Below are 288,358 nucleotides of genomic sequence, written 5' to 3'. Positions count from 1 at the left end.
CTTTTCCTTGCTTCTCATTCGAAGGTGGCAAGACAAAAAGACACCCTAGAGGGGCCGAGAGAACCCTTTTTTGGGGGGCCGGGTATCCTAAAACGGGACAGGAAAGAGTTTAGGGTTTTATTAGGCGGACCGCTACCACGGATCCCCCTAATCAAACCCTAAACCCTTTCCCTTGCTTCTCATTTGAAGGTGGAAAGACAAAAAGACACCCTAGAGGGGCCGAGTGAACCCTTTTTTGGGGGCCGGGTATCCTAAAACGGGACGGGAAAGGGTTTAGGGTTCGATTAGACGGACCACTACCGCGGATCACCCTAATCAGACCCTAAACCCTTTCCTTTGCTTCTCATTCGAAGGCGGCAAGAAAAAAAGACATCCTAGAGGGGCCGAGTGAACCCTTTTTGGGGGGCCGGGTATACTAAAACGGGATAGGAAAGGGTTTAGAGTTTTATTAGGCGGACCGCTACCGCGGATCCCACTAATCAAACCCTAAACCCTTTCCCTTGCTTCTCATTCGAAGGCGTTAAGACAAAAAGACACCCTAGAGGGGCCGAGTGAACCCTTTTTGGGGGGCCGGGTATCCTAAAACGGGACGGGAATGGGTTTAGGGTTTTAATAGTGGACCGCTACCGCGGATCCCACTAATCAAACCCTAAACCCTTTCCCTTGCTTCTCATTCGAAGGCGGCAAGACAAAAAGACACCCTAGAGGGGCCGAGAGAACCCTTTTTTGGGGGGCCGGGTATCCTAAAACGGGACGGGAAAGGGTTTAGGGTTTGATTAGGCGGACTTCTACCATGGATCCCCCTAATCAAACCCTAAACCCTTTCCCTTGCTTCTCATTCGAGGGCGGCAAGACAAAAAGACACCCTAGAGAGGCCGAGTGAACCCTTTTTTGGTGGGCCGGTTATCCTAAAACGGGACGGGAAAAGGTTTAGGGTTTGATTAGGCGGACCACTACCGCGGATCCCCCTAATCCAACCCTAAACATTTCCCTTGCTTCTCATTCGAAGGTGGCAAGACAAAAGGACGCCCTAGAGGGGCCGAGAGAACCCTTTTTTGGGGGGGGGGGGCCGGGTATACTAAAACGGGACGGGAAAGGGTTTAGAGTTTTATTAGGCGGACCGCTACCGCGGATCCCCCTAATCAAACCCTAAACCCTTTCCCTTGCTTCTCATTTGAAGGCGGCAAGACAAAAAGACACCCTAGAGGGGCCGAGTGAACCCTTTTTTGGTGGGCCGGTTATCCTAAAACGGGACGGGAAAGGGTTTAGGGTTTGATTAGGCGGACTTCTACCATGGATCCCCCTCATCAAACCCTAAACCCTTTCCCTTGCTTCTCATTCGAAGGCGGCAAGACAAAAAGACACCCTAGAGAGGCCGAGTGAACCCTTTTTTGGTGGGCCGGTTATCCTAAAACGGGACGGGAAAAGGTTTAGGGTTTGATTAGGCGGACCACTACCGCGGATCCCCCTAATCCAACCCTAAACATTTCCCTTGCTTCTCATTCGAAGGTGGAAAGACAAAAGGACGCCCTAGAGGGGCCGAGAGAACCCTTTTTGGGGGGGGCCGGGTATACTAAAACGGGACGGGAAAGGGTTTAGAGTTTTATTAGGCGGACCGCTACCGTGGATCCCACTAATCAAACCCTAAACCCTTTCCCTTGCTTCTCATTCGAAGGCGGCAAGACAAAAAGACACCCTAGAGAGGCCGAGTGAACCCTTTTTTGGTGGGCCGGTTATCCTAAAACGGGACGGGAAAAGGTTTAGGGTTTGATTAGGCGGACCACTACCGCGGATCCCCCTAATCCAACCCTAAACATTTCCCTTGCTTCTCATTCGAAGGTGGCAAGACAAAAGGACGCCCTAGAGGGGCCGAGAGAACCCTTTTTGGGGGGGGGGGGCGGGTATACTAAAACGGGACGGGAAAGGGTTTAGAGTTTTATTAGGCGGACCGCTACCGCGGATCCCCCTAATCAAACCCTAAACCCTTTCCCTTGCTTCTCATTTGAAGGCGGCAAGACAAAAAGACACCCTAGAGGGGCCGAGTGAACCCTTTTTTGGTGGGCCGGTTATCCTAAAACGGGACGGGAAAGGGTTTAGGGTTTGATTAGGCGGACTTCTACCATGGATCCCCCTCATCAAACCCTAAACCCTTTCCCTTGCTTCTCATTCGAAGGCGGCAAGACAAAAAGACACCCTAGAGAGGCCGAGTGAACCCTTTTTTGGTGGGCCGGTTATCCTAAAACGGGACGGGAAAAGGTTTAGGGTTTGATTAGGCGGACCACTACCGCGGATCCCCCTAATCCAACCCTAAACATTTTCCTTGCTTCTCATTCGAAGGTGGAAAGACAAAAGGACGCCCTAGAGGGGCCGAGAGAACCCTTTTTGGGGGGGGCCGGGTATACTAAAACGGGACGGGAAAGGGTTTAGAGTTTTATTAGGCGGACCGCTACCGTGGATCCCACTAATCAAACCCTAAACCCTTTCCCTTGCTTCTCATTCGAAGGCGGCAAGACAAAAAGACACCCTAGAGAGGCCGAGTGAACCCTTTTTTGGTGGGCCGGTTATCCTAAAACGGGACGGGAAAAGGTTTAGGGTTTGATTAGGCGGACCACTACCGCGGATCCCCCTAATCCAACCCTAAACATTTCCCTTGCTTCTCATTCGAAGGTGGAAAGACAAAAGGACGCCCTAGAGGGGCCGAGAGAACCCTTTGGGGGGGGGCCGGGTATACTAAAAACGGGACGGGAAAGGGTTTAGAGTTTTATTAGGCGGACCGCTACCGTGGATCCCACTAATCAAACCCTAAACCCTTTCCCTTGCTTCTCATTCGAAGACGGCAAGACAAAAAGACACCCTAGAGGGGCCGAGTGAACCCTTTTTGGGGAGGCATGTATCCTAAAACGGGACGGGAATGGGTTTAGGGTTTTATTAGGTGGACCGCTACCGCGGATCCCCCTAATCAAACCCTAAACCCTTTCCCTTGCTTCTCATTTGAAGGCGGCAAGACAAAAAGACACCCTAGAGGGGCCGAGTGAACCCTTTTTTGGTGGGCCGGTTATCCTAAAACGGGACGGGAAAGGGTTTAGGGTTTTATTAGGAGGATCACTACCGCGGATCCCCCTAATCCAACCCTAAACCCTTTCCCTTGCTTCTCATTTGAAGGTGGCAAGACAAAAAGACACCCTAGAGGGGCCGAGAGAACCCTTTTTTGGGGGGCCGGGTATCCTAAAACGGGACCGGAAAGGGTTTAGGGTTTTATTAGGCGGACCGCTACCGCGGATCCCCCTAATCAAACCCTAAACCCTTTCCCTTGCTTCTCATTTGAAGGCGGCAAGACAAAAAGACACCCTAGAGGGGCCGAGTGAACCCTTTTTTGGTGGGCCGGTTATCCTAAAAAAGACGGGGAAAGGGTTTAGGGTTTGATTAGGCGGACTTCTACCATGGATCCCCCTAATCAAACCCTAAACCCTTTCCCTTGCTTCTCATTCGAAGGCGGCAAGACAAAAAGACACCCTAGAGAGGCCGAGTGAACCCTTTTTTGGTGGGCCGGTTATCCTAAAACTGGACGGGAAAAGGTTTAGGGTTTGATTAGGCGGACCACTACCGCGGATCCCCCTAATCCAACCCTAAACCTTTCCCTTGCTTCTCATTCGAAGGTGGCAAGACAAAAAGACACCCTAGAGGGGCCGAGAGAACCCTTTTTTGGGGGGCCGGGTATCCTAAAACGGGACAGGAAAGGGTTTAGGGTTTTATTAGGCGGACCGCTACCGCGGATCCCCCTAATCAAACAATAAACCCTTTCCCTTGCTTCTCATTCGAAGGCGGCAAGACAAAAAGACACCCTAGAGGGGCCGAGTGAACCCTTTTTTGGTGGGCCGGTTATCCTAAAACGGGACGGGAAAGGGTTTAGGGTTTGATTAGGCGGACCACTACCGCGGATCCCCCTAATCCAACCCTAAACATTTCCCTTGCTTCTCATTCGAAGGTGGCAAGACAAAAAGACGCCCTAGAGGGGCCGAGAGAACCCTTTTTGGGGGGGCCGGGTATACTAAAACGGGACGGGAAAGGGTTTAGAGTTTTATTAGGCGGACCGCTACCGTGGATCCCACTAATCAAACCCTAAACCCTTTCCCTTGCTTCTCATTCGAAGACGGCAAGATAAAAAGACACCCTAGAGGGGCCGAGTGAACCCTTTTTGGGGGGCCGGGTATCCTAAAACGGGACGGGAATGGGTTTAAGGTTTTATTAGGTGGACCGCTACCGCGGATCCCCCTAATCAAACCCTAAACCCTTTCCCTTGCTTCTCATTCGAAGGTGGCAAGACAAAAAGACACCCTAGAGGGGCCGAGAGAACCCTTTTTTGGGGGGCCGGGTATCCTAAAACGGGACCGGAAAGGGTTTAGGGTTTTATTAGGCGGACCGCTACCGCGGATCCCCCTAATCAAACCCTAAACCCTTTCCCTTGCTTCTCATTTGAAGGCGGCAAGACAAAAAGACACCCTAGAGGGGCCGAGGAAACCCTTTTTTGGGGGGGGGGGGGGCCTATCCTAAAACGGGACGGGAAAGGGTTTAGGGTTTGACTAGGCGGACCGCTACCACGGATCCCCCTTATCAAACCCTAATCCCTTTCCCTTGCTTCTCATTTGAAGGCGGCAAGACAAAAAGACACCCTAGAGGGGCTGAGTAAACCCTTTTTTGGGGGGCCGGGTATCCTAAAACGGGACGGGAAAGGGTTTTGGGTTTGATTAGGCGGACCACTACCACGGATCCCCCAAATCAAACCCTTAACCCTTTCCCTTGCTTCTCATTCGAAGGCGGCAAGACAAAAAGATACCCTAGAGGGGCCGAGTAAACCCTTTTTTGGGGGGCCGGGTATCCTAAAATGGGACGGGAAAGGGTTAAGGGTTTGATTAGGCGGACCGCTATCGTGGATCCCCCTAATCAAAACCTAAACCCTTTCCCTTGCTTCTCATTCGAAGGCGACAAGATAAAAAGACACCCTAGAGGGGCCGAGTAAACCCTTTTTGGGGGGGCTGGGTATCCTAAAACGGGACGGGAAAGGGTTTAGGGTTTGATTAGGCGGACTACTACCGCGGATCCCCCTAATCAAACCCTAATCCCTTTCCCTTGCTTCTCATTTGAAGGCGGCAAGACAAAAAGACTCCCTAGAGGGGCCGAGTGAACCCTTTTTGGGGGGGCTGGGTATCCAAAAACGGGACGGGAATGGGTTTAGGGTTCGATTAGGCGGACCGCTACCACGGATCCCCCTAATCAAACCCTAAACCCTTTCCCTTGCTTCTCATTCGAAGGCGGCATCACAAAAAGACACCCTAGAGGGGCCGAGTGAACCCTTTTTTGGGGGGTCGGGTATCCTAAAACGGGACGGGAAAGGGTTTAGGGTTTGATTAGGCGGACCGCTATCGTGGATCCCCCTAATCAAACCCTAAACCCTTTCCCTTGCTTCTCATTCGAAGGCGGCAAGACAAAAAGACACCCTAGAGGGGCGAGTAAACCCTTTTTGGGGGGGCTGGGTATCCTAAAACGGGACGGGAAAGGGTTTAGGGTTTGATTAGGCGGACCGCTACCGCGGATCCCCCTAATCAAACCCTAATCCCTTTCCCTTGCTTCTCATTTGAAGGCGGCAAGACAAAAAGACACCCTAGAGGGGCCGAGTGAACCGTTTTTTGGGGGGCCGGGTATCCTAAAACGGGACGCGAAAGGGTTTAGGGTTTGATTAGGCGGACTTCTACCGCGGATCCCCCTAATCAAACCCTAAACCCTTTCCCTTGCTTCTCATTCGAAGGCGGCAAGACAAAAATACACCCTAGAGGGCCCGAGTGAACCCTTTTTTGGAGGGCCGGGTATCCTAAAACGGGACGAGAATTGGTTTGTGGTTTGATTAGACGGACCACTACCACGGATCCCCCTAATAAAACCCTAAACCCTTTCCCTTGCTTCTCATTCGAAGGCGGCAAGACAAAAAGACACCCTAGAGGGGCCGAGTAAACCCATTTTGGGGGGGCTGGGTATCCTAAAACGGGACGGGAAAGGGTTTAGGGTTTGATTAGGCGTACCGCTACCGCGGATCCCCCTAATCAATCCCTAAACCCTTACCCTTGCTTCTCATTTGAAGGCGGCAAGGCAAAAAGACACCCCAGAGGTGCCGAGTGAACCCTTTTTTGGGGGGCCGGGTATCCTAAAACGGGACGGAAAAGGGTTTAGGGTTTGATTAGGCGGACCACTACCACGGATCCCCTAATCAAACTCTAAACCCTTCCCCTTGCTTCTCATTCGAAGGAGGCAAGACAAAAAGACACCCTAGCGGGGCTGAGTAAACCCTTTTTTGGGGGGGCCGGGTATCCTAAAACGGGACGGGAAAGGGTTAAGGGTTTGATTAGGCGGACCGCTATCGTGGATCCCCCTAATCAAACCCTAAACCCTTTCCCTTGCTTCTCATTCGAAGGCGGCAAGACAAAAAGACACCCTAGAGGGGCCGAGTAAACCCTTTTTGGGAGGGCTGGGTATCCTATAACGGGACGAGAAAGGGTTTAGGGTTTGATTAGCACCGCTACCGCGAATCCCCCTAATCAAACCCTAATCACTTTCCCTTGCTTCTCATTTGAAGGCGGCAAGACAAAAAGACACCTTAGAGGGGCTGAGTAAACCCTTTTTTGGGGGTCCGGGTATCCTAAAACGGGACGGGAAAGGGTTAAGGGTTTGATTAGGCAGACCGCTATCGTGGATCCCCCTAATCAAACCCTAAACCTTTTCCTCGCTTCTTCTCATTCGAAGGCGGCAAGACAAAAAGACACCCTAGAGGGGCCGAGTAAACCCTTTTTGGGGGGGCTGGGTATCCTAAAACGGGACGGGAAAGGGTTTAGGGTTTGATTAGGCGGACCGCTACCGCGGATCTCCCTAATCAAACCCTAATCCCTTTCCCTTGCTTCTCATTTGAAGGCGGCAAGACAAAAAGACTCCCTAGAGGGGCCGAGTGAACCCTTTTTGGGGGGGCTGGGTATCCTAAAACGGGACGGGAAAGAGTTTAGGGTTCGATTAGGCGGACTTCCACCGCGGATCCCCCTAATCAAACCCTAAACCCTTTCCCTTGCTTCTCATTCGAAGGCGGCAAGACAAAAAGACACCCCAGAGGGGCCGAGTGAACCCTTTTTTGGGGGGCCGGGTATCCTAAAACGGGACGGAAAAGGGTTTAGGGTTTGATTAGGCGGACCACTACCACGGATCCCCCTAATCAAACTCTAAACCCTTCCCCTTGCTTCTCATTCGAAGGAGGCAAGACAAAAAGACACCCTAGCGGGGCTGAGTAAACCCTTTTTTGGGGGGCCGGGTATCCTAAAACGGGACGGGAAAGGGTTAAGGGTTTGATTAGGCAGACCGCTATCGTGGATCCCCCTAATCAAACCCTAAACCTTTTCCCTTGCTTCTCATTCGAAGGCGGCAAGACAAAAAGACACCCTAGAGGGGCCGAGTAAACCCTTTTTGGGGGGGCTGGGTATCCTAAAACGGGACGGGAAAGGGTTTAGGGTTTGATTAGGCGGACCGCTACCGCGGATCTCCATAATCAAACCCTAATCCCTTTCCCTTGCTTCTCATTTGAAGGCGGCAAGACAAAAAGACTCCCTAGAGGGGCCGAGTGAACCCTTTTTGGGGGGGCTGGGTATCCTAAAACGGGACGGGAAAGAGTTTAGGGTTCGATTAGGCGGACTTCCACCGCGGATCCCCCTAATCAAACCCTAAACCCTTTCCCTTGCTTCTCATTCGAAGGCGGCAAGACAAAAATACACCCTAGAGGGGCCGAGTGAACCCTTTTTTGGAGGGCCGGGTATCCTAAAACGGGACGAGAAAGGGTTTGTGGTTTGATTAGACGGACCACTACCACGGATCCCCCTAATCAAACCCTAAACCCTTTCCCTTGCTTCTCATTCGAAGGCGACAAGACAAAAAGACACCCTAGAGGGGCCGAGTAAACCCATTTTGGGGGGCTGGGTATCCTAAAACGGGACGGGAAAGGGTTTAGGGTTTGATTAGGCGTACCGCTACCGCGGATCCCCCTAATCAATCCCTAAACCCTTACCCTTGCTTCTCATTTGAAGGCGGCAAGACAAAAGACACCCCGAGGGGCCGAGTGAACCCTTTTTGGGGGCGGGTATCCTAAAACGGGACGGAAAAGGGTTTAGGGTTTGATTAGGCGGACCACTACCACGGATCCCCTAATCAAACTCTAAACCCTTCCCCTTGCTTCTCATTCGAAGGCGGCAAGACAAAAAGACACCCTAGAGGGGCCGAGTAAACCCTTTTTGGGGGGGCCGGGTATCCTAAAACGGGACGGGAAAGGGTTAAGGGTTTGATTAGGCGGACCGCTATCGTGGATCCCCTTAATCAAACCCTAAACCCTTTCCCTCGCTTCTCATTCGAAGGCGGCAAGACAAAAAGACACCCTAGAGGGGCCGAGTAAACCCTTTTTGGGAGGGCTGGGTATCCTATAACGGGACGAGAAAGGGTTTAGGGTTTGATTAGCACCGCTACCGCGAATCCCCCTAATCAAACCCTAATCACTTTCCCTTGCTTCTCATTTGAAGGCGGCAAGACAAAAAGACACCTTAGAGGGGCTGAGTAAACCCTTTTTTGGGGGTCCGGGTATCCTAAAACGGGACGGGAAAGGGTTAAGGGTTTGATTAGGCAGACCGCTATCGTGGATCCCCCTAATCAAACCCTAAACCTTTTCCCTTGCTTCTCATTCGAAGGCGGCAAGACAAAAAGACACCCTAGAGGGGCCGAGTAAACCCTTTTTGGGGGGGCTGGGTATCCTAAAACGGGACGGGAAAGGGTTTAGGGTTTGATTAGGCGGACCGCTACCGCGGATCTCCCTAATCAAACCCTAATCCCTTTCCCTTGCTTCTCATTTGAAGGCGGCAAGACAAAAAGACTCCCTAGAGGGGCCGAGTGAACCCTTTTTGGGGGGGCTGGGTATCCTAAAACGGGACGGGAAAGAGTTTAGGGTTCGATTAGGCGGACTTCCACCGCGGATCCCCCTAATCAAACCCTAAACCCTTTCCCTTGCTTCTCATTCGAAGGCGGCAAGACAAAAATACACCCTAGAGGGGCCGAGTGAACCCTTTTTTGGAGGGCCGGGTATCCTAAAACGGGACGAGAAAGGGTTTGTGGTTTGATTAGACGGACCACTACCACGGATCCCCCTAATCAAACCCTAAACCCTTTCCCTTGCTTCTCATTCGAAGGCGACAAGACAAAAAGACACCCTAGAGGGGCCGAGTAAACCCATTTTGGGGGGCTGGGTATCCTAAAACGGGACGGGAAAGGGTTTAGGGTTTGATTAGGCGTACCGCTACCGCGGATCCCCCTAATCAATCCCTAAACCCTTACCCTTGCTTCTCATTTGAAGGCGGCAAGACAAAAAGACACCCCAGAGGGGCCGAGTGAACCCTTTTTTGGGGGGCCGGGTATCCTAAAACGGGACGGAAAAGGGTTTAGGGTTTGATTAGGCGGACCACTACCACGGATCCCCCTAATCAAACTCTAAACCCTTCCCCTTGCTTCTCATTCGAAGGCGGCAAGACAAAAAGACACCCTAGAGGGGCCGAGTAAACCCTTTTTTGGGGGGCCGGGTATCCTAAAACGGGACGGGAAAGGGTTAAGGGTTTGATTAGGCGGACCGCTATCGTGGATCCCCCTAATCAAACCCTAAACCCTTTCCCTTGCTTCTCATTCGAAGGCGGCAAGACAAAAAGACACCCTAGAGGGGCCGAGTAAACCCTTTTTGGGAGGGCTGGGTATCCTAAAACGGGACGAGAAAGGGTTTAGGGTTTGATTAGGCGGACGCACCGCGAATCTCCCTAATCAAACCCTAATCCCTTTCCCTTGCTTCTCATTTGAAGGCGGCAAGACAAAAAGACACCCTAGAGGGGCCGAGTAAACCCTTTTTTGGGGGGCCGGGTATCCTAAAACGGGACGGGAAAGGGTTAAGGGTTTGATTAGGCGGACCGCTATCGTGGATCCCCCTAATCAAACCCTAAACCCTTTCCCTTGCTTCTCATTCGAAGGCGGCAAGACAAAAAGACACCCTAGAGGGGCCGAGTGAACCCTTTTGGGGGGGGGCCGGGTATCCTAAAAACGGGACGGGAAAGGGTTTAGGGTTTGATTAGGCGGACGCCACCGCGGATCCCACTAATCAAACCCTAATCCCTTTCCCTTGCTTCTCATTTGAAGGCGGCAAGACAAAAAGACTCCCTAGAGGGGCCGAGTGAACCCTTTTTGGGGGGCTGGGTATCCTAAAACGGGACGGGAAAGGGTTTAGGGTTCGATTAGGTGGACCGCTACCACGGATCCCCCTAATCAAACCCTTAACCCTTTTCCTTGCTTCTCATTCGAAGGCGGCAACACAAAAAGACACCCTAGAGGGGCCGAGTGAACCTTTTTTTGGGGGGTCGGGTATCCTAAAACGGGACGGGAAAGGGTTTAGGGTTTGATTAGGCGGACCACTACCACGGATCCCCCTAATCAAACCCTAAACCCTTTCCCTTGTTTCTCATTCCAAGGCGGAAAGACAAAAAGACAACCTAGAGGGGTCGAGTGAACCCTTTTTTGGGGGGCCGGGTATCCTAAAACGGGACGCGAAAGGGTTTAGGGTTTGATTAGGCGGACTTCTACCGCGGATCCCCCTAATCAAACCCTAAACCGTTTCCCTTGCTTCTCATTCGAAGGCGGCAAGACAAAAATACACCCTACAGGGGCCGAGTGAACCCTTTTTTGGAGGGTCGGGTATCCTAAAACGGGACGAGAAAGGGTTTGTGGTTTGATTAGACGGACCACTACCACGGATCCCCCTAATCAAACCCTAAACCCTTTCCCTTGCTTCTCATTCGAAGGCGGCAAGACAAAAAGACACCCTAGAGGGGCCGAGTAAACCCTTTTTTTGGGGGCCGGGTATCCTAAAACGGGACGGGAAAGGGTTAAGGATTTGATTAGGCGGACCACCATCGTGGATCCCCCTAATCAATCCCTAAACCCTTACCCTTGCTTCTCATTTGAAGGCGGCAAGACAAAAAGACACCCAGAGGGGCCGAGTGAACCCTTTTTTGGAGGGCCAGGTATCCTAAAACGGGACGGAAAAGGGTTTAGGGTTTGATTTGGCGGACCACTACCACGGATCCCCCTAATCAAACTCTAAACCCTTCCCCTTGCTTCTCATTCGAAGGCGGCAAGACAAAAGGACACCCTAGAGGGGCTGAGTAAACCCTTTTTTGGGGGGCCGGGTATCCTAAAACGGGACGGGAAAGGGTTATGGGTTTGATTAGGCGGACCGCTATCGTGGATCCCCCTAATCAAACCCTAAACCCTTTCCCTTGCTTCTCATTCGAAGGCGGCAAGACAAAAAGACACCCTAGAGGGGCCGAGTAAACCCTTTTTGCGGGGCCGGGTATCCTAAAACGGGACGGGAATGGGTTTAGGGTTTTATTAGGTGGACCGCTACCACGGATCCCTCTAATCAAACCGTAATCCCTTTCCCTTGCTTCTCATTTGAAGGCGGCAAGACAAAAAGACTCCCTAGAGGGGCCGAGTGAACCCTTTTTTGGGGGCCGGATATCCTAAAACGGGACGGGAAAGGGTTAAGGGTTTGATTAGGCGGACCGCCATCGTGGATCCCCCTAATCAAAACCTAAACCCTTTCCGTTGCTTCTCATTCGAAGGCGGCAAGACAAAAAGACACCCTAGAGGGGCCGAGTAAACCCATTTTGGGGGGGCTGGGTATCCTAAAACGGGACGGGAAAGGGTTTAGGGTTTGATTAGGCGTACTGCTACCGCGGATCCCCCTAATCAATCCCTAAACCCTTACCCTTGCTTCTCATTTGAAGGCGGCAAGACAAAAAGACACCCCAGAGGGGCCGAGTGAACCCTTTTTTGGGGGGCCGGGTATCCTAAAACGGGACGGAAAAGGGTTTAGGGTTTGATTAGGCGGAACACTACCACGGATCCCCCTAATCAAACTCTAAACCCTTCCCCTTGCTTCTCATTCGAAGGCGGCAAGACAAAAAGACACCCTAGAGGGTCTGAGTAAACCCTTTTTTGGGGGGCCGGGTATCCTAAAACGGGACGGGAAAGGGTTAAGGGTTTGATTAGGCGGACCGCTATCGTGGATCCCCCTAATCAAACCCTAAACCCTTTCCCTTGCTTCTCATTCGAAGGCGGCAAGATAAAAAGACACCCTAGAGGGGCCGAGTAAACCCTTTTTGGGAGGGCTGGGTATCCTAAAACGGGACGGGAAAGGGTTTAGGGTTTGATTAGGCGGACCGCTACCGCGAATCCCCCTAATCAAACACTAATCCCTTTCCCTTGCTTCTCATTTGAAGGCGGCAAGACAAAAAGACACCCTAGAGGGGCTGAGTAAACCCTTTTTTGGGGGTCCGGGTATCCTAAAACGGGACGGGAAAGGGTTAAAGGTTTGATTAGGCGGACCGCTATCGTGGATCCCCCTAATCAAACCCTAAACCCTTTCCCTTGCTTCTCATTCGAAGGCGGCAAGACAAAAAGACACCCTAGAGGGGCCGAGTAAACCCTTTTTGGGAGGGCTGGGTATCCTAAAACGGGACGGGAAAGGGTTTAGGGTTTGATTAGGCGGACCGCTACCGCGAATCCCCCTAATCAAACCCTAATCCCTTTCCCTTGCTTCTCATTTGAAGGCGGCAAGACAAAAAGACACCCTAGAGGGGCTGAGTAAACCCTTTTTTGGGGGTCCGGGTATCCTAAAACGGGACGGGAAAGGGTTAAGGGTTTTATTAGGCGGACCGCTATCATGGATCCCCCTAATCAAACCCTAAACCTTTCCCTTGCTTCTCATTCGAAGCCGGCAAGACAAAAAGACACCCTAGAGGGGCCGAGTAAACCCTTTTTGAGGGGGCTGGGTATCCTAAAACGGGACGGGAAAGGGTTTAGGGTTTGATTAGGCGGACCGCTACCGCGGATCCCACTAATCAAACCATAGTCCCTTTCCCTTGCATCTCATTTGAAGGCGGCAAGACAAAAAGACTCCCTAGAGGGGCCGAGTGAACCCTTTTTGGGGGGGCTGGCTATCCTAAAACGGGACGGGAAAGGGTTTAGGGTTCGATTAGGCAGACCGCTACCACGGATCCCCCTAATCAAACCCTAAACCCTTTCCCTTGCTTCTCATTCGAAGGCGGCAACACAAAAAGACACCCTAGAGGGGCCGAGTGAACCCTTTTTTGGGGGGTCGGGTATCCTAAAACGGGACGGGAAAGGGTTTAGGGTTTGATTAGGCGGACCACTACCACGGATCCCCCTAATCAAACCCTAAACCCTTTCCCTTGCTTCTCATTCGAAGGCGGAAAGACAAAAAGACAACCTAGAGGGGCCGAGTGAACCCTTTTTTGGGGGGCCGGGTATCCTAAAACGGGACGCGAAAGGGTTTAGGTTTTGATTAGGCGGACTTCTACCGCGGATCCCCCTAATCAAACCCTAAACCCTTTCCCTTGCTTCTCATTCGAAGGCGGCAAGACAAAAAGACACCCTAGAGGGGCTGTGTAAACCCTTTTTTGGGGGGCCGGGTATCCTAAAACGGGACGGGAAAGGTTTAAGGGTTTGATTAGGCGGACCGCTATCGTGGATCCCCCTAATCAATCCCTAAACCCTTACCCTTGCTTCACATTTGAAGGCGGCAAGACAAAAAGACACCCCAGAGGGGCCGAGTGAACCCTTTTTCGGGGGGCCGGGTATCCTAAAACGGGACGGAAAAGGGTTTATGGTTTGATTAGGCGGACCAGTACCACGGATCCCCCTAATCAAACTCTAAACCCTTCCCCTTGCTTCTCATTCGAAGGCGGCAAGACAAAAAGACACCCTAGAGGGGCCGAGTAAACCCTTTTTGGGGGACCGGGTATCCTAAAACGGGACGGGAAAGGGTTTAGGGTTTGATTAGGCGGACCGCTATCGTGGATCCCCTAATCAAACCCTAAACCCTTTCCCTTGCTTCTCATTCGAAGGCGGCAAGACAAAAAGACACCCTAGAGGGGCCGAGTAAACCCTTTTGGGAGGGTGGGTATCCTAAAACGGGACGGGAAAGGGTTTAGGGTTTGATTAGGTGGACGCCACCGCGAATCCCCCTAATCAAACCCTAATCCCTTTCCCTTGGTTCTCATTTGAAGGCGGCAAGACAAAAAGACACCCTAGAGGGGCTGAGTAAACCCTTTTTTGGGGGTCCGGGTATCCTAAAACGGGACGGGAAAGGGTTAAGGGTTTGATTAGGCGGACCGCTATCGTGGATCCCCCTAATCAAACCCTAAACCCTTTCCCTTGCTTCTCATTCGAAGGCGGCAAGACAAAAAGACATCCTAGAGGGGCTGAGTAAACCCTTTTTGGGAGGGCTGGGTATCCTAAAACGGGACGGGAAAGGGTTTAGGGTTTGATTAGGCGGACCGCTACCGCGAATCCCCCTAATCAAACCCTAATCCCTTTCCCTTGCTTCTCATTTGAAGGCGGCATGACAAAAAGACACCCTAGAGGTGTGACACCCTTAAAAATTAGCGTTATCTAATTACGTAAATGCGTAAATTCTACGGAAAAACTGGTAGGATATGTTTGTAAATGGTTCAACTAGTCAAAAACCTGCAATTTCAAAACTTTTTCTAACTAAACCATTCACAACCAATCCAACACAAGAAGTCCAACATTCCCAATAGACGGGTGCCAAAACCTGCAATTGCTACCATCTAACTTACTTAACACCGCTAAAGGTAAGAAAATACATAATGATACAACTCAAAATGGAAAAGGGAGACATATGTCCCTTCAAATTATATACAAACCAAAAGTTAAAAGGTTATTTACATAACCAAAAGATAAAAAGGGTTACTATAAGAATAGCCAAAAACTAGGTCCAAGGTTCCTTGCTTACTAGCTCGTCTGTGACCCCCAACAAAGCATCAACAACCTGTCAATCGCATTTTATACAAACACGAAAGCCACAATTCAGTGGGGAGTAACTTCGAGTCCTCCCAGCCACGAATCGTCAAAAATTAATGTAACATGTAATGTAACATGTAAGCAATTTGATAAACCATTTACTTATCATGTATTCTAACAAATGACCCCTAAACTGCCCAAACTAAACTATCATGTGAATCATATAACAAATAGTAATCCAAACTTTATCAACTGTAACCGGCTTACATCTCACCTATTACAGTTCATAAAATCACCATACAAGAAAGGGCAATATATCAAAGACAGGCATAAGTTCTTAGCACCGTCAATAGTCACTTTGTAACTCGAGTCTATACCACGAGGTAGGGAAGGTAATCGAACCGGTATCTTGGCTCAGCGGTTAATATTAATAAAACATGGCCAAGAGACAACACAACCCTAGCCTAAAATCTCAAGAGACCTAGACATGCGGATACACACCACCGCACCCAAGACCCACAACTTTTTTTTAAAACAAAGTGAAGTGAGTACCCTAAGGACACCACCGAAGGGTTGGCTAGTACTTAAGTTGACCACTTACTATCAAAATAAGTAACTGAGGTCATGCCCCAACTTGGATAAACATCCACTAGTCAGGAACACAAAGACTATCAAGCAGTGAACATATACTCGTCAAAGACTATAAAGACCTATCTATGATGAAGGCCGAAATACTCACCTAGGACCTAGTCGCAGCTAGTCCCAGCTTGAATACTTTAGCCCACACCACACAAGACTCACCACACAAGTCAATTAAGACACCCACTTAACCATAAGAGGGCAAAAAGTCTTACTTACCAACATAAATTCTAATATTCTATCATGTGAAAGGCTATATAAAAGTCTAATCAGCAGATAAACCAACCGAATCCTCAATACCAATTTCCAATTCTAACAACATTAACCAAATTAAAGGCTTCGGGGAATCTAGGGCCGTTTTTACAATATAAGAAGCTACTTAAATCAACTAATTACACATGTGAGATAAAAATATAATGAATGGCCTAAAACAAGAAAAAGGCCGATTATCCAATTCATTTAAAATTTCATCCAACCGAATTTTTACCCGCAACCCCAGCCCTGCGACAGGTACGGGTTAAATTGCGGCTGACTAATCACTCAATTAACTGACATCGCATCAGTTAAAGGGACTAAGGCTCAGTTTTCGGCACAATCAACAAAACATTACAATTATTACTATAAAATTCATTTTGAGCCTATTAATTACAAATTTCATTTTGTAAACTATCCTAACATGTGATAATTATCAATATAACATAATTTATCTACCATTAACATAACTTTTAGTTACTATTATGATTCACTTCACAAGTTTAACTATGTGTACTTATTCTAATTATATCCTTAATGAACCTTAAATGACGGACAAAACATGGAAAACCGCAAAACAAGCAACGGACCGACCCGGGCCAACCGTGGGCTAGCCACGGGCCTGCCACGGGCCTGCCACGGCCTGCCGGCCTGCTGCCCCACCCTTAATCCTCTTTTTTTTCATTTTCGTTTAGTAAAAGACCGTCTGAACATTAATTAATCGTCCCCAATTCAACTTTGTTAATTTAAACTAACAAAAGGCATAATTTAAGCTAACAATTGACATGCATGCAACCATTCTAGACATGTGAAAATTACTACACCAACAAAAATTACAAAACATACAAAAACAACAAAGATTGTGACGATAATCCGTCGAGTAACTCGAAATATGTTACCTTAAGCTAGAAAAAAGAGCAATTAGCACCTCAAACCCAAACCCTAACTAGCAACTATCCGCTATCTTCAATAATATACGAGTCCCCAAACTCGTCTTCCAATCCTTCACCTAAATAAACAATTAAAACACAATAATAAGCACATAAAACCGAATTTCCGAAAATTGGTCTTAAAACAACTTAATGAAAATTGAAATTAGAACATACTAAGTCGTAGATCTCGGCGAGGGGATTCCGGAAAAGTAAATTTCGTGAAAAACCGATAAGAAACGAAGAAATTGTGACGATTTTTAGCTTGATTTTGATAAAATGGTGTTTTGGGTGTTTTTGTAAGATGTTGATGATGATGATAGGGACAAAATCAGAAAAAAAAAAAGAAAAAGGGGGAGGGGATGCCGCGTGAGGGAGGAAGGAAAGGAGGAAAAAGGAAATTCGGGATTTTTAGTCGGGATTTTTACGAGTCGGGTTTGACTTGTTTCAATAATAATTAAATCCGTAAGTCAAACGCAAATTCCATCAAGACCAAAGTCTTTAAACACGAGATTACAATAAAATTGAGTATTCATACGACCCATTTCTAAATTCGTTTACCCAACGTTCAAACGAATTGTCATTTTCCCCCCGATACGCCCTTATTTCGAAATAAAAGATTTTACACGGTTTAAACTATTTTTAAATATTTCAAAACTATCAAAATAAATACTTTTCTTCAAAATATAATAAAATTATATTTCTTTGAATTATTTTTACTTTAAATACATTGTTGTCAAATTTTACTTGATTAATTAATTATTTTCGAAATATATTAACGGTCCGAAATTTACGGGGCGTTACAATCACCCCTCCTTTTAAAAAGTTTCGCCCTCGAAACTTAGAAAGAGAAATTATAGTAAACAACATCTTAATAATATAGTTATAAGAAAATATAGGTATCTTTTCAATGAAACGGAGATAGTCTCGTTGATCAGACAAGAACATCCACATTCATATCAAGATATAAAAATATTTCTACACCAATAAATGAGAAAACCCATTATTGGGACGTCTCCAACAACGAGATTAAACACTCATTAATGTTAAAGCCATTAAAATCATAAAAGCATTTTCAAAATTTTAGTACAAAGTTCTATAATAAGAATAATATCTTTACTAATTATGATTAAATACACGCGGAAAAAGAGTAAGAAAAAGGAATCATTACACAAAACGAGAAATAGCTTAGATGTCCAATCGAACGCTAGGGTTGAAAGAGAGTGAGAAATTATTTTCAAATGTTATAGAAAAAGGTCAATTTGTAAATTTACTCCAAGAAAATGAACCAAAAGTTTACTCAAACTATATAGAATCTATGCAAGATGGAATACAACTTGGGAACGAGAAGTGCAAGTCGCGATAGGGAACTCACACCCAACAGACAAGAAGGAATTGAACTTTTAAAGGTTTAATTTTTGGATGAAGTCAATAAAGATGTCAACGAACAAGACGCTTTACTCAAGAGGTCAAATGAGTTCCATAAAGGCGAGCACAACGGAACAAGCCAGAATGGCAAGAATGACAATTGTCGGAGATCGGAATTAGGAAGATCAGTACATCGAGAAAGGTTCACTCTATTATCCAACCACAGAGTCATCCTACTAGGTCCTCCAAACATCAACAAGGCAACAACCAGAGGCCACACTAATCCAAAGAGCCATCTGAACCACTCCTCGACAAGTCTACTCATAAGCTAATCCTTGAGACAATCCTATCCTCTACAATTATAACTTAACAGTTTCCCAATCAAAATGTTTCCACCAGTATCCTCCATCAAACAAACTCAAAATCCAAAGTCGAAACTAGTAACAATATTATACTCTTACCAAGATTCAATATTCTCAAACGCATTCATGCTTGAAACCAACCTACGAGCAACAAGTTGCACTATCAAATCCATAATTAACACTAACTATAAGATAAATGGGTTCATCACACAAATCATCTGATCGGTTTACTCAAGGTTCACTATCCTACTTCCCAACAATATTCCAATTCCAATAGAAAGATTCCTCAAAGGATTAAATATATGGTCCAAATTTACAATAACAACCCACAGACTTAACTATCAATCTCCAATTCCGTAAAAAAAGGATCAAATGACAAACGACAATCCCCGAACGACAATGCTCAAAACAATTCCAAAATAACCATAGAAATACTCCACCCAGGTAAACTAATCCCATTAGTCTCATCATCAAATTGAAACCAAAGTGGGTCTTATACCACCAAAACACGCGAACCTTAACTCGCAAGGAGACTACAACATTGCCATCATAAGAATTCCACCAAAAATCTAGCTCTCATATCACATGGTCCAATACAGACACAAACTCCTACACTAATTCCCGACAAAAATCAAAATACAAAAATCCTCAAATCACATCCCACTAACTCTGTAAACATGGTCAACAAGGTACCAACTATACTAAGTAGATAATGAGTTATAACGGAATAGAGAAACGGTAAAATATTTTCGAAGGATGCAGGAGCCTGACAAGTTAGGAAACTAAGGAGTCGGACCGTAAAAATAACGGTTGACAGAAATAAGAGGTACTCGAGTTAAGAAGATATTTCGGGCAAGAAGAAGATACGTAAACTTCGGCATAAAAACAGGGTTCAACAAATGCTAAAAAGAAGGGGAGGAGAACAGCAGCGGCATAATGAAAGGGTTACCGCTTAACCAAAAACTCCTCAAAGCTTATGATTGTTATGATAAAGTTACATCACTAAGGTGCTCAGTAAAGACTCAAAAGTCTACCATATCATAGGATTAACAAGGACTCACAAAGGTAGGTATTCCTCGACTCAATTGGTTCTAAGAGCCAAAATCAATTCACCACACAAATTCATTTGTTACTATTCAAGTCCCAAGGTATCTCCTTTACAATTCTCGTCATCGAACTTCACTTGCTATGTCATCCCCAAGTACCATGGCTTGTTTACACTATCATCTCACCACTTTGTACTTCTAGTCTCCGATACCATAAATTAGAATCGCATCTTTGAACTCACGAACTACATCGAACAACTTTCCACCAAAATTCCCAAATTCAGATATGATTAATAAGGTCAATAAGGGCTACTCTATACTAGATTTGGTCAACTCAAAAGGTTTAACAAACTAACTATTTCCAAAGTATGATACCAATCCATTAAGCAACGTCCATGTCCTATTGTATTCCTTTCAAGGCCTACAAAGATTGGGGCTAACTATCATTCCTTTAATTCTCCATAAGAAACATCGAGACTCTCAAATGAAGTAGCTTAGGTTCATTTCAACTTATGTGCTAAGGTAGTACCCACGCTCAATCACCTATAACAAACAAGCTCTCAAAAGACATAAATCCCAAGGTATTTCTGAACTCACTAAACTCTCACATTAAGCACAACTAACAAGATTAACCAAAGGATCCCAAGTTATATTCTCCTATACAACTCAAACCTTAAACAATCAATTTCTCAACTCCTTCACGCCCTCCAAAGTTACATTCTCTCAAAATCGGGTTCTCTTGAACAAGGGAACTATCCCGCGGAATAAAGGAAGGTGTCCACATGGACTTTTGTTATAAGGAGAAAACGAACCAAGGATGAATCAGGAGAAAGAATTGAAGAGTAGTTACCAAGGCGAGATAAGAGGAATTTGAAAGACGAATGAACAACGAAATTGGAAGACTAAGGTAAGATTGCATTATCTACATCTATTGGAGAGCCATCTTACAAAAGAGAAAATCAATTAGTACCTAACAATTAGCAATTTCAAACAGACTACCACATAAAATCCTAATTCTACCCATCCTACCCTTCTCTCAAGTTTATTATTTAAAGGTCAAGCGATTTTTAAGTGGGGTGCACAAACGTGCGTCGAGAGCAATAGGCTCTGATACCAACTGTGACACCCTTAAAAATTAGCGTTATCTAATTACGTAAATGCGTAAATTCTACGGAAAAACTGGTAGGATATGTTTGTAAATGGTTCAACTAGTCAAAAACCTGCAATTTCAAAAAATTTTCTAACTAAACCATTCACAACCAATCCAACACAAGAAGTCCAACATTCCCAATAGACGGGTGCCAAAACCTGCAATTGCTACCATCTAACTTACTTAACACCGCTAAAGGTAAGAAAATACATAATGATACAACTCAAAATGGAAAAGGGAGACATATGTCCCTTCAAATTATATACAAACCAAAAGTTAAAAGGTTATTTACATAACCAAAAGATAAAAAGGGTTACTATAAGAATAGCCAAAAACTAGGTCCAAGGTTCCTTGCTCACTAGCTCGTCTGTGACCCCCAAACAAAGCATCAACAACCTGTCAATCGCATTTTATACAAACACGAAAGCCACAATTCAGTGGGGAGTAACTTCGAGTCCTCCCAGCCACGAATCGTCAAAAATTAATGTAACATGTAATGTAACATGTAAGCAATTTGATAAACCATTTACTTATCATGTATTCTAACAAATGACCCCTAAAGCGCCCAAACTAAACTATCATGTGAATCATATAACAAATAGTAATCCAAACTTTATCAATCAGAACCGCTTACATCTCACCTATTACGATTCATAAAATCACCATACAAGAAAGGGCAATATATCAAAGACAGGCATAAGTTCTTAGCACCGTCAATAGTCACTTTGTAACTCGAGTCTATACCACGAGGTAGGGAAGGTAATCGAACCGGTATCTTGGCTCAGCGGTTGATATTAATAAAACATGGCCAAGAGACAACACAACCCTAGCCTAAAATCTCTTGGAGACCTAGACATGCGGATACACACCACCGCACCCAAGACCCACAACTTTTTTTTAAAACAAAGTGAAGTGAGTACCCTAAGGACACCACCGAAGGGTTGGCTAGTACTTAAGTTGACCACTTACTATCAAAATAAGTAACTGATGTCATGCCCCAACTTGGATAAACATCCACTAGTCAGGAACACAAAGGCTATCAAGCAGTGAACATATACTCGTCAAAGACTATAAAGACCTATCTATGATGAAGGCCGAAATACTCACCTAGGACCTAGTCGCAGCTAGTCCCAGCTTGAATACTTTAGCCCACACCACACAAGACTCACCACACAAGTCAATTAAGACACCCACTTAACCATAAGAGGGCAAAAAGTCCTACTTACCAACATAAATTCTAATATTCTATCATGTGAAAGGCTATATAAAAGTCTAATCAGCAGATAAACCAACAGAATCCTCAATACCAATTTCCAATTCTAACAACATTAACCAAATTAAAGGCTTCGGGGAATCTAGGGCCGTTTTTACAATATAAGAAGCTACTTAAATCAACTAATTACACATGTGAGATAAAAATATAATGAATGGCCTAAAACAAGAAAAAGGCCGATTATCCAATTCATTTAAAATTCCATCCAACCAAATTTTTACCCGCAACCCCAGCCCTGCGACAGGTACGGGTTAAATTGCGGCTGACCAATCACTCAATTAACTGACATCGCATCAGTTAAAGGGACTAAGGCTCAGTTTTCGGCACAATCAACAAAACATTACAATTATTACTATAAAATTCATTTTGAGCCTATTAATTACAAATTTCATTTTGTAAACTATCCTAACATGTGATAATTATCAATATAACATAATTTATCTACCTTTAACATAACTTTTAGTTACTATTATGATTCACTTCACAAGTTTAACCATGTGTACTTATTCTAATTATATCCTTAATGAACCTTAAATGACGGACAAAACATGGAAAACCGCGAAACAAGCAACAGACCGACCCGGGCCAACCGTGGGCTAGCCGTGGGCCTGCCACGGGCCTGCCACGGCCTGCCGGCCTGCTGCCCCACCCTTAATCCTCTTTTTTTCATTTTCGTTTAGTAAAAGACCGTCTGAACATTAATTAATCGTCCCCAATTCAACTTTGTTAATTTAAACTAACAAAAGGCATAATTTAAGCTAACAATTGACATGCATGCAACCATTCTAGACATGTGAAAATTACTACACCAACAAAAATTACAAAACATACAAAAACAACAAAGATTGTGACGATAATCCGTCGAGTAACTCGAAATATGTTACCTTAAGCTAGAAAAAAGAGAAATTAGCACCTCAAACCCAAACCCTAACTAGCAACTATCCGCTATCTTCAATAATATACGAGTCCCCAAACTCGTCTTCCAATCCTTCACCTAAATAAACAATTAAAACACAATAATAAGCACATAAAACCGAATTTCCGAAAATTGGTCTTAAAAAACCTTAATGAAAATTTAAATTAGAACATACTAAGTCGTAGATCTCGGCGAGGGGATTCCGGAAAGGTAAATTTCGTGAAAAACCGATAAGAAACGAAGAAATTGTGACGATTTTTAGCTTGATTTTGATAAAATGGTGTTTTGGGTATTTTTGTAAGATGTTGATGATGATGATAGGAACAAAATCAGAAAAAAAAAAAGAAAAAGGGGAGGGGATGCCGCGTGAGGGAGGAAGGAAAGGAGGAAAAAGGAAGTGCGGGATTTTTAGTCGGGATTTTTACGAGTCGGGTTTGACTTGTTTCAATAATAATTAAATCCGTAAGTCAAACGCAAATTCCGTCAAGACCAAAGTCTTTAAACACGAGATTACAATAAAATTGAGTATTCATACGACCCATTTCTAAATTCGTTTACCCAACGTTCAAACGAATTATCATTTTCCCCCCGATACGCCCTTATTTCGAAATAAAAGATTTTACACGGTTTAAACTATTTTTAAATATTTCAAAACTATCAAAATAAATACTTTTCTTCAAAATATAATAAAATTATATTTCTTTGAATTATTTTTACTTTAAATACATTGTTGTCAAATTTTACTTGATTAATTAATTATTTTCGAAATATATTAACGGTCCAAAATTTACGGGGCGTTACAAGAGGGGCTGAGTAAACCCTTTTTTGGGGGTCCGGGTATCCTAAAACGGGACGGGAAAGGGTTAAGGGTTCGATTAGGCGGACCGCTACCACGGATCCCCCTAATCAAACCCTAAACCCTTTCCCTTGCTTCTCATTCGAAGCCGGCAAGACAAAAAGACACCCTAGAGGGGCTGAGTAAACCCTCTTTTGGGGGGTCGGGTATCCTAAAACGGGACGGGAAAGGGTTTAGGGTTTGATTAGGCGGACCGCTACCGCGGAACCCCCTAATCAAGCCCTAGTCCCTTTCCCTTGCTTCTCATTTGAAGGCGGCAAGACAAAAAGACTCCCTAGAGGGGCCGAGTGAACCCTTTTTGGGGGGGGCTAGGTATCCTAAAACGGGACGGGAAAGGGTTTAGGGTTCGATTAGGTGGACCGCTACCATGGATCCCCCTAATCAAACCCTAAACCCTTTCCCTTGCTTCTCATTCGAAGGCGGCAACACAAAAAGACACCCTAGAGGGGCCGAGTGAACCCTTTTTTGGGGGGTCGGGTATCCTAAAACGGGACGGGAAAGGGTTTAGGGTTTGATTAGGCGGACCACTACCACGGATCCCCCTAATCAAACCCTAAACCCTTACCCTTGCTTCTCATTCGAAGGCGGAAAGACAAAAAGACAACCTAGAGGGGCCGAGTGAACCCTTTTTTGGGGGGCCGGGTATCCTTAAACGGGACGCGAAAGGGTTTAGGTTTTGATTAGGCGGACTTCTACCGTGGATCCCCCTTATCAAACCCTAAACCCTTTCCCTTGCTTCTCATTCGAAGGCGGCAAGACAAAAAGACACCCTAGAGGGGCTATGTAAACCCTTTTTTGGGGGGCCGGGTATCCTAAAACGGGACGGGAAAGGGTTAAGGGTTTGATTAGGCGGACCGCTATCGTGGATCCCCCTAATCAATCCCTAAACCCTTACCCTTGCTTCTCATTTGAAGGCGGCAAGACAAAAAGACACCCCAGAGGGGCCGAGTGAACCCTTTTTCGGGGGGCCGGGTATCCTAAAACGGGACGGAAAAGGGTTTAGGGTTTGATTAGGCGGACCAGTACCACGGATCCCCCTAATCAAACTCTAAACCCTTCCCCTTGCTTCTCATTCGAAGGCGGCAAGACAAAAAGACACCCTAGAGGGGCTGAGTAAACCCTTTTTTGGGGGGCCGGGTATCCTAAAACGGGACGGGAAAGGGTTAAGGGTTTGATTAGGCGGACCGCTATCGTGGATACCCCTAATCAAACCCTAAACCCTTTCCCTTGCTTCTCATTCGAAGGCGGCAAGACAAAAAGACACCCTAGAGGGGCCGAGTAAACCCTTTTTGGGAGGGCTGGGTATCCTAAAACGGGACGGGAAAGGGTTTAGGGTTTGATTAGGCGGACCGCTACCGCGAATCCCCCTAATCAAACCCTAATCCCTTTCCCTTGCTTCTCATTTGAAGGCGGCAAGACAAAAAGACACCCTAGAGGGGTCGAGTAAACCCTTTTTGGGGGTCCGGGTATCCTAAACGGGACGGGAAAGGGTTAAGGGTTTGATTAGGCGGACCGCTATCGTGGATCCCCCTAATCAAACCCTAAACCCTTTCCCTTGCTTCTCATTCGAAGGCGGCAAGACAAAAAGACATCCTAGAGGGGCCGAGTAAACCCTTTTTAGGAGGGCTGGGTATCCTAAAACGGGACGGGAAAGGGTTTAGGGTTTGATTAGGCGGACCGCTACCGCGAATCCCCCTAATCAAACCCTAATCCCTTTCCCTTGCTTCTCATTTGAAGGCGGCAAGACAAAAAGACACCCTAGAGGGGCTGAGTAAACCCTTTTTTGGGGGTCCGGGTATCCTAAAACGGGACGGGAAAGGGTTAAGGGTTTGATTAGGCGGACCGCTATCGTGGATCCCCCTAATAAAACCCTAAACCCTTTCCCTTGCTTCTCATTCGAAGGCGGCAAGACAAAAAGACACCCTAGAGGGGCCGAGTAAACCCTTTTTGAGGGGGCTGGGTATCCTAAAACGGGACGGGAAAGGATTTAGGGTTTGATTAGGCGGACCGCTACCGCGAATCCCCCTAATCAAACCCTAATCCCTTTCCCTTGCTTCTCATTTGAAGGCGGCAAGACAAAAAGACACCCTAGAGGGGCCGAGTAAACCCTTTTTGGGGGGCCGGGTATCCTAAAACGGGACGGGAAAGGGTTTAGGGTTTGATTAGGCGGACGCTATCGTGGATCCCCTAATAAAACCCTAAACCCTTTCCCTTGCTTCTCATTCGAAGGCGGCAAGACAAAAAGACACCCTAGAGGGGCCGAGTAAACCCTTTTTGAGGGGGCTGGGTATCCTAAAACGGGACGGGAAAGGATTTAGGGTTTGATTAGGCGGACCGCTACCGCGAATCCCCCTAATCAAACCCTAATCCCTTTCCCTTGCTTCTCATTTGAAGGCGGCAAGACAAAAAGACTCCCTAGAGGGGCCGAGTGAACCCTTTTTGGGGAAATTTGGGTATCCTAAAACGGGACGGGAAAGGGTTTAGGGTTCGATTATGCGGACCGCTACCACGGATCCCCCTAATCAAACCCTAAACCCTTTCCCTTGCTTCTCATTCGAAGGCGGCAACACAAAAAGACACCCTAAAGGGGCCGAGTGAACCCTTTTTTGGGGGGTCGGGTATCCTAAAACGGGACGGGAAAGGGTTTAGGGTTTGATTAGGCGGACCACTACCACGGATCCCCCTAATCAAACTCTAAACCCTTTCCCTTGCTTCTCATTCGAAGGCGGCAAGACAAAAAGACACCCTAAAGGGGCCGAGTAAACCCTTTTTGGGAGGGCTGGGTATCCTAAAACGGGACAGGAAAGGGTTTAGGGTTTGATTAGGAGGACCGCTACCGCGAATCCCCCTAATCAAACCCTAATCCCTTTCCCTTGCTTCTCATTTGAAGGCGGCAAGACAAAAAGACACCCTAGAGGGGCTGAGTAAACCCTTTTTGGGGGGTCCGGGTATCCTAAAACGGGACGGGAAAGGGTTAAGGGTTTGATTAGGCGGACCGCTATCGTGGATCCCCCTAATCAAACCCTAAACCCTTTCCCTTGCTTCTCATTCGAAGGCGGCAAGACAAAAAGACACCCTAGAGGGGCCAAGTAAACCCTTTTTTAGGGGGCTGGGTATCTTAAAACGGGACGGGAAAGGATTTAGGGTTTGATTAGGTGGACCGCTACCGCGGATCCCCCTAATCAAACCCTAATCCCTTTCCCTTGCTTCTCATTTGAAGGCGGCAAGACAAAAAGACTCCCTAGAGGGGCCGAGTAAACCCTTTTGGGGGTGGGTATCCTAAACGGGACGGGAAAGGGTTTAGGGTTCGATTAGGCGGACCGCTACCACGGATCCCCCTAATCAAACCCTAAACCCTTTCCCTTGCTTCTCATTCGAAGGCGGCAACACAAAAAGACACCCTAGAGGGGCCGAGTGAACCTTTTGTTGGGGGGTCGGGTATCCTAAAACGGGACGGGAAAGGGTTTAGGGTTTGATTAGGCGGACCACTACCACGGATCCCCCTAATCAAACCCTAAACCCTTTCCCTTGCTTCTCATTCGAAGGCGGAAAGACAAAAAGACAACCTAGAGGGGCCGAGTGAACCCTTTTTTTGGGGGCCGGGTATCCTAAAACGGGACGCGAAAGGGTTTAGGGTTTGATTAGGCGGACTTCTACCGCGGATCCCCCTAATCAAACCCTAAACCCTTTCCCTTGCTTCTCATTCGAAGGCGGCAAGACAAAAAGACACCCTAGAGGGGCTGTGTAAACCCTTTTTTGGGGGGCCGGGTTTCCTAAAACGGGACGGGAAAGGGTTAAGGGTTTGATTAAGCGGACCGCTATCGTGGATCCCCCTAATCAAACCCTAAACCCTTTCCCTTGCTTCTCATTCGAAGGCGGCAAGACAAAAAGACACCCTAGAGGGGCCGAGTAAACCCTTTTTGGGGGGCCGGGTATCCTAAAACGGGACGGGAATGGGTTTAGGGTTTATTAGGTGGACCGCTACCACGGATCCCCCTAATCAAACCGTAATCCCTTTCCATTGCTTCTCATTTGAAGGCGGCAAGACAAAAAGACTCCCTAGAGGGGCCGAGTGAACCCTTTTTGGGGGGGCTGGGTATCCTAAAACGAGACGGGAAAGGGTTTAGGATTTGATTAGGCGGACCGCTACCGCGGATCCCCCTAATCAATCCCTAAACCCTTACCCTTGCTTCTCATTTGAAGGCGGCAAGACAAAAAGACACCCTAAAGGGGCCGAGTGAACCCTTTTTTGGGGGGCCGGGTATCCTAAAACGGGACGGGAAAGGATTTAGGGTTTGATTAGGTGGACCACTACAACGGATCCCCCTAATCAAACTCTAAACCCTTCCCCTTTCTTCTCATTCGAAGGCGGCAAGACAAAAAGACACCCTAGAGGGGCCGAGTGAACCCTTTTTTGGGGGGCCGGGTATCCTAAAACGGGACGGGAAAGGGTTTAGGGTTTGATTAGGCGGACCACTACCACGGATCCCCCTAATCAAACTCTAAACCCTTAAGTCACCCTAGAGGGGCTGAGTAAACCCTTTTTTGGGGGGCCGGGTATCCTAAAACGGGACGGGAAAGGGTTAAGGGTTTGATTAGGCGCACCGCTATCGTGGATCCCCCTAATAAAACCCTAAACCCTTTCCCTTGCTTCTCATTCGAAGGCGGCAAGACAAAAAGACACCCTAGAGGGGCCGAGTGAACCTTTTGTTGGGGGGTCGGGTATCCTAAAACAGGACGGGAAAGGGTTTAGTGTTCGATTAGGCGGACCGCTACCACGGATCCCCCTAATCAAACCCTAAACCCTTTCCCTTGCTTCTCATTCGAAGGCGGCAACACAAAAAGACACCCTAGAGGGGCCGAGTGAACCTTTTGTTGGGGGGTCGGGTATCCTAAAACGGGACGGGAAAGGGTTTAGGGTTTGATTAGGCGGACCACTACCACGGATCCCCCTAATCAAACCCTAAACCCTTTCCCTTGCTTCTCATTCGAAGGCGGAAAGACAAAAAGACACCCTAGAGGGGCCGAGTGAACCCTTTTTTTGGGGGCCGGGTATCTTAAAACGGGACGCGAAAGGGTTTAGGGTATGATTAGGCGGACTTCTACCGCGGATCCCCCTAATCAAACCCTAAACCCTTTCCCTTGCTTCTCATTCGAAGGCGGCAAGACAAAAAGACACCCTAGAGGGGCTGTGTAAACCCTTTTTTGGGGGGCCGGGTATCCTAAAACGGGACGGGAAAGGGTTAAGGGTTTGATTAGGCGGACCGCTATCGTGGATCCCCCTAATCAAACCCTAAACCCTTTCCCTTGCTTCTCATTCGAAGGCGGCAAGACAAAAAGACACCCTAGAGGGGCCGAGTAAACCCTTTTTGGGGGGCCGGGTATCCTAAAACGGGACGGGAATGGGTTTAGGGTTTATTAGGTGGACCGCTACCACGGATCCCCCTAATCAAACCGTAATCCCTTTCCATTGCTTCTCATTTGAAGGCGGCAAGACAAAAAGACTCCCTAGAGGGGCCGAGTGAACCCTTTTTGGGGGGGCTGGGTATCCTAAAACGAGACGGGAAAGCGTTTAGGGTTTGATTAGGCTGACCGCTACCGCGGATCCCCCTAATCAATCCCTAAACCCTTACCCTTGCTTCTCATTTGAAGGCGGCAAGACAAAAAGACACCCTAAAGGGGCCGAGTGAACCCTTTTTTGGGGGGCCGGGTATCCTAAAACGGGACGGGAAAGGATTTAGGGTTTGATTAGGTGGACCACTACCACGGATCCCCCTAATCAAACCCTAAACCCTTTCCCTTGCTTCTCATTCGAAGGCGGCAACACAAAAAGACACCCTAGAGGGGCCGAGTGAACCTTTTGTTGGGGGGTCGGGTATCCTAAAACGGGACGGGAAAGGGTTTAGGGTTTGATTAGGCGGACCACTACCACGGATCCCCCTAATCAAACCCTAAACCCTTTCCCTTGCTTCTCATTCGAAGGCGGAAAGACAAAAAGACAACCTAGAGGGGCCGAGTGAACCCTTTTTGGGGGGGCCGGGTATCCTAAAACGGGACGCGAAAGGGTTTAGGGTTTGATTAGGCGGACTTCTACCGCGGATCCCCCTAATCAAACCCTAAACCCTTTCCCTTGCTTCTCATTCGAAGGCGGCAAGACAAAAAGACACCCTAGAGGGGCATGTGTAAACCCTTTTTGGGGGCCGGGTTTCCTAAAACGGGACGGGAAAGGGTTAAGGGTTTGATTAAGCGGACCGCTATCGTGGATCCCCCTAATCAAACCCTAAACCCTTTCCCTTGCTTCTCATTCGAAGGCGGCAAGACAAAAAGACACCCTAGAGGGGCCGAGTAAACCCTTTTGGGGGGAACGGGTATCCTAAAACGGGACGGGAATGGGTTTAGGGTTTATTAGGTGGACCGCTACCACGGATCCCCCTAATCAAACCGTAATCCCTTTCCATTGCTTCTCATTTGAAGGCGGCAAGACAAAAAGACTCCCTAGAGGGGCCGAGTGAACCCTTTTTGGGGGGGCTGGGTATCCTAAAACGAGACGGGAAAGGGTTTAGGATTTGATTAGGCGGACCGCTACCGCGGATCCCCCTAATCAATCCCTAAACCCTTACCCTTGCTTCTCATTTGAAGGCGGCAAGACAAAAAGACACCCTAAAGGGGCCGAGTGAACCCTTTTTTGGGGGGCCGGGTATCCTAAAACGGGACGGGAAAGGATTTAGGGTTTGATTAGGTGGACCACTACAACGGATCCCCCTAATCAAACTCTAAACCCTTCCCCTTTCTTCTCATTCGAAGGCGGCAAGACAAAAAGACACCCTAGAGGGGCCGAGTGAACCCTTTTTTGGGGGGCCGGGTATCCTAAAACGGGACGGGAAAGGGTTTAGGGTTTGATTAGGCGGACCACTACCACGGATCCCCCTAATCAAACTCTAAACCCTTAAGTCACCCTAGAGGGGCTGAGTAAACCCTTTTTTGGGGGCCGGGTATCCTAAACGGGACGGGAAAGGGTTAAGGGTTTGATTAGCGCACCGCTATCGTGGATCCCCTAATAAAACCCTAAACCCTTTCCCTTGCTTCTCATTCGAAGGCGGCAAGACAAAAAGACACCCTAGAGGGGCCGAGTGAACCTTTTGTTGGGGGGTCGGGTATCCTAAAACAGGACGGGAAAGGGTTTAGTGTTCGATTAGGCGGACCGCTACCACGGATCCCCCTAATCAAACCCTAAACCCTTTCCCTTGCTTCTCATTCGAAGGCGGCAACACAAAAAGACACCCTAGAGGGGCCGAGTGAACCTTTTGTTGGGGGGTCGGGTATCCTAAAACGGGACGGGAAAGGGTTTAGGGTTTGATTAGGCGGACCACTACCACGGATCCCCCTAATCAAACCCTAAACCCTTTCCCTTGCTTCTCATTCGAAGGCGGAAAGACAAAAAGACAACCTAGAGGGGCCGAGTGAACCCTTTTTTTGGGGGCCGGGTATCTTAAAACGGGACGCGAAAGGGTTTAGGGTATGATTAGGCGGACTTCTACCGCGGATCCCCCTAATCAAACCCTAAACCCTTTCCCTTGCTTCTCATTCGAAGGCGGCAAGACAAAAAGACACCCTAGAGGGGCTGTGTAAACCCTTTTTTGGGGGGCCGGGTATCCTAAAACGGGACGGGAAAGGGTTAAGGGTTTGATTAGGCGGACCGCTATCGTGGATCCCCCTAATCAAACCCTAAACCCTTTCCCTTGCTTCTCATTCGAAGGCGGCAAGACAAAAAGACACCCTAGAGGGGCCGAGTAAACCCTTTTTGGGGGGCCGGGTATCCTAAAACGGGACGGGAATGGGTTTAGGGTTTATTAGGTGGACCGCTACCACGGATCCCCCTAATCAAACCGTAATCCCTTTCCATTGCTTCTCATTTGAAGGCGGCAAGACAAAAAGACTCCCTAGAGGGGCCGAGTGAACCCTTTTTGGGGGGGCTGGGTATCCTAAAACGAGACGGGAAAGCGTTTAGGGTTTGATTAGGCTGACCGCTACCGCGGATCCCCCTAATCAATCCCTAAACCCTTACCCTTGCTTCTCATTTGAAGGCGGCAAGACAAAAAGACACCCTAGAGGGGCCGAGTAAACCCTTTTTGAGGGGGCTGGGTATCCTAAAACGGGACGGGAAAGGATTTAGGGTTTGATTAGGCGGACCGCTACCGCGGATCCCCCTAATCAAACCCTAATCCCTTTCCCTTGCTTCTCATTTGAAGGCGGCAAGACAAAAAGACTCCCTAGAGGGGCCGAGTGAACCCTTTTTGGGGGGGCTGGGTATCCTAAAACGGGACGGGAAAGGGTTTAGGGTTCGATTAGGCGGACCGCTACCACGGATCCCCCTAATCAAACCCTAAACCCTTTCCCTTGCTTCTCATTCGAAGGCGGCAACACAAAAAGACACCCTAGAGGGGCCGAGTGAACCTTTTGTTGGGGGGTCGGGTATCCTAAAACGGGACGGGAAAGGGTTTAGGGTTTGATTAGGCGGACCACTACCAAGGATCCCCCTAATCAAACCCTAAACCCTTTCCCTTGCTTCTCATTCGAAGGCGGAAAGACAAAAAGACAACATAGAGGGGCCGAGTGAACCCTTTTTTTGGGGGCCGGGTATCCTAAAACGGGACGCGAAAGGGTTTAGGGTTTGATTAGGTGGACTTCTACCGCGGATCCCCCTAATCAAACACTAAACCCTTTCCCTTGTTTCTCATTCGAAGGCGGCAAGACAAAAAGACACCCTAGAGGGGCTGTGTAAACCCTTTTTTGGGGGGCCGGGTATCCTAAAACGGGACGGGAAAGGGTTAAGGGTTTGATTAGGCGGACCGCTATCGTGGATCCCCCTAATCAAACCCTAAACCCTTTCCCTTGCTTCTCATTCGAAGGCGGCAAGACAAAAAGACACCCTAGAGGGGCCGAGTAAACCCTTTTTGGGGGGCCGGGTATCCTAAAACGGGACGGGAATTGGTTTAGGGTTTATTAGGTGGACCGCTACCACGGATCCCCCTAATCAAACCGTAATCCCTTTCCATTGCTTCTCATTTGAAGGCGGCAAGACAAAAAGACTCCCTAGAGGGGCCGAGTGAACCCTTTTTGGAGGGGCTGGGTATCCTAAAACGAGACGGGAAAGGGTTTAGGGTTTGATTAGGCGGACCGCTACCGCGGATCCCCCTAATCAAACCCTAAACCCTTTCCCTTGCTTCTCATTTGAAGGCGGCAAGACAAAAAGACACCCTAGAGGGGCCGAGTAAACCCTTTTTGAGGGGGCTGGGTATCCTAAAACGGGACGGGAAAGGATTTAGGGTTTGATTAGGCGGACCGCTACCGCGGATCCCCCTAATCAAACCCTAATCCCTTTCCCTTGCTTCTCATTTGAAGGCGGCAAGACAAAAAGACTCCCTAGAGGGGCCGAGTGAACCTTTTTGGGGGGTGGGTATCCTAAAACGGGACGAGAAAGGGTTTAGGGTTCGATTAGGCGGACCGCTACAACGGATCCCCCTAATCAAACCCTAAACCCTTTCCCTTGCTTCTCATTCGAAGGCGGCAACACAAAAAGACACCCTAGAGGGGCCGAGTGAACCTTTTGTTGGGCGGTCGGGTATCCTAAAACGGGACGGGAAAGGGTTTAGGGTTTGATTAGGCGGACCACTACCACGGATCCCCCTAATCAAACCCTAAACCCTTTCCTCGCTTCTCATTCAAGGCGAGAAAGACAAAAAGACAACCTAGAGGGGCCGAGTGAACCCTTTTTTGGGGGCCGGGTATCCTAAAACGGGACGCGAAAGGGTTTAGGGTTTGATTAGGCGGATTTCTACCGCGGATCCCCCTAATCAAACCCTAAACCCTTTCCCTTGCTTCTCATTCGAAGGCGGCAAGACAAAAAGACACCCTAGAGGGGCTGTGTAAACCCTTTTTGGGGGCGGGTATCCTAAAACGGGACGGGAAAGGGTTAAGGGTTTGATTAGGCGGACCGCTATCGTGGATCCCCTTAATCAAACCCTAAACCCTTTCCCTTGCTTCTCATTCGAAGGCGGCAAGACAAAAAGACACCCTAGAGGGGGCCGAGTAAACCCTTTTTGGGGGCCGGGTATCCTAAACGGGACGGGAATGGGTTTAGGGTTTATTAGGTGGACCGCTACCACGGATCCCCCTAATCAAACCGTAATCCCTTTCCATTGCTTCTCATTTGAAGGCGGCAAGACAAAAAGACTCCCTAGAGGGGCCGAGTGAACCCTTTTGGGGGGTGGGTATCCTAAAATGAGACGGGAAAGGGTTTAGGGTTTGATTAGGCTGACGCCACCGCAGATCCCCTAATCAATCCCTAAACCCTTACCCTTGCTTCTCATTTGAAGGCGGCAAGACAAAAAGACACCCTAGAGGGGCCGAGTAAACCCTTTTGAGGGGCCGGGTATCCTAAACGGGACGGGGAAAGGATTTAGGGTTTGATTAGGCGGACCGCTACCGCGGATCCCCCTAATCAAACCCTAATCCCTTTCCCTTGCTTCTCATTTGAAGACGGCAAGACAAAAAGACTCCCTAGAGGGGCCGAGTGAACCCTTTTTGGGGGGGCTGGGTATCCTAAATCGGGACGGGAAAGGGTTTAGGGTTCGATTAGGCGGACCGCTACCACGGATCCCCCTAATCAAACCCTAAACCCTTTCCCTTGCTTCTCATTCGAAGGCGGCAACACAAAAAGACACCCTAGAGGGGCCGAGTGAACCTTTTGTTGGGGGGTCGGGTATCCTAAAACGGGACGGGAAAGGGTTTAGGGTTTGATTAGGCGGACCACTACCACGGATCCCCCTAATCAAACCCTAAACCCTTTCCCTTGCTTCTCATTCGAAGGCGGAAAGACAAAAAGACAACCTAGAGGGGCCGAGTGAACCCTTTTTTTGGGGGCCGGGTATCCTAAAACGGGACGCGAAAGGGTTTAGGGTTTGATTAGGCGGACTTCTACCACGGATCCCCCTAATCAAACCCTAAACCCTTTCCCTTGCTTCTCATTTGAAGACGGCAAGACAAAAAGACACCCTAGAGGGGCTGTGTAAACCCTTTTTTGGGGGGCCGGGTATCCTAAAACGGGACGGGAAAGGGTTAAGGGTTTGATTAGGCGGACCGCTATCGTGGATCCCCCTAATAAAACCCTAAACCCTTTCCCTTGCTTCTCATTCGAAGGCGGCAAGACAAAAAGACACCCTAGAGGGGCCGAGTAAACCCTTTTTGGGGGGCCGGGTATCCTAAAACGGGACGGGAATTGGTTTAGGGTTTATTAGGTGGACCGCTACCACGGATCCCCCTAATCAAACCGTAATCCCTTTCCATTGCTTCTCATTTGAAGGCGGCAAGACAAAAAGACTCCCTAGAGGGGCCGAGTGAACCCTTTTTGGAGGGGCTGGGTATCCTAAAACGAGACGGGAAAGGGTTTAGGGTTTGATTAGGCGGACCGCTACCGCGGATCCCCCTAATCAATCCCTAAACCCTTACCCTTGCTTCTCATTTGAAGGCGGCAAGACAAAAAGACACCCTAGAGGGGCCGAGTAAACCCTTTTTGAGGGGGCTGGGTATCCTAAAACGGGACGGGAAAGGATTTAGGGTTTGATTAGGCGGACCGCTACCGCGGATCCCCCTAATCAAACCCTAATCCCTTTCCCTTGCTTCTCATTTGAAGGCGGCAAGACAAAAAGACTCCCTAGAGGGGCCGAGTGAACCCTTTTTGGGGGGGCTGGGTATCCTAAAACGGGACGAGAAAGGGTTTAGGGTTCGATTAGGCGGACCGCTACAACGGATCCCCCTAATCAAACCCTAAACCCTTTCCCTTGCTTCTCATTCGAAGGCGGCAACACAAAAAGACACCCTAGAGGGGCCGAGTGAACCTTTTGTTGGGCGGTCGGGTATCCTAAAACGGGACGGGAAAGGGTTTAGGGTTTGATTAGGCGGACCACTACCACGGATCCCCCTAATCAAACCCTAAACCCTTTCCCTTGCTTCTCATTCGAAGGCAGAAAGACAAAAAGACAACCTAGAGGGGCCGAGTGAACCCTTTTTTTGGGGGCCGGGTATCCTAAAACGGGACGCGAAAGGGTTTAGGGTTTGATTAGGCGGATTTCTACCGCGGATCCCCCTAATCAAACCCTAAACCCTTTCCCTTGCTTCTCATTCGAAGGCGGCAAGACAAAAAGACACCCTAGAGGGGCCGTGTAAACCCTTTTTGGGGGGTAGGGTATCCTAAAACGGGACGGGAAAGGGTTAAGGGTTTGATTAGGCGGACCGCTATCGTGGATCCCCCTAATCAAACCCTAAACCCTTTCCCTTGCTTCTCATTCGAAGGCGGCAAGACAAAAAGACACCCTAGAGGGGCCGAGTAAACCCTTTTTGGGGGGCCGGGTATCCTAAAACGGGACGGGAATGGGTTTAGGGTTTATTAGGTGGACCGCTACCACGGATCCCCCTAATCAAACCGTAATCCCTTTCCATTGCTTCTCATTTGAAGGCGGCAAGACAAAAAGACTCCCTAGAGGGGCCGAGTGAACCCTTTTTGGGGGGGCTGGGTATCCTAAAATGAGACGGGAAAGGGTTTAGGGTTTGATTAGGCTGACCGCTACCGCAGATCCCCCTAATCAATCCCTAAACCCTTACCCTTGCTTCTCATTTGAAGGCGGCAAGACAAAAAGACACCCTAGAGGGGCCGAGTAAACCCTTTTTGAGGGGGCTGGGTATCCTAAAACGGGACAGGAAAGGATTTAGGGTTTGATTAGGCGGACCGCTACCGCGGATCCCCCTAATCAAACCCTAATCCCTTTCCCTTGCTTCTCATTTGAAGACGGCAAGACAAAAAGACTCCCTAGAGGGGCCGAGTGAACCCTTTTTGGGGGGGCTGGGTATCCTAAACGGGACGGGAAAGGGTTTAGGGTTCGATTAGGCGGACCGCTACCACGGATCCCCCTAATCAAACCCTAAACCCTTTCCCTTGCTTCTCATTCGAAGGCGGCAACACAAAAAGACACCCTAGAGGGGCCGAGTGAACCTTTTGTTGGGGGGTCGGGTATCCTAAAACGGGACGGGAAAGGGTTTAGGGTTTGATTAGGCGGACCACTACCACGGATCCCCCTAATCAAACCCTAAACCCTTTCCCTTGCTTCTCATTCGAAGGCGGAAAGACAAAAAGACAACCTAGAGGGGCCGAGTGAACCCTTTTTTGGGGGGCCGGGTATCCTAAAACGGGACGCGAAAGGGTTTAGGGTTTGATTAGGCGGACTTCTACCACGGATCCCCCTAATCAAACCCTAAACCCTTTCCCTTGCTTCTCATTCGAAGGCGGCAAGACAAAAAGACACCCTAGAGGGGTGTGTAAACCCTTTTTTGGGGGTGGGTATCCTAAAACGGGACGGGGAAAGGGTTAAGGGTTTGATTAGGCGGACCGCTATCGTGGATCCCCCTAATCAAACCCTAAACCCTTTCCCTTGCTTCTCATTCGAAGGCGGCAAGACAAAAAGACACCCTAGAGGGGCCGAGTAAACCCTTTTTGGGGGGCCGGGTGTCCTAAAACGGGACGGGAATTGGTTTAGGGTTTATTAGGTGGACCGCTACCACGGATCCCCCTAATCAAACCGTAATCCCTTTCCATTGCTTCTCATTTGAAGGCGGCAAGACAAAAAGACTCCCTAGAGGGGCCGAGTGAACCCTTTTTGGAGGGGCTGGGTATCCTAAAACGAGACGGGAAAGGGTTTAGGGTTTGATTAGGCGGACCGTTACCGCGGATCCCCCTAATCAATCCCTAAACCCTTACCCTTGCTTCTCATTTGAAGGCGGCAAGACAAAAAGACACCCTAAAGGGGCCGAGTGAACCCTTTTTTGGGGGGGCGGGTATCCTAAAACGGGACGGGAAAGGGTTTAGGGTTTGATTAGGTGGACCACTACAACGGATCCCCCTAATCAAACTCTAAACCCTTCCCCTTTCTTCTCATTCGAAGGCGGCAAGACAAAAAGACACCCTAGAGGGGCCGAGTGAACCCTTTTTTGGGGGGCCGGGTATCCTAAAACGGGACGGGAAAGGCTTTAGGGTTTGATTAGGCGGACCACTACCACGGATCCCCCTAATCAAACTCTAAACCCTTAAGTCACCCTAGAGGGGCTGAGTAAACCCTTTTTTGGGGGGCCGGGTATCCTAAAACGGGACGGGAAAGGGTTAAGGGTTTGATTAGGCGGACCGCTATCGTGGATCCCCCTAATAAAACCCTAAACCCTTTCCCTTGCTTCTTATTCGAAGGCGGCAAGACAAAAAGACACCCTAGAGGGGCCGAGTGAACCTTTTGTTGGGGGGTCGGGTATCCTAAAACGGGACGGGAAAGGGTTTAGGGTTCGATTAGGCGGACCCCTACCACGGATCCCCCTAATCAAACCCTAAACCCTTTCCCTTGCTTCTCATTCGAAGGCGGCAACACAAAAAGACACCCTAGAGGGGCCGAGTGAACCTTTTGTTGGGGGGTCGGGTATCCTAAAACGGGACGGGAAAGGGTTTAGGGTTTGATTAGGCGGACCACTACCACGGATCCCCCTAATCAAACCCTAAACCCTTTCCCTTGCTTCTCATTCGAAGGCGGAAAGACAAAAAGACAACCTAGAGGGGCCGAGTGAACCCTTTTTTTGGGGGCCGGGTATCCTAAAACGGGACGCGAAAGGGTTTAGGGTTTGATTAGGCGGACTTCTACCGCGGATCCCCCTAATCAAACCCTAAACCCTTTCCCTTGCTTCTCATTCGAAGGCGGCAAGACAAAAAGACACCCTAGAGGAGCTGTGTAAACCCTTTTTTGGGGGACCGGGTATCCTAAAACGGGACGGGAAAGGGTTAAGGGTTTGATTAGGCGGACCGCTATCGTGGATCCCCCTAATCAAACCCTAAACCCTTTCCCTTGCTTCTCATTCGAAGGCGGCAAGACAAAAAGACACCCTAGAGGGGCCGAGTAAACCCTTTTTGGGGGGCCGGGTATCCTAAAACGGGACGGGAATGGGTTTAGGGTTTATTAGGTGGACCGCTACATCGGATCCCCCTAATCAAACCGTAATCCCTTTCTATTGCTTCTCATTTGAAGGCGGCAAGACAAAAAGACTCCCTAGAGGGGCCGAGTGAACCCTTTTTGGGGGGGCTGGGTATCCCAAAACGAGACGGGAAATGGTTTAGGGTTTGATTAGGCGGACCGCTACCGCGGATCCCCCTAATCAATCCCTAAACCCTTACCCTTGCTTCTCATTTGAAGGCGGCAAGACAAAAAGACACCCTAAAGGGGTCGAGTGAACCCTTTTTTGGGGGACCGGGTATCCTAAAACGGGACGGGAAAGGGTTTAGGGTTTGATTAGGTGGACCACTACAACGGATCCCCCTAATCAAACTCTAAACCCTTCCCCTTTCTTCTCATTCGAAGGCGGCAAGACAAAAGGAACCCTAGAGTGGCCGAGTGAACCCTTTTTTGGGGGGCCGGGTATCCTAAAACGGGACGGGAAAGGGTTTAGGGTTTGATTAGGCGGACCACTACCACGGATCCCCCTAATCAAACTCTAAACCCTTAAGTCACCCTAGAGGGGCTGAGTAAACCCTTTTTTGGGGGGCCGGGTATCCTAAAACGGGACGGGAAAGGGTTAAGGGTTTGATTAGGCGGACCGCTACCGCGAATCCCCCTAATCCAACTCTAAACCCTTTCCCTTGCTTCTCATTCGAAGGCGGCAAGACAAAAAGACACCCTAAAGGGGCCGAGTGAACCCTTTTTTGGGGGCCCGGGTACCTAAAACGCGACGGGAAAGGGTTTAGGGTTTGATTAGGCGGACCGCTACCGTGGATCCCCCAAATCAAACCCTAATCCCTTTCCCTTGCTTTTCATTTGAAGGCGGCAAGACAAAAAGACACCCTAGAGGGGCTGAGTAAACCCTTTTTTGGGGGGCCGGGTATCCAAAAACGGGACGGGAAAGGGTTAAGGGTTTGATTAGGCGGACCGCTATCGTGGATCCCCCTAATCAAACCCTAAACCCTTTCCCTTGCTTCTCATTCGAAGGCGGCAAGACAAAAAGACACCCTAGAGGGGCCGAGTAAACCCTTTTTTGGGGGGCTAGGTATCCTAAAACGGGACGGGAAAGGGTTTAGGGTTTGATTTGGCAGACCGCTACCGCGAATCCCCCTAATCCAACTCTAAACCCTTTCCCTTGCTTCTCATTCGAAGGCGGCAAGACAAAAAGACACTCTAAAGGGGCCGAGTGAACCCTTTTTTGGGGGCCCGGGTACCTAAAACGGGACGGGAAAGGGTTTAGGGTTTGATTAGGCGGACCGCTACCGTGGATCCCCCAAATCAAACCCTGATCCCTTTCCCTTGCTTCTCATTTGAAGGCGGCAAGACAAAAAGACTCCCTAGAGGGGCCGAGTGAACCCTTTTTGGGGGGGCTGGGTATCCTAAAACGAGACTGGAAAGGGTTTAGGTTTTGATTAGGCGGACCGCTACCGCGGATCCCCCTAATCAAACCCTAAACCATTTCCCTTGCTTCTCATTCGAAGGCGGCAAGACAAAAAGACACCCTAGAGGGGCCGAGTGAACCGTTTTTTGGGGGGCCGGGTATCCTAAAACGGGACGCGAAAGGGTTTAGGGTTTGATTAGGCGGACTTCTACCGTGGATCCCCCTAATCAAACCCTAAACTCTTTCCCTTGCTTCTCATTCGAAGGCGGGAAGACAAAAATACACCCTAGAGGGGCCGAGTGAACCCTTTTTTGGAGGGCCGGGTATCCTAAAACGGGACGGGAAAGGGTTTGTGGTTTGATTAGACGGACCACTACCATGGATCCCCCTAATCAAACCCTAAACCCTTTCCCTTGCTTCTCATTCGAAGGCGGCAAGACAAAAAGACACCCTAGAGGGGCCGAGTAAACCCTTTTTTTGGGGGGCGGGTATCCTAAAATGGGACGGGAAAGGGTTAAGGGTTTGATTAGGCGGACCGCCATCGTGGATCCCCCTAATCAAAACCTAAACCCTTTCCCTTGCTTCTCATTCGAAGGCGGCAAGAAAAAAAGACACCCTAGAGGGGCCGAGTAAACCCATTTTGGGGGGGCTGGGTATCCTAAAACGGGACGGGAAAGGGTTTAGGGTTTGATTAGGCGGACCGCTACCGCGGATCCCCCTAATCAATCCCTAAACCCTTACCCTTGCTTCTCATTTGAAGGCGGCAAGACAAAAGACCACCCCAGAGGGGCCGAGTGAACCCTTTTTTGGGGGGCCGGGTATCCTAAAACGGGACGGAAAAGGGTTTAGGGTTTGATTAGGCGGACCACTACCACGGATCCCCCTAATCAAACTCTAAACCCTTCCCCTTGCTTCTCATTCGAAGGCGGCAAGACAAAAAGACACCCTAGAGGGGCCGAGTAAACCCTTTTTTGGGGGGCTAGGTATCCTAAAACGGGACGGGAAAGGGTTTAGGGTTTGATTTGGCGGACCGCTACCGCGAATCCCCCTAATCCAACTCTAAACACTTTCCCTTGCTTCTCATTCGAAGGCGGCAAGACAAAAAGACACCCTAAAGGGGCCGAGTGAACCCTTTTTTGGGGGCCCGGGTACCTAAAACGGGACGGGAAAGGGTTTAGGGTTTGATTAGGCGGACCGCTACCGTGGATCCCCCAAATCAAACCCTGATCCCTTTCCCTTGCTTCTCATTTGAAGGCGGCAAGACAAAAAGACACCCTAGAGGGGCCGAGTGAACCCTTTTTGGGGGGGCTGGGTATCCTAAAACGAGACTGGAAAGGGTTTAGGTTTTGATTAGGCGGACCGCTACCGCGGATCCCCCAAATCAAACCCTAAACCCTTTCCCTTGCTTCTCATTCGAAGGCGGCAAGACAAAAAGACACCCTAGAGGGCCCGAGTGAACCGTTTTTTGGGGGGCCGGGTATCCTAAAACGGGACACGAAAGGGTTTAGGGTTTGATTAGGCGGACTTCTACCGCGGATCCCCCTAATCAAACCCTAAACCCTTTCCCTTGCTTCTCATTCGAAGGCGGCAAGACAAAAATACACCCTAGAGGGGCCGAGTGAACCCTTTTTTGGGGGGCCGGGTATCCTAAAACGGGACGGGAAAGGGTTTGTGGTTTGATTAGACGGACCACTACCATGGATCCCCTTAATCAAACCCTAAACCCTTTCTCTTGCTTCTCATTCGAAGGCGGCAAGACAAAAAGACACCCTAGAGGGGCCGAGTAAACCCTTTTTTTGGGGGCCGGGTATCCTAAAATGGGACGGGAAAGGGTTAAGGGTTTGATTAGGCAGACCGCCATCGTGGATCCCCCTAATCAAAACCTAAACCCTTTCCCTTGCTTCTCATTCGAAGGCGGCAAGAAAAAAAGACACCCTAGAGGGGCCGAGTAAACCCATTTTGGGGGGGCTGGGTATCCTAAAACGGGACGGGAAAGGGTTTAGGGTTTGATTAGGCGGACCGCTACCGCGGATCCCCCTAATCAAACCCTAAACCCTTACCCTTGCTTCTCATTTGAAGGCGGCAAGACAAAAAGACACCCCAGAGGGGCCGAGTGAACCCTTTTTTGGGGGGCCGGGTATCCTAAAACGGGACGGAAAAGGGTTTAGGGTTTGATTAGGCGGACCACTACCACGGATCCCCCTAATCAAACTCTAAACCCTTCCCCTTGCTTCTCATTCGAAGGCGGCAAGACAAAAAGACACCCTAGAGGGGCTGAGTAAACCCTTTTTTGGGGGGCCGGGTATCCTAAAACGGGACGGGAAAGGGTTAAGGGTTTGATTTTGAGGACCGCTATCGTGGATCCCCCTAATCAAACCCTAAACCCTTTCCCTTGCTTCTCATTCGAAGGCGGCAAGACAAAAAGAAACCGTAGAGGGGCCGAGTAAACCCTTTTTGGGAGGGCTGGGTATCCTAAAACGGGACGGGAAAGGGTTTAGGGTTTGATTAGGCGGACCGCTACCGCGAATCCCCCTAATCAAACCCTAATCCCTTTCCCTTGCTTCTCATTTGAAGGCGGCAAGACAAAAAGACACCCTACAGGGGCTGAGTAAACCCTTTTTTGGGGGTCCGGGTATCCTAAAACGGGACGGGAAAGGGTTAAGGGTTTGATTAGGCGGACCGCTATCGTGGATCCCCCTAATCAAAAACCTAAACCCTTTCCCTTGCTTCTCATTCGAAGGCGGCAAGAAAAAAAGACACCCTAGAGGGGCCGAGTAAACCCTTTTTGGGGGGGCTGGGTATCCTAAAACGGGACGGAAAGGGTTTAGGGTTTGATTAGGCGGACCGCTACCGCGGATCCCCCTAATCAAACCTTAATCCCTTTCCCTTGCTTCTCATTTGAAGGCGGCAAGACAAAAAGACTCCCTAGAGGGGCCGAGTGAACCCTTTTTGGGGGGGCTGGGTATCCAAAAACGGGACGGGAAAGGGTTTAGGGTTCGATTAGGCGGACCGCTACCACGGATCCCCCTAATCAATCCCTAAACCCTTACCCTTGCTTCTCATTCGAAGGCGCAACACAAAAAGACACCCTAGAGGGGCCGAGTGAACCCTTTTTTGGGGGGTCGGGTATCCTAAAACGGGACGGGAAAGGGTTTAGGGTTTGATTAGGCGGACCACTACCACGGATCCCCCTAATCAAATCCTAAAACCTTTCCCTTGATTCTCATTCGAAGGCGGAAAGACAAAAAGACAACCTAGAGGGGCCGAGTGAACCCTTTTTTGGGGGGCTGGGTATCCTAAAACGGGACGCGAAAGGGTTTAGGGTTTGATTAGGCGGACTTCTACCGCGGATCCCCCTAATCAAACCCTAAACCCTTTCCCTTGCTTCTCATTCGAAGGCGGCAAGACAAAAAGACACCCTAGAGGGGCTGTGTAAACCCTTTTTTGGGGGGCCGGGTATCCTAAAAGGGACGGGAAAGGGTTAAGGGTTTGATTAGGCGGACCGCTATCGTAGATCCCCCTAATCAAACCCTAAACCCTTTCCTTTGCTTCTCATTCGAAGGCGGCAAGACAAAAAGACACCCTAGAGGGGACGAGTAAACCCTTTTTGGGAGGCCGGGTATCCTAAAACGGGACGGGAATGGGTTTAGGGTTTTATTAGGTGGACCGCTACCACGGATCCCCCTAATCAAACCGTAATCCCTTTCCCTTGCTTCTCATTTGAAGGCGGCAAGACAAAAAGACTCCCTAGAGGGGCCGAGTGAACCCTTTTTGGGGGGGCTGGGTATCCTAAAACGGGACGGGAAAGGGTTAGGGTTTGATTAGGCGGACCGCTACCGCGGATCCCCTAATCAAACCCTAAACCCTTACCCTTGCTTCTCATTTGAAGGCGGCAAGACAAAAATACACCCTAGAGGGGCCGAGTGAACCCTTTTTGGGGGACCGGGTATCCTAAAACGGGACGGGAAAGGGTTAAGAGTTTGATTAGGCGGACCGCTATCGTGGATCCCCGTAATCAAACCCTAAACACTTTCCCTTGCTTCTCATTCGAAGGCGGCAAGACAAAAAGACACCCTAGAGGGGCCGAGTAAACCCTTTTTGGGGGGCCGGGTATCCTAAAACGGGACGGGAATGGGTTTAGGGTTTTATTAGGTGGACCGCTACCGCGGATGCCCCAAATCAAACCGTAATCCCTTTCCCTTGCTTCTCATTTGAAGGCGGCAAGACAAAAAGACACCCTAGAGGGGCCGAGTGAACCCTTTTTTGGGGGGCCGGGTTTCCTAAAACGGGACGGAAAAGGGTTTAGGGTTTGATTAGGCGGAGCACTACCACGGATCCCCCTAATCAAACTCTAAACCCTTCCCCTTGCTTCTCATTCGAAGGCGGCAAGATAAAACGACACCCTAGAGGGGCTGAGTAAACCCTTTTTTGGGGGGCCGGGTATCCTAAAACGGGACGGGAAAGGGTTAAGGGTTTGATTAGGCGGACCGCTATCGTGGATCCCCCTAATCAAACCCTAAACACTTTCCCTTGCTTCTCATTCGAAGGCGGCAAGAAAAAAAGACACCCTAGAGGGGCCGAGTAAACCCTTTTTGGGAGGGCTGGGTATCCTAAAACGGGACGGGAAATGGTTTAGGGTTTGATTAGGCGGACTGCTACCGCGAATCCCCCTAATCAAACCCTAATCCCTTTCCCTTGCTTCTCATTTGAAGGCGGCAAGACAAAAAGACACCCTAGAGGGGCTGAGTAAACCCTTTTTAGGGGGTCCGGGTATCCTAAAACGGGACGGGAAAGGGTTTAGGGTTTGATTAGGCGGACCGCTACCGTGGATCCCCCAAATCAAACCCTGATCCCTTTCCCTTGCTTCTCATTTGAAGGCGGCAAGAAAAAAAGACACCCTAGAGGGGCCGAGTAAACCCTTTTTGGGGGGGCTGGGTATCCTAAAACGGGACGGAAAGGGTTTAGGGTTTGATTAGGCGGACCGCTACCGCGGATCCCCCTAATCAAACCTTAATCCCTTTCCCTTGCTTCTCATTTGAAGGCGGCAAGACAAAAAGACTCCCTAGAGGGGCCGAGTGAACCCTTTTTGGGGGGGCTGGGTATCCTAAAACGGGACGGGAAAGGGTTTAGGGTTCGATTAGGCGGACCGCTACCACGGATCCCCCTAATCAAACCCTAAACCCTTTCCCTTGCTTCTCATTCGAAGGCGCAACACAAAAAGACACCCTAGAGGGGCCGAGTGAACCCTTTTTTGGGGGGTCGGGTATCCTAAAACGGGACGGGAAAGGGTTTAGGGTTTGATTAGGCGGACCACTACCACGGATCCCCCTAATCAAACCCTAAAACCTTTCCCTTGATTCTCATTCGAAGGCGGAAAGACAAAAAGACAACCTAGAGGGGCCGAGTGAACCCTTTTTTGGGGGGCTGGGTATCCTAAAACGGGACGCGAAAGGGTTTAGGGTTTGATTAGGCGGACTTCTACCGCGGATCCCCCTAATCAAACCCTAAACCCTTTCCCTTGCTTCTCATTCGAAGGCGGCAAGACAAAAAGACACCCTAGAGGGGTGTGTAAACCCTTTTTGGGGGCGGGTATCCTAAAAGGGACGGGAAAGGGTTAAGGGTTTGATTAGGCGGACCGCTATCGTAGATCCCCCTAATCAAACCCTAAACCCTTTCCTTTGCTTCTCATTCGAAGGCGGCAAGACAAAAAGACACCCTAGAGGGGACGAGTAAACCCTTTTTGGGAGGCCGGGTATCCTAAAACGGGACGGGAATGGGTTTAGGGTTTTATTAGGTGGACCGCTACCACGGATCCCCCTAATCAAACCGTAATCCCTTTCCCTTGCTTCTCATTTGAAGGCGGCAAGACAAAAAGACTCCCTAGAGGGGCCGAGTGAACCCTTTTTGGGGGGGCTGGGTATCCTAAAACGGGACGGGAAAGGGTTAGGGTTTGATTAGGCGGACCGCTACCGCGGATCCCCCTAATCAATCCCTAAACCCTTACCCTTGCTTCTCATTTGAAGGCGGCAAGACAAAAATACACCCTAGAGGGGCCTAGTGAACCCTTTTTTGGGGGGCCGGGTATCCTAAAACGGGACGGGAAAGGGTTAAGAGTTTGATTAGGCGGACCGCTATCGTGGATCCCCGTAATCAAACCCTAAACACTTTCCCTTGCTTCTCATTCGAAGGCGGCAAGACAAAAAGACACCCTAGAGGGGCCGAGTAAACCCTTTTTGGGGGGCCGGGTATCCTAAAACGGGACGGGAATGGGTTTAGGGTTTTATTAGGTGGACCGCTACCGCGGATGCCCCAAATCAAACCGTAATCCCTTTCCCTTGCTTCTCATTTGAAGGCGGCAAGACAAAAAGACACCCTAGAGGGGCCGAGTGAACCCTTTTTTGGGGGGCCGGGTTTCCTAAAACGGGACGGAAAAGGGTTTAGGGTTTGATTAGGCGGAGCACTACCACGGATCCCCCTAATCAAACTCTAAACCCTTCCCCTTGCTTCTCATTCGAAGGCGGCAAGATAAAACGACACCCTAGAGGGGCTGAGTAAACCCTTTTTTGGGGGGCCGGGTATCCTAAACGGGACGGGAAAGGGTTAAGGGTTTGATTAGGCGGACCGCTATCGTGGATCCCCCTAATCAAACCCTAAACACTTTCCCTTGCTTCTCATTCGAAGGCGGCAAGAAAAAAAGACACCCTAGAGGGGCCGAGTAAACCCTTTTTGGGAGGGCTGGGTATCCTAAAACGGGACGGGAAATGGTTTAGGGTTTGATTAGGCAGACTGCTACCGCGAATCCCCCTAATCAAACCCTAATCCCTTTCCCTTGCTTCTCATTTGAAGGCGGCAAGACAAAAAGACACCCTAGAGGGGCTGAGTAAACCCTTTTTAGGGGGTCCGGGTATCCTAAAACGGGACGGGAAAGGGTTTAGGGTTTGATTAGGCGGACCGCTACCGTGGATCCCCCAAATCAAACCCTGATCCCTTTCCCTTGCTTCTCATTTGAAGGCGGCAAGACAAAAAGACTCCCTAGAGGGGCCGAGTGAACCCTTTTTTGGGGGGGCTGGGTATCCAAAAACGAGACTGGAAAGGGTTTAGGTTTTGATTAGGCGGACCGCTACCGCGGAACCCCCTAATCAAACCCTAAACCCTTTCCCTTGCTTCTCATTCGAAGGCGGCAAGACAAAAAGACACCCTAGAGGGACCGAGTGAACCGTTTTTTGGGGGGCCGGGTATCCTAAAACGGGACACGAAAGGGTTTAGGGTTTGATTAGGCGGACTTCTACCGCGGATCCCCCTAATCAAACCCTAAACCCTTTCCCTTGCTTCTCATTCGAAGGCGGCAAGACAAAAATACACCCTAGAGGGGCCGAGTGAACCCTTTTTTGGAGGGCCGGGTATCCTAAAACGGGACGGGAAAGGGTTTGTGGTTTGATTAGACGGACCACTACCATGGATCCCCCTAATCAAACCCTAAACCCTTTCCCTTGCTTCTCATTCGAAGGCGGCAAGACAAAAAGACACCCTAGAGGGGCCGAGTAAACCCTTTTTTTGGGGGCCGGGTATCCTAAAATGGGACGGGAAAGGGTTAAGGGTTTGATTAGGCGGACCGCCATCGTGGATCCCCCTAATCAAAACCGAAACCCTTTCCCTTGCTTCTCATTCGAAGGCGGCAAGAAAAAAAGACACCCTAGAGGGGCCGAGTAAACCCATTTTGGGGGGGCTGGGTATCCTAAAACGGGACGGGAAAGGGTTTAGGGTTTGATTAGGCGGACCGCTACCGCGGATCCCCCTAATCAATCCCTAAACCCTTACCCTTGCTTCTCATTTGAAGGCGCCAAGACAAAAAGACACCCCAGAGGGGCCGAGTGAACCCTTTTTTGGGGGGCCGGGTATCCTAAAACGGGACGGAAAAGGGTTTAGGGTTTGATTAGGAGGACCACTACGACGGATCCCCCTAATCAAACACTAAACCCTTCCCCTTGCTTCTCATTCGAAGGCGGCAAGACAAAAAGACACCCTAGAGGGGCTGAGTATACCCTTTTTTGGGGGGCCGGGTATCCTAAAACGGGACGGAAAAGGGTTAAGGGTTTGATTTGGCGGACCGCTATCGTGGATCCCCCTAATCAAACCCTAAACCCTTTCCCTTGCTTCTCATTCGAAGGCGGCAAGACAAAAAGAAACCGTAGAGGGGCCGAGTAAACCCTTTTTGGGAGGGCTGGGTAGCCTAAAACGGGACGGGAAAGGGTTTAGGGTTTGATTAGGCGGACCGCTACCGCGAATCCCCCTAATCAAACCCTAATCCCTTTCCCTTGCTTCTCATTTGAAGGCGGCAAGACAAAAAGACACCCTAGAGGGGCTGAGTAAACCCTTTTTGGGGGTAGGGTATCCTAAAACGGGACGGGAAAGGGTTAAGGGTTTGATTAGGCGGACCGCTATCGTGGATCCCCCTAATCAAACCCTAAACCCTTTCCCTTGCTTCTCATTCGAAGGCGGCAAGAAAAAAAGACACCCTAGAGGGGCCGAGTAAACCCTTTTTGGGGGGGCTGGGTATCCTAAAACGGGACGGAAAGGGTTTAGGGTTTGATTAGGCGGACCGCTACCGCGGATCCCCCTAATCAAACCTTAATCCCTTTCCCTTGCTTCTTATTTGAAGGCGGCAAGACAAAAAGACTCCCTAGAGGGGCCGAGTGAACCCTTTTTGGGGGGGCTGGGTATCCTAAAACGGGACGGGAAAGGGTTTAGGGTTCGATTAGGCGGACCGCTACCACGGATACCCCTAATCAAACCCTAAACCCTTTCCCTTGCTTCTCATTCGAAGGCGCAACACAAAAAGACACCCTACAGGGGCCGAGTGAACCCTTTTTTGGGGGGTCGGGTATCCTAAAACGGGACGGGAAAGGGTTTAGGGTTTGATTAGGCGGACCACTACCACGGATCCCCCTAATCAAACCCTAAAACCTTTCCCTTGATTCTCATTCGAAGGCGGAAAGACAAAAAGACAACCTAAAGGGGCCGAGTGAACCCTTTTTTGGGGGGCCGGGTATCCTAAAACGGGACGCGAAAGGGTTTAGGGTTTGATTAGGTGGACTTCTACCGCGGATCCCCCTAATCAAACCCTAAACCCTTTCCCTTGCTTCTCATTCGAAGGCGGCAAGACAAAAAGACACCCTAGAGGGGCTGAGTATACCCTTTTTTGGGGGGCCGGGTATCCTAAAACGGGACGGAAAAGGGTTAAGGGTTTGATTTGGCGGACCGCTATCGTGGATCCCCCTAATCAAACCCTAAACCCTTTCCCTTGCTTCTCATTCGAAGGCGGCAAGACAAAAAGAAACCGTAGAGGGGCCGAGTAAACCCTTTTTGGGAGGGCTGGGTAGCCTAAAACGGGACGGGAAAGGGTTTAGGGTTTGATTAGGCGGACCGCTACCGCGAATCCCCCTAATCAAACCCTAATCCCTTTCCCTTGCTTCTCATTTGAAGGCGGCAAGACAAAAAGACACCCTAGAGGGGCTGAGTAAACCCTTTTTTGGGGGTCCGGGTATCCTAAAACGGGACGGGAAAGGGTTAAGGGTTTGATTAGGCGGACCGCTATCGTGGATCCCCCTAATCAAACCCTAAACCCTTTCCCTTGCTTCTCATTCGAAGGCGGCAAGAAAAAAAGACACCCTAGAGGGGCCGAGTAAACCCTTTTGGGGGGTGGGTATCCTAAAACGGGACGGAAAGGGTTTAGGGTTTGATTAGGCGGACCGCTACCGCGGATCCCCCTAATCAAACCTTAATCCCTTTCCCTTGCTTCTTATTTGAAGGCGGCAAGACAAAAAGACTCCCTAGAGGGGCCGAGTGAACCCTTTTTGGGGGGGCTGGGTATCCTAAAACGGGACGGGAAAGGGTTTAGGGTTCGATTAGGCGGACCGCTACCACGGATCCCCCTAATCAAACCCTAAACCCTTTCCCTTGCTTCTCATTCGAAGGCGCAACACAAAAAGACACCCTAGAGGGGCCGAGTGAACCCTTTTTTGGGGGGTCGGGTATCCTAAAACGGGACGGGAAAGGGTTTAGGGTTTGATTAGGCGGACCACTACCACGGATCCCCCTAATCAAACCCTAAAACCTTTCCCTTGATTCTCATTCGAAGGCGGAAAGACAAAAAGACAACCTAAAGGGGCCGAGTGAACCCTTTTTTGGGGGGCCGGGTATCCTAAAACGGGACGCGAAAGGGTTTAGGGTTTGATTAGGTGGACTTCTACCGCGGATCCCCCTAATCAAACCCTAAACCCTTTCCCTTGCTTCTCATTCGAAGGCGGCAAGACAAAAAGACACCCTAGAGGGGCTGTGTAAACCCTTTTTGGTGGGCGGGTATCCTAAAAGGGACGGGAAAGGGTTAAGGGTTTGATTAGGCGGACCGCATCGAGATCCCCTAATCAAACCCTAAACCCTTTCCTTTGCTTCTCATTCAAGGCGGCAAGACAAAAAGACACCCTAGAGGGGCCGAGTAAACCCTTTTTGGGAGGCCGGGTATCCTAAAACGGGACGAGAATGGGTTTAGGGTTTTATTAGGTGGACCGCTACCACGAATCCCCCTAATCAAACCGTAATCCCTTTCCCTTGCTTCTCATTTGAAGGCGGCAAGACAAAAAGACTCCCTAGAGGGGCCGAGTGAACCCTTTTTGGGGGGGCTGGGTATCCTAAAGCGGGACGGGAAAGGGTTTAGGGTTTGATTAGGCGGACCGCTACCGCGGATCCCCCTAATCAAACCCTAAACCCTTTCCCTTGCTTCTCATTTGAAGGCGGCAAGACAAAAAGACACCCTAGAGGGGCCGAGTGAACCCTTTTTTGGGGGGCCGGGTATCCTAAAACGGGACGGGAAAGGGTTAAGAGTTTGATTAGGCGGACCGCTATCGTGGATCCCCGTAATCAAACCCTAAACACTTTCCCTTGCTTCTCATTCGAAGGCGGCAAGACAAAAAGACACCCTAGAGGGGCCGAGTAAACCCTTTTTGGGGGGCCGGGTCTCCTAAAACGGGACGGGAATGGGTTTAGGGTTTTATTAGGTGGACCGCTACCGCGGATGCCACAAATCAAACCGTAATCCCTTTCCCTTGCTTCTCATTTGAAGGCGGCAAGACAAAAAGACACCCTACAGGGGCCGAGTGAACCCTTTTTTGGGGGGCCGGGTATCCTAAAACGGGACGGAAAAGGGTTTAGGGTTTGATTAGGTGGACCACTACCACAGATCCCCCTAATCAAACTCTAAACCCTTCCCCTTGCTTCTCATTCGAAGGCGGCAAGATAAAACGACACCATAGAGGGGCTGAGTAAACCCTTTTTGGGGGCCGGGTATCCTAAAAACGGGACGGGAAAGGGTTAAGGGTTTGATTAGGCGGACCGCTATCGTGGATCCCCCTAATCAAACCCTAAACCCTTTCCCTTGCTTCTCATTCGAAGGCGGCAAGACAAAAAGACATCCTAGAGGGGCCGAGTAAACCCTTTTGGGAGGGCCGGGTATCCTAAAACGGGACGGGAAATGGTTTAGGGTTTGATTAGGCGGACCGCTACCGCGAATCCCCTAATCAATCCCTAAACCCTTACCCTTGCTTCTCATTTGAAGGCGGCAAGACAAAAAGACACCCTAGAGGGGCCGAGTGAACCCTTTTGGGGGGGCCGGGTATCCTAAAACGGGACGGGAAAGGGTTAAGAGTTTGATTAGGCGGACCGCTATCGTGGATCCCCGTAATCAAACCCTAAACACTTTCCCTTGCTTCTCATTCGAAGGCGGCAAGACAAAAAGACACCCTAGAGGGGCCGAGTAAACCCTTTTTGGGGGGCCGGGTATCCTAAAACGGGACGGGAATGGGTTTAGGGTTTTATTAGGTGGACCGCTACCGCGGATGCCCCAAATCAAACCGTAATCCCTTTCCCTTGCTTCTCATTTGAAGGCGGCAAGACAAAAAGACACCCTACAGGGGCCGAGTGAACCCTTTTTGGGGGGACCGGGTATCCTAAAACGGGACGGAAAAGGGTTTAGGGTTTGATTAGGTGGACCACTACCACGGATCCCCCTAATCAAACTCTAAACCCTTCCCCTTGCTTCTCATTCGAAGGCGGCAAGATAAAACGACACCATAGAGGGGCCGAGTAAACCCTTTTTGGGGGGCGGGTATCCTAAAGCGGGACGGGAAAGGGTTAAGGGTTTGATTAGGCGGACCGCTACCGTGGATCCCCTAATCAAACCCTAAACCCTTTCCCTTGCTTCTCATTCGAAGGCGGCAAGACAAAAAGACATCCTAGAGGGGCCGAGTAAACCCTTTTTGGGAGGGTGGGTATCCTAAACGGGACGGGAAATGGTTTAGGGTTTGATTAGGCGGACCGCTACCGCGAATCCCCCTAATCAAACCCTAAACCCTTTCCCTTGCTTCTCATTCGAAGGCGGCAAGACAAAAAGACACCCTAGAGGGGCCGAGTGAACCCTTTTTTGGGGGGTCGGGTATCCTAAAACGGGACGGGAAAGGGTTTAGGGTTTGATTAGGCGGACCACTACCACGGATCCCCCTAATCAAACCCTAAAACCTTTCCCTTGATTCTCATTCGAAGGCGGAAAGACAAAAAGACAACCTAAAGGGGCCGAGTGAACCCTTTTTTGGGGGGCCGGGTATCCTAAAACGGGACGCGAAAGGGTTTAGGGTTTGATTAGGTGGACTTCTACCGCGGATCCCCCTAATCAAACCCTAAACCCTTTCCCTTGCTTCTCATTCGAAGGCGGCAAGACAAAAAGACACCCTAGAGGGGCTGTGTAAACCCTTTTTTGGTGGGCCGGGTATCCTAAAAGGGACGGGAAAGGGTTAAGGGTTTGATTAGGCGGACCGCTATCGTAGATCCCCCTAATCAAACCCTAAACCCTTTCCTTTGCTTCTCATTCGAAGGCGGCAAGACAAAAAGACACCCTAGAGGGGCCGAGTAAACCCTTTTTGGGAGGCCGGGTATCCTAAAACGGGACGAGAATGGGTTTAGGGTTTTATTAGGTGGACCGCTACCACGAATCCCCCTAATCAAACCGTAATCCCTTTCCCTTGCTTCTCATTTGAAGGCGGCAAGACAAAAAGACTCCCTAGAGGGGCCGAGTGAACCCTTTTTGGGGGGGCTGGGTATCCTAAAGCGGGACGGGAAAGGGTTTAGGGTTTGATTAGGCGGACCGCTACCGCGGATCCCCCTAATCAATCCCTAAACCCTTACCCTTGCTTCTCATTTGAAGGCGGCAAGACAAAAAGACACCCTAGAGGGGCCGAGTGAACCCTTTTTTGGGGGGCCGGGTATCCTAAAACGGGACGGGAAAGGGTTAAGAGTTTGATTAGGCGGACCGCTATCGTGGATCCCCGTAATCAAACCCTAAACACTTTCCTCGCTTCTCATTCGAAGGCGGCAAGACAAAAAGACACCCTAGAGGGGCCGAGTAAACCCTTTTTGGGGGGCCGGGTCTCCTAAAACGGGACGGGAATGGGTTTAGGGTTTTATTAGGTGGACCGCTACCGCGGATGCCACAAATCAAACCGTAATCCCTTTCCCTTGCTTCTCATTTGAAGGCGGCAAGACAAAAAGACACCCTACAGGGGCCGAGTGAACCCTTTTTTGGGGGGCCGGGTATCCTAAAACGGGACGGAAAAGGGTTTAGGGTTTGATTAGGTGGACCACTACCACAGATCCCCCTAATCAAACTCTAAACCCTTCCCCTTGCTTCTCATTCGAAGGCGGCAAGATAAAACGACACCATAGAGGGGCCGAGTAAACCCTTTTTGGGGGCGGGTATCCTAAAACGGGACGGGAAAGGGTTAAGGGTTTGATTAGGCGGACCGCTATCGTGGATCCCCCTAATCAAACCCTAAACCCTTTCCCTTGCTTCTCATTCGAAGGCGGCAAGACAAAAAGACATCCTAGAGGGGCCGAGTAAACCCTTTTTGGGAGGGCTGGGTATCCTAAAACGGGACGGGAAATGGTTTAGGGTTTGATTAGGCGGACCGCTACCGCGAATCCCCCTAATCAATCCCTAAACCCTTACCCTTGCTTCTCATTTGAAGGCGGCAAGACAAAAAGACACCCTAGAGGGGCCGAGTGAACCCTTTTTTGGGGGGCCGGGTATCCTAAAACGGGACGGGAAAGGGTTAAGAGTTTGATTAGGCGGACCGCTATCGTGGATCCCCGTAATCAAACCCTAAACACTTTCCCTTGCTTCTCATTCGAAGGCGGCAAGACAAAAAGACACCCTAGAGGGGCCGAGTAAACCCTTTTTGGGGGGCCGGGTATCCTAAAACGGGACGGGAATGGGTTTAGGGTTTTATTAGGTGGACCGCTACCGCGGATGCCCCAAATCAAACCGTAATCCCTTTCCCTTGCTTCTCATTTGAAGGCGGCAAGACAAAAAGACACCCTACAGGGGCCGAGTGAACCCTTTTTTGGGGGGCCGGGTATCCTAAAACGGGACGGAAAAGGGTTTAGGGTTTGATTAGGTGGACCACTACCACGGATCCCCCTAATCAAACTCTAAACCCTTCCCCTTGCTTCTCATTCGAAGGCGGCAAGATAAAACGACACCATAGAGGGGCTGAGTAAACCCTTTTTTGGGGGGCCGGGTATCCTAAAACGGGACGGGAAAGGGTTAAGGGTTTGATTAGGCGGACCGCTATCGTGGATCCCCCTAATCAAACCCTAAACCCTTTCCCTTGCTTCTCATTCGAAGGCGGCAAGACAAAAAGACATCCTAGAGGGGCCGAGTAAACCCTTTTTGGGAGGGCTGGGTATCCTAAAACGGGACGGGAAATGGTTTAGGGTTTGATTAGGCGGACCGCTACCGCGAATCCCCCTAATCAAACCCTAATCCCTTTCCCTTGCTTCTCATTTGAAGGCGGCAAGACAAAAAGACACCCTAGAGGGGCTGAGTAAACCCTTTTTTGGGGGTCCGGGTATCCTAAAACGGGACGGGAAAGGGTTAAGGGTTTGATTAGCCGGACCGCTATCGTGGATCCCCCTAATCAAACCCTAAACCCTTTCCCTTGCTTCTCATTCGAAGGCGGCAAGACAAAAAGACACCCAAGAGGGGCCGAGTAAACCCTTTTTGGAGGGGCTGGGTATCCTAAAACGGGACGGGAAAGGGTTTAGGGTTTGATTAGGCGGACCGCTACCGCGGATCCCCCTAATCAAACCCTAATCCCTTTCCCTTGCTTCTCATTTGAAGGCGGCAAGACAAAAAGACTCCCTAGAGGGGCCGAGTGAACCCTTTTTGGGGGGGCTGGGTATCCTAAAACGGGACGGGAAAGGGTTTAGGGTTCGATTAGGCGGACCGCTGATCGGAGCCATTTGGTGTTCACAATTAAGCATATGTGGTCGTTGGTCAATGGTCGATACAAAACACAATTTATACTTCACAAACAACTCTACAATTAGTAAAGAGGCAAGTAAAGGTCGGATCCCAAGGGACGGGTATTGAAATGAAGATTCTATTGTAACTAGTGGTGTCTAGGGGTGTCACAAATTGGGTTGATGTAGAAGGTTACTAAACTAAAATAGCAATAAAAATAAACTAACAAGGTAAATGAAATAAGGGTGTAAACAATTGATTAAAAGCACTAGGGTGTCATGGGTTCATAGGGGAATCATGGGATATGATCATACAAACATGTTCTCAAATTATAAGCAAGCAATTATTGTTGTGATGGATTGAGTTGGGTTATATCTTACAATCCTAGGAAAGTTTGGGTCCCGGAGCCGAATCTCTTGGATTGTACAACACCTACAAGTCGACTTAATCTTCCCTACTCAACACATGCATGGTCTAACAAGACTCGAGTTGGGTTATGTCTTACAAGTCAAGTTGAAAGGATAGAAGATGATAGTAAATGCAAGGATTCATAGGCTTAGCATTTCATCAAATATAACATGTGCATGTATTAAGATCAAAACAAGCAAGCAAATAAGATATGAAAGCATATTAATTTAAGCATGAATCATTCCCCATGTTGGTTTCCCCTAATCACCCATTAAACCCTAGCTAAGAGACTACTCACTCATTATCATATTGATCATGCTAGAAAGGTTGTCAATCATACTAACATAATAAAACATGATGAATAAATGAAAGTAATAAGCAATAATTAAAAAGGGATTAAGAGATTATACCTACTAATGATTCCAATAATAAAGCAAGAATAATAGAAGTACTTGAATCCTAGATTGAGAGGTTGTCAATCTCCCAATAATAACCCAAATAATCTTCAATTACCCAAAATAAACTAAGAACAAGAGAGAGATTAAAGAACTAAAACTTGGATTAAAACTTGATTAATATTTTATTACAATATTGAAGAGAGATTTGATTGATATTAACTACACTAATTATTGATAAGAAGAACATGCTCCTCTAATTAGACTAATGGGGTATTTATAGTGAAAATTAGGGAGGATGAATTAGGGTTAACTAAGGGCTAAACTAGTAATTACACTTTTTAAGTTGAGCAAGGAGCCTCCGGGATTATCCGAGAGAAGGGCTTCTTCATTTCGTAGCTTGAAGAACGAAACTGTGCTGTGCTGTGATCCGTGCGGCTGGGAGTCGGGACAGCCGGATCTGGGATGGACGATCCGAGCGGATCAAGGAACAAGACGCTCGGACTGGGCATGGGCAATCCGAGCGGATTCCTGGTGAGGACGCTCGGACTGGCGAGGACGGACGGATTCTCTACAATCCGCTCGGATTGTAGTTCAAGACTTTCCTTCTTCTTTTTCTTCCCTTTTCTTCATGAATTCCTTGGGGATTTCCTTGGGGACTCAAGGATCCTTTTCTCAACAATGCTCTTCTACTATGCTATGTACAAAGGCCTTCTAGTCTTGTCTCTCCTTGATGCTTGGTCATTGAATATGATCAATTTAGCCTTGTTTTGCCTACCAAGGGATCAAAAATCTCAAAGAATATGCAAAACAAAGAACTAAAGATAAGAAATGACCCAAATAGGCACTAAAAAGCATGGAAACAATGGTAATTCGGGGGCTAAATATGCGCCAATTATGGTCGCATCAACCGCTAACACGGATCCCCCTAATCAAACCCTAAACCCTTTCCCTTGCTTCTCATTCGAAGGCGGCAACACAAAAAGACACCCTAGAGGGGCCGAGTGAACCCTTTTTTGGGGGGTCGGGTATCCTAAAACGGGACGGGAAAGGGTTTAGGGTTTGATTAGGCGGACCACTACCACGGATCCCCCTAATCAAACCCTAAACCCTTTCCCTTGCTTCTCATTCGAAGGCGGAAAGACACAAAGACAACCTAGAGGGGCCGAGTGAACCCTTTTTTGGGGGGCCGGGTATCCTAAAACGGGACGCGAAAGGGTTTAGGGTTTGATTAGGCGGACATCTACCGCGGATCCCCCTAATCAAACCCTAAACCCTTTCCCTTGCTTCTCATTCGAAGGCGGCAAGACAAAAAGACACCCTAGAGGGGCTGTGTAAACCCTTTTTTGGGGGGTCGGGTATCCTAAAAGGGACGGGAAAGGGTTAAGGGTTTGATTAGGCGGACCGCTATCGTGGATCCCCCTAATCAAACCCTAAACCCTTTCCTTTGCTTCTCCTTCGAAGGCGGCAAGACAAAAAGACACCCTAGAGGGGCCGAGTAAACCCTTTTTGGGAGGCCGGGTATCCTAAAACGGGACGGGAATGGGTTTAGGGTTTTATTAGGTGGACCGCTACCACGGATCCCCCTAATCAAACCGTAATCCCTTTCCCTTGCTTCTCATTTGAAGGCGGCAAGACAAAAAGACTCCCTAGAGGGGCCGAGTGAACCCTTTTTGGGGGGGCTGGGTATCCTAAAAGGGGACGGGAAAGGGTTTAGGGTTTGATTAGGCGGACCGCTACCGCGGATCCTCCTAATCAATCCCTAAACCCTTACCCTTGCTTCTCATTTGAAGGCGGCAAGACAAAAAGACACCCTAGAGGGGCCGAGTGAACCCTTTTTTGGGAGGCCGGGTATCCTAAAACGGGACGGGAAAGGGTTTAAGGTTTGATTAGGCGGACCACTACCACGGATCCCCCTAATCGAACTCTAAACCCTCTCCCTTGCTTCTCATTTGAAGGCGGCAAGACAAAAAGACACCCTAGAGGGGCTGAGTAAACCCTTTTTTGGGGGGACAGGTATCCTAAAACGGGACGGGAAAGGGTTAAGGGTTTGATTAGGCGGACCGCTATCGTGGATCCCCTTAATCAAACCCTAAACCCTTTCCCTTGCTTCTCATTCAAAGGCGGCAATACAAAAAGACACCCTAGAGGGGCCGAGTGAACCCTTTTTTGGGGGGCCGGGTATCCTAAAACGGGACGGGAAAGGGTTAAGAGTTTGATTAGGCGGACCGCTATCGTGGATCCCCGTAATCAAACCCTAAAAACTTTCCCTTGCTTCTCATTCGAAGGCGGCAAGACAAAAAGACACCCTAGAGGGGCCGAGTAAACCCTTTTGGGGGCGGTATCCTAAAACGGGACGGGAATGGGTTTAGGGTTTTATTAGGTGGACCGCTACCGCGGATCCCCCTAATCAAACCCTAAACCCTTTCCCTTGCTTCTCATTCAAAGGTGGCAAGACCAAAAGACACCCTAGAGGGGCCGATGAACCCTTTTTCGGGGGGGCGGGTATCCTAAAACGGGACGCGAAAGGGTTTAGGGTTTGATTAAGCGGACTTCTACCGCGGATCCCCCTAATCAAACCCTAAACCCTTTCCCTTGCTACTCATTTGAAGGCGTCAAGACAAAAATACACCCTAGAGGGGCCGAGTGAACCCTTTTTTGGGGGGCCGGGTATCCTAAAACGGGACGGGAAAGGGTTTTGGGTTTGATTAGGCGGACCACTACCACGGATCCCCCTAATAAAACCCCAAACCCTTTCCCTTGCTTCTCATTCGAAGGCGGCAAGACAAAAAGACACCCTAGAGGGGCCGAGTAAACCCTTTTTTGTGGGGGCCGGGTATCCTAAAACGGGACGGGAAAGGGTTAAGGGTTTGATTAGGCAGACCGCTATCATGGATCCCCCTAATCAAACCCTAAACCCTTTCCCTTGCTTCTCATTCGAAGGCGGCAAGACAAAAAGATACCCTAGAGGGGCCGAGTAAACCCTTTTGGGGGGTGGGTATCCTAAAACGGGATGGGAAAGGGTTTTGGGTTTGATTAGGCGGACCGCTACCACGGATCCCCCTAATCAAACCCTAAACCCTTACCCTTGCTTCTCATTTGAAGGCGGCAAGACAAAAAGACACCCTAGAGGGGCCGAGTGAACCCTTTTTTGGGGGGCCGGGTATCCTAAAACGGGACGGGAAAGGGTTTAGGGTTTGATTAGGCGGACCACTACCACAAATCTCCCTAATCAAACCCTAAACCCTTTCCCTTGCTTCTCATTCGAAGGCGGCAAGACAAAAATACACCCTAGAGGGGCCGAGTGAACCCTTTTTTAGGGGGCCGAGTATCCTAAAACGGGACGGGAATGGGTTTAGTGTTTAATTAGGTGGATCGCTACCGCGGATCCCCCAAATCAAACCGTAATCCCTTTCTCTTGCTTCTCATTTGAAGGCGGCAAGAGAAAAAGACTCCCTAGAGGGGCCGAGTGAACCCTTTTTGGGGGGGCTGGGTATCCTAAAACGGGACGGGAAAGGGTTTAAGGTTTGATTAGGCGGACCGCTACCACGGATCCCCCTAATCAAACCCTAAACCCTTTCCCTTGCTTCTCATTCGAAGGTGGCAAGACAAAAAGACACCCTAGTGGGGCCGAGTGAACCCTTTTTTGGGGGGCCGGGTATCCTAAAACGGGACGCGAAAGGGTTTAGGGTTTGATTAGGCGGACTTCTACCGCGGATCCCCCTAATCAAACCCTAAACCCTTTCCCTTGCTACTCATTTGAAGGCGGCAAGACAAAAATACACCCTAGAGGGGCAGAGTGAACCCTTTTTTGGGGGGCCGGGTATCCTAAAACGGGACGGTAAAGGGTTTTGGGTTTGATTAGGCGGACCACTACCACGGATCCCCCTAATCAAACCCTAAACCCTTTCCCTTGCTTCTCATTCGAAGGCGGCAAGACAAAAAGACACCCTAGAGGGGCCGAGTAAACCCTTTTTTTGTGGGGGCCGGGTATCCTAAAAACAGACGGGAAAGGGTTAAGGGTTTGCTTAGGGCACCGCTATCGTGGATCCCCCTAATCAAACCCTAAACCCTTTCCCTTGCTTCTCATTCGAAGGCGGCAAGACAAAAAGATACCCTAGAGGGGCCGAGTAAACCCTTTTTGGGGGGGCTGGGTATCCTAAAACGGGACGGGAAAAGGTTTAGGGTTTGATTAGGCGGACCGCTACCGCGGATCCCCCTAATCAAACCCTAAACCCTTTCCCTTGCTTCTCATTCGAAGGCGGCAAGACAAAAATACACCCTAGAGGGGCCGAGTGAACCCTTTTTTAGGGGGCCGGGTATCCTAAAACGGGACGCGAAAGGGTTTAGGGTTTGATTAAGCGGAATTCTACCGCGGATCCCCCTAATCAGACCCTAAACCCTTTCCCTTGCTACTCATTTGAAGGCGGCTAGACAAAAATACACCCTAGAGGAGCCGAGTGAACCCTTTTTTGGAGGGCCGGGTATCCTAAAACGGGACGGGAAAGGGTTTTGGGTTTGATTAGGCGGACCACTACCACGGATCCCCCTAATAAAACCCTAAACCCTTTCCCTTGCTTCTCATTCGAAGGCGGCAAGACAAAAAGACACCCTAGAGGGGCCGAGTAAACCCTTTTTTTGTGGGGGCCGGGTATCCTAAAACGGGACGGGAAAGGGTTAAGGGTTTGATTAGGCAGACCGCTATCATGGATCTCCCTAATCAAACCTTAAACCCTTTCCCTTGCTTCTCATTCGAAGGCGGCAAGACAAAAAGATACCCTAGAGGGGCCGAGTAAACCCTTTTTGGGGGGGCTGGGTATCCTAAAACGGGATGGGAAAGGGTTTAAGGTTTGATTAGGCGGACCGCTACCACGGATCCCCCTAATCAAACCCTAAACCCTTACCCTTGCTTCTCATTTGAAGGCGGCAAGACAAAAAGATACCCTAGAGGGGCCGAGTAAACCCTTTTTGGGGGGGCTGGGTATCCTAAAACGGGACGGGAAAGGGTTTAGGGTTTGATTAGGCGGACCGCTATCGTGGATCCCCTTAATCAAACCCTAAACCCTTTCCCTTGCTTCTCATTCAAAGGCGGCAATACAAAAAGACACCCTAGAGGGGCCGAGTGAACCCTTTTTTGGGGGGCCGGGTATCCTAAAACGGGACGGGAAAGGGTTAAGAGTTTGATTAGGCGGACCGCTATCGTGGATCCCCATAATCAAACCCTAAAAACTTTCCCTTGCTTCTCATTCGAAGGCGGCAAGACAAAAAGACACCCTAGAGGGGCCGAGTAAACCCTTTTTGGGGGGCCGGGTATCCTAAAACGGGACGGGAATGGGTTTAGGGTTTTATTAGGTGGACCGCTACCGCGGATCCCCCTAATCAAACCCTAAACCCTTTCCCTTGCTTCTCATTCAAAGGTGGCAAGACCAAAAGACACCCTAGAGGGGCCGACTGAACCCTTTTTTGGGGGGCCGGGTATCCTAAAACGGGACGCGAAAGGGTTTAGGGTTTGATTAAGTGGACTTCTACCGCGGATCCCCCTAATCAAACCCTAAACCCTTTCCCTTGCTACTCATTTGAAGGCGTCAAGACAAAAATACACCCTAGAGGGGCCGAGTGAACCCTTTTTTGGGGGCCGGGTATCCTAAAACGGGACGGGAAAGGGTTTTGGGTTTGATTAGGCGGACCACTACCACGGATCCCCCTAATAAAACCCTAAACCCTTTCCCTTGCTTCTCATTCGAAGGCGGCAAGACAAAAAGACACCCTAGAGGGGCCGAGTAAACCCTTTTTTTGTGGGGGCCGGGTATCCTAAAACGGGACGGGAAAGGGTTAAGGGTTTGATTAGGCAGACCGCTATCATGGATCCCCCTAATCAAACCCTAAACCCTTTCCCTTGCTTCTCATTCGAAGGCGGCAAGACAAAAAGATACCCTAGAGGGGCCGAGTAAACCCTTTTTGGGGGGGCTGGGTATCCTAAAACGGGATGGGAAAGGGTTTAGGGTTTGATTAGGCGGACCGCTACCACGGATCCCCCTAATCAAACCCTAAACCCTTACCCTTGCTTCTCATTTGAAGGCGGCAAGACAAAAAGACACCCTAGAGGGGCCGAGTGAACCCTTTTTTGGGGGGCCGGGTATCCTAAAACGGGACGGGAAAGGGTTTAGGGTTTGATTAGGCGGACCACTACCACAAATCTCCCTAATCAAACCCTAAACCCTTTCCCTTGCTTCTCATTCGAAGGCGGCAAGACAAAAATACACCCTAGAGGGGCCGAGTGAACCCTTTTTTAGGGGGCCGAGTATCCTAAAACGGGACGGGAATGGGTTTAGGGTTTTATTAGGTGGATCGCTACCGCGGATCCCCCAAATCAAACCGTAATCCCTTTCTCTTGCTTCTCATTTGAAGGCGGCAAGAGAAAAAGACTCCCTAGAGGGGCCGAGTGAACCCTTTTTGGGGGGGCTGGGTATCCTAAAACGGGACGGGAAAGGGTTTAAGGTTTGATTAGGCGGACCGCTACCACGGATCCCCCTAATCAAACCCTAAACCCTTTCCCTTGCTTCTCATTCGAAGGTGGCAAGACAAAAAGACACCCTAGTGGGGCCGAGTGAACCCTTTTTTGGGGGGCCGGGTATCCTAAAACGGGACGCGAAAGGGTTTAGGGTTTGATTAGGCGGACTTCTACCGCGGATCCCCCTAATCAAACCCTAAACCCTTTCCCTTGCTACTCATTTGAAGGCGGCAAGACAAAAATACACCCTAGAGGGGCAGAGTGAACCCTTTTTTGGGGGGCCGGGTATCCTAAAACGGGACGGTAAAGGGTTTAGAGTTTGATTAGGCGGACCACTACCACGGATCTCCCTAATCAAACCCTAAACCCTTTCCCTTGCTTCTCATTCGAAGGCGGCAAGACAAAAATACACCCTAGAGGGGCCGAGTAAACCCTTTTTTTGTGGGGGCCGGGTATCCTAAAACAGGACGGGAAAGGGTTAAGGGTTTGCTTAGGCAGACCGCTATCGTGGATCCCCCTAATTAAACCCTAAACCCTTTCCCTTGATTCTCATTCGAAGGCGGCAAGACAAAAAGATACCCTAGAGGGGCCGAGTATACCCTTTTTGGGGGGGCTGGGTATCCTAAACGGGACGGGGAAAGGGTTTAGGGTTTGATTTGGTGGACCGCCACCGCGGATCCCCTAATCAAACCCTAAACCCTTTCCCTCGCTTCTCATTCGAAGGCGGCAAGACAAAAAGACACCCTAGAGGGGCCGAGTGAACCCTTTTTAGGAAGGACCGGGTATCCTAAAACGGGACGGGAAAGGGTTTAGGGTTTGATTTGGCGGACCGCTACCGCGGATCCCCCTAATCAAACCCTAAACCCTTTCCCTTGCTTCTCATTCGAAGGCGGAAAGACTAAAAGACACCCTAGAGGGGCCTAGTGAACCCTTTTTGGGGGGCGGGTATCTGAAACGGGACGCGAAAGGGTTTAGGGTTTGATTAGGCGGACTTCTACCGCGGATCCCCCTAATCAAACCATAAACCCTTTCCCTTGCTACTCATTCGAAGGTGGCAAGGCAAAAATACACCCTAGAGGGGCCGAGTGAATCCTTTTTTGGGGGGCCGGGTATCCTAAAACGGGACGGGAAAGGGTTAAGGGTTTGATTAGGCAGACCGCTATCGTGGAACCCCCTAATCAAACCCTAAACCCTTTCCCTTGCTTCTCATTCGAAGGCGGCAAGACAAAAAGACACCCTAGAGGGGCCGAGTAAACCCTTTTTGGGGGGCCGGGTATCCTAAAACGGGACGGGAATGAGTTTAGGGTTTTATTAGGTGGACCGCTACCGCGAATCCCCCAAATCAAACCGTAATCCCTTTCCCTTGCTTCTCATTTGAAGGCGGCAAGACAAAAAGACTCCCTAGAGGGGCCGAGTGAACCCTTTTTGAGGGGGCTGGGTATCCTAAAACGGGACGGAAGAGGGTTTAGGGTTTGATTAGGCGGACCGCTACCGCGGATCCCCATAATCAAACCCTAAACCCTTTCCCTTGCTTCTCATTCGAAGGTGGCAAGACAAAAAGACACCCTAGAGGGGCCGAGTGAACCCTTTTTTGGGGGGCCGGGTATCCTAAAACGGAACGCGAAAGGGTTAAGGGTTTGATTAGGCGGACTTCTACCGCGGATCCCCCTAATCAAACCCTAAACCCTTTCCCTTGCTACTCATTTGAAGGCGGCAAGACAAAAATCACCCTAGAGGGGCCGAGTGAACCCTTTTTTGGGGGGCCGGGTATCCTAAAACGGGACGGGAAAGGGTTTTGGGTTTGATTAGGCAGACCACTACCACGGATCCCCCTAATCAAACCCTAAACCCTTTCTCTTGCTTCTCATTCGAAGGCTGCAAGACAAAAATACACCCTAGAGGGGCCGAGTGAACCTTTTTTTAGGGGGCCGGGTATCCTAAAACGGGACGGGAAAGGGTTTAGGGTTTGATTTGGCGGACCGCTACCGCGGATCGCCCTAATCAAACCCTAAACCCTTTCCCTTGCTTCTCATTCGATGGCGGCAAGACAAAAAGACACCCTAGAGGGGCCGAGTGAACCCTTTTTTGGGGGGCCGGGTATCCTAAAACGGGACGGGAAAGGGTTTTGGGTTTGATTAGGCAGACCACTACCACGGATCTCCCTAATCAAACCCTAAACCCTTTCCCTTGCTTCTCATTCGAAGGCGGCAAGACAAAAATACACCCTAGAGGGGCCGAGTGAACCCTTTTTTGGGGGGCCGGGTATCCTAAAACGGGACGGGAATGGGTTTAGGGTTTTATTAGGCGGATCGCTACCGCGGATCCCCCAAATCAAACCGTAATCCCTTTCCCTTGCTTCTCATTTGAAGGCGGCAAGAGAAAAAGACTCCCTAGAGGGGCTGAGTGAACCCTTTTTTGGGGGGCCGGGTATCCTAAAACGGGACGGGAAAGGGTTTAGGGTTTGATTAGGCGGACTTCTACCGTGGATCCCCCTAATCAAACCCTAAACCCTTTCCCTTGCTACTCATTCAAAGGCGGCAAGACAAAAAGACACCCTAGAGGGGCCGAGTTAACCCTTTTTTGGGGGGCCGGGTATCCTAAAACGGGACGGGAAAGGGTTTAGAGTTTGATTAGGCGGACCACTACCACGGATCTCCCTAATCAAACCCTAAACCCTTTCCCTTGCTTCTCATTCGAAGGCGGCAAGACAAAAATACACCCTAGAGGGGCCGAGTAAACCCTTTTTTTGTGGGGGCCGGGTATCCTAAAACAGGACGGGAAAGGGTTAAGGGTTTGCTTAGGCAGACCGCTATCGTGGATCCCCCTAATCAAACCCTAAACCCTTTCCCTTGATTCTCATTCGAAGGCGGCAAGACAAAAAGATACCCTAGAGGGGCCGAGTATACCCTTTTTGGGGGGGCTGGGTATCCTAAAACGGGACGGGAAAGGGTTTAGGGTTTGATTTGGTGGACCGCTACCGCGGATCCCCCTAATCAAACCCTAAACCCTTTCCCTTGCTTCTCATTCGAAGGCGGCAAGACAAAAATACACCCTAGAGGGGCCGAGTGAACCCTTTTTTAGGAAGCCGGGTATCCTAAAACGGGACGGGAAAGGGTTTAGGGTTTGATTTGGCGGACCGCTACCGCGGATCCCCCTAATCAAACCCTAAACCCTTTCCCTTGCTTCTCATTCGAAGGCGGAAAGACTAAAAGACACCCTAGAGGGGCCTAGTGAACCCTTTTTTGGGGGGCCGGGTATCCTGAAACGGGACGCGAAAGGGTTTAGGGTTTGATTAGGCGGACTTCTACCGCGGATCCCCCTAATCAAACCATAAACCCTTTCCCTTGCTACTCATTCGAAGGTGGCAAGGCAAAAATACACCCTAGAGGGGCCGAGTGAATCCTTTTTTGGGGGGCCGGGTATCCTAAAACGGGACGGGAAAGGGTTAAGGGTTTGATTAGGCAGACCGCTATCGTGGAACCCCCTAATCAAACCCTAAACCCTTTCCCTTGCTTCTCATTCGAAGGCGGCAAGACAAAAAGACACCCTAGAGGGGCCGAGTAAACCCTTTTTGGGGGGCCGGGTATCCTAAAACGGGACGGGAATGAGTTTAGGGTTTTATTAGGTGGACCGCTACCGCGAATCCCCCAAATCAAACCGTAATCCCTTTCCCTTGCTTCTCATTTGAAGGCGGCAAGACAAAAAGACTCCCTAGAGGGGCCGAGTGAACCCTTTTTGGGGGGGCCGGGTATCCTAAAACGGGACGGGAAAGGGTTTAGGGTTTGATTTGGCGGACCGCTACCGCGGATCGCCCTAATCAAACCCTAAACCCTTTCCCTTGCTTCTCATTCGATGGCGGCAAGACAAAAAGACACCCTAGAGGGGCCGAGTGAACCCTTTTTTGGGGGGCCGGGTATCCTAAAACGGGACGGGAAAGGGTTTTGGGTTTGATTAGGCAGACCACTACCACGGATCTCCCTAATCAAACCCTAAACCCTTTCCCTTGCTTCTCATTCGAAGGCGGCAAGACAAAAATACACCCTAGAGGGGCCGAGTGAACCCTTTTTTAGGGGGCCGAGTATCCTAAAACGGGACGGGAATGGGTTTAGGGTTTTATTAGGCGGATCGCTACCGCGGATCCCCCAAATCAAACCGTAATCCCTTTCCCTTGCTTCTCATTTGAAGGCGGCAAGAGAAAAAGACTCCCTAGAGGGGCTGAGTGAACCCTTTTTTGGGGGGCCGGGTATCCTAAAACGGGACGGGAAAGGGTTTAGGGTTTGATTAGGCGGACTTCTACCGTGGATCCCCCAAATCAAACCCTAAACCCTTTCCCTTGCTACTCATTCGAAGGCGGCAAGACAAAAATACACCCTAGAGGGGCCGAGTAAACCCTTTTTTGGGGGGCCGGGTATCCTAAAACGGGACGGGAAAGGGTTTAGGGTTTGATTAGGCGGACCGCTACCGCGGATCCCCCTAATCAAACCCTAAACCCTTTCCCTTGCTACTCATTCGAAGGCGGCAAGACAAAAATACACCCTAGAGGGGCCGAGTGAACCCTTTTTTGGGGGGCCGGGTATCCTAAAACGGGACGCGAAAGGGTTTAGGGTTTTATTAGGCGGACTTCTACCACGGATCCCCCTAATCAAACCCTAAACCCTTTCCCTTGCTACTCATTTGAAGGCGGCAAGACAAAAATACACCCTAGAGGGGCCGAGTGAACCCTTTTTTGGGGGGCCGGGTATCGTAAAACGGGACGGGAAAGGGTTTTGGGTTTGATTAGGCGGACCACTACCACGGATCCCCCTAATCAAACCCTAAACCCTTTCCCTTGCTTCTCATTCGAAGGCGGCAAGACAAAAAGACACCCTAGAGGGGCCGAGTAAACCCTTTTTTTGTGGGGGCCGGGTATCCTAAAACGGGACGGGAAAGGGTTAAGGGTTTGATTAGGCAGACCGCTATCGTGGATCCCCCTAATCAAACCCTAAACCCTTTCCCTTGCTTCTCATTCGAAGGCGGCAAGACAAAAAGATACCCTAGAGGGGCCGAGTAAACCCTTTTTGGGGGGGGCTGGGTAACCTAAAACGGGACGGGAAAGGGTTTAGGGTTTGATTAGGCGGACCGCTACCGCAGATCCCCCTAATCAAACCCTAAACCCTTACCCTTGCTTCTCATTTGAAGGCGGCAAGACAAAAAGACACCCTTGAGGGGCCGAGTGAACCCTTTTTTGGGGGGTCGGGTATCCTAAAACGGGACGGGAAAGGGTTTAGGGTTTGATTAGGCGGACCACTACCACGGATCTCCCTAATCAAACCCTAAACCCTTTCCCTTGCTTCTAATTCGAAGGTGGCAAGACTAAAATACACCCTAGAGGGGCCGAGTGAACCCTTTTTTGGGGGGCCGGGTATCCTAAAACGGGATGCGAAAGGGTTTAGGGTTTTATTAGGCGGACTTCTACCGCGGATCCCCCTAATCAAACCCTAAACCCTTTCCCTTGCTTCTCATTCGAATGCGGCAAGACAAAAATACACCCTAGAGGGGCCGAGTGAACCCTTTTTTAGGGGGCCGGGTATCCTAAAACGGGACGGGAAAGGGTTTAGGGTTTGATTTGGCGGACCGCTACCGCGGATCGCCCTAATCAAACCCTAAACCCTTTCCCTTGCTTCTCATTCGAAGGCGGCAAGACAAAAAGACACCTTAGAGGGGCCGAGTGAACCCTTTTTTGGGGGGCCGGGTATCCTAAAACGGGACGCGAAAGGGTTTAGGGTTTGATTAGACGGACTTCTACCGCGGATCCCCCTAATCAAACCCTAAACCCTTTCCCTTGCTACTCATTCGAAGGCGGCAAGACAAAAATACACCCTAGAGGGGCCGAGTAAACCCTTTTTGGGGGGCCGGGTATCCTTAAACGGGACGGGAATGGGTTTAGGGTTTTATTAGGTGGACCGCTACCGCGGATCCCCCAAATCAAACCGTAATCCCTTTCCCTTGCTTCTCATTTGAAGGCGGCAAGACAAAAAGACTCCCTAGAGGGGCCGAGTGAACCTTTTTTGGGGGGGCTGGGTATCCTAAAACGGGACGGGAAAGGGTTTAGGGTTTGATTAGGCGGACCGCTACCGCGGATCCCCCTAATCAAACCCAAAACCCTTTCCCTTGCTTCTCATTCGAAGGTGGCAAGACAAAAAGACACCCTAGAGGGGCCGAGTGAACCCTTTTTTGAGGGGCCGGGTATCCTAAAACGGGACGCGAAAGGGTTTAGGGTTTTATTAGGCGGACTTCTACCGCGGATCCCCCTAATCAAACCCTAAACCCTTTCCCTTGCTACTCATTTGAAGGCGGCAAGACAAAATTAAACCCTAGAGGGGCCGAGTGAACCCTTTTTTGGGGGGCCGGGTATCCTAAAACGGGACGGGAAAGGGTTTTGGGTTTGATTAGGCGGACCACTACCACGGATCCCCCTAATCAAACCCTAAACCCTTTCCCTTGCTTCTCATTCGAAGGCGGCAAGACAAAAAGACACCCTAGAGGGGCCGAGTAAACCCTTTTTTGTGGGGGCCGGGTATCCTAAAACGGGACGGGAAAGGGTTAAGGGTTTGATTAGGCAGACCGCTATCGTGGATCCCCCTAATCAAACCCTAAACCCTTTCCCTTGCTTCTCATTCGAAGGCGGCAAGACAAAAAGATACCCTAGAGGGGCCGAGTAAACCCTTTTTGGGGGGGCTGGGTATCCTAAAACGGGACGGGAAAGGGTTTAGGGTTTGATTAGGCGGACCGCTACCGCAGATCCCCCTAATCAAACCCTAAACCCTTACACTTGCTTCTCATTTGAAGGCGGCAAGACAAAAAGACACCCTAGAGGGGCCGAGTGAACCCTTTTTTGGGGGGCCGGGTATCCTAAAACGGGACGGGAAAGGGTTTAGGGTTTGATTAGGCGGACCACTACCACGGATCTCCCTAATCAAACCCTAAACCCTTTCCCTTGCTTCTAATTCGAAGGTGGCAAGACTAAAATACACCCTAGAGGGGCCGAGTGAACCTTTTTTTAGGGGGCCGGGTATCCTAAAACGGGACGGGAAAGGGTTTAGGGTTTGATTTGGCGGACCGCTACCGCAGATCGCCCTAATCAAACCCTAAACCCTTTCCCTTGCTTCTCATTCGAAGGCGGCAAGACAAAAAGACACCTTAGAGAGGCCGAGTGAACCCTTTTTTGGGGGGCCGGGTATCCTAAAACGGGACGCGAAAGGGTTTAGGGTTTGATTAGACGGACTTCTACCGCGGATCCCCCTAATCAAACCCTAAACCCTTTCCCTTGCTACTCATTCGAAGGCGGCAAGACAAAAATACACCCTAGAGGGGCCGAGTGAACCCTTTTTTGGGGGGCCGGGTATCCTAAAACGGGACGGGAAAGGGTTAAGGGTTTGATTAGGCGGACCGCTATCGTGGATCCCCCTAATCAAACCCTAAACCCTTTCCCTTGCTTCTCATTCGAAGGCGGCAAGACAAAAAGACACCCTAGAGGGGCCGAGTAAACCCTTTTTGGGGGTAGGGTATCCTAAAACGGGACGGGAATGGGTTTAGGGTTTTATTAGGTGGACCGCTACCGCGGATCCCCCAAATCAAACCGTAATCCCTTTCCCTTGCTTCTCATTTGAAGGCGGCAAGACAAAAAGACTCCCTAGAGGGGCCGAGTAAACCCTTTTTTGGGGGGCCGGGTATCCTAAAACGGGACGGGAAAGGGTTAAGGGTTTGATTAGGCGGACCGCTATCGTGGATCCCCCTAATCAAACCCTAAACCCTTTCCCTTGCTTCTCATTCGAAGGCGGCAAGACAAAAAGACACCCTAGAGGGGCCGAGTAAACCCTTTTTTGGGGGGCCGGGTATCCTAAAACGGGACGGGAATGGGTTTAGGGTTTTATTAGGTGGACCGCTACCGCGGATCCCCCTAATCAAACCCTAAACCCTTTCCCTTGCTTCTCATTCGAAGGTGGCAAGACAAAAAGACACCCTAGAGGGGCCGAGTGAACCCTTTTTTGGGGGGCCGGGTATCCTAAAACGGGACGCGAAAGGGTTTAGGGTTTTATTAGGCGGACTTCTACCGCGGATCCCCCTAATCAAACCCTAAACCCTTTCCCTTGCTACTCATTTGAAGGCGGCAAGACAAAAATACACCCTAGAGGGGCCGAGTGAACCCTTTTTTGGGGGCCCGGGTATCCTAAAACGGGACGGGAAAGGGTTTTGGGTTTGATTAGGCGGACCACTACCACGGATCCCCCTAATCAAACCCTAAACCCTTTCCCTTGCTTCTCATTCGAAGGCGGCAAGACAAAAAGACACCCTAGAGGGGCCGAGTAAACCCTTTTTTTGTGGGGGCCGGGTATCCTAAAACGGGACGGGAAATGGTTAAGGGTTTGATTAGGCAGACCGCTATCGTGGATCCCCCTAATCAAACCCTAAACCCTTTCCCTTGCTTCTCATTCGAAGGCGGCAAGACAAAAAGATACCCTAGAGGGGTCGAGTAAACCCTTTTTGGGGGGGCTGGGTATCCTAAAACGGGACGGGAAAGGGTTTAGGGTTTGATTAGTGATACCCGTCGCTGTGAGTACCAAAGATAATATTTATAAACTCCTATTAAGACTAACCTAGGCTAGTGGTAACAGGGTCGATCCACAAGGAGGCAGTTGTAAATTCTAGTTGTTCTATGATCAGTCTAAGGTAACTATTATGGGGGTTGAATTGAGTTGGTCTAAGTCTAAAGCAAACAAAGATAATAAACTAAAAATACGATTTAAACAGATAAAAGAAAGGTACTAGGATATTCGGGTCATTACGGCTTCCAAGGGCAAAGAAACTAGGTCGGTCTGAAATAAACACAAGTAAGGCGGGAAATAAGAGGTCCTCTCGGTCCACTCCTAACAATTAGCATCTCTCGATCTCGCTAAAGGTCCCTAATGTCACTAATACTAACTTTCGTCCTGAAAAGCGACTAATGGCCTAAACTATACCTATCTTTCGATCTTAGCACAGTTTAGTCGAATTAATTGACGGTCAAGCAACCTACCCTACCTTTCGGTCTAATGGGTCAGTCACAAAAGAGGTATCTAACTGGTCGCATGCATTCGATTCGTTAAATACAAGTTTAAAAGCAATTAAAACGAGGGTAACCTTACAAGGTCAGTCGATCGACCAACTATGTCAGTCGATCGACTGACACGCGGGTTCAGTCCGTGTCTAACCTATTGCCGCCTAGCCATAAATCGCCTACATCCTAGCACAAGCTATTTAGCTACTCATGGCGAAGGTAAAAACAACAATAAAACTTATGACTATTACGGAATTCATACTTGATGTAAACAACAATAATGAAGCGATAATTGGCTTGGGAATGCTAACTATCAATTCTATACTAATAATAAAAGCAATAAATAATAAACTGAATACTAGGGCAGAAGAGATACCGAAATTCAAGAGGAAAGATTAAGAACGAAAGAGCAGAAATTCCAATGCAAAAGTCGATATATCAAACCCTAATTACTCGGAAAATAATCTAAAACTATTGTGATCTGAAACTTAATGTATTCTCTGATAAGAAATTCGATCCCTATTCGATATGCTGCTGTTACGTTATATAGGAACTAACGCAACAACTTATTCCAAAACCTAAAACTTCACGGGCTTTCTAAATCTCGTCTGGAATCGAAGTCTGGTCGATCGACTACTCAGGATGGTTGATCGACTGAATATCAGCAAACAGTAGCTTCTGGGAACCGAGCCTTGGTCGATCGACTGACTAGGTTGGTCGGTCGACTGGATAAGCTGCTACTTGACTTCTTTAAACTCGTGGATTCGTCTTTCGGGCCTTGGATTGCGCACCAAGCTTGTTCCTTAAGCGGTTCCTTAACGTCATTTGCAATGCAGATTACTCGGGAACAGATTCGGCTTGATTTCCCGCTAAATTCTCCACATTTCTGCAATAAAGTACAAAAGCACGAAAGTAGAGGAAAATAGAGAAATATGGGCATATATAGCACAGTTGAGCTCTGAAATGCGTGTAAAAAGAGATGTAAAACATCATATAAATGACACGCATCAAATCTCCCCAAACCAAACCTTGCTTGTCCCCAAGCAAGAACTAGACTCGATCTAATGACCTAATGGAACGAGTTCAAACTCGAGCGAAACGCAAACGTAGGGCTGAACCAATTTAATGCACAACCAACAATCAACTAGTAATGTGAATCATGCAAACGAATTATAAGGTCGTCAAAATCTGAACCATCAACCGCATGCGGACTTATCAAATTGGACTCTCGCGGGTCGCTCAAATCACTCAATCAAGCACAGGTGATATATTTGTAAGATAGAAAGAATTAATATTGTAGTGACTCTCACCTAACTACGACCTATGAAAACATGCCAGCAATAAATTATGAAGACGACCTCTATGACCGTACATACGCATTCCAACCAAACAGATGACCATTGACACATGCCGAGGTGTAATTATGGAAATGTGAGGTATGGGTAAGAAGAGGCAAAACATTTTATGGTAAAGTGGAGGTACAGGTGATCAAGCTAGTACCAAAACGGAACCAAAGTAACAACATCCAACTTCTTGCTCAATATCGAACGAAACGGTGCTATAACGAGCACAGAACTCACAATCTCCAAACTATTAAATCAATAAACTCCCCATAAGAAATAAATGAAACATGGGAGCAAAAATCGCCAAAGGCTAAGGATTAAATCGTGCGAATTGACTTTTTTCTTTCTTTCACGAATCTCAGTCGATCGACTAAAGGTGGCAGTCGATCGACTGCTTACACAGTACGGAACCTCTTTTTTCTTCTTTTTCGAATCTTTTTTCATTTTTTTTTCTCTTTTTTCTTTCCTCCTTTATTTCATTCTCCCAACGATATCTCAAACATGAGCATGTACCACCAAAAATTGAGTAACAATCCCAAGAACACAGACTACTAGCTTGACAAAGGACAGGCTAAATGTAGGATGTAGAAAATAGGACAAAAAGGATATTTTTGGCATAGTGAAGCTTATGGGTAAAATGAGAAAAGGAAACCTCTACCACATGTGTCAACTAACCACAAACCGAATGCATACAGGTATTAAGTAGATCAAATTCATAATCATGCAAATTAAGGAAACATGTCTCATAAGGAGTACTACTCACATTCCTAGATGAACTGGTCATGAATGACACCGATTATAGGCTCTAAGAACTCGAGAATATATGATGTAGCTTGCCAATTATTAAAGTCAAGTCTCGTGCTCAAGACAAATAGTTTAACGAAAACTCGTAGATATGCACTAACGATTCTACTAATAACATGTAAGTCAAGCAAGGCTCAGGCAAAACAGATGCAAATGCTAAATCATCATAGAAATACTACCGTTCCGACTCGACCTATATGCTAAAATAAACGTGCATTTTATGGAAATTTTTGAAATTTTTCAATTTTTTTGGACTTTTGTATTTATGAGAAATGAAATAAACAAATGCAAGACAGAAATGTAAACGTGAATGCAAGCAAATGATATGCGACGCAAAACCCTTCCCCAAACCAAATCGCACAATGTCCCCATTGTGCAAAATCATGTAATGAAGAAAAATGGAAAACGGGAATTTGCTAGAAAAAGGGAAATAAAAACATAATGACATAAAGGGATAACTTGGGAACTCACAAGACTCTAAGCGCAGCAAAGGAAACCTCCCCAAACCAGCGTGAGCTAGGAGGTTTCAGTAGCCAGCAGTGCTACCGACAAGAGTGCCTGAAAAATAATCAAAACCACGCATAAGACGGAAGAAAGCAATTTTGGAACGTAAAAATTGTGCATAAATGAGACAAAAGAAGAAATAGACAATTCGACGGAAAATAAAGTGGAGTAGAAAACTCCCTTAAGTCCGCATATCGACCAAACACAGCAGGGGAGAGGTCGTGAAAGAATGTATCAGCAGCAGCAGTCGATCGACCTAAAGGTACAGTCGATCGACCAGATGGTCGTGAACAGTAGCTCCTGTAACCCGCAACCCAGTCGATCGACCACTGAAACCAGTCGATCGACTGAAAACACTGCTGCAGTGTCTTATTTCTTCGTAATTGCTCAATGATTCGAGCTAAGAAACTCTAAATACCTGCAAAAACACAATAGTACGCGCCCAAAATTGCGCAAAACCCGTAACGAAGTCCGAAGCAAATAAAAATCCTAAGCAAACAAAATAAAAGCGAAGTTTTCGCACACACAAAAACAAATAAATAAAAAAATAGTTCGAAAGCAAAAAAAGAAGTTTATAACGAAAATTGATCAACTAATAGTTGATCAAAAAGGACCAAGGGATGGCCCACTTCGTCGGCTTCTGGCTACTAGAGGTAGCCTCAATGGTGCTCATATTATCAGCTGCACCCTTCTCAGCTTTAACAGTTGGAGAGCTCAATGAATCAGCTTTGTCATCTCCCCAATCAAGGACTTCCTCGGAATCGTCGGACTCCAAATCTGCCCATTTCACCTTGACGGGCTCATCTTCCACTTCCTCGTCAGTTCCATAACTTAGGCATCCAAGACCTCCTCTCGAAACGATAGGCTCTGTTACAGCTGGAGTATCCAGCGGCTCTTCCTTCCCCAAACCGGCTCCTGCATTATCTAAAACAACAAACTCTTCCTCCTTTTTGCTCCCAATCTGGGGCGGAGGGGTTAATACAGCAGTAGTAATAGGGACAGTCAGTTCAGGAAGCACAAAGTTGGGTTTAAGAGACTCAGCAGCGAACTGATCAAAAAACTCTAATGCCTCTTTTTCGGGCATCCCTGTGAAGTCCACCCTAGAGTTTAGGTATGCTCGCGTAGGGTCGGTCACCCCATGGATGATGGTCAAGAATATTTGGAGTGGAGAGAATGCTTCTTGTCTGGGCCCTACCCATTCCATAAGCCTGGCGACATAAGCCCCAAAAAGTTCGTTCTCTTTTCATGGAAATCTCACAAAGAACGACATGGGCACGGTCTCGAGGAACCGAGGTTCCCTGAGATAAAAGGGAGACTAAAAATAAAAACAACTAAAATTAGGACTATTGCCTCCCAAGAACGGCGCCAAAATTTGATACCCGTCGTTTGTGAGTACCAAAGATAATATTTATAAACTCCTATTAAGACTAACCTAGGCTAGTGGTAACAGGGTCGATCCACAAGGAGGCAGTTGTAAATTCTAGTTGTTCTATGATCAGTCTAAGGTAACTATTATGGGGGTTGAATTGAGTTGGTCTAAGTCTAAAGCAAACAAAGATAATAAACTAAAAATACGATTTAAACAGATAAAAGAAAGGTACTAGGATATTCGGGTCATTACTTCTACAAGCGGCAAAGAAACTAGGTCGGTCTGAAATAAACACAAGTAAGGCGGGAAATAAGAGGTCCTCTCGGTCCACTCCTAACAATTAGCATCTCTCGATCTCGCTAAAGGTCCCTAATGTCACTAATACTAACTTTCGTCCTGAAAAGCGACTAATGGCCTAAACTATACCTATCTTTCGATCTTAGCACAGTTTAGTCGAATTAATTGACGGTCAAGCAACCTACCCTACCTTTCGGTCTAATGGGTCGATCCACAAAAGAGGTATCTAAGCGGTCGCATGCATTCGATTCGTTAAATACAAGTTTAAAAGCAATTAAAACGAGGGTAACCTTACAAGGTCAGTCGATCGACCAACTATGTCGATCGATCGATCGACACGCTGGTTCATCCGTGTCTAACCTATTGCCGCCTAGCCATAAATCGCCTACATCCTAGCACAAGCTATTTAGCTACTCATGGCGAAGGTAAAAACAACAATAAAACTTATGACTATTACGGAATTCATACTTGATGTAAACAACAATAATGAAGCGATAATTGGCTTGGGAATGCTAACTATCAATTCTATACTAATAATAAAAGCAATAAATAATAAACTGAATACTAGGGCAGAAGAGATACCGAAATTCAAGAGGAAAGATTAAGAACGAAAGAGCAGAAATTCCAATGCAAAAGTCGATATATCAAACCCTAATTACTCGGAAAATAATCTAAAACTATTGTGATCTGAAACTTAATGTATTCTCTGATAAGAAATTCGATCCCTATTCGATATGCTGCTGTTACGTTATATAGGAACTAACGCAACAACTTATTCCAAAACCTAAAACTTCACGGGCTTTCTAAATCTCGTCTGGAATCGAAGTCTGGTCGATCGACTACTCAGGATGGTCGATCGACTGAATATCAGCAAACAGTAGCTTCTGGGAACCGAGCCTTGGTCGATCGACTGACTAGGTTGGTCGGTCGACTGGATAAGCTGCTACTTGACTTCTTTAAACTCGTGGATTCGTCTTTCGGGCCTTGGATTGCGCACCAAGCTTGTTCCTTAAGCGGTTCCTTAACGTCATTTGCAATGCAGATTACTCGGGAACAGATTCGGCTTGATTTCCCGCTAAATTCTCCACATTTCTGCAATAAAGTACAAAAGCACGAAAGTAGAGGAAAATAGAGAAATATGGGCATATATAGCACAGTTGAGCTCTGAAATGCGTGTAAAAAGAGATGTAAAACATCATATAAATGACACGCATCAATTAGGCGGACCGCTACCGCAGATCCCCCTAATCAAACCCTAAACCCTTACCCTTGCTTCTCATTTGAAGGCGGCAAGACAAAAAGACACCCTAGAGGGGCCGAGTGAACCCTTTTTTGGGGGGCCGGGTATCCTAAAACGGGACGGGAAAGGGTTTAGGGTTTGATTAGGCGGACCACTACCACGGATCTCCCTAATCAAACCCTAAACCCTTTCCCTTGCCTCTAATTCGAAGGTGGCAAGACTAAAATACACCCTAGAGGGGCCGAGTGAACCCTTTTTTAGGGGGCCGGGTATCCTAATACGGGACGGGAAAGGGTTTAGGGTTTGATTTGGCGGACCGCTACCGCGGATCCCCCTAATCAAACCCTAAACCCTTTCCCTTGCTTCTCATTCGAAGGCGGCAAGACAAAAAGACACCCTAGGGGGTGAGTAAACCCTCTTTTGGGGGTCGGGTATCCTAAAACGGGACGGGGAAAGGGCTTAGGGTTTGATTATGCGGACGCGCACCGCGGATCCCCTAATCAAACCCTAAACCCTTTCCTTGCTTCTCATTCGATGGCGGCAAGACAAAAATACATCCTAGAGGGGCCGAGTGAACCCTTTTTTAGGGGGCCGGGTATCCTAAAACGGGACGGGAAAGGGTTTTGGGTTTGATTAGGCGGACCACTACCACGGATCCCCCTAATCAAACCCTAAACCCTTTCCCTTGCTTCTCATTCAAAGGCGGCAAGACAAAAAGACACCCTAGAGGGGCCGAGTGAACCCTTTTTTGGGGGGCGGGTATCCTAAAACGGGACGCGAAAGGGTTTAGGGTTTGATTAGGCGGACTTCTACCGCGGATCCCCCTAATCAAACCCTAAACCCTTTCCCTTGCTACTCATTTGAAGGCGGCAAGACAAAAATACACCCTAGAAGGGCCGAGTGAACCCTTTTTTGGGGGGCCGGGTATCCTAAAACGGGACGGGAAAGGGTTTTGGGTTTGATTAGGCGGACCTCTATCGTGGATCCCCCTAATCAAACCCTAAACCCTTTCCCTTGCTTCTCATTCGAAGGCGGCAAGACAAAAAGACACCCTAGAGGGGCCGAGTAAACCCTTTTTGGGGGGCCGGGTATCCTAAAACGGGACGGGAGTGGGTTTAGGGTTTTACTAGGTGGACCGCTACCGTGGATCCCCCAAATCAAACCGTAATCCCTTTCCCTTGCTTCTCATTTGAAGGCGGCAAGACAAAAAGACTCCCTAGAGGGGCCGAGTGAACCCTTTTTGGGGGGGGCTGGGTATCCTAAAACGGGACGGGAAAGGGTTTAGGGTTTGATTTGACGGTCCGCTACCGCGGATCCCCCTAATCAAACCCTAAACCCTTTCCCTTGCTTCTCATTCGAAGGCGGCAAGACAAAAAGACACCCTAGAGGGGCCGAGTAAACCCTTTTTGGGGGGCCGGGTATCCTAAAACGGGACGGGAATGGGTTTAGGGTTTTATTAGGTGGATGCGCACCGCGGATCCCCCAAATCAAACCGTAATCCCTTTCCCTTGCTTCTCATTTGAAAGCGGCAAGACAAAAAGACTCCCTAGAGGGGCCGAGTGAACCCTTTTTTGGGGGGCCGGGTATCCTAAAACGGGACGGGAAAGGGTTTTGGGTTTGATTAGGCGGACCACTACCACGGATCCCCCTAATCAAACCCTAAACCCTTTTCCTTGCTTCTCATTCAAAGGCGGCAAGACAAAAAGACACCCTAGAGGGGCCGAGTGAACCCTTTTTTGGGGGGCCGGGTATCCTAAAACGGGACGCGAAAGGGTTTAGGGTTTGATTAGGCGGACTTCTACCGCGGATCCCCCTAACCAAACCCTAAACCCTTTCCCTTGCTTCTCATTCGATGGCGGCAAGACAAAAATACACCCTAGAGGGGCCGAGTGAACCCTTTTTTAGGTGGCCGGGTATCCTAAAACGGGACGGGAAAGGGTTTAGGGTTTGATTTGACGGTCCGCTACCGCGGATCCCCCTAATCAAACCCTAAACCCTTTCCCTTGCTTCTCATTCGATGGCGGCAAGACAAAAATACACCCTAGAGGGGCCGAGTGAACCCTTTTTTAGGTGGCCGGGTATCCTAAAACGGGACGGGAAAAGGTTTAGGGTTTGATTAGGCGGACTTCTACCGCGGATCCCCCAAATCAAACCGTAATCCCTTTCCCTTGCTTCTCATTTGAAGACGGCAAGACAAAAAGACTCCCTAGAGGGGCCGTGTGAACCCTTTTTTGGGGGGCCGGGTATCCTAAAACGGGACGGAAAAGGGTTTTGGGTTTGATTAGGCGGACCACTACCACGGATCCCCCTAATAAAACCCTAAACCCTTTCCCTTGCTTCTCATTCGAAGGTGGCAAGACAAAAAGACACCCTAGAGGGGCTGAGTAAACCCTCTTTTGGGGGGTCGGGTATCCTAAAACGGGACGGGAAAGGGTTTAGGGTTTGATTAGGCGGACTTCTACCGCGGATCCCCCTAATCAAACCCTAAACCCTTTCCCTTGCTTCTCATTCGATGGCGGCAAGACAAAAATACACCCTAGAGGGGCCGAGTGAACCCTTTTTAGGTGGCGGGTATCCTAAAACGGGACGGGAAAGGGTTTAGGGTTTGATTTGACGGTCCGCTACCGCGGATCCCCCTAATCAAACCCTAAACCCTTTCCCTTGCTTCTCATTCGAAGGCGGCAAGACAAAATGACACCCTAGAGGGGCCGAGTGACCCCTTTTTTGGGGGACCAGGTATCCTTAAAAGGGACGCGAAAGGGTTTAGGGTTTGATTAGGCGGACTTCTACCGCGGATCCCCCTAATCAAACCCTAAACCCTTTCCCTTGCTACTCATTCGAAGGCGGCAAGACAAAAATACACCCTAGAGGGGCCGAGTGAACCCTTTTTTGGGGGGCCGGGTATCCTAAAACGGGACGGGAAAGGGTTTTGGGTTTGATTAGGCGGACCACTACCACGGATCCCCCTAATCAAACCCTAAACCCTTTCCCTTGCTTCTCATTCAAAGGCGGCAAGACAAAAAGACACCCTAGAGGGGCCGAGTGAACCCTTTTTTGGGGGCCGGGTATCCTAAAACGGGACGCGAAAGGGTTTAGGGTTTGATTAGGCGGACTTCTACCGCGGATCCCCCTAATCAAACCCTAAACCCTTTCCCTTGCTACTCATTTGAAGGCGGCAAGACAAAAATACACCCTAGAGGGGCCGAGTGAACCCTTTTTTGGGGGGCCGGGTATCCTAAAACGGGACGGGAAAGGGTTTTGGGTTTGATTAGGCGGACCGCTATCGTGGATCCCCCTAATCAAACCCTAAACCCTTTCCCTTGCTTCTCATTCGAAGGCGGCAAGACAAAAAGACACCCTAGAGGGGCCGAGTAAACCCTTTTTGGGGGGCCGGGTATCCTAAAACGGGACGGGAATGGGTTTAGGGTTTTATTAGGTGGACCGCTACCGCGGATCCCCCAAATCAAACCGTAATCCCTTTCCCTTGCTTCTCATTTGAAGGCGGCAAGACAAAAAGACTCCCTAGAGGGGCCGAGTGAACCCTTTTGGGGGGGGGGGGGGGTATCCTAAAACGGGACGGGAAAGGGTTTAGGGTTTGATTAGGCGGACTTCTACCGCGGATCCCCCTAATCAAACCCTAAACCCTTTCCCTTGCTTCTCATTCGATGGCGGCAAGACAAAAATACACCCTAGAGGGGCCGAGTGAACCCTTTTTTAGGTGGCCGGGTATCCTAAAACGGGACGGGAAAGGGTTTAGGGTTTGATTTGACGGTCCGCTACCGCGGATCCCCCTAATCAAACCCTAAACCCTTTCCCTTGCTTCTCATTCGAAGGCGGCTAGACAAAAAGACACCCTAGAGGGGCCGAGTAAACCCTTTTTGGGGGGCCGGGTATCCTAAAACGGGACGGGAATGGGTTTAGGGTTTTATTAGGTGGACCGCTACCGCGGATCCCCCAAATCAAACCGTAATCCCTTTCCCTTGCTTCTCATTTGAAAGCGGCAAGACAAAAAGACTCCCTAGAGGGGCCGAGTGAACCCTTTTTTGGGGGGCCGGGTATCCTAAAACGGGACGGGAAAGGGTTTTGGGTTTGATTAGGCGGACCACTACAACGGATCCCCCTAATCAAACCCTAAACCCTTTCCCTTGCTTCTCATTCAAAGGCGGCAAGACAAAAATACACCCTAGAGGGGCCGAGTGAACCCTTTTTTAGGTGGCCGGGTATCCTAAAACGGGACGGGAAAAGGTTTAGGGTTTGATTAGGCGGACTTCTACCGCGGATCCCCCAAATCAAACCGTAATCCCTTTCCCTTGCTTCTCATTTGAAGACGGCAAGACAAAAAGACTCCCTAGAGGGGCCGTGTGAACCCTTTTTTGGGGGGCCGGGTATCCTAAAACGGGACGGAAAAGGGTTTTGGGTTTGATTAGGCGGACCACTACCACGGATCCCCCTAATAAAACCCTAAACCCTTTCCCTTGCTTCTCATTCGAAGGTGGCAAGACAAAAAGACACCCTAGAGGGGCTGAGTAAACCCTCTTTTGGGGGGTCGGGTATCCTAAAACGGGACGGGAAAGGGTTTAGGGTTTGATTAGGCGGACTTCTACCGCGGATCCCCCTAATCAAACCCTAAACCCTTTCCCTTGCTTCTCATTCGATGGCGGCAAGACAAAAAGACACCCTAGAGGGGCTGAGTAAACCCTCTTTTGGGGGGTCGGGTATCCTAAAACGGGACGGGAAAGGGTTTAGGGTTTGATTAGGCGGACTTCTACCGCGGATCCCCCTAATCAAACCCTAAACCCTTTCCCTTGCTTCTCATTCGATGGCGGCAAGACAAAAATACACCCTAGAGGGGCCGAGTGAACCCTTTTTTAGGTGGCCGGGTATCCTAAAACGGGACGGGAAAGGGTTTAGGGTTTGATTTGACGGTCCGCTACCGCGGATCCCCCTAATCAAACCCTAAACCCTTTCCCTTGCTTCTCATTCGAAGGCGGCAAGACAAAATGACACCCTAGAGGGGCCGAGTGACCCCTTTTTTGGGGGGCCAGGTATCCTTAAAAGGGACGCGAAAGGGTTTAGGGTTTGATTAGGCGGACTTCTACCGCGGATCCCCCTAATCAAACCCTAAACCCTTTCCCTTGCTACTCATTCGAAGGCGGCAAGACAAAAATACACCCTAGAGGGGCCGAGTGAACCCTTTTTTTGGGGGCCGGGTATCCTAAAACGGGACGGGAAAGGGTTTTGGGTTTGATTAGGCGGACCACTACCACGGATCCCCCTAATCAAACCCTAAACCCTTTCCCTTGCTTCTCATTCAAAGGCGGCAAGACAAAAAGACACCCTAGAGGGGCCGAGTGAACCCTTTTTGGGGGACCGGGTATCCTAAAACGGGACGGGAAAGGGTTTAGGGTTTGATTAGGCGGACTTCTACCGCGGATCCCCCTAATCAAACCCTAAACCCTTTCCCTTGCTACTCATTTGAAGGCGGCAAGACAAAAATACACCCTAGAGGGGCCGAGTGAACCCTTTTTTGGGGGGCCGGGTATCCTAAAACGGGACGGGAAAGGGTTTTGGGTTTGATTAGGCGGACCGCTATCGTGGATCCCCCTAATCAAACCCTAAACCCTTTCCCTTGCTTCTCATTCGAAGGCGGCAAGACAAAAAGACACCCTAGAGGGGCCGAGTAAACCCTTTTTTGGGGGCCGGGTATCCTAAAACGGGACGGGAATGGGTTTAGGGTTTTATTAGGTGGACCGCTACCGCGGATCCCCCAAATCAAACCGTAATCCCTTTCCCTTGCTTCTCATTTGAAGGCGGCAAGACAAAAAGACTCCCTAGAGGGGCCGAGTGAACCCTTTTGGGGGGGGCCGGGTATCCTAAAACGGGACGGGAAAGGGTTTAGGGTTTGATTAGGCGGACCGCTACCGCGGATCCCCCTAATCAAACCCTAAACCCTTTCCCTTGCTTCTCATTCGAAGGCGGCAAGACAAAAAGACACCCTAGAGGGGCCGAGTAAACCCTTTTTGGGGGGGCTGGGTATCCTAATACGGGACGGGAAAGGGTTTAGGGTTTGATTAGGCGGACCGCTACCGCAGATCCCCCTAATCAAACTCTAAACCCTTACCCTTGCTTCTCATTTGAAGGCGGCAAGACAAAAAGACACCCTAGAGGGGCCGAGTGAACCCTTTTTTGGGGGGCCGGGTATCCTAAAACGGGACGGGAAAGGGTTTAGGGTTTGATTAGGCGGACCACTACCACGGATCTCCCTAATCAAACCCTAAACCCTTTCCCTTGCTTCTAATTCGAAGGTGGCAAGACAAAAATACACCCTAGAGGGGCCGAGTGAACCCTTTTTAGGGGGACGGGTATCCTAAAACGGGACGGGAAAGGGTTTAGGGTTTGATTAGGCGGACCGCCACCGCGGATCCCCCTAATCAAACCCTAAACCCTTTCCCTTGCTTCTCATTCGAAGGCGGCAAGACAAAAAGACACCTAGAGGGGCTGAGTAAACCCTCTTTTGGGGGTCGGGTATCCTAAAACGGGACGGGAAAGGGTTTAGGGTTTGATTAGGCGGACTTCTACCGTGGATCCCCCTAATCAAACCCTAAACCCTTTCCCTTGCTTCTCATTCGATGGCGGCAAGACAAAAATACACCCTAGAGGGGCCGAGTGAACCCTTTTTTGGGGGGCCGGGTATCCTAAAACGGGACGGGAAAGGGTTTAGGGTTTGATTTGGCGGACCGCTACCGCGGATCCCCCTAATCAAGCCCTAAACCCTTTCCCTTGCTTCTCATTCGAAGGTGGCAAGACAAAAAGACACCCTAGAGGGGCTGAGTAAACCCTCTTTTGGGGGGTCGGGTATCCTAAAACGGGACGGGAAAGGGTTTAGGGTTTGATTAGGCGGACTGCTACCGCGGATCCCCTAATCAAACCCTAAACCCTTTCCCTTGCTTCTCATTCGATGGCGGCAAGACAAAAATACACCCTAGAGGGGCCGAGTGAACCCTTTTTTAGGTGGCCGGGTATCCTAAAACGGGACGGGAAAGGGTTTAGGGTTTGATTTGACGGACCGCTACCGCGGATCCCCCAAATCAAACCGTAATCCCTTTCCCTTGCTTCTCATTTGAAGGCGGCAAGACAAAAAGACTCCCTAGAGGGGCCGAGTGAACCCTTTTGGGGGGGGGCTGGGTATCCTAAAAACGGGACGGGAAAGGGTTTAGGGTTTGATTAGGCGGACCGCTACCGCGGATCCCCCTAATCAAACCCTAAACCCTTTCCCTTGCTTCTCATTCGAAGGCGGCAAGACAAAAAGATACCCTAAAGGGGCCGAGTAAACCCTTTTTGGGGGGGCTGGGTATCCTAATACGGGACGGGAAAGGGTTTAGGGTTTGATTAGGCGGACCGCTACCGCAGATCCCCCTAATCAAACTCTAAACCCTTACCCTTGCTTCTCATTTGAAGGCGGCAAGACAAAAAGACACCCTAGAGGGGCCGAGTGAACCCTTTTTTGGGGGGCCGGGTATCCTAAAACGGGACGGGAAAGGGTTTAGGGTTTGATTAGGCGGACCACTACCACGGATCTCCCTAATCAAACCCTAAACCCTTTCCCTTGCTTCTAATTCGAAGGTGGCAAGACAAAAATACACCCTAGAGGGGCCGAGTGAACCTTTTTTAGGGGCCGGGTATCCTAAACGGGACGGGGAAAGGGTTTAGGGTTTGATTTGGCGGACCGCTACCGCGGATCCCCCTAATCAAACCCTAAACCCTTTCCCTTGCTTCTCATTCGAAGGTGGCAAGACAAAAAGACACCCTAGAGGGGCTGAGTAAACCCTCTTTTGGGGGGTCGGGTATCCTAAAACGGGACGGGAAAGGGTTTAGGGTTTGATTAGGCGGACTTCTACCGCGGATCCCCCTAATCAAACCCTAAACCCTTTCCCTTGCTTCTCATTCGATGGCGGCAAGACAAAAATACACCCTAGAGGGGCCGAGTGAACCCTTTTTTAGGTGGCCGGGTATCCTAAAACGGGACGGGAAAGGGTTTAGGGTTTGATTTGACGGACCGCTACCGCGGATCCCCGAAATCAAACCGTAATCCCTTTCCCTTGCTTCTCATTTGAAGGCGGCAAGACAAAAAGACTCCCTTGAGGGGCCGAGTGAACCCTTTTGGGGGGGGGGGGGCTGGGTATCCTAAAACGGGACGGGAAAGGGTTTAGGGTTTGATTAGGCGGACCGCTACCGCGGATCCCCCTAATCAAACCCTAAACCCTTTCCCTTGCTTCTCATTCGAAGGCGGCAAGACAAAAAGATACCCTAAAGGGGCCGAGTAAACCCTTTTTGGGGGGGCTGGGTATCCTAATACGGGACGGGAAAGGGTTTAGGGTTTGATTAGGCGGACCGCTACCGCAGATCCCCCTAATCAAACCCTAAACCCTTACCCTTGCTTCTCATTTGAAGGCGGCAAGACAAAAAGACACCCTAGAGGGGCCGAGTGAACCCTTTTTTGGGGGGCCGGGTATCCTAAAACGGGACGGGAAAGGGTTTAGGGTTTGATTAGGCGGACCACTACCACGGATCTCCCTAATCAAACCCTAAACCCTTTCCCTTGCTTCTAATTCGAAGGTGGCAAGACAAAAATACACCCTAGAGGGGCCGAGTGAACCCTTTTTTAGGGGGCCGGGTATCCTAAAACGGGACGAGAAAGGGTTTAGGGTTTGATTTGGCGGACCGCTACCGCGGATCCCCCTAATCAAACCCTAAACCCTTTCCCTTGCTTCTCATTCGAAGGTGGCAAGACAAAAAGACACCCTAGAGGGGCTGAGTAAACCCTCTTTTGGGGGGTCGGGTATCCTAAAACGGGACGGGAAAGGGTTTAGGGTTTGATTAGGCGGACTTCTACCGCGGATCCCCCTAATCAAACCCTAAACCCTTTCCCTTGCTTCTCATTCGATGGCGGCAAGACAAAAATACACCCTAGAGGGGCCGAGTGAACCCTTTTTTAGGTGGCCGGGTATCCTAAAACGGGACGGGAAAGGGTTTAGGGTTTGATTTGACGGACCGCTACCGCGGATCCCCCAAATCAAACCGTAATCCCTTTCCCTTGCTTCTCATTTGAAGGCGGCAAGACAAAAAGACTCCCTAGAGGGGCCGAGTGAACCCTTTTGGGGGGGGGAAAATGGGTATCCTAAACGGGACGGGGAAAGGGTTTAGGGTTTGATTAGGCGGACGCCACCGCGGATCCCCTAATCAAACCCTAAACCCTTTCCTCGCTTCTCATTCGAAGGCGGCAAGACAAAAAGATACCCTAAAGGAGCCGAGTAAAACCTTTTTGGGGGGGCTGGGTATCCTAATACGGGACGGGAAAGGGTTTAGGGTTTGATTAGGCGGACCGCTACCGCAGATCCCCCTAATCAAACTCTAAACCCTTACCCTTGCTTCTCATTTGAAGGCGGCAAGACAAAAAGACACCCTAGAGGGGCCGAGTGAACCCTTTTTTGGGGGGCCGGGTATCCTAAAACGGGACGGGATAGGGTTTAGGGTTTGATTAGGCGGACCACTACCACGGATCTCCCTAATCAAACCCTAAACCCTTTCCCTTGCTTCTAATTCAAAGGTGGCAAGACAAAAATACACCCTAGAGGGGCCGAGTGAACCCTTTTTTAGGGGGCCGGGTATCCTAAAACGGGACGGGAAAGGGTTTAGGGTTTGATTTGGCGGACCGCTACCGCGGATCCCCCTAATCAAACCCTAAACCCTTTCCCTTGCTTCTCATTCGAAGGTGGCAAGACAAAAAGACACCCTAGAGGGGCTGAGTAAACCCTCTTTTGGGGGGTCGGGTATCCTAAAACGGGACGGGAAAGGGTTTAGGGTTTGATTAGGCGGACCACTACCGCGGATCTCCCTAATCAAACCCTAAACCCTTTCCCTTGCTTTTAATTCGAAGGTGGCAAGACAAAAATACACCCTAGAGGGGCCGAGTGAACCCTTTTTTAGGGGGCCGGGTATCCTAAAACGGGACGGGAAAGGGTTTAGGGTTTGATTTGGCGGACCGCTACCGCGGATCCCCCTAATCAAACCCTAAACCCTTTCCCTTGCTTCTCATTCGAAGGTGGCAAGACAAAAAGACACCCTAGAGGGGCTGAGTAAACCCTCTTTTGGGGGGTCGGGTATCCTAAAACGGGACGGGAAAGGGTTTAGGGTTTGATTAGGCGGACTTCTACCGCGGATCCCCCTAATCAAACCCTAAACCCTTTCCCTTGCTTCTCATTCGATGGCGGCAAGACAAAAATACACCCTAGAGGGGCCGAGTGAACCCTTTTTTAGGTGGCCGGGTATCCTAAAACGGGACGGGAAAGGGTTTAGGGTTTGATTTGACGGTCCGCTACCGCGGATCCCCCTAATCAAACCCTAAACCCTTTCCCTTGCTTCTCATTCGAAGGCGGCAAGACAAAATGACACCCTAGAGGGACCGAGTGACCCCTTTTTTGGGGGGCCGGGTATCCTTAAACGGGACGCGAAAGGGTTTAGGGTTTGATTAGGCGGACTTCTACCGCGGATCCCCCTAATCAAACCCTAAACCCTTTCCCTTGCTACTCATTCGAAGGCGGCAAGACAAAAATACACCCTAGAGGGGCCGAGTGAACCCTTTTTTGGGGCGCTGGGTATCCTAAAACGGGACGGGAAAGGGTTTAGGGTTTGATTAGGCGGACCGCTACCACGGATCCCCTAATCAAACCCTAAACCCTTTCCCTTGCTTCTCATTCAAAGGCGGCAAGACAAAAAGACACCCTAGAGGGGCCGAGTGAACCCTTTTTTGGGGGGCCGGGTATCCTAAAACGGGACGCGAAAGGGTTTAGGGTTTGATTAGGCGGACTTCTACCGCGGATCCCCCTAATCAAACCCTAAACCCTTTCCCTTGCTACTCATTTGAAGGCGGCAAGACAAAAATACACCCTAGAGGGGCCGAGTGAACCCTTTTTTGGGGGGCCGGGTATCCTAAAACGGGACGGGAAAGGGTTTTGGGTTTGATTAGGCGGACCGCTATCATGGATCCCCCTAATCAAACCCTAAACCCTTTCCCTTGCTTCTCATTCGAAGGCGGCAAGACAAAAAGACACCCTAGAGGGGCCGAGTAAACCCTTTTTGGGGGGCCGGGTATCCTAAAACGGGACGGGAATGGGTTTAGGGTTTTATTAGGTGGACCGCTACCGCGGATCCCCCAAATCAAACCGTAATCCCTTTCCCTTGCTTCTCATTTGAAGGCGGCAAGACAAAAAGACTCCATAGAGGGGCCGAGTGAACCCTTTTGGGGGGGGGGGGCCGGGTATCCTAAAACGGGACGGGAAAGGGTTTAGGGTTTGATTAGGCGGACCGCCACCGCGGATCCCCCTAATCAAACCCTAAACCCTTTCCTTGCTTCTCATTCGAAGGCGGCAAGACAAAAAGACACCCTAGAGGGGCCGAGTAAAACCCTTTTTGGGGGCCGGGTATCCGAAAACGGGACGGGAAAGGGTTTAGGGTTTGATTAGGCGGACCGCTACCGCAGATCCCCCTAATCAAACCCTAAACCCTTACCCTTGCTTCTCATTTGAAGGCGGCAAGACAAAAAGACACCCTAGAGGGGCCGAGTGAACCCTTTTTTGGGGGGCCGGGTATCCTAAAACGGGACGGGAAAGGGTTTAGGGTTTGATTAGGCGGACCAGTACCACGGATCTCTCTAATCAAACCCTAAACCCTTTCCCTTGCTTCTAATTCGAAGGTGGCAAGACAAAAATACACCCTAGAGGGGCCGAGGGAACCCTTTTTTAGGGGGCCGGGTATCCTAAAACGGGACGGGAAAGGGTTTAGGGTTTGATTTGGCGGACCGCTACCGCGGATCCCCCTAATCAAACCCTAAACCCTTTCCCTTGCTTCTCATTCGAAGGTGGCAAGACAAAAAGACACCCTAGAGGGGCTGAGTAAACCCTCTTTTGGGGGGTCGGGTATCCTAAAACGGGACGGGAAAGGGTTTAGTGTTTGATTAGGCGGACTTCTACCGCGGATCCTCCTAATCAAACCCTAAACCCTTTCCCTTGCTTCTCATTCGATGGCAGCAAGACAAAAATACACCCTAGAGGGGCCGAGTGAACCCTTTTTTAGGTGGCCGGGTATCCTAAAACGGGACGGGAAAGGGTTTAGGGTTTGATTTGACGGTCCGCTACCGCGGATCCCCCTAATCAAACCCTAAACCCTTTCCCTTGCTTCTCATTCGAAGGCGGCAAGACAAAATGACACCCTAGAGGGGCCGAGTGACCCCTTTTTTGGGGGGCCGGGAATCCTTAAACGGGACGCGAAAGGGTTTAGGGTTTGATTAGGCAGACCACTACCACGGATCCCCCTAATCAAACCCTAAACCCTTTCCCTTGCTTCTCATTCGAAGGCGGCAAGACAAAAAGACACCCTAAAGGGGCCGAGTAAACCCTTTTTTGTGGGGGCCGGGTATCCTAAAACGGGATGGGAAAGGGTTAAGGGTTTTATTAGGCTGACCGCTATCATGGATCCCCCTAATCAAACCCTATACCCTTTCCCTTGCTTCTCATTCGAAGGCGGCAAGACAAAAAGACACCCTAGAGGGGCCGAGTAAACACTTTTTGGGGGGCCGGGTATCCTAAAACGGGACGGGAATGGGTTTAGGGTTTTATTAGGTGGACCGCTACCGCGGATCCCCCAAATCAAACCGTAATCCCTTTCCCTTGCTTCTCATTTGAAGGCGGCAAGACAAAAAGACTCCCTAGAGGGGCCGAGTGAACCCTTTTGGGGGGCTGGGTATCCTAAAACGGGACGGGGGAAAGGGTTTAGGGTTTGATTAGGCGGACCGCTACCGCGGATCCCCCTAATCAAACCCTAAACCCTTTCCCTTGCTTCTCATTCGAAGGCGGCAAGACAAAAAGATACCCTAAAGGGGCCGAGTAAACCCTCTTTGGGGGGGCTGGGTATCCTAAAACGGGACGGGAAAGGGTTTAGGGTTTGATTAGGCGGACCGCTACCGCGGATCCCCCTAATCAAACCCTAAACCCTTTCCCTTGCTTCTCATTCGAAGGTGGCAAGACAAAAAGACACCCTAGAGGGGCTGAGTAAACCCTCTTTTGGGGGGTCGGGTATCCTAAAACGGGACGGGAAAGGGTTTAGGGTTTGATTAGGCGGACTTCTACCGCGGATCCCCCTAATCAAACCCTAAACCCTTACCCTTGCTTCTCATTTGAAGGCGGCAAGACAAAAAGACACCCTAGAGGGGCCGAGTGAACCCTTTTTTGGGGGGCCGGGTATCCTAAAACGGGACGGGAAAGGGTTTAGGGTTTGATTAGGCGGACCACTACCACGGATCTCCCTAATCAAACCCTAAACCCTTACCCTTGCTTCTAATTCGAAGGTGGCAAGACAAGAATACACCCTAGAGGGGCCGAGTGAACCCTTTTTTAGGGGGCCGGGTATCCTAAAACGGGACGGGAAAGGGTTTAGGGTTTGATTTGGCGGACCGCTACCGCGGATCCCCCTAATCAAACCCTAAACCCTTTCCCTTGCTTCTCATTCGAAGGTGGCAAGACAAAAAGACACCCTAGAGGGGCTGAGTAAACCCTCTTTTGGGGGGTCGGGTATCCTAAAACGGGACGGGAAAGGGTTTAGGGTTTGATTAGGCGGACTTCTACCGCGGATCCCCCTAATCAAACCCTAAACCCTTTCCCTTACTTCTCATTCGATGGCGGCAAGACAAAAATACACCCTAGAGGGGCCGAGTGAACCCTTTTTTAGGTGGTCGGGTATCCTAAAACGGGACGGGAAAGGGTTTAGGGTTTGATTTGACGGTCCGCTACCGCGGATCCCCCTAATCAAACCCTAAACCCTTTCCCTTGCTTCTCATTCGAAGGCGGCAAGACAAAATGACAACCTAGAGGGGCCGAGTGACCCCTTTTTTGGGGGGCCGGGAATCCTTAAACGGGACGCGAAAGGGTTTAGGGTTTGATTAGGCGGACTTCTACCGTGGATCCCCCTAATCAAACCCTAAACCCTTTCCCTTGCTACTCATTCGAAGGCGGCAAGACAAAAATACACCCTAGAGGGGCCGAGTGAACCCTTTTTTGGGGGGCCGGGTATCCTAAAACGGGACGGGAAAGGGTTTAGGGTTTGATTAGGCGGACTTCTACCGCGGATCCCCCTAATCAAACCCTAAACCCTTTCCCTCGCTTCTCATTCGATGGCAAAGAAGACAAAAATACACCCTAGAGGGGCCGAGTGAACCCTTTTTAGGTGGCCGGGTATCCTAAAACGGGACGGGAAAGGGTTTAGGGTTTGATTTGTGTCCGCTACCGCGGATCCCCCTAATCAAACCCTAAACCCTTTCCTCGCTTCTCATTCGAAGGCGGCAAGACAAAATGACACCCTAGAGGGGCCGAGTGACCCCTTTTTTGGGGGGCCGGGAATACTTAAACGGGTCGCGAAAGGGTTTAGGGTTTGATTAGGCGGACTTCTACCGTGGATCCCCCTAATCAAACCCTAAACCCTTTCCCTTGCTTCTCATTCAAAGGCGGCAAGACAAAAAGACACCCTAGAGGGGCCGAGTGAACCTTTTTTGGGGGGGCCGGGTATCCTAAAACGGGACGGGAAAGGGTTTAGGGTTTGATTAGGCGGACCACTACCACGGATCCCCCTAATCAAACCCTAAACCCTTTCCCTTGCTTCTCATTCAAAGGCGGCAAGACAAAAAGACACCCTAGAGGGGCCGAGTGAACCCTTTTTTGGGGGCCGGGTATCCTAAAACGGGACGCGAAAGGGTTTAGGGTTTGATTAGGCGGACTTCTACCGCGGATCCCCCTAATCAAACCCTAAACCCTTTCCCTTGCTACTCATTTGAAGGCGGCAAGACAAAAATACACCCTAGAGGGGCCGAGTGAACCCTTTTTTGGGGGGCCGGGTATCCTAAAACGGGACGGGAAAGGGTTTTGGGTTTGATTAGGCGGACCGCTATCGTGGATCCCCCTAATCAAACCCTAAACCCTTTCCCTTGCTTCTCATTCGAAGGCGGCAAGACAAAAAGACACCCTAGAGGGGCCGAGTATACCCTTTTTGGGGGGCCGGGTATCCTAAAACGGGACGGGAATGGGTTTAGGGTTTTATTAGGTGGACCGCTACCGCGGATCCCCCAAATCAAACCGTAATCCCTTTCCCTTGCTTCTCATTTGAAGGCGGCAAGACAAAAAGACTCCCTAGAGGGGCCGAGTGAACCCTTTTTTGGGGGGCCGGGTATCCTAAAACGGGACGGGAAAGGGTTTTGGGTTTGATTAGGCGGACCACTACCACGGATCCCCCTAATCAAACCCGAAACCCTTTCCCTTGCTTCTCATTTGAAGGCGGCAAGACAAAATGACACCCTAGAGGGGCCGAGTGACCCCTTTTTTGGGGGGCCGGGAATACTTAAACGGGTCGCGAAAGGGTTTAGGGTTTGATTAGGCGGACTTCTACCGTGGATCCCCCTAATCAAACCCTAAACCCTTTCCCTTGCTACTCATTCGAAGGCGGCAAGACAAAAATACACCCTAGAGGGGCCGAGTGAACCCTTTTTTGGGGGGCCGGGTATCCTAAAACGGGACGGGAAAGGGTTTTGGGTTTGATTAGGCGGACCACTACCACGGATCCCCCTAATCAAACCCTAAACCCTTTCCCTTGCTTCTCATTCAAAGGCGGCAAGACAAAAAGACACCCTAGAGGGGCCGAGTGAACCCTTTTTTGGGGGGCCGGGTATCCTAAAACGGGACGCGAAAGGGTTTAGGGTTTGATTAGGCGGACTTCTACCGCGGATCCCCCTAATCAAACCCTAAACCCTTTCCCTTGCTACTCATTTGAAGGCGGCAAGACAAAAATACACCCTAGAGGGGCCGAGTGAACCCTTTTTTGGGGGGCCGGGTATCCTAAAACGGGACGGGAAAGGGTTTTGGGTTTGATTAGGCGGACCGCTATCGTGGATCCCCCTAATCAAACCCTAAACCCTTTCCCTTGCTTCTCATTCGAAGGCGGCAAGACAAAAAGACACCCTAGAGGGGCCGAGTATACCCTTTTTGGGGGGCCGGGTATCCTAAAACGGGACGGGAATGGGTTTAGGGTTTTATTAGGTGGACCGCTACCGCGGATCCCCCAAATCAAACCGTAATCCCTTTCCCTTGCTTCTCATTTGAAGGCGGCAAGACAAAAAGACTCCCTAGAGGGGCCGAGTGAACCCTTTTTTGGGGGGCCGGGTATCCTAAAACGGGACGGGAAAGGGTTTTGGGTTTGATTAGGCGGACCACTACCACGGATCCCCCTAATCAAACCCGAAACCCTTTCCCTTGCTTCTCATTCAAAGGCGGCAAGACAAAAAGACACCCTAGAGGGGCCGAGTGAACCCTTTTTTGGGGGGCCGGGTATCCTAAAACGGGACGCGAAAGGGTTTAGGGTTTGATTAGGCGGACTTCTACCGCGGATCCCCCTAACCAAACCCTAAACCCTTTCCCTTGCTACTCATTTGAAGGCGGCAAGACAAAAATACACCCTAGAGGGGCCGAGTGAACCCTTTTTTGGGGGGCCGGGTATCCTAAAACGGGACGGGAAAGGGTTTTGGGTTTGATTAGGCGGACCGCTATCGTGGATCCCCCTAATCAAACCCTAAACCCTTTCCCTTGCTTCTCATTCGAAGGCGGCAAGACAAAAAGACACCCTAGAGGGGCCGAGTAAACCCTTTTTGGGGGGCCGGGTATCCTAAAACGGGACGGGAATGGGTTTAGGGTTTTATTAGGTGGACCGCTACCGCGGATCCCCCAAATCAAACCATAATCCCTTTCCCTTGCTTCTCATTTGAAGGCGGCAAGACAAAAAGACTCCCTAGAGGGGCCGAGTGAACCCTTTTTGGGGGGGCTGGGTATCCTAAAACGGGACGGGAAAGGGTTTAGGGTTTGATTAGGCGGACCGCTACCGCGGATCCCCCTAATCAAACCCTAAACCCTTTCCCTTGCTTCTCATTCGAAGGCGGAAAGACAAAAAGTTACCCTAAAGGGGCCGAGTATACCCTTTTTGGGGGGGGCTGGGTATCCTAAAACGGGACGGGAAAGGGTTTAGGGTTTGATTAGGCGGACCGCTACCGCAGATCCCCCTAATCAAACCCTAAACCCTTACCCTTGCTTCTCATTTGAAGGCGGCAAGACAAAAAGACACTCTAGAGGGGCCGAGTGAACCCTTTTTTGGGGGCCGGTATCCTAAAACGGGACGGGGAAAGGGTTTAGGGTTTGATTAGGCGGACCACTACCACGGATCTCCCTAATCAAACCCTAAACCCTTTCCCTTGCTTCTAATTCGAAGGTGGCAAGACAAAAATACACCCTAGAGGGGCCGAGTGAACCCTTTTTTAGGGGGCCGGGTATCCTAAAACGGGACGGGAAAGGGTTTAGGGTTTGATTAGGCGGACCGCTACCGCGGATCCCCCTAATCAAACCCTAAACCCTTTCCCTTGCTTCTCATTCGAAGGCGGCAAGACAAAAAGACACCCTAGAGGGGCTGAGTAAACCCTCTTTTGGGGGGTCGGGTATCCTAAAACGGGACGGGAAAGGGTTTAGGGTTTAATTAGGCGGACTTCTACCGCGGATCCCCCTAATCAAACCCTAAACCCTTTCCCTTGCTTCTCATTCGATGGCGGCAAGACAAAAATACACCCTAGAGGGGCCGAGTGAACCCTTTTTTAGGGGGCCGGGTATCCTAAAACGGGACGGGAAAGGGTTTTGGGTTTGATTAGGCGGACCGCTATCGTGGATCCCCCTAATCAAACCCTAAACCCTTTCCCTTGCTTCTCATTCGAAAGCGGCAAGACAAAAAGACACCCTAGAGGGGCCGAGTAAACCCTTTTTGGGGGGCCGGGTATCCTAAAACGGGACGGGAATGGGTTTAGGGTTTTATTAGGTGGACCGCTACCGCGGATCCCCCAAATCAAACCATAATCCCTTTCCCTTGCTTCTCATTTGAAGGCGGCAAGACAAAAAGACTCCCTAGAGGGGCCGAGTGAACCCTTTTTGGGGGGCCGGGTATCCTAAACGGGACGGGAAAGGGTTTAGGGTTTGATTAGGCGGACCGCTACCGCGGATCCCCCTAATCAAACCCTAAACCCTTTCCCTTGCTTCTCATTCGAAGGCGGAAAGACAAAAAGTTACCCTAAAGGGGCCGAGTATACCCTTTTTGGGGGGGGCTGGGTATCCTAAAACGGGACGGGAAAGGGTTTAGGGTTTGATTAGGCGGACCGCTACCGCAGATCCCCCTAATCAAACCCTAAACCCTTACCCTTGCTTCTCATTTGAAGGCGGCAAGACAAAAAGACACTCTAGAGGGGCCGAGTGAACCCTTTTTTGGGGGGCCGGGTATCCTAAAACGGGACGGGAAAGGGTTTAGGGTTTGATTAGGCGGACCTCTACCACGGATCTCCCTAATCAAACCCTAAACCCTTTCCCTTGCTTCTAATTCGAAGGTGGCAAGACAAAAATACACCCTAGAGGGGCCGAGTGAACCCTTTTTTAGGGGGCCGGGTATCCTAAAACGGGACGGGAAAGGGTTTAGGGTTTGATTTGGCGGACCGCTACCGCGGATCCCCCTAATCAAACCCTAAACCCTTTCCCTTGCTTCTCATTCGAAGGCGGCAAGACAAAAAGACACCCTAGAGGGGCTGAGTAAACCCTCTTTTGGGGGGTCGGGTATCCTAAAACGGGACGGGAAAGGGTTTAGGGTTTAATTAGGCGGACTTCTACCGCGGATCCCCCTAATCAAACCCTAAACCCTTTCCCTTGCTTCTCATTCGATGGCGGCAAGACAAAAATACACCCTAGAGGGGCCGAGTGAACCCTTTTTTAGGGGGCCGGGTATCCTAAAACGGGACGGGAAAGGGTTTAGGGTTTGATTTGACGGACCGCTACCGCGGATCCCCCTAATCAAACCCTAAACCCTTTCCCTTGCTTCTCATTCGAAGGCGGCAAGACAAAAAGACACCCTAGAGGGGCCGAGTGAACCCTTTTTTGGGGGGCCGGGTATCCTAAAACGGGACGCGAAAGGGTTTTGGGTTTGATTAGGCGGACCACTACAACGGATCCCCCTAATCAAACCCTAAACCCTTTCCCTTGCTTCTCATTCGAAGTCGGCAAGACAAAAAGACACCCTAGAGGGGCCGAGTAAACCCTTTTTTGTGGGGGCCGGGTATCCTAAAACGGGATGGGAAAGGGTTAAGGGTTTGATTAGGCGGACCGCTATCGTGGATCCCCCTAATCAAACCCTTTCCCTTGTTCTCATTCGAAGGTGGCAAGACAAAAAGATACCGTAGAGGGGTCGAGTAAACCCTTTTTGGGGGGGCTGGGTATCCTAAAACGGGACGGGAAAGGGTTAAGGGTTTGATTAGGCGGACCGCTACCGCGGATCCCCCTAATCAAACCCTAAACCCTTTCCCTTGCTTCTCATTCGAAGGTGGCATGATAAAAAGACACCCTAGAGGGGCCGAGTGAACCCTTTTTTGGGGGGCCGGGTATCCTAAAACAGGACGCGAAAGGGTTTAGGGTTTGATTAGGCGGACTTGCACGGTGGATCCCCTAATCAAACCCTAAACCCTTTCCCTTGCTACTCATTCGAAGGCAGCAAGACAAAAATACATCCTAGAGGGGCCGAGTGAACCCTGTTTTGGGGGGCCGGGTATCCTAAAACGGGACGGGAAAGGGTTTTGGGTTTGATTAGGCGGACCACTACCACGGATCCCCCTAATCAAACCCTAAACCCTTTCCCTTGCTTCTCATTCGAAGGCGGCAAGACAAAAAGACACCCTAGAGGGGCCGAGTAAACCCTTTTTTGTGGGGGACGGGTATCCTAAAACGGGATGGGAAAGGGTTAAGGGTTTGATTAGGCGGATCGCTATCATGGATCCCCCTAATCAAACCCTAAACCCTTTCTCTTGCTTCTCATTCGAAGGCGGCAAGACAAAAAGATACCCTAGAGGGGCCGAGTAAACCCTTTTTGGGGAGGCTGGGTATCCTAAAACAGGACGGGAAAGGGTTTAGGGTTTGATTAGGCGGACCGCTACCGCGGATCCCCCTAATCAAACCCTAAACCATTACCCTTGCTTCTCATTTGAAGGCGGCAAGACAAAAAGACACCCTAGAGGGGCCGAGTGAACCCTTTTTTGGGGGGCCGGGTATCCTAAAACGGGACGGGAAAGGGTTTAGGGTTTGATTAGGTGGACCACTACCACGGATCTCCCTAATCAAACCCTAAACCCTTTCCCTTGCTTCTAATTCGAAGGTGGCAAGACAAAAATACACCCTAGAGGGGCCGAGTGAACCCTTTTTTAGGGGGCCGGGTATCCTAAAACGGGACGGGAAAGGGTTTAGGGTTTGATTTGGCGGACCGCTACCGCGGATCCCCCTAATCAAACCCTAAACCCTTTCCCTTGCTTCTCATTCGAAGGTGGCAAGACAAAAAGACACCCTAGAGGGGCTGAGTAAACCCTTTTTTGGGGGGTCGGGTATCCTAAACGGGATTTTACGGGGAAAGGGTTTAGGGTTTGATTAGGCGGACTTCTACCGCGGATCCCCCTAATCAAACCCTAAATCCTTTCCCTTGCTTCTCATTCGATGGCGGCAAGACAAAAATACACCCTAGAGGGGCCGAGTGAACCCTTTTTTAGGTGGCCGTGTATCCTAAAACGGGACGGGAAAGGGTTTAGGGTTTGATTTGACGGTCCGCTACCGCGGATCCCCCTAATCAAACCCTAAACCCTTTCCCTTGCTTCTCATTCGAAGGCGGCAAGACAAAATGACACCCTAGAGGGGCCGAGTGACCCCTTTTTTGGGGGGCCGGGTATCCTTAAACGGGACGCGAAAGGGTTTAGGGTTTGATTAGGCGGACTTCTACCGCGGATCCCCCTAATCAAACACTAAACCCTTTCCCTTGCTACTCATTCGAAGGCGGCAAGACAAAAATACACCCTAGAGGGGCCGAGTGAACCCTTTTTTGGGGGGCCGGGTATCCTAAAACGGGACGGGAAAGGGTTTTGGGTTTGATTAGGCGGACCACTACCACGGATCCCCCTAATCAAACCCTAAACCCTTTCCCTTGCTTCTCATTCAAAGGCGGCAAGACAAAAAGACACCCTAGAGGGGCCGAGTGAACCCTTTTTTGGGGGGCCGGGTATCCTAAAACGGGATGCGAAAGGGTTTAGGGTTTGATTAGGCGGACTTCTACCGCGGATCCCCCTAATCAAACCCTAAACCCTTTCCCTTGCTACTCATTCGAAGGCGGCAAGACAAAAAGACACCCTAGAGGGGCCGAGTAAACCCTTTTTTGTGGGGGACGGGTATCCTAAAACGGGATGGGAAAGGGTTAAGGGTTTGATTAGGCGGATCGCTATCATGGATCCCCCTAATCAAACCCTAAACCCTTTCTCTTGCTTCTCATTCGAAGGCGGCAAGACAAAAAGATACCCTAGAGGGGCCGAGTAAACCCTTTTTGGGGGGGGTGGGTATCCTAAAAAACAGACGGGAAAGGGTTTAGGGTTTGATTAGGCGGACGCCACCGCGGATCCCCCTAATCAAACCCTAAACCATTACCCTTGCTTCTCATTTGAAGGCGGCAAGACAAAAAGACACCCTAGAGGGGCCGAGTGAACCCTTTTTTGGGGGGCCGGGTATCCTAAAATGGGACGGGAAAGGGTTTAGGGTTTGATTAGGTGGACCACTACCACGGATCTCCCTAATCAAACCCTAAACCCTTTCCCTTGCTTCTAATTCGAAGGTGGCAAGACAAAAATACACCCTAGAGGGGCCGAGTGAACCCTTTTTTAGGGGCGGGTATCCTAAACGGGACGGGAAAGGGTTTAGGGTTTGATTTGGCGGACCGCTACCGCGGATCCCCCTAATCAAACCCTAAACCCTTTCCCTTGCTTCTCATTCGAAGGTGGCAAGACAAAAAGACACCCTAGAGGGGCTGAGTAAACCCTCTTTTGGGGGGTCGGGTATCCTAAAACGGGACGGGAAAGGGTTTAGGGTTTGATTAGGCGGACTTCTACCGCGGATCCCCTAATCAAACCCTAAATCCTTTCCCTTGCTTCTCATTCGATGGCGGCAAGACAAAAATACACCCTAGAGGGGCCGAGTGAACCCTTTTTTAGGTGGCCGTGTATCCTAAAACGGGACGGGAAAGGGTTTAGGGTTTGATTTGACGGTCCGCTACCGCGGATCCCCCTAATCAAACCCTAAACCCTTTCCCTTGCTTCTCATTCGAAGGCGGCAAGACAAAATGACACCCTAGAGGGGCCGAGTGACCCCTTTTTTGGGGGGCCGGCTATCCTTAAACGGGACGCGAAAGGGTTTAGGGTTTGATTAGGCGGACTTCTACCGCGGATCCCCCTAATCAAACACTAAACCCTTTCCCTTGCTACTCATTCGAAGGCGGCAAGACAAAAATACACCCTAGAGGGGCCGAGTGAACCCTTTTTTGGGGGGCCGGGTATCCTAAAACGGGACGGGAAAGGGTTTTGGGTTTGATTAGGCGGACCACTACCACGGATCCCCCTAATCAAACCCTAAACCCTTTCCCTTGCTTCTCATTCAAAGGCGGCAAGACAAAAAGACACCCTAGAGGGGCCGAGTGAACCCTTTTTTGGGGGGCCGGGTATCCTAAAACGGGATGCGAAAGGGTTTAGGGTTTGATTAGGCGGACTTCTACCGCGGATCCCCCTAATCAAACCCTAAACCCTTTCCCTTGCTACTCATTTGAAGGCGGCAAGACAAAAATACACCCTAGAGGGGCCGAGTGAACCCTTTTTTGGGGGGCCGGGTATCCTAAAACGGGACGGGAAATGGTTTTGGGTTTGATTAGGCGGACCACTACCACGGATCCCCCTAATCAAACCCTAAACCCTTTCCCTTGCTTCTCATTCGAAGGCGGCAAGACAAAAAGACACCCTAGAGGGGCCGAGTAAACCCTTTTTGTGGGGGCGGGTATACTAAACGGGATGGGAAAGGGTTAAGGGTTTGATTAGGCGGACCGCTATCGTGGATCCCCCTAATCAAACCCTAAACCCTTTCCCTTGTTCTCATTCGAAGGTGGCAAGACAAAAAGATACCCTAGAGGGGTCGAGTAAACCCTTTTTGGGGAAATTTGGGTATCCTAAAACGGGACGGGAAAGGGTTAAGGGTTTGATTAGGCGGACCGCTACCGCGGATCCCCCTAATCAAACCCTAAACCCTTTCCCTTGCTTCTCATTCGAAGGTGGCATGATAAAAAGACACCCTAGAAGGGCCGAGTGAACCCTTTTTTGGGGGGCCGGGTATCCTAAAACAGGACGCGAAAGGGTTTAGGGTTTGATTAGGCGGACTTGTACAGTGGATCCCCCTAATCAAACCCTAAACCCTTTCCCTTGCTACTCATTCGAAGGCGGTAAGACAAAAATACATCCTAGAGGGGCCGAGTGAACCCTGTTTTGGGGGGCCGGGTATCCTAAAACGGGACGGGAAAGGGTTTTGGGTTTGATTAGGCGGACCACTACCACGGATCCCCCTAATCAAACCCTAAACCCTTTCCCTTGCTTCTCATTTGAAGGCGGCAAGACAAAAAGACACCCTAGAGGGGCCGAGTAAACCCTTTTTTGTGGGGGACGGGTATCCTAAAACGGGATGGGAAAGGGTTAAGGGTTTGATTAGGCGGATCGCTATCATGGATCCCCCTAATCAAACCCTAAACCCTTTCCCTTGCTTCTCATTCGAAGGCGGCAAGACAAAAAGATACCCTAGAGGGGCCGAGTAAACCCTTTTTGGGGGGGCTGGGTATCCTAAAACGGGACGGGAAAGGGTTTAGGGTTTGATTAGGCGGACCACTACCATGGATCTCCCTAATCAAACCCTAAACCCTTTCCCTTGCTTCTAATTCGAAGGTGGCAAGACAAAAATACACCCTAGAGGGGCCGAGTGAACCCTTTTTTAGGGGGCCGGGTATCCTAAAACGGGACGGGAAAGGGTTTAGGATTTGATTTGGCGGACCGCTACCGCCGATCCCCCTAATCAAACCCTAAACCCTTTCCCTTGCTTCTCATTCGAAGGTGGCAAGACAAAAAGACACCCTAGAGGGGCCGAGTAAACCCTTTTTTGGGGGTCGGGTATCCTAAAAACGGGACGGGAAAGGGTTTAGGGTTTGATCAGGCGGACTTCTACCGCGGATCCCCCTAATCAAACCCTAAACCCTTTCCCTTGCTTCTCATTCGATGGCGGCAAGACAAAAATACACCCTAGAGGGGCCGAGTGAACCCTTTTTTAGGTGGCCGGGTATCCTAAAACGGGACGGGAAAGGGTTTAGGGTTTGATTTGACGGTCCGCTACCGCAGATCCCCCTAATCAAACCCTAAACCCTTACCCTTGCTTCTCATTTGAAGGCGGCAAGACAAAAAGACACCCTAGAGGGGCCGAGTGAACCCTTTTTTGGGGGGCCGGGTATCCTAAAACGGGACGGGAAAGGGTTTAGGGTTTGATTTGGCGGACCGCTACCGCGGATCCCCCTAATCAAACCCTAAACCCTTTCCCTTGCTTCTCATTCGAAGGTGGCAAGACAAAAAGACACCCTAGAGGGGCTGAGTAAACCCTCTTTTGGGGGGTCGGGTATCCTAAAACGGGACGGGAAAGGGTTTAGGGTTTGATTAGGCGGACTTCTACCGCGGATCCCCCTAATCAAACCCTAAATCCTTTCCCTTGCTTCTCATTCGATGGCGGCAAGACAAAAATACACCCTAGAGGGGCCGAGTGAACCCTTTTTTAGGTGGCCGTGTATCCTAAAACGGGACGGGAAAGGGTTTAGGGTTTGATTTGACGGTCCGCTACCGCGGATCCCCCTAATCAAACCCTAAACCCTTTCCCTTGCTTCTCATTCGAAGGCGGCAAGACAAAATGACACCCTAGAGGGGCCGAGTGACCCCTTTTTTGGGGGGCCGGGTATCCTTAAACGGGACGCGAAAGGGTTTAGGGTTTGATTAGGCGGACTTCTACCGCGGATCCCCCTAATCAAACACTAAACCCTTTCCCTTGCTACTCATTCGAAGGCGGCAAGACAAAAATACACCCTAGAGGGGCCGAGTGAACCCTTTTTTGGGGGGCCGGGTATCCTAAAACGGGACGGGAAAGGGTTTTGGGTTTGATTAGGCGGACCACTACCACGGATCCCCCTAATCAAACCCTAAACCCTTTCCCTTGCTTCTCATTCAAAGGCGGCAAGACAAAAAGACACCCTAGAGGGGCCGAGTGAACCCTTTTTGGGGGGCCGGGTATCCTAAAACGGGATGGGAAAGGGTTTAGGGTTTGATTAGGCGGACTGCTACCGCGGATCCCCTAATCAAACCCTAAACCCTTTCCCTTGCTACTCATTTGAAGGCGGCAAGACAAAAATACACCCTAGAGGGGCCGAGTGAACCCTTTTTTGGGGGGCCGGGTATCCTAAAACGGGACGGGAAATGGTTTTGGGTTTGATTAGGCGGACCACTACCACGGATCCCCCTAATCAAACCCTAAACCCTTTCCCTTGCTTCTCATTCGAAGGCGGCAAGACAAAAAGACACCCTAGAGGGGCCGAGTAAACCCTTTTTTGTGGGGGCCGGGTATACTAAAACGGGATGGGAAAGGGTTAAGGGTTTGATTAGGCGGACCGCTATCGTGGATCCCCCTAATCAAACCCTAAACCCTTTCCCTTGTTCTCATTCGAAGGTGGCAAGACAAAAAGATACCCTAGAGGGGTCGAGTAAACCCTTTTTGGGGGGGCTGGGTATCCTAAAACGGGACGGGAAAGGGTTAAGGGTTTGATTAGGCGGACCGCTACCGCGGATCCCCCTAATCAAACCCTAAACCCTTTCCCTTGCTTCTCATTCGAAGGTGGCATGATAAAAAGACACCCTAGAAGGGCCGAGTGAACCCTTTTTTGGGGGGCCGGGTATCCTAAAACAGGACGCGAAAGGGTTTAGGGTTTGATTAGGCGGACTTGTATAGTGGATCCCCCTAATCAAACCCTAAACCCTTTCCCTTGCTACTCATTCGAAGGCGGTAAGACAAAAATACATCCTAGAGGGGCCGAGTGAACCCTGTTTTGGGGGGCCGGGTATCCTAAAACGGGACGGGAAAGGGTTTTGGGTTTGATTAGGCGGACCACTACCACGGATCCCCCTAATCAAACCCTAAACCCTTTCCCTTGCTTCTCATTTGAAGGCGGCAAGACAAAAAGACACCCTAGAGGGGCCGAGTAAACCCTTTTTTGTGGGGGACGGGTATCCTAAAACGGGATGGGAAAGGGTTAAGGGTTTGATTAGGCGGATCGCTATCATGGATCCCCCTAATCAAACCCTAAACCCTTTCCCTTGCTTCTCATTCGAAGGCGGCAAGACAAAAAGATACCCTAGAGGGGCCGAGTAAACCCTTTTGGGGGGGGGTATCCTAAAACAGACGGGAAAGGGTTTAGGGTTTGATTAGGCGGACCGTTACCGCGGATCCCCCTAATCAAACCCTAAACCATTACCCTTGCTTCTCATTTGAAGGCGGCAAGACAAAAAGACACCAAAGAGGGGCCGAGTGAACCCTTTTTTGGGGGGCCGGGTATCCTAAAACGGGACGGGAAAGGGTTTAGGGTTTGATTAGGCGGACCACTACCATGGATCTCCCTAATCAAACCCTAAACCCTTTCCCTTGCTTCTAATTCGAAGGTGGCAAGACAAAAATACATCCTAGAGGGGCCGAGTGAACCCTTTTTTAGGGGGCCGGGTATCCTAAAACGGGACGGGAAAGGGTTTAGGATTTGATTTGGCGGACCGCTACCGCCGATCCCCCTAATCAAACCCTAAACCCTTTCCCTTGCTTCTCATTCGAAGGTGGCAAGACAAAAAGACACCCTAGAGAGGGGCCGAGTAAACCCTCTTTTCGGGGGGGGTCGGGTATCCTAAACGGGACGGGAAAGGGTTTAGGGTTTGATCAGGCGGACTTCTACCGCGGATCCCCCTAATCAAACCCTAAACCCTTTCCCTTGCTTCTCATTCGATGGCGGCAAGACAAAAATACACCCTAGAGGGGCCGAGTGAACCCTTTTTTAGGTGGCCGGGTATCCTAAAACGGGACGGGAAAGGGTTTAGGGTTTGATTTGACGGTCCGCTACCGCAGATCCCCCTAATCAAGCCCTAAACCCTTACCCTTGCTTCTCATTTGAAGGCGGCAAGACAAAAAGACACCCTAGAGGGGCCGAGTGAACCCTTTTTTGGGGGGCCGGGTATCCTAAAACGGGACGGGAAAGGGTTTAGGGTTTCATTAGGCGGACCACTACCACGGATCTCCCTAATCAAACCCTAAACCCTTTCCCTTGCTTCTAATTCGAAGGTGGCAAGACAAAAATACACCCTAGAGGGGCCGAGTGAACCCTTTTTTAGGGGGCCGGGTATCCTAAAACGGGACGGGAAAGGGTTTAGGGTTTGATTTGGCGGACCGCTACCGCGGATCCCCCTAATCAAACCCTAAACCCTTTCCCTTGCTTCTCATTCGAAGGCGGCAAGACAAAAAGACACCCTAGAGGGGCTGAGTAAACCCTCTTTTGGGGGGTCGGGTATCCTAAAACGGGACGGGAAAGGGTTTAGGGTTTAATTAGGCGGACTTCTACCGCGGATCCCCCTAATCAAACCCTAAACCCTTTCCCTTGCTTCTCATTCGATGGCGGCAAGACAAAAATACACCCTAGAGGGGCCGAGTGAACCCTTTTTTATGGGGCCGGGTATCCTAAAACGGGACGGGAAAGGGTTTAGGGTTTGATTTGACGGACCGCTACCGCGGATCCCCCTAATCAAACCCTAAACCCTTTCCCTTGCTTCTCATTCGAAGGTGGCATGATAAAAAGACACCCTAGAGGGGCCGAGTAAACCCTTTTTTGTGGGGGCCGGGTATCCTAAAACGGGATGGGAAAGGGTTAAGGGTTTGATTAGGCGGACCGCTATCGTGGATCCCCCTAATCAAACCCTAAACCCTTTCCCTTGTTCTCATTCGAAGGTGGCAAGACAAAAAGATACCCTAGAGGGGTCGAGTAAACCCTTTTTGGGGGGCCGGGTATCCTAAACGGGACGGGGAAAGGGTTAAGGGTTTGATTAGGCGGACCGCTACCGCGGATCCCCCTAATCAAACCCTAAACCCTTTCCCTTGCTTCTCATTCGAAGGTGGCATGATAAAAAGACACCCTAGAGAGGCCGAGTGAACCCTTTTTTGGGGGGCCGGGTATCCTAAAACAGGACGCGAAAGGGTTTAGGGTTTGATTAGGCGGACTTGTACAGTGGATCCCCCTAATCAAACCCTAAACCCTTTCCCTTGCTACTCATTCGAAGGCGGCAAGACAAAAATACATCCTAGAGGGGCCGAGTGAACCCCTGTTTTGGGGGCCGGGTATCCTAAACGGGACGGGAAAGGGTTTTGGGTTTGATTAGGCGGACCACTACCACGGATCCCCCTAATCAAACCCTAAACCCTTTCCCTTGCTTCTCATTCGAAGGCGGCAAGACAAAAAGACACCCTAGAGGGGCCGAGTAAACCCTTTTTTGTGGGGGACGGGTATCCTAAAACGGGATGGGAAAGGGTTAAGGGTTTGATTAGGCGGATCGCTATCATGGATCCCCCTAATCAAACCCTAAACCCTTTCCCTTGCTTCTCATTCGAAGGCGGCAAGACAAAAAGATACCCTAGAGGGGCCGAGTAAACCCTTTTGGGGGGTGGGTATCCTAAACAGACGGGACGGGAAAGGGTTTAGGGTTTGATTAGGCGGACCGCTACCGCGGATCCCCCTAATCAAACCCTAAACCATTACCCTTGCTTCTCATTTGAAGGCGGCAAGACAAAAAGACACCCTAGAGGGGCCGAGTGAACCCTTTTTTGGGGGGCCGGGTATCCTAAAACGGGACGGGAAAGGGTTTAGGGTTTGATTAGGCGGACCACTACCACGGATCTCCCTAATCAAACCCTAAACCCTTTCCCTTGCTTCTCATTCGAAGGCGGCAAGACAAAAAGACACCCTAGAGGGGCTGAGTAAACCCTCTTTTGGGGGGTCGGGTATCCTAAAACGGGACGGGAAAGGGTTTAGGGTTTGATTAGGCGGACTTCTACCGCGGATCCCCCTAATCAAACCCTAAACCCTTTCCCTTGCTTCTCATTCGATGGCGGCAAGACAAAAATACACCCTAGAGGGGCCGAGTGAACCCTTTTTTAGGGGGCCGGGTATCCAAAAACGGGACGGGAAAGGGTTTAGGGTTTGATTTGACGGACCGCTACCGCGGATCCCCCTAATCAAACCCTAAACCCTTTCCCTTGCTTCTCATTCGAAGGCGGCAAGAAAAAAAGACACCCTAGAGGGGCCGAGTGAACCCTTTTTTAGGGGCCGGGTATCCTAAAACGGGACGCGAAAGGGTTTAGGGTTTGATTAGGCGGACTTCTACAGCGGATCCCCCTAATCAAACCCTAAACCCTTTCCCTTGCTACTCATTCGAAGGCGGCAAGACAAAAATACACCCTAGAGGGGCCGAGTGAACCCTTTTTTGGGGGGCCGGGTATCCTAAAACAGGACGGGAATGGGTTAAGGGTATGATTAGGCGGACCGCTATCGTGGATCCCCCTAATCAAACCCTAAACCCTTACCCTTGCTTCTCATTTGAAGGTGGCAAGACAAAAAGACACCCTAGAGGGGCCGAGTGAACCCTTTTTTTGGGGGCCGGGTATCCTAAAACGGGACGGGAAAGGGTTTAGGGTTTGATTAGGCGGACCACTACCACGGATCCCCCTAATCAAACCCTAAACCCTTTCCCTTGCTTCTCATTCGAAAGCGGCAAGACAAAAAGACACCCTAGAGGGGCTGAGTAAACCCTTTTTTTGGGGGCCGGGTATCCTAAAACGGGACGGGAAAGGGTTAAGGGTTTGATTAGGCGGACCGCTATCGTGGATCCCCCTAATCAAACCCAAAACCCTTTCCCTTGCTTCTCATTCGAAGGCGGCAAGACAAAAAGACACCCTAGAGGGGCCGAGTAAACCCTTTTTGGGGGGGCTGGGTATCCTAAAACGAGACGGGAAAGGGTTTAGGGTTTGATTAGGCAGACCGCTACCGCGGATCCCCCTAATCAAACCCTAAACCCTTTACCTTGCTTCTCATTTGAAGGCGGCAAGACAAAAAGACACCCTAGAGGGGCTAAGTAAACCCTTTTTTGGGGGGCCGTGTATCCTAAAACGGGACGGGAAAGGGTTAAGGGTTTGATTAGGCGGACCGCTATCGTGGATCCCCCTAATTAAACCCTAAACCCTTTCCCTTGCTTCTCATTCGAATGCGGCAAGACAAAAAGACACCCTAGAGGGGCCGAGTAAACCCTTTTTGGGGGGGCTGGGTATCCTAAAACAGGACGGGAAAGGGTTTAGGGTTTGATTAGGCGGACCGCTACCGCGGATCCCCCTAATCAAACCCTAAACCATTACCCTTGCTTCTCATTTGAAGGCGGCAAGACAAAAAGACACCCTAGAGGGGCCGAGTGAACCCTTTTTTGGGGGGCCGGGTATCCTAAAACGGGACGGGAAAGGGTTTAGGGTTTGATTAGGCGGACCACTACCACGGATCTCCCTAATCAAACCCTAAACCCTTTCCCTTGCTTCTCATTCGAAGGCGGCAAGACAAAAAGACACCCTAGAGGGGCTGAGTAAACCCTCTTTTGGGGGGTCGGGTATCCTAAAACGGGACGGGAAAGGGTTTAGGGTTTGATTAGGCGGACTTCTACCGCGGATCCCCCTAATCAAACCCTAAACCCTTTCCCTTGCTTCTCATTCGATGGCGGCAAGACAAAAATACACCCTAGAGGGGCCGAGTGAACCCTTTTTTAGGGGGCCGGGTATCCAAAAACGGGACGGGAAAGGGTTTAGGGTTTGATTTGACGGACCGCTACCGCGGATCCCCCTAATCAAACCCTAAACCCTTTCCCTTGCTTCTCATTCGAAGGCGGCAAGAAAAAAAGACACCCTAGAGGGGCCGAGTGAACCCTTTTTAGGGGGACCGGGTATCCTAAAACGGGACGGGAAAGGGTTTAGGGTTTGATTAGGCGGACTTCTACAGCGGATCCCCTAATCAAACCCTAAACCCTTTCCCTTGCTACTCATTCGAAGGCGGCAAGACAAAAATACACCCTAGAGGGGCCGAGTGAACCCTTTTTTGGGGGCGGGTATCCTAAAAACAGACGGGAATGGGTTAAGGGTATGATTAGGCGGACCGCTATCGTGGATCCCCCTAATCAAACCCTAAACCCTTACCCTTGCTTCTCATTTGAAGGTGGCAAGACAAAAAGACACCCTAGAGGGGCCGAGTGAACCCTTTTTTTGGGGGCCGGGTATCCTAAAACGGGACGGGAAAGGGTTTAGGGTTTGATTAGGCGGACCACTACCACGGATCCCCCTAATCAAACCCTAAACCCTTTCCCTTGCTTCTCATTCGAAAGCGGCAAGACAAAAAGACACCCTAGAGGGGCCGAGTAAACCCTTTTTTGGGGGGGTATCCTAAAAACGGGACGGGGAAAGGGTTAAGGGTTTGATTAGGCGGACCGCTATCGTGGATCCCCTAATCAAACCCAAAACCCTTTCCTTGCTTCTCATTCGAAGGCGGCAAGACAAAAAGACACCCTAGAGGGGCCGAGTAAACCCTTTTTGGGGGTTGGGTATCCTAAAACGAGACGGGAAAGGGTTTAGGGTTTGATTAGGCGGGCCGCTACCGCGGATCCCCTAATCAAACCCTAAACCCTTTACCTTGCTTCTCATTTGAAGGCGGCAAGACAAAAAGACACCCTAGAGGGGCTAAGTAAACCCTTTTTTGGGGGCCGTGTATCCTAAACGGGACGGGGAAAGGGTTAAGGGTTTGATTAGGCGGACCGCTATCGTGGATCCCCCTAATTAAACCCTAAACCCTTTCCCTTGCTTCTCATTCGAATGCGGCAAGACAAAAAGACACCCTAGAGGGGCCGAGTAAACCCTTTTTGGGGGGGCTGGGTATCCTAAAACGGGACGGGAAAGGGTTTAGGGTTTGATTTGGCGGACCGCTACCGCGGATCCCCCTAATCAAACCCTAATCCCTTTCCCTTGCTTCTCATTTGAAGGCGGCAAGACAAAAAGACTCCCTAGAGGGGCCGAGTGAACCCTTTTTGGGGGTCTTTGGGTATCCTAAAAAACGGGACGGGAAAGGGTTTAGGGTTTGATTAGGCGGAACGCTACCGCGGACCCCCCTAATCAAACCCTAAACCCTTTCCCTTGTTTCTCATTCGAAGGCGGCAAGACAAAAAGACACCCTAGAGGGGCCGAGTGAACTCTTTTTTGGGGGGTCGGGTATCCTAAAACGGAACGGGAAAGGGTTTAGGGTTTGATTAGGCGGACCACTACCACGGATCCCCCTAATCAAACCCTAAACCCTTTCCCTTGCTTCTCATTCGAAGGCGGAAAGACAAAAAGACAACCTAGGGGGGCCGAGTGAACCCTTTTTTGGGGGGCCGGGTATCCTAAAACGGGACGCGAAAGGGTTTAGGGTTTTATTAGGCGGTCTTCTACCGCGGATCCCCCTAATCAAACCCTAAACCCTTTCCCTTGCTTCTCATTCGAAGGCGGCAAGACAAAAAGACACCCTAGAGGGGCCTGTGTAAACCTTTTTTGGGGGCCGGGTAACGTAAAACAGGACGGGAAAGGGTTAAGGGTATGATTAGGCGGACCGCTATCGTGGATCCCCCTAATCAAACCCTAAACCATTTCCCTTGCTTCTCATTGGAAGGCGGCAAGAAAAAAAGACACCCTAGAGGGGACGAGTAAACCCTTTTTGGGGGGCCGGGTATCCTAAAACGGGACGGGAATGGGTTTAGGGTTTTATTAGGTGGACCGCTACTGCAGATCCCCCTAATCAAACCGTAATCCCTTTCCCTTGCTTCTCATTCGAATGCGGCAAGACAAAAAGACACCCTAGAGGGGCCGAGTAAACCCTTTTTGGGGGGGCTGGGTATCCTAAAACGGGACGAGAAAGGGTTTAGGGTTTGATTTGGCGGACTCTACCGCGGATCCCCTAATCAAACCCTAATCCCTTTCCCTTGCTTCTCATTTGAAGGCGGCAAGACAAAAAGACTCCCTAGAGGGGCCGAGTGAACCCTTTTTGGGGGGGGTATCCTAAAACGGGACGGGAAAGGGTTTAGGGTTTGATTAGGCGGAACGCTACCGCGGACCCCCCTAATCAAACCCTAAACCCTTTCCCTTGCTTCTCATTCGAAGGCGGCAAGACAAAAAGACACCTTAGAGGGGCCGAGTGAACCCTTTTTTGGGGGGTCGGGTATCCTAAAACGGAACGGGAAAGGGTTTAGGGTTTGATTAGGTGGACCACTACCACGGATCCCCCTAATCAAACCCTAAACCCTTTCCCTTGCTTCTCATTCGAAGGCGGCAAGACAAAAAGACACCCTAGAGGGGCCGAGTGAACTCTTTTTTGGGGGGTCGGGTATCCTAAAACGGAACGGGAAAGGGTTTAGGGTTTGATTAGGCGGACCACTACCACGGATCCCCCTAATCAAACCCTAAACCCTTTCCCTTGCTTCTCATTCGAAGGCGGAAAGACAAAAAGACAACCTAGGGGGCCGAGTGAACCCTTTTTGGGGGCGGGTATCCTAAAACGGGACGCGAAAGGGTTTAGGGTTTTATTAGGCGGTCTTCTACCGCGGATCCCCCTAATCAAACCCTAAACCCTTTCCCTTGCTTCTCATTCGAAGGCGGCAAGACAAAAAGACACCCTAGAGGGGCTGTGTAAACCTTTTTCGGGGGGTAGGGTAACGTAAAACAGACGGGAAAGGGTTAAGGGTATGATTAGGCGGACCGCTATCGTGGATCCCCCTAATCAAACCCTAAACCCTTTCCCTTGCTTCTCATTGGAAGGCGGCAAGAAAAAAAGACACCCTAGAGGGGACGAGTAAACCCTTTTTGGGGGGCCGGGTATCCTAAAACGGGACGGGAATGGGTTTAGGGTTTTATTAGGTGGACCGCTACTGCAGATCCCCCTAATCAAACCGTAATCCCTTTCCCTTGCTTCTCATTCGAATGCGGCAAGACAAAAAGACACCCTAGAGGGGCCGAGTAAACCCTTTTTGGGGGGGCTGGGTATCCTAAAACGGGACGAGAAAGGGTTTAGGGTTTGATTTGGCGGACCTCTACCGCGGATCCCCCTAATCAAACCCTAATCCCTTTCCCTTGCTTCTCATTTGAAGGCGGCAAGACAAAAAGACTCCCTAGAGGGGCCGAGTGAACCCTTTTTGGGGGGCTGGGTATCCTAAAACGGGACGGGAAAGGGTTTAGGGTTTGATTAGGCGGAACGCTACCGCGGACCCCCCTAATCAAAACCTAAACCCTTTCCCTTGCTTCTCATTCGAAGGCGGCAAGACAAAAAGACACCCTAGAGGGGCCGAGTGAACCCTTTTTTGGGGAGTCGGGTATCCTAAAACGGAACGGGAAAGGGTTTAGGGTTTGATTAGGCGGACCACTACCACGGATCCCCCTAATCAAACCCTAAACCCTTTCCCTTGCTTCTCATTCGAAAGCGGCAAGACAAAAAGACACCCTAGTGGGGCCGAGTAAACCCTTTTTGGGGGGGCTGGGTATCCTAAAACGGGACGGGAAAGGGTTTAGGGTTTGATTAGGCAGACCGCTACCTCGGATCCCCCTAATCAAACCCTAAACCCTTTACCTTGCTTCTCATTTGAAGGCGGCAAGACAAAAAGACACCCTAGAGGGGCTAAGTAAACCCTTTTTTGGGGGGCCGTGTATCCTAAAACGGGACGGGAAAGGGTTAAGGGTTTGATTAGGCGGACCGCTATCGTGGATCCCCCTAATTAAACCCTAAACCCTTTCCCTTGCTTCTCATTCGAATGCGGCAAGACAAAAAGACACCCTAGAGGGGCTGAGTAAACCCTTTTTGGGGGGGCTGGGTATCCTAAAACGGGACGGGAAAGGGTTTAGGGTTTGATTTGGCGGACCGCTACCGCGGATCCCCCTAATCAAACCCTAATCCCTTTCCATTGCTTCTCATTTGAAGGCGGCAAGACAAAAAGACTCCCTAGAGGGGCCGAGTGAACCCTTTTTGGGGGTGCTGGGTATCCTAAAATGGGACGGGAAAGGGTTTAGGGTTTGATTAGGCGGAACGCTACCGCGGACCCCCCTAATCAAACCCTAAACCCTTTCCCTTGCTTCTCATTCGAAGGCGGCAAGACAAAAAGACACCCTAGAGGGGCCGAGTGAACTCTTTTTTGGGGGGTCGGGTATCCTAAAAAACGGGGGAAAGGGTTTAGGGTTTGATTAGGCGGACCACTACCACGGATCCCCCTAATCAAACCCTAAACCCTTTCCCTTGCTTCTCATTCGAAGGCGGAAAGACAAAAAGACAACCTAGGGGGGCCGAGTGAACCCTTTTTTGGGGGGCCGGGTATCCTAAAACGGGACGCGAAAGGGTTTAGGGTTTTATTAGGCGGTCTTCTACCGCGGATCCCCCTAATCAAACCCTAAACCCTTTCCCTTGCTTCTCATTCGAAGGCGGCAAGACAAAAAGACACCCTAGAGTGTGTAAACCTTTTTGGGGGGCCGGGTAACGTAAAAACAGACGGGAAAGGGTTAAGGGTATGATTAGGCGGACCGCTATCGTGGATCCCCCTAATCAAACCCTAAACCCTTTCCCTTGCTTCTCATTGGAAGGCGGCAAGAAAAAAAGACACCCTAGAGGGGCCGAGTAAACCCTTTTTGGGGGGCCGGGTATCCTAAAACGGGACGGGAATGGGTTTAGGGTTTTATTAGGTGGACCGCATCGCAGATCCCCTAATCAAACCGTAATCCCTTTCCTTGCTTCTCATTCGAATGCGGCAAGACAAAAAGACACCCTAGAGGGGCTGAGTAAACCCTTTTTGGGGGGGCTGGGTATCCTAAAACGGGACGGGAAAGGGTTTAGGGTTTGATTTGGCGGACCTCTACCGCGGATCCCCCTAATCAAACCCTAATCCCTTTCCCTTGCTTCTCATTTGAAGGCGGCAAGACAAAAAGACTCCCTAGAGGGGCCGAGTGAACCCTTTTTGGGGGGGCTGGATATCCTAAAACGGGACGGGAAAGGGTTAAGGGTTTGATTAGACGGAACGCTACCGCGGACCCCCCTAATCAAACCCTAAACCCTTTCCCTTGCTTCTCATTCGAAGGCGGCAAGACAAAAAGACACCCTAGAGGGGCCGAGTGAACCCTTTTTTGGGGGGTCGGGTATCCTAAAACGGAACGGGAAAGGGTTTAGGGTTTGATTAGGCGGACCACTACCATGGATCCCCCTAATCAAACCCTAAACCCTTTCCCTTGCTTCTCATTCGAAGGCGGAAAGACAAAAAGACAACCTAGGGGGGCCGAGTGAACCCTTTTTTGGGGGGCCGGGTATCCTAAAACGGGACGCGAAAGGGTTTAGGGTTTTATTAGGCGGTCTTCTACCGCGGATCCCCCTAATCAAACCCTAAACCCTTTCCCTTGCTTCTCATTCGAAGGCGGCAAGACAAAAAGACACCCTAGAGGGGCTGTGTAAACCTTTTTTTGGGGGGCCGGGTAACCTAAAACAGGACGGGAAAGGGTTAAGGGTATGATTAGGCGGACCGCTATCGTGGATCCCCCTAATCAAACCCTAAACCCTTTCCCTTGCTTCTCATTGGAAGGCGGCAAGAAAAAAAGACACCCTAGAGGGGCCGAGTAAACCCTTTTTGGGGGCCGGGTATCCTAAAACGGGACGGGAATGGGTTTAGGGTTTTATTAGGTGGACCGCTACTGCAGATCCCCCTAATCAAACCGTAATCCCTTTCCCTTGCTTCTCATTTGAAGGCGGCAAGACAAAAAGACTCCCTAGAGGGGCCGAGTGAACCCTTTTTGGGGGGGCTGGGTATCCTAAAACGGGACGGGAAAGGGTTTAGGGTTTGATTAGGCGGACCGCTACCGCGGATCCCCCTAATCAAACCCTAAACCCTTTCCCTTGCTTCTCATTCGAAGGCGGAAAGAAAAAAAGACACCCTAGAGGGGCCGAGTAAACCCTTTTTGGGGGCCGGGTATCCTAAAACGGGACGGGAATGGGTTTAGGATTTTATTAGGTGGACCGCTACTGCAGATCCCCCTAATCAAACCGTAATCCCTTTCCCTTGCTTCTCATTTGAAGGCGGCAAGACAAAAAAAATCCCTAGAGGGGCCGAGTGAACCCTTTTTTGGGGGGCCGGGTATCCTAAAACGTGACGCGAAAGGGTTTAGGGTTTGATTAGGCGGACTTCTACCGCGGATCCCCCTAATCAAACCCTAAACCCTTTCCCTTGCTATGCATTTGAAGGCGGCAAGACAAAAATACACCCTAGAGGGGCCGAGTGAACCCTTTTTTGGGGGGCCGGGTATTCTAAAACGGGACGCGAAAGGGTTTAGGGTTTTATTAGGCGGTCTTTTACCGCGGATCCCCCTAATCAAACCCTAAACCCTTTCCCTTGCTTCTCATTCGAAGGCGGCAAGACAAAAAGACACCCTAGAGGGGCTGTGTAAACCTTTTTTTGGGGGGCCGGGTAACGTAAAACAGGACGGGAAAGGGTTAAGGGTATGATTAGGCGGACCGCTATCGTGGATCCCCCTAATCAAACCCTAAACCCTTTCCCTTGCTTCTCATTGGAAGGCGGCAAGAAAAAAAGACACCCTAGAGGGGCCGAGTAAACCCTTTTTGGGGGGCCGGGTATCCTAAAACGGGACGGGAATGGGTTTAGGGTTTTATTAGGTGGACCGCTACTGCAGATCCCCCTAATCAAACCGTAATCCCTTTCCCTTGCTTCTCATTCGAATGCGGCAAGACAAAAAGACACCCTAGAGGGGCTGAGTAAACCCTTTTTGGGGGGGCTGGGTATCCTAAAACGGGACGGGAAAGGGTTTAGGGTTTGATTTGGCGGACCTCTACCGCGGATCCCCCTAATCAAACCCTAATCCCTTTCCCTTGCTTCTCATTTGAAGGCGGCAAGACAAAAAGACTCCCTAGAGGGGCCGAGTGAACCCTTTTTGGGGGGGCTGGGTATCCTAAAACGGGACGGGAAAGGGTTTAGGGTTTGATTAGACGGAACGCTACCGCGGACCCCCCTAATCAAACCCTAAACCCTTTCCCTTGCTTCTCATTCGAAGGCGGCAAGACAAAAAGACACCCTAGAGGGGCCGAGTGAACCCTTTTTTGGGGGGTCGGGTATCCTAAAACGGGACGGGAAAGGGTTTAGGGTTTGATTAGGCGGACCACTACCACGGATCCCCCTAATCAAACCCTAAACCCTTTCCCTTGCTTCTCATTCAAAGGCGGAAAGACAAAAAGACAACCTAGGGGGCCGAGTGAACCCTTTTTGGGGGGGCGGGTATCCTAAAACGGGACGCGAAAGGGTTTAGGGTTTTATTAGGCGGTCTTCTACCGCGGATCCCCCTAATCAAACCCTAAACCCTTTCCCTTGCTTCTCATTCGAAGGCGGCAAGACAAAAAGACACCCTAGAGGGGCGGTGTAAACCTTTTTTGGTGGGCCGGGTAACCTAAAACAGACGGGAAAGGGTTAAGGGTATGATTAGGCGGACCGCTATCGTGGATCCCCCTAATCAAACCCTAAACCCTTTCCCTTGCTTCTCATTGGAAGGCGGCAAGAAAAAAAGACACCCTAGAGGGGCCGAGTAAACCCTTTTTGGGGGCCGGGTATCCTAAAACGGGACGGGAATGGGTTTAGGGTTTTATTAGGTGGACCGCCATCTGCAGATCCCCTAATCAAACCGTAATCCCTTTCCCTTGCTTCTCATTTGAAGGCGGCAAGACAAAAAGACTCCCTAGAGGGGCCGAGTGAACCCTTTTTGGGAGGGCTGGATATCCTAAAACGGGACGGGAAAGGGTTAAGGGTTTGATTAGACGGAACGCTACCGCGGACCCCCCTAATCAAACCCTAAACCCTTTCCTTGCTTCTCATTCGAAGGCGGCAAGACAAAAAGACACCCTAGAGGGGCCGAGTGAACCCTTTTTGGGGGTCCGGGTATCCTAAAACGGAACGGGAAAAGGTTTAGGGTTTGATTAGGCGGACCACTACCACGGATCCCCTAATCAAACCCTAAACCCTTTCCCTTGCTTCTCATTCGAAGGCGGAAAGACAAAAAGACAACCTAGGGGGGCCGAGTGAACCCTTTTTTGGGGGCCGGGTATCCTAAAACGGGACGCGAAAGGGTTTAGGGTTTTATTAGGCGGTCTTCTACCGCGGATCCCCCTAATCAAACCCTAAACCCTTTCCCTTGCTTCTCATTCGAAGGCGGCAAGACAAAAAGACACCCTAGAGGGGCTGTGTAAACCTTTTTTGGGGGCGGGTAACCTAAAACAGACGGGAAAGGGTTAAGGGTATGATTAGGCGGACCGCTATCGTGGATCCCCCTAATCAAACCCTAAACCCTTTCCCTTGCTTCTCATTGGAAGGCGGCAAGAAAAAAAGACACCCTAGAGGGGCCGAGTAAACCCTTTTTGGGGGCCGGGTATCCTAAAACGGGACGGGAATGGGTTTAGGGTTTTATTAGGTGGACCGCCACGCAGATCCCCTAATCAAACCGTAATCCCTTTCCTTGCTTCTCATTTGAAGGCGGCAAGACAAAAAGACTCCCTAGAGGGGCCGAGTGAACCCTTTTTGGGGGGGCTGGGTATCCTAAAACGGGACGGGAAAGGGTTTAGGGTTTGATTAGGCGGACCGCTACCGCGGATCCCCCTAATCAAACCCTAAACCCTTTCCCTGCTTCTCATTCAAGGCGGAAAGAAAAAAAAGACACCCTAGAGGCGCCGAGTAAACCCTTTTTGGGGGCCGGGTATCCTAAAACGGGACGGGAATGGGTTTAGGATTTTATTAGGTGGACCGCCATCTGCAGATCCCCTAATCAAACCGTAATCCCTTTCCCTTGCTTCTCATTTGAAGGCGGCAAGACAAAAAGAATCCCTAGAGGGGCCGAGTGAACCCTTTTTTGGGGGGCCGGGTATCCTAAAACGGGACGCGAAAGGGTTTAGGGTTTGATTAGGCGGACTTCTACCGCGGATCCCCCTAATCAAACCCTAAACCCTTTCCCTTGCTATGCATTTGAAGGCGGCAAGACAAAAATACACCCTAGAGGGGCCGAGTGAACCCTTTTTTGGGGGGCCGGGTATTCTAAAACGGGACGCGAAAGGGTTTAGGGTTTTATTAGGCGGTCTTTTACCGCGGATCCCCCTAATCAAACCCTAAACCCTTTCCCTTGCTTCTCATTCGAAGGCGGCAAGACAAAAAGACACCCTAGAGGGGCCGTGTGTAAACCTTTTTTGGGGGTAGGGTAACGTAAAACAGACGGGAAAGGGTTAAGGGTATGATTAGGCGGACCGCTATCATGGATCCCCCTAATCAAACCCTAAACCCTTTCCCTTGCTTCTCATTGGAAGGCGGCAAGAAAAAAAGACACCCTAGAGGGGCCGAGTAAACCCTTTTTGGGGGGCCGGGTATCCTAAAACGGGACGGGAATGGGTTTAGGGTTTTATTAGGTGGACCGCCACGCAGATCCCCTAATCAAACCGTAATCTCTTTCCCTTGCTTCTCATTCGAATGCGGCAAGACAAAAAGACACCCTAGAGGGGCCGAGTAAACCCTTTTTGGGGGGGCTGGGTATCCTAAAACGGGACGGGAAAGGGTTTAGGGTTTGATTTGGCGGACCTCTACCGCGGATCCCCCTAATCAAACCCTAATCCCTTTCCCTTGCTTCTCATTTGAAGGCGGCAAGACAAAAAGACTCCCTAGAGGGGCCGAGTGAACCCTTTTTGGGGGGGCTGGGTATCCTAAAACGGGACGGGAAAGGGTTTAGGGTTTGATTAGGCGGAACGCTACCGCGGACCCCCCTAATCAAACCCTAAACCCTTTCCCTTGCTTCTCATTCGAAGGCGGCAAGACAAAAAGACACCCTAGAGGGGCCGAGTGAACCCTTTTTTGGGGGTCGGGTATCCTAAAACGGAACGGGAAAGGGTTTAGGGTTTGATTAGGCGGACCACTACCACGGATCCCCCTAATCAAACCCTAAACCCTTTCCCTTGCTTCTCATTCGAAGGCGGAAAGAAAAAAAGACACCCTAGAGGGGCCGAGTAAACCCTTTTTGGGGGTAGGGTATCCTAAAACGGGACGGGAATGGGTTTAGGATTTTATTAGGTGGACCGCTCGCAGATCCCCTAATCAAACCGTAATCCCTTTCCCTTGCTTCTCATTTGAAGGCGGCAAGACAAAAAGACTCCCTAGAGGGGCCGAGTGAACCCTTTTTTGGGGGGCCGGGTATCCTAAAACGGGACGCGAAAGGGTTTAGGGTTTGATTAGGCGGACCGCTACTGCAGATCCCCCTAATCAAACCGTAATCCCTTTCCCTTGCTTCTCATTTGAAGGCGGCAAGACAAAAAGAATCCCTAGAGGGGCCGAGTGAACCCTTTTTTGGGGGGCCGGGTATCCTAAAACGGGACGCGAAAGGGTTTAGGGTTTGATTAGGCGGACTTCTACCGCAGATCCCCCTAATCAAACCCTAAACCCTTTCCCTTGCTATGCATTTGAAGGCGGCAAGACAAAAATACACCTTAGAGGGGCCGAGTGAACCCTTTTTGGGGGCCGGTATTCTAAAACGGACGACGAAAGGGTTTAGGGTTTTATTAGGCGGTCTTCTACCGCGGATCCCCTAATCAAACCCTAAACCCTTTCCCTGCTTCTCATTCGAAGGCGGCAAGACAAAAAGACACCCTAGAGGGGCCGTGTAAACCTTTTTTTGGGGGCCGGGTAACGTAAAACAGGATGGGAAAGGGTTAAGGGTATGATTAGGCGGACCGCCATCGTGGATCCCCTAATCAAACCCTAAACCCTTTCCCTTGCTTCTCATTGGAAGGCGGCAAGAAAAAAAGACACCCTAGAGGGGCCGAGTAAACCCTTTTTGGGGGGCCGGGTATCCTAAAACGGGACGGGAATGGGTTTAGGGTTTTATTAGGTGGACCGCTACTGCAGATCCCCCTAATCAAACCGTAATCCCTTTCCCTTGCTTCTCATTCGAATGCGGCAAGACAAAAAGACACCCTAGAGGGGCTGAGTAAACCCTTTTTGGGGGGGCTGGGTATCCTAAAACGGGACGGGAAAGGGTTTAGGGTTTGATTTGGCGGACCTCTACCGCGGATCCCCCTAATCAAACCCTAATCCCTTTCCCTTGCTTCTCATTTGAAGGCGGTAAGACAAAAAGACTCCCTAGAGGGGCCGAGTGAACCCTTTTTGGGGGGGCTGGGTATCCTAAAACGGGACGGGAAAGGGTTTAGGGTTTGATTAGGCGGAACGCTACCGCGGACCCCCCTAATCAAACCCTAAACCCTTTCCCTTGCTTCTCATTCGAAGGCGGCAAGACAAAAAGACACCCTAGAGGGGCCGAGTGAACCCTTTTTTGGGGGGTCGGGTATCCTAAAACGGAACGGGAAAGGGTTTAGGGTTTGATTAGGCGGACCACTACCACGGATCCCCCTAATCAAACCCTAAACCCTTTCCTTGCTTCTCATTCAAGGCGGAAAGACAAAAAGACAACCTAGGGGGCCGAGTGAACCCTTTTTGGGGGGCGGGTATCCTAAAACGGGACGCGAAAGGGTTTAGGGTTTTATTAGGCGGTCTTCTACCGCGGATCCCCCTAATCAAACCCTAAACCCTTTCCCTTGCTTCTCATTCGAAGGCGGCAAGACAAAAAGACACCCTAGAGGGGCTGTGTAAACCTTTTTTGGGGGCGGGTAACCTAAACAGACGGGAAAGGGTTAAGGGTATGATTAGGCGGACCGCTATCGTGGATCCCCCTAATCAAACCCTAAACCCTTTCCCTTGCTTCTCATTGGAAGGCGGCAAGAAAAAAAGACACCCTAGAGGGGCCGAGTAAACCCTTTTTGGGGGGCCGGGTATCCTAAAACGGGACGGGAATGGGTTTAGGGTTTTATTAGGTGGACCGCTCGCAGATCCCCTAATCAAACCGTAATCCCTTTCCTTGCTTCTCATTTGAAGGCGGCAAGACAAAAAGACTCCCTAGAGGGGCCGAGTGAACCCTTTTGGGGGGGCCGGGTATCCTAAACGGGACGGGAAATGGTTTAGGGTTTGATTAGGCGGACGCACCGCGGATCCCCCTAATCAAACCCTAAACCCTTTCCCTGCTTCTCATTCGAAGGCGGAAAGAAAAAAAGACACCCTAGAGGGGCCGAGTAAACCCTTTTTGGGGGCCGGGTATCCTAAAACGGGACGGGAATGGGTTTAGGATTTTATTAGGTGGACCGCTACTGCAGATCCCCCTAATCAAACCGTAATCCCTTTCCCTTGCTTCTCATTTGAAGGCGGCAAGACAAAAAGACTCCCTAGAGGGGCCGAGTGAACCCTTTTTTGGGGGGCCGGGTATCCTAAAACGGGACGCGAAAGGGTTTAGGGTTTGATTAGGCGGACTTCTACCGCGGATCCCCCTAGTCAAACCCTAAACCCTTTCCCTTGCTATGCATTTGAAGGTGGCAAGACAAAAATACACCCTAGAGGGGCCGAGTGAACCCTTTTTTGGGGGGTCGGGTATCCTAAAACGGGACGGAAAAGGGTTTAGGGTTTGATTAGGCGGACCGCTACCGCGGATCTCCCTAATCAAACCATAAACCCTTTCCCTTGCTTCTCATTCGAAGGCGGCAAGACAAAAAGACACCCTAGAGGGGCCGAGTGAACCCTTTTTTGGGGGGCCGGGTATCCTAAAACGGGACGCGAAAGGGTTTAGGATTTGATTAGGCGGACTTCTACCGCGGATCCCCCTAATCAAACCCTAAACCCTTTCCCTTGCTACGCATTCGAAGGCGGGAAGACAAAAACACACCCTAGAGGGGCCGAGTGAACCCTTTTTTGGAGGGCCGGGTATCCTAAAACGGGACGGGAAAGGGTTTTGGGTTTGATTAGGCGGACCACTACCACGGATCCTCCTAATCAAACCCTAAACCCTTTCCCTTGCTTCTCATTCGAAGGCGGCAAGACAAAAAGACACCCTAGAGGGGCCGAGTAAACCCTTTTTGGGGGGCTGGGTATCCTAAAACGGGACGGGAAAGGGTTTAGGGTTTGATTAGGCGGACCGCTACCGCGGATCCCCCTAATCAAACCCTAAACCCTTTCCCTTGCTTCTCATTTGAAGGCGGCAAGACAAAAAGACTCCCTAGAGGGGCCTAGTGAACCCTTTTTTTTTTTTTTGGGGTGGGTATCCTAAACGGGACGGGAAAGGGTTTATGGTTTGATTAGGCGGACCGCTACCACGGATCCCCTAATCAAACCCTAAACCCTTTCCCTTGCTTCTCATTCCAAGGCGGCAACAAAAAAAGACACCTTAGAGGGGCCGAGTGAACCCTTTTTTGGGGGTCGGGTATCCTAAAACGGGACGGGAAAGGGTTTAGGGTTTGATTAGGCGGACCACTACCACGGATCCCCCTAATAAAACCCTAAACCCTTTCCCTTGCTTCTCATTCGAAGGCGGAAAGACAAAAAGACAACCTAGAGGGGCCGAGTGAACCCATTTTTGGGGGGCCGGGTATCCTAAAACGGGACGCGAAAGGGTTTAGGGTTTGATTAGGCGGACTTCTACCGCGGATCCCCCTAATCAAACCCTAAACCTTTTCCCCCCCGCTTCTCATTCGAAGGCGGCAAGACAAAAAGACACCCTAGAGGGGCCGAGTGAACCCTTTTTTGGGGGGGGGGAATCCTAAAACGTGACGCGAAAGGGTTTAGGGTTTGATTAGGCGGACTTCTACCACGGATCCTCCTAATCAAACCCTAAACCCTTTCCCTTGCTTCTCATTCGAAGGCGGCAAGACAAAAATACACTCTAGAGGGGCCGAGTGAACCCTTTTTTGGGGGGCCGGATATCCTAAAACGGGACGGGAAAGGGTTTTGGGTTTGATTAGGTGGACCACTACCACGGATCCCCCTAATCAAACCCTAAACCCTTTCCCTTGCTTCTCATTCGAAGGCGGCAAGACAAAAAGACATCCTAGAGGGGCCGAGTAAACCCTTTTTTAGGGGCCGGGTATCCTAAACGGGACGGGAAAGGGTTTAGGGTTTGATTAGGCGGACCACTACTACGGATCCCCCTAATCAAACCCTAAACCCTTTCCCTTGCTTCTCATTCGAAAGCGGCAAGACAAAAACACACCCTAAAGAGTCTGAGTAAACCCTTTTTCTGGGGGCTGTTAGGGTTTGATTAGGCGGAACGATCAAACCCAAAACCCTTTCCCTTGCTACTCATTCGAAGGCGGCAAGACAAAAAGACACCCTAGAGGGGCCGAGTGAACCCTTTTTTGGGGGGTCGGGTATCCTAAAACGGAACGGGAAAGGGTTTAGGGTTTGATTAGGCGGTCTTCTACCGCGGATCCCCCTAATCAAACCCTAAACCCTTTCCCTTGCTTCTCATTCGAAGGCGGCAAGACAAAAAGACACCCTAGAGGGGCTGTGTAAACCTTTTTTTGGGGGGCCGGGTAACCTAAAACAGGACGGGAAAGGGTTAAGGGTATGATTAGGCGGACCGCTATCGTGGATCCCCCTAATCAAACCCTAAACCCTTTCCCTTGCTTCTCATTGGAAGGCGGCAAGAAAAAAAGACACCCTAGAGGGGCCGAGTAAACCCTTTTTGGGGGGCCGGGTATCCTAAAACGGGACGGGAATGGGTTTAGGGTTTTATTAGGTGGACCGCTACTGCAGATCCCCCTAATCAAACCGTAATCCCTTTCCCTTGCTTCTCATTTGAAGGCGGCAAGACAAAAAGACTCCCTAGAGGGGCCGAGTGAACCCTTTTTGGGGGGGCTGGGTATCCTAAAACGGGACGGGAAAGGGTTTAGGGTTTGATTAGGCGGACCGCTACCGCGGATCCCCCTAATCAAACCCTAAACCCTTTCCCTTGCTTCTCATTCGAAGGCGGAAAGAAAAAAAGACACCCTAGAGGGGCCGAGTAAACCCTTTTTGGGGGCCGGGTATCCTAAAACGGGACGGGAATGGGTTTAGGATTTTATTAGGTGGACCGCTACTGCAGATCCCCCTAATCAAACCGTAATCCCTTTCCCTTGCTTCTCATTTGAAGGCGGCAAGACAAAAAGACTCCCTAGAGGGGCCGAGTGAACCCTTTTTGGGGGCGGGTATCCTAAAACGGGACGCGAAAGGGTTTAGGGTTTGATTAGGCGGACTTCTACCGCGGATCCCCCTAATCAAACCCTAAACCCTTTCCCTTGCTATGCATTTGAAGGCGGCAAGACAAAAATACACCCTAGAGGGGCCGAGTGAACCCTTTTTTGGGGGGCCGGGTATCCTAAAACGGGACGGAAAAGGGTTTAGGGTTTGATTAGGCGGACCGCTACCGCGGATCTCCCTAATCAAACTATAAACCCTTTCCCTTGCTTCTCATTCGAAGGCGGCAAGACAAAAAGACACCCTAGAGGGGCCGAGTGAACCCTTTTTTGGGGGGCCGGGTATCCTAAAACGGGACGCGAAAGGGTTTAGGATTTGATTAGGCGGACTTCTACCGCGGATCCCCATAATCAAACCCTAAACCCTTTCCCTTGCTACGCATTCGAAGGCGGCAAGACAAAAACACACCCTAGAGGGGCCGAGTGAACCCTTTTTTGGAGGGCCGGGTATCCTAAAACGGGACGGGAAAGGGTTTTGGGTTTGATTAGGCGGACCACTACCACGGATCCCCCTAATCAAACCCTAAACCCTTTCCCTTGCTTCTCATTCGAAGGTGGCAAGACAAAAAGACACCCTAGAGGGGCCGAGTAAACCCTTTTTGGGGGGCTGGGTATCCTAAAACGGGACGGGAAAGGGTTTAGGGTTTGATTAGGCGGACCGCTACCGCGGATCCCCCTAATCAAACCCTAATCCCTTTCCCTTGCTTCTCATTTGAAGGCGGCAAGACAAAAAGACTCCCTAGAGGGGCCTAGTGAACCCTTTTTTTTTTTTTGGGTGGGTATCCTAAACGGGACGGGAAAGGGTTTATGGTTTGATTAGGCGGACCGCTACCACGGATCCCCCTAATCAAACCCTAAACCCTTTCCCTTGCTTCTCATTCGAAGGCGGCAACAAAAAAAGACACCTTAGAGGGGCCGAGTGAACCCTTTTTTGGGGGGTCGGGTATCCTAAAACGGGACGGGAAAGGGTTTAGGGTTTGATTAGGTGGACCACTACCACGGATCCCCCTAATAAAACCCTAAACCCTTTCCCTTGCTTCTCATTCGAAGGCGGAAAGACAAAAAGACAACCTAGAGGGGCCGAGTGAACCCATTTTTGGGGGGCCGGGTATCCTAAAACGGGACGCGAAAGGGTTTAGGGTTTGATTAGGCGGACTTCTACCGCGGATCCCCCTAATCAAACCCTAAACCTTTTCCCCTGCTTCTCATTCGAAGGCGGCAAGACAAAAAGACACCCTAGAGGGGCCGAGTGAACCCTTTTTTTTGGGGGCCGGGTATCCTAAAACGGGACGCGAAAGGGTTTAGGGTTTGATTAGGCGGACTTCTACCACGGATCCTCCTAATCAAACCCTAAACCCTTTCCCTTACTTCTCATTCGAAGGCGGCAAGACAAAAATACACTCTAGAGGGGCCGAGTGAACCCTTTTTTGGGGGCCGGATATCCTAAAAAACGGGACGGGAAAGGGTTTTGGGTTTGATTAGGTGGACCACTACCACGGATCCCCCTAATCAAACCCTAAACCCTTTCCCTTGCTTCTCATTCAAAGGCGGCAAGACAAAAGACACCCTAGAGGGGCCGAGTAAACCCTTTTTTAGGTAGGGTATCCTAAATGGGACGGGAAAGGGTTTAGGGTTTGATTAGGCGGACCGCTATCATGGATCCCCCTAATCAAACCCTAAACCCTTTCCCTTACTTATCATTCGAAGGCGGCAAGACAAAAAGACACCCTGGAGGGGCCGAGTAAACCCTTTTGGGGGGTGGGTATCCTAAAACGGGACGGGAAAGGATTTAGGGTTTGATTAGGCGGATCGCTACCGCGGATCCCCTAATCAAACCCTAAACCCTTACCCTTCGCTTCTCATTTGAAGGCGGCAAGACAAAAAGACACCCTAGAGGGGCCGAGTGAACCCTTTTTTGGGGGGCCGGGTATCCTAAAACGGGACGGGAAAGGGTTTAGGGTTTGATTAGGCGGACCACTACTACGGATCCCCCTAATCAAACCCTAAACCCTTTCCCTTGCTTCTCATTCGAAAGCGGCAAGACAAAAAGACACCCTAAAGGGTCTGAGTAAACCCTTTTTCTGGGGGCCGTTAGGGTTTGATTAGGCGGAACGATCAAACCCAAAACCCTTTCCCTTGCTACTCATTCGAAGGCGGCAAGACAAAAAGACACCCTAGAGGGGCCGAGTGAACCCTTTTTTGGGGTGTCGGGTATCCTAAAACGGAACGGGAAAGGGTTTAGGGTTTGATTAGGCGGACCACTACCACGGATCCCCCTAATCAAACCCTAAACCCTTTCCCTTGCTTCTCATTCGAAGGCGGAAAGACAAAAAGACAACCTAGGGGGGCCGAGTGAACCCTTTTTTGGGGGGCCGGGTATCCTAAAACGGGACGCGAAAGGGTTTAGGGTTTTATTAGGCGGTCTTCTACCGCGGATCCCCCTAATCAAACCCTAAACCCTTTCCCTTGCTTCTCATTCGAAGGCGGCAAGACAAAAAGACACCCTAGAGGGGATGTGTAAACCTTTTTTTGGGGGGCCGGGTAACCTAAAACAGGACGGGAAAGGGTTAAGGGTATGATTAGGCGGACCGCTATCGTGGATCCCCCTAATCAAACCCTAAACCCTTTCCCTTGCTTCTCATTGGAAGGCGGCAAGAAAAAAAGACACCCTAGAGGGGCCGAGTAAACCCTTTTTTGGGGGGCCGGGTATCCTAAAACGGGACGGGAATGGGTTTAGGGTTTTATTAGGTGGACCGCTCTGCAGATCCCCTAATCAAACCGTAATCCCTTTCCCTTGCTTCTCATTTGAAGGCGGCAAGACAAAAAGACTCCCTAGAGGGGCCGAGTGAACCCTTTTGGGGGGGGGGGGGGTATCCTAAAACGGGACGGGAAAGGGTTTAGGGTTTGATTAGGCGGACCGCTACCGCGGATCCCCCTAATCAAACCCTAAACCCTTTCCCTTGCTTCTCATTCGAAGGCGGAAAGAAAAAAAGACACCCTAGAGGGGCCGAGTAAACCCTTTTTGGGGCCGGGTATCCTAAACGGGACGGGAATGGGTTTAGGATTTTATTAGGTGGACCGCCATGCAGATCCCCCTAATCAAACCGTAATCCCTTTCCCTTGCTTCTCATTTGAAGGCGGCAAGACAAAAAGACTCCCTAGAGGGGCCGAGTGAACCCTTTTTTGGGGGGCCGGGTATCCTAAAATGGGACGGGAAAGGGTTTAGGGTTTGATTAGGCGGACTTCTACCGCGGATCCCCCTAATCAAACCCTAAACCCTTACCCTTGCTTCTCATTTGAAGGCGGCAAGACAAAAAGACACCCTAGAGGGGCCGAGTGAACCCTTTTTTGGGGGGCCGGGTATCCTAAACGGGACGGGAAAGGGTTTAGGGTTTGATTAGGCGGACCACTACTACGGATCCCCCTAATCAAACCCTAAACCCTTTCCCTTGCTTCTCATTCGAAAGCGGCAAGACAAAATGACACCCTAAAGGGTCTGAGTAAACCCTTTTTCTGGGGGCCGTTAGGGTTTGATTAGGCGGAACGATCAAACCCAAAACCCTTTCCCTTGCTACTCATTCGAAGGCGGCAAGACAAAAAGACACCCTAGAGGGGCCGAGTGAACCCTTTTTTGGGGGGTCGGGTATCCTAAAACGGAACGGGAAAGGGTTTAGGGTTTGATTAGGCGGACCACTACCACGGATCCCCCTAATCAAACCCTAAACCCTTTCCCTTGCTTCTCATTCGAAGGCGGAAAGACAAAAAGACAACCTAGGGGGGCCGAGTGAACCCTTTTTTGGGGGGCCGGGTATCCTAAAACGGGACGCGAAAGGGTTTAGGGTTTTATTAGGCGGTCTTCTACCGCGGATCCCCCTAATCAAACCCTAAACCCTTTCCCTTGCTTCTCATTCGAAGGCGGCAAGACAAAAAGACACCCTAGAGGGGCTGTGTAAACCTTTTTTTGGGGGCGGGTAACCTAAAAAACAGGACGGGAAAGGGTTAAGGGTATGATTAGGCGGACCGCTATCGTGGATCCCCCTAATCAAACCCGAAACCCTTTCCCTTGCTTCTCATTGGAAGGCGGCAAGAAAAAAAGACACCCTAGAGGGGCCGAGTAAACCCTTTTTGGGGGCGGGTATCCTAAACGGGACGGGAATGGGTTTAGGGTTTTATTAGGTGGACCGCACTCGCAGATCCCCTAATCAAACCGTAATCCCTTTCCCTTGCTTCTCATTTGAAGGCGGCAAGACAAAAAGACTCCCTAGAGGGGCCGAGTGAACCCTTTTGGGGGGGGGGGGGGTATCCTAAAACGGGACGGGAAAGGGTTTAGGGTTTGATTAGGCGGACCGCTACCGCGGATCCCCCTAATCAAACCCTAAACCCTTTCCCTTGCTTCTCATTCGAAGGCGGAAAGACAAAAAGACACCCTAGAGGGGCCGAGTAAACCCTTTTTGGGGGGGACCGGGTATCCTAAACGGGACGGGAATGGGTTTAGGATTTTATTAGGTGGACCGCCACGCAGATCCCCTAATCAAACCGTAATCCCTTTCCCTTGCTTCTCATTCAAGGCGGCAAGACAAAAAGACACCCTAGAGGAAATTTGTGTAAACCTTTTTTTTGGGGGTCGGGTAACCTAAAACAGACGGGAAAGGGTTAAGGGTATGATTAGGCGGACCGCTATCGTGGATCCCCCTAATCAAACCCTAAACCCTTTCCCTTGCTTCTCATTGGAAGGCGGCAAGAAAAAAAGACACCCTAGAGGGGCCGAGTAAACCCTTTTTTGGGGGGGCGGGTATCCTAAAACGGGACGGGAAAGGGTTTAGGGTTTTATTAGGTGGACCGCTCTGCAGATCCCCTAATCAAACCGTAATCCCTTTCCCTTGCTTCTCATTTGAAGGCGGCAAGACAAAAAGACTCCCTAGAGGGGCCGAGTGAACCTTTTTGGGGGGGGTATCCTAAACGGGACGGGAAAGGGTTTAGGGTTTGATTAGGCGGACCGCTACCGCGGATCCCCCTAATCAAACCCTAAACCCTTTCCCTTGCTTCTCATTCGAAGGCGGAAAGAAAAAAAGACACCCTAGAGGGGCTGAGTAAACCCTTTTTGGGGGCCGGGTATCCTAAAACGGGACGGGAATGGGTTTAGGATTTTATTAGGTGGACCGCTACTGCAGATCCCCCTAATCAAACCGTAATCCCTTTCCCTTGCTTCTCATTTGAAGGCGGCAAGACAAAAAGACTCCCTAGAGGGGCCGAGTGAACCCTTTTTTGGGGGGCCGGGTATCCTAAAACGGGACGCGAAAGGGTTTAGGGTTTGATTAGGCGGACTTCTACCGCGGATCCCCCTAATCAAACCCTAAACCCTTACCCTTGCTTCTCATTTGAAGGCGGCAAGACAAAAAGACACCCTAGAGGGGCCGAGTGAACCCTTTTTTGGGGGGCCGGGTATCCTAAAACGGGACGGGAAAGGGTTTAGGGTTTGATTAGGCGGACCACTACTACGGATCCCCCTAATCAAACCCTAAACCCTTTCCCTTGCTTCTCATTCGAAAGCGGCAAGACAAAAAGACACCCTAAAGGGTCTGAGTAAACCCTTTTTCTGGGGGCCGTTAGGGTTTGATTAGGCGGAACGATCAAACCCAAAACCCTTTCCCTTGCTACTCATTCGAAGGCGGCAAGACAAAAAGACACCCTAGAGGGGCCGAGTGAACCCTTTTTTGGGGGGTCGGGTATCCTAAAACGGAACGGGAAAGGGTTTAGGGTTTGATTAGGCGGACCACTACCACGGATCCCCCTAATCAAACCCTAAACCCTTTCCCTTGCTTCTCATTCGAAGGCGGAAAGACAAAAAGACAACCTAGGGGGGCCGAGTGAACCCTTTTTTGGGGGGCCGGGTATCCTAAAACGGGACGCGAAAGGGTTTAGGGTTTTATTAGGCGGTCTTCTACCGCGGATCCCCCTAATCAAACCCTAAACCCTTTCCCTTGCTTCTCATTCGAAGGCGGCAAGACAAAAAGACACCCTAGAGGGGCTGTGTAAACCTTTTTTTGGGGGGCCGGGTAACCTAAAACAGACGGGGAAAGGGTTAAGGGTATGATTAGGCGGACCGCTATCGTGGATCCCCTAATCAAACCCTAAACCCTTTCCTTGCTTCTCATTGGAAGGCGGCAAGAAAAAAAGACACCCTAGAGGGGCCGAGTAAACCCTTTTTGAGGGGCCGGGTATCCTAAAACGGGACGGGAATGGGTTTAGGGTTTTATTAGGTGGACCGCATCGCAGATCCCCTAATCAAACCGTAATCCCTTTCCCTTGCTTCTCATTTGAAGGCGGCAAGACAAAAAGACTCCCTAGAGGGGCCGAGTGAACCCTTTTTGGGGGGGCTGGGTATCCTAAAACGGGACGGGAAAGGGTTTAGGGTTTGATTAGGCCGACCGCTACCGCGGATCCCCCTAATCAAACCCTAAACCCTTTCCCTTGCTTCTCATTCGAAGGCGGAAAGAAAAAAAGACACCCTAGAGGGGCTGAGTAAACCCTTTTTGGGGGCCGGGTATCCTAAAACGGGACGGGAATGGGTTTAGGATTTTATTAGGTGGACCGCTACTGCAGATCCCCCTAATCAAACCGTAATCCCTTTCCCTTGCTTCTCATTTGAAGGCGGCAAGACAAAAAGACTCCCTAGAGGGGCCGAGTGAACCCTTTTTTGGGGGGCCGGGTATCCTAAAACGGGACGCGAAAGGGTTTAGGGTTTGATTAGGCGGACTTCTACATCGGATCCCCCTAATCAAACCCTAAACCCTTTCCCTTGCTATGCATTTGAAGGCGGCAAGACAAAAATACACCCTAGAGGGGCCGAGTGAACCCTTTTTTGGAGGGCCGGGTATCCTAAAACGGGACGGGAAAGGGTTTTGGGTTTGATTAGGCGGACCACTACCACGGATCCCCCTAATCAAACCCTAAACCCTTTCCCTTGCTTCTCATTCGAAGGCGGCAAGACAAAAAGACACCCTAGAGGGGCCGAGTAAACCCTTTTTGGGGGGGCTGGGTATCCTAAAACGGGACGGGAAAGGGTTTAGGGTTTGATTAGGCGGACCGCTACCGCGGACCCCCTAATCAAACCCTAAACCCTTTCCCTTGCTTCTCATTTGAAGGCGGCAAGACAAAAAGACTCCCTAGAGGGGCCGAGTGAACCCTTTTTGGGGGGGCTGGGTATCCTAAAACGGGACGGGAAAGGGTTTATGGTTTGATTAGGCGGACCGCTACCACGGATCCCCCTAATCAAACCCTAAACCCTTTCCCTTGCTTCTCATTCGAAGGCGGCAACAAAAAAAGACACCTTAGAGGGGCCGAGTGAACCCTTTTTTGGGGGGTCGGGTATCCTAAAACGGGACGGGAAAGGGTTTAGGGTTTCATTAGGTGGACCACTACCGCGGATCTCCCTAATCAAACTATAAACCCTTTCCCTTGCTTCTCATTCGAAGGCGGCAAGACAAAAAGACACCCTAGAGGGGCCGAGTGAACCCTTTTTTGGGGGGCCGGGTATCCTAAAACGGGACGGGAAAGGGTTTAGGGTTTGATTAGGCGGACTTCTACCGCGGATCCCCCTAATCAAACCCTAAACCCTTTCCCTTGCTTCTCATTCGAAGGCGGCAAGACAAAAAGACACCCTAGAGGGGCCGAGTGAACCCTTTTTTGGAGGGCCGGGTATCCTAAAACGGGACGGGAAAGGGTTTTGGGTTTGATTAGGCGGACCACTACCACGGATCCCCTAATCAAACCCTAAACCCTTTCCCTTGCTTCTCATTCGAAGGCGGCAAGACAAAAAGACACCCTAGAGGGGCCGAGTAAACCCTTTTGGGGGTGGGTATCCTAAAACGGGACGGGAAAGGGTTTAGGGTTTGATTAGGCGGACCGCTACCGCGGATCCCCCTAATCAAACCCTAATCCCTTTCCCTTGCTTCTCATTTGAAGGCGGCAAGACAAAAAGACTCCCTAGAGGGGCCTAGTGAACCCTTTTTGGGGGGGGGGGGTGGGTATCCTAAAACGGGACGGGAAAGGGTTTATGGTTTGATTAGGCGGACCGCTACCACGGATCCCCCTAATCAAACCCTAAACCCTTTCCCTTGCTTCTCATTCGAAGGCGGCAACAAAAAAAGACACCTTAGAGGGGCCGAGTGAACCCTTTTTTGGGGGGTCGGGTATCCTAAAACGGGACGGGAAAGGGTTTAGGGTTTCATTAGGTGGACCACTACCACGGATCCCCCTAATAAAACCCTAAACCCTTTCCCTTGCTTCTCATTCGAAGGCGGAAAGACAAAAAGACAACCTAGAGGGGCCGAGTGAACCCATTTTTGGGGGGCCGGGTATCCTAAAACGGGACGCGAAAGGGTTTAGGGTTTGATTAGGCGGACTTCTACCGCGGATCCCCCTAATCAAACCCTAAACCTTTTCCCCTGCTTCTCATTCGAAGGCGGCAAGACAAAAAGACACCCTAGAGGGGCCGAGTGAACCCTTTTTTTGGGGGCCGGGAATCCTAAAACGTGACGCGAAAGGGTTTAGGGTTTGATTAGGCGGACTTCTACCACGGATCCTCCTAATCAAACCCTAAACCCTTTCCCTTGCTTCTCATTCGAAGGCGGCAAGACAAAAATACACTCTAGAGGGGCCGAGTGAACCCTTTTTTGGGGGGCCGGATATCCTAAAACGGGACGGGAAAGGGTTTTGGGTTTGATTAGGTGGACCACTACCACGGATCCCCCTAATCAAACCCTAAACCCTTTCCCTTGCTTCTCATTCGAAGGCGGCAAGACAAAAAGACATCCTAGAGGGGCCGAGTAAACCCTTTTTTTAGGGGCCGGGTATCCTAAACGGGACGGGAAAGGGTTTAGGGTTTGATTAGGCGGACCGCTATCATGGATCCCCCTAATCAAACCCTAAACCCTTTCCCTTACTTCTCATTCGAAGGCGGCAAGACAAAAAGACACCCTGGAGGGGCCGAGTAAACCCTTTTTGGGGGGGGCTGGGTATCCTAAAACGGGACGGGAAAGGATTTAGGGTTTGATTAGGCGGACTGCTACCGCGGATCCCCCTAATCAAACCCTAAACCCTTACCCTTGCTTCTCATTTGAAGGCGGCAAGACAAAAAGACACCCTAGAGGGGCCGAGTGAACCCTTTTTTGGGGGGCCGGGTATCCTAAAACGGGACGGGAAAGGGTTTAGGGTTTGATTAGGCGGACCACTACTACGGATCCCCCTAATCAAACCCTAAACCCTTTCCCTTGCTTCTCATTCGAAAGCGGCAAGACAAAAAGACACCCTAAAGGGTCTGAGTAAACCCTTTTTCTGGGGGCCGTTAGGGTTTGATTAGGCGGAACGATCAAACCCAAAACCCTTTCCCTTGCTTCTCATTCGAAGGCGGCAAGACAAAAAGACACCCTAGAGGGGCCGTGTGAACCCTTTTTTGGGGGGTCGAGTATCCTAAAACGGAACGGGAAAGGGTTTAGGGTTTGATTAGGCGGACCACTACCACGGATCCCCCTAATCAAACCCTAAACCCTTTCCCTTGCTTCTCATTCGAAAGCGGAAAGACAAAAAGACAACCTAGGGGGGCCGAGTGAACCCTTTTTTGGGGGGCCGGGTATCCTAAAACGGGACGTGAAAGGGTTTAGGGTTTGATTAGGCGGACTTCTACCGCGGATCCCCCTAATCAAACCCTAAACCTTTTCCCTTGCTTCTCATTCGAAGGCGGCAAGACAAAAAGACACCCTAGAGGGGCTGAGTTAACCCTTTTTTGGGGGGCCGGGTATCCTAAAACGGGACGGGAAAGGGTTAAGGGTTTGATTAGGCGGACCGCTATCGTGGATCCCCCTAATCAAAACCTAAACCCTTTCCCTTGCTTCTCATTCGAAGGCGGCAAGACAAAAAGACACCCCAGAGGGGCCGAGTAAACCCTTTTTGGGGGGCCGTGTATCCTAAAACGGGACGGGAATGGGTTTAGGGTTTTATTAGGTGGACCGCTACCACGGATCCCTCTAATCAAACCGTAATCCCTTTCCCTTGATTCTCATTTGAAGGCGGCAAGACAAAAAGACTCCCTAGAGGGGCCGAGTAAACCCTTTTTGGGGGGACTCGGTATCCTAAAACGGGACGGGAAAGGGTTTAGGGTTTGATTAGGCGGACTTCTACCGCGGATCCCCCTAATCAAACCCTAAACCCTTTCCCTTGCTTCTCATTCGAAGGCGGCAAGACAAAAAGACACCCTAGAGGGGCCGAGTGAACCCTTTTTTGGGGGGCCGGGTATCCTAAAATGGGACACGAAAGGGTTTAGGGTTTGATTAGGCGGACTTCTACCGCGGATCCCCCTAATCAAACCCTAAACCCTTTCCCTTGCTTCTCATTCGAAGGCGGCAAGACAAAAAGACACCCTAGAGGGGCTGTGTAAACCTTTTTTTGGGGGGCCGGGTAACCTAAAACAGGACGGGAAAGGGTTAAGGGTATGATTAGGCGGACCGCTATCGTGGATCCCCCTAATCAAACCCTAAACCCTTTCCCTTGCTTCTCATTGGAAGGCGGCAAGAAAAAAAGACACCCTAGAGGGGCCGAGTAAACCCTTTTTGGGGGGCCGGGTATCCTAAAACGGGACGGGAATGGGTTTAGGGTTTTATTAGGTGGACCGCACCGCAGATCCCCCTAATCAAACCGTAATCCCTTTCCTCGCTTCTCATTCGAATGCGGCAAGACAAAAAGACACCTAGAGGGGCCGAGTAAACCCTTTTGGGGGTTTGGGTATCCTAAACGGGACGGGAAAGGGTTTAGGGTTTGATTTGGCGGACCGCTACCGCGGATCCCCTAATCAAACCCTAATCCCTTTCCCTTGCTTCTCATTTGAAGGCGGCAAGACAAAAAGACTCCCTAGAGGGGCCGAGTGAACCCTTTTTGGGGGGGCTGGGTATCCTAAAACGGGACGGGAAAGGGTTTAGGGTTTGATTAGGCGGAACGCTACCGCGGATCCCCCTAATCAAACCCTAAACCCTTTCCCTCGCTTCTCATTCAAGGCGGCAAGACAAAAAGACACCCTAGAGGGGCCGAGTGAACCCTTTTTTGGGGGTCGGTATCCTAAAACGGGACGGGAAAGGGTTTAGGGTTTGATTAGGCGGACCACTACCACGGATCCCCCTAATCAAACCCTAAACCCTTTCCCTTGCTTCTCATTCGAAGGCGGAAAGACAAAAAGACAACCTAGGGGGGCCGAGTGAACCCTTTTTTGGGGGGCCGGGTATCCTAAAACGGGACGCGAAAGGGTTTAGGGTTTTATTAGGCGGTCTTCTACCGCGGATCCCCCTAATCAAACCCTAAACCCTTTCCCTTGCTTCTCATTCGAAGGCGGCAAGACAAAAAGACACCCTAGAGGGGCTGTGTAAACCTTTTTTTGGGGGGCCGGGTAACCTAAAACAGGACGGGAAAGGGTTAAGGGTATGATTAGGCGGACCGCTATCGTGGATCCCCCTAATCAAACCCTAAACCCTTTCCCTTGCTTCTCATTGGAAGGCGGCAAGAAAAAAAGACACCCTAGAGGGGCCGAGTAAACCCTTTTTGGGGGGCCCGGTATCCTAAAACGGGACGGGAATGGGTTTAGGGTTTTATTTGGTGGACCGCTACTGCAGATCCCCCTAATCAAACCGTAATCCCTTTCCCTTGCTTCTCATTTGAAGGCGGCAAGACAAAAAGACTCCCTAGAGGCGCCGAGTGAACCCTTTTTGGGGGGGGCTGGGTATCCTAAAACGGGACGGGAAAGGGTTTAGGGTTTGATTAGGCGGACCGCTACCGCAGATCCCCCTAATCAAACCCTAAACCCTTTCCCTTGCTTCTCATTCGAAGGCGGAAAGAAAAAAAGACACCCTAGAGGGGCCGAGTAAACCCTTTTTGGGGGCCGGGTATCCTAAAACGGGACGGGAATGGGTTTAGGATTTTATTAGGTGGACCGCTACTGCAGATCCCCCTAATCAAACCGTAATCCCTTTCCCTTGCTTCTCATTTGAAGGCGGCAAGACAAAAAGACTCCCTAGAGGGGCCGAGTGAACCCTTTTTTGGGGGGCCGGGTATACTAAAACGAGACGCGAAAGGGTTTAGGGTTTGATTAGGCGGACTTCTACCGCGGATCCCACTAATCAAACCCTAAACCCTTTCCCTTGCTATGCATTTGAAGGCGGCAAGACAAAAATACACCCTAGAGGGGCCGAGTGAACCCTTTTTTGGGGGGCCGGGTATCCTAAAACGGGACGGGAAAGGGTTTAGGGTTTGATTAGGCGGACCGCTACCGCGGATCTCCCTAATCAAACCATAAACCCTTTCCCTTGCTTCTCATTCGAAGGCGGCAAGACAAAAAGACACCCTAGAGGGGCCGAGTGAACCCTTTTTTGGGGGGCCGGGTATCCTAAAACGGGACGCGAAAGGGTTTAGGATTTGATTAGGCGGACTTCTACCGCGGATCCCCCTAATCAAACCCTAAACCCTTTCCCTTGCTACGCATTCGAAGGCGGCAAGACAAAAACACACCCTAGAGGGGCCGAGTGAACCCTTTTTGGAGGGCGGGTATCCTAAAACGGGACGGGAAAGGGTTTTGGGTTTGATTAGGCGGACCACTACCACGGATCCCCCTAATCAAACCCTAAACCCTTTCCCTTGCTTCTCATTCGAAGGCGGCAAGACAAAAAGACACCCTAGAGGGGCCGAGTAAACCCTTTTTGGGGGTGGGTATCCTAAACGGGACGGGAAAGGGTTTAGGGTTTGATTAGGCGGACCGCTACCGCGGATCCCCCTAATCAAACCCTAATCCCTTTCCCTTGCTTCTCATTTGAAGGCGGCAAGACAAAAAGACTCCCTAGAAGGGCCGAGTGAACCCTTTTGGGGGGGGGGGGGGGCTGGGTATCCTAAAACGGGACGGGAAAGGGTTTAGGGTTTGATTAGGCGGACCGCTACCACGGATCCCCCTAATCAAACCCTAAACCCTCTCCCTTGCTTCTCATTCGAAGGCGGCAACAAAAAAAGACACCTTAGAGGGGCCGAGTGAACCCTTTTTTGGGGGGTCGGGTATCCTAAAACGGGACGGGAAAGGGTTTAGGGTTTGATTAGGTGCACCACTACCACGGATCCCCCTAATAAAACCCTAAACCCTTTCCCTTGCTTCTCATTCGAAGGCGGAAAGACAAAAAGACAACCTAGAGGGGCCGAGTGAACCCATTTTTGGGGGGCCGGGTATCCTAAAACGGGACGCGAAAGGGTTTAGGGTTTGATTAGGCGGACTTCTACCGCGGATCCCCCTAATCAAACCCTAAACCTTTTCCCTTGCTTCTAATTCGAAGGCGGCAAGACAAAAAGACACCCTAGAGGGGCCGAGTGAACCCTTTTTTTGGGGGCCGGGAATCCTAAAACGTGACGCGAAAGGGTTTAGGGTTTGATTAGGCGGACTTCTACCGCGGATCCTCCTAATCAAACCCTAAACCCTTTCCCTTGCTTCTCATTCGAAGGCGGCAAGACAAAAATACACTCTAGAGGGGCCGAGTGAACCCTTTTTTGGGGGGCCGGATATCCTAAAACGGGACGGGAAAGGGTTTTGGGTTTGATTAGGTGGACCACTACCACGGATCCCCCTAATCAAACCCTAAACCCTTTCCCTTGCTTCTCATTCGAAGGCGGCAAGACAAAAAGACATCCTAGAGGGGCCGAGTAAACCCTTTTTTTAGGGGCCGGGTATCCTAAACGGGACGGGAAAGGGTTTAGGGTTTGATTAGGCGGACCGCTATCATGGATCCCCCTAATCAAACCCTAAACCCTTTCCCTTACTTCTCATTCGAAGGCGGCAAGACAAAAAGACACCCTGGAGGGGCCGAGTAAACCCTTTTTTGGGGGGGGGGGGGGGGGCTGGGTATCCTAAAACGGGACGGGAAAGGATTTAGGGTTTGATTAGGCGGACTGCTACCGCGGATCCCCCTAATCAAACCCTAAACCCTTACCCTTGCTTCTCATTTGAAGGCGGCAAGACAAAAAGACACCCAAGAGGGGCCGAGTGAACCCTTTTTTGGGGGGCCGGGCATCCTAAAACGGGACGGGAAAGGGTTTAGGGTTTGATTAGGCGGACCACTACTACGGATCCCTCTAATCAAACCCTAAACCCTTTCCCTTGCTTCTCATTCGAAAGCGGCAAGACAAAAAGACACCCTAAAGGGGCTGAGTAAACCCTTTTTCTGGGGGCCGTTAGGGTTTGATTAGGCGGAACGATCAAACCCAAAACCCTTTCCCTTGCTTCTCATTCGAAGGCGGCAAGACAAAAAGACACCCTAGAGGGGCCGAGTGAACCCTTTTTTGGGGGGTCGAGTATCCTAAAACGGAACGGGAAAGGTTTAGGGTTTGATTAGGCGGACCACTACCACGGATCCCCCTAATCAAACCCTAAACCCTTTCCCTTGCTTCTCATTCGAAAGCGGAAAGACAAAAAGACAACCTAGGGGGGCCGAGTGAACCCTTTTTTGGGGGGCCGGGTATCCTAAAACGGGACGTGAAAGCGTTTAGGGTTTGATTAGGCGGACTTCTACCGCGGATCCCCCTAATCAAACCCTAAACCTTTTCCCTTGCTTCTCATTCGAAGGCGGCAAGACAAAAAGACACCCTAGAGGGGCTGAGTAAACCCTTTTTTGGGGGGCCGGGTATCCTAAAACGGGACGGGAAAGGGTTAAGGGTTTGATTAGGCGGACCGCTATCGTGGATCCCCCTAATCAAAACCTAAACCCTTTCCCTTGCTTCTCATTCGAAGGCGGCAAGACAAGAAGACACCCTGAGGGGCCGAGTAAACCCTTTTTGGGGGCCGTGTATCCTAAACGGGACGGGAATGGGTTTAGGGTTTTATTAGGTGGACCGCTACCACGGATCCCTCTAATCAAACCGTAATCCCTTTCCCTTGATTCTCATTTGAAGGCGGCAAGACAAAAAGACTCCCTAGAGGGGCCGAGTAAACCCTTTTTGGGGGGACTCGGTATCCTAAAACGGGACGGGAAAGGGTTTAGGGTTTGATTAGGCGGACCGCTGCCGCGGATCCCCCTAATCAAACCCTAAACCCTTTCCCTTGCTTCTCATTCGAAGGCGGCAAGACAAAAAGACACCCTAGAGGGGCCGAGTGAACCCTTTTTTGGGGGCCGGGTATCCTAAAACGGGACAGGAAAGGGTTTAGGGTTTGATTAGGCGGACTGCTACCGCGGATCCCCTAATCAAACCCTAAACCCTTTCCCTAGCTACTCATTTGAAGGCGGCAAGACAAAAATACACCCTAGAGGGGCCGAGTGAACCCTTTTTGGGGGGGCCGGGTATCCTAAAACGGGACGGGAAAGGGTGTTGGGTTTGATTAGGCGGACCACTACCACGGATCCCCCTAATCAAACCCTAAACCCTTTCCCATGCTTCTCATTCGAAGGCGGCAAGACAAAAAGACACCCTAGAGGGGCCGAGTAAACCCTTTTTTGTGGGGGCCGGGTATCCTAAAACGGGACGGGAAAGGGTTAAGGGTTTGATTAGGCAGACCGCTATCGTGGATCACCCTAATCAAACCCTTTACCCTTTCCCTTGCTTCTCATTCGAAGGCGGTAAGACAAAAAGATACCCTAGAGGGGCCGAGTAAACCCTTATTGGGGGGGGGGGCTGGGTATCCTAAAATGGGACGGGAAAGGGTTTAGGGTTTGATTAGGCGGACCACTACCGCGGATCCCCCTAATCAAACCCTAAACCCTTTCCCTTGCTTCTCATTCGAAGGCGGAAAGACAAAAAGACACCCTAGAGGGGCTGAGTAAACCCTTTTTTGGGGGGCCGGGTATCCTAAAACGGGACGGAAAAGGGTTTAGCGTTTGATTAGGCGGACTTCTACCGCGGATCCCCCAAATCAAACCCTAAACCCTTTCCCTTGCTTCTCATTCGAAGGCGGCAAGACAAAAATACACCCTAGAGGGGCCGAGTGAACCCTTTTTTGGGGGGCCGGGTATCCTAAAACGGGACGGGAAAGGGTTTAGGGTTTGATTTGGCGGACCGCTACCGCGGATCCCCCTAATCAAACCCTAAACCCTTTCCCTTCCTTCTCATTCGAAGGCGGCAAGACAAAAAGACACCCTAGAGGGGCAGAGTGAACCCTTTTTTGGGGGGCCGGGTATCCTAAAACGGGACGCGAAAGGGTTTAGGGTTTGATTAGGCGGACTTCTACCACGGATCCCCCTAATCAAACCCTAAACCCTTTCCCTTGCTTCTCATTCGAAGGCGGAAAGACAAAAAGACACCCAAGAGGGGCCGAGTAAACCCTTTTTGGGGGGCCGTGTATCCTAAAACGGGACGGGAATGGGTTTAGGGTTTTATTAGGTGGACCGCTACCACGGATCCCTCTAATCAAACCGTAATCCATTTCCCTCGCTTCTCATTTGAAGGCGGCAAGACAAAAAGACTCCCTAGAGGGGCCGAGTAAACCCTTTTTGGGGGGACTCGGTATCCTAAAACGGGACAGGAAAGGGTTTAGGGTTTGATTAGGCGGACCACTGCCGCGGATCCCCCTAATCAAACCCTAAACCCTTTCCCTTGCTTCTCATTCGAAGGCGGCAAGACAAAAAGACACCCTAGAGGGGCCGAGTGAACCCTTTTTTGGGGGGCCGGGTATCCTAAAACGGCACACGAAATGGTTTAGGGTTTGACTAGGCGGACTTCTACCGCGGATCCCCCTAATCAAACCCTAAACCCTTTCCCTAGCTACTCATTTGAAGGCGGCAAGACAAAAAGACACCCTAGAGGGGCCGAGTAAACCCTTTTTTGTGGGGCCCGGGTATCCTAAAACGGGACGGGAAAGGGTTAAGGGTTTGATTAGGCAGACCGCTATCGTGGATCCCCCTAATCAAACCCTATACCCTTTCCCTTGCTTCTCATTCGAAGGCGGCAAGACAAAAAGATACCCTAGAGGGGCCGAGTAAACCTTATTGGGGGGGCTGGGTATCCTAAAATGGGACGGGAAAGGGTTTAGGGTTTGATTAGGCGGACCACTACCGCGGATCCCCCTAATCAAACCCTAAACCCTTTCCCTTGCTTCTCATTCGAAGGCGGCAAGACAAAAAGACACCCTAGAGAGGCCGAGTAAACCCTTTTTGTGGGGCCCGGGTATCCTAAAACGGGACGGGGAAAGGGTTAAGGGTTTGATTAGGCAGACCGCTATCGTGGATCCCCCTAATCAAACCCTATACCCTTTCCCTTGCTTCTCATTCGAAGGCGGCAAGACAAAAAGATACCCTAGAGGGGCCGAGTAAACCTTATTCGGGGGGGTGGGTATCCTAAAATGGGACGGGAAAGGGTTTAGGGTTTGATTAGGCGGACCACTACCGCGGATCCCCTTAATCAAACCCTAAACCCTTTCCCTTGCTTCTCATTCAAGTCGGCAAGACAAAAAGACACCCTAGAGAGGGGCCGAGTAAACCCTTTTTTGGGGGCCGGGTATCCTAACACGGGACGGGAAAGGGTTTAGCGTTTGATTAGGCGGACTTCTACCGCGGATCCCCCTAATCAAACCCTAAACCCTTTCCCTTGCTTCTCATTCGAAGGCGGCAAGACAAAAATACACCCTAGAGGGGCCGAGTGAACCCTTTTTTGGGGGCCGGGTATCCTAAAACGGGACGGGAAAGGGTTTAGGGTTTGATTTGGCGGACCGCTACCGTGGATCCCCCTAATCAAACCCTAAACCCTTTCCCTTGCTTCTCATTCGAAGGCGGCAAGACAAAAAGACACCCTAGAGGGGCAGAGTGAACCCTTTTTTGGGGGGCCGGGTATCCTAAAACGGGACGCGAAAGGGTTTAGGGTTTGATTAGGCGGACTTCTACCACGGATCCCCCTAATCAAACCCTAAACCCTTTCCCTTGCTTCTCATTCGAAGGCGGCAAGACAAAAAGACACCCTAGAGGGGCCGAGTGAACCCTTTTTTGGGGGGCCGGGTATCCTAAAACGGGACACGAAAGGGTTTAGGGTTTAATTAGGCGGACTTCTACCGCGGATCCCCCTAATCAAACCCTAAACCCTTTCCCTAGCTACTCATTTGAAGGCGGCAAGACAAAAATACACCCTAGAGGGGCCGAGTGAACCCTTTTTGGGGGGGCCGGGTATCCTAAAACGGGACGGGAAAGGGTGTTGGGTTTGATTAGGCGGACCACTACCACGGATCCCCCTAATCAAACCCTAAACCCTTTCCCATGCTTCTCATTCGAAGGCGGCAAGACAAAAAGACACCCTAGAGGGGCCGAGTAAACCCTTTTTTGTGGGGGCCGGGTATCCTAAAACGGGACGGGAAAGGGTTAAGGGTTTGATTAGGCAGACCGCTATCGTGGATCACCCTAATCAAACCCTTTACCCTTTCCCTTGCTTCTCATTCGAAGGCGGCAAGACAAAAAGATACCCTAGAGGGGCCGAGTAAACCCTTATTGGGGGGGCTGGGTATCCTAAAATGGGACGGGAAAGGGTTTAGGGTTTGATTAGGCGGACCACTACCGCGGATCCCCCTAATCAAACCCTAAACCCTTTCCCTTGCTTCTCATTCGAAGGCGGCAAGACAAAAAGACACCCTAGAGGGGCTGAGTAAACCCTTTTTTGGGGGGCCGGGTATCCTAAAACGGGACGGAAAAGGGTTTAGCGTTTGATTAGGCGGACTTCTACCGCGGATCCCCCAAATCAAACCCTAAACCCTTTCCCTTGCTTCTCATTCGAAGGCGGCAAGACAAAAATACACCCTAGAGGGGCCGAGTGAACCCTTTTTGGGGGGCCGGGTATCCTAAAACGGGACGGGAAAGGGTTTAGGGTTTGATTTGGCGGACCGCTACCGCGGATCCCCTTAATCAAACCCTAAACCCTTTCCCTTCCTTCTCATTCGAAGGCGGCAAGACAAAAAGACACCCTAGAGGGGCCGAGTGAACCTTTTTTGGGGGGGCGGGTATCCTAAAACGGGACGGGAAAGGGTTTAGGGTTTGATTAGGCGGACTTCTACCACGGATCCCCCTAATCAAACCCTAAACCCTTTCCCTTGCTTCTCATTCGAAGGCGGAAAGACAAAAAGACACCCAAGAGGGGCCGAGTAAACCCTTTTTGGGGGGACTCGGTATCCTAAAACGGGACAGGAAAGGGTTTAGGGTTTGATTAGGCGGACCACTGCCGCGGATCCCCCTAATCAAACCCTAAACCCTTTCCCTTGCTTCTCATTCGAAGGCGGCAAGACAAAAAGACACCCTAGAGGGGCCGAGTGAACCCTTTTTTGGGGGGCCGGGTATCCTAAAACGGGACACGAAATGGTTTAGGGTTTGACTAGGCGGACTTCTACCGCGGATCCCCCTAATCAAACCCTAAACCCTTTCCCTAGCTACTCATTTGAAGGCGGCAAGACAAAAATACACCCTAGAGGGGCCGAGTGGACTTTTTTTGGGGGGGCCGGGTATCCTAAAACTGGACGGGAAAGGGTGTTGGGTTTGATTAGGCGGACCACTACCACGGATCCCCCTAATCAAACCCTAAACCCTTTCCCATGCTTCTCATTCGAAGGCGGCAAGACAAAAAGACACCCTAGAGGGGCCGAGTAAACCCTTTTTGTGGGGCCGGGTATCCTAAAACGGGACGGGGAAAGGATTAAGGGTTTGATTAGGCAGACCGCTATCGTGGATCCCCCTAATCAAACCCTATACCCTTTCCCTTGCTTCTCATTCGAAGGCGGCAAGACAAAAAGATACCCTAGAGGGGCCGAGTAAACCTTATTGGGGGGGCTGGGTATCCTAAAATGGGACGGGAAAGGGTTTAGGGTTTGATTAGGCGGACCACTACCGCGGATCCCCCTAATCAAACCCTAAACCCTTTCCCTTGCTTCTCATTCGAAGGCGGCAAGACAAAAAGACACCCTAGAGGGGCTGAGTAAACCCTTTTTTGGGGGGCCGGGTATCCTAAAACGGGACGGAAAAGGGTTTAGCGTTTGATTAGGCGGACTTCTACCGCGGATCCCCCAAATCAAACCCTAAACCCTTTCCCTTGCTTCTCATTCGAAGGCGGCAAGACAAAAATACACCCTAGAGGGGCCGAGTGAACCCTTTTTTGGGGGCCGGGTATCCTAAAACGGGACGGGAAAGGGTTTAGGGTTTGATTTGGCGGACCGCTACCGCGGATCCCCCTAATCAAACCCTAAACCCTTTCCCTTCCTTCTCATTCGAAGGCGGCAAGACAAAAAGACACCCTAGAGGGGCAGAGTGAACCCTTTTTTGGGGGGCCGGGTATCCTAAAACGGGACGCGAAAGGGTTTAGGGTTTGATTAGGCGGACTTCTACCACGGATCCCCCTAATCAAACCCTAAACCCTTTCCCTTGCTTCTCATTCGAAGGCGGAAAGACAAAAAGACACCCAAGAGGGGCCGAGTAAACCCTTTTTGGGGGGCCGTGTATCCTAAAACGGGACGGGAATGGGTTTAGGGTTTTATTAGGTGGACCGCTACCACGGATCCCTCTAATCAAACCGTAATCCCTTTCCCTTGCTTCTCATTTGAAGGCGGCAAGACAAAAAGACTCCCTAGAGGGGCCGAGTAAACCCTTTTTGGGGGGACTCGGTATCCTAAAACGGGACAGGAAAGGGTTTAGGGTTTGATTAGGCGGACCACTGCCGCGGATCCCCCTAATCAAACCCTAAACCCTTTCCCTTGCTTCTCATTCGAAGGCGGCAAGACAAAAAGACACCCTAGAGGGGCCGAGTGAACCCTTTTTTGGGGGGCCGGGTATCCTAAAACGGGACACGAAATGGTTTAGGGTTTGACTAGGCGGACTTCTACCGCGGATCCCCCTAATCAAACCCTAAACCCTTTCCCATGCTTCTCATTCGAAGGCGGCAAGACAAAAAGACACCCTAGAGGGGCCGAGTAAACCCTTTTTTGTGGGGCCCGGGTATCCTCAAACGGGACGGGAAAGGGTTAAGGGTTTGATTAGGCAGACCGCTATCGTGGATCCCCCTAATCAAACCCTATACCCTTTCCCTTGCTTCTCATTCGAAGGCGGCAAGACAAAAAGATACCCTAGAGGGGCCGAGTAAACCTTATTGGGGGGAAATTTGGGTATCCTAAAATGGGACGGGAAAGGGTTTAGGGTTTGATTAGGCGGACCACTACCGCGGATCCCCCTAATCAAACCCTAAACCCTTTCCCTTGCTTCTCATTCGAAGGCGGCAAGACAAAAAGACACCCTAGAGGGGCTGAGTAAACCCTTTTTTGTGGGGCTCGGGTATCCTAAAACGGGACGGGAAAGGGTTAAGGGTTTGATTAGGCAGACCGCTATCGTGGATCCCCCTAATCAAACCCTATACCCTTTCCCTTGCTTCTCATTCGAAGGCGGCAAGACAAAAAGATACCCTAGAGGGGCCGAGTAAACCTTATTGGGGGGGCTGGGTATCCTAAAATGGGACGGGAAAGGGTTTAGGGTTTGATTAGGCGGACCACTACCGCGGATCCCCCTAATCAAACCCTAAACCCTTTCCCTTGCTTCTCATTCGAAGGCGGCAAGACAAAAAGACACCCTAGAGGGGCCGAGTAAACCCTTTTTGGGGGGCTGGGTATCCTAAAACGGGACGGGAAAGGGTTTAGGGTTTGATTAGGCGGACTTCTACCGCGGATCCCCCTAATCAAACCCTAAACCCTTTCCCTTGCTTCTCATTCGAAGGCGGCAAGACAAAAATACACCCTAGAGGGGCCGAGTGAACCCTTTTTTGGGGGCCGGGTATCCTAAAACGGGACGGGAAAGGGTTTAGGGTTTGATTTGACGGACCGCTACCGCGGATCCCCCTAATCAAACCCTAAACCCTTTCCCTTGCTTCTCATTCGAAGGCGGCAAGACAAAAAGACACCCTAGAGGGGCGAGTGAACCCTTTTTTGGGGGGCGGGTATCCTAAAACGGGACGCGAAAGGGTTTAGGGTTTGATTAGGCGGACTTCTACCACGGATCCCCCTAATCAAACCCTAAACCCTTTCCCTTGCTTCTCATTCGAAGGCGGCAAGACAAAAAGACACCCTAGAGGGGCCGAGTGAACCCTTTTTTGGGGGGCCGGGTATCCTAAAACGGGACACGAAAGGGTTTAGGGTTTGATTAGGCGGACTTCTACCGCGGATCCCCCTAATCAAACCCTAAACCCTTTCCCTAGCTACTCATTTGAAGGCGGCAAGACAAAAATACACCCTAGAGGGGCCGAGTGAACCCTTTTTGGGGGGGCCGGGTATCCTAAAACGGGACGGGAAAGGGTTTTTGGGTTTGATTAGGCGGACCACTACCGCGGATCCCCCTAATCAAACCCTAAACCCTTTCCCGTGCTTCTCATTCGAAGGCGGCAAGACAAAAAGACACCCTAGAGGGGCCGAGTAAACCCTTTTTTGTGGGGGCCGGGTATCCTAAAACGGGACGGGAAAGGGTTAAGGGTTTGATTAGGCAGACCGCTATCGTGGATCACCCTAATCAAACCCTTTACCCTTTCCCTTGCTTCTCATTCGAAGGCGGCAAGACAAAAAGATACCCTAGAGGGGCCGAGTAAACACTTATTGGGGGGGCTGGGTATCCTAAAATGGGACGGGAAAGGGTTTAGGGTTTGATTAGGCGGACCACTACCGCGGATCCCCCTAATCAAACCCTAAACCCTTTCCCTTGCTTCTCATTCGAAGGCGGCAAGACAAAAAGACACCCTAGAGGGGCCGAGTAAACCCTTTTTTGGGGGGCCGGGTATCCTAAAACGGGACGGAAAAGGGTTTAGCGTTTGATTAGGCGGACTTCTACCGCGGATCCCCCAAATCAAACCCTAAACCCTTTCCCTTGCTTCTCATTCGAAGGCGGCAAGACAAAAATACACCCTAGAGGGACCGAGTGAACCCTTTTTTGGGGGGCCGGGTATCCTAAAACGGGACGGGAAAGGGTTTAGGGTTTGATTTGGCGGACCGCTACCGCGGATCCCCCTAATCAAACCCTAAACCCTTTCCCTTCCTTCTCATTCGAAGGCGGCAAGACAAAAAGACACCCTAGAGGGGCAGAGTGAACCCTTTTTTGGGGGGCCGGGTATCCTAAAACGGGACGCGAAAGGGTTTAGGGTTTGATTAGGCGGACTTCTACCACGGATCCCCCTAATCAAACCCTAAACCCTTTCCCTTGCTTCTCATTCGAAGGCGGAAAGACAAAAAGACACCCAAGAGGGGCCGAGTAAACCCTTTTTGGGGGGCCGTGTATCCTAAAACGGGACGGGAATGGGTTTAGGGTTTTATTAGGTGGACCGCTACCACGGATCCCTCTAATCAAACCGTAATCCCTTTCCCTTGCTTCTCATTTGAAGGCGGCAAGACAAAAAGACTCCCTAGAGGGGCCGAGTAAACCCTTTTTGGGGGGACTCGGTATCCTAAAACGGGACAGGAAAGGGTTTAGGGTTTGATTAGGCGGACCACTGCCGCGGATCCCCCTAATCAAACCCTAAACCCTTTCCCTTGCTTCTCATTCGAAGGCGGCAAGACAAAAAGACACCCTAGAGGGGCCGAGTGAACCCTTTTTTGGGGGGCCGGGTATCCTAAAACGGGACACGAAATGGTTTAGGGTTTGACTAGGCGGACTTCTACCGCGGATCCCCCTAATCAAACCCTAAACCCTTTCCCTAGCTACTCATTTGAAGGCGGCAAGACAAAAATACACCCTAGAGGGGCCGAGTGAACTTTTTTTGGGGGGGCCGGGTATCCTAAAACTGGACGGGAAAGGGTGTTGGGTTTGATTAGGCGGACCACTACCACGGATCCCCCTAATCAAACCCTAAACCCTTTCCCATGCTTCTCATTCGAAGGCGGCAAGACAAAAAGACACCCTAGAGGGGCCGAGTAAACCCTTTTTTGTGGGGCCCGGGTATCCTAAAACGGGACGGGAAAGGGTTAAGGGTTTGATTAGGCAGACCGCTATCGTGGATCCCCCTAATCAAACCCTATACCCTTTCCCTTGCTTCTCATTCGAAGGCGGCAAGACAAAAAGATACCCTAGAGGGGCCGAGTAAACCTTATTGGGGGGGCTGGGTATCCTAAAATGGGACGGGAAAGGGTTTAGGGTTTGATTAGGCGGACCACTACCGCGGATCCCCTAATCAAACCCTAAACCCTTTCCCTTGCTTCTCATTCGAAGGCGGCAAGACAAAAAGACACCCTAGAGGGGCCGAGTAAACCCTTTTTGGGGGACCGGGTATCCTAAAACGGGACGGGAAAGGGTTTAGCGTTTGATTAGGCGGACTGCTACCGCGGATCCCCTAATCAAACCCTAAACCCTTTCCCTTGCTTCTCATTCGAAGGCGGCAAGACAAAAATACACCCTAGAGGGGCCGAGTGAACCCTTTTTTGGGGGCCGGGTATCCTAAAACGGGACGGGAAAGGGTTTAGGGTTTGATTTGGCGGACCGCTACCGCGGATCCCCCTAATCAAACCCTAAACCCTTTCCCTTGCTTCTCATTCGAAGGCGGCAAGACAAAAAGACACCCTAGAGGGGCGAGTGAACCCTTTTTGGGGGGACCGGGTATCCTAAAACGGGACGCGAAAGGGTTTAGGGTTTGATTAGGCGGACTTCTACCACGGATCCCCCTAATCAAACCCTAAACCCTTTCCCTTGCTACTCATTCGTAGGGGGCAAGACAAAAATACACCCTAGAGGGGCCGAGTGAACCCTTTTTTGGGAGGCCGGGTATCCTAAAACGGGACGGGAAAGGTTTTAGGGTTTGATTAGGCGGACCACTACCACGGATCCCCCTAATCAAACCCTAAACCCTTTCCTTTGCTTCTCATTCGAAGGCGGCAAGACAAAAAGACACCCTTGAGGGGCCGAGTAAACCCTTTTTGTGGGGGCGGGTATCCTAAAACGGGATGGGAAAGGGTTAAGGGTTTGATTAGGCGGACCGCTATCGTGGATCCCCCTAATCAAACCCTAAACCCTTTCCCTTCCTTCTCATTCGAAGGCGGAAAGACAAAAAGACACCCTAGAGGGGCCGAGTAAACCCTTTTTGGGTGGCCGTATATCCTAAAACGGGACGGGAATGGGTTTAGGGTTTTATTAGGTGGACCGCTACCACGGATCCCTCTAATCAAACCGTAATCCCTTTCCCTTGCTTCTCATTTGAAGGCGGCAAGACAAAAAGACTCCCTAAAGGGGCCGAGTAAACCCTTTTTGGAGGGGCTCGGTATCCTAAAACGGGACGGGAAAGGGTTTAGGGTTTGATTAAGCGGACCGCTGCCGCGGATCCCCCTAATCAAACCCTAAACCCTTTCCCTTGCTTCTCATTCGAAGGCGGCAAGACAAAAAGACACCCTAGAGGGGCCGAGTGAACCCTTTTTTGGGAGGCCGGGTATCCTAAAACGGGACACGAAGGGGTTTAGGGTTTGATTAGGCGGACTTCTACCGCGGATCCCCCTAATCAAACCCTAAACCCTTTCCCTAGCTACTCATTTGAAGGCGGCAAGACAAAAATACACCCTAGAGGGGCCGAGTGAACCCTTTTTTGGGGGGCCGGGTATCCTATAACGGGACGGGAAAGGGTGTTCGGTTTGATTAGGCGGACCACTACCACGGATCCCCCTAATCAAACCCTAAACCCTTTCCCATGCTTCTCATTCGAAGGCGGCAAGACAAAAAGACACCCTAGAGGGGCCGAGTAAACCCTTTTTTGTGGGGGCCGGGTATCCTAATACGGGACGGGAAAGGGTTAAGGGTTTGATTAGGCACACCGCTATCGTGGATCCCCCTAATCAAACCCTATACCCTTTCCCTTGCTTCTCATTCGAAGGCGGCAAGACAAAAAGATACCCCAGAGGGGCCGAGTAAACCCTTTTTGGGGGGGCTGGGTATCCTAAAATGGGACGGGAAAGGGTTTAGGGTTTGATTAGGCGGACCAATACCGCGGATCCCCCTAATCAAACCCTAAACCCTTTCCCTTGCTTCTCATTCGAAGGCGGCAAGACAAAAAGACACCCTAGAGGGGCTGAGTAAACCCTTTTTTTGGGGGCCGTGTATCCTAAAACGGGACGGGAAAGGGTTTAGGGTTTGATTAGGCGGACTTCTACCGCGGATCCCCCTAATCAAACCCTAAACCCTTTCCCTTACTTCTCATTCGAAGGCGGCAAGACAAAAATACACCCTAGAGGGGCCGAGTGAACCCTTTTTTGGGGGGCCGGGTATCCTAAAACGGGACGGGAAAGGGTTTAGGGTTTGATTTGGCGGACCGCTACCGCGGATCCCCCTAATCAAACCCTAAACCCTTTCCCTTGCTTCTTATTCGAAGGCGGCAAGACAAAAAGACACCCTAGAGGGGCCGATGAACCCTTTTTTTGGGGGCGGGTATCCTAAAACGGGACGCGAAAGGGTTTAGGGTTTGATTAGGTGGACTTCTACCACGGATCCCCCTAATCAAACCCTAAACCCTTTCCCTTGCTACTCATTCGTAGGCGGCAAGACAAAAATACACCCTAGAGGGGCCGAGTGAACCCTTTTTTGGGGGCCGGGTATCCTAAAACGGGACGGGAAAGGGTTTAGGGTTTGATTTGGCGGACCGCTACCGCGGATCCCCCTAATCAAACCCTAAACCCTTTCCCTTGCTTCTCATTCGAAGGCGGCAAGACAAAAAGACACCCTAGAGGGGCAGAGTGAACCCTTTTTTGGGGGGCCGGGTATCCTAAAACGGGACGCGAAAGGGTTTAGGGTTTGATTAGGCGGACTTCTACCACGGATCCCCCTAATCAAACCCTAAACCCTTTCCCTTGCTACTCATTCGTAGGGGGCAAGACAAAAATACACCCTAGAGGGGCCGAGTGAACCCTTTTTTGGGAGGCCGGGTATCCTAAAACGGGACGGGAAAGGGTTTTGGGTTTGATTAGGCGGACCACTACCACGGATCCCCCTAATCAAACCCTAAACCCTTTCCTTTGCTTCTCATTCGAAGGCGGCAAGACAAAAAGACACCCTTGAGGGGCCGAGTAAACCCTTTTTTGTGGGGGCCGGGTATCCTAAAACGGGATGGGAAAGGGTTAAGGGTTTGATTAGGCGGACCGCTATCGTGGATCCCCCTAATCAAACCCTAAACCCTTTCCCTTCCTTCTCATTCGAAGGCGGAAAGACAAAAAGACACCCTAGAGGGGCCGAGTAAACCCTTTTTGGGTGGCCGTATATCCTAAAACGGGACGGGAATGGGTTTAGGGTTTTATTAGGTGGACCGCTACCACGGATCCCTCTAATCAAACCGTAATCCCTTTCCCTTGCTTCTCATTTGAAGGCGGCAAGACAAAAAGACTCCCTAAAGGGGCCGAGTAAACCCTTTTTGGAGGGGCTCGGTATCCTAAAACGGGACGGGAAAGGGTTTAGGGTTTGATTAAGCGGACCGCTGCCGCGGATCCCCCTAATCAAACCCTAAACCCTTTCCCTTGCTTCTCATTCGAAGGCGGCAAGACAAAAAGACACCCTAGAGGGGCCGAGTGAACCCTTTTTGGGAGGCCGGGTATCCTAAAACGGGACACGAAGGGGTTTAGGGTTTGATTAGGCGGACTTCTACCGCGGATCCCCCTAATCAAACCCTAAACCCTTTCCCTAGCTACTCATTTGAAGGCGGCAAGACAAAAATACACCCTAGAGGGGCCGAGTGAACCCTTTTTTGGGGGGCCGGGTATCCTATAACGGGACGGGAAAGGGTGTTCGGTTTGATTAGGCGGACCACTACCACGGATCCCCCTAATCAAACCCTAAACCCTTTCCCCATGCTTCTCATTCAAGGCGGCAAGACAAAAAGACACCCTAGAGGGGCCGAGTAAACCCTTTTTGTGGGGGCGGGTATCCTAATACGGGACGGGAAAGGGTTAAGGGTTTGATTAGGCACACCGCTATCGTGGATCCCCCTAATCAAACCCTATACCCTTTCCCTTGCTTCTCATTCGAAGGCGGCAAGACAAAAAGATACCCTAGAGGGGCCGAGTAAACCCTTTTGGGGGGAAATTTGGGTATCCTAAAATGGGACGGGAAAGGGTTTAGGGTTTGATTAGGCGGACCAATACCGCGGATCCCCCTAATCAAACCCTAAACCCTTTCCCTTGCTTCTCATTCGAAGGCGGCAAGACAAAAAGACACCCTAGAGGGGCCGAGTAAACCCTTTTTTGGGGGCCGGGTATCCTAAAACGGGACGGGAAAGGGTTTAGGGTTTGATTAGGCGGACTTCTACCGCGGATCCCCCTAATCAAACCCTAAACCCTTTCCCTTACTTCTCATTCGAAGGCGGCAAGACAAAAATACACCCTAGAGGGGCCGAGTGAACCCTTTTTGGGGGACCGGGTATCCTAAAACGGGACGGGAAAGGGTTTAGGGTTTGATTTGGCGGACCGCTACCGCGGATCCCCTTAATCAAACCCTAAACCCTTTCCCTTGCTTCTCATTCGAAGGCGGCAAGACAAAAAGACACCCTAGAGGGGCCGACTGAACCCTTTTTTGGGGGGCCGGGTATCCTAAAACGGGACGCGAAAGGGTTTAGGGTTTGATTAGGTGGACTTCTACCACGGATCCCCCTAATCAAACCCTAAACCCTTTCCCTTGCTACTCATTCGTAGGCGGCAAGACAAAAATACACCCTAGAGGGGCCGAGTGAACCCTTTTTTGGGGGGCCGGGTATCCTAAAACGGGACGGGGAAGGGTTTTGGGTTTGATTAGGCGGACCACTACCACGGATCCCCCTAATCAAACCCTAAACCCTTTCCCTTGCTTCTCATTCGAAGGCGGCAAGACAAAAAGACACCCTAGAGGGGCCGAGTAAACCCTTTTTTGTGGGGGCCGGGTATCCTAAAACGGGATGGGAAAGGGTTAAGGGTTTGGCAGACCGCTATCGTGGATCCCCCTAATCAAACCCTATACCCTTTCCCTTGCTTCTCATTCGAAGGCGGCAAGACAAAAAGATACCCTAGAGGGGCCGAGTAAACCCTTTTTGGGGGGGCTGGGTATCCTAAAATGGGACGGGAAAGGGTTTAGGGTTTGATTAGGCGGACCACTACCGCGGATCCCCCTAATCAAACCCTAAACCCTTTCCTTTGCTTCTCATTCGAAGGCGGCAAGACAAAAAGACACCCTAGAGGGGCCGAGTAAACCCTTTTTGGGGGACCGGGTATCCTAAAACGGGACGGGAAAGGGTTTAGGGTTTGATTAGGCGGACTTCTACCGCGGATCCCCCTAATCAAACCCTAAACCCTTTCCCTAGCTTCTCATTCGAAGGCGGCAAGACAAAAATACACCCTAGAGGGGCCGAGTGAACCCTTTTTGGGGGGCCGGGTATCCTAAAACGGGACGGGAAAGGGTTTAGGGTTTGATTTGGCGGACCGCTACCGCGGATCCCCTAATCAAACCCTAAACCCTTTCCCTTGCTTCTCATTCGAAGGCGGCAAGACAAAAAGACACCCTAGAGGGGCCGAGTGAACCCTTTTTTGGGGGGCCGGGTATCCTAAAACGGGACGCGAAAGGGTTTAGGGTTTGATTAGGCGGACTTCTACCACGGATCCCCCTAATCAAACCCTAAACCCTTTCCCTTGCTACTCATTCGTAGGCGGCAAGACAAAAATACACCCTAGAGGGGCCGAGTGAACCCTTTTTTGGGGGGCCGGGTATCCTAAAACGGGACGGGAAAGGGTTTTGGGTTTGATTAGGCGGACCACTACCACGGATCCCCCTAATCAAACCCTAAACCCTTTCCCTTGCATCTCATTCGAAGGCGGCAAGACAAAAAGACACCCTTGAGGGGCCGAGTAAACCCTTTTTTGTGGGGGCCGGGTATCCTAAAACGGGATGGGAAAGGGTTAAGGGTTTGATTAGGCGGACCGCTATCGTGGATCCCCCTAATCAAACCCTAAACCCTTTCCCTTCCTTCTCATTCGAAGGCGGAAAGACAAAAAGACACCCTAGAGGGGCCGAGTAAACCCTTTTTGGGTGGCCGTATATCCTAAAACGGGACGGGAATGGGTTTAGGGTTTTATTAGGTGGACCGCTACCACGGATCCCTCTAATCAAACCGTAATCCCTTTCCCTTGCTTCTCATTTGAAGGCGGCAAGACAAAAAGACTCCCTAAAGGGGCCGAGTAAACCCTTTTTGGAGGGGCTCGGTATCCTAAAACGGGACGGGAAAGGGTTTAGGGTTTGATTAGGCGGACCGCGCCGCGGATCCCCTAATCAAACCCTAAACCCTTTCCCTTGCTTCTCATTCGAAGGCGGCAAGACAAAAAGACACCCTAGAGGGGCCGAGTGAACCCTATTTTGGGAGGCCGGGTATCCTAAAACGGGACACGAAGGGGTTTAGGGTTTGATTAGGCGGACTTCTACCGTGGATCCCCCTAATCAAACCCTAAACCCTTTCCCTAGCTACTCATTTGAAGGCGGCAAGACAAAAATACACCCTAGAGGGGCCGAGTGAACCCTTTTTTGGGGGGCCGGGTATCCTATAACGGGACGGGAAAGGGTGTTGGGTTTGATTAGGCGGACCACTACCACGGATCCCCCTAATCAAACCCTAAACCCTTTCCCATGCTTCTCATTCGAAGGCGGCAAGACAAAAAGACACCCTAGAGGGGCCGAGTAAACCCTTTTTTGTGGGGGCCGGGTATCCTAATACGGGACGGGAAAGGGTTAAGGGTTTGATTAGGCAGACCGCTATCGTGGATCCCCCTAATCAAACCCTAAACCCTTTCCCTTGCTTCTCATTCGAAGGCGGCAAGACAAAAAGACACCCTAGAGGGGCTGAGTAAACCCTTTTTTGGGGGGCCGTGTATCCTAAAATGGGACGGGAAAGGGTTTAGGGTTTGATTAGGCGGACTTCTACCGCGGATCCCCCTAATCAAACCCTAAACCCTTTCCCTTGCTTCTTATTCGAAGGCGGCAAGACAAAAAGACACCCTAGAGGGGCCGACTGAACCCTTTTTTGGGGGGCCGGGTATCCTAAAACGGGACGCGAAAGGGTTTAGGGTTTGATTAGGTGGACTTCTACCACGGATCCCCCTAATCAAACCCTAAACCCTTTCCCTTGCTACTCATTCGTAGGCGGCAAGACAAAAATACACCCTAGAGGGGCCGAGTGAACCCTTTTTTGGGGGGCCGGGTATCCTAAAACGGGACGGGGAAGGGTTTTGGGTTTGATTAGGCGGACCACTACCACGGATCCCCCTAATCAAACCCTAAACCCTTTCCCTTGCTTCTCATTCGAAGGCGGCAAGACAAAAAGACACCCTAGAGGGGCCGAGTAAACCCTTTTTTGTGGGGGCCGGGTATCCTAAAACGGGATGGGAAAGGGTTAAGGGTTTGGCAGACCGCTATCGTGGATCCCCCTAATCAAACCCTATACCCTTTCCCTTGCTTCTCATTCGAAGGCGGCAAGACAAAAAGATACCCTAGAGGGGCCGAGTAAACCCTTTTTGGGGGGGCTGGGTATCCTAAAATGGGACGGGAAAGGGTTTAGGGTTTGATTAGGCGGACCACTACCGCGGATCCCCCTAATCAAACCCTAAACCCTTTCCTTTGCTTCTCATTCGAAGGCGGCAAGACAAAAAGACACCCTAGAGGGGCTGAGTAAACCCTTTTTTGGGGGGCCGGGTATCCTAAAACGGGACGGGAAAGGGTTTAGGGTTTGATTAGGCGGACTTCTACCGCGGATCCCCCTAATCAAACCCTAAACCCTTTCCCTTGCTTCACATTCGAAGGCGGCAAGACAAAAATACACCCTAGAGGGGCCGAGTGAACCCTTTTTTGGGGGGCCGGGTATCCTAAAACGGGACGGGAAAGGGTTTAGGGTTTGATTTGGCGGACCGCTACCGCGGATCCCCCTAATCAAACCCTAAACCCTTTCCCTTGCTTCTCATTCGAAGGCGGCAAGACAAAAAGACACCCTAGAGGGGCCGAGTGAACCCTTTTTTGGGGGGCCGGGTATCCTAAAACGGGACGCGAAAGGGTTTAGGGTTTGATTAGGCGGACTTCTACCACGGATCCCCCTAATCAAACCCTAAACCCTTTCCCTTGCTACTCATTCGTAGGCGGCAAGACAAAAATACACCCTAGAGGGGCCGAGTGAACCCTTTTTTGGGGGGCCGGGTATCCTAAAACGGGACGGGAAAGGGTTTTGGGTTTGATTAGGCGGACCACTACCACGGATCCCCCTAATCAAACCCTAAACCCTTTCCCTTGCTTCTCATTCGAAGGCGGCAAGACAAAAAGACACCCTTGAGGGGCCGAGTAAACCCTTTTTTGTGGGGGTCGGGTATCCTAAAACGGGATGGGAAAGGGTTAAGGGTTTGATTAGGCGGACTTCTACCACGGATCCCCCTAATCAAACCCTAAACCCTTTCCCTTGCTACTCATTCGTAGGCGGCAAGACAAAAATACACCCTAGAGGGGCCGAGTGAACCCTTTTTTGGGGGGCCGGGTATCCTAAAACGGGACGGGAAAGGGTTTAAGGTTTGATTTGGCGGACCGCTACCGCGGATCCCCCTAATCAAACCCTAAACCCTTTCCCTTGCTTCTCATTCGAAGGCGGCAAGACAAAAAGACACCCTAGAGGGGCCGAGTGAACCCTTTTTTGGGGGGCCGGGTATCCTAAAACGGGACGCGAAAGGGTTTAGGGTTTGATTAGGCGGACTTCTACCACGGATCCCCCTAATCAAACCCTAAACCCTTTCCCTTGCTACTCATTCGTAGGCGGCAAGACAAAAATACACCCTAGAGGGGCCGAGTGAACCCTTTTTTGGGGGCCGGGTATCCTAAAACGGGACGGGAAAGGGTTTTGGGTTTGATTAGGCGGACCACTACCACGGATCCCCCTAATCAAACCCTAAACCCTTTCCCTTGCTTCTCATTCAAAGGCGGCAAGACAAAAAGACACCCTAGAGGGGCCGAGTAAACCCTTTTTGTGGGGGCCGGGTATCCTAAACGGGATGGGAAAGGGTTAAGGGTTTGATTAGGCGGACCGCTATCGTGGATCCCCCTAATCAAACCCTAAACCCTTTCCCTTCCTTCTCATTCGAAGGCGGAAAGACAAAAAGACACCCTAGAGGGGCCGAGTAAACCCTTTTTGGGTGGCCGTATATCCTAAAACGGGACGGGAATGGGTTTAGGGTTTTATTAGGTGGACCGCTACCACGGATCCCTCTAATCAAACCGTAATCCCTTTCCCTTGCTTCTCATTTGAAGGCGGCAAGACAAAAAGACTCCCTAAAGGGGCCGAGTAAACCCTTTTTGGAGGGGCTCGGTATCCTAAAACGGGACGGGAAAGGGTTTAGGGTTTGATTAGGCGGACCGCTGCCGCGGATCCCCCTAATCAAACCCTAAACCCTTTCCCTTGCTTCTCATTCGAAGGCGGCAAGACAAAAAGACACCCTAGAGGGGCCGAGTGAACCCTATTTTGGGAGGCCGGGTATCCTAAAACGGGACACGAAGGGGTTTAGGGTTTGATTAGGCGGACTTCTACCGTGGATCCCCCTAATCAAACCCTAAACCCTTTCCCTAGCTACTCATTTGAAGGCGGCAAGACAAAAATACACCCTAGAGGGGCCGAGTGAACCCTTTTTTGGGGGGCCGGGTATCCTATAACGGGACGGGAAAGGGTGTTGGGTTTGATTAGGCGGACCACTACCACGGATCCCCCTAATCAAACCCTAAACCCTTTCCCATGCTTCTCATTCGAAGGCGGCAAGACAAAAAGACACCCTAGAGGGGCCGAGTAAACCCTTTTTGTGGGGGCCGGGTATCCTAATACGGGACGGGAAAGGGTTAAGGGTTTGATTAGGCAGACCGCTATCGTGGATCCCCCTAATCAAACCCTAAACCCTTTCCCTTGCTTCTCATTCGAAGGCGGCAAGACAAAAAGACACCCTAGAGGGGCCGAGTAAACCCTTTTTTGGGGGGCCGGGTATCCTAAAATGGGACGGGAAAGGGTTTAGGGTTTGATTAGGCGGACTTCTACCGCGGATCCCCCTAATCAAACCCTAAACCCTTTCCCTTGCTTCTTATTCGAAGGCGGCAAGACAAAAAGACACCCTAGAGGGGCCGACTGAACCCTTTTTTGGGGGGCCGGGTATCCTAAAACGGGACGCGAAAGGGTTTAGGGTTTGATTAGGTGGACTTCTACCACGGATCCCCCTAATCAAACCCTAAACCCTTTCCCTTGCTACTCATTCGTAGGCGGCAAGACAAAAATACACCCTAGAGGGGCCGAGTGAACCCTTTTTTGGGAGGCCGGGTATCCTAAAACGGGACGGGGAAGGGTTTTGGGTTTGATTAGGCGGACCACTACCACGGATCCCCCTAATCAAACCCTAAACCCTTTCCCTTGCTTCTCATTCGAAGGCGGCAAGACAAAAAGACACCCTAGAGGGGCCGAGTAAACCCTTTTTTGTGGGGGCCGGGTATCCTAAAACGGGATGGGAAAGGGTTAAGGGTTTGGCAGACCGCTATCGTGGATCCCCCTAATCAAACCCTATACCCTTTCCCTTGCTTCTCATTCGAAGGCGGCAAGACAAAAAGATACCCTAGAGGGGCCGAGTAAACCCTTTTTGGGGGGGCTGGGTATCCTAAAATGGGACGGGAAAGGGTTTAGGGTTTGATTAGGCGGGCTTCTACCGCGGATCCCCCTAATCAAACCCTAAACCCTTTCCCTTGCTTCTCATTCGAAGGCGGCAAGACAAAAATACACCCTAGAGGGGCCGAGTGAACCCTTTTTTGGGGGGCCGGGTATCCTAAAACGGGACGGGAAAGGGTTTAGGGTTTGATTTGGCGGACCGCTACCGCGGATCCCCCTAATCAAACCCTAAACCCTTTCCCTTGCTTCTCATTCGAAGGCGGCAAGACAAAAAGACACCCTAGAGGGGCCGAGTGAACCCTTTTTTGGGGGGCCGGGTATCCTAAAACGGGACGCGAAAGGGTTTAGGGTTTGATTAGGCGGACTTCTACCACGGATCCCCCTAATCAAACCCTAAACCCTTTCCCTTGCTACTCATTCGTAGGCGGCAAGACAAAAATACACCCTAGAGGGGCCGAGTGAACCCTTTTTTGGGGGGGCGGGTATCCTAAAACGGGACGGGAAAGGGTTTTGGGTTTGATTAGGCGGACCACTACCACGGATCCCCCTAATCAAACCCTAAACCCTTTCCCTTGCTTCTCATTCGAAGGCGGCAAGACAAAAAGACACCCTTGAGGGGCCGAGTAAACCCTTTTTTGTGGGGGTCGGGTATCCTAAAACGGGATGGGAAAGGGTTAAGGGTTTGATTAGGCGGACCGCTATCGTGGATCCCCCTAATCAAACCCTAAACCCTTTCCCTTCCTTCTCATTCGAAGGCGGAAAGACAAAAAGACACCCTAGAGGGGCCGAGTAAACCCTTTTTGGGTGGCCGTATATCCTAAAACGGGACGGGAATGGGTTTAGGGTTTTATTAGGTGGACCGCTACCACGGATCCCTCTAATCAAACCGTAATCCCTTTCCCTTGCTTCTCATTTGAAGGCGGCAAGACAAAAAGACTCCCTAAAGGGGCCGAGTAAACCCTTTTTGGAGGGGCTCGGTATCCTAAAACGGGACGGGAAAGGGTTTAGGGTTTGATTAGGCGGACCGCTGCCGCGGATCCCCCTAATCAAACCCTAAACCCTTTCCCTTGCTTCTCATTCGAAGGCGGCAAGACAAAAAGACACCCTAGAGGGGCCGAGTGAACCCTTTTTTGGGAGGCCGGGTATCCTAAAACGGGACACGAAGGGGTTTAGGGTTTGATTAGGCGGACTTCTACCGTGGATCCCCCTAATCAAACCCTAAACCCTTTCCCTAGCTACTCATTTGAAGGCGGCAAGACAAAAATACACCCTAGAGGGGCCGAGTGAACCCTTTTTTGGGGGGCCGGGTATCCTATAACGGGACGGGAAAGGGTGTTGGGTTTGATTAGGCGGACCACTACCACGGATCCCCCTAATCAAACCCTAAACCCTTTCCCATGCTTCTCATTCGAAGGCGGCAAGACAAAAAGACACCCTAGAGGGGCCGAGTAAACCCTTTTTTGTGGGGGCCGGGTATCCTAATACGGGACGGGAAAGGGTTAAGGGTTTGATTAGGCAGACCGCTATCGTGGATCCCCCTAATCAAACCCTAAACCCTTTCCCTTGCTTCTCATTCGAAGGCGGCAAGACAAAAAGACACCCTAGAGGGGCTGAGTAAACCCTTTTTTGGGGGGCCGTGTATCCTAAAATGGGACGGGAAAGGGTTTAGGGTTTGATTAGGCGGACTTCTACCGCGGATCCCCCTAATCAAACCCTAAACCCTTTCCCTTACTTCTCATTCGAAGGCGGCAAGACAAAAATACACCCTAGAGGGGCCGAGTGAACCCTTTTTTGGGGGGCCGGGTATCCTAAAACGGGACGGGAAAGGGTTTAGGGTTTGATTTGGCGGACCGCTACCGCGGATCCCCCTAATCAAACCCGCCTTCGAATAAGAAGCAAGGGAAAGGGTTTAGGGTTTGATTTGGCGGACCGCTACCGCGGATCCCCCTAATCAAACCCTAAACCCTTTCCCTTGCTTCTTATTCGAAGGCGGCAAGACAAAAAGACACCCTAGAGGGGCCGACTGAACCCTTTTTTGGGGGGCCGGGTATCCTAAAACGGGACGCGAAAGGGTTTAGGGTTTGATTAGGTGGACTTCTACCACGGATCCCCCTAATCAAACCCTAAACCCTTTCCCTTGCTACTCATTCGTAGGCGGCAAGACAAAAATACACCCTAGAGGGGCCGAGTGAACCCTTTTTTGGGGGGCCGGGTATCCTAAAACGGGACGGGAAAGGGTTTTGGGTTTGATTAGGCGGACCACTACCACGGATCCCCCTAATCAAACCCTAAACCCTTTCCCTTGCTTCTCATTCGAAGGCGGCAAGACAAAAAGACACCCTAGAGGGGCCGAGTAAACCCATTTTTGTGGGGGCCGGGTATCCTAAAACGGGATGGGAAAGGGTTAAGGGTTTGGCAGACCGCTATCGTGGATCCCCCTAATCAAACCCTATACCCTTTCCCTTGCTTCTCATTCGAAAGCGGCAAGACAAAAAGATACCCTAGAGGGGCCGAGTAAACCCTTTTTGGGGGGGCTGGGTATCCTAAAATGGGACGGGAAAGGGTTTAGGGTTTGATTAGGCGGACCACTACCGCGGATCCCCCTAATCAAACCCTAAACCCTTTCCCTTGCTTCTCATTCGAAGGCGGAAAGACAAAAAGACACCCTAGAGGGGCCGAGTAAACCCTTTTTTGGGGGGCCGGGTATCCTAAAACGGGACGGGAAAGGGTTTAGGGTTTGATTAGGCGGACTTCTACCGCGGATCCCCCTAATCAAACCCTAAACCCTTTCCCTTGCTTCTCATTCGAAGGCGGCAAGACAAAAATACACCCTAGAGGGGCCGAGTGAACCCTTTTTTGGGGGGCCGGGTATCCTAAAACGGGACGGGAAAGGGTTTAGGGTTTGATTTGGCGGACCGCTACCGCGGATCCCCTTAATCAAACCCTAAACCCTTTCCTTGCTTCTCATTCGAAGGCGGCAAGACAAAAAGACACCCTAGAGGGGCCGAGTGAACCCTTTTTTGGGGGGCCGGGTATCCTAAAACGGGACGCGAAAGGGTATAGGGTTTGATTAGGCGGGCTTCTACCACGGATCCCCCTAATCAAACCCTAAACCCTTTCCCTTGCTACTCATTCGTAGGCGGCAAGACAAAAATACACCCTAGAGGGGCCGAGTGAACCCTTTTTTGGGGGGCCGGGTATCCTAAAACGGGACGGGAAAGGGTTTTGGGTTTGATTAGGCGGACCACTACCACGGATCCCCCTAATCAAACCCTAAACCCTTTCCCTTGCTTCTCATTCGAAGGCGGCAAGACAAAAAGACACCCTAAAGGGGCCGAGTAAACCCTTTTTTGTAGGGGCCGGGTATCCTAAAACAGGATGGGAAAGGGTTAAGGGTTTTATTAGGCTGACCGCTATCATGGATCCCCCTAATCAAACCCTATACCCTTTCCCTTGCTTCTCTTTCGAAGGCGGCAAGACAAAAAGATACCCTAGAGGGGCCGAGTAAACCCTTTTTGGGGGGGCTGGGTATCCTAAAATGGGACGGGAAAGGGTTTAGGGTTTGATTAGGCGGACCACTACCGCGGATCCCCCTAATCAAACCCTAAACCCTTTCCCTTGCTTCTCATTCGAAGGCGGCAAGACAAAAAGACACCCTAGAGTGGCTGAGTAAACCCTTTTTTGGGGGGCCGGGTATCCTAAAACGGGACGGGAAAGGGTTTAGGGTTTGATTAGGCGGACTTCTACCACGGATCCCCCTAATCAAACCCTAAACCCTTTCCCTTGCTTTTCATTCGAAGGCGGCAAGACAAAAATACACCCTAGAGGGGCCGAGTGAACCCTTTTTTGGGGGGCCGGGTATCCTAAAACGGGACGGGAAAGGGTTTAGGGTTTGATTTGGCGGACCGCTACCGCGGATCCCCCTAATCAAACCCTAAACCCTTTTCCTTGCTTCTCATTCGAAGGCGGCAAGACAAAAAGACACCCTAGAGGGGCCGAGTGAACCCTTTTTGGGGGGCCGGGTATCCTAAAACGGGACGGGAAAGGGTTTAGGGTTTGATTAGGCGGACTTCTACCGTGGATCCCCCTAATCAAACCCTAAACCCTTTCCCTTGCTTCTCATTCAAAGGCGGCAAGACAAAAATACACCCTAGAGGGGCCGAGTGAACCCTTTTTTGGGAGGCCGGGTATCCTAAAACGGGACGGGAAAGGATTTAGGGTTTGATTTGGCGGACCGCTACCGCGGATCCCCCTAATCAAACCCTAAACCCTTTCCCTTGCTTCTCATTCGAAGGCGGCAAGACAAAAAGACACCCTAGAGGGGCCGAGTGAACCCTTTTTTGGGGGGCCGGGTATCCTAAAACGGGACGCGAAAGGGTTTAGGGTTTGATTAGGCGGACTTCTACCACGGATCCCCCTAATCAAACCCTAAACCCTTTCCCTTGCTACTCATTCGTAGGCGGCAAGACAAAAATACACCCTAGAGGGGCCGAGTGAACCCTTTTTTGGGGGGCCGGGTATCCTAAAACGGGACGGGAAAGGGTTTTGGGTTTGATTAGGCGGACCACTACCACGGATCCCCCTAATCAAACCCTAAACCCTTTCCCTTGCTTCTCATTCGAAGGCGGCAAGACAAAAAGACACCCTAAAGGGGCCGAGTAAACCCTTTTTTGTGGGGGCCGGGTATCCTAAAACGGGGTGGGAAAGGGTTAAGGGTTTTATTAGGCAGACCTCTATCATGGATCCCCCTAATCAAACTCTATACCCTTTCCCTTGCTTCTCTTTCGAAGGCGGCAAGACAAAAAGATACCCTAGAGGGGCCGAGTAAACCCTTTTTGGGGGGGCTGGGTATCCTAAAATGGGACGGGAAAGGGTTTAGGGTTTGATTAGGCGGACCACTACCGCGGATCCCCCTAATCAAACCCTAAACCCTTTCCCTTGCTTCTCATTCGAAGGCGGCAAGACAAAAAGACACCCTAGAGGGGCTGAGTAAACCCTTTTTTGGGGGGCCGGGTATCCTAAAACGGGACGGGAAAGGGTTTAGGGTTTGATTAGGCGGACTTCTACCACGGATCCCCCTAATCAAACCCTAAACCCTTTCCCTTGCTTCTCATTCGAAGGCGGCAAGACAAAAATACACCCTAGAGGGGCCGAGTGAACCCTTTTTTGGGGGCGGGTATCCTAAACGGGACGGGGAAAGGGTTTAGGGTTTGATTTGGCGGACCGCTACCGCGGATCCCCTAATCAAACTCTAAACCCTTTCCCTTGCTTCTCATTCGAAAGCGGCAAGACAAAAAGACACCCTAGAGGGGCCGAGTGAACCCTTTTTTGGGGGGCCGGGTATCCTAAAACGGGACGCGAAAGGGTTTAGGGTTTGATTAGGCGGACTTCTACCACGGATCCCCCTAATCAAACCCTAAACCCTTTCCCTTGCTACTCATTCGTAGGCGGCAAGACAAAAATACACCCTAGAGGGGCCGAGTGAACCCTTTTTTGGGGGGCCGGGTATCCTAAAACGGGACGGGAAAGGGTTTTGGGTTTGATTAGGCGGACCACTACCACGGATCCCCCTAATCAAACCCTAAACCCTTTCCCTTGCTTCTCATTCGAAGGCGGCAAGACAAAAAGACACCCTAGAGGGGCCGAGTAAACCCTTTTTTGTGGGGGCCCGGTATCCTAAAACGGGATGGGAAAGGGTTAAGGGTTTGATTAGGCGGACCGCTATCGTGGATCCCCCTAATCAAACCCTAAACCCTTTCCCTTGCTTCTCATTCGAAGGTGGCAAGACAAAAAGATACCCTAGAGGGGCCGAGTAAACCCTTTTTGGGGGGGCTGGGTGTCCTAAAACGGGACGGGAAAGGGTTTAGGGTTTGATTAGGCGGACCGCTGCCGCGGATCCCCCTAATCAAACCCTAAACCCTTTCCCTTGCTTCTCATTCGAAGGCGGCAAGACAAAAAGACACCCTAGAGGGGCCGAGTGAACCCTTTTGGGGGACCGGGTATCCTAAAACGGGACACGAAAGGGTTTAGGGTTTGATTAGGCGGACTTCTACCGCGGATCCCCCTAATCAAACCCTAAACCCTTTCCCTCGCTACTCATTTGAAGGCGGCAAGACAAAAATACACCCTAGAGGGGCCGAGTGAACCCTTTTTTGGGGGGCCGGGTATCCTAAAACGGGACGGGAAAGGGTGTTGGGTTTGATTAGGCGGACTTCTACCACGGATCCCCCTAATCAAACCCTAAACCCTTTCCCTTGCTTCTCATTCGAAGGCGGCAAGACAAAAATACACCCTAGAGGGGCCGAGTGAACCCTTTTTTGGGGGGCCGGGTATCCTAAAACGGGACGGGAAAGGGTTTAGGGTTTGATTTGGCGGACCGCTACCGCGGATCCCCCTAATCAAACCCTAAACCCTTTCCCTTGCTTCTCATTCGAAGGCGGCAAGACAAAAAGACACCCTAGAGGGGCCGAGTGAACCCTTTTTTGGGGGGCCGGGTATCCTAAAACGGGACGGGAAAGGGTGTTGGGTTTGATAAGGCGGACTTCTACCACGGATCCCCCTAATCAAACCCTAAACCCTTTCCCTTGCTTCTCATTCGAAGGCGGCAAGACAAAAATACACCCTAGAGGGGCCGAGTGAACCCTTTTTTGGGGGGCCGGGTATCCTAAAACGGGACGGGAAAGGGTTTTGGGTTTGATTAGGCGGACCACTACCACGGATCCCCCTAATCAAACCCTAAACCCTTTCCCTTGCTTCTCATTCGAAGGCGGCAAGACAAAAGGACACCCTAAAGGGGCCGAGTAAACCCTTTTTTGTGGGGGCCGGGTATCCTAAAACGGGATGGGAAAGGGTTAAGGGTTTTATTAGGCAGACCGCTATCATGGATCCCCCTAATCAAACCCTATACCCTTTCCCTTGCTTCTCTTTCGAAGGCGGCAAGACAAAAAGATACCCTAGAGGGGCCGAGTAAACCCTTTTTGGGGGGGCTGGGTATCCTAAAATGGGACGGGAAAGGGTTTAGGGTTTGATTAGGCGGACCACTACCGCGGATCCCCCTAATCAAACCCTAAACCCTTTCCCTTGCTTCTCATTCGAAGGCGGCAAGACAAAAAGACACCCTAGAGGGGCCGAGTAAACCCTTTTTTGGGGGGCCGGGTATCCTAAAACGGGACGGGAAAGGGTTTAGGGTTTGATTAGGCGGACTTCTACCACGGATCCCCCTAATCAAACCCTAAACCCTTTCCCTTGCTTCTCATTCGAAGGCGGCAAGACAAAAATACACCCTAGAGGGGCCGAGTGAACCCTTTTTTGGGGGGCCGGGTATCCTAAAACGGGACGGGAAAGGGTTTAGGGTTTGATTTGGCGGACCGCTACCGCGGATCCCCCTAATCAAACTCTAAACCCTTTCCCTTGCTTCTCATTCGAAGGCGGCAAGACAAAAAGACACCCTAGAGGGGCCGAGTGAACCCTTTTTTGGGGGGCCGGGTATCCTAAAACGGGACGCGAAAGGGTTTAGGGTTTGATTAGGCGGACTTCTACCACGGATCCCCCTAATCAAACCCTAAACCCTTTCCCTTGCTACTCATTCGTAGGCGGCAAGACAAAAATACACCCTAGAGGGGCCGAGTGAACCCTTTTTTGAGGGGCCGGGTATCCTAAAACGGGACGGGAAAGGGTTTTGGGTTTGATTAGGCGGACCACTACCACGGATCCCCCTAATCAAACCCTAAACCCTTTCCCTTGCTTCTCATTCGAAGGCGGCAAGACAAAAAGACACCCTAGATGGGCCGAGTAAACCCTTTTTTGTGGGGGCCCGGTATCCTAAAACGGGATGGGAAAGGGTTAAGGGTTTGATTAGGCGGACCGCTATCGTGGATCCCCCTAATCAAACCCTAAACCCTTTCCCTTGCTTCTCATTCGAAGGTGGCAAGACAAAAAGATACCCTAGAGGGGCCGAGTAAACCCTTTTTGGGGGGGCTGGGTGTCCTAAACGGGACGGGGAAAGGGTTTAGGGTTTGATTAGGCGGACCGCTGCCGCGGATCCCCTAATCAAACCCTAAACCCTTTCCTTGCTTCTCATTCGAAGGCGGCAAGGCAAAAAGACACCCTAGAGGGGCCGAGTGAACCCTTTTTGGGGGGGCCGGGTATCCTAAAACGGGACACGAAAGGGTTTAGGGTTTGATTAGGCGGACTTCTACCGCGGATCCCCCTAATCAAACCCTAAACCCTTTCCCTCGCTACTCATTTGAAGGCGGCAAGACAAAAATACACCCTAGAGGGGCCGAGTGAACCCTTTTTTGGGGGGCCGGGTATCCTAAAACGGGACGGGAAAGGGTGTTGGGTTTGATTAGGCGGACTTCTACCACGGATCTCCCTAATCAAACCCTAAACCCTTTCCCTTGCTTCTCATTCGAAGGCGGCAAGACAAAAATACACCCTAGAGGGGCCGAGTGAACCCTTTTTTGGGGGGCCGGGTATCCTAAAACGGGACGGGAAAGGGTTTAGGGTTTGATTTGGCGGACCGCTACCGCGGATCCCCCTAATCAAACCCTAAACCCTTTCCCTTGCTTCTCATTCGAAGGCGGCAAGACAAAAAGACACCCTAGAGGGGCCGAGTGAACCCTTTTTTGGGGGGCCGGGTAACCTAAAACGGGACGCGAAAGGGTTTAGGGTTTGATTAGGCGGACTTCTACCACGGATCCCCCTAATCAAACCCTAAACCCTTTCCCTTGCTACTCATTCGTAGGCGGCAAGACAAAAATACACCCTAGAGGGGCCGAGTGAACCCTTTTTTGGGGGGCCGGGTATCCTAAAACCGGACGGGAAAGGGTTTTGGGTTTGATTAGGCGGACCACTACCACGGATCCCCCTAATCAAACCCTAAACCCTTTCCCTTGCTTCTCATTCGAAGGCGGCAAGACAAAAAGACACCCTAGAGGGGCCGAGTAAACCCTTTTTGTGGGGGCCCGGTATCCTAAAACGGGATGGGAAAGGGTTAAGGGTTTGATTAGGCGGACCGCTATCGTGGATCCCCCTAATCAAACCCTAAACCCTTTCCCTTGCTTCTCATTCGAAGGTGGCAAGACAAAAAGATACCCTAGAGGGGCCGAGTAAACCCTTTTTGGGGGGGCTGGGTGTCCTAAAACGGGACGGGAAAGGGTTTAGGGTTTGATTAGGCGGACCGCTGCCGCGGATCCCCCTAATCAAACCCTAAACCCTTTCCCTTGCTTCTCATTCGAAGGCGGCAAGGCAAAAAGACACCCTAGAGGGGCCGAGTGAACCCTTTTTGGGGGGGCCGGGTATCCTAAAACGGGACACGAAAGGGTTTAGGGTTTGATTAGGCGGACTTCTACCGCGGATCCCCCTAATCAAACCCTAAACCCTTTCCCTCGCTACTCATTTGAAGGCGGCAAGACAAAAATACACCCTAGAGGGGCCGAGTGAACCCTTTTTTGGGGGGCCGGGTATCCTAAAACGGGACGGGAAAGGGTGTTGGGTTTGATTAGGCGGACCACTACCACGGATCCCCCTAATCAGACCCTAAACCCTTTCCCATGCTTCTCATTCGAAGGCGGCAAGACAAAAAGACACACTAGAGGGGCCGAGTAAACCCTTTTTTGTGGGGGCCGGGTATCCTAAAACGGGACGGGAAAGGGTTAAGGGTTTGATTAGGCAGACCGCTATCTTGGATCCCCCTAATCAAACCTTATACCCTTTCCCTTGCTTCTCATTCGAAGGCGGCAAGACAAAAAGATACCCTAGAGGGGCCGAGTAAACCCTTTTTGGGGGAAATTTGGGTATCCTAAAATGGGACGGGAAAGGGTTTAGGGTTTGATTAGGCGGACCACTACCGCGGATCCCCCTAATCAAACCCTAAACCCTTTCCCTTGCTACTCATTCGTAGGCGGCAAGACAAAAATACACCCTAGAGGGGCCGAGTGAACCCTTTTTTGGGGGGCCGGGTATCCTAAAACGGGACGGGAAAGGGTTTTGGGTTTGATTAGGCGGACCACTACCACGGATCCCCCTAATCAAACCCTAAACCCTTTCCCTTGCTTCTCATTCGAAGGCGGCAAGACAAAAAGACACCCTAGAGGGGCCGAGTAAACCCTTTTTTGTGGGGGCCCGGTATCCTAAAACGGGATGGGAAAGGGTTAAGGGTTTGATTAGGCGGACCGCTATCGTGGATCCCCCTAATCAAACCCTAAACCCTTTCCCTTGCTTCTCATTCGAAGGTGGCAAGACAAAAAGATACCCTAGAGGGGCCGAGTAAACCTTTTTTGGGGGGGCTGGGTGTCCTAAAACGGGACGGGAAAGGGTTTAGGGTTTGATTAGGCGGACCGCTGCCGCGGATCCCCCTAATCAAACCCTAAACCCTTTCGCTTGCTTCTCATTCGAAGGCGGCAAGGCAAAAAGACACCCTAGAGGGGCCGAGTGAACCCTTTTTGGGGGGCGGGTATCCTAAAAAACGGGACACGAAAGGGTTTAGGGTTTGATTAGGCGGACTTCTACCGCGGATCCCCCTAATCAAACCCTAAACCCTTTCCCTCGCTACTCATTTGAAGGCGGCAAGACAAAAATACACCCTAGAGGGGCCGAGTGAACCCTTTTTTGGGGGGCCGGGTATCCTAAAACGGGACGGGAAAGGGTGTTGGGTTTGATTAGGCGGACCACTACCACGGATCCCCCTAATCAGACCCTAAACCCTTTCCCATGCTTCTCATTCGAAGGCGGCAAGACAAAAAGACACACTAGAGGGGCCGAGTAAACCCTTTTTGGGGGGGCCGGGTATCCTAAAACGGGACGGGAAAGGGTTAAGGGTTTGATTAGGCAGACCGCTATCGTGGATCCCCCTAATCAAACCTTATACCCTTTCCCTTGCTTCTCATTCGAAGGCGGCAAGACAAAAAGATACCCTAGAGGGGCCGAGTAAACCCTTTTTGGGGGGGCTGGGTATCCTAAAATGGGACGGGAAAGGGTTTAGGGTTTGATTAGGCGGACCACTACCGCGGATCCCCCTAATCAAACCCTAAACCCTTTCCCTTGCTTCTCATTCGAAGGCGGCAAGACAAAAAGACACCCTAGAGGGGCTGAGTAAACCCTTTTTTGGGGGGCCGGGTATCCTAAAACGGGACGGGAAAGGGTTTAGGGTTTGGTTAGGCGGACTTCTACCGCGGATCCCCCTAATCAAACCCTAAACCCTTTCCCTTGCTTCTCATTCGAAGGCGGCAAGACAGAAATACACCCTAGAGGGGCCGAGTGAACCCTTTTTTGGGGGGCCGGGTATCCTAAAATGGGACGGGAAAGGGTTTAGGGTTTGATTTGGCGGACCGCTACCGCGGATCCCCCTAATCAAACCCTAAACCCTTTCCCTTGATTCTCATTCGAAGGCGACAAGACAAAAAGACACCCTAGAGGGGCCGAGTGAACCCTTTTTTGGGGGGCCGGGTATCCTAAAACGGGACGCGAAAGGGTTTAGGGTTTGATTAGGCGGACTTCTACCACGGATCCCCCTAATCAAACCCTAAACCCTTTCCCTTGCTACTCATTCGTAGGCGGCAAGACAAAAATACACCCTAGAGGGGCCGAGTGAACCCTTTTTTGGGGGGCCGGGTATCCTAAAACGGGACGGGAAAGGGTTTTGGGTTTGATTAGGAGGACCACTACCACGGATCCCCCTAATCAAACCCTAAATCCTTTCCCTTGCTTCTCATTCGAAGGCGGCAAGACAAAAAGACACCCTAGAGGGGCCGAGTAAACCCTTTTTTGTGGGGGCCGGGTATCCTAAAACGGGATGGGAAAGGGTTAAGGGTTTGATTAGGCGGACCGCTATCGTGGATCCCCCTAATCAAACCCTAAACCCTTTCCCTTGCTTCTCATTCGAAGGCGGCAAGACAAAAAGACACCCTAGAGGGGACGAGTAAACCCTTTTTGGGGGGCCGTGTATCCTAAAACGGGACGGGAATGGGTTTAGGGTTTTATTAGGTGGACCGCTACCACGGATCCCTCTAATCAAACCGTAATCCCTTTCCCTTGCTTCCCATTTGAAGGCGGCAAGACAAAAAGACTCCCTAGAGGGGCCGAGTAAACCCTTTTTTGGGGGGCCGGGTAGACTAAAACGGGACGGGAAAGGGTGTTGGGTTTGATTAGGCGGACCACTACCACGGATCCCCCTAATCAAACCCTAAACCCTTTCCCATGCTTCTCATTCGAAGGCGGCAAGACAAAAAGACACCCTAGAGGGGCCGAGTAAACCCTTTTTTGTGGGGGCCGGGTATCCTAAAACGGGACGGGAAAGGGTTAAGGGTTTGATTAGGCAGACCGCTATCGTGGATCCCCCTAATCAAACCTTATACCCTTTCCCTTGCTTCTCATTCGAAGGCGGCAAGACAAAAAGATACCCTAAGGGGCCGAGTAAACCCTTTTTGGGAGGGCTGGGTATCCTAAAATGGGACGGGAAAGGGTTTAGGGTTTGATTAGGCGGACCACTACCGCGGATCCCCCTAATCAAACCCTAAACCCTTTCCCTTGCTTCTCATTCGAAGGCGGCAAGACAAAAAGACACCCTAGAGGGGCTGAGTAAACCCTTTTTTGGGGGGCCGGGTATCCTAAAACGGGACGGGAAAGGGTTTAGGGTTTGATTAGGCGGACTTCTACCGCAGATCCCCCTAATCAAACCCTAAACCCTTTCCCTTGCTTCTCATTCGAAGGCGGCAAGACAAAAATACACCCTAGAGGGGCCGAGTGAACCCTTTTTTGGGGGCCGGGTATCCTAAAACGGGACGCAAAAGGGTTTAGGGTTTGATTAGGCGGACTTCTACCACGGATCCCCCTAATCGAACCCTAAACCCTTTCCCTTGCTACTCATTCGTAGGCGGCAAGACAAAAATACACCCTAGAGGGGCCGAGTGAACCCTTTTTTGGGGGGCCGGGTATCCTAAAACGGGACGGGAAAGGGTTTTGGGTTTGATTAGGCGGACTACTACCACGGATCCCCCTAATCAAACCCTAAACCCATTCCCTTGCTTCTCATTCGAAGGCGGCAAGACAAAAAGACACCCTAGAGGGGCCGAGTAAACCCTTTTTTGTGGGGGCCGGGTATCCTAAAACGGGACACGAAAGGGTTTAGGGTTTCATTAGGCGGACTTCTACCGCGGATCCCCCTAATCAAACCCTAAACCCTTTCCCTAGCTACTCATTTGAAGGCGGCAAGACAAAAATACACCCTAGAGGGGCCGAGTGAACCCTTTTTTGGGGGGCCGGGTATCCTAAAACGGGACGGGAAAGGGTGTTGGGTTTGATTAGGCGGACCACTACCACGGATCCCCCTAATCAGACCCTAAACCCTTTCCCATGCTTCTCATTCGAAGGCGGCAAGACAAAAAGACACCCTAGAGGGGCCGAGTAAACCCTTTTTTGTGGGGGCCGGGTATCCTAAAACGGGACTGGAAAGGGTTAAGGGTTTGATTAGGCAGACCGCTATCGTGGATCCCCCTAATCAAACCTTATACCCTTTCCCTTGCTTCTCATTCGAAGGCGGCAAGACAAAAAGACACCCTAGAGGGGCCGAGTGAACCCTTTTTGGGGGGGCCGGGTATCCTAAAACGGGACACGAAAGGGTTTAGGGTTTCATTAGGCGGACTTCTACCGCGGATCCCCCTAATCAAACCCTAAACCCTTTCCCTAGCTACTCATTTGAAGGCGGCAAGACAAAAATACACCCTAGGGGGGCCGAGTGAACCCTTTTTTGGGGGGCCGGGTATCCTAAAACGGGACGGGAAAGGGTGTTGGGTTTGATTAGGCGGACCACTACCACGGATCCCCCTAATCAGACCCTAAACCCTTTCCCATGCTTCTCATTCGAAGGCGGCAAGACAAAAAGACACCCTAGAGGGGCCGAGTAAACCCTTTTTTGTGGGGGCCGGGTATCCTAAAACGGGACGGGAAAGGGTTAAGGGTTTGATTAGGCAGACCGCTATCGTGGACCCCCCTAATCAAACCTTATACCCTTTCCCTTGCTTCTCATTCGAAGGCGGCAAGACAAAAAGATACCCTAGAGGGGCCGAGTAAACCCTTTTTGGGGGGGCTGGGTATCCTAAAATGGGACGGGAAAGGGTTTAGGGTATGATTAGGCGGACCACTACCGCGGATCCCCCTAATCAAACCCTAAACCCTTTCCCTTGCTTCTCATTCGAAGGCGGCAAGACAAAAAGACACCCTAGAGGGGCTGAGTAAACCCTTTTTTGGGGGGCCGGGTATCCTAAAACGGGACGGGAAAGGGTTTAGGGTTTGATTAGGCGGACTTCTACCGTGGATCACCCTAATCAAACCCTAAACCCTTTCCCTTGCTTCTCATTCGAAGGCGGTAAGACAAAAATACACCCTAGAGGGGCCGAGTGAACCCCTTTTTGGGGGCGGGTATCCTAAAATGGGGAAAGGGTTTAGGGTTTGATTTGGCGGACCGCTACCGCGGATCCCCCTAATCAAACCCTAAACCCTTTCCCTTGATTCTCATTCGAAGGCGGCAAGACAAAAAGACACCCTAGAGGGGCCGAGTGAACCCTTTTTTGGGGGGCCGGGTATCCTAAAACGGGACGCGAAAGGGTTTAGGGTTTGATTAGGCGGACTTCTACCACGGATCCCCCTAATCAAACCCTAAACCCTTTCCCTTGCTACTCATTCGTAGGCGGCAAGACAAAAATACACCCTAGAGGGGCCGAGTGAACCCTTTTTTGGGGGGCCGGGTATCCTAAAACGGGACGGGAAAGGGTTTTGGGTTTGATTAGGCGGACCACTACCACGGATCCCCCTAATCAAACCCTAAATCCTTTCCCTTGCTTCTCATTCGAAGGCGGCAAGACAAAAAGACACCCTAGAGGGGCCGAGTAAACCCTTTTTTGGGGGGCCGGGTATCCTAAAACGGGACGGGAAAGGGTTAAGGGTTTGATTAGGCGGACCGCTATCGTGGATCCCCTTAATCAAACCCTAAACCCTTTCCCTTGCTTCTCATTCGAAGGCGGCAAGACAAAAAGACACCCTAGAGGGGACGAGTAAACCCTTTTTGGGGGGCCGTGTATCCTAAAACGGGACGGGTATGGGTTTAGGGTTTTATTAGGTGGACCGCTACCACGGATCCCTCTAATCAAACCGTAATCCCTTTCCCTTGCTTCCCATTTGAAGGCGGCAAGACAAAAAGACTCCCTAGAGGGGCCGAGTAAACCCTTTTTTGGGGGGCCGGGTAGACTAAAACGGGACGGGAAAGGGTGTTGGGTTTGATTAGGCGGACCACTACCACGGATCCCCCTAATCAAACCCTAAACCCTTTCCCATGCTTCTCATTCGAAGGCGGCAAGACAAAAAGACACCCTAGAGGGGCCGAGTAAACCCTTTTTTGTGGGGGCCGGGTATCCTAAAACGGGACGGGAAAGGGTTAAGGGTTTGAATAGGCAGACCGCTATCGTGGATCCCCCTAATCAAACCTTATACCCTTTCCCTTGCTTCTCATTCGAAGGCGGCAAGACAAAAAGATACCCTAGAGGGGCCGAGTAAACCCTTTTTGGGAGGGCTGGGTATCCTAAAATGGGACGGGAAAGGGTTTAGGGTTTGATTAGGCGGACCACTACCGCGGATCCCCCTAATCAAACCCTAAACCCTTTCCCTTGCTTCTCATTCGAAGGCGGCAAGACAAAAAGACACCCTAGAGGGGCCGAGTAAACCCTTTTTTGGGGGCCGGGTATCCTAAAACGGGACGGGAAAGGGTTTAGGGTTTGATTAGGCGGACTTCTACCGCGGATCCCCCTAATCAAACCCTAAACCCTTTCCCTTGCTTCTCATTCGAAGGCGGCAAGACAAAAATACACCCTAGAGGGGCCGAGTGAACCCTTTTTTGGGGGGCCGGGTATCCTAAAATGGGACGGGAAAGGGTTTAGGGTTTGATTTGGCGGACCGCTACCGCGGATCCCCCTAATCAAACCCTAAACCCTTTCCCTTGATTCTCATTCGAAGGCGGCAAGACAAAAAGACACCCTAGAGGGGCCGAGTGAACCCTTTTTTGGGGGGCCGGGTATCCTAAAACGGGACGCGAAAGGGTTTAGGGTTTGATTAGGCGGACTTCTACCACGGATCCCCCTAATCAAACCCTAAACCCTTTCCCTTGCTACTCATTCGTAGGCGGCAAGACAAAAATACACCCTAGAGGGGCCGAGTAAACCCTTTTTGGGGGGCCGGGTATCCTAAAACGGGACGGGAAAGGGTTTTGGGTTTGATTAGGCGGACCACTACCACGGATCCCCCTAATCAAACCCTAAATCTTTTCCCTTGCTTCTCATTCGAAGGCGGCAAGACAAAAAGACACCCTAGAGGGGCCGAGTAAACCCTTTTTTGTGGGGGCCGGGTATCCTAGAACGGGATGGGAAAGGGTGTTGGGTTTGATTAGGCGGACCGCTATCGTGGATCCCCCTAATCAAACCCTAAACCCTTTCCCTTGCTTCTCATTCGAAGGCGGCAAGACAAAAAGACACCCTAGAGGGGCCGAGTAAACCCTTTTTGGGGGGCCGTGTATCCTAAAACGGGACGGGAATGGGTTTAGGGTTTTATTAGGTGGACCGCTACCACGGATCCCTCTAATCAAACCGTAATCCCTTTCCCTTGCTTCCCATTTGAAGGCGGCAAGACAAAAAGACTCCCTAGAGGGGCCGAGTAAACCCTTTTTGGGGGGGCTCGGTATCCTAAAACGGGACGGGAAAAGGTTTAGGGTTTGATTAGGCGGACTTCTACCGCGGATCCCCCTAATCAAACCTTAAACACTTTCCCTTGCTTCTCATTTGAAGGCGGCGAGATAAAAATACACCCTAGAGGGGCCGAGTGAACCCTTTTTTGGTAGGCCGGGTATCCTAAAACGGGACGGGAAAGGGTTTAGGGTTTGATTTGGCGGACCGCTACCGCGGATCCCCCTAATCAAACCCTAAACCCTTTCCCTTGCTTCTCATTCGAAGGAGGCAAGACAAAAAGACACCCTAGAGGGGCCGAGTGAACCCTTTTTTGTGGGGGCCGGGTATCCTAAAACGGGATGGGAAAGGGTTAAGGGTTTGATTAGGCAAACCGCTATCGTGGATCCCCCTAATCAAACCCTATACCCTTTCCCTTGCTTCTCATTCGAAGGCGGCAAGACAAAAAGACACCCTAGAGGGGCCGAGTGAACCCTTTTTTGGGGGGCCGGGTATCCTAAAACGGGACGCGAAAGGGTTTAGGGTTTGATTAGGCGGACTTCTACCACGGATCCCCCTAATCAAACCCTAAACCCTTTCCCTTGCTACTCATTCGTAGGCGGCAAGACAAAAATACACCCTAGAGGGGCCGAGTGAACCCTTTTTTGGGGGGCCGGGTATCCTAAAACGGGACGGGAAAGGGTTTTGGGTTTGATTAGGCGGACCACTACCACGGATCCCCCTAATCAAACCCTAAATCTTTTCCCTTGCTTCTCATTCGAAGGCGGCAAGACAAAAAGACACCCTAGAGGGGCCGAGTAAACCCTTTTTTGTGGGGGCCGGGTATCCTAGAACGGGATGGGAAAGGGTGTTGGGTTTGATTAGGCGGACCGCTATCGTGGATCCCCCTAATCAAACCCTAAACCCTTTCCCTTGCTTCTCATTCGAAGGCGGCAAGACAAAAAGACACCCTAGAGGGGCCGAGTAAACCCTTTTTGGGGGGCCGTGTATCCTAAAACGGGACGGGAATGGGTTTAGGGTTTTATTAGGTGGACCGCTACCACGGATCCCTCTAATCAAACCGTAATCCCTTTCCCTTGCTTCCCATTTGAAGGCGGCAAGACAAAAAGACTCCCTAGAGGGGCCGAGTAAACCCTTTTTGGGGGGGCTCGGTATCCTAAAACGGGACGGGAAAGGGTTTAGGGTTTGATTAGGCGGACTTCTACCGCGGATCCCCCTAATCAAACCTTAAACACTTTCCCTTGCTTCTCATTTGAAGGCGGCGAGATAAAAATACACCCTAGAGGGGCCGAGTGAACCCTTTTTTGGTAGGCCGGGTATCCTAAAACGGGACGGGAAAGGGTTTAGGGTTTGATTTGGCGGACCGCTACCGCGGATCCCCCTAATCAAACCCTAAACCCTTTCCCTTGCTTCTCATTCGAAGGAGGCAAGACAAAAAGACACCCTAGAGGGGCCGAGTGAACCCTTTTTTAGGGGGCCGGGTATCCTAAAACGGGACACGAAAGGGTTTAGGGTTTGATTAGGCGGACTTCTACCACGGATCCCCCTAATCAAACCCTAAACCCTTTCCCTTGCTACTCATTCGTAGGCGGCAAGACAAAAATACACCCTAGAGGGGCCGAGTGAACCCTTTTTTGGGGGGCCGGGTATCCTAAAACGGGACGGGAAAGGGTTTTGGGTTTGATTAGGCGGACCACTACCACGGATCCCCCTAATCAAACCCTAAACCCTTTCCCTTGCTTCTCATTCGAAGGCGGAAAGACAAAAAGACACCCTAGAGGGGCCGAGTAAACCCTTTTTGGGGGGGCCGGGTATCCTAAAACGGGACGGGAAAGGGTTTAGGGTTTGATTAGGCATACCGCTATCGTGGATCCCCTAATCAAACCCTATACCCTTTCCCTTGCTTCTCATTCGAAGGCGGCAAGACAAAAAGACACCCTAGAGGGGCCGAGTGAACCCTTTTTTGGGGGGCCGGGTATCCTAAAACGGGACGCGAAAGGGTTTAGGGTTTGATTAGGCGGACTTCTACCACGGATCCCCCTAATCAAACCCTAAACCCTTTCCCTTGCTACTCATTCGTAGGCGGCAAGACAAAAATACACCCTAGAGGGGCCGAGTGAACCCTTTTTTGGGGGGCCGGGTATCCTAAAACGGGACGGGAAAGGGTTTTGGGTTTGATTAGGCAGACCACTACCACGGACCCCCCTAATCAAACCCTAAACCCTTTCCCTTGCTTCTCATTCGAAGGCGGCAAGACAAAAAAACACCCTAGAGGGGCCGAGTGAACCCTTTTTGGGGGGGCCGGGTATCCTAAAACGGGACACGAAAGGGTTTAGGGTTTCATTAGGCGGACTTCTACCGCGGATCCCCCTAATCAAACCCTAAACCCTTTCCCTAGCTACTCATTTGAAGGCGGCAAGACAAAAATACACCCTAGAGGGGCCGAGTGAACCCTTTTTTGGGGGGCCGGGTATCCTAAAACGGGACGGGAAAGGGTGTTGGGTTTGATTAGGCGAACCACTACCACGGATCCCCCTAATCAGACCCTAAACCCTTTCCCATGCTTCTCATTCGAAGGCGGCAAGACAAAAAGACACCCTAGAGGGGCCGAGAAAACCCTTTTTGTGGGGGGGTATCCTAAAACGGGACGGGAAAGGGTTAAGGGTTTGATTAGGCAGACCGCTATCGTGGATCCCCCTAATCAAACCTTATACCCTTTCCCTTGCTTCTCATTCGAAGGCGGCAAGACAAAAAGATACCCTAGAGGGGCCGAGTAAACCCTTTTTTGGGGGGCCGGGTATCCTAAAATGGGACGGGAAAGGGTTTAGGGTTTGATTAGGCGGACCACTACCGCGGATCCCCCTAATCAAACCCTAAACCCTTTCCCTTGATTCTCATTCGAAGGCGGCAAGACAAAAAGACACCCTAGAGGGGCCGAGTGAACCCTTTTTGGGGGGCGGGTATCCTAAAACGGGACGCGAAAGGGTTTAGGGTTTGATTAGGCGGACTTCTACCACGGATCCCCCTAATCAAACCCTAAACCCTTTCCCTTGCTACTCATTCGTAGGCGGCAAGACAAAAATACACCCTAGAGGGGCCGAGTGAACCCTTTTTTGGGGGGCCGGGTATCCTAAAACGGGACGGGAAAGGGTTTTGGGTTTAATTAGGCGGACCACTACCACGGATCCCCCTAATCAAACCCTAAATCCTTTCCCTTGCTTCTCATTCGAAGGCGGCAAGACAAAAAGACACCCTAGAGGGGCCGAGTAAACCCTTTTTTGTGGGGGCCGGGTATCCTAAAACGGGATGGGAAAGGGTTAAGGGTTTGATTAGGCGGACCGCTATCGTGGATCCCCCTAATCAAACCCTAAACCCTTTCCCTTGCTTCTCATTCGAAGGCGGCAAGACAAAAAGACACCCTAGAGGGGACGAGTAAACCCTTTTTGGGGGGCCGTGTATCCTAAAACGGGACGGGAATGGGTTTAGGGTTTTATTAGGCGGACCGCTGCCGCGGATCCCCCTAATCAAACCCTAAACCCTTTCCCTTGCTTCTCATTCGAAGGCGGCAAGACAAAAAGACACCCTAGAGGGGCCGAGTGAACCCTTTTTGTGGGGGCCGGGTATCCTAAAACGGGACACGAAAGGGTTTAGGGTTTGATTAGGCGGACTTCTACTGCGGATCCCCCTAATCAAACCCTAAACCCTTTCCCTAGCTACTCATTTGAAGGCGGCAAGACAAAAAGACACCCTAGAGGGGCCGAGTAAACCCTTTTTTGTGGGGGCCGGGTATCCTAAAACGAGACGGGAAAGGGTTAAGGGTTTGATTAGGCAGACCGCTATCGTGGATCCCCCTAATCAAACCCTATACCCTTTCCCTTGCTTCTCATTCGAAGGCGGCAAGACAAAAAGATACCCTAGAGGGGCTGAGTAAACCCTTTTTGGGGGGGCTGGGTATCCTAAAATGGGACGGGAAAGGGTTTAGGGTTTGATTAGGCGGGCCACTACCGCGGATCCCCCTAATCTAACCCTAAACCATTTCCCTTGCTTCTCATTCGAAGGCAGCAAGACAAAAATACACCCTAGAGGGGCCGAGTGAACCCTTTTTTGGGGGGCCGGGTATCCTAAAACGAGACGGGAAAGCGTTTAGGGTTTGATTTGACGGACCGCTACCGCGGATCCCCCTAATCAAACCCTAAACCCTTTCCCTTGCTTCTCATTCGAAGGCGGCAAGACAAAAAGACACCCTAGAGGGGCCGAGTGAACCCTTTTTTGGGTGGCCGGGTATCCTAAAACGGGACGCGAAAGGGTTTAGGGTTTTATTAGGCGGACTTCTACCGCGGATCCCCCTAATCAAACCCTAAACCCTTTTCTTTGCTACTCATTCGAAGGCGGCAAGACAAAAATACAACCTAGAGGGGCCGAGTGAACCCTTTTTTGGGGGGCCGGGTATCCTAAAACGGGACGGGAAAGGATTTTGGGTTTGATTAGGCGGACCACTACCACGGATCCCCCTAATCAAACCCTAAACCCTTTCCCTTGCTTCTCATTCGAAGGTGGCAAGACAAAAAGACACCCTAGAGGGGCCGAGTAAACCCTTTTTTGTGGGGGCCGGGTACCCTAAAACGGGATGGGAAAGGGTTAAGGGTTTGATTAGGCGGACCGCTATCGTGGATCCCCCTAATCAAACCCTAAACCCTTTTCCTTGCTTCTCATTCGAAGGTGGCAAGACAAAAAGATACCCTAGAGGGGCCGAGTAAACCCTTTTTGGGGGGGGCTGGGTATCCTAAAACGGGACGGGAAAGGGTTTAGGGTTTGATTCGGCGGACCGCTACCGCGGATCCCCCTAATCAAACCCTAAGCCCTTTCCCTTGCTTCTCATTCGAAGGTGGCAAGACAAAAAGACACCCTAGAGGGGCCGAGTGAACCCTTTTTTGGGAAGCCGGGTATCCTAAAACGGGACGCGAAAGGGTTTAGGGTTTGATTAGGCGGACTTCTACCGCGGATCCACCTAATCAAACCCTAAACCCTTTTCCTTGCTACTCATTCGAAGGCGGCAAGACAAAAATACACCCTAGAGGGGCCGAGTGAACCCTGTTTTTGGGGGCGGGTATCCTAAACGGGACGGGAAAGGGTTTTGGGTTTGATTAGGCGGACCACTACCACGGATCCCCCTAATCAAACCCTAAACCCTTTCCCTTGCTTCTCATTCGAAGGCGGCAAGACAAAAAGACACCCTAGAGGGGCTGAGTAAACCCTTTTTTGGGGGGCCGGGTATCCTAAAACGGGACGGGAAAGGGTTTAGGGTTTGATTAGGCGGACTTCTACCGCGGATCCCTCTAATCAAACCCTAAACCCTTTCCCTTGCTTTTCATTCGAAGGCGGCAAGACAAAAATACACCCTAGAGGGGCCGAGTGAACCCTTTTTTGGGGGGCCGGGTATCCTAAAACGGGACGGGAAAGGGTTTAGGGTTTGATTTGGCGGACCGCTACCGCGGATCCCCCTAATCAAACCCTAAACCCTTTCCCTTGCTTCTCATTCGAAGGCGGCAAGACAAAAAGACACCCTAGAGGGGCCGAGTGAACTCTTTTTTGGGGGGCCGGGTATCCTAAAACGGGACGCGAAAGGGTTTAGGGTTTGATTAGGCGGACTTCTACCGCGAATCCCCCTAATCAAACCCTAAACCCTTTCCCTTGCTTATCATTCGAAGGCGGCAAGACAAAAAGACACCCTAGAGGGGCCGAGTAAACCCTTTTTTTGTGGGGGCCGGGTATCCTAAAACGGGATGGGAAAGGGTTTTGGGTTTGATTAGGCGGACCACTACCACGGATCCCCCTAATCAAACCCTAAACCCTTTCCCTTGCTTCTCATTCGAAGGTGGCAAGACAAAAAGACACCCTAGAGGGGCCGAGTAAACCCTTTTTTGTGGGGGCCGGGTACCCTAAAACGGGATGGGAAAGGGTTAAGGGTTTGATTAGGCGGACCGCTATCGTGGATCCCCCTAATCAAACCCTAAACCCTTTTCCTTGCTTCTCATTCGAAGGTGGCAAGACAAAAAGATACCCTAGAGGGGCCGAGTAAACCCTTTTTGGGGGGGCTGGGTATCCTAAAACGGGACGGGAAAGGGTTTAGGGTTTGATTCGGCGGACCGCTACCGCGGATCCCCCTAATCAAACCCTAAACCCTTTCCCTTGCTTCTCATTCGAAGGTGGCAAGACAAAAAGACACCCTAGAGGGGCCGAGTGAACCCTTTTTTGGGAAGCCGGGTATCCTAAAACGGGACGCGAAAGGGTTTAGGGTTTGATTAGGCGGACTTCTACCGCGGATCAACCTAATCAAACCCTAAACCCTTTTCCTTGCTACTCATTCGAAGGCGGCAAGACAAAAATACACCCTAGAGGGGCCGAGTGAACCCTGTTTTGGGGGGCCGGGTATCCTAAAACGGGACGGGAAAGGGTTTAGGGTTTGAGTAGGCGGACCACTACCACGGATCCCCCTAATCAAACCCTAAACCCTTTCCCTTGCTTCTCATTCGAAGGCGGCAAGACAAAAAGACACCCTAGAGGGGCTGAGTAAACCCTTTTTTGGGGGGCCGGGTATCCTAAAACGGGACGGGAAAGGGTTTAGGGTTTGATTAGGCGAACTTCTACCGCGGATCCCTCTAATCAAACCCTAAACCCTTTCCCTTGCTTTTCATTCGAAGGCGGCAAGACAAAAATACACCCTAAAGGGGCCGAGTGAACCCTTTTTTGGGGGGCCGGGTATCCTAAAACGGGACGGGAAAGGGTTTAGGGTTTGATTTGGCGGACCGCTACCGTGGATCCCCCTAATCAAACCCTAAACCCTTTCCCTTGCTTCTCATTCGAAGGCGGCAAGACAAAAAGACACCCTAGAGGGGCCGAGTGAACTCTTTTTTGGGGGGCCGGGTATCCTAAAACGGGACGCGAAAGGGTTTAGGGTTTGATTAGGCAGACTTCTACCGCGAATCCCCCTAATCAAACCCTAAACCCTTTCCCTTGCTTATCATTCGAAGGCGGCAAGACAAAAAGACACCCTAGAGGGGCCGAGTAAACCCTTTTTTTGTGGGGGCCGGGTATCCTAAAACGGGATGGGAAAGGGTTAAGGGTTTGATTAGGCGGATCGCTATCGTGGATCCCCCTAATCAAACCCTAAACCCTTTCCCTTGCTTCTCATTCGAAGGTGGCAAGACAAAAAGATACCCTAGAGGGGCCGAGTAAACCCTTTTTTGGGGGGCAGGGTATCCTAAAACGGGACGGGAAAGGGTTTAGGGTTTGATTAGGCGGACCGCTACCACGGATCCCCCTAATCAAACCCTAAACCCTTTCCCTTGCTTCTCATTCGAAGGTGCCAAGACAAAAAGACACCCTAGAGGGGCCGAGTGAATCCTTTTTTGGGGGGCCGGGTATCCTAAAACGGGACGCGAAAGGGTTTAGGGTTTGATTAGGCAGACTTCTACCGCGGACCCCCCTAATCAAACCCTAAACCCTTTCCCTTGCTACTGATTCGAAGGCGGCAAGACAAAAAGACACCCTAGAGGGGCCGAGTGAACCCTTTTTGTGGGGGCCGGGTATCCTAAAACGGGACACGAAAGGGTTTAGGGTTTGATTAGGCGGACTTCTACCGCGGATCCCCCTAATCAAACCCTAAACCCTTTCCCTAGCTACTCATTTGAAGGCGGCAAGACAAAAATACACCCTAGAGGGGCCGAGTGAACCCTTTTTTGGGGGGCCGGGTATCCTAAAACGGGACGGGAAAGGGTGTTGGGTTTGATTAGGCGGACCACTACCACAGATCCCCCTAATCAAACCCTAAACCCTTTCCCATGCTTCTCATTCGAAGGCGGCAAGACAAAAAGACACCCTAGAGGAGCCGAGTAAACCCTTTTTTGTGGGGGCCGGGTATCCTAAAACGGGACGGGAAAGGGTTAAGGGTTTGATTAGGCAGACCGCTATCGTGGATCCCCCTAATCAAACCCTATACCCTTTCCCTTGCTTCTCATTCGAAGGCGGCAAGACAAAAAGATACCCTAGAGGGGCTGAGTAAACCCTTTTTGGGGGGGCTGGGTATCCTAAAATGGGACGGGAAAGCGTTTAGGGTTTGATTAGGCGGACCACTACCGCGGATCCCCCTAATCTAACCCTAAACCCTTTCCCTTGCTTCTCATTCGAAGGCGGCAAGAAAAAAATACACCCTAGAGGGGCCGAGTGAACCCTTTTTTGGGGGGCCGGGTATCCTAAAACGGGACGGGAAAGGGTTTAGGGTTTGATTTAACGGACCGCTACCGCGGATCCCCCAAATCAACCCCTAAACCCTTTCCCTTGCTTCTCATTCGAAGGCGGCAAGGCAAAAAGACACCCTAGAGGGGCCGAGTGAACCCTTTTTTGGGGGGCCGGGTATCCTAAAACGGGACGGGAAAGGATTTTGGGTTTGATTAGGCGGACCACTACCACGGATCCCCCTAATCAAACCCTAAACCCTTTCCCTTGCTTCTCATTCGAAGGCGGCAAGACAAAAAGATACCCTAGAGGGGCCGAGTGAACCCTTTTTTGGGGGGCCGGGTATCCTAAAACGAGACGCGAAAGGGTTTAGGGTTTGATTAGGCGGACTTCTACCGCGGATCCCCCTAATCAAACCCTAAACCCTTTCCCTTGCTACTCATTCGAAGGCGGCAAGACAAAAATACACCCTAGAGGGGCCGAGTGAACCCTTTTTTGGGGGGCCGGGTATCCTAAAACGGGACGGGAAAGGGTTTTGGGTTTGATTAGGCGGACCACTACCACGGATCCCCCTAATCAAACCCTAAACCCTTTCCCTTGCTTCTCATTAGAAGGCGGCAAGACAAAAAGACACCCTAGAGGGGCCGAGTAAACCCTTTTTTGTGGGGGCCGGGTATCTTAAAACGGGATGGGAAAGGGTTAAGGGTTTGATTAGGCGGACTGCTATCGTGGATCCCCCTAATCAAACCCTAAACCCTTTTCCTTGCTTCTCATTCGAAGGTGGCAAGACAAAAAGATACCCTAGAGGGGCCGAGTAAACCCTTTTTGGGGGGGCTGGGTATCCTAAAACGGGACGGGAAAGGGTTTAGGTTTTGATTAGGCGGACCGCTACCGCGGATCCCCCAAATCAACCCCTAAACCCTTTCCCTTGCTTCTCATTCGAAGGTGGCAAGACAAAAAGACACCCTAGAGGGGCCTAGTGAACCCTTTTTTGGGGGGCCGGGTATCCTAAAACGGGACGCGAAAGGGTTTAGGGTTTGATTAGGCGGACTTCTACCGCGGATCCCCCTAATCAAACCCTGAACCCTTTCCCTTGCTACTCATTCGAAGGCGGCAAGACAAAAATACACCCTAGAGGGGCCGAGTGAACCCTTTTTTGGGGGGCCGGGTATCCTAAAACGGGACGGGAAAGGATGTTGGGTTTGATTAGGCGGACCACTACCACGGATCCCCCTAATCAAACCCTAAACCCTTTCCCTTGCTTCTCATTCGAAGGCGGCAAGACAAAAAGACACCCTAGAGGGGCCGAGTAAACCCTTTTTTGTGGGGGCCGGGTATCCTAAAACGGGATGGGAAAGGGTTAAGGGTTTGATTAGGCGGACCGCTATCGTGGATCCCCCTAATCAAACCCTAAACCCTTTTCCTTGCTTCTCATTCGAAGGTGGCAAGACAAAAAGATACCCTAGAGGGGCCGAGTAAACCCTTTTTGGGGGGGCTGGGTATCCTAAAACGGGACGGGAAAGGGTTTAGGGTTTGATTAGGCGGACCGCTACCGCGGATCCCCCTAATCAAACCCTAAACCCTTTCCCTTGCTTCTCATTCGAAGGTGGCAAGACAAAAAGACACCCTAGAGGGGCCTAGTGAACCCTTTTTTGGGGGGCCGGGTATCCTAAAACGGGACGCGAAAGGGGTTTAGGGTTTGATTAGGCGGACTTCTACCGCGGATCCCCCTAATCAAACCCTAAACCCTTTCCCTTGCTACTCATTCGAAGGCGGCAAGACAAAAATACACCCTAGAGGTGCCGAGTGAACCCTTTTTTGGGGGGCCGGGTATCCTAAAACGGGACGGGAAAGGATGTTCGGTTTGATTAGGCGGACCACTACCACGGATCCCCCTAATCAAACCCTAAACCCTTTCCCTTGCTTCTCATTCGAAAGCGGCAAGACAAAAAGACACCCTAGAGGGGCCGAGTAAACCCTTTTTGGGGGGGCCGGGTATCCTAAAACGGGACGGGAAAGGGTTAAGGGTTTGATTAGGCGGACCGCTATCGTGGATCCCCCTAATCAAACCCTAAACCCTTTTCCTTGCTTCTCATTCCAAGGTGGCAAGACATAAAGATACCCTAGAGGGGCCGAGTAAACCCTTTTGGGGGTGGGTATCCTAAAACGGGACGGGGAAAGGGTTTAGGGTTTGATTAGGCGGACCGCTACCGCGGATCCCCCTAATCAAACCCTAAACCCTTTCCCTTGCTTCTCATTCGAAGGTGGCAAGACAAAAAGACACCCTAGAGGGGCCGAGTGAACCCTTTTTTGGGGGGCCGGGTATCCTAAAACGGGACGCGAAAGGGTTTAGGGTTTGATTAGGCGGACTTCTATCGCGGATCTCCCTAATCAAACCCTAAACCCTTTTCCTTGCTACTCATTCGAAGGCGGCAAGACAAAAATACACCCTAGAGGGGCCGAGTGAACCCTGTTTTGGGGGGCCGGGTATCCTAAAACGGGACGGGAAAGGGTTTTGGGTTTGATTAGGCGGACCACTACCACGGATCCCCCTAATCAAACCCTAAACCCTTTCCCTTGCTTCTCATTCGAAGGTGGCAAGACAAAAAGACACCCTAGAGGGGCCTAGTGAACCCTTTTTTGGGGGGCCGGGTATCCTAAAACGGGACGCGAAAGGGGTTTAGGGTTTGATTAGGCGGACTTCTACCGCGGATCCCCCTAAACAAACCCTAAACCCTTTCCCTTGCTACTCATTAGAAGGCGGCAAGACAAAAATACACCCTAGAGGGGCCGAGTGAACCCTTTTTTGGGGGGCCGGGTATCCTAAAACGGGACGGGAAAGGATGTTGGGTTTGATTAGGCGGACCACTACCACGGATCCCCCTAATCAAACCCTAAACCCTTTCCCTTGCTTCTCATTCGAAGGCGGCAAGACAAAAAGACACCCTAGAGGGGCCGAGTAAACCCTTTTTTGTGGGGGCCGGGTATCCTAAAACGGGATGGGAAAGGGTTAAGGGTTTGATTAGGCGGACCGCTATCGTGGATCCCCCTAATCAAACCCTAAACCCTTTTCCTTGCTTCTCATTCGAAGGTGGCAAGACAAAAAGATACCCTAGAGGGGCCGAGTAAACCCTTTTTGGGGGGGCTGGGTATCCTAAAACGGGACGGGAAAGGGTTTAGGGTTTGATTAGGCGGACCGCTACCGCGGATCCCCCTAATCAAACCCTAAACCCTTTCCCTTGCTTCTCATTCGAAGGTGGCAAGACAAAAAGACACCCTAGAGGGGCCGAGTGAACCCTTTTGGGGGGCCGGGTATCCTAAAACGGGACGCGAAAGGGTTTAGGGTTTGATTAGGCGGACTTCTACCGCGGATCCCCCTAATCAAACCCTAAACCCTTTTCCTTGCTACTCATTCGAAGGCGGCAAGACAAAAATACACCCTAGAGGGGCCGAGTGAACCCTGTTTTGGGGGGCTGGGTATCCTAAAACGGGACGGGAAAGGGTTTTGGGTTTGATTAGGCGGACCACTACCACGGATCCCCCTAATCAAACCCTAAACCCTTTCCCTTGCTTCTCATTCGAAGGCGGCAAGACAAAAAGACAGCCCTAGAGGGGCCGAGTAAACCTTTTTTGGGGGCGGGTATCCTAAACGGGACGGGAAAGGGTTTAGGGTTTGATTAGGCGGACTTCTACCGCGGATCCCCCTAATCAAACCCTAAACCCTTTCCCTTGCTTTTCATTCGAAGGCGGCAAGACAAAAATACACCCTAGAGGGGCCGAGTGAACCCTTTTTTGGGGGGCCGAGTATCCTAAAACGGGACGGGAAAGGGTTTAGGGTTTGATTTGGTGGACCGCTACCGCGGATCCCCCTAATCAAACCCTAAACCCTTTCCCTTGCTTCTCATTCGAAGGCGGCAAGACAAAAAGACACCCTAGAGGGGCCGAGTGAACCCTTTTTTGGGGGGCCGGGTATCCTAAAACGGGACGCGAAAGGGTTTAGGGTTTGATTAGGCGGACTTCTACCGCGAATCCCCCTAATCAAACCCTACACCCTTTCCCTTGCTTATCATTCGAAGGCGGCAAGACAAAAAGACACCCTAGAGGGGCCGAGTAAACCCTTTTTTGTGGGGGCCGGGTATCCTAAAACGGGATGGGAAAGGGTTAAGGGTTTGATTAGGCGGACCGCTATCGTGGATCCCCCTAATCAAACCCTAAACCCTTTTCCTTGCTTCTCATTCCAAGGTGGCAAGACATAAAGATACCCTAGAGGGGCCGAGTAAACCCTTTTTGGGGGGGCTGGGTATCCTAAAACGGGACGGGAAAGGGTTTAGGGTTTGATTAGGCGGACCGCTACCGCGGATCCCCCTAATCAAACCCTAAACCCTTTCCCTTGCTTCTCATTCGAAGGTGGCAAGACAAAAAGACACCCTAGAGGGGCCGAGTGAACCCTTTTTTGGGGGGCCGGGTATCCTAAAACGGGACGCGAAAGGGTTTAGGGTTTGATTAGGCGGACTTCTATCGCGGATCCCCCTAATCAAACCCTAAACCCTTTTCCTTGCTACTCATTCGAAGGCGACAAGACAAAAATACACCCTAGAGGGGCCGAGTGAACCCCTGTTTTGGGGGCGGGTATCCTAAACGGGACGGGAAAGGGTTTTGGGTTTGATTAGGCGGACCACTACCACGGATCCCCCTAATCAAACCCTAAACCCTTTCCCTTGCTTCTCATTCGAAGGTGGCAAGACAAAAGGACACCCTAGAGGGGCCTAGTGAACCCTTTGGGGGGCGGGTATCCTAAAACGGGACGCGAAAGGGGTTTAGGGTTTGATTAGGCGGACTTCTACCGCGGATCCCCCTAATCAAACCCTAAACCCTTTCCCTTGCTACTCATTAGAAGGCGGCAAGACAAAAATACACCCTAGAGGGGCCGAGTGAACCCTTTTTTGGGGGGCCGGGTATCCTAAAACGGGACGGGAAAGGGTTTTGGGTTTGATTAGGCGGACCACTACCACGGATCCCCCTAATCAAACCCTAAACCCTTTCCCTTGCTTCTCATTCGAAGGCGGCAAGACAAAAAGACACCCTAGAGGGGCCGAGTAAACCCTTTTTTGTGGGGGCCGGGTATCCTAAAACGGGATGGGAAAGGGTTAAGGGTTTGATTAGGCGGACCGCTACCACGGATCCCCCTAATCAAACCCTAAACCCTTTCCCTTGCTTCTCATTCGAAGGCGGCAAGACAAAAATACACCCTAGAGGGGCCGAGTGAACCCTGTTTTGGGGGGCCGGGTATCCTAAAACGGGACGGGAAAGGGTTTTGGGTTTGATTAGGCGGACCACTACCACGGATCCCCCTAATCAAACCCTAAACCCTTTCCCTTGCTTCTCATTCGAAGGCGGCAAGACAAAAAGACAGCCCTAGAGGGGCTGAGTAAACCCTTTTTTGGGGGGCCGGGTATCCTAAAACGGGACGGGAAAGGGTTTAGGGTTTGATTAGGCGGACTTCTACCGCGGATCCCCCTAATCAAACCCTAAACCCTTTCCCTTGCTATTCATTCGAAGGCGGCAAGACAAAAATACACCCTAGAGGGGCCGAGTGAACCCTTTTTTGGGGGGCCGAGTATCCTAAAACGGGACGGGAAAGGGTTTAGGGTTTGATTTGGTGGACCGCTACCGCGGATCCCCCTAATCAAACCCTAAACCCTTTCCCTTGCTTCTCATTCGAAGGCGGCAAGACAAAAAGACACCCTAGAGGGGCCGAGTGAACCCTTTTTTGGGGGGCCGGGTATCCTAAAACGGGACGCGAAAGGGTTTAGGGTTTGATTAGGCGGACTTCTACCGCGAATCCCCCTAATCAAACCCTAAACCCTTTCCCTTGCTACTCATTCGAAGGCGGCAAGACAAAAATACACCCTAGAGGGGCCGAGTGAACCATTTTTTGGGGGGCCGGGTATCCTAAAACGGGACGGGAAAGGGTTTGATTAGGCGGACCACTACCACGGATCCCCCTAATCAAACCCTAAACCCTTTCCCTTGCCTATCATTCGAAGGCGGCAAGACAAAAAGACACCCTAGAGGGGCCGAGTAAACCCTTTTTTGTGGGGGCCGGGTATCCTAAAACGGGATGGGAAAGGGTTAAGGGTTTGATTAGGCGGACCGCTATCGTGGATCCCCCTAATCAAACCCTAAACCCTTTCCCTTGCTTCTCATTCGTAGGTGGCAAGACAACAAGATACCCAAGAGGGGCCGAGTAAACCCTTTTTGGGGGGGCAGGGTATCCTAAAACGGGACGGGAAAGGGTTTAGGGTTTGATTAGGCGGACCGCTACCGCGGATCCCCCTAATAAAACCCTAAACCCTTTCCCTTGCTTCTCATTCGAAGGTGCCAAGACAAAAAGACACCCTAGAGGGGCCGAGTGAATCCTTTTTTGGGGGGCCGGGTATCCTAAAACGGGACGCGAAAGGGTTTAGGGTTTGATTAGGCAGACTTCTACCGCGGATCCCCCTAATCAAACCCTAAACCCTTTCCCTTGCTACTCATTCGAAGGAGGCAAGACAAAAATACACCCTAGAGGGGCCGAGTGAACCCTGTTTTGGGGGGCCGGGTATCCTAAAACGGGATGGGAAAGGATTTTGGGTTTGATTAGGCGGACCACTACCACGGATCCCCCTAATCAAACCCTAAACTCTTTCCCTTGCTTCTCATTCGAAGGCGGCAAGACAAAAAGACACCCTAGAGGGGCCGAGTGAACCCTTTTTTGGGGGGCCGGGTATCCTAAAACGGGACGCGAAAGGGTTTAGGGTTTGATTAGGCGGACTTCTACCGCGGATCCCCCTAATCAAACCCTAAACCCTTTCCCTTGCTACTCATTCGAAGGCGGCAAGACAAAAATACACCCTAGAGGGGCCGAGTGAACCCTTTTTTGGGGGGCCGGGTATCCTAAAACGGGACGGGAAAGGATTTTGGGTTTGATTAGGCGGACCACTACCACGGATCCCCCTAATCAAACCCTAAACCCTTTCCCTTGCTTCTCATTAGAAGGCGGCAAGACAAAAAGACACCCTAGAGGGGCCGAGTAAACCCTTTTTAGTGGGGGCCGGGTATCTTAAAACGGGATGGGAAAGGGTTAAGGGTTTGATTAGGCGGACCGCTATCGTGGATCCCCCTAATCAAACCCTAAACCCTCTTCCTTGCTTCTCATTCGAAGGTGGCAAGACAAAAAGATACCCTAGAGGGGCCGAGTAAACCCTTTTTGGGGGGGCTGGGTATCCTAAAACGGGACGGGAAAGGGTTTAGGTTTTGATTAGGCGGACCGCTACCGCGGATCCCCCTAATCAAACCCTAAACCCTTTCCCTTGCTTCTCATTCGAAGGTGGCAAGACAAAAAGACACCCTAGAGGGGCCTAGTGAACCCTTTTTTGGGGGGCCGGGTATCCTAAAACGGGACGCGAAAGGGTTTAGGGTTTGATTAGGCGGACTTCTACCGCGGATCCCCCTAATCAAACCCTAAACCCTTTTCCTTGCTACTCATTCGAAGGCGGCAAGACAAAAATACACCCTAGAGGGGCCGAGTGAACCCTGTTTTGGGGGGCCGGGTATCCTAAAACGGGACGGGAAAGGGTTTTGGGTTTGATTAGGCGGACCACTACCACGGATCCCCCTAATCAAACCCTAAACCCTTTCCCTTGCTTCTCATTCGAAGGCGGCAAGACAAAAAGACAGCCCTAGAGGGGCTGAGTAAACCCTTTTTTGGGGGGCCGGGTATCCTAAAACGGGACGGGAAAGGGTTTAGGGTTTGATTAGGCGGACTTCTACCGCGGATCCCCCTAATCAAACCCTAAACCCTTTCCCTTGCTTTTCATTCGAAGGCGGCAAGACAAAAATACACCCTAGAGGGGCCGAGTGAACCCTTTTTTGGGGGGCCGGGTATCCTAAAACGGGACGGGAAAGGGTTTAGGGTTTGATTTGGTGGACCGCTACCGCGGATCCCCCTAATCAAACCCTAAACCCTTTCCCTTGCTTCTCATTCGAAGGTGGCAAGACAAAAAGACACCCTAGAGGGGCCGAGTGAACCCTTTTTTGGGGGGCCGGGTATCCTAAAACGGGACGCGAAAGGGTTTAGGGTTTGATTAGGCGGACTTCTACCGCGAATCCCCCTAATCAAACACTAAACCCTTTCCCTTGCTACTCATTCGAAGGCGGCAAGACAAAAATACACCCTAGAGGGGCCGAGTGAACCCTGTTTTGGGGGGCCGGGTATCCTAAAACGGGACGGGAAAAGGGTTTGATTAGGCGGACCACTACCACGGATCCCCCTAATCAAACCCTAAACTCTTTCCCTTGCTTCTCATTCGAAGGCGGCAAGACAAAAAGACACCCTAGAGGGGCCGAGTGAACCCTTTTTTGGGGGGCCGGGTATCCTAAAACGGGACGCGAAAGGGTTTAGGGTTTGATTAGGCGGACTTCTACCGCGGATCCCCCTAATCAAACCCTAAACCCTTTCCCTTGCTACTCATTCGAAGGCGGCAAGACAAAAATACACCCTAGAGGGGCCGAGTGAACCCTTTTTTGGGGGGACGGGTATCCTAAAACGGGACGGGAAAGGATTTTGGGTTTGATTAGGCGGACCACTACCACGGATCCCCCTAATCAAACCCTAAACCCTTTCCCTTGCTTCTCATTAGAAGGCGGCAAGACAAAAAGACACCCTAGAGGGGCCGAGTAAACCCTTTTTTGTGGGGGCCGGGTATCTTAAAACGGGATGGGAAAGGGTTAAGGGTTTGATTAGGCGGACCGCTATCGTGGATCCCCCTAATCAAACCCTAAACCCTTTTCCTTGCTTCTCATTCGAAGGTGGCAAGACAAAAAGATACCCTAGAGGGGCCGAGTAAACCCTTTTTGGGGGGGCTGGGTATCCTAAACGGGACGGGAAAGGGTTTAGGTTTTGATTAGGCGGACCGCTACCTCGGATCCCCCTAATCAAACCCTAAACCCTTTCCCTTGCTTCTCATTCGAAGGTGGCAAGACAAAAAGACACCCTAGAGGGGCCTAGTGAACCCTTTTTTGGGGGGCCGGGTATCCTAAAACGGGACGCGAAAGGGTTTAGGGTTTGATTAGGCGGACTTCTACCGCGGATCCCCCTAATCAAACCCTAAACCCTTTTCCTTGCTACTCATTCGAAGGCGGCAAGACAAAAATACACCCTAGAGGGGCCGAGTGAACCCTGTTTTGGGGGCCGGGTATCCTAAAAACAGACGGGAAAGGGTTTTGGGTTTGATTAGGCGGACCACTACCACGGATCCCCCTAATCAAACCCTAAACCCTTTCCCTTGCTTCTCATTCGAAGGCGGCAAGACAAAAAAGACAGTCCTAGAGGGGCCGAGTAAACCCTTTTTTGGGGGGCCGGGTATCCTAAAACGGGACGGGAAAGGGTTTAGGATTTGATTAGGCGGACTTCTACCGCAGATCCCCCTAATCAAACCCTAAACCCTTTCCCTTGCTTTTCATTCGAAGGCGGCAAGACAAAAATACACCCTAGAGGGGCCGAGTGAACCCTTTTTTGGGGGGCCGAGTATCCTAAAACGGGACGGGAAAGGGTTTAGGGTTTGATTTGGTGGACCGCTACCGCGGATCCCCCTAATCAAACCCTAAACCCTTTCCCTTGCTTCTCATTCGAAGGCGGCAAGACAAAAAGACACCCTAGAGGGGCCGAGTGAACCCTTTTTTGGGGGGCCGGGTATCCTAAAACGGGACGGGAAAGGGTTTAGGGTTTGATTAGGCGGACATCTATCGCGAATCCCCCTAATCAAACCCTAAACCCTTTCCCTTGCTACTCATTCGAAGGCGGCAAGACAAAAATACACCCTAGAGGGGCCGAGTGAACCATTTTTTGGGGGGCCGGGTATCCTAAAACGGGACGGGAAAGGGTTTGATTAGGCGGACCACTACCACAGATCCCCCTAATCAAACCCTAAACCCTTTCCCTTGCTTATCATTCGAAGGCGGCAAGATAAAAAGACACCCTAGAGGGGCCGAGTAAACCCTTTTTGGGGGGGCTGGGTATCCTAAAACGGGACGGGAAAGGGTTTAGGGTTTGATTAGGCGGACCGCTACCGCGGATCCCCCTAATCAAACCCTAAACCCTTTCCCTTGCTTCTCATTTGAAGGTGGCAAGACAAAAAGACACCCTAGAGGGGCCGAGTGAACCCTTTTTTGGGGGGCCGGGTATCCTAAAACGGGACGCGAAAGGGTTTAGGGTTTGATTAGGCGGACTTCTACCGCGGATCCCCCTAATCAAACCCTAAACCCTTTTCCTTGCTACTCATTCGAAGGCGGCAAGACAAAAATACACCCTAGAGGGGCCGAGTGAACCCTGTTTTGGGGGCCGGGTATCCTAAACGGGACGGGAAAGGGTTTTGGGTTTGATTAGGCGGACCACTACCACGGATCCCCCTAATCAAACCCTAAACCCTTTCCCTTGCTTCTCATTCGAAGGCGGCAAGACAAAAAGACAGCCCTAGAGAGGGGCCGAGTAAACCCTTTTTTGGGGGGCCGGGTATCCTAAAACGGGACGGGAAAGGGTTTAGGGTTTGATTAGGCGGACTTCTACCGCGGATCCCCCTAATCAAACCCTAAACCCTTTCCCTTGCTTTTCATTCGAAGGCGGCAAGACAAACATACACCCTAGAGGGGCCGAGTGAACCCTTTTTTGGGGGGCCGAGTATCCTAAAACGGGACGGGAAAGGGTTTAGGGTTTGATTTGGTGGACCGCTACCGCGGATCCCCCTAATCAAACCCTAAACCCTTTCCCTTGCTTCTCATTCGAAGGCGGCAAGACAAAAAGACACCCTAGAGGGGCCGAGTGAACCCTTTTTTGTGGGGGCCGGGTATCCTAAAACGGGACGGGAAAGGGTTTAGGGTTTGATTAGGCGGACCGCTATCGTGGATCCCCCTAATCAAACCCTAAACCCTTTTCCTTGCTTCTCATTCGAAGGTGGCAAGACAAAAAGATACCCTAGAGGGGCCGAGTAAACCCTTTTTGGGGGGGCTGGGTATCCTAAAACGGGACGGGAAAGGGTTTAGGGTTTGATTAGGCGGACCGCTACCGCGGATCCCCCTAATCAAACCCTAAACCCTTTCCCTTGCTTCTCATTCGAAGGTGGCAAGACAAAAAGACACCCTAGAGGGGCCTAGTGAACCCTTTTTTGGGGGGCCGGGTATCCTAAAACGGGACGCGAAAGGGTTTAGGGTTTGATTAGGCGGACTTCTACCGCGAATCCCCCTAATCAAACACTAAACCCTTTCCCTTGCTACTCATTCGAAGGCGGCAAGACAAAAATACACCCTAGAGGGGCCGAGTGAACCCCTGTTTTGGGGGCGGGTATCCTAAAACGGGACGGGAAAAGGGTTTGATTAGGCGGACCACTACCACGGATCCCCCTAATCAAACCCTAAACTCTTTCCCTTGCTTCTCATTCGAAGGCGGCAAGACAAAAAGACACCCTAGAGGGGCCGAGTGAACCCTTTTTGGGGGCCGGGTATCCTAAAACGGGACGCGAAAGGGTTTAGGGTTTGATTAGGCGGACTTCTACCGCGGATCCCCCTAATCAAACCCTAAACCCTTTCCCTTGCTACTCATTCGAAGGCGGCAAGACAAAAATACACCCTAGAGGGGCCGAGTGAACCCTTTTTTGGGGGGACGGGTATCCTAAAACGGGACGGGAAAGGATTTTGGGTTTGATTAGGCGGACCACTACCACGGATCCCCCTAATCAAACCCTAAACCCTTTCCCTTGCTTCTCATTAGAAGGCGGCAAGACAAAAAGACACCCTAGAGGGGCCGAGTAAACCCTTTTTTGTGGGGGCCGGGTATCTTAAAACGGGATGGGAAAGGGTTAAGGGTTTGATTAGGCGGACCGCTATCGTGGATCCCCCTAATCAAACCCTAAACCCTTTTCCTTGCTTCTCATTCGAAGGTGGCAAGACAAAAAGATACCCTAGAGGGGCCGAGTAAACCCTTTTTGGGGGGGCTGGGTATCCTAAAACGGGACGGGAAAGGGTTTAGGTTTTGATTAGGCGGACCGCTACCTCGGATCCCCCTAATCAAACCCTAAACCCTTTCCCTTGCTTCTCATTCGAAGGTGGCAAGACAAAAAGACACCCTAGAGGGGCCTAGTGAACCCTTTTTTGGGGGGCCGGGTATCCTAAAACGGGACGCGAAAGGGTTTAGGGTTTGATTAGGCGGACTTCTACCGCGGATCCCCCTAATCAAACCCTAAACCCTTTTCCTTGCTACTCATTCGAAGGCGGCAAGACAAAAATACACCCTAGAGGGGCCGAGTGAACCCTGTTTTGGGGGGCCGGGTATCCTAAAACAGGACGGGAAAGGGTTTTGGGTTTGATTAGGCGGACCACTACCACGGATCCCCCTAATCAAACCCTAAACCCTTTCCCTTGCTTCTCATTCGAAGGCGGCAAGACAAAAAGACAGTCCTAGAGGGGCTGAGTAAACCCTTTTTTGGGGGGCCGGGTATCCTAAAACGGGACGGGAAAGGGTTTAGGATTTGATTAGGCGGACTTCTACCGCAGATCCCCCTAATCAAACCCTAAACCCTTTCCCTTGCTTTTCATTCGAAGGCGGCAAGACAAAAATACACCCTAGAGGGGCCGAGTGAACCCTTTTTTGGGGGGCCGAGTATCCTAAAACGGGACGGGAAAGGGTTTAGGGTTTGATTTGGTGGACCGCTACCGCGGATCCCCCTAATCAAACCCTAAACCCTTTCCCTTGCTTCTCATTCGAAGGCGGCAAGACAAAAAGACACCCTAGAGGGGCCGAGTGAACCCTTTTTTGGGGGGCCGGGTATCCTAAAACGGGACGCGAAAGGGTTTAGGGTTTGATTAGGCGGACATCTATCGCGAATCCCCCTAATCAAACCCTAAACCCTTTCCCTTGCTACTCATTCGAAGGCGGCAAGACAAAAATACACCCTAGAGGGGCCGAGTGAACCATTTTTTGGGGGGCCGGGTATCCTAAAACGGGACGGGAAAGGGTTTGATTAGGCGGACCACTACCACAGATCCCCCTAATCAAACCCTAAACCCTTTCCCTTGCTTATCATTCGAAGGCGGCAAGATAAAAAGACACCCTAGAGGGGCCGAGTAAACCCTTTTGGGGGGTGGGTATCCTAAAACGGGACGGGGAAAGGGTTTAGGGTTTGATTAGGCGGACCGCTACCGCGGATCCCCCTAATCAAACCCTAAACCCTTTCCCTTGCTTCTCATTTGAAGGTGGCAAGACAAAAAGACACCCTAGAGGGGCCGAGTGAACCCTTTTTTGGGGGGCCGGGTATCCTAAAACGGGACGCGAAAGGGTTTAGGGTTTGATTAGGCGGACTTCTACCGCGGATCCCCCTAATCAAACCCTAAACCCTTTTCCTTGCTACTCATTCGAAGGCGGCAAGACAAAAATACACCCTAGAGGGGCCGAGTGAACCCTGTTTTGGGGGGCCGGGTATCCTAAAACGGGACGGGAAAGGGTTTTGGGTTTGATTAGGCGGACCACTACCACGGATCCCCCTAATCAAACCCTAAACCCTTTCCCTTGCTTCTCATTCGAAGGCGGCAAGACAAAAAAGACACCCTAGAGGGGCCGAGTGAACCCTTTTTGGGGGCCGGGTATCCTAAAACGGGACGGGAAAGGGTTTAGGGTTTGATTAGGCGGACTTCTACCGCGGATCCCCCTAATCAAACCCTAAACCCTTTCCCTTGCTTTTCATTCGAAGGCGGCAAGACAAACATACACCCTAGAGGGGCCGAGTGAACCCTTTTTTGGGGGGCCGAGTATCCTAAAACGGGACGGGAAAGGGTTTAGGGTTTGATTTGGTGGACCGCTACCGCGGATCCCCTAATCAAACCCTAAACCCTTTCCCTTGCTTCTCATTCGAAGGCGGCAAGACAAAAAGACACCCTAGAGGGGCCGAGTGAACCCTTTTTTGGGGGCGGGTATCCTAAAACGGGATGGGAAAGGGTTAAGGGTTTGATTAGGCGGACCGCTATCGTGGATCCCCCTAATCAAACCCTAAACCCTTTTCCTTGCTTCTCATTCGAAGGTGGCAAGACAAAAAGATACCCTAGAGGGGCCGAGTAAACCCTTTTGGGGGGGTGGGTATCCTAAACGGGACGGGAAAGGGTTTAGGGTTTGATTAGGCGGACCGCTACCGCGGATCCCCCTAATCAAACCCTAAACCCTTTCCCTTGCTTCTCATTCGAAGGTGGCAAGACAAAAAGACACCCTAGAGGGGCCGAGTGAACCCTTTTTTGGGGGGCCGGGTATCCTAAAACGGGACGCGAAAGGGGTTTAGGGTTTGATTAGGCGGACTTCTACCGCGGATCCCCCTAATCAAACCCCAAACCCTTTCCCTTGCTACTCATTCGAAGGCGGCAAGCCAAAAATACACCCTAGAGGGGCCGAGTGAACCCTTTTTTGGGGGGCCGGGTATCCTAAAACGGGACGGGAAAGGATGTTGGGTTTGATTAGGCGGACCACTACCACGGATCCCCCTAATCAAACCCTAAACCCTTTCCCTTGCTTCTCATTCGAAAGCGGCAAGACAAAAAGACACCCTAGAGGGGCCGAGTAAACCCTTTTTTGTGGGGGCCGGGTATCCTAAAACGGGATGGGAAAGGGTTAAGGGTTTGATTAGGCGGACCGCTATCGTGGATCCCCCTAATCAAACCCTAAACCCTTTTCCTTGCTTCTCATTCGAAGGTGGCAAGACATAAAGATACCCTAGAGGGGCCGAGTAAACCCTTTTTGGGGGGGCTGGGTATCCTAAAACGGGTCGGGAAAGGGTTTAGGGTTTGATTAGGCGGACCGCTACCGCGGATCCCCCTAATCAAACCCTAAACCCTTTCCCTTGCTTCTCATTCGAAGGTGGCAAGACAAAAAGACACCCTAGAGGGGCCGAGTGAACCCTTTTTTGGGGGGCCGGGTATCCTAAAACGGGACGCGAAAGGGTTTAGGGTTTGATTAGGCGGACTTCTATCGCGGATCCCCCTAATAAAACCCTAAACCCTTTTCCTTGCTACTCATTCGAAGGCGGCAAGACAAAAATACACCCTAGAGGGGCCGAGTGAACCCTGTTTTGGGGGGCCGGGTATCCTAAAACGGGACGGGAAAGGGTTTTGGGTTTGATTAGGCGGACCACTACCACGGATCCCCCTAATCAAACCCTAAACCCTTTCCCTTGCTTCTCATTCGAAGGTGGCAAGACAAAAATACACCCTAGAGGGGCCTAGTGAACCCTTTTTTGGGGGGCCGGGTATCCTAAAACGGGAGGCGAAAGGGGTTTAGGGTTTGATTAGGCGGACTTCTACCGTGTATCCCCCTAATCAAACCCTAAACCCTTTCCCTTGCTACTCATTCGAAGGCGGCAAGACAAAAATACACCCTAGAGGGGCCGAGTGAACCCTTTTTTGGGGGGCCGGGTATCCTAAAACGGGACGGGAAAGGATGTTGGGTTTGATTAGGCGGACCACTACCACGGATCCCCCTAATCAAACCCTAAACCCTTTCCCTTGCTTCTCATTCGAAGGCGGCAAGACAAAAAGACACCCTAGAGGGGCCGAGTAAACCCTTTTTTGTGGGGGCCGGGTATCCTACAACGGGATGGGAAAGGGTTAAGGGTTTGATTAGGCGGACCGCTATCGTGGATCCCCCTAATCAAACCCTAAACCCTTTTCTTGCTTCTCTCATTCGAAGGTGGCAAGACAAAAAGATACCCTAGAGGGGCCGAGTAAACCCTTTTTGGGGGGGCGGGTATCCTAAAACGGGACGGGAAAGGGTTTAGGGTTTGATTAGGCGGACCGCTACCGCGGATCCCCTAATCAAACCCTAAACCCTTTCCCTTGCTTCTCATTCGAAGGTGGCAAGACAAAAAGACACCCTAGAGGGGCCGAGTGAACCCTTTTTTGGGGGGCCGGGTATCCTAAAACGGGACGCGAAAGGGTTTAGGGTTTGATTAGGCGGACTTCTACCGCGGATCCCCCTAATCAAACCCTAAACCCTTTTCCTTGCTACTCATTCGAAGGCGGCAAGACAAAAATACACCCTAGAGGGGCCGAGTGAACCCTGTTTTGGGGGGCCGGGTATACTAAAACGGGACGGGAAAGGGTTTTGGGTTTGATTAGGCGGACCACTACCACGGATCCCCCTAATCAAACCCTAAACCCTTTCCCTTGCTTCTCATTCGAAGGCGGCAAGACAAAAAGACAGCCCTAGAGGGGCTGAGTAAAACCCTTTTTTGGGGGCGGGTATCCTAAAACGGGACGGGAAAGGGTTTAGGGTTTGATTAGGCGGACTTCTACCGCGGATCCCCCTAATCAAACCCTAAACCCTTTCCCTTGCTTTTCATTCGAAGGCGGCATGACAAAAATACACCCTAGAGGGGCCGAGTGAACCCTTTTTGGGGGGCCGAGTATCCTAAAACGGGACGGGAAAGGGTTTAGGGTTTGATTAGGTGGACCGCTACCGCGGATCCCCTAATCAAACCCTAAACCCTTTCCCTTGCTTCTCATTCGAGGCGGCAAGACAAAAAGACACCCTAGAGGGGCCGAGTGAACCCTTTTTGGGGGGCGGGTATCCTAAAACGGGACGCGAAAGGGTTTAGGGTTTGATTAGGCGGACTTCTACCGCGAATCCCCCTAATCAAACCCTAAACCCTTTCCCTTGCTATTCATTCGAAGGCGGCAAGACAAAAATACACCCTAGAGGGGCCGAGTGAACCATTTTTGGGGCGGGTATCCTAAAACGGACGGGAAAGGGTTTGATTAGGCGGACCACTACCACAGATCCCCCTAATCAAACCCTAAACCCTTTCCCTTGCTTATCATTCGAAGGCCGCAAGATAAAAAGACACCCTAGAGGGGCCGAGTAAACCCTTTTTGGGGGGGCTGGGTATCCTAAAACGGGACGGGAAAGGGTTTAGGGTTTGATTAGGCGGACCGCTACCGCGGATCCCCCTAATCAAACCCTAAACCCTTTCCCTTGCTTCTCATTCGAAGGTGGCAAGACAAAAAGACACCCTAGAGGGGCCGAGTGAACCCTTTTTTGGGAGGCCGGGTATCCTAAAACGGGACGCGAAAGGGTTTAGGGTTTGATTAGGCGGACTTCTACCGCGGATCTCCCTAATCAAACCCTAAACCCTTTTCCTTGCTACTCATTCGAAGGCGGCAAGACAAAAATACACCCTAGAGGGGCCGAGTGAACCCTGTTTTGGGGGGCCGGGTATCCTAAAACGGGACGGGAAAGGGTTTTGGGTTTGATTAGGCGGACCACTACCACGGATCCCCCTAATCAAACCCTAAACCCTTTCCCTCGCTTCTCATTCAAGGCGGCAAGACAAAAAGACAGCCCTAGAAGGGCCGAGTAAACCCTTTTTGGGGGCGGGTATCCTAAAACGGGACGGGAAAGGGTTTAGGGTTTGATTAGGCGGACTTCTACCGCGGATCCCCCTAATCAAACCCTAAACCCTTTCCCTTGCTTTTCATTCGAAGGCGGCAAGACAAAAATACACCCTAGAGGGGCCGAGTGAACCCTTTTTTGGGGGGCCGAGTATCCTAAAACGGGACGGGAAAGGGTTTAGGGTTTGATTTGGTGGACCGCTACCGCGGATCCCACTAATCAAACCCTAAACCCTTTCCCTTGCTTATCATTCGAAGGCGGCAAGACAAAAAGACACCCTAGAGGGGCCGAGTAAACCCTTTTTTGTGGGGGCCGGGTATCCTAAAACGGGATGGGAAAGGGTTAAGGGTTTGATTAGGCGGACCGCTATCGTGGATCCCCCTAATCAAACCCTAAACCCTTTCCCTTGCTTCTCATTCGAAGGTGGCAAGACAACAAGATACCCTAGAGGGGCCGAGTAAACCCTTTTTGGGGGGGCAGGGTATCCTAAAACGGGACGGAAAAGGGTTTAGGGTTTGATTAGGCGGACCGCTACCGCGGATCCCCCTAATAAAACCCTAAACCCTTTCCCTTGCTTCTCATTCGAAGGTGCCAAGACAAAAAGACACCCTAGAGGGGCCGAGTGAATCCTTTTTTGGGGGGCCGGGTATCCTAAAACGGGACGCGAAAGGGTTTAGGGTTTGATTAGGCAGACTTCTACCGCGGATCCCCCTAATCAAACCCTAAACCCTTTCCCTTGCTACTCATTCGAAGGCGGCAAGACAAAAATACACCCTAGAGGGGCCGAGTGAACCCTGTTTTGGGGGGCCGGGTATCCTAAAACGGGACGGGAAAGGGTTTTGGATTTGATTAGGCGGACCACTACCACGGATCCCCCTAATCAAACCCTAAACCCTTTCCCTTGCTTCTCATTCGAAGGCGGCAAGACAAAAAGACACCCTAGAGGGGCCGAGTAAAGCCTTTTTTGTGGGGGCCGGGTATCCTAAAACGGGATGGGAAAGGGTTAAAGGTTTGATTAGGCGGACCGCTATCGTGGATCCCCCTAATCAAACCCTAAACCCTTTCCCTTGCTTCTCATTCGAAGGCGGCAAGACAAAAAGATACCCTAGAGGGGCCGAGTAAACCCTTTTTGGGGGGGCTGGGTATCCTAAAACGGGACGGGAAAGGAATTAGGGTTTGATTAGGCGGACCGCTACCGCGGATCCCCCTAATCAAACCCTAACCCCTTACCCTTGCTTCTCATTTGAAGGCGGCAAGACAAAAAGACACCCTAGAGGAGACGAGTGAACCCTTTTTTGGGGGGCCGGGTATCCTAAAACGGGACGGGAAAGGGTTTAGGGTTTGATTAGGCGGACCACTACCACGGATCTCCCTAATCAAACCCTAAACCCTTTCCCTTGCTTCTCATTCGAAGGTGGCAAGACAAAAAGACACCCTAGAGGGGCTGCGTAAACCCTTTTTTGGTGGGCCGGGTATCCTAAAACGGGACGGGAAAGGGTTTAGGGTTTGATTAGGCGGACTTCTACCGCGGATCCCCCTAATCAAACCCTAAACCCTTTCCCTTGCTTCTCATTCGAAGGTGCCAAGACAAAAAGACACCCTAGAGGGGCCGAGAGAATCCTTTTTTGGGGGGCCGGGTATCCTAAAACGGGACGGGAAAGGGTTTAGGGTTTGATTAGGCGGACCGCTACCGCGGATCCCCCTAATCAAACCCTAAACCCTTTCCCTTGCTTCTCATTCGAAGGCGGCAAGACAAAAAGACACCCTAGAGGGGCCGAGTGAACCCTTTTTTGGGGGGCCGAGTATCCTAAAATGGGACGCGAAAGGGTTTAGGGTTTGATTAGGCGGACTTCTACCGCGAATCACCCTAATCAAACCCTAAACCCTTTCCCTTGCTACTCATTCGAAGGCGGCAAGACAAAAATACACCATAGAGGGGCCGAGTGAACCCTTTTTTGGGGGGCCGGGTATCCTAAAACGGGACGCGAAAGGGTTTAGGGTTTGATTAGGCGGACTTCTACCGCGAATCCCCCTAATCAAACCCTAAACCCTTTCCCTTGCTACTCATTCGAAGGCAGCAAGACAAAAATACACCCTAGAGGGGCCGAGTGAACCCTTTTTTGGGGGGCCGGGTATCCTAAAACGGGACGGGAAAGGGTTTGATTAGGCGGACCACTACCACGGATCCCCCTAATCAAACCCTAAATCCTTTCCTTTGCTTCTCATTCGAAGGCGGCAAGGCAAAAATACACCCTAGAGGGGCCGAGTGAACCCTTTTTTGGGGGGCCGGATATCCTAAAACGGGACGGGAAAGGGTTTTCGGTTTGATTAGGCGGACCACTACAACGTATCCCCCTAATCAAACCCTAAACCCTTTCCCTTGCTTCTCATTCGAAGGCGGCAAGACAAAAAGACACCCTAGAGGGGCCGAGTAAACCCTTTTTTGAGGGGCCGGGTATCCTAAACGGGACGGGAAAGGGTTAAGGGTTTCATTAGGTGGACCGCTATCGTGGATCCCCCTAATCAAACCCTAAACCCTTTCCCTTACTTCACATTCGAAAGCGGCAAGACAAAAAGACACACTAGAGGGGCCAAGTAAACCCTTTTTGAGGGGGCTGGGTATCCTAAAATGGGTCGGGAAAGGGTTTAGGGTTTGATTAGGCGGACCGCTACCGCGAATCCCCCTAATCAAACCCTGAACCCTTACCCTTGCTTCTCATTTGAAGGCGGCAAGACAAAAAGACACCCTAGAGGGGCCGAGTGAACCCTTTTTTGGGGGGCCGGTAATCCTAAAACGTGACGCGAAAGGGTTTAGGGTTTGATTAGGCGGACTTCTACCGCGGATCCCCCTAATCAAACCCTAAACCCTTACCCTTGCATCTCATTTGAAGGCGGCAAGACAAAAAGACACCGTAGAGGGGCCGAGTGAACCCTTTTTTGGGGGGCCGGGTATCCTAAAACGGGACGGGATAGGGTTTAGGGTATGATTAGGCGGACCACTACCACGGATCCCCCTAATCAAACCCAAAACTCTTTCCCTTGCTTCTCATTCGAAGGCGGCAAGACAAAAAGACACCCTAGAGGGGCCGAGTAAATCCTTTTTGGGGGGGCTGGGTATCCTAAAACGGGACGGGAAAGGGTTTAGGGTTTGATTAGGCGGACCGCTACCGCAGATCCCCCTAATCAAACCCTAATCCCTTTCCCTTGCTTCTCATTTGAAGGCGGCAAGACAAAAAGACACCCTAGAGGGGCTAAGTAAACCCTTTTTTGGCGGGGCGGGTATCCTAAAACGGGACGGGAAAGAGTTAAGGGTTTGATTAGGCGGACCGCTATCGTGGATTCCCCTAATCAAACCCTAAACCCTTTCCCTTGCTTCTCATTCGAATGCGGCAAGACAAAAAGACACTCTAGAGGGGCCGAGTAAACCCTTTTGGGGGAGCCGGGTATCCTAAACGGGACGGGAAAGGGTTTAGGGTTTGATTAGGCGGACCGCTACCGCGGATCCCCCTAATCAAACCCTAATCCCCTTTCCCTTGCTTCTCATTTGAAGGCGGCAAGACAAAAAGACTCCCTAGAGGGGCCGAGTGAACCCTTTTGGGGGGGGTCGGGTATCCTAAAACGGGACGGGGAAAGGGTTTAGGGTTTGATTAGGCGGAACGCTACCGCGGACCCCTAATCAAACCCTAAACCCTTTCCCTTGCTTCTCATTCGAAGGCGGCAAGACAAAAAGACACCCTAGAGGGGCTGAGTAAACCCTTTTTTGGGGGCCGGGTATCCTAAAACAGGACGGGAATGGGTTAAGGGTATGATTAGGCGGACCGCTATCGTGGATCCCCCTAATCAAACCCTAAACCCTTTCCCTTGCTTCTCATTCGAAGGCGGCAAGAAAAAAGACACCCTAGAGGGGCCGAGTAAACCCTTTTTGGGGGTGGGTATCCTAAAACGGGACGGGAAAGGGTTTTGGGTTTGATTAGGCGGACCACTACCACGGATCCCCCTAATCAAACCCTAAACCATTTCCCTTGCTTCTCATTCGAAGGCGGCAAGACAAAAAGACACCCTAGAGGGGCCGAGTAAATCCTTTTTGGGGGGCTGGGTATCCTAAAACGGGACGGGAAAGGGTTTAGGGTTTGATTAGGCGGACCGCTACCGCGGATCCCCCTAATCAAACCCTAAACCCTTTCCCTTGCTTCTCATTCGAAGGCGGCAAGACAAAAAGACACCCTAGAGGGGCCGAGTGAACCCTTTTTTGGGGGGCCGAGTATCCTAAAACGGGACGGGAAAGGGTTTAGGGTTTGATTAGGCGGACTTCTACCGCGAATCACCCTAATCAAACCCTAAACCCTTTCCCTTGCTACTCATTCGAAGGCGGCAAGACAAAAATACACCATAGAGGGGCCGAGTGAACCCTTTTTTGGGGGGCCGGGTATCCTAAAACGGGACGCGAAAGGGTTTAGGGTTTGATTAGGCGGACTTCTACCGCGAATCCCCCTAATCAAACCCTAAACCCTTTCCCTTGCTACTCATTCGAAGGCAGCAAGACAAAAATACACCCTAGAGGGGCCGAGTGAACCCTTTTTTGGGGGGCCGGGTATCCTAAAACGGGACGGAAAGGGTTTGATTAGGCGGACCACTACCACGGATCCCCCTAATCAAACCCTAAATCCTTTCCTTTGCTTCTCATTCGAAGGCGGCAAGGCAAAAATACACCCTAGAGGGGCCGAGTGAACCCTTTTTTGGGGGGCCGGATATCCTAAAACGGGACGGGAAACGGTTTTCGGTTTGATTAGGCGGACCACTACAACGTATCCCCCTAATCAAACCCTAAAACCTTTCCCTTGCTTCTCATTCGAAGGCGGCAAGACAAAAAGACACCCTAGAGGGGCCGAGTAAACCCTTTTTGAGGGGCGGGTATCCTAACGGGACGGGAAAGGGTTAAGGGTTTCATTAGGTGGACCGCTATCGTGGATCCCCCTAATCAAACCCTAAACCCTTTCCCTTACTTCACATTCGAAAGCGGCAAGACAAAAAGACACACTAGAGGGGCCAAGTAAACCCTTTTTGAGGGGGCTGGGTATCCTAAAATGGGTCGGGAAAGGGTTTAGGGTTTGATTAGGCGGACCGCTACCGCGAATCCCCCTAATCAAACCCTGAACCCTTACCCTTGCTTCTCATTTGAAGGCGGCAAGACAAAAGGACACCCTAGAGGGGCCGAGTGAACCCTTTTTTGGGGGGCCGGGAATCCTAAAACGTGACGCGAAAGGGTTTAGGGTTTGATTAGGCGGACTTCTACCGCGGATCCCCCTAATCAAACCCTAAACCCTTACCCTTGCATCTCATTTGAAGGCGGCAAGACAAAAAGACACCGTAGAGGGGCCGAGTGAACCCTTTTTTGGGGGGCCGGGTATCCTAAAACGGGACGGGATAGGGTTTAGGGTATGATTAGGCGGACCACTACCACGGATCCCCCTAATCAAACCCAAAACTCTTTCCCTTGCTTCTCATTCGAAGGCGGCAAGACAAAAAGACACCCTAGAGGGGCCGAGTAAATCCTTTTTGGGGGGGCTGGGTATCCTAAAACGGGACGGGAAAGGGTTTAGGGTTTGATTAGGCGGACCGCTACCGCAGATCCCCCTAATCAAACCCTAAACCCTTTCCCTTGCTTCTCATTTGAAGGCGGCAAGACAAAAAGACACCCTAGAGGGGCTAAGTAAACCCTTTTTTGGGGGGCCGGGTATCCTAAAACGGGACGGGAAAGGGTTAAGGGTTTGATTAGGCGGACCGCTATCGTGGATTCCCCTAATCAAACCCTAAACCCTTTCCCTTGCTTCTCATTCGAATGCGGCAAGACAAAAAGACACTCTAGAGGGGCTGAGTAAACCCTTTTTGGGGGAGCTGGGTATCCTAAAACGGGACGGGAAAGGGTTTAGGGTTTGATTAGGCGGACCGCTACCGCGGATCCCCCTAATCAAACCCTAATCCCCTTTCCCTTGCTTCTCATTTGAAGGCGGCAAGACAAAAAGACTCCCTAGAGGGGCCGAGTGAACCCTTTTTGGGGGGGGGGGGGGGGGGCTGGGTATCCTAAACGGGACGGGAAAGGGTTTAGGGTTTTATTAGGCGGAACGCTACCGCGGACCCCCTAATCAAACCCTAAACCCTTTCCCTTGCTTCTCATTCGAAGGCGGCAAGACAAAAAGACACCCTAGAGGGGCCGAGTGAACCCTTTTTTGGGGGGCCGGGAATCCTAAAACGTGACGCGAAAGGGTTTAGGGTTTGATTAGGCGGACTTCTACCGCGGATCCCCCTAATCAAACCCTAAACCCTTACCCTTGCATCTCATTTGAAGGCGGCAAGACAAAAAGACACCGTAGAGGGGCCGAGTGAACCCTTTTTTGGGGGGCCGGGTATCCTAAAACGGGACGGGATAGGGTTTAGGGTATGATTAGGCGGACCACTACCACGGATCCCCCTAATCAAACCCAAAACTCTTTCCCTTGCTTCTCATTCGAAGGCGGCAAGACAAAAAGACACCCTAGAGGGGCCGAGTAAATCCTTTTTGGGGGGGCTGGGTATCCTAAAACGGGACGGGAAAGGGTTTAGGGTTTGATTAGGCGGACCGCTACCGCAGATCCCCCTAATCAAACCCTAATCCCTTTCCCTTGCTTCTCATTTGAAGGCGGCAAGACAAAAAGACACCCTAGAGGGGCTAAGTAAACCCTTTTTTGGGGGGGCGGGTATCCTAAAACGGGACGGGAAAGAGTTAAGGGTTTGATTAGGCGGACCGCTATCGTGGATTCCCCTAATCAAACCCTAAACCCTTTCCCTTGCTTCTCATTCGAATGCGGCAAGACAAAAAGACACTCTAGAGGGGCTGAGTAAACCCTTTTTGGGGGAGCTGGGTATCCTAAAACGGGACGGGAAAGGGTTTAGGGTTTGATTAGGCGGACCGCTACCGCGGATCCCCCTAATCAAACCCTAATCCCCTTTCCCTTGCTTCTCATTTGAAGGCGGCAAGACAAAAAGACTCCCTAGAGGGGCCGAGTGAACCCTTTTTTGGGGGGCCGGGTATCCTAAAACGGGACGGGAAAGGGTTTAGGGTTTGATTAGGCGGAACGCTACCGCGGACCCCCTAATCAAACCCTAAACCCTTTCCCTTGCTTCTCATTCGAAGGCGGCAAGACAAAAAGACACCCTAGAGGGGCTGAGTAAACCCTTTTTTTGGGGGCCGGGTATCCTAAAACAGGACGGGAATGGGTTTAGGGTTTGATTAGGCGGACCGCTATCGTGGATCCCCCTAATCAAACCCTAAACCCTTTCCCTTGCTTCTCATTCGAAGGCGGCAAGAAAAAAAGACACCCTAGAGGGGCCGAGTAAACCCTTTTTTGGGGGGCTGGGTATCCTAAAACGGGACGGGAAAGGGTTTTGGGTTTGATTAGGCGGACCACTACCACGGATCCCCCTAATCAAACCCTAAACCATTTCCCTTGCTTCTCATTCGAAGGCGGCAATACAAAAAGACACCCTAGAGGGGCCGAGTAAATCCTTTTTGGGGGGGCTGGGTATCCTAAAACGGGACGGGGAAAGGGTTTAGGGTTTGATTAGGCGGACCGCTACCGCGGATCCCCTAATCAAACCCTAAACCCTTTCCCTTGCTTCTCATTTGAAGGCGGCAAGACAAAAAGACACCCTAGAGGGGCTAAGTAAACCCTTTTTTGGGGGCGGGTATCCTAAACGGGACGGGAAAGAGTTAAGGGTTTGATTAGGCGGACCGCTATCGTGGATCCCCCTAATCAAACCCTAAACCCTTTCCCTTGCTTCTCATTCGAATGCGGCAGGACAAAAAGACACCCTAGAGGGGTGAGTAAACCCTTTTGGGGGAGCGGGTATCCTAAAGCGGGACGGGAAAGGGTTTAGGGTTTGATTAGGCGGACCGCTACCGCGGATCCCCTAATCAAACCCTAATCCCCTTTCCCTTGCTTCTCATTTGAAGGCGGCAAGACAAAAAGACTCCCTAGAGGGGCCGAGTGAACCCTTTTTGGGGGGTGGGTATCCTAAACGGGCGGGACGGGAAAGGGTTTAGGGTTTGATTAGGCGGAACGCTACCGCGGACCCCCTAATCAAACCCTAAACCCTTTCCCTTGCTTCTCATTCGAAGGCGGCAAGACAAAAAGACACCCTAGAGGGGCTGAGTAAACCCTTTTTTGGGGGCGGGTATCCTAAAACAGGACGGGAATGGGTTAAGGGTATGATTAGGCGGACGCTATCGTGGATCCCCTAATCAAACCCTAAACCCTTTCCCTTGCTTCTCATTCGAAGGCGGCAAGAAAAAAAGACACCCTAGAGGGGCCGAGTAAACCCTTTTTTGGGGGGCTGGGTATCCTAAAACGGGACGGGAAAGGGTTTTGGGTTTGATTAGGCGGACCACTACCACGGATCCCCCTAATCAAACCCTAAACCATTTCCCTTGCTTCTCATTCGAAGGCGGCAAGACAAAAAGACACCCTAGAGGGGCCGAGTAAATCCTTTTTGGGGGGATGGGTATCCTAAAACGGGACGGGAAAGGGTTTAGGGTTTGATTAGGCGGACCGCTACCGCAGATCCCCCTAATCAAACCCTAATCCCTTTCCCTTGCTTCTCATTTGAAGGCGGCAAGACAAAAAGACACCCTAGAGGGGCTAAGTAAACCCTTTTTTGGGGGGGCGGGTATCCTAAAACGGGACGGGAAAGAGTTAAGGGTTTGATTAGGTGGACCGCTATCGTGGATCCCCCTAATCAAACCCTAAACCCTTTCCCTTGCTTCTCATTCGAATGCGGCTGGACAAAAAGACACCCTAGAGGGGCTGAGTAAACCCTTTTTGGGGGAGCTGGGTATCCTAAAACGGGACGGGAAAGGGTTTAGGGTTTGATTAGGCGGACCGCTACCGCGGATCCCCCTAATCAAACCCTAATCCCCTTTCCCTTGCTTCTCATTTGAAGGCGGTAAGACAAAAAGACTCCCTAGAGGGGCCGAGTGAACCCTTTTTTTTTTTTTGGGGGGGCTGGGTATCCTAAAACGGGACGGGAAAGGGTTTAGGGTTTGATTAGGCGGAACGCTACCGCGGACCCCCTAATCAAACCCTAAACCCTTTCCCTTGCTTCTCATTCGAAGGCGGCAAGACAAAAAGACACCTTAGAGGGGCTGAGTAAACCCTTTTTTTGGGGGCCGGGTATCCTAAAACAGGACGGGAATGGGTTAAGGGTATGATTAGGCGGACCGCTATCGTGGATCCCCCTAATCAAACCCTAAACCCTTTCCCTTGCTTCTCATTCGAAGGCGGCAAGAAAAAAAGACACCCTAGAGGGGCCGAGTAAACCCTTTTTTGGGGGGCTGGGTATCCTAAAACGGGACGGGAAAGGGTTTTGGGTTTGATTAGGCGGACCACTACCACGGATCCCCCTAATCAAACCCTAAACCATTTCCCTTGCTTCTCATTCGAAGGCGGCAAGACAAAAGAACACCCTAGAGGGGCCGAGTGAACCCTTTTTGGGGGGGCCGGGTATCCTAAAACGGGATGGGAAAGGGTTAAGGGTTTGATTAGGCGGGTCGCTATCGTGGATCCCCCTAATCAAACCCTAAACCCTTTCCCTTGCTTCTCATTCGAAGGCGGCAAGACAAAAAGATACCCTAGAGGGGCCGAGTAAACCCTTTTTGGGGGGGCTGGGTATCCTAAAACGGGACGGGAAAGGGTTTAGGGTTTGATTAGGCGGACCGCTACCGCGGATCCCCCTAATCAAACCCTAAACACTTACCCTTGCTTCTCATTTGAAGGCGGTAAGTCAAAAAGACAACCTAGAGGGGCCGAGTGAACCCTTTTTTGGGGGGCCGGGTATCCTAAAACGGGACGGGAAAGGGTTTAGGGTTTGATTAGGCGGACCACTACCACGGATCTCCCTAATCAAACCCTAAACCCTTTCCCTTGCTTCTCATTCGAAGGCGGCAAGACAAAAAGACAACCTAGAGGGGCTGAGTAAACCCTTTTTGGGGGCGGGTATCCTAAAACGGGACGGGGAAAGGGTTTAGGGTTTGATTAGGCGGACTTCTACCGCGGATCCCACTAATCAAACCCTAAACCCTTTCCCTTGCTTCTCATTCGAAGGCGGCAAGACAAAAATACACAATAGAGGGGCCGAGTGAACCCTTTTTTGGGGGGACGGGAAAGGGTTTAGGGTTTGATTTGGCGGACCGCTACCGTGAATCCCCCTAATCCAACTCTAAACCCTTTCCCTTGCTTCTCATTCGAATGCGGCAAGAAGAAAAGACACCCTAGAGGGGCCGAGTGAACCCTTTTTTGGGGGGCCGGGTACCTAAAACGGGACGGGAAAGGGTTTAGATTTTGATTAGGCGGACCGCTACCGTGGATCCCCCTAATCAAACCCTAAACCCTTTCCCTTGCTTCTCATTTGAAGGCGGCAAGACAAAAAGACACCCTAGAGGGGCTAAGTAAACCCTTTTTTGGGGGCGGGTATCCTAAACGGGACGGGGAAAGAGTTAAGGGTTTGATTAGGCGGACCGCTATCGTGGATTCCCTAATCAAACCCTAAACCCTTTCCCTTGCTTCTCATTCGAATGCGGCAAGACAAAAAGACACTCTAGAGGGGCCGAGTAAACCCTTTTGGGGAGTGGGTATCCTAAAGCGGGACGGGAAAGGGTTTAGGGTTTGATTAGGCGGACCGCTACCGCGGATCCCCTAATCAAACCCTAATCCCCTTTCCCTTGCTTCTCATTTGAAGGCGGCAAGACAAAAAGACTCCCTAGAGGGGCCGAGTGAACCCTTTTTTTTTGGGGGGGGTGGGTATCCTAAAGCGGGACGGGAAAGGGTTTAGGGTTTGATTAGGCGGAACGCTACCGCGGACCCCCTAATCAAACCCTAAACCCTTTCCCTTGCTTCTCATTCGAAGGCGGCAAGACAAAAAGACACCCTAGAGGGGTGAGTGAACCCTTTTTTGGTGGGCCGGGTATCCTAAAACGGGACGGGAATGGGTTAAGGGTATGATTAGGCGGACCGCTATCGTGGATCCCCCTAATCAAACCCTAAACCCTTTCCCTTGCTTCTCATTCGAAGGCGGCAAGAAAAAAGACACCCTAGAGGGGCCGAGTGAACCCTTTTTTGGGGGGCTGGGTATCCTAAAACGGGACGGGAAAGGGTTTTGGGTTTGATTAGGCGGACCACTACCACGGATCCCCCTAATCAAACCCTAAACCATTTCCCTTGCTTCTCATTCGAAGGCGGCAAGACAAAAAGACACCCTAGAGGGGCCGAGTAAATCCTTTTTGGGGGGCTGGGTATCCTAAAACGGGACGGGAAAGGGTTTAGGGTTTGATTAGGCGGACCGCTACCGCAGATCCCCCTAATCAAACCCTAATCCCTTTCCCTTGCTTCTCATTTGAAGGCGGCAAGACAAAAAGACACCCTAGAGGGGCTAAGTAAACCCTTTTTTGGGGGGGCGGGTATCCTAAAACGGGACGGGAAAGAGTTAAGGGTTTGATTAAGCGGACCGCTATCGTGGATCCCCCTAATCAAACCCTAAACCCTTTCCCTTGCTTCTCATTCGAATGCGGCAAGACAAAAAGACACCCTAGAGGGGCTGAGTAAACCCTTTTTGGGGGAGCTGGGTATCCTAAAACGGGACGGGAAAGGGTTTAGGGTTTGATTAGGCGGACCGCTACCGCGGATCCCCCTAATCAAACCCTAATCCCCTTTCCCTTGCTTCTCATTTGAAGGCGGCAAGACAAAAAGACTCCCTAGAGGGGCCGAGTGAACCCTTTTTTGGGGGGGGGGGCTGGGTATCCTAAAACGGGACGGGAAAGGGTTTAGGTTTGATTAGGCGGAACGCTACCGCGGACCCCCTAATCAAACCCTAAACCCTTTCCCTTGCTTCTCATTCGAAGGCGGCAAGACAAAAAGACACCCTAGAGGGGCTGAGTAAACCCTTTTTTAAGGGGCCGGGTATCCTAAAACAGGACGGGAATGGGTTAAGGGTATGATTAGGCGGACCGCTATCGTGGATCCCCCTAATAAAACCCTAAATCCTTTCCCTTGCTTCTCATTCGAAGGCGGCAAGAAAAAAAGACACCCTAGAGGGGCCGAGTAAACCCTTTTTTGGGGGGCTGGGTATCCTAAAACGCGACGGGAAAGGGTTTTGGGTTTGATTAGGCGGACCACTACCACGGATCCCCCTAATCAAACCCTAAACCATTTCCCTTGCTTCTCATTCGAAGGCGGCAAGACAAAAAGACACCCTAGAGGGGCCGAGTAAATCCTTTTTGGGGGGGCTGGGTATCCTAAAACGGGACGGGAAAGGGTTTAGGGTTTGATTAGGCGGACCGCTACCGCAGATCCCCCTAATCAAACCCTAATCCCTTTCCCTTGCTTCTCATTTGAAGGCGGCAAGACAAAAAGACACCCTAGAGGGGCTAAGTAAACCCTTTTTTGGGGGACCGGGTATCCTAAAACGGGACGGGAAAGAGTTAAGGGTTTGATTAGGCGGACCGCTATCGTGGATCCCCCTAATCAAACCCTAAACCCTTTCCCTTGCTTCTCATTCGAAGGCGGCAAGACAAAAAGACACCCTAGAGGGGCTGAGTAAACCCTTTTTTTGGGGGCCGGGTATCCTAAAACAGGACGGGAATGGGTTAAGGGTATGATTAGGCGGACCGCTATCGTGGATCCCCCTAATCAAACCCTAAACCCTTTCCCTTGCTTCTCATTCGAAGGCGGCAAGAAAAAAAGACACCCTAGAGGGGCCGAGTAAACCCTTTTTGGGGGGGCTGGGTATCCTAAAACGGGACGGGAAAGGGTTTTGGGTTTGATTAGGCGGACCACTACCACGGATCCCCCTAATCAAACCCTAAACCATTTCCCTTGCTTCTCATTCGAAGGCGGCAAGACAAAAAGACACCCTAGAGGGGCCGAGTAAATCCTTTTGGGGGTGGGTATCCTAAAAACGGGACGGGAAAGGGTTTAGGGTTTGATTAGGCGGACCGCTACCGCGGATCCCCCTAATCAAACCCTAATCCCTTTCCCTTGCTTCTCATTTGAAGGCGGCAAGACAAAAAGACACCCTAGAGGGGCTAAGTAAACCCTTTTTTGGGGGGGCGGGTATCCTAAAACGGGACGGGAAAGAGTTAAGGGTTTGATTAAGCGGACCGCTATCGTGGATCCCCCTAATCAAACCCTAAACCCTTTCCCTTGCTTCTCATTCGAATGCGGCAAGACAAAAAGACACCCTAGAGGGGCTGAGTAAACCCTTTTGGGGGAGTGGGTATCCTAAAACGGGACGGGAAAGGGTTTAGGGTTTGATTAGGCGGACCGCTACCGCGGATCCCCTAATCAAACCCTAATCCCCTTTCCTTGCTTCTCATTTGAAGGCGGCAAGACAAAAAGACTCCCTAGAGGGGCCGAGTGAACCCTTTTTGGGGGGGGGGGGGGGCTGGGTATCCTAAAACGGGACGGGAAAGGGTTTAGGTTTGATTAGGCGGAACGCTACCGCGGACCCCCTAATCAAACCCTAAACCCTTTCCCTTGCTTCTCATTCGAAGGCGGCAAGACAAAAAGACACCCTAGAGGGGCTGAGTAAACCCTTTTTTAAGGGGCCGGGTATCCTAAAACAGGACGGGAATGGGTTAAGGGTATGATTAGGCGGACCGCTATCGTGGATCCCCCTAATAAAACCCTAAACCCTTTCCCTTGCTTCTCATTCGAAGGCGGCAAGAAAAAAAGACACCCTAGAGGGGCCGAGTAAACCCTTTTTTGGGGGTCGGGTATCCTAAAACGGGACGGGAAAGGGTTTTGGGTTTGATTAGGCGGACCACTACCACGGATCCCCCTAATCAAACCCTAAACCATTTCCCTTGCTTCTCATTCGAAGGCGGCAAGACAAAAAGACACCCTAGAGGGGCCGAGTAAATCCTTTTTGGGGGGATGGGTATCCTAAAACGGGACGGGAAAGGGTTTAGGGTTTGATTAGGCGGACCGCTACCGCAGATCCCCCTAATCAAACCCTAATCCCTTTCCCTTGCTTCTCATTTGAAGGCGGCAAGACAAAAAGACACCCTAGAGGGGCTAAGTAAACCCTTTTTTGGGGGGCCGGGTATCCTAAAACGGGACGGGAAAGGGTTAAGGGTTTGATTAGGCGGACCGCTATCGTGGATCCCCCTAATCAAACCCTAAACCCTTTCCCTTGCTTCTCATTCGAATGCGGCAGGACAAAAAGACACCCTAGAGGGGCTGAGTAAACCCTTTTGGGGAGCCGGGTATCCTAAAACGGGACGGGAAAGGGTTTAGGGTTTGATTAGGCGGACCGCTACCGCGGATCCCCCTAATCAAACCCTAATCCCCTTTCCCTTGCTTCTCATTTGAAGGCGGCAAGACAAAAAGACTCCCTAGAGGGGCCGAGTGAACCCTTTTTTTGGGGGGGGGGGGGGGTGGGTATCCTAAAACGGGACGGGAAAGGGTTTAGGGTTTGATTAGGCGGAACGCTACCGCGGACCCCCTAATCAAACCCTAAACCCTTTCCCTTGCTTCTCATTCGAAGGCGGCAAGACAAAAAGACACCTTAGAGGGGCTGAGTAAACCCTTTTTTTGGGGGCCGGGTATCCTAAAACAGGACGGGAATGGGTTAAGGGTATGATTAGGCGGACCGCTATCGTGGATCCCCCTAATCAAACCCTAAACCCTTTCCCTTGCTTCTCATTCGAAGGCGGCAAGAAAAAAAGACACCCTAGAGGGGCCGAGTAAACCCTTTTTGGGGGGCTGGGTATCCTAAAACGGGACGGGAAAGGGTTTAGGGTTTGATTAGGCGGACCACTACCACGGATCCCCCTAATCAAACCCTAAACCATTTCCCTTGCTTCTCATTCGAAGGCGGCAAGACAAAAAGACACCCTAGAGGGGCCGAGTAAACCCTTTTTTGTGGGGGCCGGGTATCCTAAAACGGGATGGGAAAGGGTTAAGGGTTTGATTAGGCGGGTCGCTATCGTGGATCCCCCTAATCAAACCCTAAACCCTTTCCCTTGCTTCTCATTCGAAGGCGGCAAGACAAAAAGATACCCTAGAGGGGCCGAGTAAACCCTTTTTGGGGGGGCTGGGTATCCTAAAACGGGACGGGAAAGGGTTTAGGGTTTGATTAGGCGGACCGCTACCGCGGATCCCCCTAATCAAACCCTAAACACTTACCCTTGCTTCTCATTTGAAGGCGGTAAGTCAAAAAGACAACCTAGAGGGGCCGAGTGAACCCTTTTTTGGGGGGCCGGGTATCCTAAAACGGGACGGGAAAGGGTTTAGGGTTTGATTAGGCGGACCACTACCACGGATCTCCCTAATCAAACCCTAAACCCTTTCCCTTGCTTCTCATTCGAAGGCGGCAAGACAAAAAGACAACCTAGAGGGGCTGAGTAAACCCTTTTTTGGGGGGCCGGGTATCCTAAAACGGGACGGGAAAGGGTTTAGGGTTTGATTAGGCGGACTTCTACCGCGGATCCCACTAATCAAACCCTAAACCCTTTCCCTTGCTTCTCATTCGAAGGCGGCAAGACAAAAATACACAATAGAGGGGCCGAGTGAACCCTTTTTTGGGGGGACGGGAAAGGGTTTAGGGTTTGATTTGGCGGACCGCTACCGTGAATCCCCCTAATCCAACTCTAAACCCTTTCCCTTGCTTCTCATTCGAATGCGGCAAGAAGAAAAGACACCCTAGAGGGGCCGAGTGAACCCTTTTTTGGGGGGCCGGGTACCTAAAACGGGACGGGAAAGGGTTTTGGGTTTGATTAGGCGGACCACTACCACGGATCCCCCTAATCAAACCCTAAACCATTTCCCTTGCTTCTCATTCGAAGGCGGCAAGACAAAAAGACACCCTAGAGGGGCCGAGTAAATCCTTTTTGGGGGGCTGGGTATCCTAAAACGGGACGGGAAAGGGTTTAGGGTTTGATTAGGCGGACCGCTACCGCAGATCCCCCTAATCAAACCCTAAACCCTTTCCTTTGCTTCTCATTCGAAGGCGGCAAGACAAAAATACACCCTAGAGGGGCCGAGTGAACCCTTTTTTGGGGGGCCGGATATCCTAAAACGGGACGGGAAAGAGTTAAGGGTTTGATTAGGCGGACCGCTATCGTGGATCCCCCTAATCAAACCCTAAACCCTTTCCCTTGCTTCTCATTCGAAGGCGGCAAGACAAAAAGACACACTAGAGGGGCCGAGTAAACCCTTTTTGGGGGTTGCTGGGTATCCTAAAACGGAACGGGAAAGGGTTTAGGGTTTGATTAAGCGGACCGCTACCGCGGATCCCCCTAATCAAACCCTAAACCCTTACCCTTGCTTCTCATTTGAAGGCGGCAAGACAAAAAGACACCCTAGAGGGGCCGAGTGAACCCTTTTTTGGGGGGCCGGGTATCCTAAAACGGGACGGGAAAGGGTTTAGGGTTTGATTAGACGGACCACTACCACGGATCCCCCTAATCAAACCCTAAACCCTTTCCCTTGCTTCTCATTCGAAAGCGGCAAGACAAAAAGACACCCAAGAGGGGCTGAGTAAACCCTTTTTTTCGGGGCCGGGTATCCTAAAACGGGACGGGAAAGGGTTAAGGGTCTGATTAGGCGGACCGCTATCGTGGATCCCCCTAATCAAACCCAAAACCCTTTCCCTTGCTTCTCATTCGAAGGCGGCAAGACAAAAAGACACCCTAGAGGGGCCGAGTAAATCCTTTTTGGAGGGGGCTGGGTATCCTAAAACGGGACGGGAAAGAGTTTAGGGTTTGATTAGGCGGACCGCTACCGCGGATCCTCCTAATCAAACCCTAATCCCTTTCCCTTGCTTCTCATTTGAAGGCGGCAAGACAAAAAGACACCCTAGAGGGGCTAAGTAAACCCTTTTTTGAGGGGTCGGGTATCCTAAAACGGGACGGGAAAGGGTTAAGGGTTTGATTAGGCGGACCGCTATCGTGGATCCCCCTAATCAAACCCTAAACCCTTTCCCTTGCTTCTCATTCGAATGCGGAAAGACAAAAAGACAACCTAGGGGGGCCGAGTGAACCCTTTTTTGGGGGCCGGGTATCCTAAAACGGGACGCGAAAGGGTTTAGGGTTTGATTAGGCGGTCTTCTACCGCGGATCCCCCTAATCAAACACTAAACCCTTTCCCTTGATTCTCATTCGAAGGCGGCAAGACAAAAAGACACCCTAGAGGCGCGGAGTGAACCCTTTTTGGGGGGACCGGGTATCCTAAAGAGGGACGGGAAAGGGTTTAGGGTTTGATTAGGCGGACCACTACCACGGATCCCCCTAATCAAACCCTAAACCCTTTCCCTTGCTTCTCATTCGAAGGCGGCAAGACAAAAAGACACCCTAGAGGGGCCGAGTAAACCCTTTTTTTAGGGGCCGGGTATCCTAAACGGGATGGGAAAGGGTTAAGGGTTTGATTAGGCGGACCGCTATCGTGGATCCCCCTAATCAAACCCAAAACCCTTTCCCTTGCTTCTCATTCGAAGGCGGCAAGACAAAAAGACACCCTAGAGGGGCCGAGTAAATCCTTTTTGGGGGGGGGCTGGGTATCCTAAAACGGAACGGGAAAGGGTTTAGGGTTTGATTAAGCGGACCGCTACCGCGGATCCCCCTAATCAAACCCTAAACCCTTACCCTTGCTTCTCATTTGAAGGCGGCAAGACAAAAAGACACCCAAGAGGGGCCGAGTGAACCCTTTTTTAGGGGGCCGGGTATCCTAAAACGGGACGGGAAAGGGTTTAGGGTTTGATTAGGCGGACCAATACCACGGATCCCCCTAATCAAACCCTAAACCCTTTCCCTTGCTTCTCATTCGAAGGCGGCAAGACAAAAAGACACCCTAGAGGGGCCGAGTAAATCCTTTTTGGGGGGGGGGGGGGGGCTGGGTATCCTAAAACGGGACGGGAAAGGGTTTAGGGTTTGATTAGGCGGACCGCTACCGCGGATCCCCCTAATCAAACCCTAATCCCTATCCCTTGCTTCTCATTTGAAGGCGGCAAGACAAAAAGACACCCTAGAGGGGCTAAGTAAACCTTTTTTGGGGGGGCCGGGTATCCTAAAACGGGACGGGAAAGGGTTAAGGGTTTGATTAGGCGGACCGCTATCGTGGATCCCCCTAATCATACCCTAATCCCTTTCCCTTGCTTCTCATTTGAAGGCGGCAAGACAAAAAGACACCCTAAAGGGGCTAAGTAAACCCTTTTTTGGGGGGCCGGGTATCCTAAAACGGGACGGGAAAGGGTTAAGGGTTTGATTAGGCGGACCGCTATCGTGGATCCCCCTAATCAAACCCTAAACCCTTTTCCTTGCTTCTCATTCGAAGGCGGCAAGACAAAAAGACACCCTAGAGGGGCCGAGTGAACCCTTTTTTGGGGGGCCGGGAATCCTAAAACGTGACGCGAAAGGGTTTTGGGTTTGATTAGGCGGACTTCTACCGCGGATCCCCCTAATCAAACCCTAAACCCTTTCCTTTGCTTCTCATTCGAAGGCGGCAAGACAAAAATACACCCTAGAGGGGCCGAGTGAACCCTTTTTTGGGGGGCCGGATATCCTAAAATGGGACGGGAAAGGGTTTTCGGTTTGATTAGGCGGACCACTACCACGGATCCCCCTAATCAAACCCTAAACCCTTTCCCTTGCTTCTCATTCGAAGGCGGCAAGACAAAAGACACCCTAGAGGGGCCGAGTAAACCCTTTTTTTAGGGGCCGGGTATCCTAAACGGGACGGGAAAGGGTTAAGGGTTTCATTAGGCGGACCGCTATCGTGGATCCCCCTAATCAAACCCTAAACCCTTTCCCTTACTTCTCATTCGAAGGCGGCAAGACAAAAAGACACACTAGAGGGGCCGAGTAAACCCTTTTTGGGGGGGCTGGGTATCCTAAAACGGAACGGGAAAGGGTTTAGGGTTTGATTAAGCGGACCGCTACCGCGGATCCCCCTAATCAAACCCTAAACCCTTACCCTTGCTTCTCATTTGAAGGCGGCAAGACAAAAAGACACCCAAGAGGGGCCGAGTGAACCCTTTTTTAGGGGGCCGGGTATCCTAAAACGGGACGGGAAAGGGTTTAGGGTTTGATTAGGCGGACCACTACCACGGATCCCCCTAATCAAACCCTAAACCCTTTCCCTTGCTTCTCATTTGAAGGCGGAAAGACAAAAAGACAACCTAGGGGGGCCGATTGAACCCTTTTTTGGGGGCCGGGTATCCTAAAACGGGACGCGAAAGGGTTTAGGGTTTGATTAGGCGGTCTTCTACCGCGGATCCCCCTAATCAAACCCTAAACCCTTTCCCTTGCTTCTCATTCGAAGGCGGCAAGACAAAAAGACACCCTAGAGGGGCTGAGTAAACCCTTTTTTGGGGGGCCGGGTATCCTAAAACAGGACAGGAATGGGTTAAGGGTATGATTAGGCGGACCGCTATCATGGATCCCCCTAATCAAACCCTAAACCCTTTCCCTTGCTTCTCATTCGAAGGCGGCAAGAAAAAAAGACACCCTAGAGGGGCCGAGTAAACCCTTTTTGGGGGGCCGGGTATCCTAAAACGGGACGGGAATGGGTTTAGGGTTTTATTAGGTGGACCGCTACCGCGGATCCCCCTAATCAAACCCTAAACCCTTTCCCTTACTTCTCATTCGAAGGCGGCAAGACAAAAAGACACCCTAGAGGGGCCGAGTAAACCCTTTTTTTAGGGGCCGGGTATCCTAAACGGGACGGGAAAGGGTTAAGGGTTTCATTAGGCGGACCGCTATCGTGGATCCCCCTAATCAAACCCTAAACCCTTTCCCTTACTTCTCATTCGAAGGCGGCAAGACAAAAAGACACACTAGAGGGGCCGAATAAACCCTTTTTTGGGGGGCTGGGTATCCTAAAACGGAACGGGAAAGGGTTTAGGGTTTGATTAAGCGGACCGCTACCGCGGATCCCCCTAATCAAACCCTAAACCCTTACCCTTGCTTCTCATTTGAAGGCGGCAAGACAAAAAGACACCCTAGAGGGGCCGAGTGAACACTTTTTTGGGGGGCCGGGTATCCTAAAACGGGACGGGAAAGGGTTTAGGGTTTGATTAGGCGGACCACTACCACGGATCCCCCTAATCAAACCATAAACCCTTTCCCTTGCTTCTCATTCGAAAGCGGCAAGACAAAAAGACACCCAAGAGGGGCTGAGTAAACCCTTTTTTTGGGGGCGGGGTATCCTAAAACGGGACGGGAAAGGGTTAAGGGTTTGATTAGGCGGACCGCTATCGTGGATCCCCCTAATCAAACCCAAAACCCTTTCCCTTACTTCTCATTCGAAAGCAGCAAGACAAAAAGACACCCTAGAGGGACCGAGTAAATCCTTTTTGGGGGGGGGGAGGCTGGGTATCCTAAAAGGGGACGGGAAAGGGTTTAGGGTTTGATTAGGCGGACCGCTACCGCGGATCCCCCTAATCAAACCCTAATCCCTTTCCCTTGCTTCTCATTTGAAGGCGGCAAGACAAAAAGACACCCTAGAGGGGCTAAGTAAACCCTTTTTTGGGGGGCCGGGTATCCTAAAACGGGACGGGAAAGGGTTAAGGGTTTGATTAGTCGGACCGCTATCATGGATCCCCCTAATCAAACCCTAAACCATTTCCCTTGCTTCTCATTCGAAGGCGGAAAGACAAAAAGACAACTTAGGGGGGCCGAGTGAACCCTTTTTTGGGGGCCGGGTATCCTAAAACGGGACGCGAAAGGGTTTAGGGTTTGATTAGGCAGTCTTCTACCGCGGATCCCCCTAATCCAACCCTAAACCCTTTCCCTTGCTTCTCATTCGAAGGCGGCAAGACAAAAAGACACCCTAGAGGGGCTGAGTAAACCCTTTTTTGGGGTGCCGGGTATCCTAAAACAGGACAGGAATGGGTTAAGGGTATGATTAGGCGGACCGCTATCGTGGATCCCCCCAATCAAACCCTAAACCCTTTCCCTTGCTTCTCATTCGAAGGCGGCAAGAAAAAAAGACACCCTAGAGGGGACGAGTAAACCCTTTTTGGGGGGCCGGGTATCCTAAAACGGGACAGGAAAGGGTTTAGGGTTTTATTAGGTGGACCGCTACCGCGGATCCCCCTAATCAAACCGTAATCCCTTTCCCTTGCTTCTCATTTGAAGGCGGCAAGACAAAAAGACACCCTAGAGGGGTCGAGTGAACCCTTTTTTGGGGGGCCGGGTATCCTAAAACGGGACGGGAAAAGGGTTTAGGGTTTGATTAGGCGGACCACTACCACGGATCCCCCTAATCAAACCCTAAACCCTTTCCCTTGCTTCTCATTCGAAAGCGGCAAGAAAAAAAGACAACCAAGAGGGGCTGAGTAAACCCTTTTTTTGGGGGCCGGGTATCCTAAAACGGGACGGGAAAGGGTTAAGGGTTTGATTAGGCGGACCGCTATCGTGGATCCCCCTAATCAAACCCAAAACCCTTTCCCTTGCTTCTCATTCGAAGGCGGCAAGACAAAAAGACACCCTAGAGGGGCCGAGTAAATCCTTTTTGGGGGGGGGCTGGGTATCCTAAAACGGGACGGGAAAGGGTTTAGGGTTTGATTAGGCGGACCGCTACCGCGGATCCCCCTAATCAAACCCTAATCCCTTTCCCTTGCTTCTCATTTGAAGGCGGCAAGACAAAAAGACTCCCTAGAGGGGCTAAGTAAACCCTTTTTTGGGGGGCCGCGTATCCTAAAACGGGACGGGAAAGGGTTAAGGGTTTGATTAGGCGGACCGCTATCGTGGATCCCCCTAATCAAACCCTAAACCCTTTCCCTTGCTTCTCATTCGAATGCGGCAAGACAAAAAGACACCCTAGAGGGGCTGAGTAAACCCTTTTTGGGGGAGCTGGGTATCCTAAAACGGGACGGGAAAGGGTTTAGGGTTTGATTAGGCGGACCGCTACCGCGGATCCCCCTAATAAAACCCTAATCCCTTTCCCTTGCTTCTCATTTGAAGGCGGCAAGACAAAAAGACACCCTAGAGGGGCTAAGTAAACCCTTTTTTGGGGGGCCGGGTATCCTAAAACGGGACGGGAAAGGGTTAAGGGTTTGATTAGTCGGACCGCTATCATGGATCCCCCTAATCAAACCCTAAACCATTTCCCTTGCTTCTCATTCGAAGGCGGAAAGACAAAAAGACAACTTAGGGGGGCCGAGTGAACCCTTTTTTGGGGGCCGGGTATCCTAAAACGGGACGCGAAAGGGTTTAGGGTTTGATTAGGCGAGTCTTTCTACCGCGGATCCCCTAATCAAACCCTAAACCCTTTCCCTTGTTTCTCATTCGAAGGCGGCAAGACAAAAAGACACCCTAGAGGGGCCGAGTGAGTAAACCCTTTTTGGGGGTGCGGGTATCCTAAAACAGACGGGGAATGGGTTAAGGGTATGATTAGGCGGACCGCTATCGTGGATCCCCCCAATCAAACCCTAAACCCTTTCCCTTGCTTCTCATTCGAAGGCGGCAAGAAAAAAAGACACCCTAGAGAGGACGAGTAAACCCTTTTTGGGGGGCCGGGTATCCTAAAACGGGACAGGAAAGGATTTAGGGTTTTATTAGGTGGACCGCTACCGCGGATCCCCCTAATCAAACCGTAATCCCTTTCCCTTGCTTCTCATTTGAAGGCGGCAAGACAAAAAGACACCCTAGAGGGGCCGAGTGAACCCTTTTTTTGGGGGCCGGGTATCCTAAAACGGGACGGGAAAGGGTTAAGGGTTTGATTAGGCGGACCGCTATCGTGGATCCCCTTAATCAAACCGAAAACCCTTTCCCTTGCTTCTCATTCGAAGGCGGCAAGACAAAAAGACACCCTAGAGGGGCCGAGTAAATCCTTTTTTGGGTGGGTATCCTAAAACGGGACGGGAAAGGGTTTAGGGTCGATTAGGCGGACCGCTACCGCGGATCCCCTAATCAAACCCTAATCCCTTTCCTTGCTTCTCATTTGAAGGCGGCAAGACAAAAAGACTCCCTAGAGGGGCTAAGTAAACCCTTTTTTGGGGGGCGGGTATCCTAAACGGGACGGGAAAGGGTTAAGGGTTTGATTAGGCGGACCGCTATCGTGGATCCCCCTAATCAAACCCTAAACCCTTTCCCTTGCTTCTCATTCGAATGCGGCAAGACAAAAAGACACCCTAGAGGGGCTGAGTAAACCCTTTTTGGGGGGAGCTGGGTATCCTAAAACGGGACGGGAAAGGGTTTAGGGTTTGATTAGGCGGACCGCTACCGCGGATCCCCTAATCAAACCCTAAACCCCTTCCCTTGCTTCTCATTTGAAGGCGGCAAGACAAAAAGACACCCTAGAGGGGCCGAGTGAACCCTTTTTTTTTTTTTGGGGGGGGGGGGTGGGTATCCTAAAGCGGGACGGGAAAGGGTTTAGCGTTTGATTAGGCGGAACGCTACCGCGGACCCCCCTAATCAAACCCTAAACCCTTTCCCTTGTTTCTCATTCGAAGGCGGCAAGACAAAAAGACACCCTAGAGGGGCCGAGTAAATCCTTTTTGGGGGGGGTTGGGTATCCTAAAACGGGACGGGGAAAGGGTTTAGGGTTTCATTAGGCGGACCGCTACCGCGGATCCCCCTAATCAAACCCTAATCCCTTTCCCTTGCTTCTCATTTGAAGGCGGCAAGACAAAAAGACACCCTAGAGGGGCTAAGTAAACCCTTTTTGGGGGACCCGGGTATCCTAAAACGGGACGGGAAAGGGTTAAGGGTTTGATTAGGCGGACCGCTATCGTGGATCCCCCTAATCAAACCCTAAACCCTTTCCCTTGCTTCTCACTCGAATGCGGCAAGACAAAAAGACACCTTAGAGGGGCTGAGTAAACCCTTTTTGGAGGAGCTGGGTATCCTAAAACGGGACGGGAAAGGGTTTAGGGTTTGATTAGGCGGACCGCTACCGCGGATCACCCTAATCAAACCCTAATCCCCTTTCCCTTGCTTCTCATTTGAAGGCTGCAAGACAAAAAGACTCCCTAGAGGGGCCGAGTGAACCCTTTTTGGGGGGGCTGGGTATCCTAAAACGGGACGGGAAAGGGTTTAGGGTTTGATTAGGCGGAACGCTACCGCGGACCCCCCTAATCAAACCCTAAACCCTTTCCTTGCTTCTCATTTGAAGGCGGCAAGACAAAAAGACACCCTAGAGGGGCCGAGTGAACCCTTTTTTGGGGGGTCGGGTATCCTAAAACGGAGCGGGAAAGGGTTTAGGGTTTGATTAGGCGGACCACTACCACGGATACCCCTAACCAAACCTTAAACCATTTCCCTTGCTTCTCATTCGAAGGCGGAAAGACAAAAAGACAACCTAGGGGGGCCGAGTGAACCCTTTTTTGGGGGCCGGGTATCCTAAAACGGGACGCGAAAGGGTTTAGGGTTTGATTAGGCGGTCTTCTACCACGGATCCCCCTAATCAAACCCTAAACCCTTTCCCTTGCTTCTCATTCGAAGGCGGCAAGACAAAAAGACACCCTAGAGGGGCTGAGTAAACCCTTTTTTGGGGGGCCGGGTATCCTAAAACAGGACAGGAATGGGTTAAGGGTATGATTAGGCGGACCGCTATCGTGGATCCTCCTAATCAAACCCTAAACCCTTTCCCTTGCTTCTCATTCGAAGGCGGCAAGACAAAAAGACACCCTAGAGGGGCCGAGTAAACCCTTTTTTGTGGGGCCGGGTATCCTAAAACGGGACGGGAATGGGTTTAGGGTTTTATTAGGTGGACCGCTACCGCGGATCCCCCTAATCAAACCGTAATCCCTTTCCCTTGCTTCTCATTTGAAGGCGGCAAGACAAAAAGACTCCCTAGAGGGGCCGAGTGAACCCTTTTTTGGGGGGCTGGGTATCCTAAAACGGGACGGGAAAGGGTTTAGGGTTAGATTAGGCAGACGCTACCGCGAATCCCCCTAATCAAACCCTAATACCTTTCCCTTGCTTCTCATTCGAAGGCGGCAAGACAAAAAGATACCCTCGAGGGGCCGAGTGAACCCTTTTTTGGGGCGCCAGGTATCCTAAAACGGGACGCGAAAGGGTTTAGGGTTTGATTAGGTGGACTTCTACCGCGGATCCCTCTAATCAAACCCTAAACCCTTTCCCTTGCTATGCATTCGAAGGCGGCAAGACAAAAATACACCCTAGAGGGGCCGAGTGAACCCTTTTTTGGGGGCCGGGTATCCTAAAACGGGACGGTAAAGGGTTTTGGGTTTGATTAGGCGGACACTTACCGCGGATCCCCCTAATCAAACCCTAATCCCCTTTCCCTTGCTTCTCATTTGAAGGCTGCAAGACAAAAAGACTCCCTAGAGGGGCCGAGTGAACCCTTTTTGGGGGGCTGGGTATCCTAAAACGGGACGGGAAAGGGTTTAGCGTTTGATTAGGCGGAACGCTACCGCGGACCCCCCTAATCAAACCCTAAACCCTTTCCCTTGTTTCTCATTCGAAGGCGGCAAGACAAAAAGACACCCTAGAGGGGCCGAGTAAATCCTTTTTGGGGGGGGGGGGGGTTGGGTATCCTAAAACGGGACGGGAAAGGGTTTAGGGTTTCATTAGGCGGACCGCTACCGCGGATCCCCCTAATCAAACCCTAATCCCTTTCCCTTGCTTCTCATTTGAAGGCGGCAAGACAAAAAGACACCCTAGAGGGGCTAAGTAAACCCTTTTTTGGGGGACCGGGTATCCTAAAACGGGACGGGAAAGGGTTAAGGGTTTGATTAGGCGGACCGCTATCGTGGATCCCCCTAATCAAACCCTAAACCCTTTCCCTTGCTTCTCACTCGAATGCGGCAAGACAAAAAAACACCCTAGAGGGGCTGAGTAAACCCTTTTTGGAGGAGCTGGGTATCCTAAAACGGGACGGGAAAGGGTTTAGGGTTTGATTAGGCGGACCGCTACCGCGGATCACCCTAATCAAACCCTAATCCCCTTTCCCTTGCTTCTCATTTGAAGGCTGCAAGACAAAAAGACTCCCTAGAGGGGCCGAGTGAACCCTTTTTGGGGGGGCTGGGTATCCTAAAACGGGACGGGAAAGGGTTTAGGGTTTGATTAGGCGGAACGCTACCGCGGACCCCCCTAATCAAACCCTAAACCCTTTCCCTTGCTTCTCATTTGAAGGCGGCAAGACAAAAAGACACCCTAGAGGGGCCGAGTGAACCCTTTTTTGGGGGGTCGGGTATCCTAAAACGGAGCGGGAAAGGGTTTAGGGTTTGATTAGGCGGACCACTACCACGGATACCCCTAACCAAACCTTAAACCATTTCCCTTGCTTCTCATTCGAAGGCGGAAAGACAAAAAGACAACCTAGGGGGGCCGAGTGAACCCTTTTTTGGGGGCCGGGTATCCTAAAACGGGACGCGAAAGGGTTTAGGGTTTGATTAGGCGGTCTTCTACCGCGGATCCCCCTAATCAAACCCTAAACCCTTTCCCTTGCTTCTCATTCGAAGGCGGCAAGACAAAAAGACACCCTAGAGGGGCTGAGTAAACCCTTTTTGGGGGCGGGTATCCTAAAACAGACGGGGAATGGGTTAAGGGTATGATTAGGCGGACCGCTATCGTGGATCCTCCTAATCAAACCCTAAACCCTTTCCCTTGCTTCTCATTCGAAGGCGGCAAGACAAAAAGACACCCTAGAGGGGCCGAGTAAACCCTTTTTTGTGGGGCCGGGTATCCTAAAACGGGACGGGAATGGGTTTAGGGTTTTATTAGGTGGACCGCTACCGCGGATCCCCCTAATCAAACCGTAATCCCTTTCCCTTGCTTCTCATTTGAAGGCGGCAAGACAAAAAGACTCCCTAGAGGGGCCGAGTGAACCCTTTTTTGGGGGGCTGGGTATCCTAAAACGGGACGGGAAAGGGTTTAGGGTTAGATTAGGCAGACGCTACCGCGATTCCCCCTAATCAAACCCTAATACCTTTCCCTTGCTTCTCATTCGAAGGCGGCAAGACAAAAAGATACCCTCGAGGGGCCGAGTGAACCCTTTTTTGGGGCGCCAGGTATCCTAAAACGGGACGCGAAAGGGTTTAGGGTTTGATTAGGTGGACTTCTACCGCGGATCCCTCTAATCAAACCCTAAACCCTTTCCCTTGCTACGCATTCGAAGGCGGCAAGACAAAAATACACCCTAGAGGGGCCGAGTGAACCCTTTTTTGGGGGCCGGGTATCCTAAAACGGGACGGTAAAGGGTTTTGGGTTTGATTAGGCGGACACTTACCATGGATCCCCCGAATCAAACCCTAAATGCTTTCCCTTGCTTCTCATTCGAAGGCGGCAAGACAAAAAGACACCCTTGAGGGGCCGAGTGAACCCTTTTTTGGGGGGCCGGGTATCCTAAAACGGGACATGAAAGGGTTTAGGGTTTTATTAGGCGGACCGCTACCGCGGATCCCCCTAATCAAACCCTAAACCCTTTCCCTTGCTTTTCATTCGAAGGCGGCAAGACAAAAAGACACCCTATAGGGGCCAAGTGAACCCTTTTTGGTGGGCGGGTATCCTAAACGGGACGGGAAAGGGTTTAGGGTTTGATTAGGCGGACAGCTACCGCGGATCCCCCTAGTCAAATCCTAAATGCTTTCCCTTGCTTCTCATTTGAAGGCGGCAAGACAAAAAGACACCCTAGAAGGGCCGAGTGAAACCTTTTTGGGGGGACTAGGTATCCTAAAACGGGACGGTTAAGTGTTTAGGGTTTGATTAGGCGGACCGCTACCGCGGATCCCCCTAATCAAACCCTAATCTCTTTCCCTTGCTTCTCATTTGAAGGCGGCAAGACAAAAAGACACCCTAGAGGGGCCGCGTGAACCCTTTTTGGGGGGACCGGGTATCCTAAAACGGGACGGGAAAGGGTTTAGCGTTTGATTAGGCGGAACGCTACCGCGGACCCCCCTAATCAAACCCTAAACCCTTTCCCTTGTTTCTCATTCGAAGGCGGCAAGACAAAAAGACACCCTAAAGGGGCCGAGTAAATCCTTTTTTTTTTTGGGGGGGGGTGGGTATCCTAAAACGGGACGGGAAAGGGTTTAGGGTTTCATTAGGCGGACCGCTACCGCGGATCCCCCTAATCAAACCCTAATCCCTTTCCCTTGCTTCTCATTTGAAGGCGGCAAGACAAAAAGACACCCTAGAGGGGCTAAGTAAACCCTTTTTTGGGGGACCGGGTATCCTAAAACGGGACGGGAAAGGGTTAAGGGTTTGATTAGGCGGACCGCTATCGTGGATCCCCCTAATCAAACCCTAAACCCTTTCCCTTGCTTCTCACTCGAATGCGGCAAGACAAAAAGACACCCTAGAGGGGTTGAGTAAACCCTTTTTGGAGGAGCTGGGTATCCTAAAACGGGACGGGAAAGGGTTTAGGGTTTGATTAGGCGGACCGCTACCGCGGATCACCCTAATCAAACCCTAATCCCCTTTCCTTGCTTCTCATTTGAAGGTGCAAGACAAAAAGACTCCCTAGAGGGGCCGAGTGAACCCTTTTGGGGGGGGGTATCCTAAAACGGGACGGGAAAGGGTTTAGGGTTTGATTAGGCGGAACGCTACCGCGGACCCCCCTAATCAAACCCTAAACCCTTTCCCTTGCTTCTCATTTGAAGGCGGCAAGACAAAAAGACACCCTAGAGGGGCCGAGTGAACCCTTTTTTGGGGGGTCGGGTATCCTAAAACGGAACGGGAAAGGGTTTAGGGTTTGATTAGGCGGACCACTACCACGGATACCCCTAACCAAACCTTAAACCATTTCCCTTGCTTCTCATTCGAAGGCGGAAAGACAAAAAGACAACCTAGGGGGGCCGAGTGAACCCTTTTTGGGGGTAGGGTATCCTAAAACGGGACGCGAAAGGGTTTAGGGTTTGATTAGGCGGTATTCTACCGCGGATCCCCCTAATCAAACCCTAAACCCTTTCCCTTGCTTCTCATTCGAAGGCGGCAAGACAAAAAGACACCCTAGAGGGGCTGAGTAAACCCTTTTTTGGGGGGCCGGGTATCCTAAAACAGGACAGGAATGGGTTAAGGGTATGATTAGGCGGACCGCTATCGTGGATCCCCCTAATCAAACCCTAAACCCTTTTCCTTGCTTCTCATTCGAAGGCGGCAAGACAAAAAGACACCCTAGAGGGGCCGAGTAAACCCTTTTTTGTGGGGCCGGGTATCCTAAAACGGGACGGGAATGGGTTTAGGGTTGTATTAGGTGGACCGCTACCGCGGATCCCCCTAATCAAACCGTAATCCCTTTCCCTTGCTTCTCATTTGAAGGCGGCAAGACAAAAAGACTCCCTAGAGGGGCCGAGTGAACCCTTTTTTGGGGGGCTGGGTATCCTAAAACGGGACGGGAAAGGGTTTATGGTTAGATTAGGCAGACGCTACCGCGAATCCCCCTAATCAAACCCTAATACCTTTCCCTTGCTTCTCATTCGAAGGCGGCAAGACAAAAAGATACCCTCGAGGGGCCGAGTGAACCCTTTTTTGGGGCGCCAGGTATCCTAAAACGGGACGCGAAAGGGTTTAGGGTTTGATTAGGTGGACTTCTACCGCGGATCCCTCTAATCAAACCCTAAACCCTTTCCCTTGCTACGCATTCGAAGGCGGCAAGACAAAAATACACCCTAGAGGGGCCGAGTGAACCCTTTTTTGGGGGCCGGGTATCCTAAAACGGGATGGTAAAGGGTTTTGGGTTTGATTAGGCGGACACTTACCATGGATCCCCCGAATCAAACCCTAAATGCTTTCCCTTGCTTCTCATTCGAAGGCGGCAAGACAAAAAGACACCCTTGAGGGGCCGAGTGAACCCTTTTTTGGGGGGCCGGGTATCCTAAAACGGGACATGAAAGGGTTTAGGGTTTTATTAGGCGGACCGCTACCGCGGATCCCCCTAATCAAACCCTAAACCCTTTCCCTTGCTTTTCATTCGAAGGCGGCAAGACAAAAAGACACCCTATAGGGGCCAAGTGAACCCTTTTTTGGTGGGCCGGGTATCCTAAAATGGGACGGGAAAGGGTTTAGGGTTTGATTAGGCGGACAGCTACCGCGGATCCCCCTAGTCAAATCCTAAATGCTTTCCCTTGCTTCTCATTTGAAGGCGGCAAGACAAAAAGACACCCTAGAAGGGCCGAGTGAAACCTTTTTGGGGGGACTAGGTATCCTAAAACGGGACGGTTAAGTGTTTAGGGTTTGATTAGGCGGACCGCTACCGCGGATCCCCCTAATCAAACCCTAATCTCTTTCCCTTGCTTCTCATTTGAAGGCGGCAAGACAAAAAGACACCCTAGAGGGGCCGCGTGAACCCTTTTTGGGGGGACCGGGTATCCTAAAACGGGACGGGAAAGGGTTTAGGGTTTGATTAGGCGGACCGCTACCACGGATCCCCCTAATCAAACCCTAAACCCTTTCCCTTACTTCTCAATCGAAGGCGGAAAGACAAAAGGACACCCTAGAGGGGCCGAGTGAACCCTTTTTTGGGGGACCGGGAATACTAAGACGGGACGGGAAAGGGATTAGGGTTTGATTAGGCGGACCGCTACTGCGGATTCCCCTAATCCAACCCTAAACCCTTTCCCTTGCTTGTCATTCGAAGGCGGCAAGACAAAAAGACACCCTAGAGGGGCCGAGTGAACCCTTTCTTGGGGGGCCGGGTATCCTAAAATGGGATGGGAAAGGGTTTAGGGTTTGATTAGGCAGACCGCTACCGCGGATCCTGCTAATCAAACCCTAAACCCCTTCCCTTGCTTGTCATTCGAATGCGGCAAGAAAAAAAGACACCCTAGAGGGGCCGAGTGAACCCTTTTTTGGGGGGCCGAGTATCTTAAAATGGGATGGGAAAGGGTTTAGGGTTTGATTAGGCGGACCGCTACCACGGATCCCCCTAGTCAAACCCAAAACCCTTTCCCTTACTTCTCAATCGAAGGCGGCAAGACAAAATGACACCCTAGAGGGGTCGAGTGAACCCTTTTTTGGGGGACCGAGAATCCTAAAACGGGACGGGAAAGGGATTAGGGTTTGATTAGGCGGACCGCCACTGCGGATCCCCCTAATCCAACCCTAAACCCTTTCCCTTGCTTCTCATTCGAAGGCGGCAAGACAAAAAGACACCCTAGAGGGGCCGAATGAACCCTTTTTTGGGGGCCGGGTATCCTAAAATGGGACGGGAATGGGTTTAGGGTTTTATTAGGCGGACTGCTACCGCGCATCCCCCTAATCAAACCATAAACCCTTTCCCTTGCTTTTCATTCGAAGGCGGCAAGAAAAAAAGACACCCTATAGGGGCCGAGTGAACCCTTTTTTGGTGGGCCGGGTATCCTAAAACGGGACGGGAAAGGGTTTAGGGTTTGATTAGGTGGACAGCTACCGCGGATCCCCCTAATCAAAACCTAAATGCTTTCCCTTGCTTCTCATTCGAAGGCGGCAAGACAAAAAGACACCCTAGAGGGGCCGAGTGAACCCTTTTTTGGGGGCCGGGTATCCTAAAACGGGACGGGAATGGGTTTAGGGTTTTATTAGGAGGACCGCTACCGTGGATCCCCCTAATCAAACCCTAAACCCTTTCACTTGCTTTTCATTCGAAGACGGCAAGACAAAAAGACACCCTATAGGGGCCGAGTGAACCTTTTTTTGGTGGGCCGGGTATCCTAAAACGGGACGGGAAAGGGTTTAGGGTTTGATTAGGCGGACAGCTACCGTGGATCCCCCTAATCAAACCCTAAATGCTTTCCCTTGCTTCTCATTTGAAGGCGGCAAGACAAAAAGACACCCTAGAGGGGCCGAGTGAAACCTTTTTGGGGGGACTAGGTATCCTAAAACGGGACGGTTAAGTGTTTAGGGTTTGATTAGGCGGACCGCTACCGCAGATCCCCCTAGTCAAACCCTAATCCCTTTCCCTTGCTTCTCATTTGAAGGCGGCAAGACAAAAAGACACCCTAGAGGGGCCGCGTGAACCCTTTTTGGTGGGCGGGTATCCTAAAACGGGACGGGAAAGGGTTTAGGGTTTGATTAGGTGGATGACTACGCGCGGAACCCCTAATCAAACCCTAAATGCTTTCCTTGCTTCTCATTCGAAGGCGGCAAGATAAAAAGACACCCTAGAGGGGCCGAGTGAACCCTTTTTTGGGGGCCGGGTATCCTAAAACGGGACGGGAATGGGTTTAGGGTTTTATTAGGCGGACCGCTACCGTGGATCCCCCTAATCAAACCCTAAACCCTTTCCCTTGCGTTTCATTCGAAGACGGCAAGACAAAAAGACACCCTATAGGGGCCGAGTGAACCCTTTTTTGGTGGGCCGGGTATCCTAAAACGGGTCGGGAAAGGGTTTAGGGTTTGATTAGGAGGGGCGGACTACCGTGGATCCCCCCTAATCAAACCCTAAATGCTTTCCTTGCTTCTCATTTGAAGGCGGCAAGACAAAAAGACACCCTAGAGGGGCCGAGTGAAACCTTTTTGGGGGACTAGGTATCCTAAAACGGGACGGTTAAGTGTTTAGGGTTTGATTAGGCGGACCGCTACCGCAGATCCCCCTAGTCAAACCCTAATCCCTTTCCCTTGCTTCTCATTTGAAGGCGGCAAGACAAAAAGACACCCTAGAGGGGCCGCGTGAACCCTTTTTGAGGGGACCGGGTATCCTAAAACGGGACGGGAAAGGGTTTAGGGTTTGATTAGGCGGACCGCTACCACGGATCCCCCTAATCAAACCCTAAACCCTTTCCCTTACTTCTCAATCGAAGGCGGCAAGACAAAAGGACACCCTATAGGGGCCGAGTGAACCCTTTTTTGGGGGACCGGGAATACAAAAACGGGACGGGAAAGGGATTAGGGTTTGATTAGGCGGACCGCTACTGCGGATCCCCCTAATCCAACCCTAAACCCTTTCCCTTGCTTGTCATTCGAAGGCGGCAAGACAAAAAGACACCCTAGAGGGGCCGAGTGAACCCTTTTTTGGGGGGCCGGGTATCCTAAAATGGGATGGGAAAGGGTTTAGGGTTTGATTAGGCAGACCGCTACCGCGGATCCCCCTAATAAAACCCCAAACCCCTTCCCTTGCTTGTCATTCGAATGCGGCAAGACAAAAAGACACCCTAGAGGGGCCGAGTGAACCCTTTTTTGGGGGGCCGAGTATCTTAAAATGGGATGGGAAAGGTTTTAGGGTTTGATTAGGCGGACCGCTACCACGGATCCCCCTAGTCAAACCCAAAACCCTTTCCCTTACTTCTCAATCGAAGGCGGCATGACAAAACGACACCCTAGAGGGGCCGAGTGAACCCTTTTTTAGGGGACCGGGAATCCTAAAACAGGACGGGAAAGGGATTAGGGTTTGATTAGGCGGACCGCTACTGCGGATCCCCCTAATCCAACCCTAAACCCTTTCCCTTGCTTCTCATTCGAAGGCGGCAAGACAAAAAGACACCCTAGAGGGGCCGAATGAACCCTTTTTTGGGGGCCGGGAATCCTAAAACGGAACGGGAATGGGTTTAGGGTTTTATTAGGCGGACTGCTACCGTGGATCCCCCAAATCAAACCTTAAACCCTTTCCCTTGCTTTTCATTCGAAGGCGGCAAGACAAAAAGACACCCTATAGGGGCCGAGTGAACCCTTTTTTGGTGGGCCGGGTATCCTAAAACGGGACGGGAATGGGTTTAGGGTTTTATTAGGCGGACCGCTACCGCGGATCCACCTAATCAAACCCTAAATGCTTTCCCTTGCTTCTCATTCGAAGGCGGCAAGACAAAAAGACACCCTAGAGGGGCCGAGTGAACCCTTTTTTGGGGGCCGGGTATCCTAAAACGGGACGGGAATGGGTTTAGGGTTTTATTAGGCGGACCGCTACCGTGGATCCCCCTAATCAAACCCTAAACCCTTTCCGTTGCGTTTCATTCGAAGACGGCAAGACAAAAAGACACCCTATAGGGGCCGAGTGAACCCTTTTTTGGTGGGCCGGGTATCCTAAAACGGGTCGGGAAAGGGTTTAGGGTTTGATTAGGCGGACAGCTACCGTGGATCCCCCTAATCAAACCCTAAATGCTTTCCCTTGCTTCTCATTTGAAGGCGGCAAGACAAAAAGACACCCTAGAGGGGCCGAGTGAAACCTTTTTGGGGGGACTAGGTATCCTAAAACGGGACGGTTAAGTGTTTGGGGTTTGATTAGGCGGACCGCTACCGCAGATCCCCCTAGTCAAACCCTAATCCCTTTCCCTTGCTTCTCATTTGAAGGCGGCAAGACAAAAAGACACCCTAGAGGGGCCGCGTGAACCCTTTTTGGGGGGACCGGGTATCCTAAAACGGGACGGGAAAGGGTTTAGGGTTTGATAGGCGGACCGCTACCACGGATCCCCCTAATCAAACCCTAAACCCTTTCCCTTACTTCTCAATCGAAGGCGGCAAGACAAAAGGACACCCTATAGGGGCCGAGTGAACCCTTTTTTGGGGGACCGGGAATACAAAAATGGGACGGGAAAGGGATTAGGGTTTGATTAGGCGGACCGCTACTGCGGATCCCCCTAATCCAACCCTAAACCCTTTCCCTTGCTTGTCATTCGAAGGCGGCAAGACAAAAAGACACCCTAGAGGGGCCGAGTGAACCCTTTTTTGGGGGGCCGGGTATCCTAAAATGGGATGGGAAAGGGTTTAGGGTTTGATTAGGCAGACCGCTACCGCGGATCCCCCTAATAAAACCCCAAACCCCTTCCCTTGCTTGTCATTCGAATGCGGCAAGACAAAAAGACACCCTAGAGGGGCCGAGTGAACCCTTTTTTGGGGAGCCGAGTATCTTAAAATGGGATGGGAAAGGGTTTAGGGTTTGATTAGGCGGACCGCTACCACGGATCCCCCTAGTCAAACCCAAAACCCTTTCCCTTACTTCTCAATCGAAGGCGGCATGACAAAACGACACCCTAGAGGGGCCGAGTGAACCCTTTTTTAGGGGACCGGGAATCCTAAAACAGGACGGGAAAGGGATTAGGGTTTGATTAGGCGGACCGCTACTGCGGATCCCCCTAATCCAACCCTAAACCCTTTCCCTTGCTTCTCATTCGAAGGCGGCAAGACAAAAAGACACCCTAGAGGGGCCGAATGAACCCTTTTTGGGGGCGGGAATCCTAAAACGGAACAGGGAATGGGTTTAGGGTTTTATTAGGCGGACTGCTACCGTGGATCCCCCAAATCAAACCTTAAACCCTTTCCCTTGCTTTTCATTCGAAGGCGGCAAGACAAAAAGACACCCTATAGGGGCCGAGTGAACCCTTTTTTGGTGGGCCGGGTATCCTAAAACGGGACGGGAAAGGGTTTAGGGTTTGATTAGGCGGTGACGACTACCGCGTATCCCCTAATCAAACCCTAAATGCTTTCCCTTGCTTCTCATTCGAAGGCGGCAAGACAAAAAGACACCCTAGAGGGGCCGAGTGAACCCTTTTTTGGGGGCCGGGTATCCTAAAACGGGACGGGAATGGGTTTAGGGTTTTATTAGGCGGACCGCTACCGCGAATCCACCTAATCAAACCCTAAACCCTTTCCCTTGCTTTTCATTCGAAGACGGCAAGACAAAAAGACACTCTATAAGGGCCGAGTGAACCCTTTTTTGGTGGGCCGGGTATCCTAAAACGGGACGGGAAAGGGTTTAAGGTTTGATTAGGCGGACAGCTACCGTGGATCCCCCTAATCAAACCCTAAATGCTTTCCCTTGCTTCTCATTTGAAGGCGACAAGACAAAAAGACACCCTAGAGGGGCCGAGTGAAACCTTTTTGGGGGGACTAGGTATCCTAAAACGGGACGGTTAAGTGTTTAGGGTTTGATTAGGCGGACCGCTACTGCGGCTCCCCCTAATCAAACCCTAATCCCTTTCCCTTGCTTCTCATTTGAAGGCGGCAAGACAAAAAAGCACCCTAGAGGGGCCGAGTGTACCCTTTTTGGGGGGGACCGGGTTTCCTAAAACGGGACGGGAAAGGGTTTAGGGTTTGATTAGGCGGACCGCTACTGCGGATCCCCCTAATCCAACCCTAAACCCTTTCCCTTGCTTCTCATTCGAAGGCGGCAAGACAAAAAGACACCCTAGAGGGGCCGAATGAACCCTTTTTTGGGGGCCGGGTATCCTAAAATGGGACGGGAATGGGTTTAGGGTTTTATTAGGCGGACTGCTACCGCGGATCCCCCTAATCAAACCATAAACCCTTTCCCTTGCTTTTCATTCGAAGGCGGCAAGACAAAAAGACACCCTATAGGGGCCGAGTGAACCCTTTTTTGGGGGCCGGGTATCCTAAAATGGGACGGGAATGGGTTTATGGTTTTATTAGGCGGACTGCTACCGCGGATCCCCCTAATCAAACCATAAACCCTTTCCCTTGCTTTTCATTCGAAGGCGACAAGACAAAAAGACACCCTATAGGGGCCGAGTGAACCCTTTTTTGGTGGGCAGGGTATCCTAAAACGGGACGGGAAAGGGTTTAGGGTTTGATTAGGTGGACAGCTACCGCGGATCCCCCTAATCAAACCATAAATGCTTTCCCTTGCTTCTCATTCGAAGGCGGCAAGACAAAGAGACACCCTAGAGGGGCCGAGTGAACCCTTTTTTGGGGGCCGGGTATCCTAAAACGGGACGGGAATGGGTTTAGGGTTTTATTAGGCGGACCGCTACCGTGGATCCCCCTAATCAAACCCTAAACCCTTTCCCTTGCGTTTCATTCGAAGACGGCAAGACAAAAAGACACCCTATAGGGGCCGAGTGAACCCTTTTTTGGTGGGCCGGGTATCCTAAAACGGGACGGGAAAGGGTTTAGGGTTTGATTAGGCGGACAGCTACCGTGGATCCCCCTAATCAAACCCTAAATGCTTTCCCTTGCTTCTCATTTGAAGGCGGCAAGAGAAAAAGACACCCTAGAGGGGCCGAGTGAAACCTTTTTGGGTGGACTAGGTATCCTAAAACGGGACGGTTAAGTGTTTAGGGTTTGATTAGGCGGACCGCTACCGCAGATCCCCCTAGTCAAAACCTAATCCCTTTCCCTTGCTTCTCATTTGAAGGCGGCAAGACAAAAAGACACCCTAGAGGGGCCGCGTGAACCCTTTTTTGGTGGGCCGGGTATCCTAAAACGGGACGGGAAAGGGTTTAGGGTTTGATTAGGTGGACAGCTACCGCGGAACCCCCTAATCAAACCCTAAATGCTTTCCCTTGCTTCTCATTCGAAGGCGGCAAGACAAAAAGACACCCTAGAGGGGCCGAGTGAACCCTTTTTTGGGGGCCGGGTATCCTAAAACGGGACGGGAATGGGTTTAGGGTTTTATTAGGCGGACCGCTACCGTGGATCCCCCTAATCAAACCCTAAACCCTTTCTCTTGCGTTTCATTCGAAGACGGCAAGACAAAAAGACACCCTATAGGGGCCGAGGGAACCCTTTTTTGGTGGGCCGGGTATCCTAAAACGGGACGGGAAAGGGTTTAGGGTTTGATTAGGCGGACAGCTACCGTGGATCCCCCTAATCAAACCCTAAATGCTTTCCCTTGCTTCTCATTTGAAGGCGGCAAGACAAAAAGACACCCTAGAGGGGCCGAGTGAAACCTTTTTGGGGGGACTAGGTATCCTAAAACGGGACGGTTAAGTGTTTAGGGTTTGATTAGGCGGACCGCTACCGCAGATCCCCCTAGTCAAACCCTAATCCCTTTCCCTTGCTTCTCATTTGAAGGCGGCAAGACAAAAAGACACCCTAGAGGGGCCGCGTGAACCCTTTTTTGGTGGGCCGGGTATCCTAAAACGGGACGGGAAAGGGTTTAGGGTTTGATTAGGCGGACCGCTACTGCGGATCCCCCTAATCCAACCCTAAACCCTTTCCCTTGCTTCTCATTCGAAGGCGGCAAGACAAAAAGACACCCTAGAGGGGCCGAGTGAACCCTTTTTGGGGGCCGGGTATCCTAAAACGGGACGGGAATGGGTTTAGGGTTTTATTAGGCGGACTGCTACCGCGGATCCCCCTAATCAAACCATAAACCCTTTCCCTTGCTTTTCATTCGAAGGCGGCAAGACAAAAAGACACCCTATAGGGGCCGAGTGAACCCTTTTTTGGGGGCCGGGTATCCTAAAATGGGACGGGAATGGGTTTATGGTTTTATTAGGCGGATCGCTACCGCGGATCCCCTAATCAAACCATAAACCCTTTCCCTTGCTTTTCATTCGAAGGCGACAAGACAAAAAGACACCCTATAGGGGCCGAGTGAACCCTTTTTTGGTGGGCAGGGTATCCTAAAACGGGACGGGAAAGGGTTTAGGGTTTGATTAGGTGGACAGCTACCGCGGATCCCCCTAATCAAACCCTAAATGCTTTCCCTTGCTTCTCATTCGAAGGCGGCAAGACAAAAAGACACCCTAGAGGGGCCGAGTGAACCCTTTTTTGGGGGCCGGGTATCCTAAAACGGGACGGGAATGGGTTTAGGGTTTTATTAGGCGGACCGCTACCGTGGATCCCCCTAATCAAACCCTAAACCCTTTCCCTTGCGTTTCATTCGAAGACGGCAAGACAAAAAGACACCCTATAGGGGCCGAGTGAACCCTTTTTTGGTGGGCCGGGTATCCTAAAACGGGACGGGAAAGGGTTTAGGGTTTGATTAGGCGGACGGACTACCGTGGATCCCCCTAATCAAACCCTAAATGCTTTCCCTTGCTTCTCATTTGAAGGCGGCAAGACAAAAAGACACCCTAGAGGGGCCGAGTGAAACCTTTTTGGGTGGACTAGGTATCCTAAAACGGGACGGTTAAGTGTTTAGGGTTTGATTAGGCGGACCGCTACCGCAGATCCCCCTAGTCAAAACCTAATCCCTTTCCCTTGCTTCTCATTTGAAGGCGGCAAGACAAAAAGACACCCTAGAGGGGCCGCGTGAACCCTTTTTTGGTGGGCCGGGTATCCTAAAACGGGACGGGAAAGGGTTTAGGGTTTGATTAGGTGGACAGCTACCGCGGAACCCCCTAATCAAACCCTAAATGCTTTCCCTTGCTTCTCATTCGAAGGCGGCAAGACAAAAAGACACCCTAGAGGGGCCGAGTGAACCCTTTTTTGGGGGCCGGGTATCCTAAAACGGGACGGGAATGGGTTTAGGGTTTTATTAGGCGGACCGCTACCGTGGATCCCCCTAATCAAACCCTAAACCCTTTCTCTTGCGTTTCATTCGAAGACGGCAAGACAAAAAGACACCCTATAGGGGCCGAGGGAACCCTTTTTGGTGGGCGGGTATCCTAAAACGGGACGGGAAAGGGTTTAGGGTTTGATTAGGCGGACAGCTACCGTGGATCCCCCTAATCAAACCCTAAATGCTTTCCCTTGCTTCTCATTTGAAGGCGGCAAGACAAAAAGACACCCTAGAGGGGCCGAGTGAAACCTTTTTGGGGGGACTAGGTATCCTAAAACGGGACGGTTAAGTGTTTAGGGTTTGATTAGGCGGACCGCTACCGCAGATCCCCCTAGTCAAACCCTAATCCCTTTCCCTTGCTTCTCATTTGAAGGCGGAAATACAAAAAGACACCCTAGAGGGGCCGCGTGAACCCTTCTTTGGTGGGCCGGGTATCCTAAAACGGGACGGGAAAGGGTTTAGGGTTTGATTAGGTGGACAGCTACCGCGGAACCCCCTAATCAAACTCTAAATGCTTTCCCTTACTTCTCATTCGAAGGCGGCAAGACAAAAAGACACCCTAGAGGGGCCGAGTGAACCCTTTTTTGGGGGCCGGGTATCCTAAAACGGGACGGGAATGGGTTTAGGGTTTTATTAGGCGGACCGCTACCGTGGATCCCCCTAATCAAACCCTAAACCCTTTCCCTTGCGTTTCATTCGAAGACGGCAAGACAAAAAGACACCCTATAGGGGCCGAGTGAACCCTTTTTTGGTGGGCCGGGTATCCTAAAACGGGACGGGAAAGGGTTTAGGGTTTGATTAGGCGGACAGCTACCGTGGATCCCCCTAATCAAACCCTAAATGCTTTCCCTTGCTTCTCATTTGAAGGCGGCAAGACAAAAAGACACCCTAGAGGGGCCGAGTGAAACCTTTTTGGGGGGACTAGGTATCCTAAAACGGGACGGTTAAGTGTTTAGGGTTTGATTAGGCGGACCGCTACCGCAGATCCCCCTAGTCAAACCCTAATCCCTTTCCCTTGCTTCTCATTTGAAGGCGGCAAGACAAAAAGACACCCTAGAGGGGCCGCGTGAACCCTTTTTGGGGGGACCGGGTATTCTAAAACGGGACGGGAAAGGGTTTAGGGTTTGATTAGGCGGACCGCTACCACGGATCCCCGTAATCAAACCCTAAACCCTTTCCCTTACTTCTCAATCGAAGGCGGCAAGACAAAAGGACACCCTATAGGGGCCGAGTGAACCCTTTTTTGGGGGACCGGGAATACAAAAACGGGACGGGAAAGGGATTAGGGTTTGATTAGGCGGACCGCTACTGCGGATCCCCCTAATCCAACCCTAAACCCTTTCCCTTGCTTGTCATTCGAAGGCGGCAAGACAAAAAGACACCCTAGAGGGGCCGAGTGAACCCTTTTTTGGGGGGCCGGGTATCCTAAAATGGGATGGGAAAGGGTTTAGGGTTTGATTAGGCAGACCGCTACCGCGGATCCCCCTAATAAAACCCCAAACCCCTTCCCTTGCTTGTCATTCGAATGCGGCAAGACAAAAAGACACCCTAGAGGGGCCGAGTGAACCCTTTTTTGGGGGGCCGAGTATCTTAAAATGGGATGGGAAAGGGTTTAGGGTTTGATTAGGCGGACCGCTACCACGGATCCCCCTAGTCAAACCCAAAACCCTTTCCCTTACTTCTCAATCGAAGGCGGCAAGACAAAACGACACCCTAGAGGGGCCGAGTGAACCCTTTTTTAGGGGACCGGGAATCCTAAAACAGGACGGGAAAGGGATTAGGGTTTGATTAGGCGGACCGCTACTGCGGATCCCCCTAATCCAACCCTAAACCCTTTCCCTTGCTTCTCATTCGAAGGCGGCAAGACAAAAAGACACCCTAGAGGGGCCGAATGAACCCTTTTTTGGGGGCCGGGAATCCTAAAACGGAACGGGAATGGGTTAAGGGTTTTATTAGGCGGACTGCTACCGCGGATCCCCCAAATCAAACCTTAAACCCTTTCCCTTGCTTTTCATTCGAAGGCGGCAAGACAAAAAGACACCCTATAGGGGCCGAGTGAACCCTTTTTTGGTGGGCCGGGTATCCTAAAACGGGACGGGAAAGGGATTAGGGTTTGATTAGGCGGACCGCTACCGCGTATCCCCCTAATCAAACCCTAAATGCTTTCCCTTGCTTCTCATTCGAAGGCGGCAAGACAAAAAGACACCCTAGAGGGGCCGAGTGAACCCTTTTTTGGGGGCCGGGTATCCTAAAACGGGACGGGAATGGGTTTAGGGTTTTATTAGGCGGACCGCTACCGCGGATCCACCTAATCAAACCCTAAACCCTTTCCCTTGCTTTTCATTCGATGACGGCAAGACAAAAAGACACTCTATAAGGGCCGAGTGAACCCTTTTTTGGTGGGCCGGGTATCCTAAAACGCTACTGCGTATCCCCCTAATCCAACCCTAAACCCTTTCCCTTGCATGTCATTCGAAGGCGGCTAGACAAAAAGACACCCTAGAGGGGCCGAGTGAACCCTTTTTTGGGGGGCCGTGTATCCTAAAATGGGATGGGAAAGGGTTTAGGGTTTGATTAGGCAGACCGCTACCGCGGATCCCCCTAATCAAACCCTAAACCCCTTCCCTTGCTTGTCATTCGAATGCGGCAAGACAAAAAGACACCCTAGAGGGGCCGAGTGAACCCTTTTTTGGGGGCCGGGTATCCTAAAACGGGACGGTAATGGCTTTAGGGTTTTATTAGGCGGACCGCTACCGCGGATCCCCCTAATCAAACCCTAAACCCTTTCCCTTGCTTTTCATTCGAAGACGGCAAGACAAAAAGACACCCTATAAGGGCCGAGTGAACCCTTTTTTGGTGGGCCGGGTATCCTAAAACGGGACGGGAAAGGGTTTAGGGTTTGATTAGGCGGACAGCTACCATGGATCCCCCTAATCAAACCCTAAATGCTTTCCCTTGCTTCTCATTTGAAGGCGACAAGACAAAAAGACACCCTAGAGGGGCCGAGTGAACCCTTTCTTGGGGGGCCGGGTATCCTAAAATGGGATGGGAAAGGGTTTAGGGTTTGATTAGGCATACCGCTACCGCGGATCCACCTAATCAAACCCTAAACCTCTTCCCTTGCTTGTCATTCGAATGCGGCAAGACAAAAAGACACCCTAGAGGGGCCGAGTGAACCCTTTTTTGGGAGGCCGAGTATCTTAAAATGGGAAGGGAAAGGGTTTAGGGTCTGATTAGGCGGACCACTACCACGGATCCCCCTAGTCAAACCCTAAACCCTTTCCCTTGCTTTTCATTCGAAGGCGGCAAGACAAAAAGACACCCTAGAGGGGCCGAGTGAACCCTTTTTTGGGGCGCCGGGTATCCTAAAACGGGACGCGAAAGGGTTTAGGGTTTGATTAGGTGGACTTCTACCGCGGATCCCTCTAATCAAACCCTAAACCCTTTCCCTTGCTAAGCATTCGAAGGCGGCAAGACAAAAATACACCCTAGAGGGGCCGAGTGAACCCTTTTTTTGGGGGCCGGGTATCCTAAAACGGGACGGTAAAGGGTTTTGGGTTTGATTAGGCGGACCACTACCACGGATCCCCCTAATCAAACCCTAAATGCTTTCCCTTGCTTCTCATTCGAAGGCGGCAAGACAAAAAGACACCCTAGAGGGGCTGAGTAAACCCTTTTTTCGGGGGCCGGGTATCCTAAAACAGGACAGGAATGGGTTAAGGGTATGATTAGGCGGACCGCTATCGTGGATCCCCCTAATCAAACCCTAAACCCTTTCCCTTGCTTCTCATTCGAAGGCGGCAAGAAAAAAAGACACCCTTAGAGGGGCCGAGTAAACCCTTTTTGGGGGGCCGGGTATCCTAAAACGGGACGGGAATGGGTTTAGGGTTTTATTAGGTGGACCGCTACCGCGGATCCCCCTAATCAAACCGTAATCCCTTTCCCTTGCTTCTCATTTGAAGGCGGCAAGACAAAAACACTCCCTAGAGGGGCCGAGTGAACCCTTTTTGGGGGGGCTGGGTATCCTAAAACGGGACGGGAAAGGGTTTAGGGTTTGATTCGGCAGACGCTACCGCGGATCCCCCTAATCAAACCCTAATACCTTTCCCCTGCTTCTCATTTGAAGGCGGCAAGACAAAAAGACACCCTAGAGGGGCCGAGTGAACCCTTTTTGGGGCGACCGGGTATCCTAAAACGGGACGGGAAAGGGTTTAGGGTTTGATTAGGTGGACTTCTACCGCGGATCCCTCTAATCAAACCCTAAACCCTTTCCCTTGCTACGCATTCGAAGGCGGCAAGACAAAAATACACCCTAGAGGGGCCGAGTGAACCCTTTTTTGGGTGGCCGGGTATCCTAAAACGGGACGGTAAAGGGTTTTTTTGTTTGATTAGGCGGACCACTACCACGGATCCCCCTAATCAAACCCTAAATGCTTTCCCTTGCTTCTCATTCGAAGGCAGCAAGACAAAAAGACACCCTAGAGGGGCCGAGTGAACCCTTTTTTGGGGGGCCGGGTATCCTAAAACGGGACGGGAAAGGGTTTAGGGTTTTATTAGGCGGACCGCTACCGCGGATCCCCCTAATCAAACCCTAAACCCTTTCCCTTTCTTTTCATTCGAAGGCGGCAAGACAAAAAGACACCCTATAGGGGCCAAGTGAACCCTTTTTTGGTGGGCCGGGTATCCTAAAACGGAACAGGAAAGGGTTTAGGGTTTGATTAGGCGGACAGCTACCGCGGATCCCCCTAGTCATTTCCTAAATGCTTTCCCTTGCTTCTCATTTGAAGGCGGCAAGACAAAAAGACACCCTAGAAGGGGCCGCGTGAACCCTTTTTGGGGGGACCGGGTATCCTAAAACGGGACGGGAAAGGGTTTAGGGTTTGATTAGGCGAACCGCTACCACGGATCCCCCTAATCAAACCCTAAACCCTTTCCCTTACTTCTCAATCGAAGGCGGAAAGACAAAAGGACACCCTAGAGGGGCCGAGTGAACCCTTTTTTGGGGGACCGGGAATACTAAAACGGGACGGGAAAGGGATTAGGGTTTGATTAGGCGGACCGCTACTGCGGATTCCCCTAATCCAACCCTAAACCCTTTCCCTTGCTTGTCATTCGAAGGCGGCAAGACAAAACGACACCCTAGAGGGGCCGAGTGAACCCTTTCTTGGGGGGCCGGGTATCCTAAAATGGGATGGGAAAGGGTTTAGGGTTTGATTAGGCAGACCGCTACCGCGGATCCTGCTAATCAAACCCTAAACCCCTTCCCTTGCTTGTCATTCGAATGCGGCAAGACAAAAAGACACCCTAGAGGGGCCGAGTGAACCCTTTTTTGGGGGGCCAGTATCTTAAAATGGGATGGGAAAGGGTTTAGGGTTTGATTAGGCGGACCGCTACCACGGATCCCCCTAGTCAAACCCAAAACCCTTTCCCTTACTTCTCATTTGAAGGCGGCAAGACAAAAACACTCCCTAGAGGGGCCGAGTGAACCCTTTTTGGGGGGGCTGGGTATCCTAAAACGGGACGGGAAAGGGTTTAGGGTTTGATTAGGCAGACGCTACCGCGGATCCCCCTAATCAAATCCTAATACCTTTCCCTTGCTTCTCATTCGAAGGCGGCAAGACAAAAAGACACCCTAGAGGGGCCGAGTGAACCCTTTTTTGGGGCGCCGGGTATCCTAAAACGGGACGCGAAAGGGTTTAGGGTTTGATTAGGTGGACTTCTACCGCGGATCCCTCTAATCAAACCCTAAACCCTTTCCCTTGCTAAGCATTCGAAGGCGGCAAGACAAAAATACACCCTAGAGGGGCCGAGTGAACCCTTTTTTGGGGGGCCGGGTATCCTAAAACGGGACGGTAAAGGGTTTTGGGTTTGATTAGGCGGACCACTACCACGGATCCCCCTAATCAAACCCTAAATGCTTTCCCTTGCTTCTCATTCGAAGGCGGCAAGACAAAAAGACACCCTAGAGGGGCTGAGTAAACCCTTTTTCGGGGTAGGGTATCCTAAAACAGACAGAATGGGTTAAGGGTATGATTAGGCGGACCGCTATCGTGGATCCCCCTAATCAAACCCTAAACCCTTTCCCTTGCTTCTCATTCGAAGGCGGCAAGAAAAAAGACACCCTTAGAGGGGCCGAGTAAACCCTTTTTGGGGGGCCGGGTATCCTAAAACGGGACGGGAATGGGTTTAGGGTTTTATTAGGTGGACCGCTACCGCGGATCCCCCTAATCAAACCGTAATCCCTTTCCCTTGCTTCTCATTTGAAGGCGGCAAGACAAAAACACTCCCAAGAGGGGCCGAGTGAACCCTTTTGGAAATTTGGGTATCCTAAAACGGGACGGGAAAGGGTTTAGGGTTTGATTAGGCAGACGCTACCGCGGATCCCCCTAATCAAACCCTAATACCTTTCCCTTGCTTCTCATTTGAAGGCGGCAAGACAAAAAGACACCCTAGAGGGGCCGAGTGAACCCTTTTTTGGGGCGCCGGGTATCCTAAAACGGGACGCGAAAGGGTTTAGGGTTTGATTAGGTGGACTTCTACCGCGGATCCCTCTAATCAAACCCTAAACCCTTTCCCTTGCTACGCATTCGAAGGCGGCAAGACAAAAATACACCCTAGAGGGGCCGAGTGAACCCTTTTTTGGGGGGCCGGGTATCCTAAAACGGGACGGTAAAGGGTTTTTTTGTTTGATTAGGCGGACCACTACCACGGATCCCCCTAATCAAACCCTAAATGCTTTCCCTTGCTTCTCATTCGAAGGCGGCAAGAAAAAAAGACACCCAAGAGGGGCCGAGTGAACCCTTTTTTGGGGGGCCGGGTATCCTAAAACGGGACGGGAAAGGGTTTAGGGTTTTATTAGGCGGACCGCTACCGCAGATCCCCCTAATCAAACCCTAAACCCTTTCCCTTTCTTTTCATTCGAAGGCGGCAAGACAAAAAGACACCCTATAGGGGCCAAGTGAACCCTTTTTTGGTGGGCCGGGTATCCTAAAACGGAACAGGAAAGGGTTTAGGGTTTGATTAGGCGGACAGCTACCGCGGATCCCCCTAGTCATTTCCTAAATGCTTTCCCTTGCTTCTCATTTGAAGGCGGCAAGACAAAAAGACACCCTAGAAGGGGCCGCGTGAACCCTTTTTGGGGGGACCGGGTATCCTAAAACGGGACGGGAAAGGGTTTAGGGTTTGATTAGGCGAACCGCTACCACGGATCCCCCTAATCAAACCCTAAACCCTTTCCCTTTCTTCTCAATCGAAGGCGGAAAGACAAAAGGACACCCTAGAGGGGCCGAGTGACACCCTTTTTTGGGGGACCGGGAATACTAAAACGGGACGGGAAAGGGATTAGGGTTTGATTAGGCGGACCGCTACTGCGGATTCCCCTAATCCAACCCTAAACCCTTTCCCTTGCTTGTCATTCGAAGGCGGCAAGACAAAAAGACACCCTAGAGGGGCCGAGTGAACCCTTTCTTGGGGGGCCGGGTATCCTAAAATGGGATGGGAAATGGTTTAGGGTTTGATTAGGCAGACCGCTACCGCGGATCCTGCTAATCAAACCCTAAACCCCTTCCCTTGCTTGTCATTCGAATGCGGCAAGACAAAAAGACACCCTAGAGGGGCCGAGTGAACCCTTTTTTGGGGGGCCGAGTATCTTCAAATGGGATGGGAAAGGGTTTAGGGTTTGATTAGGCGGACCGCTACCACGGATCCCCCTAGTCAAACCCAAAACCCTTTCCCTTACTTCTCATTTGAAGGCGGCAAGACAAAAACACTCCCTAGAGGGGCCGAGTGAACCCTTTTTGGGGGGGCTGGGTATCCTAAAACGGGACGGGAAAGGGTTTAGGGTTTGATTAGGCAGACGCTACCGCAGATCCCCCTAATCAAACCCTAATACCTTTCCCTTGCTTCTCATTCGAAGGCGGCAAGACAAAAAGACACCCTAGAGGGGCCGAGTGAACCCTTTTTTGGGGGGCCGGGTATCCTAAAACGGGACGCGAAAGGGTTTAGGGTTTGATTAGGTGGACTTCTACCCGGATCCCTCTAATAAAACCCTAAACCCTTTCCCTTGCTACGCATTCGAAGGCGGCAAGACAAAAATACACCCTAGAGGGGCCGAATGAACCCTTTTTTGGGGGGCCGGGTATCCTAAAACGGGACGGTAAAGGGTTTTGGGTTTGATTAGGCGGACCACTACCACGGATCCCCCTAATCAAACCCTAAATGCTTTCCCTTGCTTCTCATTCGAAGGCGGCAAGACAAAAAGACACCCTAGAGGGGCCGAGTGAACCCTTTTTTGGGGGGCCGGGTATCCTAAAACGGGACGGGAAAGGGTTTAGGGTTTTATTAGGTGGACCGCTACCGCGGATCCCCCTAATCAAACCCTAAACCCTTTCCCTTTCTTTTCATTCGAAGGCGGCAAGACAAAAAGACACCCTATAGGGGCCAAGTGAACCCTTTTTTGGTGGGCCGGGTATCCTAAAACGGAACAGGAAAGGGTTTAGGGTTTGATTAGGCGGACAGCTACCGCGGATCCCCCTAGTCATTTCCTAAATGCTTTCCCTTGCTTCTCATTTGAAGGCGGCAAGACAAAAAGACACCCTAGAAGGGCCGAGTGAAACCTTTTTGGGGGGACTAGGTATCCTAAAACGGGACGGTTAAGTGTTTAGGGTTTGATTAGGCGGACCGCTACCGCGGATCCCCCTAATCAAACCCTAATCTCTTTCCCTTTCTTCTCATTTGAAGGCGGCAAGACAAAAAGACACCCTAGAGGGGCCGCGTGAACCCTTTTTTGGGGCGCCGGGTATCCTAAAACGGGACGCGAAAGGGTTTAGGGTTTGATTAGGTGGACTTCTACCGCGGATCCCTCTAATCAAACCCTAAACCCTTTCCCTTGCTAAGCATTCGAAGGCGGCAAGACAAAAATACACCCTAGAGGGGCCGAGTGAACCCTTTTTTGGGGGGCCGGGTATCCTAAAACGGGACGGTAAAGGGTTTTGGGTTTGATTAGGCGGACCACTACCACGGATCCCCCTAATCAAACCCTAAATGCTTTCCCTTGCTTCTCATTCGAAGGCGGCAAGACAAAAAGACACCCTAGAGGGGCTGAGTAAACACTTTTTTCGGGGGCCGGGTATCCTAAAACAGGACAGGAATGGGTTAAGGGTATGATTAGGCGGACCGCTATCGTGGATCCCCCTAATCAAACCCTAAACCCTTTCCCTTGCTTCTCATTCGAAGGCGGCAAGAAAAAAAGACACCCTTAGAGGGGCCGAGTAAACCCTTTTGGGGGCGGGTATCCTAAAACGGGACGGGAATGGGTTTAGGGTTTTATTAGGTGGACCGCCACCGCGGATCCCCTAATCAAACCGTAATCCCTTTCCCTTGCTTCTCATTTGAAGGCGGCAAGACAAAAACACTCCCTAGAGGGGCCGAGTGAACCCTTTTTGGGGGGGCTGGGTATCCTAAAACGGGACGGGAAAGGGTTTAGGGTTTGATTAGGCAGACGCTACCGCGGATCCCCCTAATCAAACACTAATACCTTTCCCTTGCTTCTCATTTGAAGGCGGCAAGACAAAAAGACACCCTAGAGGGGCCGAGTGAACCCTTTTTTGGGGCGCCGGGTATCCTAAAACGGGACGCGAAAGGGTTTAGGGTTTGATTAGGTGGACTTCTACCGCGGATCCCTCTAATCAAACCCTAAACCCTTTCCCTTGCTACGCATTCGAAGGCGGCAAGACAAAAAGACACCCTAGAGGGGCCGAGTGAACCCTTTTTTGGGGGGCCGGGTATCCTAAAACGGGACGGGAAAGGGTTTAGGGTTTTATTAGGCGGACCGCTACCGCGGATCCCCCTAATCAAACCCTAAACCCTTTCCCTTTCTTTTCATTCGAAGGCGGCAAGACAAAAAGACACCCTATAGGGGCCAAGTGAACCCTTTTTTGGTGGGCCGGGTATCCTAAAACGGAACAGGAAAGGGTTTAGGGTTTGATTAGGCGGACAGCTACCGCGGATCCCCCTAGTCATTTCCTAAATGCTTTCCCTTGCTTCTCATTTGAAGGCGGCAAGACAAAAAGACACCCTAGAAGGGGCCGCGTGAACCCTTTTTGGGGGGACCGGGTATCCTTAAACGGGACGGGAAAGGGTTTAGGGTTTGATTAGGCGAACCGCTACCACGGATCCCCCTAATCAAACCCTAAACCCTTTCCCTTACTTCTCAATCGAAGGCGGAAAGACAAAAGGACACCCTAGAGGGGCCGAGTGAACCCTTTTTTGGGGGACCGGGAATACTAAAACGGGACGGGAAAGGGATTAGGGTTTTATTAGGCGGACCGCTACTGCGGATTCCCCTAATCCAACCCTAAACCCTTTCCCTTGCTTGTCATTCGAAGGCGGCAAGACAAAAAGACACCCTAGAGGGGCCGAGTGAACCCTTTCTTGGGGGGCCGGGTATCCTAAAATGGGATGGGAAAGGGTTTAGGGTTTGATTAGGCAGGGCCGCACCGCGGATCTCGCTAATCAAACCCTAAACCCCTTCCCTGCTTGTCATTCGAATGCGGCAAGACAAAAAGACACCCTAGAGGGGCCGAGTGAACCCTTTTTTGGGGGGCCGAGTATCTTAAAATGTGATGGGAAAGGGTTTAGGGTTTGATTAGGCGGACCGCTACCACGGATCCCCCTAGTCAAACCCAAAACCCTTTCCCTTACTTCTCATTTGAAGGCGGCAAGACAAAAACACTCCCTAGAGGGGCCGAGTGAACCCTTTTTGGGGGGCTGGGTATCCTAAAACGGGACGGGAAAGGGTTTAGGGTTTGATTAGGCAGACGCTACCGCGGATCCCCCTAATCAAACCCTAATTCCTTTCCCTTGCTTCTCATTCGAAGGCGGCAAGACAAAAAGACACCCTAGAGGGGCCGAGTGAACCCTTTTTGGGGGGACCGGGTATCCTAAAACGGGACGCGAAAGGGTTTAGGGTTTGATTAGGTGGACTTCTACCCGGATCCCTCTAATCAAACCCTAAACCCTTTCCCTTGCTACGCATTCGAAGGCGGCAAGACAAAAATACACCCTAGAGGGGCCGAGTGAACCCTTTTTTGGGGGGCCGGGTATCCTAAAACGGGACGGTAAAGGGTTTTGGGTTTGATTAGGCGGACCACTACCACGGATCCCCCTAATCAAACCCTAAATGCTTTCCCTTGCTTCTCATTCGAAGGCGGCAAGACAAAAAGACACCCTAGAGGGGCCGAGTGAACCCTTTTTTGGGGGGCCGGGTATCCTAAAACGGGACGGTAAAGGGTTTAGGGTTTGATTAGGCGGACCGCTACCGCGGATCCCCCTAATCAAACCCTAAACCCTTTCCCTTTCTTTTCATTCGAAGGCGGCAAGACAAAAAGACACCCTATAGGGGCCAAGTGAACCCTTTTTTGGTGGGCCGGGTATCCTAAAACGGAACAGGAAAGGGTTTAGGGTTTGATTAGACGGACAGCTACCGCGGATCCCCCTAGTCATTTCCTAAATGCTTTCCCTTGCTTCTCATTTGAAGGCGGCAAGACAAAAAGACACCCTAGAAGGGGCCGCGTGAACCCTTTTTGGGGGGACCGGGTATCCTTAAACGGGACGGGAAAGGGTTTAGGGTTTGATTAGGCGAACCGCTACCACGGATCCCCCTAATCAAACCCTAAACCCTTTCCCTTACTTCTCAATCGAAGGCGGAAAGACAAAAGGACACCCTAGAGGGGCCGAGTGAACCCTTTTTTGGGGGACCGGGAATACTAAAACGGGACGGGAAAGGGATTAGGGTTTGATTAGGCGGACCGCTACTGCGGATTCCCCTAATCCAACCCTAAACCCTTTCCCTTGCTTGTCATTCGAAGGCGGCAAGACAAAAAGACACCCTAGAGGGGCCGAGTGAACCCTTTCTTGGGGGGCCGGGTATCCTAAAATGGGATGGGAAAGGGTTTAGGGTTTGATTAGGCGGGGCCGCTACCGCGGATCCTGCTAATCAAACCCTAAACCCCTTCCCTTGCTTGTCATTCGAATGCGGCAAGACAAAAAGACACCCTAGAGGGGCCGAGTGAACCCTTTTTTGGGGGGCCGAGTATCTTAAAATGTGATGGGAAAGGGTTTAGGGTTTGATTAGGCGGACCGCTACCACGGATCCCCCTAGTCAAACCCAAAACCCTTTCCCTTACTTCTCATTTGAAGGCGGCAAGACAAAAACACTCCCTAGAGGGGCCGAGTGAACCCTTTTTGGGGGGGCTGGGTATCCTAAAACGGGACGGGAAAGGGTTTAGGGTTTGATTAGGCAGACGCTACCGCGGATCCCCCTAATCAAACCCTAATACCTTTCCCTTGCTTCTCATTCGAAGGCGGCAAGACAAAAAGACACCCTAGAGGGGCCGAGTGAACCCTTTTTTGGGGCGCCGGGTATCCTAAAACGGGACGCGAAAGGGTTTAGGGTTTGATTAGGTGGACTTCTACCCGGATCCCTCTAATCAAACCCTAAACCCTTTCCCTTGCTACGCATTCGAAGGCGGCAAGACAAAAATACACCCTAGAGGGGCCGAGTGAACCCTTTTTTGGGGGGCCGGGTATCCTAAAACGGGACGGTAAAGGGTTTTGGGTTTGATTAGGCGGACCACTACCACGGATCCCCCTAATCAAACCCTAAATGCTTTCCCTTGCTTCTCATTCGAAGGCGGCAAGACAAAAAGACACCCTAGAGGGGCCGAGTGAACCCTTTTTTGGGGGGCCGGGTATCCTAAAACGGGACGGGAAAGGGTTTAGGGTTTTATTAGGCGGACCGCTACCGCGGATCCCCCTAATCAAACCCTAAACCCTTTCCCTTTCTTTTCATTCGAAGGCGGCAAGACAAAAAGACACCCTATAGGGGCCAAGTGAACCCTTTTTTGGTGGGCCGGGTATCCTAAAACGGAACAGGAAAGGGTTTAGGGTTTGATTAGACGGACAGCTACCGCGGATCCCCCTAGTCATTTCCTAAATGCTTTCCCTTGCTTCTCATTTGAAGGCGGCAAGACAAAAAGACACCCTAGAAGGGCCGAGTGAAACCTTTTTGGGGGGGACTAGGTATCCTAAAACGGGACGGTTAAGTGTTTAGGGTTTGATTAGGCGGACCGCTACCGCGGATCCCCCTAATCAAACCCTAATCTCTTTCCCTTGCTTCTCATTTGAAGGCGGCAAGACAAAAAGACACCCTAGAGGGGCCGCGTGAACCCTTTTTGGGGGGACCGGGTATCCTAAAATGGGACGGGAAAGGGTTTAGGGTTTGATTAGGCGAACCGCTACCACGGATCCCCCTAATCAAACCCTAAACCCTTTCCCTTACTTCTCAATCGAAGGCGGAAAGACAAAAGGACACCCTAGAGGGGCCGAGTGAACCCTTTTTTGGGGGACCGGGAATACTAAAACGCGACGGGAAAGGGATTAGGGTTTGATTAGGCGGACCGCTACTGCGGATTCCCCTAATCCAACCCTAAACCCTTTCCCTTGCTTGTCATTCGAAGGCGGCAAGACAAAAAGACACCCTAGAGGGGCCGAGTGAACCCTTTCTTGGGGGGCCGGGTATCCTAAAATTGGATGGGAAAGGGTTTAGGGTTTGATTAGGCAGACCGCTACCGCGTATCCTGCTAATCAAACCCTAAATGCTTTCCCTTGCTTCTCATTCGAAGGCGGCAAGACAAAAAGACACCCCAGAGGGGCCGAGTGAACCCTTTTTGGGGGCCGGGTATCCTAAAACGGGACGGGAATGGGTTTAGGGTTTGATTAGGCGGACTGCTACCACGGATCCCCCTAATCAAACCCTAAACCCTTTCCCTTTCTTTTCATTCGAAGGCGGCAAGACAAAAAGAAACCCTATAGGGGCCAAGTGAACCCTTTTTTGGTGGGCCGGGTATCCTAAAACGGAACGGGAAAGGTTTTAGGGTTTGATTAGGCGGACAGCTACCGTGGATCCCCCTAATCAAATCCTAAATGCTTTCCCTTGCTTCTCATTTGAATGCGGCAAGACAAAAAGACACCCTAGAGGGGCCGAGTGAAACCTTTTTGGGGGGACTAGGTATCCTAAAACGGGACGGTTAAGTGTTTAGGGTTTGATTAGGCGGACCGCTACCGCGGATCCCCCTAATCAAACCCTAATCCCTTTCCCTTGCTTCTCATTTGAAGGCGGCAAGACAAAAAGACACCCTAGAGGGGCCGAGTGAACCCTTTTTTGGGGGACCGGGAATACTAAAACGGGACGGGAAAGGGATTAGGGTTTGATTAGGCGGACCGCTACTGCGGATTCCCCTAATCCAACCCTAAACCCTTTCCCTTGCTTGTCATTCGAAGGCGGCAAGACAAAAAGACACCCTAGAGGGGCCGAGTGAACCCTTTCTTGGGGGGCCGGGTATCCTAAAACGGGACGGGAAAGGGATTAGGGTTTGATTAGGCGGACCGCTACTGCGGATTCCCCTAATCCAACCCTAAACCCTTTCCCTTGCTTGTCATTCGAAGGCGGCAAGACAAAAAGACACCCTAGAGGGGCCGAGTGAACCCTTTCTTGGGGGGCCGGGTATCCTAAAATGGGATGGGAAAGGGTTTAGGGTTTGATTAGGCGGACCGCTACCGCAGATCCCCTAATCAAACCCTAAACCCCTTCCCTTGCTTGTCATTCGAATGCGGCAAGACAAAAAGACACCCTAGAGGGGCCGAGTGAACCCTTTTTTGGGGGACCGAGTATCTTAAAATGGGATGGGAAAGGGTTTAGGGTTTGATTAGGCGGACCGCTACCACGGATCCCCCTAGTCAAACCCAAAACCCTTTCCCTTACTTCTCAATCGAAGGCGGCAAGACAAAATGACACCCTAGAGGGGCCGAGTGAACCCTTTTTGGGGGACCGAGAATCCTAAAACGGGACGGGAAAGGGATTAGGGTTTGATTAGGCGGACCGCTACTGCGGATTCCCCTAATCCAACCCTAAACCCTTTCCCTTGCTTGTCATTCGAAGGCGGCAAGACAAAAAGACACCCTAGAGGGGCCGAGTGAACCCTTTCTTGGGGGGCCGGGTATCCTAAAATGGGATGGGAAAGGGTTTAGGGTTTGATTAGGCAGACCGCTACCGCAGATCCTGCTAATCAAACCCTAAACCCCTTCCCTTGCTTGTCATTCGAATGCGGCAAGACAAAAAGACACCCTAGAGGGGCCGAGTGAACCCTTTTTTGGGGGACCGAGTATCTTAAAATGGGATGGGAAAGGGTTTAGGGTTTGATTAGGCGGACCGCTACCACGGATCCCCCTAGTCAAACCCAAAACCCTTTCCCTTACTTCTCAATCGAAGGCGGCAAGACAAAATGACACCCTAGAGGGGCCGAGTGAACCCTTTTTGGGGGACCGAGAATCCTAAAACGGGACGGGAAAGGGATTAGGGTTTGATTAGGCGGACCGCTACTGCGGATCCCCCTAATCCAACCCTAAACCCTTTCCCTTGCTTCTCATTCGAAGGCGGCAAGACAAAAAGACACCCTAGAGGGGCCGAATGAACCCTTTTTTGGGGGCCGGGTATCCTAAAATGGGACGGGAATGGGTTTAGGGTTTTATTAGGCGGACTGCTACCGCAGATCCCCCTAATCAAACCATAAACCCTTTCCCTTGCTTTTCATTCGAAGGCGGCAAGACAAAAAGACACCCTATAGGGGCCTAGTGAACCCTTTTTTGGTGGGCCGGGTATCCTAAAACGGGACGGTAAAGGGTTTAGGGTTTGATTAGGTGGACAGCTACCGCGGATCCCCTTAATCAAACCCTAAATGCTTTCCCTTGCTTCTCATTCGCGGCAAGATAAAAAGACACCCTAGAGGTGCCGAGTGAACCCTTTTTTGGGGGCCGGGTATCCTAAAACTGGACGGGAATGGGTTTAGGGTTTTATTAGGCGGACCGCTACCGTGGATCCCCCTAATCAAACCCTAAACCCTTTCCCTTGCTTTTCATTCGAAGACGGCAAGACAAAAAGAGACCCTATAGGGGCCGAGTGAACCCTTTTTTGGTGGGCCTGGTATCCTAAAACGGGACGGGAAAGGGTTTAGGGTTTGATTAGGCGGACTGCTACCGTGGATCCCCCTAATCAATCCCTAAATGCTTTCCCTTGCTTCTCATTTGAAGGCGGCAAGACAAAAAGACACCCTAGAGGGGCCGAGTGAAACCTTTTTGGGGGGACTAGGTATCCTAAAACGGGATGGTTAAGTGTTTAGGGTTTGATTAGGCGAACCGCTACCACGGATCCCCCTAATCAAACCCTAAACCCTTTCCCTTACTTCTCAATCGAAGGCGGAAAGACAAAAGGACACCCTAGAGGGGCCGAGTGAACCCTTTTTTGGGGGACCGGGAATACTAAAACGGGACGGGAAAGGGATTAGGGTTTGATTAGGCGGACCGCTACTGCGGATTCCCCTAATCCAACCCTAAACCCTTTCCCTTGCTTGTCATTTGAAGGCGGCAAGACAAAAAGACACCCTAAAGGGGCCGAGTGAACCCTTTTTTGGGGGGCCGGGTATCCTAAAACGGGACGGGAAAGGGTTTAGGGTTTTATTAGGCGGACCGCTACCGTGGATCCCCCTAATCAAACCCTAAACCCTTTCCCTTGCTTTTCATTCGAAGACGGCAAGACAAAAAGACACCCTATAGGGGCCGAGTGAACCCTTTTTTGGTGGGCCTGGTATCCTAAAACGGGACGGGAAAGGGTTTAGGGTTTGATTAGGCGGACAGCTACCGTGGATCCCCCTAATCAATCCCTAAATGCTTTCCCTTGCTTCTCATTTGAAGGCGGCAAGACAAAAAGACACCCTAGAGGGGCCGAGTGAAACCTTTTTGGGGGGACTAGGTATCCTAAAACGGGATGGTTAAGTGTTTAGGGTTTGATTAGGCGAACCGCTACCACGGATCCCCCTAATCAAACCCTAAACCCTTTCCCTTACTTCTCAATCGAAGGCGGAAAGACAAAAGGACACCCTAGAGGGGCCGAGTGAACCCTTTTTTGGGGGGCCGAGTATCTTAAAATGGGATGGGAAAGGGTTTAGGGTTTGATTAGGCGGACCGCTACCACGGATCCCCCTAGTCAAACCCAAAACCCTTTCCCTTACTTCTCAATCGAAGGCGGCAAGACAAAACGACACCCTAGAGGGGCCGAGTGAACCCTTTTTTGGGGGACCGGGAATCCTAAAACGGGACGGGAAAAAGATTAGGGTTTGATTAGGCGGACCGTTACTGCGGATCCCCCTAATCCAACCCTAAACCCTTTCCCTTTCTTCTCATTCGAAGGCGGAAAGACAAAAAGACACCCTAGAGGGGCCGAATGAACCCTTTTTTGGGGGCCGGGTATCCTAAAACGGAACGGGAATGGGTTTAGGGTTTTATTAGGCGGACTGCTACCGCGGATCCCCCAAATCAAACCTTAAACCCTTTCCCTTGCTTTTCATTCGAAGGCGGCAAGACAAAAAGACACCCTATAGGGGCCGAGTGAACCCTTTTTTGGTGGGCCGGGTATCCTAAAACGGGACGGGAAAGGGTTTAGGGTTTGATTAGGCGGACAGCTACCGCGGATCCCCCTAATCAAACCCTAAATGCTTTCCCTTGCTTCTCATTCGAAGGCGGCAAGACAAAAAGACACCCTAGAGGGGCCGAGTGAACCCTTTTTTGGGGGCCGAGTATCCTAAAACGGGACGGGAATGGGTTTAGGGTTTTATTAGGCGGACCGCTAACGCGGATCCACCTAATCAAACCCTAAACCCTTTCCCTTGCTTTTCATTCGAAGACGGCAAGACAAAAAGACACCCTATAAGGGCCGAGTGAACCCTTTTTTAGTGGGCCGGGTATCCTAAAACGGGACGGGAAAGGGTTTAGGGTTTGATTAGGCGGACAGCTACCGTGGATCCCCCTAATCAAACCCTAAATGCTTTCCCTTGCTTCTCATTTGAAGGCGACAAGACAAAAAGACACCCTAGAGGGGCCGAGTGAAACCTTTTTGGGGGGACTAGGTATCCTAAAACGGGACGGTTAAGTGTTTAGGGTTTGATTAGGCGGACCGCTACCGCGGATCCCCCTAATCAAACCCTAATCCCTTTCCCTTGCTTCTCATTTGAAGGCGGCAAGACAAAAAGACACCCTAGAGGGGCCGAGTGAACCCTTTTTGGGGGGACAGGGTATCCTAAAACGGGACGAGAAAGGGTTTAGGGTTTGATTAGGCGGACTGCTACCACGGATCCCCCTAACCAAACCCTAAACCCTTTCCCTTGCTTTTCATTCGAAGGCGGCAAGACAAAAAGACACCCTATAGGGGCCGAGTGAACCCTTTTTTGGTGGGCCGGGTATCCTAAAACGGGACGGGAAAGGGTTTAGGGTTTGATTAGGTGGATAGCTACCGCGGATCCCCCTAATCAAACCCTAAATGCTTTCCCTTGCTTCTCATTCGAAGGCGGCAAGACAAAAAGACACCCTAGAGGGGCCGAGTGAACCCTTTTTTTGGGGGCGGGGTATCCTAAAACGGGACGGGAATGGGTTTAGGGTTTTATTAGGCGGACCGCTACCGTGGATCCCCCTAATCAAACCCTAAACCCTTTCCCTTGCTTTTCATTCGAAGACGGCAAGATAAGAAGACACCCTATAGGGGCCGAGTGAACCCTTTTTTGGTGGGCCGGGTATCCTAAAACGGGACGGGAAAGGGTTTAGGGTTTGATTAGGCGGACAGCTACCGTGGATCCCCCTAATCAAACCCTAAATGCTTTCCCTTGCTTCTCATTTGAAGGCGGCAAGACAAAAAGACACCCTAGAGGGGCCGAGTGAAACCTTTTTGGGGGGACTTGGTATCCTAAAACGGGACGGTTAAGTGTTTAGGGTTTGATTAGGCGGACCGCTACCGCGGATCCCCCTAGTCAAACCCTAATCCATTTCCCTTGCTTCTCATTTGAAGGCGGCAAGACAAAAAGACACCCTAGAGGGGCCGCGTGAACCCTTTTTGGGGGGACCGGGTATCCTAAAACGGGACGGGAAAGGGTTTAGGGTTTGATTAGGCGGACCGCTACCACAGATCCCCCTAATCAAACCCTAAACCCTTTCCCTTACTTCTCAATCGAAGGCGGCAAGACAAAAGGACACCCTAGAGGGGCCGAGTGAACCCTTTTTTGGGGGACCGGGAATACAAAAACGGGACGGGAAAGGGATTAGGGTTTGATTAGGCGGACCGCTACTGCGGATCCCCCTAATCCAACCCTAAACCCTTTCCCTTGCTTGTCATTCGAAGGCGGCAAGACAAAAAGACACCCTAGAGGGGCCGAGTGAACCCTTTTTTGGGGGGCCGGGTATCTAAAAATGGGATGGGAAAGGGTTTAGGGTTTGATTAGGCAGACCGCTACCGCGGATCCCCCTAATCAAACCCCAAACCCCTTCCCTTGCTTGTCATTTGAATGCGGCAAGACAAAAAGACACCCTAGAGGGGCCGAGTGAACCCTTTTTTGGGGGGCCGAGTATCTTAAAATGGGATGGGAAAGGGTTTAGGGTTTGATTAGGCGGACCGCTACCACGGATCCCCCTAGTCAAACCCAAAACCCTTTCCCTTACTTCTCAATCGAAGGCGGCAAGACAAAACGACACCCTAGAGGGGCCGAGTGAACCCTTTTTTGGGGGACCGGGAATCCTAAAACGGGACGGGAAAAAGATTAGGGTTTGATTAGGCGGACCGTTACTGCGGATCCCCCTAATCCAACCCTAAACCCTTTCCCTTTCTTCTCATTCGAAGGCGGCAAGACAAAAAGACACCCTAGAGGGGCCGAATGAACCCTTTTTTGGGGGCCGGGTATCCTAAAACGGAACGGGAATGGGTTTAGGGTTTTATTAGGCGGACTACTACCGCGGATCCCCCAAATCAAACCTTAAACCCTTTCCCTTGCTTTTCATTCGAAGGCGGCAAGACAAAAAGACACCCTATAGGGGCCGAGTGAACCCTTTTTTGGTGGGCCGGGTATCCTAAAACGGGACGGGAAAGGGTTTAGGGTTTGATTAGGCGGACAGCTACCGCGGATCCCCCTAATCAAACCCTAAATGCTTTCCCTTGCTTCTCATTCGAAGGCGGCAAGACAAAAAGACACCCTAGAGGGGCCGAGTGAACCCTTTTTTGGGGGCCGAGTATCCTAAAACGGGACGGGAATGGGTTTAGGGTTTTATTAGGCGGACGCTAACGCGGATCCACCTAATCAAACCCTAAACCCTTTCCTTGCTTTTCATTCGAAGACGGCAAGACAAAAAGACACCCTATAAGGGCCGAGTGAACCCTTTTTTGGTGGGCCGGGTATCCTAAAACGGGACGGGAAAGGGTTTAGGGTTTGATTAGGCGGACAGCCTACCGTGGATCCCCTAATCAAACCCTAAATGCTTTCCTTGCTTCTCATTTGAAGGCGACAAGACAAAAAGACACCCTAGAGGGGCCGAGTGAAACCTTTTTGGGGGGACTAGGTATCCTAAAACGGGACGGTTAAGTGTTTAGGGTTTGATTAGGCGGACCGCTACCGCGGATCCCCATAATCAAACCCTAATCCCTTTCCCTTGCTTCTCATTTGAAGGCGGCAAGACAAAAAGACACCCTAGAGGGGCCGAGTGAACCCTTTTTGGGGGGACCGGGTATCCTAAAACGGGACGAGAAAGGGTTTAGGGTTTGATTAGGCGGACCGCTACCACGGATCCCCCTAATCAAACCCTAAACCCTTTCCCTTGCTTTTCATTCGAAGACGGCAAGACAAAAAGACACCCTATAAGGGCCGAGTGAACCCTTTTTGGTGGGCGGGTATCCTAAACGGGACGGGAAAGGGTTTAGGGTTTGATTAGGCGGACAGCTACCGTGGATCCCCCTAATCAAACCCTAAATGCTTTCCCTTGCTTCTCATTTGAAGGCGACAAGACAAAAAGACACCCTAGAGGGGCCGAGTGAAACCTTTTTGGGGGGACTAGGTATCCTAAAACGGGACGGTTAAGTGTTTAGGGTTTGATTAGGCGGACCGCTACCGCGGATCCCCCTAATCAAACCCTAATCCCTTTCCCTTGCTTCTCATTTGAAGGCGGCAAGACAAAAAGACACCCTAGAGGGGCCGAGTGAACCCTTTTTGGGGGGACAAGGTATCCTAAAACGGGACGGGAAAGGGTTTAGGGTTTGATTAGGCGGACTGCTACCACGGATCCCCCTAACCAAACCCTAAACCCTTTCCCTTGCTTTTCATTCGAATACGGCAAGACAAAAAGACACCCTATAAGGGCCGAGTGAACCCTTTTTGGTGGGGGGTACCCTAAAAACGGGACGGGAAAGGGTTTAGGGTTTGATTAGGCGGGACTACCGTGGATCCCCTAATCAAACCCTAAATGCTTTCCCTTGCTTCTCATTTGAAGGCGGCAAGACAAAAAGACACCCTAGAGGGGCCGCGTGAACCCTTTTTGGGGGGACCGGGTATCCTAAAACGGGACGGGAAAGGGTTTAGGGTTTGATTAGGCGGACCGCTACCACAGATCCCCCTAATCAAACCCTAAACCCTTTCCCTTACTTCTCAATCGAAGGCGGCAAGACAAAAGGACACCCTAGAGGGGCCGAGTGAACCCTTTTTTGGGGGACCGGGAATACAAAAACGGGACGGGAAAGGGATTAGGGTTTGATTAGGCGGACCGCTACTGCGGATCCCCCTAATCCAACCCTAAACCCTTTCCCTTGCTTGTCATTCGAAGACGGCAAGACAAAAAGACACCCTAGAGGGGCCGAGTGAACCCTTTTTTGGGGGGCCGGGTATCCTAAAATGGGATGGGAAAGGGTTTAGGGTTTGATTAGGCAGACCGCTACCGCGGATCCCCCTAATCAAACCCCAAACCCCTTCCCTTGCTTGTCATTTGAATGCGGCAAGACAAAAAGACACCCTAGAGGGGCCGAGTGAACCCTTTTTTGGGGGGCCGAGTATCTTAAAATGGGATGGGAAAGGGTTTAGGGTTTGATTAGGCGGACCGTGACACGTCTGTCGCGTACCTGTCAAAAATAAAACCTAACGGTCTCAACTAAAAATGTAGTAGAGGCAGTCGAGTATCGAATCCTCAGGGAGGTAATGCAACTACAGCTATCTATTTCTAATCCTATGGTAACAATGGGGGTTGATTGAATTTTTGGTTCTAAACTACGGAGTAAAAGGAAGAGAAATAAAGCGAGATAGCAAAGATAAAGGCAACAAAACGATTTAAAACTATCAATAAGAGAGGAACATGTCGGGAATTCGGTTCACTACGGTAGTTCAACAACTTAGCGATAAATGACTCGGATTTAACTAATGTGAGACGGATATTAGAAGGTCCTTTCGGTCCACTTCCCACCCTAAAATACCACTAACTTAACTTTCGTCCTCATTAGGGTAGTCTACTGTTTATAGCAGGCCTATTTAGTCCAATCTTTTGATCCAGGATTAATTGTAGCCAGATTAATGGGTGACATAGAAGCGTGCACTCAACTAGGTCGAGAATTACGGTTATATTGCTATAGTGATGGGTCTCTTAGTCAATTCGTCTAATTCATTCACTACGTCGTCATTTCTCTACCGCAGATCCCCTAATCCCAACATGAAGGGGTTTAGCTACTCATATTCGTAATTAATCTAACAGCAGACAAGATTCAAAGTGAGAAGACATAATGGAATAATAATAAAGCGCAATAATAATAAAACTAGGCGAGAAGAATAAATAAGAGCGACAAGAAATTAATGCAACGAAAGGTTAATTATTATTAAGGGAAGAGAGAATTACAATCCAAGCAAATTCCGGCGTAAAGAACTCGTAATCCGAGTGAAGCAAATCCGAAAACGAAAGTAGCAGTAGGTTTCTAATGACCAACTTAGAGAGTAAAAGAGATAGTAAAAAGAATAAGTGAAGAGATGCCTAATTAACCTAGTAAACATAGGTTAAATAGGAAACAAACAATGTTTAGCGAAAATTAAACACACGGACTGAAGCAAAGCCCATGCCCGTGAAAAACCCCTCGATCGAGTGGATTAAACCACTCGATCGACCATCATCTCAGCAGGAGTCCCTCGATCGACCAGCAGGGCACTCGATCGAGGACTCGGTCATGTGCATCCTACTCGATCGAGGAAGGAGCCTCTCGATCGAGCCTCAGGGAGCCTAGGAACCCTTCGATCGTCCTCCAAACAGCTCGATGGACCACTTGGATCTTCAATTCAGCTTACGTCTTCACTCAAATACCTCGTAATGCGTGCAACGACACTTCCAAGTGCAACATCTCACTCTGGGACAATCCCGTCTCCACTAAATGCATGCAAAAAGGACGAAAAGGAGCATGGTTTCACCACTTTCGCGATCATTCCTATAAGAAGGACAAAATATACCGAAGTAGCCAATTCGGGGCAAAATACTATAAAAATAGTAGAGAAATGCATAGAAATACGTGCTGAAATAGGCCAAGAAGACTATACATTAGGCACGTATCAAATCTCCCCAAACCAAACCTTTACTCGCCCTCGAGTAAACTCAAAACTAAACTAATGGAACGGAAATGATAACTCAGAGCTAGCTTAACTTGTCTACTTGAACCAATTAAATGCAACAAAAATCAACAGTTGAGCCAAGCAGTCAATACGCAAACGAATTATAAGCTGTCCATAAATAAAGCTGACCTATCGACCTTGCAAGACCAACAAAACTGGACTCTCACGTGGTCACTCTTTTCTCATGAAGCAAAGGGCAAATGTTATATGTAAAAGGGAGAAGAAAAGACAGTCACTCACCTAACTGCGACCTACATAGCATGCATGCAACAAAAATGAAAGACAATTCAAGTACTAATGCACACACCCCAACCAATAATGTCCGTCACAGCCGAGGGTTTGCAAATAATATGGGAATAGTGAGGTTCAGGTGAGAAAAGGCAAAACAAGTTATGGTAATGTGGAGGTAAAAGCGTCAAGCTAGTTCCTAACAGGACCATAATAAACCATCCGGATCTCAAACTGACTGAAAGACTAAGTACGGGTGCCCTTCACTTGGCACAAAACTCACTAGACTCAAACACAATCTCCTCAAAAAAATATTGGAATAAGAGCGGAGGAGTCAGACGGTCACAAAGTTCCCTTTTTTAAACGCATCGTCAAAAAACAAACTAATCGAAACAACCAACCCTCTTGTCGATTGTACATCTTCGAACATCTTCTCAACTCTGACAAGAGGGGACAACATCTTACACAATCTCTATTTCTTTCTTTTGCTTATCAGCTCTTTTTCTATTTTTTCCATGTTTTTCATTTTTCATTCATTTTTTTTTTCTTTTCTTTTTTTTTTTCTACTTCACGTTTTTCTTTTTATTTTTTTTATTTTTTTTACTTCTTTTTTCTTTCTTCCTCCTTCCTCAACACAAACACCAACTCCAAACAGGAATTACAGACCAAACTGCAATGGAAAACATACCACAAAAGGACAGACTAACTAGCTTGACTAGGCAGGCTCAGTTTGGAATGTAGCTAATGGGTCAAAAGAGCAAGTTTTGGTCAATGTGGAGCTAAATGGGTGAAAGATGTAAAGAAAGGGAAATTGCAAGACCCTCCCTGCATGTGACACCAACCACAAACCCGAATATGTGCATTTGACGAGAAATTGAATGTCATAAATGTGCAAAAGAGACAAACATGCTATGCAAGGAGTACTACTCTCAAAATTCCTAATGAATTGGTCATGAATGTCACCGATTATGGCTCTAAAACTCGAATTTTTAAGTAGTTTGCCGGTTTATTAGGTCAAGTCTAAAACGAGTCGGCTATTATTTGAACGAAATTCGTAGATTATGCGTATGACAAGGCTAAAACTATCAATACAAGTGCAAGGCTCAAGTAAAATGACAAGCTATAGTGCAATTTCATCACGGGAATCTACCGTTCGACTCAACCTATATATAAAATAAACGTGAAATTTTTGAATTTTTCTAAATTAAATTTTGTTTTTTTTGGATTTTTGATTTTTTGAAAATAAACAACAAATGCAAACTGAAAAATTAAACGTGAATGCAAGACAAATGCAGATGCAGACTCAAAAGGATGCAATACCCTCCCCAAACCAAAACGGACAACGCCCTCGTTGTCCTCAAAGATACACCAATGAGAAAAATGGGGGATGGGAGTATACAACCAATAAAATAAAAATAAAGGAGACGAAATAAAAAGAGTGAGAGAACATACAAAACACGAACTTCCCCAAACCAGCCGTAAAATCGGGGAAGTGAGTAGACCGATAGCTACTCGTCGTCGGCACCGCCGTCTCTCGAGTACTCGACTCAACAAAACAGTCTCCCCAAACCAAAGAACAAACAAGGGGGAGACTCGGTCGTCATCTCCGGCTGATCCTCCGGACCGGGTGTGAACGGAGGGTCACTCTCCTCCTCTCTGGAAGCTCGTCGGGCCGCCGCTCGGCTCGCAACCGCACCTCTCGTGCTCTCGTCATTGTCTCCTCCACCTCCTCCTCCGAGTCGAAGAAAGTGGAGGGTACCCGTCCGCCGGGTATCGGTAGAAGGAAGGATGCGGCCACCCCTCCGGAATCGGTCGCCGGGCTCGGATATGGAACTCGTAGAGCGGGAATACGGACTAAAGCCATATCCCGTCTCATCTCAGTAATGTACCTGCACATATCCGAAAGCACGGCATCACGACGCCCTTGGTCCATGACCTCGGGCGCCTCTAAAGCAGGAGGGCAGACGAAATTGGCCGGAAAAACCGAACCAGAAGGAGGGTCAAGTGGGGGTAGAGTGAGTGAGGGTGTAGGCTGAGGCGTGGGGGTCGGTCCAGCCTGGGCCTGAGTCGGGGCCGGAGTCTGAGAGCTAGAAGATGCTCTGGCTTCCCGCTTCCTCTTCCTAGAAGAAGAAGGAGCGGTGAAGGTGAGGTGGTAGGTAGGTGGAGGTGGCCTCGCTCCCTCAGCAGCAGTAGAGAGCGGTAAAAGTGGCGGAAGGGTAAAGCACGGCAAGGTAACAGACGTGGAACCACAGATCTTCCACGTCCTCGCACTCCCCTTCGCCTTTGGGAACCAGGTCAAGTCAGCCATGGCATCCAGGTCAAGGTGAGAAGAATCCCTATCGGGTGCAGCAAGTGAAGGGTCAGTGGGGTAAAGGTCGCGGGCGATCCTAGTCACTAGCCCGCCGCAGACAATAGCGGTCTTGACCCGAGTCCCAATCCCGTTCCAATCCGAGCTACCGGATAGGCAATGTTTAGAACAAACGGGTACCGTAGTCAATGTTGAGGTACCTGCGAGAATCGCTAGCTCGGTGTTGGTCACGTTGTTGGACTCGGGCGCCCAAAAATGGTCTCTCCTAGCAGACGCAAGTAGTAACGGGCGCGGGTAAGTGAACATGAGCTCCCTTCCGTGAGTGGAAGGGAGTGTGAGTAAGCGCAGACCCAAAGTGGTGAAGGAGGTCTCTAGGTGGGGCGGTGGGACCGTCACTAACTAGGCCTAAAACTTGGCCAAACTTGGCCAAAGTCCAGTGGTGCGACTCATTGCGGAGTCGAAAGTAGATGCAGGAACTGGAGTGGTCAGCCTGGTAGGAGTCGGTGTCAAAGGAGTAGGAGCTAAAGAACGCGTAAGTAAGGGTACGAATAATAGCCTCCTGCATGGTAATCAGACCCGACATACCCGTCCCGTTCAACAAACTACAGACCTCCTCGTAAATGCCTAAGGTCTCTAGGTCAATCCGCGCAAGGAAACGGGTGGAGGAGAGGGGGCAACGAAGTAAGGCGGCTAACCGTTTCCGGTGAGCATCTGAAGTGAAACGTACCGTGGGCATCTTCGGTAGAGGTGTGAGAGCGCCCTCCCTCGTAACAAATGACCTCGAAGGGTGGAAGTGATGGCTAATCGGCTAGCTCTTTGGTGTGGTCTCGGTGGCAGATACAGGCTCTGGAAACGGGGCTCGAATCCGCATCCCCAGCAGAGAGAAGGGCCTAGGAGTAGTGGTCGGGAAGTCTCGAACCGAGCTCCATTGAGCCGGGCTGCGGCGTACACTGTCCCTGCAGCACTGAGACAAGTAGAACTGGTCTTTGCGCAGTGGTGACCAAGGCAGAGCTAGTGGCAACAATGGGGCCACCGACTCGCTCACCGACGAGCCGGAGGACGATCTTGGTAGAAGGCAAAGAACTCGCGTCCATCCCTGCAAAGTATCAAAGGGCACGAATAAGAGAGGATCTGCTAACCGTGGCTAAAACAACCGCTAACCAACATGTGACAGCAAAAAGGATGGCCCTATTGGTCGAAACAATCGACGTACAGCAATCAAACAAAACAATTCCTCAAAAATTTCGAAAAAGCAGCAAGTGGGTGGTGATAATATGATAAAGCAGGATCGCAAAAGGGCTAATCAAACATGAAAACCAGAAATGGGGCATGTATGACTGCGGGCGATCGAGAATAACCACTCACAACCGAGATTCTTAATAATTCACAAAGACATATAAAGGCGATAGGGGACGGTAACGGCAATTAACAACAAGCGTTAAGTAAGCATGGATGAAGTTAAGCAAGCAAGGCCACAGAAAACCGTCTGACAGTCGACACATTCGACTTACAGGAACCCTAATCGCGGAAATCGCGCAAAATTCGAATTAAACATGTAGACATAGCGAGGAATTGCGAAAAGATCATCAACAAGCAAATTAAGGGCATATAAACACAATCAAATCGAAACAATTCGACTAGACATGGAATTTTCGAGCCCTAATTCAAAATCACCTCAAAAATTCGAATTAAATCAAGAGAAATTGCAAAGAGTGTGATAGAAACACTTACTTGATGATGATTATCCTAAAACAAGCAATTAAACTTCAAAAACAAGCAAGCAAGGCGGATTTTTAATCGAAAACCCGCGGAACCCTAATCCCTCTTAAAAACCGTGAAAACGAACACAAAATAAGGGGAAAACAAGGGGCTATTGAAGAATTAGGTGCTAGTAGTAGAATGTAGGTGGTGGATTTGATAATTTTGGGCAAAAATTGGGGATTTGGGGAGAAATGGGGATCGCAATTAGGGAGAGTTTAGGGGAAATTAGGGAGTTAAAACAAATAGAAATGAAAAACTGGAAAAGGAGTTAAGTATAGAAAAACTCCCGTCCACTGTTCATTTCACTCGATCGAGTGATTTTAAGTCACTCGATCGAGGATTTTCGCTGTTCCCTTTGCTCGATCGAATAAGGGACCTCTCGATCGACCATTTCTCTGTGGCCTTCCTCGATCGAGTAACCAGCAAGCTCGATCGAACCATTTTTCACTCGATCGAGTACAAAAAGTACTCGATCGAGGACTTCCTCGTGTAGACTTCTTCGAATTTCCGTCTTTTCTTCCTTGATTTGCGTGCATCTTCCCCAAACCTGCGTAAAACATATCCAAACATATCCCAAAATACCAAAAACGCAGAAAAACACAGTCTATAGTCTTAGTCTAAGCTAAAGAAATGTCTAAACTAATTGTCCTAATAAAAATGTAAATAAAAGAAATTCAAAGGAAATTCAACCAAATATCTATTACACTTTGTTACACGGGGCATTTCCCCGTTTAATTCCCATTAGCTTTCAGTAGCCCCTTCGTGGGCTTCTGACTGGAGGACGTCACTTCAGCGATACTGACCGTCCTCTTTGATTTCCATGAGCTTGAATTACTGTTTGTGTGATAGGAGGAATGTAGTTCCCATCTATGTAGGTGCGAACTGTCTTCGTTCTCGCCCCTCGTCGCCTTCTTTGGCATCCTTGGGTCCAGCTTGATTGATAATGGTTGCACCTGTCCCTTGACAGCTCCTTTCTTGCCTTCATCCGCACTGCTGCAGTAAGGAAAACAGACGAAATTGCCTCCTTCTTGCTCTCAACCGAGGCGGAGGGTTGACAATAATAGCAATATTCTCCAAATTTTCACCTGGAGTGTCAATAATAGGGTCAACAAAAGAGAGGGCATTGCAAGGCTGAGCTTGCATGGGAGCCCTCCGGAACTTGGACTGATGAAAATCGTTCCTCATCCCCTACCGAGAAATGTTAAAGTCTTCCCCCGACATCTATCTGCGCGGGCAAAGTGGACAAAAATGGTCTCCCTAAAATGATAGGGGTGTGCACATCTTGGGGATATCTAAGACGACAAAATCGACGGGAATAAAGAACTTCCCGATCCGAGCAGTACGTCTTCCGCTACACCTAGTGGCCGTGATAAACTACGGTCGGCCATCCGGATACGATCATGTTGGTGCAACTCGGTTTTGTCACACCAAGTCTCTTAGCTAGAGACAATGGTAAAACACTTACGCTAGCGCCTAAATCGCATAGCGCATTATCAATCAACTGCATTCCTATGTGACAAGGGATCGAAAAACTACCCGGGTCTGATTGCTTAAGAGGTAGCTTATTTTGAGATAGGGGTGACCCCATCTCGATCAAGGCTACGGTCTCATTATCATTAATGGTCCTCTTACGCGCTAAAATCTCTTTCATAAATCGTAAATAAGAGGGTACCTTAGTCGACAATTCAGTGAACGGCACGGAAACTTCTAAACTCTTCAAAAGCTCAACAAATTTGCTAAACTGTTGATTGATCTTGGTATTCTGCAGCCGCCTCGGGAAGGGAAACAAGAATTGGAATCTCGAGTCCCTTGTTTCTTGCCTCCAAAGTGTCTTCCGGAGCGAGTTCAGTATCCTTCGGACGCTTCTTGCCTCTCGAACGAGGCCTTTACGGTAATTCATCGCTTATACGAGCACTAGCGAGCTCTCGAATAAGCTTCCCGTCATCAATATCACTCGATCGAGCAATGTGGTCACTCGATCGAACACCTTCTTCAAGCAACTTGATCGATCGAGCAACATTCCCACTCGATCGACCATCTTCGACTTCAGTTCACTCGATCGAGCGGGAAGGACTACTCGATCGAGGGCTTTCCTCACCAATTCCACTCGATCGACCATCAGGTTTCAGTCGATCGAGTAACTGCTTCGTCGTGAGCCCCTTTTTCTTAACAGAACACTGTTCATCATCGATTCTGACTATTTCGTGTGTCGATTTCTTCCTTTCGGTCCTTCATAAGAAAGACCGCTTCTCAACTCTATCGGATGCACCGTCTCATTTGGGTTCTTGTCATTTTGAGTTGGCAAATGACCGGGCTTCCTCGAAGATTGATTTTCAGCCAGTTGAGCAACTTGAGTCTCAAGTGCCTTGAATGCCGTGTCCTTCTGTTGTAATTGCTTTGCAATGGACTGCATCATGGACTTTAACTCACCTATCTCACTCACCCCACTAGATGACGAAGCACCTTGGTTAGGAGGGTTGAAAGACGGAGGCTTCGATAGCCTTGTTGCTTCGGTGTGGAGGGATATAGGGCTGCTGCTGCCGCGATTTGGAGGAGCGGTGGGATTGAGTATGTTGTTCGATTACTCCACCTCAAATTGGGGTGGATATTCGGCTCGTAATGAGTGTTGTTTTGCCTGTAATGTTGAAAGGCAACACATTGCTCATAAGGACTAGGACAATAATCAGAGACATGTCCATCTACCCCACATCTCATGAGACGAAAGGACCGTCTGTCATGGCATTAACCTGGTACATCCCTGGTTTGAGAGCTCCCCCTAGTTCATACTTGTCGAACCTAGCAGTAAGGGCTTCTAATGCGCTCATCGAAGAGGATTCGGCAGCTCTCCTTTGGTTTCCCCTTGAATTCCCGTATTCAGCCCTATGAGTGGCTAAATCATCTATGATTTTCCATCCCTTCGTCGGCCCCAAGTTGTCAGAAAATCGACCGTTGGCTGCTGCATCTAATATAGCCCTCTGATCATCATATAAACCATTGTAAAAATGGTTGCACAGACTCCATCTTTCGAAACCGTGGTGCGGTATGGTTCGCACTAGTTTCTTAAATCGAAGCCATGCCTCGTGGAAGTTCTCGTCGGGCCCCTGTTTGAAACTTGTTATCTGAGCTCTGATGGCGATGGTTCTCGAGGCGAGAAATACTTCTTATAAAACGCCAATGCTAGCGAATTCAATCTGTTATGCCGTGAGCGACTTTGTCTAAATCCTGTACCACTCCCTTGCAAAGCATCGCGGAGTGAGAAGATGAACATAGTTTCTTTGATCGATCGGTCATCACGCCCGGGGGGGGAGGTATGGAGCAGCGATAATCAATGAAAGTCTCCATATCTTTGAGCTGCGTCTTGATTTGCAGCTCCCGAACCGATTCTTCTCGACCATATTGATGTATGCGAGGCTTGGGCTCGAACTTCCTAGCATCTCCGGCAGTTCGAACCCTTTATAAAGATTGTCGTGATGGGCTCGGAGTGACTAGCAATGGTAGCTTCCTCGGCCATTTCGGGAAAATCTGGGAAAGTGATAGATTCAACGGATGAATTGGAAAGCGGAGAAGACGGTGGATTGTCTTGAAAAGCTCGTTCTCGTAAAAGTTACCACGAACCGGGCTCTTCCTCTACTGTTGCTCTTAAAATAGTCTCCTTTTTACGCAGAGATCTCTCAATCTCGGGATCAAAAGGTAGTAGTGGACCACCCTGCGACCTGCGCATAAGACGAAACTAAAGACAAGATATGAGAATAGTTTAAGGAACGATGTTCCTTAAACTAAAAGGAGAATTAAAAATAAAACAGCTAGTAAATTGAACAATTGCCTCCCCGGCAACGGCGCCAAAATTTGACACGTCTGTCGCGTACCTGTCAAAAATAAAACCTAACGGTCTCAACTAAAAATGTAGTAGAGGCAGTCGAGTATCGAATCCTCGGGAGGTAATGCAACTACGACTATCTATTTCTAATCCTATGGTAACAATGGGGGTTGATTGAATTTTTGGTTCTAAACTACGGAGTAAAAGGAAGAGAAATAAAGCAAGATAGCGTTAAAGGTGACACGTGTCCGCGTACTGTCAAAAATAACCAAACTGGCCAACTAACTAATATAGCTAGGGAAGTCGGGTCGAATCCACGAGAGAGGTAGGAATTTGTCGGCTAAACTCAAGTTCGTCTAAGTAACCAAAGTGGGGTTTATAATTTGTGATTTCTAAACTAAAGAGAGCAAAGCAAAGAGAAATAAAGGAAAAGGGATTTAACAGATAAAAGGGAATAGCTAAGACAAGCGGTTCACCACAATCGTCCGGTCGAGTAATCTAGGTCCCTGTGTTAATGCAATACGATCCAAGGGGTAGCGAACGTCACCTTTCGGTCCTTAATTCACCCTAAAGTGTAAACAGTTTAACTTTCGTCCTCTTTGCAATACTCTATTGTTCGCTACTAGTCTCCCCTTCCAACCTTTCGGTCCAGGTCAAGGTCCACTAAGAATAAGGGTCTAATTGCGTCGACTCAATTAGGCAATTACAATTATATGTAGCATTTTAACAACATGGGCGATACTAGCATTAACCTTGATGAATTCGATTACTCTCCCTTCAAATCATGGATCCCCTATAGTCTTAGCATGGGAAATTAGCTACTCATAATTATGGGGGTAACAATCATAACAACTGAACAATTAAAACTACACATGATGAAAAATCTAAAGAGATGATTGAACAAATATAAATCAAGAGGGGAAAGGAAATAAGAACAATAAGAACAGTAAAAACGATTAAGAAATAAATTGATAATACCGAATTGAATAATAAGTAGAGTGAAGAATCCAAAGGATAGTGATAAAAGTGGCAGTAGTAACGTTCGTAGTAAATGAGATGGGAGTAACGTAATGTTCTCCTCAGTCTTATACTGTAAAAACATCTTAAACCTAACCCATGGACTGATTATGAAAGGCCCACAAAAGATTAGGCGGAATTAAACTAAAAACACACGAGAAACCCCTCGATCGAGTAGAGAGACTACTCGATCGAACACCAAGTCACTCGATCGAGCTAGTGCATCCACTCGATCGAGCACTGCTGTGTGAACTTCCTCGATCGACTCCTCCAACCAGTTGATCGACCAGCATGGGTGCATGAAGCATTCGATCGAGCAGAGAGGCCACTCGATCGAGCTATATAAGTGCATCAGGACTCGTGTTTCTCCCTTGCTCAGCTCATGCGCACTCCAGGTGTGAAATTCCTAAGCTCCAGCTCCATATTTCCCATGAATGCATACAATTGGGACAATTAAGGCTCATTTTAGCTCCTCCTCGGTCAATTCCTGCAAAATACAATAACCGGACCAAAGTAGAATACTCGGGGGTATTTGTAGCCAGATGCTACATAAAAAGCACAGAAATGCGTGTAAAAATGAGGTAAAAACCTTATATAAAAGACACGCATCAAATCTCCCCAAACCAAACCCTTGCTTGTCCCCAAGCAAATATGAATGCAACTAAGGGTGAACAATAGAACGGGACCAACGCATCAGCTACAAATCATCCATCAGAACCAATTTAATGCAACAAAATGACAAAGTGGCAGCCGAAAAGTGCAACCGAGTTAAATTAATATTTCAAGCTTACTGAACCGTCGACCTTGCAAGATTCAAAGATGTCGGACTCTCACGGGTCGCTCGTCACTCAAATTCAGGTACAGGGTGAGTATATATGTGAAAGATAGGAAGAAGCAAGACACTCACCTAACTCGACCTATAAGAACATGCATGCAATTAACGTGAATAAAGTCTCTACAACCGTACATAAGCATTCCAACCATACTAATGACCAAGACACGTGCCGAGGACTTACATTTGGGTTAGTGAGGTAATGGGTAAGAAGGGGCTAAAATGAATTTGGATATGTGGGGTTAATAGCTAGGCTAGCAACAACGGATCCAAATATAGACTGCATCCCAACTTCGTACTCATTACAACAAGATTAAACGGTGCAAAACTATGCACTAAACCTCACAAAATACCAAAACTCGTCAACTCCCCATAGGATATAAATAAGTCATGGGAGTGTGAAACAATGCACAATTCTCAATTTTTTTTCATTTGAATTTTCCTTCTTTTCTTTTGAATTTTCTGTCTCTTTTTTTTTTCTTTTTCTTTCCCTTCAATCTTTCCACCTTCTCTTGAAATCAGCTGAAATAACCATATTGCAATAAAAACATTCCAAAGACTACTCGTTACTAGCTCAGCTAGGGTAGGAAGTATTATAGACAGTAGTTGACAGGACAAAAAGGCAATTTGGCTTTGTGAGGCTCATGGGTAGAATGAAATAAGGGGGACTGCCTCTCCTAACACGTGTCACCATCCACAGACCGAATGCATACAGGTATTAAGAAGACTAGACTCATGCTTATGCAAATTGATGTTACATGTCCTAAAGAGAGTACTACTCACATTCTAAATGAAACCGGTCATGAATGTCACCAGTTTAATAAGCTCTAACCTCAGAATGTAATGTAGCTTGCCGACATAAAGAATCAAGTCTATTCGTTCAGATAAGAGAGAAATAAAAACTCGTGGATTATGCATACAAACATGCCAGCTAAATGTCACGAATATGCCAGGCGCCAATAAGGATTCAAAGTAGCGTCAGTGTTCAAACGTTCCGACTCAATTTAAAATATGAAAATATGGAAATTTTTTTGAATTTTATGATTTTTTGGAATTAATAAAAAAACAATGCATGCGGAAATAAATAAACGTGCAAGCAGAAATGCAAGAAACATGCAGACACAGAGATGGATGCATACCTCCCCAAACCAAACCGTACAATGCCCTCATTGTACCAAAAATAGGGAAAGAAATGCAAACTGAAAGGAAAACGAGAAGTGGAGTCGGGAACTTACAGAACGTCATTAGCGGGACCTCCCCAAACCGACCATGAAAATGGGAGGTCCAAGAAAGTCAAACAGCGGTTGTGTGGACGTAAAACAGCAGCTGGGGGTCACAATTGCTCGATCGAGCCCCTGGAACAGCTCGATCGAGTGAGCCTATGCATTAGAAGAGCTCGATCGTCTACCAACCCACTCGATCGAGCGGGCACTAGTAAGGATCTGGTCGATCGAGGACATCATCCCTCGATCGAGTAGCAGCCGCGTCAGAAAGTGCTCGATCGAGCACAAAGTCCTTCGATCGAGTACTTTTAATCTGCCAAAAACGCATAAAAGCAAGGAAAAACACAAAAATTGTTCCGTCTAAAGTTTAACGTAAAGCTTAAAGAAAAACAAATAGTTCAACAAAAGTTCAAAATAAAACTGTCCGGGCTGCCTCCCGGAGAGCGCTGGTTTAAGAGGTCCCGCACGACCTTTCTGGTATCAAATCGGCGCGTCGAGCTCGTCGAAGTGCAAAACTTCAACAGGCTTGTCCGCTTCACTCGCCTCATAGTAATGCTTCACATATTGGCCATTCACCTTGAATCTATGGCCCTCGGAATCTTCAAGCTCTACGGATCCAAATTTGGTAACACCCGTCACCGTGTATGGACCAGTCCACCTGGACTTCAGCTTGCCAGGAAATAGTCTCAACCGGGCATTGAACAGCAACACCTTTTGCCCCACATGGAACTCCCGAGGTAAGATTCTCTTGTCGTGCCATCTCTTCGTCTTTTCCTTGTAGATGCGCGAACTGTCATAGGCATTGAGCCTAAATTCTTCTAATTCATCTAGCTGTAAAAGACGATTCGACCACACGTTTAGGATCATAATTAAGCTCACAAATTGCCCAGCAGCCTTACATTCGATTCAACGGGTAAGTGACACGATTTCCCATAAACTAACCTATAAGGTGATGCACCAATTGGTGTCTTAAAGGCAGTTCTATAAGCCCATAACGTGTCATCTAGCTTAAGACTCCAGTCTTTCCGTGATTTAGAAACTACTTTAGACAAGATCTCTTTCAGTTCACGATTAGAGACCTCTACCCGACCACTAGTTTGGGGGTGATACCCCAAACCACGCCGGTGTTGGACACCAACTCTAGACAATATGGAAGTGAGTTTCTTTTCTTTAAAATGCATTCCCCATCACTAATGACGACCCTAGGGACACCAAATCGGGGGAATATGATCTTTTTGAACATTTTTATCACGGTCTTACCGTCACAATGGGGTGAAGCAATTGCCTCAACCTATTTCGACACATAGTCTACTGACTACTAAGATGTACTGTTACCTTTATCTTGGATGGGAACGGTCCTTGGAAATCAATGCCCCGGACATCGAAAACCTCAACCTCTAGGATGCCGTTTTGTGGCATCTCATGTCTCTTCGAAATGTTCCCGGATCGTTGGCAAGCATCACAAGTGAAACAAAAGACTTGGCGTCAACAAACAAGGAAGGCCAAGTAAAAACCAGATGAAGTACCTTAGCCACGGTGCGCGATGGACCGTGGTGACCACCATATGAAGAGGAGTGACAGACTTCCAGGACTATTTTGGTCTCCCACTGCGGAATACACCGTCTGTAGAGACCGTCCGCACATTCCTTAAACAAGTAAGGGTCGTCCTGTATATCTTTTAGCGTTATAAAGAAAACGCTTCTTTTTCGATGAGAAAGGTCGGGCGCGGCTTGCCACCGACAACGAAGTTAGCTATATCGCATACCAAGGTTCCTGGTCAACAATAGACGACAAAAGCAATTAGACTATCGTCGGGAAAAGAATCATCAATGGGTAAAGAATCTTCCCCTTCTTGTCGCATCACCGCGACAAGTGATCGCCTACAACGTTCTCCGCTCCTTTCTTATCTTTGATCTCGCAAATCAAACTCCTGGAGGAGGAGTATCCACCTCGAGTAGCCGTGGTTTTGCCTCCTTCTTAGCAAGGAGGTGCCTCGAGCTGCATGGTCGGTAAAAACGGTAACTTCCGACCCAACTAAATAAGTACGAAACTTTTCTAAGGCATAAACTACAATGCCTAACGGCTCCTTCTCGATGGTAGTGTACTTCACTTGAGCCTCATCCGAGTTCGGCTCGCATAGTAAATAGCACTCAAGGCCTTGTCTTTCCTCCGGCCAAGCACCGCTCCTAGTGCGTAGTCACTCGCGTCACACATGATTTCAAACGGCAAGTCCCGGTTGGGAATTTGTATGATCGGCGCAGAGACTAAGGCCTGCTTTAACTGTTAAAGCGAGAAAGACAAGCATCGAGTGAACACAAAAGGGGCATCTTTAAGCAACATTTGTGTAAGTGGTTTAGCAATTTTGGAGAAATCCTTGATGAACCGGCGATAAAAACCGGCGTGACCAAGGAAGCTTCTCACCCCTTAACATTAACGGGAGGTGGTAATTCTTTGAATCACTTCCACCTTTGCTTTGTCAACTTCTATTCCCCTATCGAAACCAAGTGCCCTAAGACAACTCCCTCGTTGACCATGAAGTGGCACTTCTCCCGATTCAAAGCACAAGGTTAACCTCAATACAATACTGCAACACTTTCTCAAGGTTAGACAGACAATCGAAAAATCGCTTCCGTATACATCGAAGTCATCCATAAAAACTTCCATGATAGACTCAATATACTCGAAAATATCCCCATCATACACCTTTGGAAGGTGGCGGGGGCATTGCACAAACCAAAAGGCATTCTCGTGTACGCAAAAACGCCCTTAGGACGGGTAAATGTAGTCTTGGCTCGATCATCTCGGGTGGATAGGGATCCGAAAGAACCACGAATACCCGTCTAAATAGCGAGAAAAATTTGTGGGAAGCTAACCTTTCTACCATTTGATCAATAAAAGGAAGGGGAAAGTGATCTTTCTTGGTGGCGGCATTTAGCATCGTAATCTATGCACATCCGCCAACCGCATTACTATTCGAGTAGGTATTAATTCATTCTTCTCATTCTTAACTACGGTTGTCCCTCCTTTTTCGGGACCACCTGTCTTGGACTTACCCATTTAGAATTACCGACAGAATAAATAATACCGCATCCAGCAGCCTTCATTACCTCACCCGTCACAACATCCTCCATCTTCTGGTTCACCCGACGCTGACCCTGCCGCAAGGTTTGTGATCTTCCTCCAGCTCTATCCTGTGCATACAAATATCGGGACTAATCCCCGTGATATCATCCAGTGAATAGCCCATTGCTTTCCTGTTTTTCTTAAGTACTGACTAACAAAGAAGTGGTGATCATCACTAAGCTTGGCACTAACAATAACTGGATCTGCTCGTATCGTCAAGAAAAGCATATTTAAGATGAGATGGGAGAGGCTTACGTTCCGGTACCTTTACCTCAATGGAGCAAAGAGTGCTGATCATTTGTTCCACCTGCTCTCCCTCACGCTCATCTAAATCGTCAACAAGCAAATCCAATGCAGCGTCATCGTCCTCTGGGCTATCTGCACACTCATCAAAAAGCATGAGAGCTTCCAGTGGGTCCTTCATAAAAGAACCCGACCAGAAGTCATAAATAGACTCATCAATGATATCGACCGAATAACAAGTGTCCTCTATCATTGGGTGGGCTAAAGTATTAGGCAAACTAAAGGTGATAGCGTCATCCCCTACCGCAAGAGTCGACGCCCTTGTCTAACATCAATAACGGCCCAATTTTGTACAAAGGAACAGTCTTCCTAAAATAATGCGGGTTAAGGGTGTCCTCGGCTATATCCAAAACAATGAAATCTCTTTGGGATGTAAAGCTTGCCTATTTTCACAGGCACATCCTCCAAGACACCTAAGGGTCTCCTAACGAGATCTATCACCATCCGTAGGGTAATGTTAGTCACTTTGAAGTGACTCGGTTTCAATTTCTTGCAGAGACGGAGGAAGGGGCATGACACTAACACCGGCACCTAAATCGCAAAGGGCCTTATCAATAATCAAATCACCTATGACACAGGTAATAGAAAAGCTGCCCGGGTCTTTCATTTTTGGAGGGGCCTTATTTAACAGTAGGTTACTAGACTCTTCCATAAATGAAATCGTCTCAAATTCGCTCAAGTTCCTCTTACGCGTCACAATATCCTTCATAAACTTAGCGTAAGTAGGAACTTGAGTGACAAGGTCGAAGAAAGGGACGATTACGAAGGTTCTTCACGATGTCCACGAACTTACCGTATCGTTGTTGCTCGATCCTTGCGTCCTTCGGACGACTCGGAAAAGGTACCCTGGTAGCGATGAGTGGTCCTGCGACCTTTCCTTTACCCTTATCAATTCGTGACGTCTCCACAGCAGGGGGAGATGACACGTGTATGTATTAATTAACAAATTGGGATTCCCGCCATTTACAAAGATCGATCGAACGTCTTCACCGGTCGATCGACCGATTTTCTTCCTCAAATTCATTCGATCGACCAATCTGTCACTCGATCGAGTGCCTTCTTCACCTCTTCACTCGATCGACCAACCTGGGGCTCTGTGATTCTCGATCGTCAATGTCACTCGATCGAGTGATGGGTGATTAGAACCACTCGATCGAGTGGATGTGTTGCTCGATCGAGTGGTTTCGCACACGCAGCAAGCATTTCTGCAGGAACTCATCTAAATCGTCTTCTTCATCACCGTCGACACCTCATTTTCTTCATGATTAAAGTCACTTTGGAAGTTCATTGCAGACCGACGGCATCGCGAATTGGAGGAGTCTTGGCTTGGTCCGCGCGAGTGTTAGTGCGCGACTTGCTCTCTCAATTCCGATATAACGAGAATCCGATTGCAACATGATGGATTTCGGTTCGGCAATTGCTTCTCTTGAAGAAGGAGAGCATTTGTGATGTTGGCGTAGAAGGGGTAGAAACGCTCTTTATCTCCTCATATAAGCGGGAGAAAGGAACTCCCCGCTTGAACTTCTTGTATGCAATGGCACGCTCTACACACACCGTGCACTCATAAAGGTCATGCCCTTCCTCGCCGCATCTACCACATGGCTCGTATGTTCCGTAATCGTAGGCATCTTTGACAAATAAACCGCTATCCTGCAAAACTAATCAAAGCTTCGCGAAAATGAGATCGAGTCTCAAGGAATGAATCCCTTGAGACGAAAGACAAACTTAATTAAAGCAACAAGTATGCGCCACCTCCCCAAGCAACGGCGCCAAAATTTGACACGTCCGTCGCGCACTGTCAAAAATAACCAACTGGCCAACTAACTAATATAGCTAGGGAAGTCGGGTCGAATCCACAGAGAGGTAGGAATTTGTCGGCTAAACTCAAGTTCGTCTAAGTAACCAAAGTGGGGTTTATAATTTGTGATTTCTAAACTAAAGAGAGCAAAGCAAAGAGAAATAAAGGAAAAGGGATTTAACAGATAAAAGGGAATAGCTAAGACAAGCGGTTCACCACAATCGTCCGGTCGAGTAATCTAGGTCCCAGGTTAATGCAATACAGTCCAAGGGGTAGCGAACGTCACCTTTCGGTCCTTAATTCACCCTAAAGTGTAAACAGTTTAACTTTCGTCCTCGCTGCAATACTCTATTGTTCGCTACTAGTCTCCCCCTTCCAACCTTTCGGTCCAGGTCAAGGTCCACTAAGAATAAGGGTCTAATTGCGTCGACTCAATTAGGCAATTACAATTATATGTAGCATTTTAACAACATGGGCGATACTAGCATTAACCCAGTAATTCGATTACTCTCCCTTCAAATCATGGATCCCCTATAGTCTTAGCATGGGAAATTAGCTACTCATAATTATGGGGGTAACAATCATAACAACTGAACAATTAAAACTACACATGATGAAAAATCTAAAGAGATGATTGAACAAATATAAATCAAGAGGGGAAAGGAAATAAGAACAATAAGAACAGTAAAAACGATTAAGAAATAAATTGATAATACCGAATTGAATAATAAGTAGAGTGAAGAATCCAAAGGATAGTGATAAAAGTGGCAGTAGTAACGTTCGTAGTAAATGAGATGGGAGTAACGTAATGTTCTCCTCAGTCTTATACTGTAAAAACATCTTAAACCTAACCCATGGACTGATTATGAAAGGCCCACAAAAGATTAGGCGGAATTAAACTAAAAACACACGAGAAACCCCTCGATCGAGTAGAGAGACTACTCGATCGAACACCAAGTCACTCGATCGAGCTAGTGCATCCACTCGATCGAGCACTGCTGTGTGAACTTCCTCGATCGACTCCTCCAACCAGTTGATCGACCAGCATGGGTGCATGAAGCATTCGATCGAGCAGAGAGGCCACTCGATCGAGCTATATAAGTGCATCAGGACTCGTGTTTCTCCCTTGCTCAGCTCATGCGCACTCCAGGTGTGAAATTCCTAAGCTCCAGCTCCATATTTCCCATGAATGCATACAATTGGGACAATTAAGGCTCATTTTAGCTCCTCCTCGGTCAATTCCTGCAAAATACAATAACCGGACCAAAGTAGAATACTCGGGGGTATTTGTAGCCAGATGCTACATAAAAAGCACAGAAATGCGTGTAAAAATGAGGTAAAAACCTTATATAAAAGACACGCATCAAAAGGCAATAAAACGATTTAAAACTATCAATAAGAGAGGAACATGTCGGGAATTCGGTTCACTACGGTAGTTCAACAACTTAGCAGTAAATGACTCAGACGAACTAATGTGAGACGGATATTAGAAGGTCCTTTCGGTCCACTTCCCACCCTAAAATACCACTAACTTAACTTTCGTCCTCATTAGGGTAGTCTACTGTTTATAGCAGGCCTATTTAGTCCAATCTTTCGATCCAGGATTAATTGTAGCCAGATTAATGGGTGACATAGAAGCGTGCACTCAACTAGGTCGAGAATTACAGTTATATTGCTATAGTGACAGGGTCTCTTAGTCAATTCGTCTAATTCATTCACTACGTCGTCATTTCTCTACCGCAGATCCCCTAATCCCAACATGAAGGGGTTTAGCTACTCATATTCGTAATTAATCTAACAGCAGACAAGATTCCAGCAGAAGACATAATGGAATAATAATAAAGCGCAATAATAATAAAACTAGGGCAGAAGAATAAATAAGAGCGACAAGAAATTAATGCAACGAAAGGTTAATTATTATTAAGGGAAGAGAGAATTACAATCCAAGCAAATTCCGGCGTAAAGAACTCGTAATCCGAGTGAAGCAAATCCGAAAACGAAAGTAGCAGTAGGTTTCTAATGACCAACTTAGAGAGTAAAAGAGATAGTAAAAAGAATAAGTGAAGAGATGCCTAATTAACCTAGTAAACATAGGTTAAATAGGAAACAAACAATGTTTAGCGAAAATTAAACACACAGACTGAAGCAAAGCCCATGCCCGTGAAAAACCCCTCGATCGAGTGGATTAAACAACTCGATCGACCATCATCTCAGCAGGAGTCCCTCGATCGACCAGCAGGGCACTCGATCGAGGACTCGGTCATGTGCATCCTACTCGATCGAGGAAGGAGCCTCTCGATCGAGCCTCAGGGAGCCTAGGAACCCTTCGATCGTCCTCCAAACAGCTCGATGGACCACTTGGATCTTCAATTCAGCTTACGTCTTCACTCAAATACCTCGTAATGCGTGCAACGACACTTCCAAGTGCAACATCTCACTCTGGGACAATCCCGTCTCCTCTAAATGCATGCAAAAAGGACGAAAAGGAGCATGGTTTCACCACTTTCGCGATCATTCCTATAAGAAGGACAAAATATACCGAAGTAGCCAATTCGGGGCAAAATACTATAAAAATAGTAGAGAAATGCATAGAAATACGTGCTGAGATAGGCCAAAAAGACTATACATTAGGCACGTATCAGACCGCTACCACGGATCCCCCTAGTCAAACCCAAAACCCTTTCCCTTACTTCTCAATCGAAGGCGGCAAGACAAAACGACACCCTAGAGGGGCCGAGTGAACCCTTTTTTAGGGGACCGGGAATCCTAAAACGGGACGGGAAAAAGATTAGGGTTTGATTAGGCGGACCGTTACTGCGGATCCCCCTAATCCAACCCTAAACCCTTTCCCTTTCTTCTCATTCGAAGGCGGCAAGACAAAAAGACACCCTAGAGGGGCCGAATGAACCCTTTTTGGGGGGACCGGGTATCCTAAAAAACGGAACAGGGAATGGGTTTAGGGTTTTATTAGGCGGACTGCTACCGCAGATCCCCCAAATCAAACCTTAAACCCTTTCCCTTGCTTTTCATTCGAAGGCGGCAAGACAAAAAGACACCCTATAGGGGCCGAGTGAACCCTTTTTTGGTGGGCCGGGTATCCTAAAACGGGACGGGAAAGGGTTTAGGGTTTGATTAGGCGGACAGCTACCGCGGATCCCCCTAATCAAACCCTAAATGCTTTCCCTTGCTTCTCATTCGAAGGCGGCAAGACAAAAAGACACCCTAGAGAGGCCGAGTGAACCCTTTTTTGGGGGCCGAGTATCCTAAAACGGGACGGGAATGGGTTTAGGGTTTTATTAGGCGGACCGCTACCGCGGATCCACCTAATCAAACCCTAAACCCTTTCCCTTGCTTTTCATTCGAAGACGGCAAGACAAAAAGACACCCTATAAGGGCCGAGTGAACCCTTTTTTGGTGGGCCGGGTATCCTAAAACGGGACGGGAAAGGGTTTAGGGTTTGATTAGGCGGACAGCTACCGTGGATCCCCCTAATCAAACCCTAAATGCTTTCCCTTGCTTCTCATTTGAAGGCGACAAGACAAAAAGACACCCTAGAGGGGCCGAGTGAAACCTTTTTGGGGGGACTAGGTATCCTAAAACGGGACGGTTAAGTGTTTTGGGTTTGATTAGGCGGACCGCTACCGCGGATCCCCATAATCAAACCCTAATCCCTTTCCCTTGCTTCTCATTTGAAGGCGGCAAGACAAAAAGACACCCTAGAGGGGCCGAGTGAACCCTTTTTGGGGGGACAGGGTATCCTAAAACGGGACGGGAAAGGGTTTAGGGTTTGATTAGGCGGACTGCTACCACGGATCCCCCTAACCAAACCCTAAACCCTTTCCCTTGCTTTTCATTCGAATACGGCAAGACAAAAAGACACCCTATAAGGGCCGAGTGAACCCTTTTTTGGTGGGCCGGGTATCCTAAAACGGGACGGGAAAGGGTTTAGGGTTTGATTAGGCGGACAGCTACCGTGGATCCCCCTAATCAAACCCTAAATGCTTTCCCTTGCTTCTCATTTGAAGGCGACAAGACAAAAAGACACCCTAGAGGGGCCGAGTGAAACCTTTTTGGGGGGACTAGGTATCCTAAAACGGGACGGTTAAGTGTTTAGGGTTTGATTAGGCGGACCGCTACTGCGGATCCCCCTAATCAAACCCTAATCCCTTTCCCTTGCTTCTCATTTGAAGGCGGCAAGACAAAAAGACACCCTGGAGGGGCCGAGTGTACCCTTTTTTGGTGGGCCGGGTATCCTAAAATGGGACGGGAAAGGGTTTAGGGTTTGATTAGGCGGACAGCTACCGCGGATCCCCCTAATCAAACCCTAAATGCTTTCCCTTGCTTCTCATTCGAAGGCGGCAAGACAAAAAGACACCCTAGAGGGGCCGAGTGAACCCTTTTTTGGGGGCCGAGTATCCTAAAACGGGACAGTAATGGGTTTAGGGTTTTATTAGGCGGACCGCTACCGCGGATCCCCCTAATCAAACCCTAAACCCTTTCCCTTGCTTTTCATTCGAAGACGGCAAGACAAAAAGACACCCTATAAGGGCCGAGTGACCCCTTTTTTGGTGGGCCGGGTATCCTAAAACGGGACGGGAAAGGGTTTAGGGTTTTATTAGGCGGACAGCTACCATGGATCCCCCTAATCAAACCCTAAATGCTTTCCCTTGCTTCTCATTTGAAGGCGACAAGACAAAAAGACACCCTAGAGGGGCCGAGTGAACCCTTTTTTGGGGGACCGGGAATCCTAAAATGGGACGGGAAAGGGATTAGGGTTTGATTAGGCGGACCGCTACTGCGGATCCCCCTAATCCAACCCTAAACCCTTTCCCTTGCTTGTCATTCGAAGGCGGCAAGATAAAAAGACACCCTAGAGGGGCCGAGTGAACTCTTTCTTGGGGGGCCGGGTATCCTAAAATGGGATGGGAAAGGGTTTAGGGTTTGATTAGGCATACCGCTACCGCGGATCCCCCTAATCAAACCCTAAACCCCTTCCCTTGCTTGTCATTCGAATGCGGCAAGACAAAAAGACACCCTAGAGGGGCCGAGTGAACCCTTTTTTGGGGGGCCGAGTATCTTAAAATGGGAAGGGAAAGGGTTTAGGGTTTGATTAGGCGGACCGCTACCACGGATCCCCCTAGTCAAACCCTAAACCCTTTCCCTTGCTTTTCATTCGAAGGCGGCAAGACAAAAAGACACCCTAGAGGGGCCGATTGAACCCTTTTTTGGGGGGGCCGGGTATCCTAAAATGGGATGGGAAAGGGTTTAGGGTTTTATTAGGCAGACCGCTACCGCGGATCCCCCTAATCAAACCCTAAACCCCTTCCCTTGCTTGTCATTCGAATGCGGCAAGACAAAAAGACACCCTAGAGGGGCCGAGTGAACCCTTTTTTGGGGGGCCGAGTATCTTAAAATGGGATGGGAAAGGGTTTAGGGTTTGATTAGGCGGACCGCTACCACGGATCCCCCTAGTCAAACCCAAAACCCTTTCCCTTACTTCTCAATCGAAGGCGGCAAGACAAAAGGACACCCTAGAGGGCGGAGTGTACCCTTTTTTGGGGGACGGGGAATCCTAAAACGGGACGGGAAAGGGATTAGGGTTTGATTAGGCGGAACGCTACTGCGGATCCCCCTAATCCAACCCTAAACCCTTTCCCTTGCTTCTCATTCGAAGGCGGCAAGAGAAAAAGACACCCTAGAGGGGCCGAATGAACCCTTTTTTGGGGGCCGGGTATCCTAAAACGGGACGGGAATGGGTTTAGGGTTTTATTAGGCGGACTGCTACCGCGGATCCCCGTAATCAAACCTTAAACCCTTTCCCTTGTATTTCATTCGAAGGCGGCAAGACAAAAAGACACCCTATAGGGGCCGAGTGAACCCTTTTTTGGTAGGCCGGGTATTCTAAAACGGGACGGGAAAGGGTTTAGGGTTTGATTAGGCGGACAGCTACCGCGGATCCCCCTAATCAAACCCTAAATGCTTTCCCTTGCTTCTCATTCGAAGGCGGCAAGACAAAAAGACACCCTATTGTGGCCGAGTGAACCCTTTTTTGGGGGCCGGGTATCCTAAAATGGGACGGGAAAGGGTTTAGGGTTTGATTAGGCGGACAGCTACCGTGGATCCCCCTAATCAAACCCTAAATGCTTTCCCTTGCTTCTCATTTGAAGGCGACAAGACAAAAAGACACCCTAGAGGGGCCGAGTGAAACCTTTTTGGGGGGACTAGGTATCCTAAAACGGGACGGTTAAGTGTTTAGGGTTTGATTAGGCGGACCGCTACCGCGGATCCCCATAATCAAACCCTAATCCCTTTCCCTTGCTTCTCATTTGAAGGCGGCAAGACAAAAAGACACCCTAGAGGGGCCGAGTGAACCCTTTTTGGGGGGACAGGGTATCCTAAAACGGGACGGGAAAGGGTTTAGGGTTTGATTAGGCGGACTGCTACCACGGATCCCCCTAACCAAACCCTAAACCCTTTCCCTTGCTTTTCATTCGAATACGGCAAGACAAAAAGACACCCTATAAGGGCCGAGTGAACCCTTTTTTGGTGGGCCGGGTATCCTAAAACGGGACGGGAAAGGGTTTAGGGTTTGATTAGGCGGACAGCTACCGTGGATCCCCCTAATCAAACCCTAAATGCTTTCCCTTGCTTCTCATTTGAAGGCGACAAGACAAAAAGACACCCTAGAGGGGCCGAGTGAAACCTTTTTGGGGGGACTAGGTATCCTAAAACGGGACGGTTAAGTGTTTAGGGTTTGATTAGGCGGACCGCTACTGCGGATCCCCCTAATCAAACCCTAATCCCTTTCCCTTGCTTCTCATTTGAAGGCGGCAAGACAAAAAGACACCCTAGAGGGGCCGAGTGTACCCTTTTTTGGTGGGCCGGGTATCCTAAAACGGGACGGGAAAGGGTTTAGGGTTTGATTAGGCGGACAGCTACCGCGGATCCCCCTAATCAAACCCTAAATGCTTTCCCTTGCTTCTCATTCGAAGGCGGCAAGACAAAAAGACACCCTAGAGGGGCCGAGTGAACCCTTTTTTAGGGGCCGGGTATCCTAAAACGGGACAGTAATGGGTTTAGGGTTTTATTAGGCGGACCGCTACCGCGGATCCCCCTAATCAAACCCTAAACCCTTTCCCTTGCTTTTCATTCGAAGACGGCAAGACAAAAAGACACCCTATAAGGGCCGAGTGAACCCTTTTTTGGTGGGCCGGGTATCCTAAAACGGGACGGGAAAGGGTTTAGGGTTTGATTAGGCAGACAGCTACCATGGATCCCCCTAATCAAACCCTAAATGCTTTCCCTTGCTTCTCATTTGAAGGCGACAAGACAAAAAGACACCCTAGAGGGGCCGAGTGAACCCTTTTTTGGGGGACCGGGAATCCTAAAATGGGACGGGAAAGGGATTAGGGTTTGATTAGGCGGACCGCTACTGCGGATCCCCCTAATCCAACCCTAAACCCTTTCCCTTGCTTGTCATTCGAAGGCGGCAAGATAAAAAGACACCCTAGAGGGGCCGAGTGAACTCTTTCATGGGGGGCCGGGTATCCTAAAATGGGATGGGAAAGGGTTTAGGGTTTGATTAGGCATACCGCTACCGCGGATCCCCCTAATCAAACCCTAAACCCCTTCCCTTGCTTTTCATTCGAATGCGGCAAGACAAAAAGACACCCTAGAGGGGCCGAGTGAACCCTTTTTTGGGGGGCCGAGTATCTTAAAATGGGAAGGGAAAGGGTTTAGGGTTTGATTAGGCGGACCGCTACCACGGATCCCCCTAGTCAAACCCTAAACCCTTTCCCTTGCTTTTCATTCGAAGGCGGCAAGACAAAAAGACACCCTAGAGGGGCCGATTGAACCCTTTTTTGGGGGGCCGGGTATCCTAAAATGGGATGGGAAAGGGTTTAGGGTTTGATTAGGCAGACCGCTACCGCGGATCCCCCTAATCAAACCCTAAACCCCTTCCCTTGCTTGTCATTCGAATGCGGCAAGACAAAAAGACACCCTAGAGGGGCCGAGTGAACCCTTTTTTGGGGGGCCGAGTATCTTAAAATGGGATGGGAAAGGGTTTAGGGTTTGATTAGGCGGACCGCTACCACGGATCCCCCTAGTCAAACCCAAAACCCTTTCCCTTACTTCTCAATCGAAGGCGGCAAGACAAAAGGACACCCTAGAGGGGCCGAGTGTACCCTTTTTTGGGGGACCAGGAATCCTAAAACGGGACGGGAAAGGGATTAGTGTTTGATTAGGCGGAACGCTACTGCGGATCCCACTAATCCAACCCTAAACCCTTTCCCTTGCTTCTCATTCGAAGGCGGCAAGACAAAAAGACACCCTAGAGGGGCCGAATGAACCCTTTTTTGGGGGCCGGGTATCCTAAAACGGGACGGGAATGGGTTTAGGGTTTTATTAGG

Source organism: Silene latifolia, chromosome 10, assembly GCF_048544455.1.
Source record: "Silene latifolia isolate original U9 population chromosome 10, ASM4854445v1, whole genome shotgun sequence".
Lineage (NCBI taxonomy): Eukaryota > Viridiplantae > Streptophyta > Magnoliopsida > Caryophyllales > Caryophyllaceae > Silene > Silene latifolia.
The sequence above is the reverse complement of the archived record's forward strand: the minus strand, read 5'-3'. Positions refer to the sequence as shown.